The sequence below is a fragment of the Cyprinodon tularosa genome, unplaced genomic scaffold (assembly GCF_016077235.1).
Source record: "Cyprinodon tularosa strain WSP-4 unplaced genomic scaffold, ASM1607723v1 ctg417, whole genome shotgun sequence".
Classification (NCBI taxonomy): domain Eukaryota; kingdom Metazoa; phylum Chordata; class Actinopteri; order Cyprinodontiformes; family Cyprinodontidae; genus Cyprinodon; species Cyprinodon tularosa.
In genome coordinates, this window is record NW_024039138.1 from 386,294 (window position 1) to 608,070 (window position 221,777).

Here is a 221,777-nt window from a genome sequence, read left to right on the forward strand (position 1 = left end):
TATCTTTTAATTCCCAATTTTTCCCCTTTATTACTTTGTATTTTTTTTAAAAGACATATTTTCAAGAGTTTTTATGCTCATGCTAAACAACTAGAACAATAACGTCTCAACCTTCCTCTTAGGTGCTTAGGGGCTATACGGAGTCCCATGATCCTTTGCATGGCAGGAAAAACAGGCACAGCCCATGTTAAAGAATTTACCAAAAACATGTTATTTTCTTCATGTTACCTGTGTGACACACGCAAATGTAAACGGCTTTATATCGTTTTTGGTTTTATAAGGTAAAGCTTCACTCATTTGCTATAATTTCTTTATTTTTGTAGTCCTTTTTTGATAGACTGTAGTCCTAATGTTACTAGCATCATTCCTGTGCATTTCTATCACACTGTGACAACGGTTTACTCACGTTTGCCAAGGGGAAGCAGTTGGAGCTAAGACCTACAATTTGCACAACTCAGAATTAGCCCGTGTCAAAAATCAAGATCCTGCCATTATGCTTTTTATATATTTCTTTGTTTTCTAAAGTTACTACTGTATCATAAGGAATTGCTTTTTATCATTTCTGTCCTTTTTACGGTTTTCTTTTTTTGTTTCCAGTTGTAGTTTAGACCTAAAGTCGAAGTGATAGGGTCAGTCCCGTTAGGTTTGATCCAATTCAGCTCTATTTTTCATTTATTACAGTTCAGTTTAACAATTCATATTAACATTTTTGATTCAGTTGGTAACATTTTCTTCCCTTTCATAAGCAAAAACAACATGTTTTTAATTGCATGACGTTTATTATTACATTGTGTTCATAATAGTTTGCTAAAATAGAAAATCCAGATTGTTGGGCAAAATGTGTGATTGCTTGTAGAATTTACTTTCAATCACTAGTGGATAAAGTGGGATGGAACAAACTTGTAATACAGACATGGTCAATATGGAGTATTCAACATACAAAGTACAAATATATGAAAACATCAGATGTACTTTGTGGCGAAGGAGGAAATTATTCAACGACCAACAATAATAGTGTTTTTGTTGGTAACTAAAATACCAGCAGGATTTGGCAGCATGAACATTCCGGAGATAATCTTTATTTATTTTATTTTTTTCATTTTTTCATTGAATTTAATAGAGAAGCCATCACTGAAAGATGCAGGCGATGACAAGGGGAGTGGTGCTAATGGCTCCAGTCCACTCGTTGTCCTCTTAGCTTTGTAAGGATGCCACATAGCTGCTGTTGACACTGGCCAGCCATACTCGGCCCTTGGTGACTTAACGCCATGAAAACAAGCTTTATCACCCCCATACTGACCTCACCAACAGATATATCAAATAAACCAAGCCAAACAAATAGGAGTACGGATACTAAGTGGAGCGTTGTTGCTGTGTGGCCTCAAAACTTTAACATTTTTCAAACATCTGTCTGCACTTTCTCAACGTTCACCATGACTCAAGAAAGTAAATAACATCCTATATTTTAGACAGCAAGGAGGTGTTTTGCAATGAACGCTTGAGAAACAATGTTTGAGTAATTTTCATATCCCTTACTCATATTATGTAACATACTGAGGACGTAACCCAGAGAACAATAAAAGGGTGTTAAGGGTGAACTAGGCTATCTAAGATAGTATACTATGAGTAACGTTAACCTCAGTGCCTCAGACAGAAAAAAACGCATACCTTTCATGGGTGCAGTAATAAATGTTCCCTTAGGCCATATACAGAGGAGAACAGAGAAGTAGTGTTATAGGCAGAAAAAAGCGCTGGCTTTAATTTATCAGTGCTACTCCACCCTGATAACAGAAAGAAACTGGCAACTCTACTGAGACACAGTTTTCATTCCTGGTTTAATGTGTAAGCAGCAGCAGCATTGGGTAAGAACCCTGCAGTTTTCTTTTTTTGTTTTGTTTTGTTTGCTTTTTTAATTGCAGCACATCAAGTGCTGCTGTAATCAGGACAGTGCAAAAAAAACACAACCATAAAAAAAAGATAAAAACATCTTACTAAATCTAAATTATCCATCAGCACTTGTGCAACACAGACACTGAGATAAAAATGTGTCTTCAGGTGTTTCACCTGCATGGGCAAAGTAAGACTCTAAGAAGACTGTACAGAAAATCAGTTACAAATGCCTTTGATCCTGCAATGTGTAGCATGCTTTGACAGATGTGTCTGACACTTCATCTATACATCAGTCTGTCTGTCCATGCATATATGCAACTAATCCGTGCATTTATCTACTGAAACATCCAGCTATCGATTCATCTGGCTTTGTTTATTACGGGGGAGTGTTGCAACCGTCTCCAAGCTGGAAAGCTGCTCAAAATCCGGGAAACTGTGGCTGCAGTACTGGCTGTGCAAATCCTGGACGCAAAAAGATCCACAGCTGGAGATGATTTTTACTCATGCTATAAATGTGAATATAACTAATGGTTAGTAATATAACATGCTCCTCCATGTTGAGAGGAGCCATTTGAGGTGGCTCAAGCATCTGGTTAGGATGCCTCCTGGACGCCTCCCTGGTGAGGTGTTTTGCGCACATCCCACCGGGAGGAGACAAAAAGGGAGACCCAGGACACGCTGGAGGGACTATGTTTCCCAGCTGGCCTAGGACCTCCTTGAGATTCCCATGGACGAGCTGGCCCAAGTTGCAGGGGAGAGGGACGTCTGGGCCTCCCTACTAAAACTTCTACCCCCGTGACCTGACCCCAGATAAGCGGAAGAGGATGGATTGATTGGATGGGAGGATGGAGGGACAGACAGACGGATGGAGGGATGGATATATCTTTGAGCAGTTGGATGAACAAAAAGATATAGACCCAGATTCTTATGGGACAAAAGCATAATTATGGTAAAAAGACAAACAAAACATAAAAACATTTCTAAAAACTTGCAAAGAAAGAACAATGGCATGGCTGCTAAGCAAAGGTATTTGATGAGGAGTGGGGTAAACCAACCAGTTTTAAACTACTAGGAAGGTAATACTGACAAAACCAGGTGAGTCTCATCAACAGAACTCATGTTGTCTGAGTGGCGACATCCACACGTAGACAAGATTAGGCCCAAATCACAAACTACCTTCTCAAAACCATCTATAATCAACACAAGGCAATTAAAGTGTCCGTAAACTAACATTTTTGAAAGTAGGTCCCAGAGCAGACATATTTTAAGCCTCTGCTTAAGTGGCTACATGATTACTGCCTCTCCAAACTTGCAGCATCGACCTGCCTCTAGACAAACACACATGCGCTACACAGAAAATGAGAACAACAATGGTGTTGCACCATTCCCCTTTCAGCTCGTTTCCATCACCGCTTCAGAATGTTGGCAAAGGGATCTGGGACGGCTTAATCAACAAAACTGAGCAAAAAAGAAAATCCTAATGTAAAAGATCCAGTGTGAAAAATAAAGCTATTAGTACAAAAACATTGAAATATACAAAAGATCAAATACAAAGAGCATAGATTCCATTTGAATCCAATTCCAGTAATATAATTAAAACTAGACATTAAACACTCTCCAAAAAAATTGCATGTAATATATCATAAATTATTCAAATCATAAAAGGTAAGTTGGACATAAATGATTCATCAGAACAACCCACACCTAGTCCACCCACACCCTGCTGTATCTGCTTTTTCTAGCTGTGCAGCTGGGAGAACTTTTGGTAAAACAGTCCTATTAGGCTCTAGCTTAACAGATATATAGTACAAAGGAGAGTGCAAAACAAGACTTCCACTTGTAATGCATTTAAATTCACTGCTGTCAGCATAGCGGTGCTAAAAAAAAAACAACACAACATTCCAGTTTGAGCATGAACTCACATGCTTGCTAAAACTTGTTAGGAAGTTAGGTGTGTCAGATAAGTATACCCCTATAACTACGTGAAATGACCAATGTGTTTTCAGTAAATAAAATCTAAACCAACAAGACTTTCAGAGTTTTTCTACATGTATAAGTTTAAATCCAAATTACTAATTTGTAATGTTGATGGATTTAATGTTTATACCCAAAACAGAGTTTACTACAGAGGCATTCAGGGATTGTTTGTTAACAGAAAACTGGAGAACATAGACATAATACAGGAGCATCTTGATAAACGTGTTTATGAGGGAAAAGTGAATTAATAACAATCATGGTATTCAAAAAGGAACGTTTGCATATAGATGCATGAATCAAAAATGTATATTTCAGGCTGTAATTCACATTAATTGTAATTAGAGCTACAGAAACAAAACACTCCAGAGTTTTTTGGGAAATAAATTATACAAGACCAATTAAAGAAAAAGATTGTGTACTTTTTTTTCCCACTTTTTTTCCTTCCACTCAACTTCCCATGAACATGCTTACTGTAATACATCTTGTGTCTAACCTTGACAAGGGTGTCAATAGCTGCATTTCCATGAACCATCAAGTTACACAAACTGTAAATATGGAAACAAATTTGCTGGATGTAAATAAACACTTCACTTTCAAGAAAAAAATATTTTTGTATCAAAATTCTTATATTTCGCAAAAAAACTGCAATGAAATAAAAAAAAATATACATATTTTTTGCCACTTCAAATGGGTGATGTGATCTGTAGCTGGACCTTACCGCCTTGTAAAAAGATAAAAGAAGACGTAAGTAGATGTAGCATGATGGCAGGGCCACTGGACATACTTTTCGAACAGGGAGTGCTATGAAATTTTTTTGTTTTTTTCTGGACAAAAAGACCTATAGGCCTATTTAAAATACAGTAAAAATAAATAAATAGATTGAGATTCACTACTTTATTGTTATATACACTTCTGCACATACAAACAGGGTCTGTAACACGCAGACATCATCAGTTCTCAGGTGAATATATGCTCTGTTAATTAAACTTAACAATAACACTATAACATCCTAGATTTGATCAGCTGACATGAACCTGAGTCACATGTGTTTATGTCACATGTGAGTCTTTTAGCTTCAAAATCCTTTTACTCAAACCACAAGGAAATAATTATATTGTTATACTATTTAATTGTTATTCTAAATCCCTTTATTGTCCCACAATGGGGAAATTCACTCTCTGCATTTGACCCATCCCCTTGGGGAGCAGTGGGCTGCCATTGAGTGGCGCCCGGGGAGCTGTGTGGGGTTAAGGGTTTTGCTCAGTAACCCAGATTGGAGGCTGCAGGGATCGAACCGGGTACGTGCCACCTTCTCAGAGCACAAGCATACCATTCCATCATAGATAACACCATAACAGTCATGTTTATGGACTGGGAGGAAGCAAGATTACCCAAAGAGAACCCATGCATGCACAGGGAGAACATGCAAACTCCATGCAGAAAGAACCCTAGGTTGGGAATCGAACCCAGGACTTTCTGGCTGCAAGGCAACATTTCTACAAACTGTGGCATCATCTAACCCTGGGTTTAAGTAATATATATCAATATTAAAAAGCTGGAAATATCTCTCTGTGTATTCAATTATAATATCTTTTTTTTTGTTCTTCTTTTTTACAGCTGAATCACTAAAAAGTCAAAGTAGGTGATTGTAGATTTTCCTGAGAGGGTAATCCATCCAAAAAAAAATGTTGCACAATATTGGGTACCTTGGAGAAAATCCTATTTTCCTCTCCACACCTCCCTCTGGAAATCACTCTAGTCCAGAGCAACAGCCAATGATGAACACCTAAAGCTTTTCGTTGGTGCTTTATTAAAAGATGTGTCTTTGCAAGGGTTCCCTTTGACGTCTGCTCTGTGTATGTCAATCTCTGTCTGATTTAGAAAACCTGAATGAGGTCACAGCATGGCAGAGCCTGTTTTCACCAACGGCAGTAATTAAGCAGCTCTCTCCTGGGATTACTCGGGTAATTAATGTTCACGATCAACATTCTCGCAGCCAGGGAATCAGGCTGCACTCTTTGTTCAGCTTTAAATGTCCCAAAGCTGATGAGTTTGTTTTTTTGTCACATTGTTTTTGTTTATTTTTCTGCTAAGTGCTCCACAAACACATTGATTGTGCCAGAAAGCGTTCACGCTTAGGCTGTAAATCTTGTTAGTCTGTCATTGTGCGGGGTGCTCCCAGTTTTGCTCCAAACTGCTCTCTGGAACCTGGACTTGTGAAGAAGAGACATTTGTTTGCAGCAATAAAACATGTTTGAAGATCTTTTAAAGAGAAAAACAAATTTATATATTGAAAATAAATCCCCTGCATTGTACTTTTAAAAAGCCAAGTATTCATGCAAAAAAACATTCGATTGGAGCTGAATAAAAAACTCGCCCCAGTTATATGAATAAGTTTTAGCAGAGGTTTTCTCTGCTTTAAACAGAAACTAAAAGTGCAAAGCGTCTGCTGCAGGAGCATCTTCAGCGATGAGGAAGAAGAGATGCTGAGAGGCCCTGATCTGTGGCTGCGGTGGGGAAGGGAGGAGGATGTCGCTCAGTACTTCTGTCTGTTTGAGCCTTACAGCTTCCGTGATGTGCAAACACCAGATCATGTGATCAACGCTTTCACATAATGCAGCTTGGACAGCCCTAGAGTCAAACTGGCTCTTTTTTGTTGATCATCGCTCCTGAGAGTTTATATTTTTTTCTGCCAGTAAGACAGTGAGTCAGAATGACACATAAATGAGCTCTGCCATCTCTGGAACTGCATCAATTCCTGTGCAATACTTTGGCTAATGCATTTAGAAGCAATAGGGACTATTGTTCAGACAGCATCGATCGGGGTTCCACCTGAGGCCAGACTAATAGAGCATTTTCAGGATAATCAAGCCAAGCTACAGACATGCAGCTCAGTCCCAAACATGTGCTCCCACCTGTTTCTTACCTCGCTGATTTATTAACCATATATGCAAGTTCAGTTTACCAGTTTTGATAGTGGAATTAACAGCTGTACAACTGTCTCACAGACTTTCAACTACCCACAGGATGTGATGTAATTGCTATTTACGCAACTGCAGTCAGTGCTCCATTTAAAGCTGCAGAGGGGGATTTCTAGCAGTTTCTCTGATTCCTGTATACCTTCATAAAGCTAAAGAAAACAGCTTGTGTTGGTGTTTATCCCACTTTATTTCTTGTCAGAGCAATTAGCTTTTTTGCTAAGGCCTACTTTAGTAAAAGGTCATTTTTCTGCATCACAGGGACGCAGGATGACATTCGTCAGTAAACACCTTGCACAAAAAAATGACTCGCGAAACATTCTGCAGGCCTGTATTGTTGCAAAAGACATTGCAGCCATGATTTAGTGGTACACCCCTGTGGTATTTTTCAGATAAAAAAAGGGTCGCCAAATATAGCTTTGTTGATCATTTAAGTGTTTTGGACATAGAGTTATGTTGCAACAAAAATATTTTGTGCATTGTTTTTCTTTCATATGACCAACACAAACTAGCACCATAACCTCAGGGAGCAAAACATGTATTCAGTCCTTTTTACATTGATACAACTCAATAATTTCCAACGGCTTTTGTGTGGTAAAACACAGATTTGGGAACATCCTGCTCAAGTAAGGTTGATGGAGCTTGAAACAGGACATTGTATGGCAATATTTGCTATTTACTATTCACAATACCCTCCAACAGTGGTGTGCATGGGGAGATACAAGATGATACTTGTGGCCCAACTGTTGAAAAATGCATGCTAAAGTCCCCCTTTGGGAGACAACAAGTACCAAAAGCCATGCTAAAGTGCCCCCTTGGGAGCCAAAATGCATGCTAAAGTGCCCCCTTGGAAGCCAAAACGTGTACTAACGTGCCACCTTGGGAACCAAAAGCCATGCTAAAGTGCCCCCTTCAGAGCCAAAACGTGTACTAATGTGCCACCTTGGGAACCGAAAGCCATGCTAAAATGCCCCTTTGGGAGCCAAAAGCCATGCTAAAGTGCCCCCTTGGGAGCCAAAACGTGTGTTAAAGTGCCACCTTGGGAACCAAAAGCCATGCTAAAGTGCCCCCTTGGGAGCCAAAAGCCATGCTAAAGTGCCCCCTTGGGAGCCAAAACGTGTGCTAAAGAGCCACCTTGGGAACCAAAAGCCATGCTAAAGTGCCCCCTTGGGAGCCAAAAGCCATGCTAAACTGCTGAATTGGGAGCCAAAACGTGTACTAACGTGCCACCTTGGGAACCGAAAGCCATGCTAAAGTGCCACCTTGGGAGCCAAAAGCCATGCTAAAGTGCCCCCTTGGGAGCCAAAACGTGTTCTAAAGTGCCACCTTGGGAACCAAAAGCCATGCTAAAGTGCCCCCTTGGGAGCCAAAAGCCATGCTAAAGTGCCCCCTTGGGAGCCAAAACATGTGCTTAAGTGCCCCCTTGGGAACCAAAACCCATGCTAAACTGCTGAATTGGGAGCCAAAACGCATGTTAAAGTTTGTTTTGGGGAGACAAAAAAATGCTAAAGTGCCCCCTTTGGAGCCAAAATGCATGTTACAGTGCTACCTTGGGAGCCAAAATGCATGCTAAAGTCCCCCTTTTGGAGTCGAAACTCGGTCTAAAATGCTCTCTCGTTAGACAAAACACTGTTTAAAGTGTGCTGTACAATGGTAAGCACATATGAGCCCATTTTTCTGCCAGTTGGTCTTAAAATAATATGTGCACATCAGCTTGACATACAAAGCTGATGGAGACATATCCTGAATCACAGCAGCTGTATCCAAAGGTGATTGAACAGCTTTAAAATTTTTCCTAGATATTTTATATTATCCTCTACTTTAAGCCTGTCCTTTCTATAAAAATATCTTCCCATGAATGATTTCTGGTTGCAACATAAAAAAGAAAAGAACAGCACCCAATATATTTTGCATATCACTATTGGGGCTAAATTATATTTTTTTTTTTAGATAATCAAAACCATAAGCTTCCATTGTGTTATTTTCATTGTAACCCTCTAACTTAATTGGAGGATTACATCCAGCTCTGGTTTCAATCAAATTACATTGCGGGAGTCCCCATCTACTTTGAGATTCATATTGAATTTCAGTCTGAGATCTCAAGGCAAACTTGAATGCTCAGCATTGCCATATGTTGACTTAAAAAAAAAAAAGGCACCAGTGGGTAGCAGCTGGGTCTGATGACCTCTAATGTAACACCAGATAAAGAACGAACAAATGCTGCACAGTTGCTTCTTTCTTTATCTTTGTGTGTGGTTTATTTCATGCTACAGGTCCAAAGACAGCTGTAAGAAAAAAAAATAAAACTAAAGACACAGAATGAGGAGATATGCTTGAAACAGGAAGCCCGAAATAATGGCACAAACATCCATTTCCTGTTTAGTCTTTTTTTTATCTCTGTAAGCCATATTGGCTGACAAAGAGCGGGAGGAGATTATTAATGGTAATGGCCAGGTGTTAGCATGCAGTCAGACAGCAAATGCAGCTCCTGAACGGGTGGTTGCCATGGTAATGCAGAGCAGGAACAGCATTTGTCTTTGTCAGGGAAGGATAGATGATTAAATTGAATGCAAAGTCCTGGTGGAGACGAGAAGAATCAGAATGTGTGAAGCTATCCAAAATGGGCCAAAATGTCATCCCGCTGTTGACCCACTACATCAGCAAAGAGGCCACCAGTCGTGTAGAATCACCTTATCAGAAATTATGGAAATCCAATGAAATCTTAAGTCTGTCCCACCTGCCATTACCATATTTGATGGGATTTCCTTAATCACGTTAAGATCTTACCTCTGCTGTAATCTCAAGGTGTGCAAACTATTTTTAGATACTTTGGAAAGAAAATCTCATATCCAGACTTTTTGTTTGGTCCAAATAAGTGTCTCTGTGCTATAGCTGGTTTAAAGGTTCAGTGTTATTGAGACTTGATGTTTACCAACACTTATGGACTTTCATGGCATTTTTTTTTATCTTTTATCCGGCTTATTCTATTACCTCAACATATTCAGATATTTTCAGACTTAGGAACTGTGAGTCCTCTCTACACATGCATTTTAAAATTTTCTAAGAATGGCAATATTTTGTAGTTCAATTTTGTAGTTTCAATTAAGATTGAAATTATTTTAGTATAACCAGCATAAAACTGTTCTTTGAGACAATTTAAAAAAATCATTGGTCAAAACAATTGATATCTAATGACAGCCTTTGTCTTATAAGAGCTTAAAGATAAATATCCAAATCCATTAGCTGCCTGGAAATGCATTAGTGAGTCTTCCCCTCAGAAGCTGTTGATTAATTGTACCAGTAACAAAGAAATGCCTTCACCAGGAGAAACAAAGCGCTACGAGCCAGATGGACAAATACATCTAAATATAGACTAAACAGCAGAACGGACTGCCTATATAATCTCCTGTGTGTTCAAAAACACGCCAGCAGGACAATTTTGATGCACGCCAGGGAAACCAGCTCTCCAACAAGCATCCGATCTGCAGTGACTCAGCAGCAGCTGTTGCCATGGGTTACCAGGCAGGACACACCAGGGGATCGGCTCAATGCTGACACATCTGACCCCCCCACCACCATATCCCTGCAGGGACTCCACCCAATCAGCTGCTCTATGTTTAAATCCACTTTCAGAAGGCTGAGGACAGGGGAAATGCTAATCCCATCCCGGAGCGTGGACCTGGCCTAGTCCCTTCAGCACTTTCCAACTAAACCTGCACAGCTAAAAAAATAAATAAAAATGCACCCCCCCATTAAGATTAATGCCTCATTAGGAGCAGCTGATTGAACTAATCCACTTAGTGACATCCAACTTGTTTTAAGATCAGACTTGATTCAAAGGGAGAGAGGCCACTGTGTATATTGACAAGGTCCTCACCTGAATACCAATTTGGTTGATTGTGTCTATAGTCAAACACCAGATTTATTCTTATTCCAAATACTTTTAGATATGTGGTTCTTAACTAAATGCTGTGCTAATGACCTCATAGGTAGCGGCTAATTTAGGACAAAGGCCGAGCTAATCTCCTGCAGAGGCAACACCATGGATTCTGGGTCAGGCCAGGATATAAGTAGCAGTAAACTTGTTTATACAATGGAAACCAATCTCCAGTCCCTAAACTTTTAGACACTCCCTTCTCCAAAAGATCTTTATACAAGCAAGGTGTGTGAGGAAAGACATGGAGTTTGGCAGTAGATCGACTGACTCCATCCACTTCCTGCATTACAGGAAAGCAAATCAGATTCAAGTCCATCTGTTGGGCTTCAACAAAATTAGTAAAGCAGGAATAAAGTAGTCAAAGGATCATTTTAGTAACAAATTTTTATTACAACATTTCACGGTTTTCCATTTTCTGGCAATGGTTTGTGGCAGAGTAACATGACTGCTGGGAAATTTACAAAACTCCAAAAGAAGTTTGATTAACAGTTCAAAGCAAAAACACAGAACCAGTTACCCAAACTATTTCCTCAGTTGAGACAATTCAGAGATTGCAACACAAGAGCAACTCTAAACTGCTCAAAAAAAAATAAAAAAAAAGGGCCCAAGTATGTTACAGTTGGACCATGGGTTAGGTCCATAGAGCATCTCCCAGATCAAGATGGAATCCGTCATTTTAATCAGTGTACACGAAAAAAAAAAAAAGAGGAAAAAAAAGTGACAGTATCAATTTTTTGGGGCATTTACATTTTGGCCAGCGTACAAACAAAGTGGTGCATTTCCGAAAGTTAGAAGACGAAAAAAAAAAAAAAAAAGAAAAGCCAGACGCCTCAGCTTTGGCGCAAAAGCAGCCACACAGGATGCCGGGTGGTGAAAGGTGGTGGTGGTGAAGGTGCGACGAAGATGAACTTCCTGGAACGCAGGCCACGCCCTGGTCCCTCAACCTGCACGTTAGCGTTGGCAGTCTAGGTGGTGTAGGAGACCAAATCAGGGCCCTCCCCTCCTTCCTCGGTTACAGGCCGACAGAAAGGAGCGTGTAGGTGGGAGCTGGAGAGGAGGGGATGAGGCTGAAGAAGGCATCATCCGTCCACACAGCTGTGCAGCTTGGTTATAGTCGTCGATTCATAATTTCGGTTACAGAGTTATACAGCTAAAAAGAAGTGACTGAAAACAAGGCAATGCAGGAGGAGACGGGGGTGTACAGTGCATGATGGGAAGGGAGGGGCTTCATGATGATGCCTTCTCCTGTTCAATGGCTGTGGGAGACAAAAATAGGGAAATTTAGCCAACCTTTCCCAGTAGAAAAAAAATTTATCAAATTTTTTTAAAGAACTAAAACTTACTCTCTTTTGTAGGCAGGGGGTTCTTCTCCTGCGTCTCGGTCTTCTTCAGCTTTGACTTGTCGAAGCTGGTCACTTCAGAGATGTCTGGTTTGTCACTCATTGTTGCAGTTAGTCTAAAAAATAATAATGAGGGAGAGAAACCGTGCAGGTTAATGTGCAGCCGGTTCAAAAGTCTGCATTTAGACAACAGTCTCTGTAAATTCACCCAAGCATGCAGTCTGCCATGGCGTTTTATCAGAAGGAGAGGGGGTGGGGAGGGCGTTGCCTCAAAGAAAAAAAATCTCAGCCAACAAATATCTAACCCCTCAGTTCTCTCCTTGTAATGTGCAAGGAAATGAACCGCCTCCTTTTGTTCGCTTAAGTCTGATTTGATCAGCATGCATCCCCAGCTGCTCTGTGCACACAGCACCGGGATGTTGCACCCAAGGAGGGGAGGTGGGCTCCGCACAATGACACAGAATCCTTCCAAAACACCATATTTACATAACAATGGAGTTCCCATGCAGCGTAAGCTGAGAAAATAATAAAATGCTTGCATTTTTTTTGCTTTAAGAGGAACCTTTAAGAGCTCAGATGTTTAATTTGTGAAACTGGTTGCAGCTGTGCAACATCCGCAATTTACAAATCACGCATTTCTGCTGTCTGGTCGCAGTGTGAGGGAACCACCGCCCAGATTAACAGTCAACCATAGTCACTACAGCTTTAAAAACTATTTAAATTGGGTTTTTTTTAAATGAGTAAACTCAAAATGCCTCCCAGATAGGATAAGAAAATATAAATAAAGGGAGGAGATCCGTGGAAGGATAAAGGCAGCGGTTTGATAACGGGAGCTGAGCGCGTGCAGCTCACGCGCACAGAAAGCAACAAAGAAAAACGCTCAGCGCTCGCGCCCGAGACAAAGCGCGCTTTAAGCTTTTACGTTCCTTTACGCCATAATGATTACCAAGCAATAAAACAAAAAGAATACGTTTTATTTTATTTCATTGCACCCTGCCGTGCCCCCCGCCCCCCAAAAAGAAAAGAAAAATCCTTTCTGCACCTTAATTCAATCTTAACCTCAATGATTCCCAGAGAGCTGCCAAAAACACATAAAATATAAAAGAATAAAAATCCCTGAAAAGAGAAGAGGGGCTTACCGAAGCGCTGGCTTACTGATGAGAGTTGTCTGCTCAGTGGGATGCAGCAGTAATGCTTGAGCTTTTGCGCAAGCCTTTCATATAGTCAGAAATATGCTAATTACCCCTGACGTCACCAGTTTCCCCTCCTTTTTTATCCGCACACTGTCGCCATCTACTGGAGAAAAATGGAAAATTACCTCCCAACACAGTCGTGAAGCAAATAGTTAAAAGAATCAACAGTGGGGATTTTAATTTGTATTCGAAATTAGATCAACATTGCTTCGTACGAAACAGAGACTGTACGGTATCAGTTAAACTGAGATGCCTTGTGTGCGTTAAAAAATAAGTGCATAAAATACGCTCTTCATGCTTGGCTCTTCTTCTTGCAAATTCATGAAGCCCGGGCGCCACCTGGTGGCGATTTGACGTACAACACGAGTAATTTGGTGCTGAATGGCAATTCATCAAACTTGTTAATTTCCTTTTTAAAGACTAGTTTCAAACTATTTGAGAACGTGACCGGCCCCAATCATGTCAGGTTTATTAAATATATATATATATATATATATATATATATATATATATATATATATATATATATATATATATATATATATATATATATATATATATATATATATATATATATATATATATATATATACTCACCGGCCACTTTATTAGGTACACCTGTCCAGCTGCTCGTTAACACTTAATTTCTAAGCAGCCAATCACATGGCGGCAACTCAGTGCATTTAGGCATGTAGACATGGTCAAGACAATCTCCTGCAGTTCAAACCGAGCATCAGTATGGGGAAGAAAGGTGATTTGAGTGACTTTGAACGTGGCATATTTGTTGGTGCCAGAAGGGCTGGTCTGAGTATTTCAGAAACTGCTGATCTACTGGGATTTTCACGCACAACCATCTCTAGGGTTTACAGAGAATGGTCCGAAAAAGAAAAAACATCCAGTGAGCGGCAGTTCTGTGGGCGGAAATGCCTTGTTGATGCCAGAGGTCAGAGGAGAATGGCCAGACTGGTTCGAGCTGATAGAAGGGCAACAGTGACTCAAATAACCATCCGTTACAACCAAGGTGGGCAGAAGAGCATCTCTGAACGCACAGTACGTCGAACTTTGAGGCAGATGGGCTACAGCAGCAGAAGACCACACCAGGTGCCACTCCTTTCAGCTAAGAACAGGAAACTGAGGCTACAATTTGCACAAGCTCATCGAAATTGGACAATAGAAGATTGGAAAAACGTTGCCTGGTCTGATGAGTCTCGATTTCTGCTGCGACATTCGGATGGTAGAGTCAGAATTTGGCGTCTACAACATGAAAGCATGGATCCATCCTGCCTTGTGTCAACGGTTCAGGCTGGTGGTGGTGGTGTCATGGTGTGATGAATATTTTCTTGGTACTCTTTGGGCCCCTTGGTACCAATTGAGCATCGTTGCAACACCACAGCCTACCTGAGTATTGTTGCTGACCATGTCCATCCCTTTATGACCACAATGTACCCAACTTCTGATGGCTACTTTCAGCAGGATAATGCGCCATGTCATAAAGCTGGAATCATCTCAGACTGGTTTCTTGAACATGACAATGAGTTCACTGTACTCAAATGGCCTCCACAGTCACCAGATCTCAATTTAATAGAGCATCTTTGGGATGTGGTGGAACGGGAGATTCGCATCATGGATGTGCAGCCGACAAATCTGCGGCAACTGTGTGATGCCATCATGTCAATATGGACCAAACTCCCTGAGGAATGCTTCCAGCACCTTGTTGAATCTATGCCACCAAGAATTGAGGCAGTTCTGAAGGCAAAAGGGGGTCCAACCCGTTACTAGCATGGGGTACCTAATAAAGTGGCCGGTGAGTGTATATATATATATATATATATATATATATATATATATATATATATATATATATACACATACATATATAATAATAAAAATAATAATACATTTTATTTAAAAAGGCGCCTTTCTGGACACGTAAGGTCGCCGTACAAAAAGCATAAAAAACACAATGTCAGAAACAAAATAAAAAAACATTTAAAAAATACAGAGGCTGTGACAGCGGAATTGATATTTAAATGTATGTACAGTATATGTATATATACAAAGCTTATACATACATATATATATGATAACGTTTGTATTAAAACTTAAGCCTCCAACTGTGGCCAATCAGCCGTTAGTTGGGTTTGTCTGGTTCAGTTTGACCAATCTTGGAAGCTGTTTTGGGTTGAAACCCAGCTCAGGTCAGATGGAAATTATCTTTCATTTGTAGATGAATTGCTATAAATCAGCCTTTGACTGAAAAAAAAAGAAGAAACAGCTTTTATAAAACTATACCCAGAACATTTATGTTCCTGATAGCAAGACACTTATTGAGGAACTGCACTTTGAGAAGTACTAGTTTTAAAATATGAAAAGTTTGACCTCATCTGTGAGAAAGGAGAAGTATAAAGTAGTAGTTTATAAGAACTATAAATAAAGGAACCTGTTGGTGAGCATGGTTCAACAACACAGAACCAATAAAATGGAATATAAAAAAGTGCAATTTCAGTTCTGCTAAAATACAAATATATTGTTTTCTCACAGTGCTAGAAATGACCTCCAAGCTTCCCAGGCTCCCAAACTAAAGGCTTTCTAATTCATCATCTCCATCTTCCTCCCACTAAGGTGCACCAATCTGATTACCTGTTGTAATATTTAAAAAATGCCAACCCTGAAAGCGCTGCAAATGTGTGGAGGCAAATACTTTAAGTTGGATAAAGACATTAACAGAGCATTTCTGACTTATTGACTAGTAGGAAAGATGTAAGAAAGAAAAATCTTAAGCTCCAAATAAAGACGTAACAGTTCATGAAAACTCACCCACTATGCAAATAAACAGTATTCGCTTGCGTGTGTGGAGTATGTGCAGTTACAGAAAAATGTATGCAGTATGGGGTTCCGTTAGTGCCAAAAATGTTTATGTGTCTTCTGGTGTGTCCATCTATTGTGCTTATGTAATGGACGTCTATATGTCAGATTAATATGTTGTGTCTATATGCTGTGAGCATATGTATCGTGTCTACATGAGGGATAACGTGCATCGCATTATTCTTCACTTTATGTTGTTTGACCATGTTGTTGAACCTGTCAGCATGTGAATGCAGAAACCATATTTGCTTCTTATTCTTCTTTTAAATTGTGTTTTTAACTGCCTTTACTTGTAAGATCCTTTTATCCACTTACAATGTAGGCAAGCTCTGCACCGGTGGCAATGAACTGTTTTTCTCATGCCATGCTTTTCTCTCCCACACTGTTTACATTTTATCACTGCTGCACTTTAAGAAATGAAAATGTCATGTAAGCAACAGTGGCGTCGGATGTAGTTTGCCCTGAAATCGAAGGATTGACGGTTTAAACGCTGACTTTCAGTGTCGTTGTGTCCTTGAGCAAGACACTTCACCTGCATTATCCACTGATGGTGGCACCAGTGTACGACAGCCTCGCTTCTGTCAGTGAGCCCCAGGGCAGCTGTGGCTACAATGTAGCTTGCCACCATCAGTGTGTGAGTGTGAATGTAGTGTATAGCTCTTTGGTAAAGTCTCCTGATTTGAAAAAGAGCTATACAAGTACAGGCCATTTACCATTAAAGCTGTACAAAATGAAATTTCGTGTTGCATGCACTGTGTATACAAAATTACCATAAAAGTTGATTCCAGTTGTATCTAAAGACTTTTCCACACAGGTGCAAATTATTCTAATACACATAAAATCCTGTTGCATTTGACTTTTTTTTCTAGATGGATAATAAAAACAATAGGTCCTCCTAATCGTCAATTATTCCGGTTGATGTTTATGTAAGGCCTTCCTATGTGCTTGTCTCCATTTTCACTTACCTTTTGAGAGTCTGACATAGTGGAAAAATGGCAAAATCTTCTTTTGGAAAGTAAGCTTGTATGAGCGATGAAACAGCAACTTTTAGACAGAGCGTGCACGAGCCCATTTCTCCTCGTGCATGCTCTTGCATGTGTTTGATGGGCGTTCCCTCTCAGGAGCAGGTACAGGGTTGTGAATGTGCTTTTTTTGGGAGGGATGGCCTTTTCAAAAATGCACGAATCCTCCACTATATAGATATTTATAGATATATATCTATATATATCACTCCTTTTATTATATATATATATATATAAAAAGAGAAAAACAGACTCATTCAGGATCAGTTTTACATTTTCAGAGCTTTATTATTAAAAGAAAAGCTTTTACTGTGATACGTAAAAAAAAAAAAAAATCATCACATTTATTTTTTTAATCACCTTTTGAGCCACTTTCAGGCACACTGCGCCACACTGCCTTCACTGAACAGAAGTGACTCCATTACCGCTGGGAACAAATCAGGCCCGGATTCTTAACACTATTTAAAAAAAGAAAATAAAAACAAAAAAAGTAAAGCTTTGGGCTTCATTATATTTAATGACCTTTTTTTTAAGGGTAGGCAATACACCTACGACATCTTGCGTTAGTTTTAGAAATGATTTTAGTACAATTAGAAGGATTAGATCAGAGGGAAGTCATGACAGCAGCTTATACTTGTCGTGGCTCAGCGAGAAGAAAATATGGATTCCTGTGACGGAGTTAGACTGAGTTAGAGGGTACCATAATGTAAATACTTTGGGTGCAGGCTACACTTTTATTCAAACACTTTAAATCTTTGCATGCCAGAGAGGAATGCATCTAAAACTGAAAAAAAAAAGAAAAAAAAAAGAGGTAAAATGAAGTCATGACGTCCCGCTTGGTTATCAAGAAGAATCAGAGGCCGAAAGAGAAAACTGACAAGAAAAGGAATTGAGCTCATAAATAAAAACTTGGTTTTGTCTGCTGAGTGGAAAATGTCACTGACGGAGGGTGCGACCTTTGAGGAGCCACTGGAGCAAGGCCGATTGGAGGCTTCGCCGCAGGACGTGAGAGGCCAGGAAAGTGCCGGGCGTGTGGCCTCGTTGGGAGGACATACAGAGGATCGGGGTGGTTCTTCCTCACAGTGGGACGTGGCTGAAGAGGTATGAAACCGATTCACCGTTGTGGGTCCTCCTGATCGCTTCAGCCAGGATCATGGAGATGTCGATGACCTGGTTGGAAACAACAAACTGAGCTGAGCTTGATCCTTTACAGGCTACTCAAAAATCAATTACTGGCTGAATTTTAAGTAAACGATTCAGTTTCTTTCATTTTCCGTAAATAAAACAACGAAATCTAAAAATCTCCAGCTGCTGCTTTTGATTTTGAAACAAAAACATCTTTGGTCATAAATCTAAACCCGGATCTTTATCTAACCTGCATTAAAACTCATTCATTGTCAGCCGGATTCACATAAAAACAGACTACAAATGACTTTAGATCCCCTCTGCAAACATAGATGATGATGTCACAGCTTTGTGAGCTTCTAATAGGTTAATACAGGGTTCTACAACCAGCGGCTCTTTAGATCTTCAACAATAGCTTTTATTAGTGGCTAATGCATGTATATTAACAAATGCAATTCTTACAAACTTTAGTATTTTTTTCAAAGAACACTTTAATTTAAAGGTAAAGTGGAGGATTTTCTCAAATTCTTTCTCAAACTTAAAAAAAAAAAATTCACATGCACAACCCTGTATCCGCTCCGGAGAGAGGACACCTATTAAACACATGTGAGAGCATGCACAAGCCCATTTCTCCTTGTGCACGCTCTGTTTACAAGTTGTTGCTTGCATCACTCAAACAAGCTTACTTTCCAAAAGAAGATTTGCAATTTTTCCACTATGTCAGACTCGCCACCAGTAAGTTAAAATGGGGACGACCACGTAGGACTGCCTTATGCAAACATATCACCAGACTGATTGACAATTAGGAGGACCGCTTATTTAGATGATCCGCCTGGAAAAAGAACATCTTCCACTATACCTTTAATTATCACTACAGAATAGGCCTGGGCAAAGAAATCAATTCAATTAATTAATTCGATTTTTTTGTTGCAGGCAATTAAAAAAATTATAAATCAATGGGATTTTTTTTTTAATAACGGCCCTTTTTTTACCTTCCCGGAGTATCTGTAGCTGCGGTATTACTCTCAGGTTGCAATTTGGCAAGCAACAGCATCACACGAAACAGCAAACATCGTAATGGGGATTAGGGAATTGGGGACTGGCCGCCTAGAGGTAAAGGCATTGTACTTGGCCCCCAGAGGTTCTGAGTTCAAGCCCCACTCCCACAGACTGCCACTATGGGTTCCTGAGCAAGACCCTAAACCCCACACTGCTCCTCAAGGGGATGGGGTTAAATGCAGAGAGTTAATTTCTCCAGTTTGAGATCAATAAAGTTCATTTATTAATATCATAACTACAGATGAGTAAGAAATTTGTTCTCAAAAAAGGAAAGAAAGCAACTGCGGTTGTCATTGAGAGTTTCATAGCAACACCATCAATGTCGCTGACTGCTATGATGAAGTGTCCTTTGGCACTTACCAGAATGCATTTCTACCCAAATACAAGTTTAGTAGGAGGCTGCAGCTAAATTAACGAGCTGCAGCCAAGATGGCAGAAATGGCAGCGAAAATTAGCAACACGCATGGTTCCTGTCGAGTTTGTTTAGATGCAGTTGTATTAGAAGAAATGGGGCTGTAAGGTTCCCGGTCCAGATAGCTAACAAGATAGATGCTAACAGAAGCTTGGCTGCATATAGCGCAGCACAGTAGTGACGTTTCCCCCACATAGCCAAAGACATGGTGCCCCGTTTGAACTTATTGCTTTCCTTAATAATTAGGGACAGGGGCGCCGTTTTAGATTCTAAGGGCCCTTGACTTAGGGGGGCCCGAAAAGAAGAAGAAAAGATTTGTCCGGCTATATTTTTCAAAAATAAAAATAAAATCCAGCAGTAAAATAAATAATCTTCATGTTCTCTGTCATTTTTCAGCACTAAACAGTGAATCAAAGCATGAAGTTATTGACACCCCCCCCTTCCATGCTCAGGAAGCTTGCAGAATAACTCTCCAAGACATATACCTGAATTTTTGGGCACGCCTTCATCTTCTCCTCCTGTGGGATGGTGTTGGTCACCACCACGGCCTCGAATGGGGCGCTGTTGATGCGAGAGATGGCCGGGCCCGAGAATATACCATGTGTGAGGATGGCATAGACCTTGGTGGCGCCGGCGTCGATCAGCCTGACGGTACGGATACAAACACGGAGCGGTCAGCTTTTTAAGAGGCGTTTAAATCTGGGGCTAATGATTTTTTAAAAAAAGGGAGCCAACTTGTCGGCGGCGTGGCAGATGGTGCCGCAGGTGTCGGCCATGTCATCCACCATGATGGCCACTCGGTCCTTGACGTCCCCGACCAGAACCATGCGGTCTACTTCGTTGGCCTTCTTCCTCTCTTTGTGGATGAGGGCAAAGTCCACGTTCAGGCGGTCGGCGATGGATGTCACGCTGTGGCGACAAACAAACAAACACCAGACAGACGTGCAGAGAGGTTTTTAATTGCATCAGCTGCGATTGAGCTGCCAGTAGAACGCCGTCTCCAGTTTATCTAACATACAGCTGCCCTTTGACCCCGTGTATCTTATCGACTCCTCTTACCGCTTGGCTCCGCCAGCATCTGGAGACACGATGATGCAGTCCTTCCATTCAGGAATGTTTTCTTTAACCCACTGCAGGACGGCCGGCTCAGCGTACAGGTTATCCACCGCAATGTCAAAAAATCCCTGCAGAATGGATTCAAATTTCAAAAAAAGAAAAAGAGACAAGTTCAGCCTTATGGGAATCCCCCTAAAGCAAATGTTTCTCAATCTGGTCTAATAAAAAATCTACATTTAACATCTTGATCATCAACAGAGATGATTTAATTCAAAATAAAGCAACTTTTAAAGGTAATTTAGCAGCTCTTCAAAACAGGAAGCACATGAGAACATAATATAGCAGATAATGACTAGAAAATGCCATCTACAACCTGAATGGATGTTTAACCACGACAGCCAGACAAATATGAGCAATGAAACTTCAAGGTGGAAGATCTTCATCTTTACTACGACTTTCAACATTAAGGGACAGTTCTGCATAAACCAAAATGTCTGCATTACACATTAAAAGGATAATTAATTAGGGCTGAAACGGTTAATTAATCGATTACTGAAAAAAAAAGTAAACAATTTAGTAATTGGTTATTCACAACTGGGGTATAGACTTTAAACTTGCCTACAGCTGACAACAGTTTTAGTTTCACCTGCTTTAAATAGTGCCAATTATCTTCTTTAAGGAACCTTTTGCTATCTGATCAATCTAATTAAAAAAACAAAAAAACAACAGATTAATTGCTTGACAAAAAAAATCATTAAAGCCCTTTAAATGATTTTGTATCTATTTACTTCATAATTAGCCTCATGCAGCTGCACAGGATTTAATTTTATATGTCAACTTAAGCTATTAAGGTTGGTGGGCGGGGCTAGCATCAATATAGATAAGGTGATTGGTTGAAGTCTGACTGCTGTCAGTTAAAATCCTTTGATATAATCCTCTTACGTTAATGCATAAGAAATTAAACTAATGTATAATATTCAATTATTCATCCAATCATGCCCTGCTGTTGCCTTAGTAACATTAGTTAACTTAAAAGTTAAATTATTTTGAAAACAAAAGTTTATTCAAGCTAAATGTATGTCAGATTTTGTCACTAATGGGCTTCCGTATTTTTTAAATTAATTGTTTATAGATACACCCTCAAATAAGCGTCTGCCCATATTTTCTAACGAGCTATAGAGGAAGCAGTAGTGAAAATAGCCAAGAAACTAATTGGGTCAGTTAGTTGTTAATTCAAAAAAAAAAAAAAATTAACAATCAACTGACTCACTAATATCACTATTGTTGTTTTATTTGTGACACGCAGCTATAAGCATTAAATTTCGATAATCCTTAAAATAAAGTGCATTTAATCGTTTTTTTTCATTCGATAATGACACATCATATATTTATGGAAAACTTATGGTAGAGAATATATAATGCTGTTGGCTAGAGGAGAACTAAAATTTGATTATGATTGGGTTTTGATTATTTAAAATAGTCAAAAATAGTTAGAAATCATAAAAATGCTTCTCCGTTCCCAGACATCCTTCTAAAAATCTGGAGTTTAGAGCTGAATAAATCAAAACATTAAACATTTGATTATGATTGGGTTTTGATTATTTAAAATAGTCAAAAATAGTTAGAAATCATAAAAACGCTTCTCCGTTCCCAGACATCCTTCTAAAAATCTGGAGTTTAGAGCTGAATAAATCAAGACATTAAACACTGTGTTCTTCCTAAATATTAAAAGAGAAGTTGAAGTCTTTTTTATTTTTTTAACCCAGTGAATAAAGTTCACAGTTAAAGCTGCTAGCTATGGCTACCAGACCTGGATCTGCGAGGCGTGGAGGTCCATGGTGATGATGTGATCAGCGCCCGCCACGGACAGCATGTTAGCAACCAGTTTGGCAGAAATCGGTGCTCGACTCTGAGATGAATCAGAAAACATGAATATCAGGAGGCAAGCAGTTGAAAAAAATCAAAATAAAAAAAATAAGTGTTTGCATAAAATCCCTTTTTTCTTCTTCCCATTGGTAAAACGATAGACTGACGCCACAATGCAGCATGTCTCCATCTTTAGCTTCATGCATATGCAGCTTTTTTCCCCCTTTTTTTTAAAACAACCAGCAGAGCTGGAGGGAAATGACTCAGCCCTCTTGGATCGGGAGCTGTTGTGACATGCTATTCCTCTCCACACCTTGTCTTTCTTGTCCTGCCGGGCGTACGGGAAGCAAGGGATGACGGCTGTTACGCGGGACGAGGAGGCTATCTTGCAGGCGTTTATCATGATCAACAGCTCCATTAGATTGTCGTTGATTTCGCCGCAGCCGCTCTGTATGATGTACACGTCCTCGCCGCGCACGCTCTCCCCGATCTCCACACTGTTGAGGAATAGGAGACAAAATACTCCATAAGATGATGAAGTGAAGTAAAATACACAAAGCATAACCTCAAAACTTCTGCTCTTGGTTTTGATCAGGACTTTGAACATATTTCCCCCCCCAAATCAATACAAAACAGTCTAAACTGCAACTGTTTAACTGCAGTTTAATGTTTAAGGTTGTCCTGCTGCAAGATCCCATTATTTTCTTCAGAGGTTGTCGTGGATTAATTCCATTAATCTCCAATTTAAGAAGGAGGGGCTTCCCTTTCACCTGCAGTTTGGAGAAACCATCTAACCGAGGATCATTTTGCACCACGGAAGGAGACCAGAGTATCCAGAAAAAAATACATGCAGGTATAGAGAACATTTAAATCCACAGAGAAAAACCTCTAGTAAGGATAGAGTGTTAACAACGAGCCCACCAGGATATGGAAGACCAGGAGAGTCACAGAAAAACAAAACAAACAACAACCCCAAAATTAGTGTTGCACCAATGCCATTTTTCGGCTCCGGATAAATAATTGCCATCATGGTTTTGTCAAGCTGCTGCCTACCTTTGTGAAGCAGGAAAAATACAAATACAAAGTGAATCCAGTAGAACTTTTTATTGCCTACCTGGAATGGGGGGCAATAGTTGTAAAAACTTTTGACTCTCAAATTGTATCGGTGCCCTATTTGTTACTACTCGCCGATACTGATACCACAATTTTAGTGCCGTATCGGGGCCCCGTCCGATACTGGTGTCGGTGCAACACTACCCAAAATTGGCCATTTCAAATTTAACATTTACCATATTTTCCAGACTATAAGTCGCCACTTTTTTGCCACGATTTGAACCATGCGGCTTATAAGAAGGTGTGGCTTTTCTTTACATTTTTTGCTAACCGCAAGAGGGGGGAAGTCAAAGTTGGAAATGAAAAAATAAAGGGCTAATTTTCATCTAGCACAAGAACATGCTAGCAGCAGTCACAGCGGAGAACAAATGTCCCAAATTCACACATTTTGACATTCATTTGCCGCATTAAAGCTGCTAAACTAATGAAGAGACTGGGCTCAACTCCAGCAGAGCTGAAATAAAGAGCTGATGAAGCCACATCTTTGATTAGAAGCTCGTACTGCTGCAAACCAACAAGCTAATGGGAGCTAGCATTCTTCTCCATCCCTGCTCCAGGATGTAGAGCTCCCCCTACAGGTTTGGTTGAAGACAGTTAAGTAGATATCAGCGGCTTATAGCCAGGTGCGGCTTAATATGTCCGTTAACAGTTTTTTCAAAAAATTTAGGGGTCGCAACATATAGTATCGTGTGCTCTATAGTCTAGGAAATATGGTAAATCATACAATCAGGAATAAAATATGAAAAGTAATTCCTAACTGTACATTTTTTTATGAAATACTGCAATTTAAACAATAATTTTTAAACCCTAGTTCTACGTGGAGTAGAGACTGACACGGGAGTGGATTTTCACTCCTGTCCCGTCCCACTCCCACAGAAAAAAATGGTGTCCCGTCCCGATCCCGGGCCAGAGTAGAAATCTAAATCCTGTCCCGTCCCACTCCTGGTGAAATTACTCCCACTCCCATCCCGCTCCCATTCAGAATGACTCCCGCTCCTGCACCACTCCCATTCTTGTTGTTTTTGAGCGCGGGTGAAAAACTCAGAGCGGAAGTTACTATTGGTTTGCTCCCGCTCCCGTCTGCTCCTGTTAATGTTTAATCCTGTACCGTCCCAATCCCGTGATCGTTACTAATACTGACTCCCATCCCACGGGAATCCCGTGACCCATGGGGTTCCCGAAAAAATGTCAGTCTCTAACGTGGAGATAAAAAAAAAAATAATTCATAAATTTGATTATTAATACCTTCCTTAATCACATGTTTAAAAAGGGTAACTCCATGTTTTTTTACTGTTCTCTCCTACCCTTCTGGTTCCTGAGCTCGCTGAAAACCAGCTAAACCAATCACAGTTGCTTCACAGAGGTAACCAGCTCTCTCATTGGTCATCAGGTAAACACGAATAGGCAGTTTGACTAATGAGAGAGCTGGTTACATCTGAGGAGCAACTTCATTGATTTAGCTAGCCTTTAGTGTAAATGGAGAGGTTAAAATAAAAAGAAAGTTACCTTTCTAAATGTGTGATTTGGGTGGCCGTTTATTATAACATTTATAAACTGTGTTTTTTTATTTTATATAGAAATAGGGTTTGAAAATATAATAATATATTAAATTGCAGTATTTAATAAGGGATTAATAAATAACATTTATAATTCCTCTTTAAAAATTTAATTTAAAATGTGCAATTAGAAAACACTTTTCAAATTGGACTTCTAATTCTATGATTTAAATGTTACATATGCCTGATATGGATAGTTGTTCACAGATGCCCTCGAGTCAGATAAATTATCCCCGATTTTAGACTATGTGAGGTGGTGTTTAATGCAAGTCAGAGCGTGCAGGCAGTACAATAATCTGTGCATCATGTGCAGATTAGAACTACTTCGATTACGCAGTCACAATGACAGGTTGGTGGGTTCGATAAGCATCTCCCTGAATTAGTTTTTGGAACTTGGGATGTCTGCATTTGAAATGGCTGTTTTTCCTTTTTTCACTGACCCTCCTGGTCCTCCATATCATGAGACAAACTCGGCTAAATCCAGCTCTCACAAAGTTGGATAGACACCGTTAAAAGGTTAAATTCAGGGGGCATCGGAATAGAGGAGGCTCACAAATGTATGCCACACATTTCATGTACAATCAATTGTGTCTCCATCTACAGCGTGCTGGAAAGCATAGCCCCAACATTAAGAAAAAGAAAAACAATAAAGATTACTCTGTGTTTAAGATTCAGATTTGATCCAACTAATGTAGCACAATGCATCATCATCTAAAGAGGGGGGGAAATGATTGGCTACTATATTTAAAGTGTTGTGAACCTGCACGGTCATGACTGCTGATAGATTTTCTAACATCATGTAGCTCTAACTTTATCATCTACTGCTAAACACTCACTTTTCAAGCCAATAATGAAAGTAAAGTCCTTTTTAACGGCATGATGGGGTCGTTTGAAGAATGAAAATAAAAAGCAGCATCTATTTTTTTGCAGTTTTTACACAGTCGGGAAAGGTTAGTTTCAGTGCAGCATGCATGCGTGTGACAAATTCATGTGCATGGAGGGAGGGGGATAACCAGCTCCTCAGTCACATGATTGAGATGCACCGAAAAAAAAAGATGTCTGAATAATCCTCAAAAAAAGATCCTGTTTGCAAAAAGATTAAGATACGATGACAGACATTTATAAAAATAGTGATGATGGAACAGTAGGTGAGCAAACAGTAATCTCTGACATGTGAGCCCTTTGTTTCCTTATTTTTCCAGCTCTTTTGAATGTAAAACAACCAAAAAAGCTTTCGTTCAAATTCCAACTGTGAAAAGCAAACACTGAGTAATATTGGGAGGACTCCTTCCGAGGAACTCCCTCCCTCCGCTTTGGTCCTTGACCTACATGGTCATCTGGTAAAACCGGAGCTCCAGCTGCATTGCAGGGCTGCAGAATGCATAGCGGCGCCCCGCTTTACCTCCCCTCTCACTGTGAGAAGATCAGAGCATAATCTTTGTTTTTGCACTTTGTGTCAAACAAACAGATCAGTTCCCTAGAGAGAAAACGCGCCCTGGATAATCTACGTTTTTTTTTTTTCCTTCCCTGGATTTTTGGAGTTGTTTGTGGAAACATTAGGAGCTAAAACACACAAAAAAGAGGTGGATAAAGAGGTCCAGGCATCATTAAGACCTCTGACCTTTTTTGACGAGAGAGATTATAAAACAGTGAAGCGCATGATGTGATGCATGATAGACCAGAACAAATTCCAGCATGCTGCTGGAAACACTGATTTAGATAGATTCCTAATTGGATTCAAGTGTGGACTTTGACTAGGCCATTCTTGCATGATTAATACAGCATTTGTTTTCCTTCAAAGTTTATTATAAAACAAAACATGCAGTCCGGTACACGGCAAGCATTTTAACTCATCAATCAGTAATCTAAAAAAAAAAAAAAAAAAAAGAAGTGGAAAAACACCGCCATGATGAAGCTTCTACGGGCCCAAATAGGTCACTATGCCCAGCAGGCAGGTTCAAGCAACAAACATGAGCGGAAATAGGTTGGCTTGAAGTCAGGCAGTAAGTAGTGAAAGTCTGCAGAGGCCGGAAAGTTTAGAAATGAGAAATTGTGTGCATGTGATTCAGCCCAGGGCAGAGTTAAAGTAATTAACCTCACTGACAGACAGAATGTGAGATAACACTACTGGCTTTAATCACGTTACTACGGGGAGCTCTGCAAGTCAGCCTCCTTTTAAACCGTGCTCTGCTGCTTGTTTCTTCAAAGTCTGCTGCTTCTAACGGTACTGGACTACATTTGAATGCAGTCAAATCTATTTAAATAAATCGTTAAAAACATTTTTGAGATCACAGATAAATGCATCAGATCATGTAATGGATGCAAAAAAGACAATTATGCATGCAATTTTATTTTTGTGAAAAATATTACATTTATTTCAAATCCTTCATACTTTAAAGTTGAATACTTGTGCCCCTTCATACTAAAAGGGCTGATAGAATTTTCCTTATTAAATAAAGCATACTAATTGAATTGAAATATTTTTCATATTTAATATCATATGAAAGTGTAACTGAATCAAGTGCATAATTATATACATCTATTTGACATTCATTTTATTGCATTAAAAAACTTTTTTTGTTTTTCCAGTAAAGCATTTCTTTAATGTACAGCCACCAACATAACAGAACTATATAATAAATAAAATCAAAACCTAATTTTTATGCTTTTTTTAAAACCCAAATCCAAATTAGAGTGAACGATTAATGTAAATCTCCATACCTAACTTTACAATTATAAATTAATAATTGGATTTAATTGTTTTTTTGCGAGTTTATAATTATTTAATTAATTTTATTTTATATAAATATATATATAAATAAACAAAAAATACATCTATTTAAAAATGCATGAATCTATTTGGATGTTTCAAATACTAACTTAGTGATACATTAAAGTATTCATTGGTGGAGATTAATATTTTACTAATGCTAGCACACGTACACATCTTTTGCAAACGACTCGTGTATTTTTATGTCCTACTTTTAGTTCCTTAATAGCAAAACATTAAATATATGTTTTTTTTTCAGACAGGCAAAATAGAAGAACACCTAACAATGTTGTCATAAGTTATAAATGTTAGCTTCTTAGCCGACACTGATCAGTTTAGCAGGACTGTAAAATAAGACACTAATTCTTAAAACAGCATGTAGCGACGTAGCGAAATCTAAAGACATGATTTGAAGTCTGCCATTTTGGTTCATTTAAACCAGAAGCCATTATAAAAATATATAAAAACTGACCGTTGTCCGATAAAAGGAACATCACGGTTAGCCTGCTGTGTTTACATCAAGCTATATGTTAGCTTAAAGCTAAGCTACACACGTGATAACGATGATGGAGCACCATATGAGACCAATAGCTCGCTTTGTTTGTTTTGTTTTAAAACATGCAGAAAAGAATAAAAACAAAAGCGAAACGTTTAAATGAGCGATGTACTCGCCATGTCTCCTGGTTGCTAAACTTCTTGGTGATCACCTTCCCCAGCTCCAGCCCGAGCCGATCAGCCACTTTTTGGGACAGGTCATGATGGGAGCTCCCGCTGAAAAGCACGATGTTAGGCATGTTAAAAAAAAAAAAAGAAACAAAAGGACCACGGAGCAGATGGGTTAAAAACAAACTGAAGAAGAAGATCGCGGAAGATATAAGGGGTCTCCCCACAGGGTGAAGAAAAGGGGGAGGAAAAAAAAAGAGAGTGCTAATGTTGCAGCTTGAGCATGGCACAGTTGCAGCACTGGGGACAGTAGGCAGAGAGGAAATATGGGGTCAGTATTTGCATGCTGAACGGAAGAGCCCGCTTCTGATTGGACGGCTAGGAGAGTCATTGATACACGCAAAGTTATTGTTTACTATGCCCTGTATGGCAAGCCATCGTAGCACACAATCAAACTAAACCACTTTCTATATTTAATTGGATAAAATGTTGCCCATCCAGGTTCAGTTAAATTGTATATCCTATTATTATAGGTTAGTACCCTTTCTTATCAGATAATAAACCAACTTTGCAATTATATTGTCATTTTGTCAATTTCCTTTCTTTTAATACTTGAAATTCCACTTGAAATACTGAAAATTGTCTTGTGGTTTAGTTTATTGTTATTAAAGTATTGTCATAAATAGTATATCGTCATAATTATATAATCATAATGTTTCTGTTTGGCTGTGACACCATCCTGTACAGAAATTTTAGCTGTGCTGCTGCCATCAACACCCTTGTTTAAAGATGTTGGAGATCGGCCTGTTTTTTCAGTGTAGTCCTGTTTCTCTGACTATGACTGGCTGGCTGTGCTCTCTTCATCTCTTCATCCTCTGTGTGTTTCCTGGACTAGGCGGCCTTTTACAGCTACTTTTTCTATCTCTGCTTCTGTCTCCTTGAACCCCAGTCGGCCTCGGCAGATGGCTGCTCACACTGAACCTGGTTCTGCTGGAGGTTTATTCCTGTTAAAAGTGAGTTTTTCCTCTCAGCTGTCGCTAGAAGCATTCTTAGTGTAAGGGATTGCACTCGGGTCAATGAGTCGATGCAATCAACTGTTTTTTTTTTTCTTAGATAGAAAACTCTGAATCAATTTGACTGCATGATCTGGTGAAATGTAAAGTGCCTTGAGATGACATGTGTTGTGAATTGGCGCTATATAAATAAACTGAATTGAACTGAATAATTGAAATTTTAAATCCTTTATCTAAATGCTTTATTTTAAAAGTCTCCCATTTAAAGCCTAATAAAGCATCTATTCAACTATTAACAGGGAAAACCAGTGATTTAACATTTGGAAATGGATTATATACCACTGCTAGGCATGACCCTTCCCTTGACACACATCTATGATAGACTCTGCAAACAAAGCCTCTTGCTTATACACAGCAATTCATTGCAGCATATGGTCATAGTTACAACCCAAACTCATACAATCTCTTGAAGTTACACTATCAAGGCCTGTTGACAACACGCCTGAGTGCACATTTCTAAATAAAGCTAATCAATTTCCTCTGTAATGAAGCATAGGCTAACCTATTTAGAAGGAAAAAGAGATTCAACAATTGTAAATGCATTCCATATCTCTCTAGAGGCTGTCCATATCCTAAAGACAAAGCCCTGCTAGACCTTCAAAATAAGACATTACCTCTTCAAAACAAAAGCCTGTAAAATATACTAAGTAATATATTGCACTATAGAGATATTTATCATTACCCCAGCCGCAACCAGGTCTGTCAACGCCAGTCACCAGCAGTTGTGGAGACTCCAGTCGCCACTAGCTGTTGCTGCTTTAGTCTCCAACTGGGTGTGGCAACGCTAGTCGTCAACAGGATTTGTGAAGCCAGTCCCCAGTCGCTTTCATGATGCCAGTCGCCATGAACAAGCAATTTGCCACCTGGTATGGTGATATATACCAATGTAAGGTGAACCCAACTAACCACATGATGCCTTTGTTGCAAGTACAAATATTACGCCCAAGTGGCAGGCCCTGTCAAAATTTTTTCAGCATTTTTCTAGTTTTACATCATATTACCATAAACAGAATGGCGTAACGCCACAACAATAGGCCCGTAAGCAAAATTATCTGGGTGGGCCCCATATGAAGTACAACACACCAACATAGCACATTGTACGTAGCGGTTATGCTTTAATCTACGCTCTGGATTACCCATAATTCCAAGTATTTTAAAAAATAAAATACTGAAATACGTCGTTATTTTAAGATCTTTATTGCGGTTTGAAAAATATTATATGAGTGTATTTTTTACCGACCGTCTAATGAACTATACACATTTATTAACATAGTGATTAAAAGTACCACTGTCTGCTTTGCTGTTGGTGTCGTTTTTAAACGGCTCACCATCATATTGGAATCTGGCATGTGTTGCGGTATAAATACAGTCTGGTCAATCAATCTAGTATCAGTGGGATAAGAGGAATTTTTCGCCCCATTACATCTGCAAAGAGACATCCTAGTCCACAATTGCGTAGGGGGCCAACCAGGTGTCAGTGATGGGGCCCCTAAGCAACTGCAGTCTCTGCTAACTGATAGTTACGCCATTGCGTAAACAAGCACCTTTACAAAGTGGGCACATTTTAAAAAGGACTTCAATAGAACTGAAATGTATGTAGTTATAACTGCAAATAAAAAGAAAACAGGTTAGGTTATGGATGAAGTTTAGTTTTACATATAAGATAAAATTGTATATATAACAAAAATTCCAGGTACCTTCAACCCATACCTCCAAATCCAGCATGCCCTCAGTGTTTGATAACTCTGTTAACATTTGATTTAGACCTGTTTGGATCATTGAATTATTTTAGCTAAAGTTACCTTTCCCACATTACGCTAGTAATCTTATGTATTAAACATGCAGATAAAATCTCCAGTATGATTTATCTGCACCCACAAAGGTGCTTATCCTGGCCACGTGTAACTTAGTTAGTTTATTTAAAAAAAATGATAGGATTGTGCAGCTTCACACACCAAAGTTGACATGTTTTCATTGCAAAAGTAAGCTTGATAGCATACCTTATTATCTGAGATATGTGAAATGTCAATAAACAAGAGTTTATGTGAATAAATAGCTTACCATATATTCCTGAAATCTGTGTGATAAGCAATTGGAAATTGTTTTGAAACTGTTTAAACACTCAACTTTTGTGTCAGAATAATTTGGAACTACGGTCTTTAAAAGTGATAGTAAGTTTTCGTAAAACCAACTTTTTTTTTGTCATAAAGTAAGCAAAATGTTATAATTTTTTTTTTTCTGAGAGTTTAGATCATCTTTGAAGACCATATAATGTGTCCCTGTAAAATGTCAGAGGGAATGTCACCTGACCAATGGCTCTTTGCTTAAATCCTGCATGCAGACTCGTGATTCAGGGGTTTGTAATTAGATTTTCCACTCAGAAAAATTTCTCTGAGTCTCCAATGTCGCTTTTTTTTAAGCTGAGGCTCCATTACTGTCATGTGCAGGAAAGTTTGTTTTTTTCTTTTTCCCCATGTTATCAGATGCAAAAAAAAAAAAAGATCAGAAACTTAAGGATCTACTGGAGTCGTCCCAAGTAAAGTCAGAAGTGGACTTTGGGCTAAACAGGGGGAACAAGATAATGGTAGCGTATCTCTTTAAATTGATTCTGCTCAGACACCTCTTTACCAATGTTTTAGCATTCATGAAATAACTAAGTGTTGCCCAACCACACATTTTTTTGGTACCTGAACAACTGAACACTGAACAAAAAGAAGAAAAAACACAGGAGACGTTCATAATTTTCAGAAATATATTCTATAGATGATGTCAGAGATGAAATGTCTAAAGCGTAGGTCCCAAAGAAAGAGAAAATTTTTCATCAATAGAGACAAACAAAAAATAACATTTCTTTCCATCAATTTACATGTAAACCAAGATTTACTCTTGAGCCACAGTGGTTTATATATATATGTCTATATAAAGAACTGGCCGAGGTGGGTGTGACAATCAAATGACGATGCCCTTTGTTTTCTCAAACTGCTTTCCAAACAATATCTCTCATTTGTGGAGGGGGAAAAAAAGAAAAACTTGAAAACAGGAACATTCTTTGGGAGTCCTTTCTTGAAGGTGTGAAATTGAAGAAGTTTGGCAGAGCACGTCTCCAGAAAACGCAGTTCGTAAGTGCTGAATTGTGTTAAAAATATCAAATTTCTCAGCGTCAAAGTCTTTGTAAATCATTTGACCAGCGGAGGTTTAAGAAAGCCTCCCCGGCCTACTCCTGGGAGGTTTCATTTGAAAGTCCTCCAGTGTTCGTTCTTCTTCTGTTGTGCAAATACAATTTTCTTTTTTTTTTCTCCATTACATAGACAAGCAGGCATGCTGACTCACAAACCATGCAAAGAGTTAAAGTTGGTGCGAGCAAACAGCAAAAACAAAAGAAAAAGAATAAAGAAACCAACATGTTTCTACATTGAGAAGCCAAATAAAAAATAAGTGGAATGTTTGTTTTTTTCAGGTTCAAAAATATAACTCAATTTCAGATCTTACAGGTTTATAAAATGATATCAACTTAAATATGATGGGCGTCTTTAATGTACAGTTGAAACCAGTTTTGCATAAACTAGACAGAATAAGAAATGTATTTTATTTGCTAAATGCCAAAAAAAATATATATTTTTGTTTTACTTTCTTTAAGACTTTTGCATACCCCAACACAAAAAAAAAAAAAAAGATTACTTTAAAGCGGAGTCCATAGATATACAAACTTCTGATAGGTTAAATTATAACATAGAGCTAAATGGAGGTACAACTGTATGTATTTGACGACAAGCCTCAAAAAAACTGCTTGGATGGATGACCTTTGGGGACTATTATAAGGTAAAATAAGACATTTCCTGAAAGGCCGCTCTGCAAGGAAGAAGCCAATACTTCTGAAGCAACATGAAAAGGTTTTTAGAAGAGTTTTCAAATGGGCTGAGAGACAAAGGAGCCTAACTTTGGAGACATGTTTTTTCGTAGCGCTGGGTGATATATGTTCTTCAAATCTTAACCAACGATCTTGGTTGATAATAAAGTAACGGCAATAAAAGTGATGATTAGAAATTAAGAAAAACATTACCTCTTCGCAGTCTTTCTAAGGTAGCTATATGGCTGTGCCATCATTGCCCCACAATCAAGAGTAATACTCTTGAAGAATATAAACATTTAAATTTAGCTTCTTCAGGACAAATGTTACATAACGAATTATGATTTATATCACCAAACATCTCGCAGTAACTGCATTTAATCATATTTATATTTTTTAATGCCCAAATAGAAATAATAAAGAAAAAATAGAAAATACTGAAAATAAAAATTTAGATTCTTAAGACTAAATTCTTAAGACTAGAAACTTAAACTAGTCTTGTGATCTGATGAAAATGGGGAGACTGGATGCTTAACAAAGCTGAACCAACTGTAAAGCATGGGGGTGGGACTCTAGTGTTATGATAAAACAGGAGCCAAAGCTTAAAGAAAATAGGATTTCTAAATTGATAAGGACCCAAATTATGGTGGAAAATAAAGTTAGTGTAACAAAGAGGTGACCTCAAGGCCCCTTAACTCAGTTCCGGTCACAAACCTGACCCCTTTACACCCATTTTAATGGGAGGATTGAGGAAAAAAACCAAAGCCGGAGGAGGAAAATCAGAATGTTTCATCCAACTCAAACCCTTTACATATTGGTATTTTGAATTCTTAAAAATAAATCTACAATTCTGGCATTTAGCAAATAAAAAAAATGTTAGTCCGCCTAATTTGACTGAAAGAGGAAAAAAAAAATGTCTGAATGAATGTCAGAGTGAAAAAATTGATGCTTAGTCCTTTTATCCAGTGTATGTAAACATCTGGCTTAAACTGTAGTAAGTTGGTTTGTCCTTCACGGCCGCTTTTCGCTGCAGGTAGCTCAGCCAGCTACGTAAAAACGGCCTCGAAACCTCTTCACGGACAACATGATCACAGTCGAAAGTTAAAACGAAGGTCGTCCGTGCGCAGGAGGAGGATGAACCAATCAGGCAACAAAGTGATGAATTCCACTGCAGTTGTTATGCAGCGATACGGTGGAGGGCCGCTTGAAAAACAGTGCAGTCAATGACGAGTTAAATACGCTGTTTATACACCGTACTTGTTTTTTGCTCACAATATCATAGCTGTCATTAGGTAAGAGTACATTTATAAAGTTTCCATATACAAATCTCCTATAAACAGTACATGTTATAAATACATAGTTGATGAAAATGCTGAAAAGGCTTCGGGAGCCGTAGAAAGAAAGAAAGAAAGAAAGTGTTGCTCCTTGTTTTTCCATAAATACAAGAAAGAATAAACGACAACAGCACTAGAAAAGTACATGAATGCAGCCCTATATCTATCCAGAAAAAAATGGATAAAAAAAAACAAAACACAGAACCAAATCTATGAATGAAAAACGGAACGTTAGAAAAATAATCTTGTACGATACAAAATAAAAACTGGACACGCTCAACCAAACACGTTTGATACCGTAAATGAACGACCCGACGTGGGAACTCATACACGTAGATTCAAACTGACAATACTTGGATTACTGTCAAAATATATTCAATTAAATATACAAGACTGATGTGAAGCTCGCACTAAGGTAGTTGCCAACCGTTCGATTAGCATGTGTAAAGAAATGCTAACCTGATCTGAGGGGGATTAAATCAGTAAACAAACTGGGTATTTTTTTTTACCCTCTATGATACCATTTTGGCCGATCAGAACGCCAAAACTCTGTGGCGGCTTTTGAAATAGGCGGTTGCTCAGGGCGGCATAAGAAGGGGTGGAGCAGGAGCTTTATCTATGAGTTGTCCATAGCTTTGTCCGTTTCAAATCAATAAAGGAGACTAAGATACATGTTTTCGTGTAGTAATAAACAGCCTTTTAACCCTCTCCAGGCAGATGTTGCAGATTTGCAACAGCTAAATGCCACTTAGCTAATTACTCCACATCCATATTTTAAGAGCTTTTGTTACTCACAAGTACAACAGAAGGACTTAGTTGTGCATTTGCAACAAACAGTTTCTCTCCAGCTCACCAGATAGCACTGCTAACTCACTTTCAACATGGCTGAGTTCTTGGTGTCACTGAAACAGATTTTCTAAGCACTAATTTCATGTAAGTATCACTACCAATGTCCATTATTTTGAAATCAATACTACATAAGATGAATCATGAATGTGTATAGATATGACACATGCCAATTAGTAGATTTTATCTCCTCTGGGCTTTTCACCAGAGGCACCTCGATTTCAATGTTGTAAATTCGCAACGTGTGCCCAGACAGGTACCAATTGATGCTACATGCTTTATCTATTAGTTTGCCTATATTTTGAGCAACAGTTTAACAGAAACGGCCTTCTCAAGAGGTTTTGAGATGTCGGTGGAAAAAAAGTTTGAGAAAAAAGTTTTTTTTTCGAATTTTGTTTTGTTGATTTTTTGTTTGTGACATTCAAATAAAGTTAACGTTCATATCAGATTCAGTCTTCAGTGTTAATTTACCACTCCGGGCCAATGTTGCAAATCTGCAACATCCCAGAATTCATTGCATGTGAAGGTCTCTCTCAAAAAAAAAAAAAATCTGAATTGTATATTACTACCCCATATGATCATTTTCTCCAAATATCAGATTTTTCCTGCAACAACAACTTAATTTGAGCCTGAGAGGGTTAAAATGTTCTGACATTTATTTTATCCGGGGTCCCATTCTGCTTTGTAATGGTTGAAAGCTCTAATAAATAAAATTGTCTTAAATAAACTAAATTATGATTGGTTTTCACAAATTACCGTGATGGGCTGTCCCACTGTGAGGCAATGTGGTTAAGAAATCCTTAAAAAGAGATTTAAAAGAACTTGTCACATATCCTTAAATGGTTTATTGTCTATTTGGAGACAAAAAAGCTGCAGAGTTTTTTCCTTACTGGCCTTATAATGCATACCATAGAGGGTTAAAGGCCAAATATATCAAGTGTTTGTTGACTCACCCCCCTCCAGCCGAGAGGAGTGAAACTGTAAAAATGCAAACTCATGCTTTGGTTTTTTTTTTTTTGCTCTGCTTTCTCTTTTGGACAACATTCGTTAAATCTGCTTAGATGCATGCTCTGCGATTTATCTGCAAAAAGCGATGAGTCTTAAAGGGAGGCTACATCAAAGGCTAAACTGTTTTGAGAGTTGGCGATCTGATTCCTTTCTCAGTGTTTGCACCTTTTGTCTAAAGAAGCTGGCAACTACCTTTTACAAACCGATCTTTCTCTATCTTTTTTTTTAAAAACTTTTGTACAGAAAAATAGATCCATCAAAAAGTAAAGTAACTCTTCAAGAGAAGCCATGAGAGACATAAACGCTGTCTCCATTACTTTCTAAGTAAACATGCTGAAAGATTGTTAGATTTTTTTGTCATTCCCCTTCTTCCCCCGTCTGCTTCCTCCAATTCCTCTGTGAGAAAAATGGTTAAAGTTAAGGCAACCTTTTTCCTGAACAATCCTGAAAACAGGCGGACCCTCTCCAAGGCACTCCTCTTACTCATCAGCTTTCGACTGCAGGCCTCTCCAGCGTGGCGCCAGTCTTAGCCGTTGAAATCTTTGCGAAAGCCTCCTTGAACTACGGCATCACAGGAATCCACAGTGAGCGCGGCACGTTTAAAAATAAAAAAAAGAATCCACCCGGATGCCGCGGCGTTCCCCGTTTAGAGGGAACTGAAGTTAAGAGAAGAGAAAAGGTACCCAAGCTGCTTTAGGGCAGCAGGGAATGTCCACTGTCCCTGGTGTCTCCACTGAATGCGGTCAGAGGGGGCTTTAGCGTCAAGCACCGGTTATTTCAGCGCATCTTCCTTTCTGTGACCAGATTCCACCCTTTCCCGGCTGCATACAGACCTGCCGGCTGCTGTGTTCGCACACTCAGCTGCTGCGGGCTAACGCGAAGGTGCAAAGACTGACAGAAAAAAAAAAACAATGAATGTCTCCGAACGACTGCTGCTTAGCAACGTCGTTAAGTTTTGTTATTTTTTTTTCACCCCCAAGTTCAGTCCTCTGTCTTCTGATTGGCTCCCTACTCTGAGGCTAAGCCCGTCCCCTCTCCCTCGTTTTTAGACCGAGGGGCCGCCAATCAAGGTGACTGACGTGGTGAGTGGAGGTTGGGGGGACTAAATGAAGGGGTCAGTTGAGGCTCTTCTCCGGAGAGGTCAATGGCAACACTGCGACACCCTCACGCCTGCCTCAGTTACAGTGGAGCCTCCTCCTCCATGGGCTCCTCCTCTGTCCTGTTGGCAAAGGAAAAACAAATGTGGTTAAATCAGCAGCTACGCTTATATGCGGATGATCTCATCTTCCTCATTAACCTTATATACAGGCAAAGATCTAAAAATGTTTCCCATAACCTTCTGATACAGCTTCATCTGCCTGATTTGGACAAGAAAATGGCGGTTAAGTCATCAGTTACTCTTATATGCAGATGATCATGTTCTTTATATGCCATGTAAGATGTTTTACTGATGACAATAATCCGTCACATTTTAGCCTAGAATTAATGAAGAACAAACGATCATCTGCATATAGGCGTAACTGATGACATAACCACGGGCAGAGGAAGCTTTAGTTGTCCTAAAGTTTATATTTACACGCATATATACATATATATAATACATATATCACTGGTTAAGTCATCACTTACGCCTATATGCGGATGATCTCATACTCTTCTTTAATTCTATACACAGGCAAACATTTTTCCCCGTAACAAACGTATTTTTTTAGGAGAATTATATCTTCTACTGCTGTACTTGGACAAGAAAGCACTGGTTAAGTCATTAGCCACGCCTATATGCAGATGATGACATGTTCTTTATGTGCCACAACAAAACATTTTAGCACAACAATCATCAGTCATATATATTATTATTATTTTTTTTTAGGAGAATTACAGCCTCTTCTTCAATGCTTGGACAAGATAAGACCCAAAAAACCAATAAATGCTAATGTTAACCTTATCAGCTTACAATTAATTCTAGAATTTCTTTAGATAAAGACGCAATGTTTTACTTTTTTAAATCTTGTAGCCTAGTTAACAATGTCAGACAGGTTTTCCAGAAATTATTTCCTTGATTTTTACTATCTGGCACTAGTCACATATGGCTGATGTTTTAATCCATCATTAAAATGTCCTATTTTCTTTTTATAGGAAATATTAAGAGTGCAAACAACTGCAAGAAATTGTATCTTTTAAATCAAAAACTATTTTGCCTTTGGATAAATTTCATTAAATTTTATTTAAAGAGTGTATTTCAGCCCCCTTTTTTTGAGTATAAGATAACATTATATTAATAAAACATGATATTTTAAAGCTTTTGCACAATCATTGCAGAGGAGGATGTCTGCATTAAAGGTTTAGCTGAAAAAAAACCTTAAGTAGGTGTCAAATTAAATGCTACTGATTAAATACCACCAGGACGACTATAATCATGCAATCATGTAATTTCAAAGCAAAAATGAAACATAATTTCAGTTTTTTTTTTTCTGCAATGTTTTCTCTAGAGTTCTTAAGTGATCTGGGCTACTTTACCTTTGCTCCATCGCGTTGCTGTTTGCAACGGACAGAGATGCCATGGCGCTGACGGCCTCGGCCTCCTCCGAGTCACCTCGCTTGGCCTCCAGTAGAGAAAGGCCCAGCCTCGATGAGTAGCGATGCACTGAGCGCCAGTATTTACCTTCAAAAGGGAAGGAGAGACGGATGAAGAAAAACAAAAAAGATTATTGATTACATCTATGATTTAAATAGGCAGTCAGAAATATGGAAACATCACATTTGCAAAAGACAGAGTGGATGGATGGATAATTAAAGGGATAGGATTTGAAGACACAAGTATTTTTCCACAATCTCTGACCTGAACCTTGTAAATCCAAACAAGAAATTTCATATCTCTTGTTTGTAACTTTCTATAGAGTGTGGGAACTGTGTATCTCAGCAGCAGAGAACCGTCTGAGTCCTCCCTGTTATTCATTCAGGGAAGATCTGTGTGTTAATGCAGCTTAGGGCAAACTCACTATGAGTCTCTATAACTTTCTCCAGAGAGCACACAGCATTGGGGTTGGGCCTCTGCTCCAGGACGGCCTTTGGAAGGGGATCCAGCTGCATGCGACAAAAACACACAGAGAATGTAAACATGAGCTGGTAGCGTGCTTCATTCAACCCTACAGTTCCCAACAGGGTCACACTGGAAAGGAAAAGCAGACTCCCAGCAGTTATTTCTGAAATGTTTGTGATTTCCTTTCCATCCATCAAGACAGACAGGTTTTAAAAACTAAATCTGGGTCAGAGTGAATGTCTCACCTCTTGGCCGAGCAGGGCGGCTACGCAGGCCTCCGAGGCGTCGCAGATAGCGGTGAGGTCGTGTCCTCCCTCCAACGCCAGCACGACCCGGCCTCCAGCGAGGGTCATCAACTGCCTGGTCAGATGCCCAAAACCTGAGTGCACAACCAGCTAGTTAAATTCCTCACTCATAAATTATGTTTCCTTTAACATTTTGTTCTATTTTCACCCCATAAATTCTTTTTAGACGCCTGATTGGACTTAGTTTTATTTCTACTGCAGCTGTGAGTAATCGCTCAGTATGTCGTGTTGATAGTCCAGCTGGTGTGTGAGATAAAAAACAAAAAAAGATAATCTCAGATAATCTTTTTTGCTCACATTTGGAAGTCAGGGTGTAGCCGCCCAGCGGTGGGGGGTGTCCCTCCACGGCGTCGAAGCCAGAGGAGACGAGCACGATGTCCGGAGCGAACTCGTCAGCTATTGGCATCACCACTGACCTGCGAGCAGGGAGGGAAGGTTATCTGGTTTAACAGCTCCTTCGTTAGCATGAATCAGATCAACAATCGAAACAGAAAGCAGTTCAGGATTATCAATGGCAGTAAAGGAAGAAGTATTTTATTTTGGCAGGGAGGTACCTCTTTGATAGAGCTTATGTTAAACTAAATACATTTGTTTATGGTAAATACATGAATATGATTTAATGATAGAGCCCACCTAATTAGAATGCAATACAAATCCATTCATTAGACTTTATTTAAATGTTACCTGAAGGCAGCCAGGTACTCTGCGTCTCCCATGGGGGGGTCCAGGCCACCAGTAAAGGCCACGTTCACGTTAAACCCCACCCCAGGACCACTGCCGACCTAAACAGAGAAGCAAACAGAAACATTTATAACTACAGTTATTCTAATGTCAGCTGAAGGCTGATTTTGTGTCTGTGCAGAGCTTGCCATTGGAGTGGAAGATTGTCTTGCCACAAAGCCCATTAAGGACTATTTTTTTAGTTTTCAAGTAAAGGCCACCAATTCTTATTCAGTAGGATCTGGCTTTAAACAGAGGTTTATGATAGAATTTATTCTGAATCAGATATCAGGACCTTTGGAAAGGAAATCAGCCCTCAGCATTACAGATCCAACAGAATCATAAAGATCAGGGGAGACGCTTAAGTTAAATTCCAAGTAGAGTTTAGCAAACTTCATAACCACATTGAAAGGATGGAGAAGACTACACTGCAAAAAATGTAATCTAATGCAGTTTTTCTTAAAATGTGTGCATTTCTTCTTGAATTAAGCAGGTAAATGAGACACTGCAAATGGAATGAGACAATTTATATTTAGAATAAGAAAGAACAACTGCTTAAATCAAATTATATTACTTCAAGGGTAAAACTATTCATTCCATTGGCAACTCAAATTTAAAAAACTTATTTTAAGACATTTTGACACATTTTTAGATTGTTTTTGCAGTGTACAGATCTGGTCAATTTTAGATGAGTAGCTAATTCCTTGGCATGTAAAAATTTGCCAAAATCGGCCCGGATCAAATGCAGTGTTTTCCTGTCTTTCCCATTTAAGACAAAGGAAGAGAAAATTTGATCTAAGATTAAAAAATAATAATAATAATAATAAAAAAAGAAGGAAAACATCAAATACATTTTAAGTTTTTTTAAATTTTCAATGCAACACATTGAGCTTCAATAACTTATGGCCTTTATCCATGGTGTAAGTTTAGTTGATTATGTCAGGTTTATAATTTTAGCACTTTAGCAGAAAACTGAAAATTGGTCGACACACGGCCTTTTAGTGGAATAAGGATTTATAGAAGGGTCTTCAACCTATGGCTCTGTAGCTACAGGTGGCTCTTTAGGAACTCCATATTGGCTCCTCATCAATTCGGCTAAAATAATAAAGAGAATAGGACAATAGATATACCAAGAAATGCATGTTTTAGCCAGTGGCGGATGGCCAATAGAGGGCGCTAGGTTCCCCACCCACCCAATGACACTGATTAAGACATAAAAAATATATATGTATTTTGTTTTTATAAATTAATTTTAAATTAACATTTCAAATATTTCAAAATATATTAATATGTATTTTTCAGATGTGCAAGATACATATTTAATCTTTAATGACTAGTACAGATTGGTGACGTATTTCCGTCCTAGGGAGCAAAAATTTTGCTTATTGACTCTCGTTAAAAGTTGAACATATGCAGTACCTCCTCTGCAATACAGAAGGATAAGGAGAGCTTGGGTGCAGCTCTGGTGCTCCCCGAGCTGACGGGAAGAATATTTGCTCACCAACTCCCGCCACAGAGCAGACGTGTTGCAGGTGATTCACAGGTCAAGTGGCGGGAAGATTTATGTACAAAAGGTAAACCTGTACATGAAATTATGTTTTGTTTTATAATGTGTTTTTATAATTTTTTTTTGTTGGCATTCATATAAATATAATTTTGTGATAACTTAGTATACGTTTTAAAGGTTTTTGGTATACGTTCATTTTCAATTTATAGCCCCCCTGGAGAAAACTCCACCAGCTGCCACTAGTTTTAGCATTTACTTCACCGACTAATAGCACTGAATTTTCCCCCCAAAATTAACTCTAATTAGAGCAAAAATATTTTTATAAACCTTATTTTGCTAAGTGAGATAACATAACTTTCTAGCAGCCAGTTTTGAGTATTTGTTACATTTTTTCTTTGAAAACGGATTTTATAAACAGGTCATGACCCTGGAAACTTTTCCCAGGAAGTGCCACACCATGTGATGAAGATTTTTTTTCTTCAATTCACACAATAAATTAACTGTAAATGAAAAAAAACAAACATATTTTTATTCTTTTTTTAAGTAGGAAAAAAATGTTTTTTTTACATAACTGTGTAGTAGATATTTGTCAAATAAAGGTTTTCTTTAAAGATATGTAATGATTGACGCTCTAAATGTGTTTAATCAGCAGGTCTAGAGTCAAATCACAAAATCACTATATATATATATATATATATATATATATATATATATATATATATATATATATTTTTTTTTTTTACATTTTTAAGACAGAAAAATGTTGGTTTTTAAAACATTTTCCAAAAAATGTCCCAATAATTTCAGCAACCTATTGGAAATTCATTTATTTTCTTTTTGCAAAATGTTTCCTTCATTTTAAAACCTAAAGTTTGTAATGGCACTGTGTTTATTTAAAAAGGACGTTACTCCTCTGGCATCTATTTATTATAATTTTTTTCATTTCTATTTTATTATTTCTAAAAGGAAGAAATAATATGAAACAGAACAATTTACAGAGAACAGGTAAGTGATCAGTAATATAAATTGTCCATTTTTTCCAAAGATCTTCATATTATGCTTGTTGCAACCTTATTATAAAAGTGAATCTTTCCATGCCGTGAATTTCTTCTAAGATGTCCATCCGGTTTTTGACTGTAGGGGGTTTTGTTTGGACCATTTGTGTGTGATGGCTTTTTTTGCTGCTGCCAACAGAATTGTGAAGATCCTACTTCTGAATCTCTGCTCCCTTTACAAAACCAAAGTATAATATCAAGGTATTTATTATTAAATATACAATATTTTTACAAAATAAAAAAAAAGGTCAAGTAATGTTTGCAGCTCTAAACAGTTTTATTAGCTGGACAGAAGTCAAAAATGGCTCTTTATATTGTAATGGTTGCAAATCCCTGATTTAAAGCATTTGCTCTTATGACCTTATTCCATTTAGGATTAAAAAAGAGACACTTTCCAGAAAAAAAACAATAAAAACAAAAACAAATAAATTACCTCATCAGGTGCACCACTTCCTGGGAAAAAGTTGCCGTCGTCATAGCGATGGATGGAGATGTAGAGTACATTCGGGTCGTCGTAGAACGCCTGCTGGGTGCCGTTACCGTGGTGAACATCCTGAGGTTAGAGAGTTAAATTGTGTTTATTTAGAAGGTTCAAAACTAGAAAGACGCTAACCGAATCACTTTTGGTTAAAATGGGGCTAAAAAAAGGGACGGACCCAGTCCACGATGAGGATCTTGTTGACGCTAAGTCTCTGCTGCAGGAGTTTGGCTGCAATCGCCACCGAGTTGAAGTAACAGAAGCCCCTGAAACAGAAGCAAAGACAGGATCTGTCAAAAATTCCACACTCAAAAGATCCTTTTTCTTGTTTTTACAGTGATTCTTTCCAGACCATGATGTGTAAAATAAATCCAGCTGGCAGAATTAAGACATTTTAGACTTTATGTGCAAATAAACTCAATGGTTATTGTCATTGCTCTTCCTGCTCAGAGACTGCAGTTTGCATATGGAAGGATAAATAAGCGCATTTGAGTGCGTTGTAGTGACGGCTGTAGCCTTACATGGGAGTGCTTTCCTCTGCGTGGTGTCCAGGAGGGCGGACCACTGCAAAACCATTCTGGTAAAAAAAACACAAGAGGAGGAAGGGTCTGTTAACCACAGCAGCACTGATCTCCACTTATAGTGCAACAAATGAGCAATAAAGCTTTTAAGAAGAGTTTAAATCTCATATTAAAACAAAAAGATTAACTTCTTTCTAAGGCTTTTTAAAGCTATCAGCAGGAAAAAAAACGTTACCTTTAGCTCTCCGGTCGCCACTTTGAAAACAAGCTCCACAACGGAACCGACGGCGAGCCGAGCCGCGCTGGAGGAATGGACCTCGTTCCAAATGGTGTCGCTGTCCACCTAAAACCCCCAATGAAAGACATTAAAGCATAACTCAAGCGGACCGAGAAGGATGAAGATGTAAGCAAAGTGACTGACCCCGACTCCTCCGCACGGCAGTCGCACAAACATGGGAGTTATGGAGCCTGTAGATCAAGGAGGAGACGTTATGATGGAAGGAAACGGCAGCAGCGTTCATCCTTAATTTTAAAGTCTTAGCATATGAGGCTTACAGTCGAGTTTCTGCCGTAGCGGGTTGGTTCCGTACAGCAGGACGTGGGCTTCAGAGTGGACCGTCTGCAGCTCCTCCAAAGTGGCCTTCCTCCCACGGATACACTAAACAAAAACACGCCATAAGATGAATCCAGCCCTCATATGTTTCTGCTTTTAATTGATGCTTTCTCTGGAGGCGAGTTCTTAAGGCTCACCTCACACTGAGCTCTGAGTCCCGTTTCCTGCAGCCGCGACCAGATGCTCTGGATGCGCCCAGCGTGCTCTGGATGGCTGTTGGTGTTTCCACACATACACTGGTGCTTCTGCATCAGGGAGTCGTACACCAGGCCTGAGGAGATGCACATTTTTTAAGCTTTAAGTGTTAGCAAACTTTAAATAATCCAGGGTGAAATTCACACTTCTCTTTCTCTAAACCAGGGGTCTACAACCTTTGGCTCTTTAAAAACCTTGATAATGGCCTAAATCAATATAAAGAACCAACTAATGTAAAATTATATATATATAATAATGTTTGATTTACATTTCACAACAGATTGACATTAAAATGAACAGATCTGTGCTTTTTAGATTTATTTTTCCTGTCATTATCTTGGAAATTATGTGTTTAAGATTGTTTTTAACAACAAATAATATCCTATGGAGGAAAAGCTATGCTAAGGAATTGTGAAAAGTTTAGTTTTTCCTTTTTTAAAAAGCTGAAAATACAAGTTAACTGTTGATTTTTTTTAAGGCACACCGCAGACTTTGTGACCTAAAGAGTTGGAACATCCCCTGACACTATGAATGCTAAGAGCGGGGCTTCCCTCTTGAAATACCGGCTATGTAAGGTAGGAGAAGACGTACCGTCATTGGCCAGGTCATGTGATCTGGAAAAAGCTATCGCTTTATGGACGCAGGCTCTTATATAGGCTTTTGCTCTGCTATGTTTCCCCCTGTTCAACTACAGGTCATCGTTGAAGCAAGGAAAAACCTTCTTTGGCTGGAGTATAGACTGTAAAATATGCCTTTTGGAAACAGAGCAACCCAGTTAAAGCAGTAATTATATGAAAATTGCAATAAAAAAAAATATGTAAACATTTTGTATTTAAGATGAGATATTTAACATCTGTCATTATGCTCTATCCAGAACTCTTCAAGTGAAAAGTTTTAGTTTCAAATGGTTTAATTTCGCAAAAAGTCTTTTGCAATCTGATTATTAATCGATTAATTGGAAAAATAATCGACAGATTAATTGATTTGTAAAATAATCATTAGTTGCAGCCCTAAGTAAAAGATTATATAATATTTGCATCTCTAAATGAGTTTTAACTCCCTGGACTCAGGGAAAAGGAACTCTATGGATTTTAAATGTTTCAGACCCATTTCCTGTTCTAAGCCGTTGGAAACTCAGTGGAAGTGAAGCAAAACAAATATAAGTAGGTAAAATGCTAAAACTATTAGCTATAAAGATTGCATTTACTGCAAAACTTTCTCCAAAGTTGTTTAATGTCTGATCTGCTGACCTGTGGTGAAGCGAGGCTTGACGGGGGGATCCTGTGAAGGGACGCTGATAGGGAAGGATGAAGCGGAGGCCGGAGAAGATTGGGCTCTGGAAAGGGGCCTGTGTCCCGGGAAGGAGATAGACAAGCCAGCGGCCTCCATGGAGGCCTGATAGTTCCTCAGCTGGTGGATCCGCTGCTGCTCCAATAACAAAGCCTGCTGCTCAGGGGAGAAAGTGAAAAAACAAAAACAGGGATTAAATTATTCCAATGTAGCTTAAAAAAAAAATACAAGTAACTGTATTTACAATGAACGGCCAACAGATGGCAGTCAAAACAAACAAAATTCATGCACACATGTTGGATCTTCATCCTCTACCTGTCGGAAGAGCAGTTCCTGTTCCACCTGCCGCTCCCTGTCTCTCTCCCGCTCCCGGTGCTGCTGCAGCGCCTCCTCCTGCAGCTCCTGCGGGTCTGGGGGCTCCTGCTTTATGGTGACCCCTGGAGGCAGAACTCCCGCATCCTGGTGTTCCCTCAGCTCCTCCTCCGTCTCCTCCGGGTGGCTCTGGTGCTGCCGCCCCACGGGCGACTCGCCGGGCTTCCCTATCATCTGCAGGGACATAAAAGAGATGATGAATTTTTCTTCATAATCCAACAAATCCCATCCAGCGCAAAAAATCAAATTCCTTGATGAATCATTCCCCCCTCCTTTTTTTTTTCTAAAGCATTCTTCATTTAACAAGCTTAATTTGGATTACTCAGTGGGTTCGGTGCCTGGCTCCTCTCAAACCTGTCTGTTTCTAATTGAATCTGAGCTGCCTCTCCGCTGACTGGACGACAGGGCGGAATGTGTGTCTCGCTGATCAGAGACATTCCACACTCCCCGTTGCGGCGCTTGCCATCGACTCGTCCCAGGCCCCCCGCTGTTAACCCCGGTGGCACTCCACTCTGCCATTGATTCAGGCTCCACCGACACGGATCATTCGGAAAGCTTGAGAGCACTCGCCCTCGTGGGCCGTGGGTGTTTATTGCAAGAGAGACAAGTGTTTGTGTGAATTCTCAAGCGTGGGCTACAGGTGTGTGTGTGTTCCCAGAGCTACAAGCCTCTCGGGTCCACTGGCTCCACTCCAAGGGACACCAATGACGTCAGAGTATTCATTCAAACCCCCCCCCAGCTTCTCTTTGAGTCTCCTTTGCATCCAAACAGACACTCTGCTCTCCCCCGTCCCCCACTGACCCCTTTTGCTCCACTTTCTCAGAAACCTGCTCTTATTATCTGATTCAATCAAGCCCAGTCTCCCTCAGAAATGCTTCTGGATGCAGAAGACACTTGTTTTGTACTTTTCTAACAATCAGAACCGCTTTTTGCAGGGTCATTCACTTCCTGTCTAAAATATGCATTCATTCTTTTTGGTTTATTTTAAATTCTTTCAATTTTTCTTTTAGTTTGCAAAGCCTTAATGGTGTTTTCACTCCACTGGACTAAACATTGTTTAGCACTTTAACAACTAAAAAGGTGAAAAGTTAAATGATAGCGGGTGCGGCCATCAGTTTTGCACATCAAGAGGGTAAAATTAATAGTAGATGCACACTGATCAAAACATTGATTTTCATGTCTTTCTATATATCTTCATTTAGATTTAGATTTTTACTTTGACTAGACCGTTTGCATTTCTTTTATGCTCTGTTCTAGAACAGTAAAGTCTAATCTCACCATTTTTTTTTCACTAGCATTCTCCTGTATTGATCAGGACAAACATCCCCACAGCATGATGCTGCCACCAGCATGCTTCACCATGGGGGTGCAACTTCCTTAAAAGGAATAGTACACCCAAAACATGATTAGCCTTCATTTTCTACTCACCCCCATGCTGAACAACACTCTGGAGTACTTTTTTGATATCTCAAATGCATCTGGAGATCTGGGAGGCTTCTTGCTGTCTGCTGACATTCAAATAATGGAGGTGCCCAGCGCCCGAGGCAGAAAGGTCCATAAAAGTCCACAAAAAACATTTCAATATTCCTCCATACTGCTCGTCCAATGCATTCCAAGTGTCCTGAGTGGGTAGCATCCAGAATTTACTCTAAACGAAGTCATTTAGAATGTTTTTAGAGCATAAACAGTAGTGTATAGGATTTCCTGAAAGCGCGTTCACGACGCTACGGAAACCGCGGCAGACCAAACCAGATGAAAGTGCGCATTCAGCTCGGCAAAGAACTCATGCTCTTCCTCAACACTGAAGTCCTCAGACATTTTTCTTTCGTTGTTTCTTTCTTTGCACAGGTAAACAGCACATTTCTTCTTCTACGCTTGCATTATTGGAAGAGCAGACGCTGAATGCGCACTTTCATCTGGTTTGGTCTGCCGGCTTCCATAGCGTTGTGAACGCGCAAGCGCGCGCTTTCAGGAAATCCTATACACTACTGTTTATGCTCTAAAAACATTCTAAATGACTTTGTTTAGAGTAAATTCTGGATGCTACCCACTCAGGACACTTGGAATACATTGGACGAGCAGTATGGAGGAATATTGAAATGTTTTTTGTGGACTTTTATGGACCTTTCTGTCTCGGGCACCATAGACCTCCATTATTTGAATGTCAGCAGACAGCAAGAAGCCTCCCAGATCTCCAGATGCATTTGAGATATCAAAAAAGTACTCCAGGGTGTTGTTCAGCATGGGGGTGAGTAGAAAATGAAGGCTAATCATGTTTTGGGTGTACTATTCCTTTAATATTGAAGTTGAAATAGTGAGTAGGACAGTAAACATTCTACCAACAGGTTCTCCACCCAGCTGAGGATCTCTATAGCACATTTACAATTAGTATCTTGGCTGCCATGCTGATTAATGCTGCCCTTTTATGTTTTTTTTAATCACTAATCAAGGTTTGAGTTGAACAGAGTTGTGTTTCCTGTTCATCCTGATGATGTTTGTTCACTAAGAACAGCCGGATTTATACTTAGATCAAATACGTTTTTTAAAAATGGGTTTTGTTTTATGTTCCAATTCATAGTAAAGCAATATTTTGTGATGGTTTTTCACATAAAATCCCAATAAAACATCAAAGTTTGAGGTTGTAACGAGAAATATGTGTAGAGACATTCAAGCTGTATGAAAAACATCGCAAGGCACCAAATTTGATAAGGTGATCCTGTCTTTTTTTTTACTTTTAGAAAGCATTTCACTATTTTGGGGTTGCATCATCTGATGCAGTGAGTGGGACTTACTCAAGCTTTTAAACCAGCTTTGGTTAAATCTTTATAGATGCTCGACATGACAAATATGTTATTTAAAGTACTCCATCTCCAGAACTGATACAATTCCCCTTCTTCCACATAGAGAACTGAAGCTGTTCGTCAAAGACCCTGTTATGAACTGTGATCACAGATCAGAGGAAATATTGCTCCAGATGGAGACTCTCTTCTGATGTTCAACGAGGAATGGCTTCAGTCTGGGCGCTCGCCCAAAGTCCTGTTAGGATAGAATGATTTTTCTCCTTTAAGGTTCATCTACAGCTACGGAGAAACCAAGCCATGTTTGGGAACAAAATAAGATGGGATTTGTTGATATGGAACCAACATGACCCAGTTATAGCGGTTCTGTTAGCAGGAATGGGCCAAAAATCAAGCAAATGATAGAGAGAAGCTTCTGGAAGGAACCTCAAAACGTCTGATCCGAGGTTTAACATTATTTCCACCTGATGCGAAGCAAATGTTTGAAAATCCTTGAATTTGAAAGACAACTATGATTGAATTATTCTATCTTTTAGCAAATAGAGGTAATTGATCTAATCCTAACTGTCACATTTAATGTTTGACACCAAAAAGATTTGTTTTCAGCTGCATGGAGAAAAGCAGTTTTCTTATGGACTAATTTCCCTTTTTTTTATCTAAAGGTTTGACTCAGACATTTAATAATCATCTGATTTTGTTGCTTTTAGATTTAATATGCATCCATCAAAAAGAGCAAATTGATCTTATAGATTTAGGCGAAAATGAATGAACATGACCTCATATATCGAGGGGAAACACACATGTTCGGGCACCACGTTTTTTTTTTTTTTCCAGAGGTGTTTGTGTAAAAAGTCGCCGGCCGGGAGCTTGAGAAAAAAAAAAAAACATATGCGAGGGAGGGAACGTGGGAGCGGAGAGCGGGGGAGGCGGAGGTGGAGGAGAGGAAATCCCTTGTTTCATCCACCCACATCTCCTCCGGCGAATCCTCTGCTCTTATAGGTAAAAGCCATCAGGAGGCGACGAATCGCTCGCTTCCTCCCTGCCCATATAAGGCGAGGGTTTCCGCTCTGTTGCCGTGGCAGCAAACGGTTATCTCGCACCGACCACAGTCAGGGAAACGGGGATGTTAGTGTTCGTCACACACAGATTTGCACGAGCGTGCCGGTTCTGCTGTACATGTAAAGCCATACCTCGTTCCACCTACTCACTAACAGAAATACTACAAAGAGAGGGAGAAAAAAAAAGTGGACTACTTCGCACACATCTATGGATCACGCCTGATTGGCTGGGCTTTTGGCTGCTGCCTACGCAAACTACGACACTCTGGAGCTCACAGCCCTGATATTTATCTGTTTATTTCCCTGCAATGCCACATCCACCGGGTTTTACCAGGGAGCCAGCCTCTTTAACCCCATTCAGTGACACACAAAATCATTTCTTTAATTTTATTATTATTCTGAAGATCCCAAGAGCTCAGGAGAGAGTGAGGCAGGAGGTGTTGGGAATGAGAGCTTCCAGCTGTTACCTTGTTGAGGTGGAGCTGCTGCTGCTGGAACTGCTGCTTGTGCTTCTCCAGGAACTGCTGGTGCTGCTGCTGGACCACCAGCTGCTGCAGGGCCAGAGCCTGAGCGTGGGCTTGTGCGGCGGTCCCCTGGGGCAGTGGTGCGGACTGGGTCCTCCCGAGGGGCCGGTGCTGCCTCTGCAGCTTGGCCATGGATGCTGACGACATAGATATGCCGCTTACGCCTGGGAACACACACAAATGGAAGGAGGGGGGGGGAGGAGGCTTATTGCACCGAGTCCACAGAAGAGATGGATTAGATTAACTGCACAGCTGCAGAACAATTTGGATGATTTATGATCTGATCTGAACATTCTGCCGAAAGATGTTAAACTACTAATACTGACAGACTGCAGCTTTTTATCAGCCTTTTGTTGGAGAAAGATCTGATTTGTTCTGGAAAACAATAAGGATGCAGCAGGCTGTGATTGTATCAGGCTCCCTGAACATTTTTCAATGGACGGCTAAATACTGCCACAGACTCAAGTTTTGTTGAGTTTTCACTTTGAAGAAAGGAAGGAAGGAAAAAAAGGAAGGAAAAAAAAGGAAGGAAGGAAGGAGTGAGTGAGTGAGTGAGTGAGTGAGTGAGTGAGTGAGTGAGTGAGTGAGTGAGTGAGTGAGTGAGTGAGTAAGAAAGTAAGCGAGGAAGGAAGGAAGGAAGGAACAAAGTGAGTGAGCGAGGAAGGATGGAAGAAAGAAAGAAAGGGAGCAAGGGAGGGAGGAAGAAAGTGAGGTAGGGAGGAAGGAAGAAAGGGAGCATGTATTTATGAGAAAGATTACTAGTGTACCACTGGCTTTAAGGAAAGGAGGAAGGAGATTGAAACATGGCTTGAAACATTGAAGGAAGGAAGGAAGGAAGGAAGGAAGGAAGGAAGGAAGGAAGGAAGGAAGGAAGGAAGGAAGGAAGGAAGGAAGGAAGGAAGGAAGGAAGGAAGGAAGGAAGGAAGGAAGGAAGTGAGTGAGAAGGGAAGGAAGGAAGGAACAAAGTGAGTGAGAAGGGAAGAAAGAGAGGGAGCGAGGAAGGAAGGAGTGAGTGAGTGAGTGAGTGAGGGAGGAAGGAAGGAAGGAAGGAAGGAAGGAAGGAAGGAAGGAAGGAAGGAAGGAAGGAAGGAAGGAAGGAAGGAAGGAAGGAAGGAAGGAAGGAAGGAAAGGAAATGAGGGCACATAGGGTAAAGGGAGGATGAAACAGTGAAGAAAGGATGGCCCTGCGATTGCGATTAAAGACCCAAAACAAAAACTATTCCCCAAACGATGCTACCAGGATCTGCTAATACTACCTTAAACTCCAGACTGCATGTGAACCTTGCTTTATGCGCCTCGATGTAACACAGATAAACTCAGTTGTATTGCATTTATTATAGCAGATGTCAACACCTGGACACATAATACTGTGTTGAAACACAATGATGGCAGCATCATACTATGGGACACTTTTACTGTAGAAAGGAGGCCAATTAATGAAAACACTTACTGTAGTTGTAGCAGAACTACAGCTATAGCAGGGATGTGATCAAATGGGGGAGGAATATTTTGCAAAGCAATATGCTATATAATTTGATTTCTGCAAAAATCATCTGGATCTTAAAGGTAAACCTTTTTAAAAAAAATCCCACTTAAATATTCGATCATTTCCTACTTTCTGGATCGGTGTTGTTGAACCTGAGATTGGTTAGCAGATGCATCTGTGAACCCAACGAGCAGAACCATCTGTGCTGCCATACTGCTTCTACTCCATTGTGACCATCCGAGCCGAACGGCATCTCAAGGCCGTTTGCGGCTCGGCACTGCGGCGAGACAAGCGCGAGCGGCAAACCTTAATCGAGGCTGTTAAATGATGTGAGGAGTTTGACTACTGTGCAGAATGTCTGCTGCTGCATTACGGGGCTGTATAAAGCCTGCTGATGCACAGCTGCATCGCTGCAGAGATGGAGAAAAAAGAAAGAAAGAAGGAAACTACAAAGTTTTAACGACTTTCTATTGTCGGATGAGAATTTTCCCACATCTGGGGCTCTTGGAAGTCCTTCTCAGCTCTTATCCTGCGTGTGGGCGTCCACACGGCCCCACCGTGCGTGCGTTTTGTTGCCTTTTTTTTAATAAACGAGCAGAAAATGCTCCTGTGTGCGTCTGTATGTGCGTCACAGCTCTTTCAGCGCTAATGCCTGCCTGAAAATAGAAGCTATGTTTTTGTGTCTGTGACTGAGCTGATGGGAAAGGGCACACAATGCACCCATGTCAGACTCTCATAGCATACGCTGACATATGAAAGGAGCTCATTAGTTAGCGCTAATGAATGGACGTCTGTCAGCGAGACGGGGTTACAGAGCAGCGCACATCCCCTCTGAGTGCTAAAACGCTTTGCTTTTTTTTCTAAATGCTTCGCTGTTGCATTCACAGATTTCTCCTTATTTCCTTTAATTAACATCAGTTTTACATTTTCAATCCATGCATTTCTAGAATCCATTTCCACATTGCATACCTTTACCAGCTTGGTTTTATTTACCAGCTTGGTATTTATCCCAAATCATTCAAAAATAAAAACATATTCTAACTAACTTTCACTTCTGCCTTACATTATAGGGCGATTTCACTCATTTTCTTTAAAGCATAGATCCATGTTATTATGTTAGAAAAGGACACTAATGTTGTCCAGGTTGAAATCTTCTAGGTTTTGTCAGTGATTAGAACCTCAAAAAAGATAAGAAAGTTGTAAAGTAACAAAACATAAACAATGAATGCCATTTGGATATAAATACATTTAAAAAAAAATTTAATTGGAATTTTTTTAATTAGGACTCTTAAAATACATCCTGTTTGTGTGACAATATCCAATAAAGTTTGCTTTGAATTTATGACAAAGATTTGGTGGTGATTGAAGGATGCGAGGGGAAAAAAAGGAGGACATGGGGAAAAGGAAGGAAGATGAAAGGATTATAACCAGACAAGGAGTGGGAAAAGATGGTGGTATGGAAAGATGAAAAAGAAAAGAAAGAGAGGAAGGGTGGATTTAAGGGAGAAACTTAGGCAATGAAAAAGCAAGGCCACAGATAAGGATGGAGGGGTATGATAAAGGAAGAAAAGGAGGAGGAAAGGATGAAAATCCTCTTCAATCAATGAGAAAATTTTTTTTCCAAATTCCAGACCTTCATAACGGTGAAATTTAAATTCCTGCTTAATGTTCCAGACGGCAAAAAAAGGAACCGATCTAGACAGGGAAAATGATCAGTGTTTCTTTTTTTTCCATCTTTAAGGCCCTCACCTGTCACCAGAGGGCTCTGTGCAGGACTCTGCTCCATGAGAACCATGTGCTGCAACAGGGGGCTGTGAGCGCCGTGGCCCCCAGATCCTCCATCTCCAAGGTAGGGGCTCAAGTGGCCGCCGGAGAGAAACGGAGGGCTGAGGGAGAGGGCTGGTTGGAGGCCCCCGTCCTGCTGTGCTGAGGTGACCTGAGAGAAAAATAACAACATTAAAAAACAAGAAATTAAACTGCAAAAGAAATGGCTGCAGAGTCAGACGGCAGGCTTATTTCCTCCTTACGTTCGAAGCAGCGGTGGCGGTTGCGGTGGCGGGCAGCCCTAAAGTGATGTTGGGTAGGGACGGGGAAGTGTACAGGGACAGCTGGTTGATGGAGCCTTGCTCAGCACCGCTGCACAGCCTCTGGGCCAGAGACGCCTAGCAAACACATTTAAATCATTTGCATCATGAACGTGGAGAGAAAAAAACAACAGAACAAAACAAGACACAGAGAAGCGGATGTCCACGCATGGAGAGAGACATTTGCACCCTCTTGGTTTTATAACATTGTCACAGCCACAAGCCTCCTCCACCCTCCCTCAGTGTCCCTAAGGGCTTCCGCAAATAGCATCACGCCAGCTCCTCAAGCCTGTCTCCCCGTCTGGAGCCCCATCACCTCAAGATGCCTTGCTCAGAGCCTTTGTATATGCAACAGCCTGAAATGTTTGGGAGCTAGAAATCAGCACCATTAGGAGAGCGCTTTCACGAGAGACACAAATCTAATCTTACAGCTCAATGTCTTACAGCTAGTTTTATTCACTCCTCATTTTATACTCTGGAAAAAAACATAATTTAGCCGCAGAATGTATTCTGATGGGATTTCACAAGTTAGACGATTATAAGGCGGTGGGTAATTGTGGAAATTATTTCAGCACTTTTTATGGAAGCTTAGTTAAAAGAAGACTCGCTGTGATATACCTCCATGTTGTTGGCGACTGACACAGTGATGCCGTTCTCGTTGGGGATGTTGTTGGAGCTGTTGTTCGGGGAGCTGGGGCCGGAGCCGGGGGCGCTGCTACATGCAGAGTCTGGGATGGACAAGGAGAAGAAGACAAATCAGATCCACCACAGGAGACTGGAGCAAAACTCTATAACCTCCAGGTTCCTGGTCTCTTCCTCTTTACCCGCCATGTCCAGGGAACGTTTCTTGGCCGTAGTAATGGGGCTGTCTCTGCGGCGGAGCAGCGGGCTGCTTCTGCGCTCGCTGACTTTCTGCTTCAGCCGGGAGCGCAGCTTCAGGTTGGGCTCCGAGGCTGGAAAGAGAAGAAAGGGAGAACAGCTGTCATTTATCGTTGTTAAGGTTTGACATCAAATGATCTGGTATCTTCAGGAAGACCATAAAAAGTGTGGCTCCACTCCTTAGATGCATGATGGCAGTTAGAAGCAAGGAAGGAAGGAAGAAAGAAAGGGAGTGAGGGAGGGAGGAAGAAAGTAAGTGAGCGAGGTAGGAAGGAAGAAAAAAAGTGAGCGAGGAAGGAAGAAAGAAAGTAAGTGAGAGAGGAAGGAAGGAAAAAAGTAAGTGAGCGAGGAAGGAAGTAAGAAAGAAAGTGAGCGAGGTAGGAAGGAAGAAAGAAAGTGAGCGAGGAAGGAAGAAAGAAAGTAAGTGAGAGAGGAAGGAAGGAAAAAAGTAAGTGAGCAAGGAAGGAAGTAAGAAAGTAAGTGAGCGAGGAAGGAAGGAAGAAAGAAAGTGAGCGAGGAAGGAAGGAGGAAAGTAAGTGAGTGAGGAAGGAAGGAAGAAAGTAAGTGAGTGAGGAAGGAAGTAAGACAGAAAGTGAGCGAGGAAGGAAGACAGGAAGGGAGTGAGGAAGGAAGGAAGAAAGAAAGGGAGCGACAAAGGAAGGAAGAAAGGGAGGGAGGGAGGAAGTAAGTGAGCGAGGAAGGAAGACAGGAAGGGAGTGAGCAAGGACGGAAGACAGGAAGGGAGTGAGCCAGGAAGAAGGATAGGAAGGGAGTGAGCCAGGAAGGAAGACAGGAAGGGAGTGAGCCAGGAAGAAGGACAGGAAGGGAGTGAGCCAGGAAGAAGGACAGGAAGGGAGTGAGCCAGGAAGGAAGACAGGAAGGGAGTGAGCCAGGAAGGGAGTGAGGAAGGAAGGAAGAAAGAAAGGGAGCGACAAAGGAAGGAAGAAAGGGAGGGAGGGAGGAAGTAAGTGAGCGAGGAAGGAAGACAGGAAGGGAGTGAGCCAGGAAGAAGGACAGGAAGGGAGTGAGCCAGGAAGAAGGACAGGAAGGGAGTGAGCCAGGAAGAAGGACAGGAAGGGAGTGAGCCAGGAAGAAGGACAGGAAGGGAGTGAGCCAGGAAGAAGGACAGGAAGGGAGTGAGCCAGGAAGGAAGACAGGAAGGGAGTGAGCCAGGAAGAAGGACAGGAAGGGAGTGAGCCAGGAAGGAAGGAAGTGAGTGAGGAAGAAAGTGAGCGAGGAAGGAAGGAAGAGTGTGAGCAAGGAAGGAAAGAAGGAAGGTTCATATTCAAATATCAGACTCTTCCAGACATCGCAAATCCCTCTCACATAATCAGACCAACTCTATAGTAAAGGAGGTTTGAGCAGAATTCTTTTTTTTTTTTTTTTTTTTGGGAGGAGGTTGTAACATGCAGGTCTGTGTTCACACAATGCCGGTTGTTATCTTCCCACGCAATGTTAAGACTAATTACAAAATCAACAAAACTCCCTGAGGAAAATGTCTAGTAATAATGCACAGTGCCACGTTTGATGAAACTAAAGAAAGCATGACAGTCAGGCACGGTGGTGGAGGAGTTGTGATTCCGGCTGGTTTTGTTGCCCGCGGTGCCTAAACACCTTGCTATCATTGAGTCAATTATCGACTCCTCATTGTAGCTGAGTATTATAGATTAAAATGTGAGGCCATCTGTCCAACACCAGAAGCCTGGCTGTAACTGGGTCATGCAAGCAGTGATGCAAAATTTGGATGGAGAAGATTGGACCAAACATAAAGCCCTACTGAATCCTGGGGTTTTGTTTCTTTCTTGACATACATAGATCTGCACTTTTGGCCCAACAGTTGTTTACTAGTTATGACACTATTGGATGTGTTGTTGTTTTTTTTTTACATTTAATATTACAATACCAGGAAAGACTGAATAATCGTAATTTTTTTTTTTTTCCTCAAAGCAACAACCTGACAAGCTTCCAGCTTAGGTTCTGCACACGTATCTGTTATGGAGCACCTTCCACAAAGCTGCCCTGTTATTAAAACCTCTTTGCAAGACAAACTGCTACACGCTGCTGTTCATTTAGCCTACAATTCATCCCTCCCACTGAGATGCTTCTGAACAAGCCAAATTCATATTTTCCCAAAGATGAGCTAAAATGCAATTAGCTCCAATTTGGGAGCCGTGTCTGACTTGCCTACATGGCATTTTAGTCTTTTGTCTGGGCTGTCATGGACTTGTGAATGGAGACAGGGAGAAGGGAACGGCATGTCACCTTGGCTAGCCCCGCGGGGCACTAATGCTCAGTTTATTTTGTCCAGACATTCATCGGCCTGGAATCTTTTCATTATTCATTATCTAATTTTTGGACATCAAACTCGAAAACCCACATTACAACACAACAGGATTCATCCGCCACAGAAATTTTCTCCGCTAGAAAATTGAGAATGTCAGAAAGCTGCGGGGAAATCTCCTTTTATCGCAAACAGTTGTGGATTTGGTCTCATTTCCAGGGGCAGGTAAAAATAAATGTGATGAAAAGAGAGAAGTGTGAAATATGAAGTGTGAAGGTACAGTAGCACCGAGAGGGACAGAACGCTCCTTCCAGTTGGAGTCAAACCAATTAATGTAGACAGGAGTCTGCTTGGGAAGCCAATTTACTGCAACTCTAGTAAAGGGTTGCAGATTTTTTATAAATCGATTAAGGCAGCGACAGATACTTTTCTTTTCAGCAAAATCAAAGGTTAAAAATTCTGTAAAGTTGAATTTATTTGACAAATAATAAGAACAGAAGTATGATAAAGTATTTGCCCTTTTACAGACTTTTTTTGCATCTTAGTGAAATATCATTAATCTGGCCCCAAGATAGAATTTAAAAGGATTATTAGAACTAAACAGAAAAATACAAGACACTAAATTGTTTAGTGTCATGGCACTAAATGTTTTAAAGTTTTTCCCTACAAATTAACCCTTTGCAGCATTTGTTTCCATCCAAAAATAGTAAACATTAAAAATGAATGAGACACAAGCAAACATATCAAAAGTGTCCAGATCATTTAAAGAAAGCAAATGAGGCCCCGCCCCCAAACTTAAAAAATGGCAATAAGTTTGAAGCAATACATTTTTTTTTTCTATAATAGATTTTTTAGCAAACATTTTGAGGTATAAGTTTTCTTTTCAACAAAGTTCTTATTTTAGCTTTGTATGTTATTCATATCTTATTTTTTCAACCCAAAAATTAAGGTTTAAATTAGTTGTTGTTTTTTTTTATAGATTTTATGGCCCAAATTTAGCTCCATATACCTCAATCTAACGTCCATAACATTACAGCCAGATTGATTTCAAAGGAAGTATTAAACAAAACAGATTTATCAATCCTTCTTACTTAAATTTAGTTGGTATCTGCACAGAAAATGGAAGAAGTGAATATGCAACAAAAAAAGCGAAAAAAAAAAATGTTTTTCTTACAAAACTAGGGCTAAAATTCTTCCAGGACTCTGGAACTGGAAGCAAAAGAAGCTTATCAGAGGCTATTTAGTGCCTTTTACATAACGCTTGAAAATTTGTTGACGCCTTGCTGTGAAGTGATGCTTTAATATGCTAAATAGGAAGGTATTCTAGAAAATCCCTCATGTTGAATTTCTGCTGGTTTGAACAGACACACATCAAAAAAAAGTTAAAGATAAAAGTTATCTCTAAAGTGCAATCAGGTCTGATTTCATCCAAACTCCCTAGAAGCTTGTAGCATCCTTAAGCAGACCTAATTTTCCCTGAATTTGATCACAAGACAGCTTCTATTAGCATGCAGAAGAGATGAAACAAAGCCACGTGACTGACAGGGACGATAATTAGCACCCGGTAAAACACAAGCGTTTGGTTTCTGTTTCAGCAGTGGGAGAAACACATTTGAAAGAAGAAAATGATCCAGCGTGACAGGAGCCCTGATGGTCACAGCAGAGATGTACTCAAAGCCAAGTGGAATCGATCCAGAAAATGTCAATACTTGCGAAAAGAGGTTTTCTCTGTTATCTGAGACGACTGAAGGGAAGATGACACAGTGGGATATTTACAGAAATTCAACCGATGCTAAACAATGCTTAATGGAGAAAACAACAATAAAGATTTAATCAAAACAGTTAATTCGTGGGAATGCACTTTTCCTGACTTATCTGCATAATTATGCTGCTGGAGAACTAATAGACCTTTTTCCTCCCACACAATCTCCTCATTTCACCCCAATACTCTCCTTTAGGCATTACTTGTTATCCTAACAGATTACTTTTTTTTTTTTATTTATGTGTTTTTTTATCTCTAAGAAAGAAGTATCCTCCACCCTACACTACGGCCACTAACTCTGTCTCTCTTTTATGTTTTTCCTTCATAGAAAGTAAACCTGTCTCAGCGCTTCTGTGTTATTTTGTGGGACGGATCTATATTTGGAGCTCCTACACCATTAACTATGGCTTGTTTGTTTATTTTTCCCCATAAAAGGTAAGCCTAATTCAGTGCTTCTACTTTTTATCTAGGTCTATCTTGTTGACAAATTTATCTACTCTTCCATTTAACCGTGCTCTAATATTGCATTTCTTTTAAACAAAGAAAGTAAACCTGTCTCAGTGCTTCTTTGCTATTTTGCAGGACGGATCCATGTGTGGAGCTTAGGGGTGTGCAAAATAATCGTCATGATGATGCATCGTGATTCTAATTTTCGTGATCTACTGCATCGATTCTTGACGCAAAGTATCGATTATTAATAAAAAAAAATAAATAAATAAAATTGCATGAATGGTTGGCGATCATCAGCCAAAAACAAGTGTAATACAACTTCCAGTCCAGTAGATGTCGCTGTGGATGTGTTGACGCACGCTGCCTTGTGTCACAAGCATTTCTGGCCGCGGGATACTGCGCCGAGTCATTCAAAAACAAAACATGGAGGAGAAAATATTGCAATGCATCACAATAATTCAAGTATTGTGATGCATCGTGATAGAATCGCATCGTGGCCTGTGAATCGTGATTCGAATCTAATCGTGACTTCTTTGGCAATACCCACCCCTAGTGGAGCTACTACACCATGCTTCTTCTTTTAGTTTGGGTCTATCTTGTTAGTAAATTGATCTACTCCTCCATATAACTTGGCTCTAATATTTTATTTCTTTTTACCTTAGAAAGTGCAGTTCTCTTATATTTAGCCAAATCTCTTTCCTTGACGCAACCTATGAAATACAGCTGATAATAGAAACTGTCACTCTTAGTTTTTATCTCATAAAGAAAGTAATCCTAAGCCATTGAGTCTTGGGCTAAGGCTAGCTTTAAAAAATGTTTTCCTTTTTCACACGGTTCGGTTTTCAGAGGGTAGTGTTACAACAGAATCTTCTTCTTCTGGAATATCTCCAGGAAGAACAGAGCAATATCGACGACATAGTTCAGCACCTGAATTTGACTGAACCACGAAAATGGACCCGCAGGGGTTTTCCGGTTTGGTTGTTGTATAAATATTACTGCGCATGTCCAACATTTCGTTGCCTGTTTTCGCCTATTTTTGCTTTGGCACCACAGCGCCACTTACAGGCCTGGCATACATTTTGCAGCGTTTTCATGCATTCATGTGGTCGATCACATTTATTTTACGTCTCCATCTTTAAGACAAACGTTCTGGAAAATATTAGCGTTTCGTGTTCGTTTTGACTTCGTGTGGACGGGGCCTTAGTTTTACCATTTTTCCTGGACTGAGCTATTAATGTTAATGGAGCTGAATTTACTAATGATGTGGATTTTTGTTGGATTTATTAGTGACTGTCTGATTTAGCCGTGTTTTATTTATTTTTTTAATTAATTGGATTATTTGGATTGGATCTGCATTTATTTCCAACATAATATCTACAAACTATGTTTTTTTATGTTTAACATTCAGGACCAGTGATCGCAAGTTGCTTCCTTACCATGACCTTTATTAGAAGGGCCTTTCTATATTATATAACTCCATTGACAAGCTGGCCATTGTTGCGATCCGGTCCCAATGGGCTCCGGAAAGCTGTACATTCAGAAGGAAGGTGTCCTTCAATTATAGTGGAGCTTGATGCTTTTCATTTTTTGGGGCAACAGTGCATGGCCGGCGCGTACATATAGGATTGGAGAAACTTTGTGCAATATTAGCAGAGTAGAAGAAGTCCTACAACTCATGCTTGCTGTGCCGGGTGCAGCCTGCTTAGCTCTGCTTCTATCAAAGAGCACTGTGAGTCTGAGGGCCTCACGCTTTTCCAGCCCTGCTACGTCTCTCTGAGGCATCTCTGTGTGTGTAAGCACACAGGGCATTATTCATGGGATGCTCTCTCACCCCTCGCTGTGTGATATGTAGGAAAGGTTAATGGCTCTAGGCCTCTATCTGGATGATACTGTCGATTTTCTTTAGAAGCCCCCTTCTTGTCACGCAAAAATAAGTTTGTTCCGACTCAGTCGCTGGTATTCTCTGGTGGCATTTTCAGTGGAGACAACTTTAAAAGCCACATGACTGATCATAAAACATTTACAGCCAGTCTTGTTTTTAGTGCAGACATTGTCCGAAAACACAGAATGGAGGATGTTCCTTTTTCGTTTTTTGTTTTTTCAACCGTCACTGGAAGTCCTGGCTTTCAGTATCTGACTTTACAACCTGGCACTGATATAAAAGGAGGGGCCTCTAAACTATCCCGAGCTGGGATTACCATAAGTAAACTCCACAAAGCACGTCATCGCTGTTGGCAAATATCAGGGTGGCACAGGTTCTCTTCACTCCCGGCAACAGAGCACAATCCATGGCATTATAAAAATCCAGTGGCACTATATGACGATCTTTTTCGCCTAGTTTTTTTTCCCTCATAGAGCAGATTTATTTTATGAGATCATTGTGCCGCATGATTTATTCCAAATCAACCTCAAAAGCTTTTGTTTTCTGTGCTATAATCTTCCCTTTCACTGCTGCTGAAAAGAGACCTCCAACCTACCTGCCCCAGAAAATAGTCAGTGTCAGTGCCTACTTTCCCTTCCTTCTTTTTTACTCTCACATTTTTTTCCCCTTCTCCTCTGCTCTCCCTGGTTGGAATGTGGATGTGTGGGCCAGTGTCAACTGTGGTCTACCCGCCGTCGTAGCCAGCGGCTCAAAGCCTTGGAGTCTTCAGGGCCTGGCTGCATACGCCTGCCGCTGCGCTAAGTGAATAATTGCACTGTAAGATGACCGCCGCTTCACAGCTACACCGCCGCAGCACGCCGTCCACGATTTACACAAAGCTGCACTTATAAACACAGGGAACAAAGAAACACGGAAAACAGCTGGTTTTGCTCTGTGTCTGAAAGATGTAAGACCGTGAGCCACGGGCAAATCTTTTTTCCAGCGGGGCATTATGGGGTGTTTTAGCTGCTTTATACGGATCTAACGGGATTTGGCTAAAAAACACGCACCTCAATGCAACACTACTGCTACAGCCTGCTGTTAAAACTTCAGCTCTGCGTTTTAAATGCAAGAAAAGATAATTAACTATACAAATAATCTAAAGAATTACAGAATGTTTTTCCTGCAGAGTACTACAAGAAAAAAAATCAAACAGCATCAGAAAAATGTAGTCTGATTTCCACCCTTTTCTTATTTCAAGTGCATATTATCTAATTATCTTATTTTAAGAGTAATAAAAAATCAATCCATATGCAAACCATCTTATTTACCTATTTAAATTAAGGGTAAATACACTTAATTTAAGTATATACATATTTCTAGATCGTTTTTTGCAGTGTAATGGTGAAGAAATGCAATTTTTGTGTATTTTTTAAAGAATTTCTTGTCAGTTTTCTTTTTTTTGTTTAAGAACTACAATTTTTTTTGTATTTGTTTCAACTAAATGTAAGAGATGGTTTTTAATTTAACAAAAGAGGTTTGAGGTTTCTCAAAAGAAGAGGCATATTTTCATCCAATAGAAAATATTACAATGAAGAAAATGTGTTTAACTATGTGATTTATGCTAATCTTGAAACAAACAGCATCAAAAGTGAAGGCACATTAAATGAGCCTGAAAGAAATCAGACTTTTTAACTTCTGACCAGTTGGTTGCTGGTTAGCCTCAAGCAAAAACTTGTTACCGACTGATTTTTTGCATCATTGTTGATCTTAAAAGAAAAGCATGGCTAATCAGTGAGCAATGGGTCAGTTATCAAAAGAAGATGATTTTTTAAAAACTTTTTTTTATATTTACTTTTCTTTTTTAATTGGGTTTTTTTTGGGGGAGGCGGGGCAATTATCAATTGGAAAATGTAAGCTTTAGTAGTCAGCATGCATTAAGGTTAAGATAAACGATGACAAGAAAATTAAATACAGCAAATTAGGAAACAGTAGGAAAAGCTTTATAAGTGTACTTTTACTAAAGAGTGCTCAAAGAGAAATAAAAAAATATAGACTCTAATACAGGGAAAATATAGGGAAAAAGGCAGAGATATTTTATAACCCTCAGGTCCAAGAACTAAGCCCTTCAGAACCTCACATCATAGCCATTACACCACAGCAGATCCTCCCAACATACCCCAGAAATTCTAATTCTGTTCTGAAAAGTTTATGTAAAAACATAAAGATCAGAGATCCACTAAAGTATCAAGCTCCAGATTGATAAATCTTTTCCAAAAAACATTTAGTCTGAAAGAATCCTTGCAGGCAAAGAAAAACAAAAAGATTTTAATAGAAAAAAAAATCATGATTCTCCTCTTCACTTAACTCTAACTCTGTTGTGCTCCATTACCACCTACACTAACTCTTTAACACGCTCATGTGGGGGATGCTGGGAGACCCTGACAGTCTAATGTGGATGTGATTAAAATATGCCAGACAAAAGTCTGCACTGCAGCTTCTGGCCATAACAGTTAAAATAAAAAAGAATCTGTTTAAGCATACAGATTCATCAGCCTCCAGCAGTAAAACTATCAGTTTGAAAAAAAAACGCACCAGTCTTCCGCAGGGGGAAGTCATCCCGGGGGTTGTAGACGCCCAGCACGGGGTGATTGTAGGTGGACACTCCGGTTTGTGGAGGCGAGCTCTGGTCCAAGGAGCTATGCTGAGTTTTTCTGCAGGATAAAAAAGAGAAACGGCAACACAAAAAAAATCAGATGAAAAAAAACGCTAAACAAACATTGACGCCTTAAAAAAAAGAAAAAAAAGAAACGATCTTCATGGATCTCATGGGCCTAAATGATTAAGGCATCATGCAAATCGCTTGGCAAGAAGGCAGACATGTGTCGCCATCTGCTCGCTTCCTACAGTACAAAGTGCTGTTTGCAGGAAAACTTAAGCCACATTTGGCTTTGGCCCAAATGCATGTTCCTGACAAGAGGATACACAGTCGTCTCTTCCAGAACTTAGTGGGAGGGTGAGTCCAAAGAGTGGAGAAATTTATATTTAAGTTTGAAGAAGAGGCAGAAATACACAGACACGGTATTAGTCTGAGCTGTAGAAAGTCGACGCTTGTGGGCGTTTTACTAGATCCTACAACAAAGTTAACATTATTTATTCTTTGTTGGTTGGAATCTGTTTGTTATTCATTAACTTTATTATAATATTTTTAAAACAAGATCATAAAGAGATCATCATTTCAAATCTAAAACTCAAAGCTTTAATCAGAGAAGAGGAAATAAAATTTCAAAAACCACAGATCCCAAAACAGAGCCCTGTGGGTCTTCAAATCTTATTAGAGTATTACCAACTTGATAACCACTCTAAAAATATAAAATAATATCAAAGACCTTTAAAGTATAGTTAATCTTTACTTACTTATTGCTTACAAGCATAGAAAAACATAATTCAATAATCTAAACATCATTTTTTCAATGAAAAATGTATTCCCTTTCAAATGAAAAAAACATGTGAAGATTCCCCCAAAGGCAGATCTGAAAGCTCTTATTTTAATTTCAAATGTAATACTTCTTCACTTCAGTTCAGCCAACTGTGCATGTGTTAGAATCTAACACAAACACAATAAGGTTCAAGACTACAGACAAAAATAAAAAACAAACAAACAAAAAAAGGAAACAGCAATAACAGGGAGATGAAAAAAAATCACCTTTCACCTGTGCTTTTATTTTGTAAAACGAGCACAAACTAAATATGCAGTGAAATTACTCACTGGCATTTCATTCAGCTGGTTTCTACTGACGTACTGTGTGTGCCTACATAACAAATGTGTCAGTCAACATCACCTTGCTGTATTAATGCCCACTCCATCGTGTGAGAAACAAAACGTATAACAAACAAATCTGAATTAGCAAGTGTGCACACCTGTAAAAGAGCTCCACTGGTATTATAATTAACCTCAAGGACTTTCAAACAAGAGCTGCTATCATCAGCATCCAATATCCTCCTCTCACCTTTATGCCTGCGTGTTTGTTTGCTCTCCTCTGTCATTCAGTTAAACTCAAACAGAGTGGGCAGGAGGACAGGAAGCATGGCGACAGGTTAAAAACGCAATCTACTGCGTCATTATTTAGTGTCGTGTTTAGCTTTTTTTCCCCCTGTGGTTTAAAAGCTGAGTTGATCTAAGTTCAACTTACCGGTACCAGTAGGGAGCATCGTTGGGGAGACCTCCTTGATTGAGGCTCCGCTGGGCCAGCGCCTTCTTTTTGTTCAAGACGAACTCCTGCAGGCGCATTTTCACCTCGGTGCTGGCAACAGCACCTGATGTACATCGGAAAACAGAAAATTTAACCTCAAAATAAACAACAAACCTAACATATGATTTACATTCATCCCTCAGCTCAAGTAAAAAAAAACAAAAAAAAAAAAATATATATATTCTCAATATTTATTAGTTTGAAAGACACAAAATCACAAAGTTTTATGTATTTTGGGGGGTTTTAACACTGGATATATAACACAAAATATTTTATACTTGATATATCAAATGTTTAGTGATGTTCTGACTGATCTTGCACTATTTGGCAAAGAAATTTGGATCAGTATCGATTTGGAAGGGAAGAATATAATTGCATGGCTAATTTTTCAGATTTTAACTGAAAAAAACATTTAAATATCAAGTATAATTTTACATCATAATTATGCATTACTTTATGTTTGCAACTGTATTAAATAAAATTTGTAGTATTTGAATTCATGATTCTGAACCACTTAAAAGCCACCATATGTTGGAACATAATATAAGCTAAAATTTATATATTTAAAAAAAAATTCCTTTTTTGTCCCCTTAAGTTTAAAAGAGAAATCTTAAATGCAAGCTCTGATCTAATTGTTTAAAAACTTGCTATAAAAGTCATTTAGATATGACATGCAAGGATGTACTGACAAACAAATGATCATCTGCATAGAGTGTGATAATTTACCGCCCTTCAAATGAATAGTTGGTGCAGGAAAAAAGGACGTAAAAAAAAAAAAAAGGATGCCAAACTGATCTGAAAATTCTGCCAGCACCAACACCAAATATCACACTAGTACAGATACAAGGGAGTAAACACTGCAACCCTCTGACTCCTTGTTTGCCCTAACATTTTCCATACAGTGTGTGAAACCACTCTCAAGGACTCCAGTCCACTTTCTTTCAATGAACTTGTTGAGAGAGAGTGGTACAGTGGTAATAGCTCAGCCTGGCCTGAGCCAAGGCCACCGGGCTATTACGGCTCGTTCACCGCTGCAAATAGGCCGGCTCTCCAAGTGAAATGGAAACACATATGAAGCAAACACAACAGTTATTTCAACCTTGGAGCTGTTTGAATGGGGAGCTCTTACTGAGCCTGGCAGATGTGAACGAGCTGCCTGATGCCTGTTTGACATGGAAAACTATTTATGGAGCTATTTAGCTGTTGAAGTGTCTAGTTTTGTTTGTTTTGCTTATTTTCCTGTTAAAAGACAGAATCTATAATGAGAGGTGTCAAATCTTTTGCCGTAGTTTCTCCTACAGATGCTAACATTTTTTTCACGTGCTGTGCCGTGAAAAAGTGTTCATATTTCCTAAAGCTTTGCTAGTTTCGTCACCTTACAACCATAACCTGGAAGGTATTTTGAATAAATTCTGGTGATGTCTTGAATTCTCCCACATTTTGGTCATTTGGGTGTAGATCACAGGCTTTGAATAGGGCCTCTGTAGCACCGAAAGATGCTTTAATCTGAATATTTACACATTTTGCCATCCAGGCAAAAATCGAAATTGCGATGGTTTGGTTTTCTTTAACCCATTGTAGAATAAACCCAAAATTTTAAAACTTAATTTGTACTTTTGTTCACCTCAGTCAGTACCTTGTAGAAAACACTTACAGCTGTAAGTGTTTTGTTTATTTTAATGCAGATTTTGACTTTGACTAGGCCGTTCTAACAAATTAAAATTAACAGAGCACTATCCAAGCTTTTTGCCACATAGGCACAAAGCAGTAAATATGACCCAAGAGTAAAAATACTTTTGGGTCATAAAAATGTGATAAAAATAAAACAAATTTTACAGAGAAATATTGTATTTATATTTTATAGGTAGTCTGATTTTTGAGTAAAAGTCATTGGATATTTGTGGTCCAAACTACTATAGAATAACAATAAATGCTAAAAGAGTGGTTAATAAAAGACAAAAGCATCAGTTTAAAAAAGATTTACATTTTTTTTTTTTTAGCAAATGTAAATTTTTATTTATTTATTTGTTCAAAAAATGCAAAGAATCTTAATTTTTAAACAGATTTTATTTACTGATTAGGTTGCTTATGTTGGTTATTGGTTACGTGGAATTTTACTTAATAGCATTGGAGTCAAAGGGGAAGGGGGTCACTGCATATTTTTACCAAGGGACTGTAAAAAATTATCTTATTCTCTTTCAACTTGACAATTTTGCAATGCTTTGTACAGGGAATAAAGTCACAGTGAAGCCCATTCAAGTTTGAGGTTATAGTGACATATAACTAACTGGCCTGCATAAAATAACGAAAAAAACAACACAGATTTTAAGACAGGGTTGCTTTTTTTTTAAATAGAAATTTTCTAACTTTTGGGACAGTATGGTCTGATAAAGAGTACATTTATATACGTTTGTTTAAGCCAGAATGATTTGAATGATCCATAGGAGTCATGGGAGAAAGTCATATGGTCAGAAGAGACCAAAATAACCAAATATTTACATTTATATACATGTTTAAGCCAGAATGATTCAACATTTAAATATGACTTCCCTACGACTCTAAGCCACTTACTCTCCTGGCCCCGCTCCTTGTTCTTCAGCAGCTGCAGCTTCTGCTCCCTTTGTTGCTTCTCCAGCTCCTGCTCCAGACGGTGGTTCTCCATCTTCCTCTGGTGCTCCAGGAGCTCCTGCTGGTGCTTCAAGGCCAGGAGCTCTTGCTGCTGCTGTACAATGAAAAAACATTGGGGAGTCTTGTCATTAGAAATAATGAAAAAAAAAAATAACTTTATTTCACAGCTTCATAACACCTCTCAGCTGCCTAATATGACGCCCTCATTTGAGTTCCCCCTCAAAACAGATTCAATTTGCTGCCTTTCCTGCTCTAAAGAAAGTATATTCATTCAATTTCTGCTCTTTCTTAGTTGCCATCTGAAGTAAATAACTCTGACAGCTGCTCAAAGCCATAAAATTAAACCTCTGCCATTCCTTAAAAAAAAAAACCTCAGGCCAAAAGCTTTACTCTTTAAACAAATATAAGCAATTTAAATGGGAACAAGGCTTTAGCAAAACACATAATCCAATCTGCTTACTTCCCCTTCGCCCTGTAAATTCTTTTTAAAAAGACGGAGGAGCATCTGCTCAATGCTCTAGATGTAAATCTAGTCATTTTTTCCCGCTAAAAACCCATCTGCGGCCTGGCAGCCTGTCCTGCAACCAAAGGTCAGGAATAAAATCGGCTACAGAAGCTAAAATGTTCCCACAAATGCCTCCTCCTCATCACGCACAAAGGTCCTTAAAAACCAGGCAGAGACCCTCGCTGTGAGTCATTGCGAATATAATCACGACTGGCACTGAAATTGGCTTTTGCAATAAACAGCAGGTTGCTATAATGTTTTCGCTCCCATAGAGATTCCCTTATTTCAGTTCAATTCAACTCAAGTTAATTTCTATATACTTTTCATCATTCACCTCCATTCTAGTGATAGAATGAAGGATGAAAAGTGGTCAATATGTCCTCCAGCAGTCTAAGCCTATAGCAGCATAGCTATAAAGATAGCTTAGAAGAACTTGAACTGATTTGGTTTAGCAATGGTAAAAAAGTAGTTAAAACCAGCATTACCTTGTGTAAAAAAAAAGGCAATTGTTCCATAAAAATATTAAATGGCAGCAACAACAACCATAAAATGTTTGGGATAACTAAAAATAGGCTTTCTGGTGAAGATGGTGCAGTGTTTTATGCAGAATGTATTAAGCAAGATTGAAAGGTTGGACACACAGGTTCAAACTTTGACTAGGCCACTCAAAAGCCTTCATTTGTTGGTTTCTTTTCTTTTGTGGGATGAGATCACCTTACCTATCACACCTAATGACCAATATTTGATCAGTTAAAAGCAACGCCACACATTCAGCTTCTTTTTATGGGCATTCCGCAGCAGGTACATGAGCTCGTGTTTATGGTAAGGGACCCCCAAAAATGAGGTTGTGAATAAATTTGTGGCTTAGGTCAAACAAGGAAAGGGAGCTCTCCGGACCACTTGCTTCGGATCTCTTCTTGCCTTTAAACCGACGTTGGGAGAGGGGGTTTTAGCGAGTGGGGAGGCTTAAAGTGACCTCCTCGCCCACATGCACACAGATACTTACACACCTAAAACCCCTTGTGGCTCAGCTGGCGAGAGGTGTGTACATTTTTTTTCCTCTCCCTTCTAAAATACAATTTGAACAACTCTTTTAATGAGATTTCCCTGCCCTCTGCATGCAGGAAGCTGCAGACATGCAAACGAGTGAGTGCATGCAAATGTTTACCCTCAGCCGTGTGTACTCAGCTCAACTCTATGCAAACTGGGCCTGGCTTTGACAGCGTGTGTGTTGAAATTTAAGAGGATGTGTATATTTTCATGTTTTCTAAGGCAATTCTGTGCACACCGGTGTGTGTTTATATGTGTATACAAGAGGCTGTGAATAGAGGTGATTGAGGCTGGGAGCTCCACGCCGAAGCTGTGCGTCACTAACATCTGAGTGGTCCTGCCGCTCAACCACAAGCCAAGAGGACCCTTTAGCTGGCATCACTCATTTACCAAAGCATCACAACACAAAATGAAAGAAGCAGCATTTGGCAAATAAACTTAAAAGTGTGGAAGGTTAGGAAATTAACAGAAGAAAACAGCCAATGCGTCTTATACTTTTTGGTTTTTCCTCACATTTATAGTGACAAAAATGTTTATATATTATTAAAGAAGCACAATTTGGTAAATGTTTGATTAATAAGGCAATAGTCATTAAAGAAAAGCACTCTTCACAAGGTGAAAGATCAAAGAACATCTTATTTGGACGCTTTACAGTTTTTAAGTTTATCAACGCGTCTTGCTGTGTTTAAAGGTGCATCTGCAACTTTTTTTTGTCTTTATTTCAAACTAAAATCAAAAACAAACTCTCAGTTTGCATAAATATTGTTAAAAAAAACTATAGTTCAAAAAATTGTTTCTGAAGAAGTTTTGGAAAACTCATCAGGTCAAAAACCCTTCAGTCAAATACAACTTATATTTAATATTCACTGTGATTTGACAAATTTTGGTGACACAAAACATCATAAAAAATATTGTTAAATCAAAGGGAATTGGTGTTTATCAATTATTTTTTGTCTTTTTTTTTCAAACAAAACTTATTCAAATCTATATTAAGAAACAGAAGATGCGTAAATTTAGCAGTATAAGAGAAGTCAGCAAAGAAAAAAAAGAGAAACTACAAAGAGAAAAGGAAATTTGGAAGAACTGAAAGAATACAGGATGAGTAAGTGAAAGAAGGATGTTAAAGATAAAAACAGGAAGTAAGGAAGAAAAAGCAAGAGATCGGTGAGTCACAGACAGGAAGAAAGACAGACAGAATCTCTCTTTTCTACACAAGTAAATCCTTAGATAGGAAAAAAAACTCAATGATTTATAGATTTTTCACAACATATACATAAATAAATGACATAAAAATCCAACTAAACAATCAAACCACATTAGGAAACAAGTTATCCCACCATGAGATGTTTGATAAGGTTAAAAGGAATAACACTGACTTGATTCTAAGAGCTGTTCTGTTCTAATTGATTCCACCTTTAGGTTTTTAATCATCTAGCTATTCAAAGTAAACTTTAAAACATCCATTTTTCACACCTTCTCTGAAAACAGACGCATATCTATATTACTCTCATATATCCACGGCATTAAAGACTATGAAGCTAAAGTGGCTTTCTGTCTGTGCTCTCGCTCTCTGCTCAAACTGAAGCCATTTAAAGCTGATGAGGCGACTCTTTGCTGCTGAGTTCAGTCTGTTATCGAAGACTCTCGAGGCTGAATAAATTAAGAGCTGTCTTCATTCGGTTTGGAAGAGACTTAAATAGGGACGGTTGTACAAGCCTGCTGGTTTAGGTGGAATAATTGGACTAATTCAAAAATCTATACGCTCTTGCTTTGCATATTTTCAATGAATTCCATTAAATTTGGCGTTATTTTTGCAGCCGCAGATGAACAAACTGTGTTGAAAGCAACAGAGGGGGGAAACCCTCCTTAATGATCCTCTATAAATAATCCTAATGGTAAATGATGTACCTTAATGTGCTCCTGGAGCTGGGCCTCATGCTGGCGGGACAGCTGCTCGTGCTGCCGCTGGAACTCGGCGATGAGGATCTGCCTCTGGATCTGCTGCTTCTGCTTCAAGGACAGCAGCTCCTGCTGCAGCTGCTGCTCGCGCACTGAGGCCGCCACCACGCCGCCGCCGCCCCCGCCCGACCCTCCCAGAGGACTGGGCGAATGCTGGCCCGGAGGGGACAGCGAGGACACCTGCTGCTGCTGGTGGTGGTGGTGGTCCACGCGCAGGTCCATGGGGATGGCAGCGGGAGGGAGACGCAGGGGCAGCGCAGAGTTGATGTCCACTGCAGAGGAGGGGAGAAGGGCAAAAGATGAGGGCAGCGGACCTTGTAGTTTTCAAACAAGCCAAAACATCCAACATGGTGTTAGAGATGTAGGACAGTCAGCTCAACGAAGCATTGTTTAATTACATCCATCTGAGTTCAACTAAATCACTGTTTAAGATGGATAAAACTAACATAATAACACACTGACTAAATCAACTAAAAGGCATTTTGGCCTACTTTGTGTTGTCAAACGGGTTCTATTTAATCATATTTATTGACCTAGTAGTAGTATTAAAAGTTGTATTCAAAGCTAACATATTTTCCGGACAATAAGCCCCACGCTTTGAACCATGCGGCTTATAAGAAGGTCCAGCTTTTTTGTGGATTTTTTCCTAACTGCCAGAAGGGGAAGTCAAAGTTGGAAATGAAAGAATAAGGGGCTAATTTTCAGTTAGCACAAGAACATGCTAGCAGCAGTTTTGACAGAAAACAAATGTCCAGAAATCACACATTTTGACATTTATTTGCCACATTAAATGTGTCGAACCAATGAAGAGACTGGGCTCAACTCGTCTCATCTTTCATTAGAAGCCATTACTGCTGCGAAAACAAGCTAACAGGAGCTAGCATTCTTCTTATTCTCTTCTATAGGGGCTGTAAGTAGAGCTCCCCCTACAGGTTGCAGCTTAAAGCCCGGTGTGGCTTATATATGTACGTTTCCAGTTTTTTCAAAAAACTTTGTGGAGGTGGCTTATAGTGCGGTGTCACAACCCGATCCGTCCTGGAAGCATTATCCGTTCTGCGCATGCGCGAACAGATACACACCCGGGTGTCCATAAATAATGTAATTATGGTACTAAAACTACTTATTTATATCCTTAGCTCATTAAAGAAGAGTAATAAACATCTGTAAAAAAATGTTTTTTGAGTTTTGTGAGACAATTTTTATTTGTTAAAGTGCTTCTCTGACGTCATCATGGGACATGCTCAGAGCAGTCCGGCGAAATATGATTAAAGCATGTTTATCTGCATTTTAGTTGGTTCTTTCTTTAGATTACGCACTATATAGCATAAGGTTAAAATGAAATGAAAACGTAAAACTCGAAAACACTACATTTATGTTTAAATCCAAAGCCAAAAAAGTTAGCTCCCGGAAGTAGCGTAGGATCCCATTTCCGGTGCAGATTGGGCACAGACGACTGATAAAAGAAAGGATTTTAAGGCATTAATTTTCTCAAGAAATACATTATTAACCTTTAAGACATTATATTTTTGTACTCTTTGGGGAGGAAAAACATAATTGAGGTATTTTTAACAAAATAAAATCGAGGACGACCCGGAAATTATGCACATGCGCCATCAGCTAATTTGCGCATCATTTCATTTGCGCTCAATTCTACCTGAAACTACCTGATCTTCGATCAGGTAGTTTCAGCGCTCTTTAGTCCGGAAAATATGGTAATCAAATTACTCAGGTAGTAATCAAACCTTGGGTATGTGGTTGAAAAATGTGGTTAATCACACTTAATGTTTTGGTTTTCCCTTAAATAATATGTTCTAAATTTTTTAAATATCTTACTTTACTTATGTCAGGAAAAATGAACTGCACCACAAGATTAATTCTGTGAAAATTTTTGAATTTTACAAAAGCTTTGCTGTTTTAGTAGAGTTTTGCATGATCTAGGCAGACTGTTGCTCCAGTTCATTCTCAGTCTATGTGGTGAAGCATATTCCCCAAACGTTGGATCCTCAGATGTGCATTTTTGACGCCGAAGCAAGACAAACGCGACAGGATAATTAAACAAAGCACAGCACAAGGTTAAAAAGAAATGGTTGCAACATGTTCCTCTCGTTCTGTAGACCGTAGAAGTGTTTTCATTTTTAGCACAACTGCAAGGTTATGAAGCTGAGAGGGGAATTAAATCGAAAGCTTTTCAAGAGCGGTATTTAATTAGTCTACCTCCTCGAGAAAGTGCCCAGAAGAGATGTTTTTTTTAAAGCTTTGAGATTTTGATTAATTAGCAAAATCTCTCTCTTTTTTTCCCCCCTCCTGTAATTTTAGGCATTATATACATTAGAAGTAAATTACAAGACTATTTTAAGCAGCGCTTCCGATAAACAGCTTGTAAAACAAAACAAAAAAAAATCTAATCTGAGGTAATAAATGGATAACAGAGTCATAAATGAAGCACTAAGATTAAACCTATTGATATATTTCCTTTCATTCAGTTAACATTTCTAAGTAAAAAGCCTATCTTTAATCAGTGTCGCAAATGAACTCAAAGTGTGCACCACGTGTTAAAATAAAACCAGTTCAAAGATCCTTTAAACACCTTAAAGCCAAACCCTGATAAGCAAAAAGAAAAACTGCTCCACTGGTCTCCTGGCGTCTGTGACTGATGCTTCACTTCCACACGGAGCTCCAGCGAACAACCTGACAAAGCCTGCATTGACCCCAAATCACTTCTCAGGAAGCCCACCAATCCGGCCGCCTTCCTACCAATAAATCTGAACAAACAGGAGCCGATTGGTCCGATTATTTGCCTACATGTTTGCGGAGAGTTGAGCGAGAGCTGGGGATACTTTCCGTTAATAAATCGGCAAACAAAACATCACAGCTGCCCTAATTGGTGGCGGAACATGACAACAACAACATGCGTGCACACTCTTAGACTTTCTCTATTTCTGCCACGGGATATCTCATGCATTTATTCACAGCTTGATGCTTTCCCCCCTCAGACTTGCAGTAGCTATGAAAGATTGCCAAACTGTAAACGCACATCCAAGCAGCTTTGTTACTGTTGAGCCCATATGGCGCCTGTTCACTTAAATGCTCGACTTTCACTGTGTGCAGCAGGTGAAACACCCCCCCATGCGGTTATTGCTGCAGGAGAACAGTGCAACAACATGCAACAAGGTCCTAAAGGACAGCAGCCGTGTGTGTACATGGTGGGGTTACAACAACACATCTCGTAGGCTGCTTGAACAAATTGAAAAGGAGACTCTCTGTTGCAGCCTGCAAGACACGGCTCTCGGATCTTGCCCGTGAGGAAAAGATGAGAAAGAGGAAGCTTTATAAGAAAGGAAGAGTTGTATGAAAACTTTTTTTTAACCTCTGAGTCATTCAGGCTGTTCTAGCTTCACCTGAATCTGCATGAGTCACTCTGCAGCTAAAGGCTGTGAATCAATGCCTCATCTGATGACTTTTAGGGTCAAAGGATAAAAGCGTTCTGTAAAGTACAAAGCTGACACTACCAATTATACCCTTCCTCTTTAAAAAAAAAGAAAAAAAAAACTTAGCATGTGGGGATAAAAATGTTTGTTTTTAAGGAGATGCATCAACAGAATGTAGATGTGTGGCGGATTTTTGAAAAACTCCGAAGCGGCAACCCTTCGGATTTCTCTAAATCCCCCATGTGTGCAAGAAATAGTTGGATTTCCCTTTGATTCTTCGGTTAGCTTTACCAAAAGCAGTGTTTATTTATATTCCCAGCTGAAAATAGCTAAATATACCTTAACTCTGAGATATTCAAAGGGTTGCAAACATTTCCAAATCCAGCGTGTTCCCTAACGGACAGAGGTTGAAGAGGTTAAAAGTTGGACAAAGCGGAAACTCTTAGCTGGTGAAGTCCTGCTCTCTCTCGCTTTCTCGCAGCCCGAATAACCTGCAAACATGTCCTGACAGTTTCCTTTTAAATAGTATCTTAAACTTCTGTGTTTTCCTATATAACAACTTCCACACTACAAAGGAGTGTAATCAGCGCAGTCCACTAGAGCCTAGGTGTCAAAAGCCCCATTTACACTACCCTTGAAAAACCGATCCAGGCCGAGACCGGTCCGAGCTTGGATCGGTAACCAGGCCAAGCTCAGTTTTGACGACCGTTCACACGTCACACTTATCTCGGTTATCTCGACTCCTCGCCTCCTAGTGACGATGTGCGGTATTACTGCTAGGATTGAAGGAGGGACTCAAGCAGCTGGTGGCGGTAATGCACCAAACGCTGTTTGTCAACCGCCGTAAAACCCAAGAAGAAGAAGACGAAGGAGGAGGGAATCAAGCAAATCAAAATGGCGGCGCCCGTCACATTCAGAAAGTTATGCTTGATTATTATTGCTGTACTTCCGTGTTTGCGGTGGGTCAGGCGAAGACGGCAACCTTGCGCGGATGTACTTGAGAAAGTCGGCTTTTGGGAGGCCGACTTTCTGGAATGGAGTGTGAATCGGCATGTTCAGCCAGTCGGCGATGACGCGTTCTGCTCATGCGCTCTTGTTATCAGAGAACCGAGTCAGGAAAAAACCGAGCCGAACCCACCTCGGGAACTGGTCTGCAGTTAGCGCGGTCCGGTTATGTCTATCTCGGTTCAGTTCAGGTTGTTTCCGTTCACACACGACAAGTTATCTCAGTTACTGAGCTCGGACCGGTCTCGGCTCAGTTTTTTAAGGGTAGTGTAAACGGGGTAAAATTCTCAAGATAAAAAGTAGCACATTTTGAGCCTAAAAGTCAAAATATGCAAATTTACCTTACTATTTTTTACTGCCTTCTTTAATAACATATTTCTATTATAAAACTACAACTTCAGATATAAAAGGACATTTAAATGATTAAGTTCCTGTCTTGCTCGTCTGCTTAAGTCTTGCTCCGTCTGTCACCCCTTGAAATATCTTATGACAAGTCTTGACATGCAGTTTCTTTTTATAATTCTTTTGATAATGAAATTACCTCATATTGATTCTACCTGGTAGATTTTATTTATGATAAATCCCGTTATCAGGGAAAGATTTGTTTCTTCCATCCCCCAATGATTACTGTTCAGAGCTTAAGGTGGACAGGTTCCAGAAAGCAGCACGTTTGTTGGTGCATCTCTAAAAAAGTCCCAACAAAGCTTCACCTGATTCTGCATGAGTCACTCTGCAGCTTAACCAATTTATCATCTCAAGTTCTGTTGGGTCAGATAAGTTTAAAAGCAAAGCAATTAGAAATGATAGACTTAGTGAAGCTAGGAACGTAGGATAAAAACAAAAAAAAGGAGGACAGGTTAAGGAAAATAAATATCTGCATTTGTCAAATAGCGCTGCAGCATTTTGGTTTCATCCATAACTCACTTAGTCTGCTTTGCCCCCCCCGAACCTGGACAAAATGTTCGGGGTCTCTGAGAATGATGCACTCATCTACAGTGATGCATGCAAACCCACAAACACACCTCGCTCGGCATCTCTGCCAACCTGGCAGCGCTAATTGCTCACCAGATGAAAGCGGGAGCTACAGAAAGAAGTCAGTGCTGTCGTTACCCATCAGTGCTCCTCTTTTCGTCCTCTCCTCCTCACCAATGCTCCGCTTCCTTCCCACCCCTCCCTTCTTCTTCTTCTTCCTCCTCCTGCGCTCTTCTTTCTTCAATCTGTTACAGGGACTGACAGCATGCTCCCCTTCCTGCTCGTCCGACTTCTCCTCATGCTCTCTGCCTCTGCCGTCCTCCACTCTTGTCTTAACCTGATGGGTGTCTCCCTTCGCTCCTCTCTTTCTCCTCCCCTCGTCCTCAGCTTGCCCAGTGGTGACATCACGGGGCAGTCTCAGGCATGCAGCCTGTTTATTCTGCAGCTTTTCCTGGAACCAGCGTGTCTCTCTCTATCTCTCACATACACAGCACTCCCTCTTGCTCTGTCTCCTCACCCTTTCTACTCTTTTTTTTTTTCCTCGCTCAACCCGCTCTCCCTGCTCCGAAAGGCCGAGGAAATCCCTTTTTAATGCACTGACAAGCTTCTCTTTTCCCACTCACTTTAAACAGGTCCCATCCCAAACCTCTAATCACAATAACCGCCTCCTCTTTTCCTCGCTTCAAATTCCCGGTAAAGAATTTGCCATCATTCTCCAAACAGATAAACCCGCAGAGTGGGTTCAGGTGACACAGAGCCGGGCAGTTTTCCCACAGATGTTTTCATACTGAAGCATCAATCTTATTTTTTCCCCCCCTCTTCTATTATGTTAACAGCAATATTCTTTTGTCAATCAGATGTTTAAAGGCAATTTGAATGGAAAGTTTCGTGAACTTGTTGACATCTAAATGCAACTGTCAGAAAAAGCAAGCGAGGTAAAGCTTTTCTATCAAAAAACGGCACGCTGCTGCACATTTCTCCTGTAATCTCTCCCTATTTTTGGCTTCATCTCAGTCTCCGCCGGCATACTGTTAAAGAAAACGCTAAAAACGGTGTTAAAAGTAGCAGGTTGTTTAGCCAACTGTGCTGCAGTTTCCAAATCATGGCCGGAAAATCAAGTTCAATCTTCTTCTCTTGCCTTTGCGGTTGAGCTGCAAACATAAACGGACTTTCTCCATGTCGTTTTTACAAGTAAGCATATCCAGAATCATTTCAGAGTCATTGCCAAGTCTAAACTAACTCTCTGAAGGGCTGATTGAGGATTTATTTGAACATGCAACTTCTAGCGCTGCTCTTTCAAACTATCTAGCATGCTTACAAGCTGAGGATATCTTTACAAAAAAAAAAAAATTTTTTGTTTCTACATTTATCTTGTCCTAATATTTGACAACTAAAGCTTTTATTTACATTTTATTTTTTGCAACAGAGGTAGTAAAGATTGGGTTTTATCTATCAGGCTGTAATTTACATACTTTTTTTTTTTTTACTTTGTCCTAAATGTTTTATGAATCTATACTCACAATCTACAAAAAGAAGAGATCTACAAAGGAGAGGAGGACAATGTTGGTCTAATCTGTTGGAAAATTGAAGTTCAAAAAGTTTTTTTTCATTTAGTAATTCTTGCTTTTATCTTTTGCAAGGCTTGTTCAGGTTTTCTAGGTTTACTGTTGTACCCTTTAATTTATACCATGTTAACAGAGGTTCTTTTAGCCATTATGTTTTTTTTTTTTTTTGCTTTTCTCTTTGGATTTGTTATAATGGTTCGTTTGACTAGTAACCTTCCCTAAATAGACAAAATGCAGCAATTTCATCTTTAATGTCTAGAGATGTACCGATCCGATACCTAGATCAGATATCGGTGAGTTAATATCTGAGATTCAATCCAGTGCACATGGAACGGCTTTTTCATTTTGTTGCTTATTTCTAAATAAATAATATAAAGTACATTTATATCTGTTTTTTAAAACAATGTTTATCTCAAAGCTAAAGCCTTCACTTACATGGCAAGATGTATGGTTCATTCATAAAAAGTTGAATCGGATCAGTATCAGATATCAATCTGAAACAATGGATCGCTGCATCTCTTTTAATGTCAATGCTGCTTTCTTTCCGCCTTTTTAACAAAATAAGATTTAAGCACCAACTAGTTACCTTTGGGTAACTTTTTGATAAAAAATAAACTTTTAGGAGTAGTTTTACTGCACCATACTTTTTACTAAGTCTCACTACTCTTACTTAAAGGTATAGTGGAGGATGTTCTTTTTCCGGGTGGATCATCAAAATAAATGGTCCTCCTAACTGTCGATTGTACGTACTCTTGCCCATTTTCAATTCCAGGTGGTGAGTCTGACATGGTTGAAAAATTGCAAATCTTCTTTTGGAAAGTAAGCTTGTATGAGTGATGCAAACAGCAACTTTTAAAGAGAACGTGCATGAGGAGAAATGGGCTCTTGCCCGCATTTAATAGGTGTTCCCTCTCAGGAGCGGGTACAGGGTTGTGCATGTGAATTGTTTTTTTAAGTGGAGAGGGTGGGTCTTTTGAAAAAATCCTCTACTATACCTTTAAGTAAAATCTTTGGCTACTCTACCTGCTGTGATTAACTTTACTGCTAACAGAATAGACGCATTTTGAACTAATTTACATCAGACATAGACAGACAGTTTAAGTTTCACTAAACAAACTAACAATCTTGTTTCTGATTTTAAGGTTACTTTTATCTGCTGAGACTTTTACAACAAGGAGTTTCGGGTAATAAACAGTAAAAAAAAACAAAAAGAAGAATATATTGTCAGTGAAGATCATTTGCCCTTTTCCATCATGCATCCTGAATAACTTTGACTTCGAGCTGCACAGTGGAACAGTTTGCCGCACTGTTGCCTTGCAGTAAGAAGGGTTCCGGGTTTGATTCCCGGCCCGCTGTCTTTCTGCATGGAGTTTGCATGTTCTCCATGTGCATGCATGGGTTCTTTCCAGGTACTCTGGCTTCCTCCCACAGTCCAAAAACATGATCTTATAACCTTATATTATGGTCTGTGTGATTTAGGTGATTTTAAATAATAAAACAGTTACTCAGTGCTTGATGAGCCTTTTTACCAACTACTTCTTTATTTTTACTTGAGTGATTAATTGGACGGCTACTTTTTACTGTTAGTTAGGTAGATAGAAATGTGTTGAAGTAGTGCTTCTTTAACTTTATTACATTTTTAGGTAGTCTACCCACCTGTGGACATAATATATTTGTTTTTTGTTGATACGGACCAGCAGACTGCTATGTTCTCTTCTATTATACAGCAGAACCTGGCTGCTGCTTTTTTGTCTGAATCCTTAGGTGTGTATTTACCTTTCAAACCGTAATGTCCCCAGGCAGGAATCGCTTTTATTTATTTTCAACCCCTGAGGTTCAATTCAAATAGTTTTACAAAGCATACATAACTGCCTGATTGTTTTTGTTGTAATTTCCTCTAACCAAAACTGTGCGAAAATCTTAAAGCAGCCAGCCAAAAGAAGGGAAAACTGAATTAAAAATGCTAGTTAGGATGCAAGTTAAGCTGAAAATCTTATTTTGCATGATCGACTATCAACGAGTCCACTGCTTTAAACACCAAAACAAACTTAGCCATGCGTGGCGCAGCTCCAGGCTGGGAATGAAAAAAGAAAAAAAAGCTTGATTAGCCAATGAGAACCCCTCCTTCGCCCCTTGGGAGCAACCTGGCTGCTAGTTACAAAAGATCTACTTTGATATTGGCCCCATCTTCAAGCAGCTGACGTCAAACGCGTACCTCAGTTTACTGATGTGTTTCAGGATAAAGGATAATATGAGGACCTTCGCTGCAGAACCAAAACAAAGAAAACGTCTCGGGGGAGAGAGCTGGGGAGCTTCCAGGAGTCTTGCGCAACACATTAATGTACCTATTTGACAAGAGGCGGGTTCAGTTTCGGTTTTGTCAAACCGAGAAATCTAAATAAAGGATCCTCTTTGATCCGCAGCCCGATTTAGATCAGACGTGTCGGAGGAAAGACGAAGGGAAACCACACGTTTTGGTTTCTGTTCTCTTCTTAGGAGCTTCCTCCAGGTCGATGAGGAGCTTCTGCTTTATAGGTGATTCAGACATAAAAAAAAAAAGCAGCTCCCTCCTCCATCTTCTCAGCAAATCACCAATCTGTTTACAACCCTTCAGGCGCGCTCCTCAAACCCTGAACATATTTATAGCAGATAATGCAGGGATGTCTGATTGGATCCTGAGATCATCTCTCATTAGGATTCAATAGAAGATATGAAAAACCTGCAGAACTGTTTTCTTCTTAAAATAAAAAAAAGGTGAGAAAGGAAAACTGGTATCAGGCAGTAAAAACCTGATTAACGCTGAAAAACGAAACAAAAAAATCTGTTTCTGATCAAACTTCAGCGCACAAGTGGAGCCAGTGATCATGCAGGTCTCTGCCATGAGCTAAAATCACCCAAAAAATACAAAAAACAAGCTCTGACTGTATTGCTGCCTTAACGGCATCTGCAGCGTCGCAGTCCAACAGCAGGGAGACGGGAATGAGAGCGACCTGGAGGCGAAAGGGGTCCATCTCCGCCTCTGCAGCAGGGGCTTTAATCGAGCATGTCACACCTCGCTGCCCGCCCGGCTGGCGCAGGAGGAAGGGACAGAGAGCACATGGGCTGGAATCTGTTTTTTTTTTCTTTCGCTGAACTTCCTGCTTTGAATGAATCTGGTTCACCTGGAATAAAGCGATCATGAGCTCATTTTCCACGATAAATAAATCCCGCTGAACGTTTGATGCGGCAAAGGCACTTAAAAACAATGGCTGCTGCTTTGAATGAAACAAAACTCATGTTTGCTTTGACTCATGTAACTCCCTGCAGGTGCAGCGACCTCAGCTTTGCATTCCAAAAAGAGACCACTGTCTATTCATCCAGCAGTATCCAGTTACTAAAAGTGTACAACCCCACATCCATCTGGACAATGTTTCCCTCACTTACATCTCTCAGCTCCATTCACATTTTCTGTATTTGATTGTCACCAAATTATAAATGCAAGAAGTTTTGCTTTAATTTAAGCCTTTTATAACAAAACAAAATTCATAAATGAGAATACAAATAAGACGTAATTCCATTCACTATTTTTTTTTTTTATTCTTCTCTATGCTCTTGCCAGATTTTCCAGCCTGTGTTTGGGAAAAACACGATCCCGGAAAAAAGAAGAAAAAAAAAGCAACTCCCGTATCCAAGACAACAGATTTCCAGAATATTTGATGAGGACGCTCCGGTGGATTTCAATATTTTATCAGCCTAGCCAGAGGCGTGTAGAAAACAACCCCAGCAGCATGTGAAGAAGTGAGTCTGCTGCTGTACAGAGAGAGCCCACATTTTTATGAATCAGACTCTCCTCTAGTGGGAGGAAAACACAAACCTGCTCTCCGAGGGGGAAGAGAGCGGATTCATTTTCCTCTGGTGCATTCTGATTGGAGTTTTCATCATTCATTCCTAGGAAAACCAGAGAATTCACCATCGAAACCCTAAAAAAAAGGGAACTCAGCTGCATGAGAAGTTGCTTCTATTCATTCTGAGACCCAAACTAACTCAGGAACTTGCAGCAAACACACTACGTCTTATTTTGCATGGCTCCAGATATTCATTCAGCATTACTGCACTTTTTTTTTTTCTTGTTTGGTTTATTTAGCAAAAGATGAGTAAACACAATCTCCTCTAACTACCCCCCATGAATGGTTGAACGGAGCATCCTCAAGAGTTTCAGCCGCTGTTTTCCTTTAAGTCAAAAACAGAGGGATATTTTTTGCATGCAGGATGTGCTTCATAGTGAAATCACGTCCCAACACACACACACACACACACATGCGCGCGCGCACACAAACAGAGGGATCAGGGATCGTCCAACCTGTTGGGATGTGGTTGAGCGCCGATGTCTTGAGGACCTCCAGCGGCTGCTCTTTCCCCAGGATTCCCTCTGTGGGAGAAAGAGAACATTCTGCTTCAAATATGGTCCGTAGCATCGAGACGGAGGCTTTTTTTCTCCTCCTTCCAGACGACTGGTAGAAGGGCGCAAAAAAATAAAAAATAAAAATGATGAAAGTGGGAAAAAAGGGGAGGCTTCAGGTCATCCAAACAGCTGGGAGCACGTGCCGCGGCGCTACCGCTGCTGCAGCTTGATCCATGAGCTGCGAGGGGCGGGGATGGTGTGGGGGGGGGGGAGCGAAGCTGCCGCGCGCTTTGCAGGGAGAGATGCTTTGGACTGGAGAGGAGCTCTGAGATAAGCTTGGATTCTGAGGGATGCTGAGCGCTCATCAGCGCTTGTGTGTCAGTTCGGGGTGTGTATGTATGTATGTGAGGAAGGGGGGGGGGGTGGTGGTGTTGGCGCTCGACTGATAGCGCCTGTGCTCGGCATAGCAAATGTGGCTAACAGCGACGGCGGAGTGAGGGATGAGGAGGCGATGGAGAGGAGAGGGGAGGGGAGGTAAAAATAGCTCACCCTTTTGTGTATAACGGCACATGCAGAGCACGCACGCTGCACACACATGCAGACACAAAGAGGCTCCTATTCCGTGTGTGTGTGTGGGGGGGGGGGTCTGTGTGAGTGTATGCATGCATGCATGTCCGTGTGTGTAGGCTGTAATTATAGTGGCAACATGAAAAGGCTTTTGTAGCTGCTGAGTCCTGGGAAGACATGGCTATAAAAAGCAGAGAGCGACACGGAGGATGAGGGGGAGCAGGATGAAGAGGAGGAGGATGCATCAGGGACGGGGGGGGGAATAAAGGAGGGGGAAAGATGGAGCAAAATCACAATGGAAATGTGTGTCTGCTTGTGTGCATGGAGAGTATTTTTAGTAACCACAAGCACCTGTTTCATATATATATTCTGATCACAGACATATGAGGAGCACAAACATGCAATTATTCTTTTGGATGTGAGATAAATACAAAAAAAAATAGATAAATAAATAGAAAACATGTAAAATCCCTCTGGAGGATTAAAAGAGCGTAAAACAGGCGGCCGCCCGCTCTATCCGTGATCTATTTCTGGAAGTCTCTCTGGAATAGCCTCGCATATACACTCTTAATTAGCTATGAAGCCGGAGGATGCATTTTGCTGCAGATTGTGTGTTCGCCTCGCACAGCCCTGCGTGACACGCCTGCACTCCCTGTGAGGACTTCTTTGGGCCTCGATGGTAGAGGGAGAGCGAAATCCCGCAAAGGGACAAGCGTTCAGAAAACGCACCTCAAACAGGTGCCCCTCAGAGGGCGGTCGCACGCGTGCGGTTATGCTCGTTTGCAGACTTCATGTAAAAAAGCCAAGGAGAAGGTGTAAGAACAGACGCCTCGTGCATCGGTGATAGGTTATATCACCAGGGCCTGCCTATTCAAATGACAAACTGCTGCGTTTTGCTATGAAAATAAGGAGCATCTGTGTCTGATGACACCTGTGGCTTCGGGGTAATTGGACCCTGGTTTTTGCACCAACTTTTACATCTCTTGCACGCTCAGATTAGTGACGGATGTGTGTCTTTGCATGCGGCTGGTCAGAGAAAGCCCATTAGCTTGCTGTGCAAACCGCACCATCCGAAAGAAGAGGTGTGGAAATGGATGGGAGGATCTTTTATGTTTCATTTGAATCTTATATGACAGAGCTCTGCATAAATGTGAAATGCAAAAAGAAATGTGTTATTCTATATTAGAAAAAAGGTAACTTGAAAGTGTGACATGCATTTGTTTTCTGTGTAAACCATAGAAATGACTGAGCGCTATTAAAGTTTCAGTTTTTGTGGGGTGTGTCTTGACCATCTTTACTCATCATCAAGGTGACATCTTTTTGACTTAGCTAATTATCTATATATGAATCAGATTAAATAAATTGTGTCTCTGATCACTAATGAGTAAACTTTGGGTCAAAAATGAATATACACTCCAATCTATTGGAGTCTCTATGGTTCCTAAGTTTGCTCCAGTGGGAAACCTCTAAACAGGGTTTTTCTTCTAAGGTTTATTGATTTCCATCCATTTTTTTTTGGAACAGAAGTTTAAGTTTTAAATATAAAGAGGCATTTTGCATGTTTTTAAAAAAGATATTATCTAATAGCCATTTTATTTGACCATTTGGGACTAAAACATTGAATGATGAGTAGACGGACACCTCAGTAGTTCAGTATTGATGCATCTATAAGCCTGTACCCCATTTTCCTTAATTTACTTTGGGTCGTAAATTCCTGCTATGTTCGGCGGATGTAACATTAAGCACTTCCATGTTTAATGAGTCCAACCTAGCAAACCATCGAAGCGGTATGTTCAAGATGGATTTTGTGGATACTGGGAAGCGACTGGCATCCAGCTCAACTCAGACACCAACAGCAAGTCCAGGTAAGGTGAAAAAAGAAAAAAAAACGAGAACAAGCAGAAGAGGGTTGCAGTTCTGTGTTTTGGCAACAGGTGGCAGTATCATTAGAAAACTCCCTCATGCCTCTTTAAGTTTGTTTTGCAAATAAGAATACATCAAAAGCAAAGTGAAGAAGAGTGCCAAAAGTGGCAAGAAGACTCCAAATAAAATGCGTGAATTCAAAGTAATAATGTTAAATTACATATGAACAGTTTGAGATTTTTTCCTTCCGTACCCAAGATCTCATAAATGAAAAAAAAAAAACTACGTAATTGAAAAACATTTATTTGATTAATTTTTTTAAATAAATAAACTTTGAGTGAAGGTGCAAATGGTAGATGTGGTCCTGACTGAGGGGCTATTCTAACAAAGCGTTTCTGGATAACTCTCCTGAGCTATCTCTATATTTTATGCTGCTATAGGCTTAGACTGCTCGAGGACATAGTGACTACTTTTTCCTCATTGTGCTTCAATTCTATCTTTATTCTCCCACTTTATTAGTTCAATCTCTAACACTATGCTCTGTCTGTGCTTTTACTCATAGTAGCATTATCTGGTCTGTTCCTGTTTGGCTGTGACACCATCCTGGAGAGACATGTCTAATATATAGATGTTTGAGCTGTGCCTTTTTTTCAATTTAGTCCTGTTTCTCTGACTGTGACTGGCCCTACTAGGCCTCGACGGATGGCCGCTCACACTAAGCCTGGTTCTTCTGGAGGTTTCCTCCTATTAAAAGGGAGTTTTTCCTCTCCACTGTCCATACAAGCATGCTAGTGTGAGGGATTGCCTTCGAGTCAATGAGTCGATGAAATCAACTGGTTTTCCTTAGATAGAAAACTTCAATTTGATCTGGATGATCTGGCTGAACTGTAAAGTGACTTGAGATGGCATTTGTTGTGAATTGGCGCTATATAAATAAACTGAATTGAATTTAAAAGTAAACACTTGTATAAAGTGGTGGGTTAAACACTGCCATAGCATGACTCCACCACCACTGTGTTTCACATTTGCCTTTTTTGTGTTTTTGTGTAGGGATGCACGATATTGGGATTTTGGTCCATATCCGATATGCCGATATTTTAAAACTCATGTAGCCGATAACCGATATCGATACTGATGTTAAAGCTGGACAAAAATAAGTAGACATTGAAAATAGCAGTTTTTTTATCCATTTTTGACACTTTGAAAAATAATATATTGAAATATATTTTCATATGCTGATATCAAATAGATTTTTTAAAGCGTGTTATCGATCTATTTTACTTTCAAAATCTCGTGAAATTTCATCGTTCTGTTACAAACTCTCGTGATATTTTGCAAATTCTTGTGAGATTTTGTTAGTAAAATAGATCGATACCGCGTCAATATATCCACATATAAAAATATGTCAAAATTTCGTGAATTTTCGGGGGATTTCGTAGCATAACGATGACATAAAGCAATATTTCATTAGTAAAAGAGATTGATATGGTGTTTTTAAATGGCAATATATCAGCATATGAAGATATTGTGATATTTTAATGTATCAATATTTTTTCCCTCGTCTTTAGAAGTTTTTAAGTCTGTAAAAAAGAAGTTTTTGAGGAAGAAGAAGAAGTAGTATTTATTTTATTTTATTTTTTTTAGACTTTAGAAACTCAGAAGCTGATCAAATATCGGGTTAAATATCGGTGGGTTGGCCGATGTCCGATATTCAGTTTTAAGGCTGATACAGGCCGATTACGATAGGGGGCCGATTATATCGTGCATCCCTATTTTTGTGTTATCTAATGGAAAATGTAATCAAGTTTTATTAATAGGTTTCAGAGAGGGGCGGTGATTTGTGTTCAGATAAAGACTGATAAAACTGTCATTTTCGCTTCATAGTTATGTGCGACTTTGTCGGTTGTATAAAATCTCCTTGGTGTGTGCAGCAGACTGGGACACACCACGAAAAAAAAGCACAAACAAGGGGAGAGGTAACCTACACACTGGCAACAAGCCCCATCAATCTTGGATGCAGCCTAGTTACCCAGCAGCTCCCCTCCTCCTCTCTTATCTTTCTCCCACTCTTTCTCTCATTCCTCCTCTCTTCTGGGTCCCAGTGGGTAAGCATCGGGAAGACGGCAAGCTAAAAATAGCCTCAGCAACCCTCGGGCGGAGAGTCAGTCATCTCAGCCTAATGCAGTCTTTTATTTTTTTGGGGTGGGGGGGGGGAAATACAAGTCTTATGATCAGCAGGGAAAACGGGAAAGGGGCTGAAGAAGTAGAGAGCTGCGTCCAATCGCAAACCTGACCCAGTCTTGGCTTGGATAGGGAACAGCATGTTGAAAGGGGCCCTTTGTTACACGGCAGAAATGAGAATGAGACGTCTGTCCGTAGCGTTTACAAAGAGGGACAGGGACAGAGAAAGAGAGGAAGGATGCTCCAGCCTCATTACATTCAGCGCGCTTCCGTTCTGGCTGCTCCGTCCAGGGTGACTCCAGTGAACAAGGTGAAGCAGACAGGAACAATACGATTAATCAAACACATCTCTCCTTGAGGAGCGTTTTCCTCTGGGTCACCAGATTCGCTTCCCGAGGGCACCGCCTGACGTCACTGCGACCGATAAAAGAGAATGGGTGACCCCGGCGTGAGCCTCCGCTGGCTTTTCGCTCCCTGAACATTCGGAAACAAACCATCTGACCCTCATTTCATGCCGGCCGAGTCGAAAAAAAGAAAGCAGTAATGCAATTTGCTGCAGTGTCTGAGCGTTTCACTGGGCCTCTCCCTATCCTTGCTTGCGTTTGATATAAAATCCAAACTTTACAAAAGGCTGCAGACAAGTTCAACCAACACTAGTAAAGATGGAGACGCACACTCTAAGCCGAATCTGCAGCTCAGATTTACAACTCTAATATGGCTGTGACATTTCAATAGGGGTTTGTATGAAATTTATAAGCACATTTATAATTTAAGCTGCGAAAGTGTGAAGCTTTCATTTAAAAAGCGGGAAATTTATGAGCTCAAGCTTGATTAAGTGAACAAAAACTCTAGTTCTCCCTTATTCAGTATATATAACATCTTTTTTTTTGTTCATAAAACCAAACAATTAAACTGAAGGCAATGAAATGCAGTCAAAAAAAGTCCTCTTGAAGGTTTTATGTAAAATTTGGAAACTTTAGAGGTAAAGCACAAGGCCAAAAACGAAAGGTCATTAAGATCAGCAGCAGATTATTCAAAGAACTTCTTTTAAACCTGTAAGTCCTGTCCGATATTAATGAGATTATGGAAACGATCCCCTTCCGATTAAGGTGGCCTAGTGGTTCAGGCATAGAGCTAGGAATCCTGAGGTTCTGAGTTCGAACTCCCACAGACTGCCACTCTGGGTCCCTGAGCAAGACCCTTAACCCCTGATTGCTCCCTGGGCGCCGCACAATGGCAGCCCAATGTCCACCGAGGGGATGGGTTAAATGCAGAGGTAAATTTCTCCGATGTGAGATTTAAAAAGTTCAATTAAAATTAGGGATGCATGATATTGGGATTTTGGCCAATATCCGATACGCCGATATTTTAAAACTCATGTAGCCAATAACTGATAACGATACCAATGTTAAAGCTGGACAAAAATAAGTAGTCATTGAAAATAGCAGTTTTGTTATCCATTTCTGACACTTTGAAAAATAATATACTCAAATATATTTTCATATGCTGATATCAAATAGATTTTTAAAAACGCGGTATCGATCTATTTTACTTTCAAAATCTCGTGAAATTTCATTGTTCTGTTACAAACTCTCGTGATATTTTGCAAATTCTTGTGAGATTTTGTTAGTAAACTAGATCGATACTAAGTCAATATATCAACATATAAAAATATGGCAAAATTTCGTGAATTTTCGGGGGATTTCGTAGAATAACGATGACATATAGCAATATTTCATTAGTAAAAGAGATTGATATGGTGTTTTTAAATGGCAATATATCAGCATATGAAGATATTGTGATATTTTAATGTATCAATATTTTTTCCCTCGTCTTTAGAAGTTTTTAAGTCTGTAAAAAAGAAGATTTTGAGGATTTTTTTTAGACTTTAGAAACTCAGAAGCTGATCAAATATCAGGTTAAATATCGGTGGGGTGGCCGATGTCCGATATTCAGTTTTAAGGCCGATACAGGCCGATACCGATAGGGGGCCGATTATATCGTGCATCCCTAATTAAAATTATATTATTACTATAATATAACCCAATGATTAATAATTAACGGGTAAGTTATTCTCTTACCTGTATTTCTAGACATTTATTTTATGTTTGAGTACTACCACTTAATTAAACCTTCTTTATTTTTTATATGACAACTATTAATAAATGGCAACATGATTTCTACTGATTGTATCGGGTCTAAATGAGTATCGGTAAAAAGCTGCAATATCGCTATTTTACTGAAAATGAAAAAGTTATTTTCAATAAAATTCCAATTTTCATCATCAGGACACCCCTGAATATTTACCCGAGTATAAATATCGAGTTTGAATCTGTATTAGCGTGAAAACACAGATCAAATCACAGCCGACTTCAGGTGAATCTTATCGAGATACAGACAGCTTTAAGTGTGGTGTTAAAATATGTTCCAAGTAATCAGGTCTCCTTTATCTGTCTGAAGCGCAATCAAACTCACCGCGTGATCAGTTAGGTATAAAACAATCAGTCAGCAAGTCTACAAATGTTTCACTAGAATAACTAAATATAGTTTTTATTGGCACGGGTTGTAATCCAATGACTGCTGCTCGTTTGGCAACAGCTTACATGGCTTTGGCAGACTTTGCATATTCTTCTCACACATGGTATCAATTATTGAGTACAAACCTTCCTCTTAAAGGAGTGCCCAATTCTGCAAAGGGTATTTTGTACCTGCAATTCCTTGTTAAATTCCCTTAAATATCAATATAAAAAGCAAAGGATTGGTAGGAAATTGGATTAGGTTTATTTATTTGTGGTATTTTTGTTAAACATGAAATAATGCATGTTTTAAAAACTCTTAATCTATTTAAGTAAGATATTTAGCTGCAAAAAGTATGTTGTTATAACATTTATAAGCCACTAAACTAATTTTATTTTGCCTTCTATACAAAGAGTGTAAGTAAACTCAAAGATTGGTTCGGTTGCCTCGCTGTGTTGAGTTTTTAGGCCTGTTTAGTTGTGGGACGGATCAGCAGGGCTGGTCAACGTGTTATAATTTCCTTTTTGCAAAGCTAAAGCCGACAATAAAGGAGTTTAATTCTATTTTTCACATTCTTTTCTTTAAACCAAATGACTGGAAATTCTTTAAAAAAAAAAAGAAGAAGCAAAATTTACCATTTCTAAGCTTATCTTGTCATCTAATTTTCCTTTGGGATGAATAAAGTATAATTTAATTGAAATTAATTGCATTTCTTTAAATCTGCTTTTTGTCAAATAGTGAGGTAGGCGCTCCTCATGTTTACATCTGTTGGATTCTGTCTGAGGTTTTTTTTTTTTTGCAACTAAAAAGTAAAGAGAATCCCCATATTTATTTTAAATATATATATATATATACATATATATTTTTTTTTTTTTAAGCAGTGTTTTCATCACAGCTTCTTTTTATGTATCATCTCTATTTTCACAGCCTGGTTTCAATAAATAGCTGATATTTGCTCATGGTTGATTTTCTAATGAGCATCCAGGATAAAACCACAAACGGTTGCTAGGCGACCTGTGATGCAACTGTAAAAACTCGCTAGCTGGGCTTGTTGCCTTACAACAACAAACACCCACGCTATTCCAGTTCCAGTTGCTCATAGTGGCCCTGCGCCTACCACGAACAGAGAGTAACAGGTGCAGCATTTAATAGTCTCAACTTTCTCCTTTTTATTTTTTCTTATCTGTTTTCTACTTGCAAGATAATCTTTAATCTGGTTGCGTAACATCATCGGTTCTCTCCCGGCTTGGCAAGTCCAGACATCCATACTTTGTGTACTCCTCTGTGTCCGGCACCATGTCAAAAGGCACAGGGGTAGGGTTCCGGGGAAGCAGTGTAAACCATAATTGCCGACGACAGCTCGTTGGCAGAACACAGTGTATCCCGTTTCTCTGCTCGGTCCAGCCGAAAGACAAGGGGACAAAGGACGTGTCCCGTTGCTTTCATTAGCTCATGCTCACTCTCTGCTGTCTTTGTCCCAACACCAATTAAAAACACGGGTTTTCTAATAATTTGGGTTGAAACGCCATGATTTGGTGTTTGTTTTAGGAAGGTGGGGAGGGGGGTTGGGTTCCCTCAACGCAATGAAGCGGGTGCAGGGCATCATTTGCACAGGACTGAGTGGCGCTTGTGTATGCTCAGGGCCGCGCCGTTGGACGAGGGACCCCCTGGGTTTGTTCTCTGATGGACGGTTGATCGTGATCAGCCAAGTCGCTGGCACAATGGAGGACAGAGCTGACGAACTGTCTGGCTGGCTGGAAACTCCTCTCGGCGAGAGGAGAGAGCGGCATTGTGGGAACATGTCGCAGAGGAGTATTTTGCAACGATTTATTGTAATTTGGCTTTTAGGGACAGAAACAACATGTCTGCACAAGTGAGAGAGCTGAGAATAAGGCATGAAATTACCCACAACGAGGCGTGTGCACCTACCACGCCGGCTGCCACAAACACACCCTCAAAAAAAAAAAGAAAAGGGGGGCAGAGTTTGTGTAATGCGTGCCCCCCTTGTCCTGCGCTCCAGTTTTAGCAACAACGGTTCAAAGTAACAAACCTGCTCGATCATGAAGGGGAGAATCAACGTGGGGGTTTCAGGAGGGGGCGAGGAGAAAGAAGCACAAATAATGATTGTTTGTGCACCACATGCACACGTGTTCATATCTGGTGTGCGCGCTGCTAAAAATAGACTCAGGGATAAGCCGGGCCCTTTTTATTGCAGGCAAAGCTTTTAACCCGTTCAGCCCTGGGTTTTTTTCAGCAGGGTGTGATGTGTGATCGCATGTAGCTGCAGACGGGGATGAAAAGGGATCAGTGAAAAGGTGCTGGAGTGGAAAATAGGATGAGAGAAATGTCATTGTTTTAAGCATCAACATACATAAATCTACTCGCACTTTTCACTTCTTTAAAATTTGATGATTTTTTTAAGGGGAGCCTTATGAGGTAGACCAACATAAAGGAGTGCACTAATGTAGTTTTTAATACTTCTATTGCAAATAAAACACTAAAATGAGTATGGCTCTACCTCCTTCAAATCTACAGAATGCAATTTTTCTATGCAAATTTAGAAAGAATAAAGTCTAATTTAGAAAGAATAAAGTCATCTACAAACATCCATTTTCAAGTCTTAGTATAGAATCTCTTTTTGGTGTATGTAGGCCATTTCTACAGATGGAAATCCTTCTATTCAATTCAAAAGTACTTTATTGACCACAGATATTTTTCACTTTTGTTGCTTTTTTTGTTGTAGATGTTACAAGTTGTAGCTAGAAAGGAATTTCTGTTGTGATCTGTCTTGCAACGGATATATAAAAGCTTTTTTTTTAAGACGCCTATATAAATTGTCAGTCATACAGGTCATGCAGCCATAAAAATGGCTTAAATTAGAAGGTAGTCAGACTTTTGTTCAGTTTTTTTCCTAATATTCCTTCGAATTCTCCTGGATAGTTCAAATATTTCCAAAAAAAAAAAAAAAAAAAAACTGAACAAATTCTTGTTGCAAATTTAAGCCTGTTTTGATCTTTAATTGCAGAAAGTGTTATTGTATACTTTGGATTGTTGTCTTTTTGGGTTATTGTCTGTCTATAAAAAGGGTCTGCAACCTTTACAATCCAAAGAGCCACATTTGCATTAAGACCAGGTTAACCCTTTATAGGGCACTCAGTGAAATACTTTGAAAATCTAAATTTCAAGCCAAAAGTGTTATTGGAATCCAGGACAAGACCTTATTACCTTTGTAAATAAAAAAATATGGATATTTTGATAGTGAAAATTAATGTCAATGTAATAACAAGAAACGCCAACTTGCTTGAATATATTAAGAAAAATAACAAAAGTGCTTCTAGAAGAAATTCATGAAAAACACTGAGAGCGGTAGAAGCATATTTTTTGGTCCAACATAACCTTGGAGACATTAATGCTGATACTGGTACTTATTTATTTTTTTTTTGCTTACAAACCTAAATATATTAGTTAACTAGGCTTATATTTTTTTTTTTTACTATTTTTTTACATTTTACCTTTTTTCCAACTTAATTTCCAGTAGGTAATATATCATTCAAGGGCTCATCTTATTGGTCGAATGCCAAAATAAGTTGTACAGCCATGTAGCAGTATCTTTGCTGAATGGGTAGATATAGATCTAGTGCTTCTAGACCTCACTGAGGGACGGGGGGACTCCATTTGTAAGGGTTATGCAGGTACTCAAAAACGGTAACTTGCACTATAAAGGGTTAAGAGCCTTAGCTCTTAAATAACCTTTTTAAACATGAAAAATCAGAGTTATTGTTAAATATCTACTACAGAGAGCCACCATTTCATTTATCTTTTAAGGTTTTTAAAAAAAAATAAATAAATAAATTTTTGCAAAAAGTGGATAAATATATTTTCTTGTATAAGAAGCTGATTATTTTGGAACTATAAATTCAGTGCAGTCATTCCATGAATTCCCTAATTTCTAAAACTATTAGGTGGGTCTTTATAATCTTTAGCCAAAGTTATCAAGACTAACTGTGGAAGGACCAAAGAGACTGTAGGAGCCTGAATTTACACTTTGTGATTTTCTTGGTATGCATTATGGTTAATGTTTTGTGTTTTTCTTGCTAAATGAACCTTTCTTGAAATTATTGAATATTATTGGTAATTCATACTAATTTGGGGATTTTGTATATTTAGCTATTGTGGTAATTTTGTTATTATTTTCATTACTTCTTTAGTTTAAGGATGCATACGTGTCACTTTTTAAGGATGATGCATCATGGGAGTTTGGTTGTTGTGTATCTCACAGAGTGGAGCCAAATGTTTTTTACCTCTGTCGTCCTTATTTTTGTATGTATGTTTGGCAACCATTTATCCTATCTACTCTTTAAAACATGTTTAAATGCAATAACGTCTCCGTGGATTTTTTGGACGAATCATCTGGACAACTTGTCTTTGGAAATGTTAAGGACGCAGCGAGTCAGGCTGGCTTCACTGAGGCTGCAGACCTCTCGTCTATAACAACCACCTCTTCCAGGGTCTCAAGCATTTCAGAGACTCAGGTCAATGTCCCACAAGATGAAGCTACAATTTCTACTTTTACACTGTTAGAAAAATGCCTAACTAACGTTCCGATAAAAGCTCACCTTCTTTCAAGTTAACTTGTGCTTCTTTTAATGCTCCCTTGGCTAGAATGGTGCATGTCCTTGCATTTGCAGTTTGATAACATTTTTACAAAATGCATTTTTCAAAATCAAAAAGGTGATTTTTGGTCACATTACATTTAAGCAGAGTAAGGAGCTAAATTCTCCCTTTAATTGGCGGTAGTACTAGAGAAGCACAGATCCAGTTTTTTTCTGATCCAAACTGATCAAGGGTATAGGTTTGATTTCAACATTGGTAGGGACACTATTGGTCTGATGTCATTGGTCCTATGCAAAAATATGCATGCTCGTTTTTTTATGATTGACAAGAACATCAGGGTGTATTTTGTTTAAAGAGAAAAGCAGCATTTCTTGCAAAATTTGTAAAAAATGTATAAGCGCTACACACACTAGATGCTGTTTATCAATGTTTGAAGCATCATCGGCTCTGATGAATGAGGAATTATGACTTTTTTTCCACTTTAAAAATTTTTGCGTTTGAAATTAAGACAGAAAGTAAACCTATGCCTATTTAACTAAATATAGTCTAAATATGTCTGTTATATGTGGATTTATCCTGTTTTTTCTTTTGAAGATATACAATTGTGCCGAAGTAAATCCACCCTTATCTTTTAAATATTCTATCTGTATCATGAAAGAAAGCAAAATAATAGATTCAAGGGACGCCAAATAAATGTATTGTATTTACATGAGGACTGGAACTAACACTGAGCATTTAGAATATTAATTTCACTCTACAAGTCATCTAGGCTGTAGTTACTCTATTTAACCCATAACACGTATTTTATCTTGCTATGAAACAATTCATCGGAATAATCGATTATTAAAATGTCAACAAATTTAGTAATCAATTAATCGTTAAGGAAGTATAGAGACTCTAAAACATGTCTTTAGCTCACATAGCGACCCACTTACAGCAGGAATTATACCAAAATTGTAAAAAACTATATATACACAAATTCATTAATCACATCTAATTGTTGGTAGGGAGAAGTAGGTCGGTCCAAAATTTTGGTAGAGACATGTCCCTATTAACCTGATTTGCTCCGCATATCCATCTGGAAACCTTCCGTTGAAGTAATTTTGGGAAGAGGCGAAAATACTGGTTAGCTGATTGGCCTATGTGGGTGATAGACGGGCCAAATAAACCAATCAGATCAACGAAGCATATGACGTACTAACAGAGCGAAGACGAAAACACAACCACAAGCCAATTGATAGATCGAATTCTTGCCGAAACCAGTCGGGAGAAGAGCAAAAACATCTTTTCCTCTGAGAAAAGCCTCCAGAGCAGTGTTTTGCTCTTCTTTCAGTGAAGAAACACTCTATAATTCCGATAAAACTTGCTCGATAGCCACGCTAAAGCTAGTTTCATCGGCTGAAGCCGCCATGTTCTTTAGACTGAACTGTCGCGCTTCTCGTTGCGTCACACCTCAACCCGCCTCAAAGCCAGCGCTGATTGAACGTTCGTTTGGTGAACTGCTCCAAATTTTCTTTAACGGAAAGTAGCCAGACTGATCTGCGAGTGAAACCTTGAAAGCTCGAGAGATCAGGATGGTCTCACGAGGCTACGTCCCTATGGTCCCCATGCAAACCTACGCCCATGAAACCGATACCTAGGCTAAGTGTATCGATATCCGGTACCGATCCGATTCAACTGTGGAATGAATGAACCATACAAAAAAAGGTAAAAAATTTACACAGATTAAATTCTATTTTATACTATTTATTAACAAATACGCAGCAAAAAGAAAGATATGCAATTGTATCTCTGATATCCCACGAGAAATTACAAATTACCGGTAGTCAATATCCGATCCAAGTATCTGATCGCTGCATCTGTAGGTAATACAGTTGTAGGTGTTTTCACTCAACAGGAAACATCCAGTCCTGTGATAATTGCAAACAATAAAACCCTGGAGTGAAACATCTACATGCTTAAAGTTAAAAAAGAAAATCTAAATTTGTGATTTTTGGCAAAATTGTTTAAACTTCCTTTTAGGGTATCAACACAAATGGGGTGAACACAAATTAACACCATTGTTTTTATTTGTAAAATTTCTGTCTATCACATGAAATTCAGGGTAAAATAAATGGAACTTTGGTTTTGCAGTGTAAAACAACAACCAAAACTTAAAAAAAACCTCCAAAAAGTGGGTGTGAATACTTTTGCAGGGTGCTGTAGGTGTTGAGCAGCTTTCACCAACCCGTAGCACTAACCCTCCAGTCCCAGGCCGCTCTCTAAATCTCCACGCCACTACCTAATAGTATCTGGCAGGTGTAATAAAAAGCAAATCCATAAAATAGACTTATAGCCATCTGGAGATCTGTGTGCATACTGTATTGCCATGTTTGTCAAAGACGTGGGTAAGATCCCAAAAAAGATAAAAAAAAAAAAAAAAAGGCTGCAGAAGAGGCATAAAGAAAATAAGAAAAACGTGCCATCGAATTATCCTGGAGAGATTAGCAGGCGAAGCAGCTGCCTGCCAAAAGCGACAATCTAATACTTTTCAAATAAAAATGAAAGCTTATAAATCTTTCTATCCCGCCGTCGACGCCGCCATCCAAGACTGCCAGCTGCACCGTGATAGTTGGAGGGAGGGGGGGGGTTATTAACAGGGCGCCCTGATAAACCTACATTAGTATTTGTTCACGACAGCAATCACCTGGAAATTACAAGAGAAGGAGCGAAAACCCCTGCCTTTAATGTTGCTTCTTTAAAACTCCTTCTTCTAAGGTGAACTGCATGCATGTCCCTCGGGGTCGACGCTTCCGAACCGGGGAAGGGAAAATCCCTACACGAGGGTGCATGCATGTGATTGTCACAGGTTTGCCTGGAGTACGGTTTACGTCAGCGGTGGTCCCTCTGCATTTCCCTGAAAACTCCCCGCTGACCGCGTAGTAAGAGTTGGCTAAGAGTTGCACACGCATCAGGAAGCTGCTTAATTATCTTATCTCACTTGGCAAACAGGACTAACTTTACATCCACTGAAATGTAGCTATTCTGTTTTACTCCTTTCAGGCGATTTCCTTTAGTTTTCCTCCATACCAATTACCACTCTGGCTCTTCCTTCTGTGATTTCTCTATCCTCTGTATAAATAGTAGAAATACTCCCTGGATCGCCTTTGTTCTCTTCCAGACGCGTGTCGCAGGCTGTCCTTGGTCTTGCCACAGCATGTTAGGTTTCTGTGCCGTCGTCAGGCCTGGATATCTGTTATTTTTAACAGCCTGCCTCCAGGCGTGTTTGCTTTGGTTGAAATTAAATGAAAGTTTATTCATTACGCCACCTCCCTGCCTCCTGCCTGTCAGCCAGCGTTTGGCTCCCCGTCCGACTCTGCCAGCGAAATGTGTTTGCCAGCGTAATTTGAGCACACGGGAGAAAAACAACAACAAAAAAACGTGGAAAATGTTTTCTTAGTTGAAAAAAGCAATCATATACGGTATATAAAAAAAAGAAGTGTGATATAAAATCTCATATTCTAAAGGCTAATTTTGATTGACTATAGATCTTATCGACTTTATGGAGGAAAATTGACCATCAATCAAACTTCCTGTAGCTTCCTTACGTTAAGCACCTAATTAGGCTTGTTTCCTGATCTGCAGAAGGCTTTTTATTATACCAATCAGCACCATAAGGTAAAAAGTGTTGACGACAATTATTTAAAAGCAGTGTTGAATGAAAATGACGGAGTTATTTTATTTCCCCATTGCCGACTGACAGCTATGTGACCACTGACCAGGGAAACCTCTCCTCCTCAGGGAAACTGCAATGTTTATTTTTACACACAAACATATAGAAACTGTTCAATAAACTAAAATACCATTATTCTACATTACTCTATATAAGCAACCAAGTGATTACTTTTTTTAACATCCTTATAAAAGAGGCAGCAGCAGAAATCACATGATCTGATATGGTTGTTATCTAATTTGACTGTTTTACATTATAGAGGTCATCCTTCCTTGAGTTTAAAAGTTCAAAACCATCAACATAAAGAAGCTTTTGGATAATGTTTTTTTTTTTTTTTTATCACGTTAAGCCTTAAAAATGATGGAGAACTGATTAACGGAGGACCAGTAGCTAGTGGGATTGCATACAAGACTAGATAAATTTTTTATTTTATTTTATTTATTTTTTTCCTACTTGCTTTGATTCTGCTTTATTTTCCTATATTTTAATCATGTAAAGCACTTTGCATTGTCTTTGTACTGTAATACAAATTGCCTGGCCTTGCCTTGCCTAGATTCATCCAGGCTACAAACAAAACCTTTCATTTTAAATATTAATGTAGAAAATGTAAAAAAAAAATAAAATCCATACTATAAATAAACAAAAAGGGGATTTTTGCTGTGAAAATAAATGAGGACGTCTACATTGTAATTCGCACTTTAAGTGCCACAAATCACACACAGGTGTGTCACATTATTAGAAGATCATGACTCAGCATTTTGACGTTTTGCACTCTGTTCATCTCAGACATTTGCTGCTACCGAGAGTCAACAGCATGATGAGACACAGAGTATAGCGACTCACTAGACCAGTAGGTAATATTTAAATATAATTTGAAATTAGCTATTTCACAGCATGGGAAAAGAGTCTACGATTGGTGGACATTCAGTCAAAAAAAGACTTCAAATGTCTTCACTGGACCAACGTAAGTTTAACTTTCAAGACCTGCAAGGATGAAAAACCTTTGCTCTTAAAGACAACCATAAAGACCAGACTGAAGTTCCAGCACGTGTGAAATAATGTTGAAAAGGACGAGTCTAGAGTTAAATTTTCCGTACAAAATAGATGACATGTCTAGCAGTACCCAAATACAGAGGGCCCCATGTTATGAAGGTGGAAGTTTCATGGTTTGGGGTCTTCTATTATAGAAACCATTGTGGATTTCCCTTTAAATAACAAGATTTCAATAAAACCACCAAGAATATACTGAGAACAGGGCTGCAACTAAGGATTATTTTACAAATAAATTCATTTGTTTATTATTTTTTGACTAATTGGGTAGCCAAAGGGACCTTTAAGAAGACTGTCTCTTTAATTAAACCAGGTGAAACTAAGGCCCAGGTCCATTTCTCTTTCTTGGCTCTGATATCACTCCAGTGAGTTCCCTCCAGTTCACTCAGTGAGGGCACTGCAAGTGAAGATTTTCTCCCGCACCACTAGTTGCAAAACAGCCCAATAGATGGCAGTAATACACTGCCTGTACACTTCAGTGACGTGTTTACCTACGTCATGTGTATTTTATTTTATTTTAAATGAGTGATCAATTGTAAAAAAAAATATACTTAGATTTGTGCGTACGCCATTTTTCTTTTCGCTGAATGAGTTCTGGGGAGCCACTTCGCTCCAAGTCGGCTCTTGACCACCCTCCGTCTGAAGAGATCATTTTAAGGGTTGAAGGGCACTTCCCCCTAGCTCTTAAGATTATTGGGACACACTACCATTACATATAAACGAGCAAATCCGAGTGCTAAGGCCCAAAACGGGGGCATTGATGGAAATGGGACAAGGCCCATACCTTTTCCACTTGATGGAGCATATTGACAGAAGAAACATATTTGAATACATATTTTTTTACAATTTTGGCATAATTACTGGTCTAAGTGGGCATCTATCAGCTAAAGGCTGCAGTTAACGATTAATCGATTACTAAATTAGTTGAAGATTATTTCAACAATCGATAAATAATAATTAATCCAATTAATTGTTTCATCCCTAACTGAGAATTAAGAAAATTAGATTTCTGGGTCTAGTCAAAGCCCAGATATTAATCATATAAAAGCTGAGTAATAGTGTAAGCTTTATCTAGAGTGTTATCTGACACTCTTAGATGGCTCCTGGAAGTTATTGACGTTGTACTAACTTTTCCACAGCTAAAAAAACAACTTTATTTTAAAACTTTTGTTCAATGGGCAAAAATATTAATTTTTTTCTTGTTTTTTTGTGTGTTTTGACCATCATCTGTTAGTCACCAAAAGAAAAAATCTATAGTTGATTTAAAGCAAGTAAATTGGATCCAATTAGATATTAATCCCTAATTCATATATGAGCCTTAAGGTGTTGTTGTGCATCTGTGCAGCTTCTCCAACACATAAATATGTAGCTGCCTTACATAAAGTGTCTAAACCCAGGAGGAAACTATTTAATCTTGGTTATCGCTCCAGTAAATCATTTGAACTCCTTGAAATATTTATTTTAGCAGATTGTATATTCCTGGCTGATTTGCGTTGTTGCTATATAAACCTAGAAACTGGTACTTGTAACCTAGATACGGCTGAGCCTTCGAGGAAAGGAGCACTGTGTCAAGTTCCCCAGTTTGGAGCCATAAACGCCACTCACGCCCACACAGGCCGAGCAAAATAAAGCAGTAAAACATCTAATCTGAACGCGGTTTATGTCCTGTTGCAGGTTGATAACGTTCTAGGAATGTGTTAATCTTTAATTTGTAAATTTTTTTTTAGTCTTTCTCCTCCCCCATCATGCAAAGATTTAAAGCTCTACCTTCCCATTCACAAATACGGTCCAAGGGAGCTACTTAGCGGCTACACGCGGGTGTCACACTGAGTGTCTGAGTCATATGCAGGCCCCGTTTGTACTCCAGCGGTACACCATGCAGCCTTTCCTGGAAAGCCAGCCTGCTTCTGAATAAAAACAAATCACTGGCAGCTAATAGCATCACCTTCCCTCTTTAGTGAGCTGCTCTGACACCTGAGGGCTGCTCTCTTTGAATCCTGATTTTCATTTTCATTCGCTTTTGCATGCATCATGTTCACAATCAAAACATGTGGCGGCGGAGCTTTTTCCTCCATGTTGTTCTGCCTTTACACCACCATGGCAGCATTTCCATCACATCTGTACTGTACCAATTCCCGACTTAGCAGTATCTGTGCTTCCGTCCTTTAATCTGCACACGTAGCAAAGGTTCCACAGATACTCCTTCCTTATGGAGATAAGTAAAAAAACAACTTATGCCAACAGGAACTAATAAAGCTTGAACTCCGGAGCGGTGAAGCTGGAAGGGAAGAAAGGTAACACCTACAGATATATCGAGCCGATTCGGAGTAAGAGACAATTAGAAGCCAAATAATCTGTTGAGTATAAATGAGACATAAACAAATCAATCATTACAAACAAAATACACTATAACTGTCTTCTACTATGATTTATTTTGCTCCTGTCTAAAAACGTGTGACCTCAGAGGCATAGCTGCATTTAGAAATATAAGTTCAGCCTGTATTACTCCAAACTACAGCTGCAACTAATGATTATTTTGCAAAGGTATTAATCTGTGGATTATTTTTTTTTGATTAAGTGATTAATAATCAGACTTTTTATTAAATTAAACCAGGTGAAACTAAAACGTTTCTAAATAGGGAGTTCTGGATAGAGCACATTGATAGACGAAATGTTTACCTTAAATGCTAAATATTCATATATTTTTACAATTTTGATATAATTACTGCTCTAAGTGGTTCGCTCTGTCACCTAAAGTTTTACATCCTTTATACTCCAGTTAACACTTAATCGATTCCTATATTGTTTGACAATTATTTCAATAATTGATTAATCACGATTAATCGGATTAATTGTTTCAGCCATACTTCAAACCAAACTTATCTAATAACTTGCCCGTCTTAATTCATAGTAACATTGGGTCGGCTGAATCCTAGGGCTGCATTCACAGATTTAGGATCTTCACATCATCCTTATACAGGCACTAGTCTGCTGGTTTGTAGCTTTCTTAACAGAGTAGAAAGAAAGACCGCAACGCTAGTCATGAGATGGGGATGAACACAAGTTAACGTTTGAGTTGGTTGCAACAGCAAAGGATGTAACTTAAGACAGTGCCTCCAACTAGCTTCTTTTGTCAGGAAGGGGACTGTGTGTGGACCTTTGATGCCACATTTATCTCCTCAAAGAATCATAAATAGGTCAAAACACCATTGGGAAATCCAGGAATCATTTAGTTCAAGAAGGGGATGGGTTCTCTGAAAGAGGTCTCCAACTGTGATAGGTTGAAAGGACTCTCATTGAAGAAAAAAAGCATAATTAACACATAATATAACTGTCTAAAAGCACATTCAGGTGCAAGGAAAACACGTCCTCCGGTTTATTGAATATGATCATATTAAGGGGAATAAGGAGGAAAATTGTAAGCCTAAAAATGCAATCCTAACTGTGAGGTACAGAAATGGCAGAATCATGCTGTGGGGATGTTTTGCATGTTGTGCAGGAGGAAATGGTGCGTTTCAAAATATGGAAGTTTCATGAAGAGAGAACTTCTAGAGACGCCAGGCGTGATTGCTGAAGCTGTGGATACATTCATGATAAATGCCTTTTTTCTGACAGGTTCATGCTCCAAAATTAGCTGTTAGTTTGCTGCAATTCATCTTCAGCATGAAGTTCAGCAAACATTGATATATTCTTAGCTTGTAAAGCAAATGTTGTAGGCTAATATGAACAACAACTCTATGGACACAGAGAAATCACTGCTGCACAAATACTACTTTCTTTTTTTTTTTTTTTTTGCAGAGAGGCCGGCAAAAAAGGTCTTATCGGCCTGACCCCGTTCGTTCCGAGAAATGGTAACGCAACAAAGCGTTTTGCATTTCCCTTTTCTGAGAAACAGATTTATGGTAAATGATATTTAATCTACAAATCCCAATGCCTTTGTAATAAAGAAAATGAGTAAGTCCAGGATAAAAAAAAAAAGTGCACTGTAGTAAGCTCATTTACAGATTACAGAAATGGCACATAAGCGGGCAAGCACGCTAAAAACATCCAGCAGCAATGCAGCTAAACGGGGGGAGGGATCAACAGACAAAAACACATACTGGAAAGGATTTAGGAGGGCTTGCCAGCGTTCCTACAGATTCTTTTATGCAGAAATTCCAGAGTTTTCCATAGTCAACTCTCTATAGTTCATGTACATTTGAAATAATACTGAATAAAATCAGTTCACCGTGTATTTATGAGAAAGATTACTAGTGCACCACAGGAAGGAAGGAAGGAGATGAAACATTAAACTATTGCGGGTTGGCTTGAAACATTGAACTAAGGAAGGAAGGAAGGAAGGAAGGAAGGAAGGAAGGAAGGAAGGAAGGAAGGAAGGAAGGAAGGAAGGAAGGAAGGAAGGAAGGAAGGAAGGAAGGAAGGAAGGAAGGAAGGAAGGAAGGAAGGAAGGAAGGAGATGAAACATTAAACTATTGCGGGTTGGCTTGAAACATTGAACTAAGGAAGGAAGGAAGGAAGGAAGGAAGGAAGGAAGGAAGGAAGGAAGGAAGGAAGGAAGGAAGGAAGGAAGGAAGGAAGGAAGGAAGGAAGGAAGGAAGGAAGGAAGGAAGGCAGAAAAGTAAGAAAGGAGGATAGAAAACATAGGAAGGAAGGAGGACTGAAAAGAAAGGAAGGGAGGAGGACAGAAAAGAAAGGAAGGAAGGAGGACTGAAAAGAAAGGAAGGGAGGAGGACAGAAAAGAAAGGAAGGAAGGAGGACAGAAAAGAAAGGAAGGGAGGAGGACAGAAAAGGAAGGAAGGAAGGAGGACAGAAAAGGAAGGAAGGAAGGAGGACAGAAAAGAAAGGAAGGGAGGAGGACAGAAAAGGAAGGAAGGAAGGAGGACAGAAAAAGGAAGGAAGGAAGGAGGACAGAAAAGGAAGGAGAGGACAGAAAAGGAAGGAAGGAAGGAGGACAGAAAGGAAGGAAGGAAGGAGGACAGAAAGGAAGGAAGGAAGGAAGGAAGGAAGGAAGGAAGGAAGGAAGGAAGGAAGGAAGGAAGGAAGGAAGGAAGGGACATAGAAAGAAGGAGGACTGAAAAGAAAGGAAGGCAGGAAGACAGAAAAGGAAGGAAGGACAGAAGGAAGGAACGAAGGAAGGAAGAAGGACAGAAAAGAAAGGAAGGAAGGAAGTAGGACAGAAAAGAAAGGAAGGAAGGAAGGAAGGAGAACAGAAAAGAAAGGAAGGAGGACCGAAAAGAAAGGAAGGAGGACAGAAAAAGAAAGGAAGGAAGGAGGACTGAAAAGGAAGGAAGGAAGGAAGGAAGGAAGGAAGGAAGGAAGGAAGGAAGGAAGGAAGGAAGGAAGGAAGGAAGGAAGGAAGGAAGGAAGGAAGGAAGGAAGGAAGGAAGGAAGGAAGGAAGGAAAAGGAAGAACACAATGATGACAGGAAAGAGTAAGAAAGGAAGCAAGTCAGATACAAGGAAGGACAAAGATCAAAGGAGATAGGACACAGAAGGGACAGAATGAAGGAAGCAAAAACAATGTGGTGGAAAAGGACAACAGGAAGAAATAAGGGGGGTTTACTATCAAGAAAAATAAGGAAGGAACACCAGAAAGTAAAGGAAGAAACATAGGGATGGAAGAAATAACAAAACATTCAGATAATAGTGAACAAAGGTTGGTAATAAAAATATTTTATATTTCAATATATTTTCCATATCTTATTTCAATACTTATCCTGACATGAAAACTACTGAAATCAAACTTCACCTCCTGGAACCCTGGATTGTGAAAGAACGTGACAATAAATCTGAAGCGTTTCTACAAACACGTCAAACGGCTCACCCTGCCATCTCTCCTGTCTCAAAACATCCCCAACCACCAAAAAGTAAGATATTGGACAAGTCTGACAAGCGCCTGGAGGTCACAGTGTTGCACATTTTTCTTTCTAAGGACGTCTCCTCGCTGCTTCTCTCTGTCTCCCTGTGTGTGCAACAACATCCAACAAGTGCGTCTCCAAGCTGTCACTCAAATGAGACAAGCAACACCTCAAAATCGACGCCCACACTCTGGCAGCTCTCTGAGGACCTGGATCGTCTCTTTTCCAAACGAGGCAGAGAGAAATATGAATCCCCCTCTTTCGGCCTCCGACAAAGGGATCATTTTTTTTTTAGTCGGAGGGGAGATAACTAAGGAGGCAGGTGGATCCTGGATGTTTGGGCTTTCAGCAGGAAGCAAACGGAGATAGGACGGAGTGGAGGGCAGCGTGGGAAATTAGAAAAGAGCTAAGTGTTCTGTTTTGACAGGGAGCTGGTTGGTTTATCTGTTCCATCAGCTGCTGCGGCTCCTGCCCAATGAGGAGCGAAGCTTCCTGACCCGTCTTCACAGCAGGACGCTGATTCAATTTCACTGTTTGTGTTCTTTTTACAGAATCATATAAAAGGAAGTGTTATTTCAGAACATTCTGGACAAAGAGCCAGCCCTGGAAGGCACCACAACCGAGTCAGTTTATTTCAAAAAGATGGTTTTTATCTCTCTCTTTTTCTTTTCTTACTTGGCAAAGCCCAAGGGTGTAACGTTATCTGTATTGCTAGAGATGTAGAAACCTGAGGCTTGCAAACTGTTAACATTGACATCAGTTTGACATGAGACTTTAATCAGGACTGCAAACAAGGTTCATCAGAGGGAGTTCAATTTCATTATTGAAAAAACATATAGTCTTAAGCTTCAATCAGGGAATAAACTAGGAGGCCTTACTCTCCTAAAGTGTTATATGTACTTTTTCAGCAAGGTCTATGGCAAATGTTAAATACATTTCACCAACAATGTCCAGACTTAAGTATTACTTCATTGATAGGACCTGTCAGACAACATGAAGTAGGCCAAAGGATCTAAAAACAGCTATATTTTGTGCCTCAATTTAAAAAATAAAGCAAAATATGAAAAAAAATAATTTTTAAATGAATGACTTACCTCCTTTGAATCAAAGAGAAAAGGCTACCTGGTATTATTTGATATTAGACCAATTGAGATTTTAGCTTTACTGTCTAAGACTAGATCAGATTCAAGATATAGTATTAGGGTTTACTGATGATACTGCCACCTGTGGTCAAACGCAGATCTGCAGCACTCTTCTACTCATTGTCGTAGCTCGGAAAATACGATAATTACCAAAGATTGGTTAAAGGTAAAGTGGAGGATTTTCAAAATAAAATAATTTTTTTTTAAAAAAGACAAGAAAAAGAAAAAGAAAAAAAAAAACACACGTGCAAAATCCTGTACTTCCTCCCGAGGGGAAACGTCTATTAAACGCGTGAGAGAGCGTTCACGAGCCCATTTCTCGGATTAAAAGTTGCTGTTTGCATCGCTCATACAAGCTTAATTCCAAAAAGAAGATTTTTACTGCAAGTAGAAATGGGGACGAGCACGTAGGACGGCCTTACGCAAACATATCACCAGAATGATAAGACAACTAGATGGATTTTGGTGATCCACCCGGAAAATTTATTTTTTTTAAATGCGTTTTCCACCATCCCCACAAGAACTACCAACACTTTATCTATTTGCTGCTGAATAATAAATGAATAACTTGAAGACAGACTGTATTCCATAATTAATAATAAATTTATATAATTTTTAGGGCTTAAAAAAGATAAATCAGATGAATCATAATTAATCAATTATTGAAATAATCATTAACTAATTTAGTAATTGATTAATCGTTAACTGTGTAGAGTCTCTAAAACATTAGAAACCCACCTAGAGCAGTAATTAAACAAAAATAGTATGAAAAACATATTAAAATATTTTGCATTTAAAAAAAATTTAAAAAACTTTCTCGTCTGTCAATATGCTCCATCCGGAACTCCTTAAGTGGAAAAAAGTATTTTCATCTGGTTCCTTTAAGGAATCATTTCCTAACCGAATTATTAATTGATTATTTGAAAAAATAATCAACAGATAAATCAATGCAAAATAATTGTTAGTTGCAGCCCTAATCATTTTAGCATTAGTATATTTCATAACTACATATTCATGTTATTCAGGCAATAGCTGAACCATTTTTTTTTTTTTATACTGGCAATCCAGTTTGTGATGGAACCAGATCAAAAAGTACCGACTCTAAATCCTGAGAATTAGAATGAAATTGCTTATTGAAACCTAAACGTAATTTATTGAGACTTTGTAGAAATGCTTTACAGTGTGGTCAAATTATCATTCTGTTGTTGTTGTTTTTTTTATCTTCAAAGCTGCTACCTTAAAAGGTTGTCGTTTAACCCATAATCTGAAACAGATAAATATGTCAAAACATAAAGGATGATCCAAGATGATGTGCTGGACATATTATAACAGACTAAATTGATTTCAACAGGGAAAACATACTACTTTTCAAGCTGACTAAATAATCCCCGCTTAGTTTTGTTTCCACTTCCACAGTGCTCCTACAAGAGGAATGATGCAACACTATTGTATTCTTGGTCCAGCAAAGCTTTTCTAAATTTACGTCACAGGAATTTCTAACATCAGCATCCTCGTACTCTGTCTTTGGTGTTGAATCTCCAGTAAACTGATTCATATTTATTTCAAAGTATTTTTAAAATAGAATTCAACTTTATTGTCATTACTTTGTCACAAGCACAAAGCAACGAAATTCTCTCTCTGGATTTACCGGTAACCCATCCCTTTGGGGAGCAGTGGGCTTTCAATGTGCAGCGCCCGGGGAGCAGTGCGGGTTTTAAAGGTACACTATGCAACCGGTGTTGATTTTCCAGCGAGGCTACCCCCAGAGGGCGAAAGTAAAAGTGCACTGTCGTAAATATGCTCAGCTGTTCTCCTGGTTTCTCCATCAAGCCAGGCGCGGTTGTTTTGAGCTTAGCAGCGAATGACTAACGCTGCGTTCACACTGGACGTAGCTGGCGCGACAGAAGCAGCGAGTTTACATGCAAAGTCAATGGTTGACGCGCGTCAAGGCGCAGCAAAAGGTCCAGCGGCGCGTTTTGAGCAGCAGGCGCAGCACGTCTGAGCAGCTGAAGCAGCGCATCGGGTGCGTTTAAAGCAGGGAGAGAGACACAGCGCTGATGATCACTCCTCTTAAACAGTTTATTGATGCCTAAATTAACTTAAAATGCAGAAATCTGCTAGCAGAATATGCAGTTTGGATTATTTAGATGAAAAACACCTACCAGCGGCCGCGGTGAACCGCTGCTGATGAAGGGATCCATACTCTCGGCGCATCCCTGGTATGTGGGGGTCTGAGCGGCTCCGACATAAAAAATATTGAAGGCAGGATAATAATCTGAATGAACTGACGGCACTGATTACGTTTTCAGGTGTATTTTCTCACTTAAACACATATTAAAACTACTTTATTCCCACTGATCACAGCAAATATAGCTGCAAGGCAGAGAAAGGATAGTGAAGCTCCGCCCAATACGCCTCAGACACACTTTTGCACCGCGCAGCCAGAGCAGCAACTGGTACAAGCAGCAAAAATTAAGCAGCAGACGTGCTTTTGCTGCGTGAACGTAGCATTACTGCACAAAGACTGCCACTGTGCTAGCAACGAGCATGCTTTTAACTGGGGGGGTGTAGCAGTTCTCGGCCGTAAAGCAAGACTGACTCTCACGAGACTTCTGAGCCTGTGGGTGCGGGTCGGTGCTCCTGCAATTGCAAGTGCAGTATTGCCCCCACAGACCACCAGGGCGGCCGAGAATACCTTTGTTCAACCTGAAATGACTCATTTAATCATCCATAACGTTATGGAACACAATAATTAACTGAAAAATGTTGCATAGTGTGCCTTTAAGGGTCTTGCTCAGCGACCCAGAGTGGCAGTCCCAGAACCAGAACCACTGGGATCCAAGCGCAATACCCTAACCACTAGTCCACAACTTCCCTGAAATCTAGCTTTAACATAAATTGTTCAGAAATGTCCAAAAACATTGAATTATTTGAAAATGTCATCACACTTGCAGTGTAGCATCAAGTATTTCATCATCCCAGGTTGTTGCAGGTTTTAGTTGAAGGCACCTTAAAAAATATACTCCTATACTGAGCTACTGGAGTAAGGAAGTGTCTGAGTAGAAGGAGAAGTGAGAAAACCAAACATCAAGCAATCTGGTTGGGATTTATACAGGTCAGCGGAGGCATCCGTTGAACCTCGGTGGTGTACTCACACGTGGTTGGAGGTAGTAGAACACAGAGGGCGCCTACTGAGCATCACATCCCTAAAGGGAGGCCCGATCGTTGCCTCAGCTGTGGTATTCACGCTGCACACACTCCCAGGTGTACAAAGTCAACACGCTCGACGCTGTCAGGTACCACAGCGACCGCGCGGCAGGCGAAGGCCTCTTCATCTGCCAGCTGGTCACCGAATAATTCATCAGCTTACTAAACACGAGCCAAAGCTCCTTAAAGTGAGGTGCCAGCGAGTAAAGAGGAGTCCCTCTTAATGAGGCGGATGCTGCGGACCTTCTATCACACTCTGCAGCTCATTCATATTGAATTGAGTCTATTAACGGCCATAAGACCAGATTAAAATGTTTTATTGCGTTTTAGTGAGCTGCGATCCGTCTCTGCTCGTAATCAAAATGTGGCATTCATCAACATGGCAGATGTGGCAGAAGATAGATTTCTCTTTATGCGGCTGCTCTGGGGGGCTAAACTCTCATTACTCTGAATATGACAGTAAAACGTTTCATCAGAAGCCCACAGAAAGTGTTAGAGGACCCCCTTCTTATCATGTTTTTGAGTGTGGAGAGGCATCTTTTTTTTTTCAAGATGTTTTTTGTCACTGTGTGGTTCGTTTTTTTCGACAGAACAGAACAAGTCTGGACAGTGAACAATTTGGCCTGCAGATAGATCTTCATTCCATTCAGGACTTGCAGAGGTCCAGGGTAAGGAACAGGACAGCTGAAATCTCTGCAGACCCAATGCATCCTGCATGCAAACTGATCAGACATTTGCTACAACAAGCTTTTTACAAAACAGCCACCATAGAGACTGTTTACACTGTCAAGCTGATAGAAACTTAAAAGTCACAGCCTTCAATTATTATGGCTAATGCCCATTTCTGTCCCGATGGGTAGGGTAGTCATCTTGGAATCAAACAGCTGGTTATACTCCTGCAGCAGTGTGTTGCAGTGAGCTTGACGCAGACATTTTTTATTTCTGCCCAGTATTGAAGTGTGGTCTGCGCTATACGCTGTGGGTCTAGATACGGCCGAGGCGGGGAGGAAGTGGGGGCGAGTTTGTCCGACAACGGAGGGACATGATGGCAAAAAAGAGCGGGGATCCAGGTGGAAAAAGGGTCCCAGCGTTCTCGCGCACCTATCTCTTCTAGCTGGTCCAACTTCACGAGTTGTTCTCCACAACTGCGGTCATAAAAACAAAACAAGCCGGCCTCCTGCCTGCGGTCACCTACATTTTGATAGAGGTGCAGCAGAGTGAGCGGAGGAGGCTGGGACGTCTTTTTGTTCACTGCGACACCTACGCAGACGACCTAGTTTTGAAGTATAAATCAGCCTTAAGGGTTTGATTTCAGCTTCATCCTACCACATGTCAACATGCCCATGGGAAATGAAGTTAACCCCAAGTTCCTGTTTCTAAATGCAAAAGGTTGAGAGCTCCTTGTGAATCGAAAGGTTCAATACATTTTTAGTATGTTTAGCAGTCTTTCATACAGCCACAGCTATAATAAAATTGTTTAAATAAAATTTTATTAATGTCTGCTAAAATGTAGCCTGACGTAGTCCTACTCAATTCTAGTCAGAATATGAGTCTGATACTGCTCCATAGAGCTGTGATTATGGGGCGTGTTTTGAACGAACCAGGAAAAAAAATGCCTCTGCACTCAATTGGATAGACCTACAACCAATAAGAGCAACGGAGTGCGTGATGTATGTTAAGCGACGCATAGTTGTTGTCAACAAAAATCAAAGCGTGCAGTTGCACGCCTAGAATAAGAAGATGAGCCTTGATCGCGTTTCTCTGTTCCACTTTTAGAATTAATTTGCTGTCGATATCTTCTAGAACAGACCTAATAGCAGAATCTACTCACCCCAACTCTCCAGCGGCAGCCATTGTTGTTGTCACCCAAGCGCGCTTTGGTCACGTGTTTGATTACGTTACTGTTGATCATCTGTCCATCATCGTTTAAAGCCTGCCCTGACAATTTGATTGGCCCGCCAGATATTGTGCGAGCATACTCGCGCTACTGTTGAGCAATGCCAGACCAACTTCCCGATCTCAAACGTTGTGGGCGGGACTAAGTTCGGAATGGCACCCAGGCTAGCTAAAATGGTCTAGTCAAAGGAAAGACTTGGATATGTCTTGATTTTTACATCAAATTGGGCTTCGGTGAAGCTATTATAGGAGTAATATTGGGAAAAAAGCTTTCTTTGCAGCAGGTCAGGTGGTTGAATGGTGATGGCAGGAAACATATAGCCTAAATAAAAGCTCAATATAACCCTCCCAAAAAATTATAAAAAAATTATAAATTAAGTTTAAGTGAAAATTCAATCTGAACCACCTGCAACATCCTTGTTCCGCGTCAGCCAATGAACTTAGAGGCTGTACCTTCTGCGCAGCCGATTATCTTGCAAGGTCCCCTTCATTTAGTTATAGCTTAGCTTCTCTCGCTTGCATGCAAGCAAACTTTCACCCACCTCATCACTTTCCTCATTCTCAGACAATTCTCATTCCCATTCACCCTTTGACTTATTCCACCACCAGTGTTCGGGCCCCGAGGGAAGACTACTCTGATACTTTTTTAGGTTACTCATTCAAGCAAATGTTAATTCGAAGCATCAAAGTCTTCTTCCAGCAGGGTTTATGTAGGAATGAACAACTCAAATTTAATGCTCTGTTAATGCTCTATTTTAATGCCACCAACAGGTACCTGTCGACAGGCTGCAGCTGTGTCCCGAATTCCTCGTTTTCCGACCATAGTTGGAATTTTGTTGAAATTTGCTTTCTTCCCCCCATTCTCTAGCTTTTTCTCCGACTCAAGCTTCTTTCCTGAACATACAGCTTTGCGATCAAGCGGAAGCAGTTCCACGCAAATATATCATGATATAATACGTCTGACGAAATTGTTTTTATAAAAAAAAATTTTTAATAAAGCATTTTAAATGCCACAATAAACACATTTAATGTTTAATTTTAATGCCAATTAAGGCCTTAATAAAAAAAAAAATAATAATTTAATGAATTTTAATGATTTTTAATGACCCATGGAAACCCTGTCCAGAGCCCGACTGCCAAATTGCTTATTTTATTTATGTCTTTAACAGCTTCCATCTCCTTGAGCCCCAGTCGGCCTCGGCAGATGGTGGCTCACACTGAGCCTGGTTCTGCTGGAGGTTTCTTCCTGTTAAAATTGAGTTTTTCCTGTCCACTGTCGCTACATGCATGCTCGCTGTGAGGAATTGCAGAGGGTCAATGAGTCGATGCAATCTGCTGGTTTTCCTTAGATAGACTCAGAGTTGTTTACAATTTTGCTAAATCCTGCATAAGTATGTACATGTTTAGTTGTTATGATATAAACATCAAAAAAAGGGAAACAATTATTCTGCATGTTTACTCTAGTGTTTTCACAAGAATTTAGACATAATATATCAAAACAATGTGCCTGATATAAAAAAACAAACAACAAATTCTTAAAAGCTCCCCAAACAAGAACAAATTCTTACCTTGGTGGCTGTTTGATGTCATCTCTGTCAGGTTAGTTTGGCCGCTCCCCGCACAGTCCAGCAAACTGAGCAGCTGGTTTGTTGTGTTTATGTGTGTACTGCAGAACAGATGTCAGTGTGTGAGTCTAATGAAAGTATTATTCACAGAGAGGCTGTTATCCTGCTAAAGTGAAGGACGTCTGGGAGTGTCCGTTTCAATGCGAGCTCGGGCACATCCAAACCCTCCGGACGGTCGAACAGGAAACTGGAAGCAGGCATCCAGCAGCAGCAGCAGCCAATCTCCATTAGCCTAATGATGTGGCTACTCCGCTTAAAGAGGCAGCTCACTGTTTCGACTCAGTTACAACCTAAGGGATGAGACAGAAAGCACAAAGTTGTTCCTGCTTCTTTAAAGGATTCAATGCAAAGAAAGTTTGCTTCCTAATTTAAAAAGAAGTCTGTCACAGAAAATTTTTTATTGTTTTCTCTATTTTTTTTTATTAATTTTGATGGGGAAAAAAAGGAATGCAAATTTCATTAAAGAAAGAGGAAGATAAAAGGCTTTCATGAGAATAAAATAGGGTTTTTGGGTGTCTAAAGGAGGATGAATAAAAACTTATGTAACTATTAACAAATAATTGTTTAATAAATAAATAATAATCATTAATAAATAATGTGTTTATCTCTTATGGGGATTGATTTTGTCTTGCTTGAAAAATGTTTGAAATATAAAAAAAAAATACATTAAAATAGAGATAATTCACCATGGAAAACAAAATGGCAAGAAAATAAAAAAATAAAAAGAATATCAATAAAAATAATACAAATAAATAAAGGTATAAAGTGGCAATTTTTCAACGAGGGATTGACAGCTTCAACTGTACGTCATACCTACACAAAAACATTTCGAGATAAATGATGGGGAGAAGCCAGAAATGTACCGTGTGAAACCAAGGATGCGTGTAAAGTTATAGAGAATCAGCTTTGCACCGACGTCCATGGAGTCGATTAAGCCTGATTGTGGGAGCTTTAGGTTCCTACTATTGCAGCCTATTTATTAGAAGGGAAAGAAATAACTAACTTATCACTAAGTGATGATTATTTGGTTTATTAGATTAAAATTGGTTCTAAATTATTTCTTTAGAATCAACCAGAACTACCTACTGTGAAGAACAGCTAACAGCACAAAATTCTTTACTCTTATTGTCCATCATTAGCTTAAGGCGGCATGTAAATTCTGACAGTCTGTCAGAGTGACGTACCCTTTCTTTTTAGGGATGCACGATATTATCTGCCTTTTATTGGTACCAGCGGATATCAGCTTTAAAACTAAACATTGGAAACCAGCATCCAGTATGTCTAAGAAAAAATATCAAGATCGCTTATCAACCAGTTGAGTAGTAAAATATTAACATATCTGATATCGGCCAATTTTCTATTGGCTTGCATTTCTAGTCTAAATGATGATTTAATAACAATACAAATATTTAAATTCTATTCTAAGTGTTCCACAAATGTTATCTTTTATTTTTTTTATTTACTCAGTTCCTGTTTAGGGACATTTTACAAATCTGTTTATTAATTCATAATGTGCGACAAAACCACCTTATTTGATCTGTTCAGTCAGTACAGCTGGTATATTAAAGCTGCAGTCTGTAACATTGAAGAGAGAGCAGACATCGACTGAAAATTTGAAGAACAACAGGTTTCACGCCACTCCCCCACCCTCTCTGCTTCACTCATGCCCCACCTCCAAGCTCCACCCCTCTCACAGCATCTGCGCGGCTACCGCATGCGACCAGTGTGTGTGAGCTGTGATTGACACTCCATCAGACGCTCCTCTGGCTGTGATTGGTTGTTTTGACTCGTCCCGAATTATTCTTTCCAGATTGAAATACAGGCATTATGCGGGACCAATTGAAGCAGTTTTTTTCACAGGTTACATATCACATGTACTGCTGTCTGGGCATAGGGACAGTTTTAGCCAATATGACAAAAAAGTGATTTTTAAAAACTCACAGACTTCAGCTTTAAAGCTACAGTGTGTAATTTTCAGCGACATCTAATGTCCAGACTGCAGACCGCAGCAAAATGAACATCTCCCCCCCACCGCTTCCCCCCCCCCAACAGTACGGCGAGCGTTACGGGATAAAATGTCTTCCACGACGTCCGCATCACCTACCTTCTCAAGTGATGAGGTTTGTTTACATAGATAATTTTACAGACAGTATTTCATTAGTCTGTGTAGGGTATATTGTTCAGTACCGTCTCAGTTCATCTCTCTCAACTTGCCGTAGTTACTTTCGAGCGTAATGGGCGATCTCGCAATCACTAGTTTGTTGGCTCTGCGCTGCCGTAGCGCAAAGATGTCTGCCTCCATGGCTGCGAGACCCGCTCCTATGTAATTATTATTATTATTTTTTTTTTTTTTTTTATTTTTTTTTTTTAACAGTGTTTTGTCTGGCAAGGTGGCAATAAGAATAATTGTCTTGATGCCAAAAGGAGCCCAACAGATTTTACTTTCACAAGTGTAGCGGTATGGCAATTGCCATACTGCTCCACTTGTTTCATGTATATAAATTGCTTTATTATAATTATGCAGGGAGTTTTACAGTTCATATGGACACTGCAATGTAAGTAGAGCAGAAAAACAGAAGAAGAAGAAGGAAAAAGAAAAAGAAAAAAACAGGACAAAAGATGAAAGAAAGAGGAGATAGGAAGGAGACAATGACAAAACATTTTCAGTCTGCTTCAACACCTGTAATGAGATGGAAAAAAAAAAAAAAAAAAAGAACTATTAAGAATTATAAATAACGAATTCTAAGGCAACGCAAATATTAAGGTTAAGAGGCAGAGCTCGTAGATGATAAATAACATAGTTGTGTATAATATATTACATTTCTGACTGTATATCCCTGTAATTATTACACACTGTAGCTTTAAATTACCAGAAATATAATAACTTTCTTCTCTGCTCCTAATATAGCATAATATGAAAGGTTTATGTTATGATAAGGCCCTCTTTATACAAGGGAATACTCAAGTTTTTAAGGAAATTGCAGCTTCTCAATGAATAGTTTGCCGATTGGCCGGATCAATCAACTCTAGATTAACTCTTTATATAACTTATATATAACTTGCATCCCTACTTTGTATTTAAAGTCGACAGACGCAACAAAAAAAAGTGAAAAACTCTCAAACCATGGTTGCAGAAATAAGGTAGCACCATTATTCTTAATTCAAGCTAGTTGGGTTTTGTTTTTAAATGTGTAAAACAGTTTTGTGCATGCTAAATGTCATGTACAGAGCTCCTACCAAAATTGTGTGATACGATCCAAACTGCATGATAAAAGAACATTTTAGGAATTGTTTCATAATAAACAATTGTACATTATACTTTGAGTATACCACTGCAAATAGGAGAGGCAGGCGTGCCCTAGAGGGAGCTGGGAGTGGATGTTTATTGCCTGGCAGAGGGTCTCCGAGGCTGTTCAAAACAGGATGGACGCACATGTGTGTGTGGCTTTGGGTGCATTAAAGGCTGGGGGTTGGTCTCAAGACGAGGCGGGGGCAGACAGTACAGCCGCAGGACAAATTGCCCCCACCCCCTGAAAAAAAAAAGTCGGTCACTGCACACAACATGCACACTTTCGCTTTGTGATGAAGGGGCTAAGCTTGGAAGGAGGGGGTGGATCCTCAATGTGTGTGTCACTGGGTTTTAGGGTGAAGCCTTGGTGCAACACCATTCGCGTGTGTACCTCATTTGTTTTGGGAGGGGGGTACTAACGTAAATGTCTGCGACCATTGTCCCCCAAGATGAGTTGGCTTGATGCAGGATGACAGAACTGGGGGGACGTGCCCTGCAGCCCAAAGTTAAAAAAAATACTGAAAAGAGCTGTTGTGGAAAAGACCACAGATAGAAATTTGTCTAAATGGTAAAAAAAATATTCTAATAGGGGATGTTTTGTTGATAAAAGATCAAAAAGCATCTGATATGTGCTTATCTTAGTCATCATTTTACAGCCATACACCCTATCGGTAAATAATGAGCTCAAATACTAATTATCTGATTGATGGAGATATGCAACTCTTTCTTTTTTAAATCGTAATCTTTGGACTAAATAATCACATTTTTTATTCTCCAAGTGTCTGTTGATGCTCTGCTTTTTTAAATTCAAAAGATATCAGTTTTATGATCTTCAAAAAATATTATAGATTAAAAGAAAAATACTGAAACCTAGAAAGCAACTGAGATTTTTATGATATTTTACTGCTAGAAACAACTGATTCTTTTCTAAAATCATCTACTGTGAAGCGACATGGTCAAAAAAAGTAGCTTGTTTTTCTTGGTTCTAAATCGCTTTAATAAGTTAAGTAGATAAATCATCAGAAGATGCTAAAATTGCTCTTATAGCTTAATTGAATCACTTAAAATGTATCTGCTTAAGTAGACTGCCTCAGAACTTTTAACATATTTATACAAAAAGTTCAATTCAGTTATATTTTTGTCTTTTGTTAATTAGCTTTTTGTCACTTTTTAATAATAAACCTTTCAACAGACAAAATCTCATCATAAAAATTCCTTCTAAAACATATAAACCTGAGAATTAGAAGTCAACCGATACAGTTTTTTTTATATCAAAATAACCAATTCCTGATATCTTCCGTCAATTATTGAAGCCCATATTTTTTTCCCCTTTCCACATTTAAATTATAACAAATCTAAATCCAATCTCAATAAATCTAAATCTTAACAGATAGATATTTATTAAGTGCACATTAGGTCATTTTCTTGCTATTATAAGGACGTTCATTAATCATGGAGATAAATGACTATAGAAATGTTTTAATCTTACATGTAATTAGACCTTTTTTACTAAATGTATCAAATATGAGTAATTTTAATTAAACCGTAATAGTGCGTTTGCTGACAGTAGACTGTACAAAGAATTTAGAAAATTGATGCAAATTATTTGACATTGAAGACTTTCTCTCGCCAGTTGCAAACAGTCTGACCACAAAATTTTGCACGCAGGCCCCAAAACAGTATTAAAAATCAATTCTGTTTTCATGTAGCGTTATCATATTTACTTATTCAGCTTCAAAGTATGCTCTTACTATTTAGCATTCAAGCTAACGCACTATCGCAACAATAAAAAAGCATCTCGTAAGATATTTAACAACATTTCTGGTGTTAATGTAGACTATTTGTATTACCCCGTTTACACTAGCCTTTTGAAACCGTGCATAGAACGGTCAGAGCACAGTAACTGAGATAACTGTTGAGTGTTAATGGAACGAAACTGAACTGGACTGCACCAGACCGTGCTAAATCTAGTACAAGTTCAACAGTAGGGCTCGGCAAGGTTCATCTGTGGCTTTGTTCTCTGATAACAAAGAGCAGACTGCATCATCTCTTATTTACAGTCAGCTGACTCATTTCGCAGGTTTCGCAAAGCAGCGTGATGAATCTCAACGTCTGTCGTAGCTTCCTGCGTCCGTAAATACAGATTAGACTGTTATTTTTCTCATCCACTTCCCAAAAGCCGACTCTGTCGGGTAAAAGATACCTTCGCCTGTCATTTCGCAAGGGACGAAATATCACTAATATAAACAAAAATTAAGTTTGTCAAAATTATGGCCGCTGCCATTTTTGTTTGCGCAATTCCCGCTTTGAGAGCTGTAGTGTCGTGGACCACCAATAGGAGGCGAGGAAGCGTGCTAGCGTGATCATGTTTGTAGGATCCAAGCTCAGTCCGAACTCGGCACGGATTAGTTTCAGAGTGCTAGTGTAAATGGGGCAAATGTATGGTTCTCACACCCCTCAAAGGTGGTATAGTCCTCATGCACCCCTTTTATTCTGAATATTTTCATTTTTTAATTGAGTGTTAGTTTTTAATGAAGACGGTATACTATTATTATTAGAACAATATAATGTTTCACCACATTTTGCTGTTTTTTTTAAGCACAACATTTTTTCATTTTTAAAACTAATGCATAATGGGTTAAATTGTTGCAAAGTGGTCATTTTGAAAACTTAATTTACAGTAAAAAGCATGATTTTCTTGTTCAAAATCTGGGTATTAACTAACAACCTTTATCAAAGCTAAAGTGTTGAACCCTGAAAAAGCTTTAGTTTTCTCTGTTTCTCAAAAACCCCTTCAACTTCAACCATTTAAGGATCCAAAACAAAGAACTCAGCTTTATAAATCAGTCATTTAGGATGGAGTATAAGGGCCAGGCTAGAGATTTGTTTTTATGTGAGAGTAAAGTCATAACATTATGAGAATAAAGTCGCAATATTATGAAAATAAATTGGTAAGATTATGAGTATAAAGTCGTACATTCACAGGAATAAAGTCATAAAATTACGAGACTTAAGTTGTAAACTTACCTGAATTAATACTCATACCACAATCCGTTTCAGAAAGAAAGCTTCGAGCTCTAACCAGCATGTGGCGGCCGACCAGCACTAAGAAACAGCAACCTGAGTCTATTTTGACATACTGGCCAGTTTGACGCTGCTGTGCTAAAAGATTTCCTTATTTGTCAAACCAAAGTGAAAGTATAACTTCACATGATGCCTGAAATTCCTCATTTTAGGGAAGAAAGTGCTTCTTGTAAGTTGTCATAAAATACAACTTTATTCTCGTAATATTAGGACTTTATTCTCATAATATTATGACTTTATTCTCGTAATGTTGTGACTTTATTATTGTAATTTTATGACTTTATTCTAAAAAACCTACAATTTTATTCCCAAAATTTTATGACTTAATTCCCCGTTGCGACTTTATTCTCGCAACGTTGCGACTTTATTCTCATAATATTACGACTTAATTCTCTTAATGTTGCAACTCTATTCTTGTAACTATGCCTTTATTCTCTTTATTTTTGACTTCAGTCTCATTGCAACTTTAGTCTCGTAATCTTGTGACTTTATTCTCGTGATATTATGACTATTCTCATAATGTTGCGACTTTATTGTCTTAATGTTGCGACTTTATTGTCTTAATGTTGCGACTTTATTCTCTTAATTTCACAACTTTTTTCTCCTAATGTTGCAACTTTTTTCTCTTAATGCTGCGACTTTATTCTTTTAATGTTATGACTTTATTCTCGTAATTTTATGACTTCAGTCTCATTGCAACATTATTCTCATAATTTTATGACTTTATGTTGCTGTGACTTTATTCTCGTAATATTACGACTTAATTCTCTTAATGTTGCAACTCTATTCTTGTAATTATGACTTTATTCTCGTAATTTTATTACTTCAGTCTCATTGCGACTTTATTCTCGTAATCTTGCAACTTTATTCTCAGAAAAATACAACTTTATTCTCTTAATATTGCAACTTTATTCTTGTAATTTTATGACTTCAGTCTCATTGCGACTTTATTCTCGTAATTTTATGGCTTTATTCTCGTTGTGACTCTATTCTCGTAATTATGACTTTATTCTCGTAATTTTATAAATTCAGTCTCATTGCAACTTTATTCTCATACTCTTGCGACCTTATTCTCATAATATTACGACTTTATTCCCTTAATGTTGCAACTTTATTCTTGTAATTGTATGACTTAATTCTCGTAATTTTATGACTTCAGTCTCATTGTGACTTTGTTCTCGTAATCTTGCAACTTTATTCTCAGAAAAATACAACTTTATTCTCTTAATATTGCAACTTTATTCTTGTAATTTTATGACTTCAGTCTCATTGCGACTTTATTCTCGTAATTTTATGGCTTTATTCTCGTTGTGACTCTATTCTCGTAATTATGACTTTATTCTCGTAATTTTATAAATTCAGTCTCATTGCAACTTTATTCTCATACTCTTGCGACCTTATTCTCATAATATTACGACTTTATTCCCTTAATGTTGCAACTTTATTCTTGTAATTTTATGACTTAATTCTCGTAATTTTATGACTTCAGTCTCATTGCGACTTTGTTCTCGTAATACTACGACTTTATTCTCTTAATACTGCAACTTTATTCTTGTAATTTTATGACTTCAGTCTCATTGCAACTTTATTCTCATACTCTTGCGACCTTATTCTCATAATATTACGACTTTATTCCCTTAATGTTGCAACTTTATTCTTGTAATTTTATGACTTAATTCTCGTAATTTTATGACTTCAGTCTCATTGCGACTTTGTTCTCGTAATCTTGCAACTTTATTCTCAGAAAAATACAACTTTATTCTCTTAATATTGCAACTTTATTCTTGTAATTTTATGACTTCAGTCTCATTGCGACTTTATTCTCGTAATTTTATGGCTTTATTCTCGTTGTGACTCTATTCTCGTAATTATGACTTTATTCTCGTAATTTTATAAATTCAGTCTCATTGCAACTTTATTCTCATACTCTTGCGACCTTATTCTCATAATATTACGACTTTATTCCCTTAATGTTGCAACTTTATTCTTGTAATTGTATGACTTAATTCTCGTAATTTTATGACTTCAGTCTCATTGTGACTTTGTTCTCGTAATCTTGCAACTTTATTCTCAGAAAAATACAACTTTATTCTCTTAATATTGCAACTTTATTCTTGTAATTTTATGACTTCAGTCTCATTGCGACTTTATTCTCGTAATTTTATGGCTTTATTCTCGTTGTGACTCTATTCTCGTAATTATGACTTTATTCTCGTAATTTTATAAATTCAGTCTCATTGCAACTTTATTCTCATACTCTTGCGACCTTATTCTCATAATATTACGACTTTATTCCCTTAATGTTGCAACTTTATTCTTGTAATTTTATGACTTAATTCTCGTAATTTTATGACTTCAGTCTCATTGCGACTTTGTTCTCGTAATACTACGACTTTATTCTCTTAATACTGCAACTTTATTCTTGTAATTTTATGACTTCAGTCTCATTGCAACTTTATTCTCATACTCTTACGACCTTATTCTCATAATATTACGACTTTATTCCCTTAATGTTGCAACTTTATTCTTGTAATTTTATGACTTAATTCTCGTAATTTTATGACTTCAGTCTCATTGCGACTTTGTTCTCGTAATCTTGCAACTTTATTCTCAGAAAAATACAACTTTATTCTCTTAATATTGCAACTTTATTCTTGTAATTTTATGACTTCAGTCTCATTGCGACTTTATTCTCGTAATTTTATGGCTTTATTCTCGTTGTGACTCTATTCTCGTAATTATGACTTTATTCTCGTAATTTTATAAATTCAGTCTCATTTCAACTTTATTCTCATACTCTTGCGACCTTATTCTCATAATATTACGACTTTATTCCCTTAATGTTGCAACTTTATTCTTGTAATTTTATGACTTAATTCTCGTAATTTTATGACTTCAGTCTCATTGCGACTTTGTTCTCGTAATACTACGACTTTATTCTCTTAATACTGCAACTTTGTTCTTGTAATTTTATGACTTCAGTCTCATTGCGACTTTATTCTTGTAATCTTGCGACTTTATTCTCGTAATATTACGACTTTATTCCCTTAATGTTGCAACTCTATTCTTGTAATTTAATGACTTCAGTTTCATTGAAACTTCATTCTCGTAATATATTACATCTTTATTCTTGAATGTAAAAGAATAAAATAAAAATTGGTGTCAGAATTGGCCATAGAAACATCCACATCGGTCGACCTACTGTAAATGACAGAGAGGGGGCTCTCAATACAACTCTGATACAAACAGACAAAAAGTGCACTTCTTTTTTTCAGTATTTGCTGAGACCTGAGCAAAACAACACTTTAAACCTACCCTACCATCTCCAACTCAGATGTTGCTTTAACTGCTTTAACAGCCCGTTCCCCCCATTCACAAAAAAAAAAAAAGAAAAAAAAAAAGATTGACGCATGCAGAGAATTACCACCGCCCATCCCGAACCATTCACACACTAATACCCGGGCCTGGGTCTTGGATTACCAAAATAATGCCAGCAGCCCGTTAGAAAAAAGTGGAGAAGTGTTTTCACTCCGCATTTTACGTTAAAGCCCAAGGCTCTGCCGTGATCTATAAATAGCGCAACAACAATCGGCATAATAAGCATCGCCCCTCACTTCCCGCCCGCAACAGCACAAACAAACCGTCCCCAAGAAAAAAAACCCGCACAGTTTTCACGATTTAAAAAGCTGAAATGACTCCTACCGCCTTCAAACACCCTCAGACCCACCGACGGCCGCTGATAAGGAGCGGTGGAAACCGAAACCGAAGCGGAGCGCTGTGGAAACTTGAGCCGGACATTGTTTTGATGAATCCCAGTGTGTGTGGATCGCATCCCTGGCGGAGAACCAATATATAAGCGGCGCACATTCATCCACAGAGCGCATAAACAGCTCACCTACACCGGCATGGAGGCGGCCAGGCGTCCCGACGTGCGTCCCGCTTGCTTTGCCTTTTATTTCTCTCCCATGTTAGAGACTCTGAGGGGGGGCGACGTAAGGGAAAAGAAAATTCATCTCCTGACAGATTCCGCCATACTGGATTTTTGTTACAGCCCCAGCGTCACATGGAGGAGCGCCCCTGCCTTTACCAGAGGCGGGGTCAGCCGGATGACAACGGGCCCATCTACCGCTGTCCAGACTGGGGACCTTTGACAAGATTTTATTATTTATTTCTTTATTTGACTGGAGTCAAATATCTACGGAAGAGGATTAGGGCCACTGAAAAAACAAAAAAACTTAATATTAATTTTAAATATTATTTCAGTTTAATATGAGAAAAAAAGCCAGAATTCTGACTTTAATCTCAGAATTCTGACTTTTTTTCTCAGAATTTTGAATGTAATCTCAGAATTCTGACTTTTTTCTCAATATTCTGACTTTGATCTCCAAGTTCTGACTTTATTCTCAGAATTCTGACTTTTTTCTCAGAATTCTGAATTTAATCTCAGACTTCTTACTTTTTTTTCTCAGAATTCTGAATGTAATCACAGAATTCTGACTTTTTTCTCAATATTCTGACTTTAATCTCTGAATTCTGACTTTATTCTCAGAATTCTGACTTTATTCTCAGAATTCTAACTTTAATCTCAGAAATCTGATTGAATTCTGACAGCTAACAAACCTGTTAGCATCAAGCCATAGTCATGTCTCTTTTAGAGACTAGCTCTCTTGTTTTAATCACCTTCTGCTCCTCCATTAATGAAATATCCAGAGACCCCTCGGTCACTAATTTCGTCATTTTTCACAAGTGTTACTGGCCTTCCCAAACAACTCACATCTTTGTCAGTAAAGCTGAGTGCTCCCACATCTCTTCCTTCATGGTGCCCATCTACATTAAGAAATTCTGAGATTAAAGTTAGAATTCTGAGATTAAAGTCAGAATTCTAAGATTACAGTCAGAGTTCTGAGAAAAAAGTAAAAATTTGAGATTAAAGTCAGAATTATGAGATTAAAGTCAGAATTCTGCGAAAAAAGAAAGAATTTTGAGATTAAAGTCAGAATTTTGAGATTAAAGTCAGAATTCTGAGAAAAAAGTAAGAATTCTGAGATTAAATTCAGAATTCTGAGAAAAATGTAAGATTAATGATATTATCTCTTGTTTTCATTGGACTAGCACAGGGTAATGGTTTTAAAGCTGTTCACACATCAAATCACTTCATTCCTACACTTTAAAGTAATGTTAGATTAAATACTAAAGCAACGTTTTTTAGTAAAGCACTGCTGACCCTCCCCAGCATGTTGCTGCATACTGCAGCTCAGCTACCTAAAAGCAGGGTACTGAATATTTTTGTTTTTCAATACTATAGAACATGGAAAATTGTGGTTTGGAATCCATCAGTCTCACTGAGATAACTACAAGGTTTTTAGGTCTCTAACATGAACAATGGCATCATTTTGATGATTTTTGTTTCAAATCTTTAACATTCAAGGCTATCGCCCTCATAGAGACCAATAGAAACTCTTTGTTTATAAAAAAAAAATCTTTAACCTTATTTGTGATACAAAATATCATTCAGGGAATTTGAGAAATGTCTGCTCACTGAAACGACTGGTTCTGTAAGAGAAAAATCTTTGTTCTTGTTTTATCTACAGATACATGTTTAAACACAGCCATAAAAAAATTTAGGTTTAGAAATATTACCACTTTTCTTTAACCTTAGAACCCAATTAAATGGTCTTCCTACTCTCAAAACAACCTGATATTCCTCTCCATGTGTTCAATTGTTCCTCCTTGCTTTCCATAACCAGTAGCAAAATCAGACAAACATTTTTATCCAATTCCAGCTCATTGCAACAGAAATCGCCTTCCCTACCACCAGCTCTAATCCAATCAGCCTTTATTTCCATTACTTTATATTTGATTTTGCATCTCAGCAGCCACCCACAGGCGAATGTGAAACAGCACGGCCTGTTTCCGCTGACTCGATTACTGTAATATGCTAAGCAGTTTCTGTATAGGCTACATATGAGGTGGAGAGTGTTATTATTCAGAAAGTGCAGGTAGGCCGCACCGCTTTCTACTGGGAGATAGGTCTGCTGTCTTGCCCTCAGGGCTCCTTTGATGGCTCACTAAAGTTCACAAGAAAATGTTGGAAAGCTTCTGGAGCTGAAGAAGGACGGCCAACCAAACAAAGGGAACCTACAGTGCCTTGCAAAAATGAATAAAACGCAATATGTTGATCTGTTAAATAAAATCCCAATACAATACACTCGGAACAGAACTGGATGCATCAAGAGGACGGTTTTAAATCTTAACAGTCGCAGCAGGATATTTGACTCTCATTCCAGTAAGTACAGGATCCTTTCCCTATTTAAAATCCACTTGCCTTCTTTTTTTCATACAAAATCCTAAGATCCTGCTGGCTTTGCTGTAGGAAAAACTCACCAAGCTATAAAAACAACCCCACCTCCGCTGGCATGCACCATGTCCTCCAACATCATCTGGTACCACAGCTCCTTCCTTTTAAGTGCCCAAACCTCTCCTCCCTAGAAGAGCTGTCTTGCGGCTTCAAAATAATGTCTGGTCTTAATAACGGCAGCTTATAGTGTAGTTTTTAGCTCAAATACAATGTTTTTCTGATTAAGAGGCACTCAGTAACTTTCTTTTAGTAGAGCTGCTCATCAGGTGACTTTTCCCACCTGAAACAGAACTGTAGGAGGGCATTATGAACTACTCTAAAGAAAGAACCAACACATTTATGTTGTTTAACTGCCTTAAACTAACTAATTCCAATGCCTAAACATGTGAAAACAATTATATATAAACCATCAACATTAAGAGTCTGAAACCAAGGTCGAAACATAGGAAGAAATGAATAAAAACCCTGGTCTTAAACAGGCTTCCACTCCAAAATTTCCAAATTTTCAACCACATTCACAACTTCCCCATATTAACTTTGTTTTGCATATTAAAGCTGTTGTCCGCATCAAGGCACTGATACCAAAACACAAGTGAATCTAGACATTAATGGCTTATTACTGCCACTACTTTTTTCCTTGCACCACATCTGATATACTCTCAAGAGAGGAAAACAAGTTTTTTCTACATAGTGTTTATTTTTATGCAGAATATGTGAAAATGGGTTTAAAATGTTTGGCTTTTAACCTTCGAATAGCTGTCAGAAGCAAAAATAACCTTTACTTGTGGTTAAACAGATGTATGCAGACAATGCAGCATAACAAAAGACTAAGTTCAGATTTGGATTATTTCTTGTTCTTCAAGACAACAATTTGTGTGCTGAGAACATGATGCTAAAAATGCGTTAGTATATATTAAACTTGAAGTAAGAATTTCCTGACACATTTTATTAACTCAGCCTTCAGAGAGTGTATGGGAGTTTTTGTAAGGCTCAGAACAAAAGGACCTAGTATTCGAGGCGGAAAGACAGGTAGGTTTAAAAAAAACTTTTATTAAAGACAGAAGTGCAGAGAACAGCGTTTGCATCTAATGCATGAACCTTTGCAGGGGGAGAACACAGGTTAGTGACCATGTTAATCTGGCAGAGGATGATAATTAATGTGTGAGTCACTAACCTGGTCTTAAAGTTCAGTCTGTGCCTAGAGGACGACGTTGGTTCAAGCTGGTGGACTGCCAACATGACACGGAGGAGGTTGGAGAACATGCAGCAGATCAGAACCGACAAAGAAAGGCATTATAATCCTTAGGGCGGAACCAAAGCCGGTGTCAAGGACGTGCTCTGGTGTCTGAGCCAGGAGATCAGAGGTCTGAACTCTGAAGAGGTACTGAAGGGAAATCCAGGACAGTGTCAGGAAACATTTCTAGGTTCGGTATACTGGCTGAAATCCGGCAGGAGTCCGAAGACAGGTAGGGCAAACAGATCAGAGCAGGGACTGGCAGGCTCAGAGGTCCAGAGGCAGAACGGGTCAGGATCAGGTAATCAGAAAAACTCAGGAATGCTAGAGAAACTCTCCTCAAAGGCTTGAATAATCTGCACTGATGGCTCTTCTGAAGGCTGGTTAAATAGAGGCTGAAACAGGTCGATGAGATGAAAATTAATAAGAACTGGGAAGAAATAGGCAGGTGAATGAATTGAGGAATGAGACCAGCCATCAGTGCCAAAGTCATGACAGTTTTATTCTAAAAAGCTAAAATACCGGTAGCATTTTACCTACAAATTTAACTGATGTATTGAGTTATTGGCATTTTCAGTGCTCCGTTTTAAAATAGTCTTTATAATTTCTTAAATGATTCACTTAGAACATGTTCTGGTTTTAGCTAGTTATTGCCAGTAAGTGGTAAGAGGTCTGTACCTCTTTAGCCTACTGTAGCCACTAACTGTTCACTGACCTAACTGTAGAGTTTTATCTAACTACTTTTCTGTTTTCATTTGGATTTCAGATTCTGCATCAACCTGATAACACCAAACCCAAACACTGCATAATTGCACCATATTTTGATGCTCTGAACTTCCATATCAATGCTTTTTTTTTGCACCATTTTTAACTTTTTCTCTTTTTCTCCCACATTGTTTACATTTGATCAGTGCTGCACTTTAAGACATGGAAATGTGAGAGCTGTACAAAATGAAATTTCACTTTGTATACACTGTGTTTACAAAATTACATAAAAGTTGCTTAATATTTGACGTTGTTGACCTATTGAGTATCACTTAAATATTTAGTGATTTTTTAGAACGCTAATCACTCATTTCTACTTAAAATACTTGATTTCTATTAAGCTGACCTTCTGATTATTATTGATCTAAATGCAGATAAGTAATCTACTAGTTTTCACAAAAAGCTGTTTATTACAAAGCTAAAAAAGTTTTATTTCACTGTTTTACCTTCACTGGCTAACCAACTTCTTATTTATGAAATATAATATCACAAGTAGAGATTGTATTTAATTAAAGACTGATTTTTTTAAGAAGATTACTGATTTATCCTTAGTTTACAGCATATTTTTCAGATAAATACAGATATTTCCATCGCTAAATTATAAAATAGTGTTTTTTTTATCAAATAGCAACTGATTTTTACTGACCTAATGACAGTTATTTTCTTAACCCCACTACTCACTATTTGCTCAGTTATTCATTCATACTACAATTTTTAAGTTTTTTTTATTTAGGATTTTCATTTCGCTCAACACAATTGTTTTAATAAAGCAATCTTTCTTTAGCTAAAAGCTTAAACTGTTGACTTTTTACCTAAACCGTTTGACCCTAAATGCTTGATCAACCCGTCTGTGGTTAGAAAAGCTTTCATCAGTTATTTAACCTTTTTAATGGACTTTCTTTAGTTTTCTTTTTATGCTTGAGTCAATGTAAAGAGTTTTTATGTGAATTGCTTAGTGTTTAATCGGCCATTATATGACCGTAGCAACTTAAACACAAAAAACTACTATTAAACTAGAATGCAACTTAAAAACATAGATCCTAATTGTTTTAATTCCTTTATAAATGTTTTAGTCCAGCACTAATCTTCTGTCCTCTGGGCTGGAGCTTATTGGTAGAATCAGTCCTCTTTATTAGCAGACATGCTTAATTTTATGGCTACAGCCAATCATTGCCAAAGGTTCCTTAAAGAACAATCTTTACAAAATTAAACCAGGTGAAACTAAAACTTTTCCAATTGAGGAGTTCTGGATAGATCATATTGACAGAGGAAAAGTTTTTTGTATAATAAATGCAACGTGTAAATATATTTTTTCACAATTTTGATATAATTGCTAGTTTAAATTGGCTGCTTTTTCAGCTCAATGCATATTTTATACTCCAGTTAACATTAATCAATTATTAAATTACTTGACAATTATTTCAATAATCGATTAATCACGATTCATCCGATTAATATTTTCAGCCCTACTTAATTTCTTATCTTTGTGATGCTCTATAGCAGCAGCCATTTTTTAATCGAGTTCGTTCCTCCTTCAAAGGCGAAGGGAAGCCGTTTGGGATGGTCATATCCATGGAAACAGAAGATTATAGTGTAATTTGTGGATGAGCTTCAGTTACATAAGACGACAGGTCTTGGAGGCAGTTCTGGTGCTGTCAGTAAGCTTTTTGGGGCCATCATCTAATACAAGTGGGACTATAGACTGACTTTTCTCAGTGTGTTTACAAGGAAATCATTTAAAGTTGAATTTAATTAATCTCTGTAAGGGTGAGCAAATGTTACCATTCCCCAGAATAAGAATAATAAAAGAAGTACAGCAATTAAAGATTTTTTCCTTAATTCTCCATGAAAAGAAAATGTAAATGGAGCATTAGAGTTACCACCAGTGTTTTTCATCATATCCATTCAGATTTTCACACAGAGTTTGAAAATTGCTGCATCCGTAATGTTTCTGTATTGACTTTTGCTGACGCAGATGTGCATCAAACACTGCGTGTGTATGACTCTGAGTTAGTTGGTTGAGAGCAATGATGTCAAAGCAGGGGATTAGATTGGTTTATGTTGCCCAGAGATGCACATTTGCAATTCAGTGAACAAAGTGGGACTGCCAAACCACAGATTATCTTAGCTGAACTATTTTGTATACAGAAGGGTATTTCTTACCTACTTTCTTTCTGGGATTTGATTCAGTATGATTCCTTTAAAAGACATCTGTACCACAAAAACCTGGCCTATAAAAGACATCCTGAGTAATGACGTTCCAAAAATACACCATGTTTCAGGCCAGCGGCTGGGAGAAGAGCAGCAATCCGGGTGGAAAGTTAGACCAGCGTTTAGAGCCTGCAAAAAAAAATAAAAAATCTCTGCTCTGATACCACAGGAGACACATCACACACAGGCTGTGGACCAGACCACTTGCAATACACACAAAACGGGCTGTTAGTGGTTTTAGAAGGGAAGTCGTCGTCTCACCCAACAGAGAGCCACATGAGTCAGATGCAGTGTGCAGACAACACTTGCAAACCTGAGTCATAAAGATCCTTTGCTTTGCCCGCGAGGAAGCAAACACTTGCAACTTTAAACAGTTATAGATGGTTTTCAGCAATTTTAGACAGCTCATGTGTAATAATGAGACAAAATGCTTCTAGGATGCTTTGAAAGTACATTTTGGAGTGGGGATGAAGCAGCCATAAAGGGGTCTTATTAAATAAAATAAGCAGCAGCTTCTAGCCAGTCGGTCCAGAACTTTCCATCAAAGCATTGCTGAACTGCGTGGAGTAATTACCAGAAAGATCTCCCAGGACTCATTATTCATACTGCTTGTGAGTGCATTAAGGTGGAGGTAGAGCAGTCGCAGCAGATTAATATGGCTCCACTAGCTGTTCGGGAACACAGACATATGTTTCCATGCCTGTGAAGAAACAGCGCTGCAGAGACGACGGCTATTTCAGACATAAACCAGCTCGTCGGGGTGATAAACTGAGAAATGTTATGACGGGTCGCTCCTGGTCTCTGCAGTCCTGATGACGATAGAGAGAAGCCCACCCAATGAGCTGTTCCAGATGCCATTTAATAGGGGAAAAAAATCAGATTTCAATGACAAAACCAAGCTCTCAACATTAAATTTAAGGTAGTATTGTTGCATTCTTTACACTGATTAAGATTGTTGCAGCTTTGCAGAGTATTATGTTGGCCTCATTAATCAAAAATCTCCTTGCTGGAGATTTTTTTTTCCTTATCTCCTATAGGTTCTGGTTCAGCCTTATAAATGCAATCATTTTAAGCCTTTATTTGATTCTCACTATAAAAAAGTTTCAGCCAGCAGCTTTTTTTTACTGGCTGTGACTTCTTGGCTTATAAAGATCATCTGATAAACTTAAATGACTTAATCTCATATCTTCCCTGTTTGGTAGAGCAGCAAAAAAGAAATAAGCCTCAGTTTCACATAATACTTATTCCCCTAGGGTGACGGGAAGCCATCAATTTGTAATGAAGGTTTCTAGATTCTCTTTTTTTTAGGTCACAGTGGGTTTTATTTTTATTATTTTCAAAAGTAGTCAATCAATTATTAAATATATATTTTTAAGTGCATGTCCTCTTGTCTTTTCCATCTTCACATCATAGTTAGACCTTAAGGAAACTTAGAATCATGGATTACAAATCATATGGTTTAACAAGCTCTTAAGAATTTTAAAAATTATATAAATATATTATTCTCATCTGATTCCTACTTTTAGGAGTGAATGACTAAATATTTACTGAAATATGAATTTTTTAAAGTACTTAAGGTTTGAAAAACAATATTTGAAAATAAACCTGAATACATGATTTTGCTACGTTTACATCCAAAATAAGTTCTGAAGCTGTTCTAGGTTGTTTTTCTTAATCATTTTTTTGGGTATTTTTCCCATGGAAATAATTAACTTACATCAATAGACAATCTTTTAAACAATATGTTATTAGTGAATTACAGTTTTAGTATTATTCACATTTTTATTAATTTTTATACACTGTGTATTTAAAATGAAGTTAAAATTTGGAGATACAGATTGACTTTTATGAGAATGTAGCTGTAGGTAAATCTTTATCAAGTCTCCTAATTTCCAGAAATACAATTAAACATTTTGCATTAAATTAAAGGAGGATTTTTCAAGAAGATTTCCTTCTAACTTTTTTATCAAAAGTATAACCAGCAATTTTTGTGAGTCATTTTATTACTTTATAGATGTTGGCTGATGGTTGCCGGGACAATAACAAAGAGAAGAAGAGTCAATTAAAATTTTTTGAATATCTCAAATGTTGTTTGAATTGTTTCTGCGCAAAAAAAACTATCAGAGGCTGCAAGCTGAGTCTCTACTGTCACCTTCTGGCCAAAACAAAATAGCAGCACGTTTGTATAAAGTGTAAAAGAAGGATTTCACCATAATCTTTAAACATATTCAAGTAATTTCTATTGCTTACTAATTGATGGAAAGTTGAAGAAAAAAAAGATTAAAATTAGTTAAAATAGGAAATAAGAGATATAAGACTGTTTGAAGCAACACATGTAGCATAGATGATATTGAAAGAAAAGGAAAAAGTGATTTTGAGTCATGGAGTCTGAAGACAAAAGCAAACAATGACTCAAAATGAAAATAAAGACAGAAAAACAGAAAATATGAAACTGACTCTAAAAACACCCTGAAACTACACAAAGGAATAAATATTTAACTAGATCTATGGAGAAAATAAAACCAGCTGTAAGACTAAAAATCATATAAGAAAAAATACTAACTCAAACAGTAACATGGCTGCAGATGCAATCCTGAGCAAAGATCTTTATTAGACAAATACTTATATGCATTTAGTCCATATTTGTATTAATTTCTCTATATCTGCAACATAATGCCTAAGCTATTATCCCCTGCATCTCTTAATTCCAATCAGCTCCTGTTTAGTCATGTGACACTGATGCATATGAATAGAAAAGGAAAGACCAGTAGTGTTAATTTCTTACATACGGTAATTTAAATATCTATTACAACGTGTTTATTTAGGCTTCTTTGGTTTTCTAGGAGAGCGTGTTCTACGTTTGTTTTCAGCTGAACTTTCCTTTCCTTCCTTTTTGGTATAATCTGATTTTAAGTATTCATTTTTATTCTTTTTAATTATTTGCGTTGCCTGAAAGCATCATCTTATCAATTTGCATCATCCCTCAAAATCAAATTTACATCGTCTCAGCTGCTCCACGCCTGGACTCATATTTGAAATTAGTTTCTAATTGTTAAACACGCAACCAAGGAGGATGATCATTTTATGTATTAAGGATGGAAAAGTATTCTGTGTAACAAATACTTTAAGTTTAATTATCAAATCCTCTGGTTTATGCTCTTTTACATAGAACTAGTGTATACAAAAAGAAATTTCGTTTAAAACAGCTCTTGACAATTTCATTTTCTAAAGCGCAGCCTTGAACAACAGTAAGAGATACATTAAAAAAAATAGTAATATAAACATATGACTGTTTATTTACAGTTCTAACATTTTTTTAAGTCAAACAAGAAGCTGGCATAAAAATAGTAATAAAAAAGCAGGACATCATGCTGTCATTTTATTTTATTTATTTATTATTGGACAGCCTGTTGAGATGTTATTCTTCTTTCCCTGAGTACGTAGCAACAGGAACAGGTGGAACCACATAGGAGCTATATGGGCTCCCACAATCCTGTACACGACAGGATGTACAGGCAAAGTCTTGATTTCATGCAAAAGTTTTAGTCATTCGCTTAATTTGTGTAGCTTTTATTTTTGCAGTTCTTTTCTGGCAGGCTGTAGTCCTAATTTAAATAGTAATTTGTTTGTTGCATACTAAGATCAAAGGGTGTCTGGATTAAGATAGACTTAGACAAACTTTCAATTTGTACAGCTTTCATGACATTTCCTTTTCTTAAAGTGCAGCAGTGATCAAATGTAAACAGTGTGGGAGAAAAAAACACGGTGCAAAAAAAAACAAAAAAAAAACACATTGATATGGTCAGTTTGATGCAGAGTCTTTGACATGATTTAGATCATTTTCAACATTCAGCTGTCTGATGGTGGTGGGGAAGAAGCTGTTTTGGAATGTGCCGGACCTGCAAAGTCTTACAATTTTAGATCTAGCCAAAAAGTCACAAAGTTGATCTCACTGCATTGGCAGATTATTGCACTTATTTTGAGAAGAATTAATAGCATATTAATAATTCAATAGAATCTGCTTTTGCTTATAGTATCTATCTCAAAAAGATTTTTTTTGGACTGCAAAAAATTATCTAAAAAATGGGTAAAAATTTCTTAAAATAAGTGTTTTTACCCTTTTTTGTGTAGGTAAATGAGAGGAATTAATGTTTTGCACTTGAGATGAGAGACTGCAGTTGTTTTTCCTATTTTAAATGTAAATTGTCTCATTCCATTTGCAAAGTTTGTTACTTACCTGCTCTATTCAAGAAAAAATGCACTTCTTATGCACTCATTAAAAATGGACACTGTGATTTTATTTATTTATTTTTATAATTTTTTTTTGCAGTGTGGCTAAAGCATGGTTAGATGGAAATGTTTTGCAGTGTGTAACTGATTCATCACTTGGGGATATTTAATGATTCAACTTTAAAATTTAATTTAACAATTACCATATTTTCCATAGTCACTAGTGTTTTTTTTGGAAAAAAAAAAAGAAAAATAGAAACAAACATAAAGGCCAGCTGACAGCTTTGCTAGGACAGTCCCCACCCCCCAAATATGCCCCCCCCACCCCCCCCCCCCCATCCAAACACACACACATGGCACATGGGGACATTTCATTGACTTGCATCATTTTATATGCCCTAACCCAGACCCTTACCCTTACCTTAACCCTAACTATTACCAAGATGTACCTAATCCTGACCTAAACTGAATTCACGCCTTAGTCCTAAACCTAACCCCAACTCAAAGAACAGAACTTTACCATATAGGGACCAGTTGAATGTCCCATTACTGTATGTACCTGTGAGTCCTTGCATGTAGGATATTATACAAAATAATTCCCTCACATTGTAGGTAAAACAAGACCACACACACACACTCACATTCACACAAACACAAAAGTCCACTTTACTGCATAATTCATTCTCCTTTGCCTATAATTTTATTCAATAATCTGCTATTTACAGAAATAGTTCTTGTCCTCCAAACAATCTTAGCTGACTTCACTTCAAATATGTGCTTAGACTTGGTCTCCATATGCTAAACTATGAACTTTTATAGTGGTAAAGCCATTTATGATGTCCTCAAAGTCTAATTTCTTGGCAAGCTGATGCTCTTTAGACGGCATTGCCAAATCATTTAACCTTTCCTGGGACATCCTAGAGCCCAGGTAGTTTTTTATTATCTTCATTTATAGGCCCGTTCACCTCCAGCCAGTCACAGGTACAGATAGGAAAATATGTAGCTGGTTCTTCCATTTCCAATAACAATGTTTGTGTGCACAGTTTCTTTTATGCCCTGGAAATCTTTCATAAAGCTTTCTGTATTTTATGTTGGATATTTTCATCCCATCTTTTGAATTTAGTGCAGTTAATCTTTTCTCTACTTCACAGGAGGACAGCAAGCACAGCAGGCACAATATAAGGCCTTTTTTGACCTGTTGTAAATCTCCAGTCCCTAACAATTTTTTCCCTTCCATTGTGGGAGGTATAATAGGTCAGATACTTTGGACCGCTGGATCTATTGGCAGTTCATTTGCCATCTCTGAGAAAGGCTTCCTTTTTGCCATTAAAAACATTCACTCAATCAGAAACAGTTCATTGAAATTAACGGCATTAATCCGTCTCTGAGCCCCTCAGCAAGCCCCTCCACCTGCACTGTCTCACTCACTCACTCTAGTCTTTTAGCTCAGATATTTCTGTAAAAGAAAGTATGTTTTCCTCCTTACACTAGCTAGCGGATGCTATGCTTTAAAATCACCTTGATAAACGCATTGCTTCTTTCTTAGCTCTGCAATTCCGTTCCTGAACCTGCTCCTAATATAGTTACTCTAGTATTAAATATTTTTATCACAAATATTTTCTCACAAATTACTTCTGCCTGTATTTTTAATGTTTAGAGTATCAATTTTGGGTCCCCCTCTGTCGGGACAATTAACCCCTTTGTCCCCTCTTTCGGCAGGCCTGCGTACACGTATAAGCCACACTGGGCTTGTATATTAGAGGCTATATATAGCCTCTAACCCCTATATCCCCCTCTGGCAGTTAGCAAAAATCTACACATTTTTATAAGCCACATGTTTCAAAGTGAGGGAAAAAAGTAGTGGCATATAGTCCGGAAAATACGGTATTAAAAAATTTCCGTCACCTTTATGCTTCATCCGTATTAAGATGCAACAACAGCTTTTATCAGTTAGATGATTAGTCTTCAACTATGGCTTTGTGGCTCACTTTATATACTTTTATACTTTTTTTTTTTTTTTTTTACAATTGTATTTGTTATGAAAAATAGAGACCCCACCCTGGCCCCCCTGGTAAATTTAGTCTAGGACCACCACTGCTTGACAGTCTCGTTTATTATTTTATTTATTTATTTTTATTTTTTTATTTAAGATCTGAGTTCATGATACAACAACAAAATAACAAAATAAAACATGGAACTAATCTAGCAAAAAAGAAACAGCATTTTAGAAAAAGAAAATCAGGATATATTGTGATGGTCTAATGCTGATTTACCTCTTTAGAATCAGGATCACTTGATGTTATGAAAAGAAACAGAAATTCTTCTCTCTTGGAAAAAAAATAAAAAACAAAAATAAAAAACAGTTCAATCAGGGTTTAGGAAATTACTTTTTCACATGCCAGGTTAGTTTAAAAAGCTTTCATTTAATTGAATTGAAACTGATTCAAAACTTTCTCTCTTTAGCCAATCAGATTATGTTTGCCTAATCCTGAAATTAATTTAATCTTGAAATTTAAGAAGAAAATCTTGGAGGCAGAAAATTACTTTATGCTTGACAAACAGTGAAAGAGACTGATGAAAAAAGTAGAGAAAGTAACAAATTGTTTAAATACCAAATGTTAATTTTGAATTGCATATTCCAGCAATAGTCTAGAGTTTAAAAATGTGTTTCTTGCCATGGATTAAAAACACCTAAATAACCTACACCCTGATATTTCCACATCTCTCTCACACTGGGATGCTTGTATTTTTCCAGGGAAGGCTAGAAACGTAGGGGCCCGGGCAGCCTGTAAAACTTATTGGGGCATTCAGCATGTGAGTTCTGCCAGCAGCGTATAGCCAGGGGTGTATAAATCTGACCAAGAAAGACCTGAAGTAGACAAACTGTGTTAAGTGTTCATAAAATATTCCTGGCAGGGGAATGTTTTGAAGGAGGGATTAAGGTAGGGAGAACCAGCTTCTTTTTAAATGGAGAGCAGCCCTGCCGCTAATGATGTTTTCCCTGTGGTTTTACTGCTAATGTCTACAAGTTAGGAGTGTACAGTCAGACATCTGGGGAAGAAAAGTTTTCAGACTGTTCCCAAGACACACAGAAATCAGACTCTGCTTTAATAAAGCTTGGCAGAGATGCGTCTTAAGATTTGCAAAAAGGATAAGAAAGCGCCTGGATCCACGCTGCGTGATTAAACCATTTTTGTTGAGGTAGTCTTAATGACCACTAACATATGATGAAATTCTTTAATGAACGGCGCCTCAAAGTTGGAAATTCCTTTGTGACTCTTTTAATACCTTGCAGATAAATTACAGTTTTTAATGACACCACATTATCCCTCCTCCAAGTCTCAAGAGAAGGAAAATGAATGTTGATCAGAAGAAGGAAAATCATTTCAAGCTGCTGTGTGAATAAGAGTGAGCAGAGAGCTTTTAGAGACATAGAAAACAAAACACACAAAATAGGGTAGCCCTAATTTATTCAATGGATAAATAAAAAATATTAAAAATAATAAATTAACATCTCTGTTAGATAATGTCTACCACACCATGCATGAAGCTGTTGCAGAACTGGAGAACTCCTTCAGCATCACACTGCTGCAACCTAAATGCACCAGGGAGCGTTATCACAGATCCTTCCTCCCAGCAGCTGTAAAACTCTTTAACCACCACTGCAGCCAACAACCTCAATTGTTACATACATACTTTGCACAGTTTCTACCTTAGTCAGTGATATAACATGCTGCTGTCATTTTGCACATCTCTGACATTGCTGCTATTTTTCAAATATCCATTACTGTAAAAATGTCCATAGCTGTAAATTGGTTAATTATTCTCCAGGTGCAAAATTTTTATATTGTTAAAACACTTTACAGTACAGTTTTTTGTTGTTGTTTTTCTTTTAACTCTTTATTATTATGTTATTCTTATACATTTTTCTAAGGTCCACATTTGTGTGACCATATTTTCTAAAATATTTTTGTTGCTTAAACTCCAGAATTTCCCCATTATGGGACAATAAAGGAATTTCCTATTCTATTCTATTCTATTCTATTCTATTCTATTCTATTCTATTCTATTCTATTCTATTCACAGTTTTGCTGATCAACAGTCATGAAATCATAGTTAGTGTCCTTATTTATTTGAACAAATATAAATAAATCCACTATTCATGGCCTAATACCTACGACTGTATAAATAATAAAAAAAAACTTGATATAATCATAATGATATAATCACTAGAATGAAGGCAAAGCAGATGTTCATTAAATTAGATTTGAAATCAATTACAGCAAAAAAAAAAACTATTTCAGAAACCTAAATTACAATTAAATATGTGTTATTATTAGTGATATTGTAATTCATATATCTAATAATAGATTATATGTCTAATTATAATAATTGGTATATTTATAGGTAATACTTTTTTCTTGTAGACGTTTTTATTATTATTATGCCAACACCACCCCCTAGTGGGTCTTTCGGGAACTTCAGTTCTATATTGTCTTTAAATGAAAGAATAAAGCCCGCCCTCTCTTTCCAGACAACCAATCAGAGCCTTCACCTTAACCCTTTTAGCCAATGAAAGCGCCGTTTGCACGTACGTCATTAGAAAACACGGAACCCAAGTGGTCAATCGACTGCGTGAACGTTGACCGAGTGCTCCCATTAAAAGCTATTTATACTGGGTTAATCAGGTCCGTCCTTGACTATGGATGTATAGTGTATAACTCAGCAGCAGATACAAACCTCCATAAGTTAAATAGCCTTCAACATCAGGCTTTAAGAATATGTACAGGCGCTTTTAGAACTTCTTCAACAGCAGCATTACAGGTTGAAATGGGAGAAATGCCACTTAAAATTAGAAGAGATCAATTATCTTTAAACTACTGGTCAAATTTACAGGGACAAAGGAAGGATCATCCAACATTAGAGGTGCTTAAACCTGGATGGGAAAAGGAAAAGAAACAATTAAAGAGCTTTGGATGGGTAATAAACACTAAAGTTAATGAAATTAATTTAAATCAGTTAGCTATATGTCAGACAGTTCCAATAACAGCAATTCCACCTTGGATACTTCCTGATGCTAAAGTTGATCTCTCATTATTAGAAAAGAAGGAAAAAGATAAATATCATATTATGAATAAATTTATAGTACAAGAACACTTAAATAACTATTATAATTATATACAAATATATACAGATGCATCAAAAAATACAGCTAATAGGGTAGGGATAGCATTCATTATACCACAGTTTCATATTAATGTTGGAAAAAGGATTAGTGATGGAGTTTCAGTATATACCGGTGAAATGCTAGCTTTGCTTTTAGCAGTTCAATGGGTGGAAGAGGTAAGACCATTAAAATCTATCATTTGCTCAGATTCCAGTTCGTCATTAATCAGTTTGCAAAATAATCAGTCAGTCAGTAGACCAGATATATTACTTGAAATACAACAAACACTTTACAGAATAAATATGATGGGGCTAGTGGTACATTTTGTGTGGGTTCCGGCACATAACGAGATAAAAGGAAATGAAAGGGCAGACAGGATGGCTAAGGAGAGTACCAATAAGTTAAGGGTAGACATTAATGTTAGTTTTGGTATAACAGAAATAAAGGGTATAATTAAACACAAAGCAAAAGAGAGGTGGCAAAAGTTATGGAATGAAGAAAAGAAAGGAAGGTGGCTTTATAAAATACAAAAGAGAATTGGACCAATGAGAAGATCAGAAAGGAACAGGAGAGAAGAGATTATTATTTCTCGACTTAGAATAGGACACACTGGATTGAACAGATCGTTATTTTTGATAGGGAAACATCAGACAGGGAAATGTGACTGTGGGGAAGATGAGACTGTGGAACATGTCATTTTAAATTGTAGTAAATATTCGATACAGAGAAACAGGTTAATAAGGAAACTTAGTGACATGAAAATGAAACTTGACATTGTAGATTTATTGCAGAAAGAATCAGGAAGCAGAGGATATCGGGTTATATTTGAATTTTTGAAACAGATTAGGTTGTATAATAGGATATAGTTTTTTTTTTTTTTTTTTTTTTTTTTCTCTGCCATGTAGTCCACACTCCATACCAGTTGGTGGCGGTAATGCTCACCTAACGTTTTTTGCCAACCGCCAATAAAACTCAATAAGAAGAAGAAGAAGACCGAGTGTACAGTTCAACACACGGCAAATTCCAAACCTCTAGAGAATCAAAAAATTGATGAAGACTCACTTATTGTTAAAAAGACAAATTTTGTTCTTTTCATGGTAGAAGTAATTAATTGTACTGCACAGACAACAAAAAAAACGGAAAAAATCAAAATAATAGTGAAGGCTGCAGAAAAATATCTGGACATTAAAGATTTGAACTGGGAGATGGTTGGAAGTATGATGGGAGGACCGATGGGACCATCAGAAACTGGCAGAGTTAAGATGACCTAGAGTAAATTAAAAATTATATGGGCAAATGTGATTTAGTATTATGTTGGTTTAAGTTACACAGGTTTTTTTTTTTTTTTTTTTTTTTTTTTTTTTTTTTTGGGGGGGGGGGGGGGGGGTGAATCGTTTTCTGTTTTCTTGCTTTACTCCATATCAGTTGGTGGCGGTAATGCACAATTCACAAGTCTGCCAACCGCCATAAAACCCCATAAGAAGAAGAAGAAGAAGACCGAGTGCTCCGTCATTATTATGCGGCAGTTTTCTCGGTCGCAGGCAGCAACATGTGAAGAAATCATGGCTTGGGAGTTATTTTTCCCCTGACCATCTTCGTTCTTATATCATAGGGTAACATTTATGAGTAAAAGTGCGGCCTATATTTTTCGTTTAACGTGTGTAAGTAGTTTAAAACTAGCTTAGCTGATTTACTAGATTTGGTGTATTTTGTTGATTGGTTTTAGCCAGTTAGCATCATGGAGAACGCAGAGGAAAGTGCTATTGAGCTTCATGGAGATGAGGAAATAATTGAAGTAATCGACCTGAACAACGCAGAACCCGGACCAGGTAGTGAGAAAGTCCCATTGTCTGGTTAATTAGCCTTTAGCATGGCTTCAGATGTCATAACTCAACAGCATGTAAACATTTGGCCTATGTGTTTTTTTTTTTCATTTATTTATTTTTAATCTGAGGGTGTCAATATGTAAAAGCAAACTTTTATTTCCTAGATGATCTGGCTGATGACTTAGGAGACGTGGACTTTGAGGACCCTGGAAACCCAGAGGAAGATGATGCAGGCTGGGAGACAGAGGATGAGATGGAGGCAGATGAGGCAGAGCAAGATGACAGTGAGCTCACCTTCTCCAAGCACACAGGTAGGACCCTTCTCCTCTTCGTCCGCCAGGTTTATGTTGAGCCAACCTAAAGGCTGAAGCTCTCCCCCACCATTCTTTCATGTCCAGGCTCTGTGTTTTGTGTGAGTTTGGATCCAGCCACAAACAGCCTAGCAGTGACAGGTGGAGAGGATGATAAGGCATATGTGTGGAGGGTGAGCAATGGAGAGGTTCTGCTGGAGTGCACAGGTGAGCTTATTTATCTGCCTAACAGGGATTGTTTGATATCGGTACTATGGAAGAAAAAATAGTCTCATTAGAATCGGAATTTGTTTTGACATCGAATTTATAAAACTGATGTTTTTTTTTTTACTTAAAATTCAGTAAAAGTTTTTCCCTGTAAAATTTCTACTGCAGAAATTTACATAAAAAAATTGGCTGCAAAAATTCAAATGCAAACCTTTTGATGACTCAAGTCAAAGCAATCTGCACTAGATTGTTTATCCAACCAAATCACATTCATGTCTATTTTTGCAGGTGCATTTATTATTTCTTTTTTTTTTCTGTTTAATTTCCCTAAGTGATTTTGTTCAGGTGATTTTATAATTTTTTTAATGTAAAATTCTGCAGTAGATTTTCTCCTGGTGAGTTTAATTAATTGCACAGATAAAAAAAAACTGCACTATAAATTCAATGTCTAAACAAAGTCTGATTCTAATAAGACTATTCTTCGTCTAGAACATATTGATTGCTATAAACGAAATTACTCTGCAAAGCCTGATTCAATGAAAACAAAATGAAAACCAGTTCTACTTATAACCAATGTAATAATGAGCTAACCTTTGGAGTCTGGAGAGACTTTCTCGGGATGCTATTTCTTATTGTTCGCCGAAAGTTCTCAGCCTCTCTCTGTGCAATTGTCTGTCTTAGGCAGATTGATGAATGGATTCTACAAGCTTGCCATTGTTTCAGTCCGTTTACCCAACAATTCCCAATTAATCAGTTCATCCATCCTCCTGCCTTCTAATCATCATTGCGCTCTGTCCACCTGCCTATCCTTTATCCATCAGTTCATCCATCAATTCAACTATTCTGTGAACTTTTGTTAACTCAGCTCTCTGTTCTTCTTTCCATTTGGTTCTTTGATTTCCTAGCCTCCAAAATCAGAAACATCTGTCATGAATTTTAGTTAAGTTTTGTTTTTAATTTGAAATATTAAATATAATGGACTGAGATTTCTGGTAGATTCCATCTGAAAAACCAACAGATTTTTTAAATGAAATAATTGCTGGAGGCTTGTTAGTACAGTTCCAGCAACGTACCTCAACAAAAATAAATAAAATAGATAAATAAAACATTTTAAAATATCCTGTCCCCAAAATGTTTCTTCTTTTTTTTTTCATACTTTGTAGGCCACAAAGATTCAGTGACATGTGCCATGTTCAGCCACGACTCATCTCTGGTGGCTTCGGGGGATATGAGCGGTCAGATTAAAGTCTGGAAAGTGGAAACTAAAGAGGAGATCTGGTCGTTTGAAGTGGGAGATCTGGAGGTAAGGTTTTGAGTGCAGAGAGTCATTGGATCCCTTGAACGCGCTCAGTTTTTACATGTTTGAATCATTGTTTAAAATGAACATTTCAAAAAGTATCAAAAGTATAAGATGAGGACAGGAAGCTGGATAGTGTCTGTATTCAGGTGTAAATTCATCTCTTCCTCAGTGGTTGGAGTGGCATCCCTGCGCTCCTGTGCTGCTGGCGGGGACCAATGATGGAAACGTTTGGATGTGGAAGGTCCCAGCAGGAGACTGTAAAACCTTTCAGAGCCCTGGGTGTCAGGCCACCAGTGGACAATTCCTTCCTGATGGTGAGAAAGCGAAACTGAATGCTTCGATGCTTAGAGAAGTGAAGAAAGATAACAGGTGTTGATTTTAAACCACAAATTAAACTGGACAATTACAAAGTCCATAATTGTCTGTATGATCTTCAAACCCACCTTCAATTTAAGAGATTCTGTTTGGAGGAATGGGCCAAAATGCCAGCAAAACCTTAAACACGCCCAAGTAATAGTCTGAAGGAAATTCAACTTAAAATCTCTGGATTTAAAAAAAAAAAAATCCCTTGAATAAGGGAGTATTTTGGGAATCCTAAACTTTTTAAATAAAAAGTTTGTCATTTTCTATACTGTGTGTAAAAAGAAATTACTTTAACTGTACTTTTACATAATTGTGATGCAGAGCTCATGTTTGGATTAAAAGAAGATCTTCCTGTCTGATATTGAAACGCCGTTGTGTTCTCTGTTCTCTGATGTCTTCCTCCAGGTAAACGAGCCGCTGTGGGTTATGAGGATGGAACAATAAGACTGTGGGACCTGAAGCATGGAAATTCAATTCATGTCATTAAAGGTACTGTACGCCATACGGCAAGCCAAATGATGATTTAACGGTGAATCATGGCAAGCTCTTTGTATACATGTTTGAAGTAATTGATACTGATAATTTACTGCTTGCCATACACTCTTTGCAAACCAAGCTGCATGTCGCTGCTGTAATAAAAGCATAAATATGCATAACAGAGGTGCTGCATGCTGGTTGCACATATGCTAGTTTTCCAGATAAAACAAGTGAACTTTTCTGGTGTGACTACAGTTATTTTTCTTATGCTCTTCTTCTTAAGTCCACCCTTACTCTACAGTCTCTTATTCGTTCTTGTTTATATATTTTTTTTAATCAGGGCTGGGTGATGGGCTGCTGGAAGTACCTTTGAACAGGGCGTGCTGCGAAAATGTTTTTGTTTTCTTTGGACAAAAGACCTATGAGCCTATATGCCTATTTAAAATACAATAAAAATAAGTAAGTAAATAGATTGAGATTCACTAGTTTACTGTCATTTACACTTCAGTGCACACAACCAGGGTCTAAATTACACAGACATCATCAGTTCTCAGGTGAATATGTGCACTGTTAATTAAACTTCACTTCAGATTTGGTCAGCTGGCAAATTTCTCCAAAAATCTCCAAAATTTACGCAAAACACAAGGAAATAATTATATTATACTGTTAAAACGTTATTGAACAGTCCTCCACATCCATTACACAAATAACACAGGATGAAAATAACAATCTAAAATACTATGGTTGGGTTAAACTGCACGAATAGATATAAAAGTGTGCAGCGGCACCATGCTCTTACTTTGAGCTACAGAAGGCATCCTCTGTTACAAGTGTCCAAATGTTGAGGGTGCGCTCTGAGGTCGTGGTGATAAAGTCGCTCATGAGTGGATGAATCTGAAATGTGTTTCTGTGCCATATTTTCTCCTAAATTCTGTCAGTAGACTATTTGAATTTACTAGTCCGCAGCCGTGAGCAGGATAGCCCTTTTCTCTGCGACCAGTGGCTTGTTTGACGTTGCCATGACAACGTAACTTCTGTGAACTTGTGTTGATTAGGCCCCAAAATATTTAAATAAAAGTACAAATACACTTAAAGGTGCAGTAGGAGACCTTGGAAAAACGGTTCAGGCAAGCTATATTTTGAACATGCACAACCATGCCTATCCCTTCAGACCACCCCTCGAAACCACGCCTTCAAAAGGCATAAATATGCATGCAATTCGCTTATCTGGGAGCTGGCAGGAAGACACGCATGAACTGATGTTTTTCAGGTGGACTTTCTTACTTCAAAATGGATTCAAACTACTTTTTAACCCACTGATCATAGCAAATACAGCTGTCATTGTTACAGGCAAAGAAAGGATAAGTTAGCTCCACCCAACGCGCATCAGACCCACTTTTTCCTTTGTGCAGCCAGAGCAGCAAAGATGCTTTAGCCGTACATCAGAACTAAACATCAGAACTAAACAGTGGCTAGCTTTCCAGCCATGGCGTCCTGCACAACAATTAGGGGGTCGAATCGTTCATCTGTCAGGGTACGCGCACAGGGGGAGGAACAAGCAGATGACCATGATTGACGTGTCAGGAACCAATCGTGTACAACGATTGGTTCCTGGTTTATTGATTGATGGATGTTACTCATTGATTTCTCACTGTAGCGGGGAGCATTTATTTTATTTTCACTTCCAGACCTTCTATTTCACTGCTTGCTAAGCGGCTGTGGGGAGATCTTTAAGCCACATGGTAAAAAATGTGTCAAAAGATCTCCTACTGCACCTTTAATGGTAAAATAAAAATTGTCAAAATGATTTCCCTACATATTCATAAGAAATTTTTAAATTAAATAAAATGTTTCTTTTCCTACCAAATCCGATTAATCAACTTTTTTCTTTTCCTTTTTTTTTTTTTTTTTTAAATCTCTTATGTTTCAGAATTAAAATGACAAAATTAAATGCATTTCTTACAAAAACTAGCTTTTATTTCAGTCACCCTTTTTGGGAGAGGACATAAATTTAAAGGGCAGAATTCCAAGCTGTGAAAAATGTCTGCAGCTTAGTGGTGTAATTTTAAGTACACATCTGAAAACTGATGGGACTGATTGTACCCTGAGATGAGAAAAAAAACAACCCAGAAAAAACAAAAATTAAATCTTAATAAACTTTTATAATTTTGTTAACTTTGTTCAAATAAACCCGAATTTCCCCACTAAATACCAGGTTTATTTTGTTTTCTCTCTTCCTTTATAAAGAGTTGTCAACCAAACTGATTTACACGTATTACGCTTCTACTTACAACAAATTTCACTTATGAAGAATTATAATTATGCTAAATAAATGCAAATTAACAGGAGATTAATTTTAAGAGTGAAAAAAGATGTGATTTTAAATGAAATGAAAGTGTTTTCTCAAAGGTCACGATGGACACAAGGGGGCGCTGACCTGCCTTGCATTCAACAAGGATGGCTCCCTCATGCTGACGGGTTCAGTGGACGGATGTGCCAAGCTCATTAACACCACCACAGGCAAGGTGGGTCACAACAGAAAACATTTAAAGGGGGAAAAAGGTAGTTTTAACTGCTTCGCTTAGTAAAGTTGTGCTTCTAGGTTGTTGGCGTGTTTTCTGTGGAGGCAAAAGGATCGAAAGACGAGGAAGAATCTAATTCTGTCGAGTCTGTGGGATTCTGCAACATGTAAGATTAAAACCAGATTTTCAAATCAGACGCAATCCCTTCAGCATCTTACAATGGTGTGTTGTTGTATTTGCAGCCTGCCTCTGGTAGCTGTGGCTTATTTGGATGGGACTCTGGCTATATATGACCTTTCTTCACATGTGCTGAGGCACCGATTCCAGCATGAGGTAAGAACGAGCTCCTTTGGTTTGATTCACATTTAAAACTCCAAACCTGTTTTTCGTTGCTTTTTTTTCACCGTTTTCTTGGTCTTCTAGGCTGGGATTGTTCATCTGCAGTGGGAGGAGTCTTCTTCGGTGGTGTCCACCTGCTGTCTAGACGGAGCGTTGCGTTTATGGGACGCTCGTTCTGGAAACTTATTGTCAGAGTACCGCGGCCACACCGCAGAGATCCTCGACTTTACTATCAACAGGTACGGCTGCCTCCAAGTACCTTCTAATTGGGTCCAGAGCGCCATCTTTTGAACTTGGTGCATAACGACACAAAACAAAAAAAAAGCAATTTTTTAAATGTAAGTATAAATGAGATTTAAAAGGTATTGTAGGGGATTTTCGTAAATTTGTTAAGTGAACTCAGTTAACTGACCATTTGGACAGATGATAACTACTTTTTACTCCCCGTTGGTCACATAACTCCTCCTCATGGGATTTGCTGCCGCTGTGACAGCAAATCCCATAATGCTTTGCGAGAAGAGCTCTCCTTGCAAAGCATTCTGGGGTATATCTGCCTCTTCTGAGGCCTTTCTTCTCATACACTTCATGGACACTTTTTCTCTTACGACCCTCGGCCATTTTCAAAGAACAGTGGTGAGAAAGGTGAGCTTCAATGACTGTCTGAAAGCGTAGCTCACCCCAGATATACGCCTGAAAATGCGCATGCATAGAAAAAGATAGCTAAATGGGGACTAGCACGTAGGGCGGCCTTACGTAAACATTTAACCGGAATGATTGACAATTAGGAGGACCACTTATTTAGATGATCCACCCGGAGAAAGAAAATCCTTCACTATACCTTTAAGCAAAGAAGCAGCAAACAATGTTGAGGTGGATGTCACATTTTGACCCTCCACACCGTTTAAACATAAGATGGAAAAAGTAAAGTCAATATCTAATGAGGGGAATAATCAACATATTGTTTTTGACCTTCTGTTGCTATTAAATGAGAATAAATTTGATTACATCCTGGTTGTCCTCGTGTCTCCTCAGGGAAGCGACTCTTGCTGTAACTGCTTCAGGAGACAACCAGGCCAAAGTGTTCTGCCTCCAAAGACCTGATCGATAAATGAAAGGCTGAAGAAGAGAGAAGAGCATCACAGCAAATAGACAATTTCTGTTTTCACTACCAGGAGAAGAGATTTTCTTTTCCTACAGGAATTTTAGAAGCAGAGGCCCCTTTATTTCATTTTTATATAAATGCATCCTGAAAGACAGATAAAAATGTATTTATCTTTCTAATGATTAAATGATTCTACTGATGAAAAGAATATTTTTTTCCTGTAGTGCATCACTTCCAGCTCTGTAACAAACTCAATTGTAAATACAGACAAAATAAAACAAAACTATCTGTTCTGGGCCATTCAAAGCTTTTATATTCATCCAGGGACTGCTTTGTGTCTTATGTTTGTTCTCCCATCTATTTTTGTAGCTTTATGGGATAGAGATGTATCCCAAAGACGCACAAACTAAGGCTGGAGGGCACAGTTGTTAGGTTATGGGTCATGTTAACATGGTAAATTGGTTAGAAAATACTGCGCTCAGTTCAGTCTGTGACTCTTAAGTGCTTCTATAGCCTTCAGTTTCAGCTGAAACGTTTGCTTTTTATTAGATAAAGCTAAAAGGAGGAGTTGAGTTGATGTAGAGATGACAACCCCCTCAGCAGAGGGAGTTTTTTTAAAGCTACATCTACATTAGATGTGATTAAAGGAAGACTGAATCAGACAATGAGTTTGAAAAGCTCATATAATTTATTTAGCTCTTTATAATTCAATAGAAAGGCAGCACCATGTGCTTTCAGTAGTCAGAACATCAAGTTAGAAGGATTTTAATTTTGTTTTATAAACTCCACTTCTGTCTCTGTCAGTCAGCGAACCTAACTTTTAGATTGAAATGATCTGAAGAACTCAGGACTGCTCCAAGTAATTAGGCACAAATGGAGATCAGAGGTTGGGGGGGTTAATTTGTTCAACTAAGAAGCAGCTGAGGGAATTACAGATGTATAGGTGCATCTCAAAAATATAATGTTTAATAATTTTTTTTTTTTACATCTTTTTTTGTTTTTTTAACTTTATTTCTGAAAAGAAAAAAGATTTTCTCCAGAAGTTGGCATATATATACTTGCAGTGGTGGACGAAGTATTAAACAGTACTACTTGAGTAAAAGTATTGATACTCCTAGTCAAATCTTGCTCAACTACAAGTAAACGTTACGGTCAAACATCTACTCAATTTAAAGTACTGAAGTACTAACTTTTGAAAACATGTTTTCAAAAGTACATATATATATATTTAAATTTTGAATATGAGCACATTTATGCTTAATTTTCAGAGTAACTTTGTAACCTTGTAACTTTCAGAAACCACCTAATTTATCTGTGCTTAGAACCAAGAACTTCCGCATAAAAATGCCACAAATGTAGTGGAGTAGAAAGTACAATATTTTACTTTGAAATGTTATAAGTACCCCCCAAAAATGACTCCAAGTAAAGATACTCAAAAAAAAGGTAATCAATTAAATGTACTCTGTTACTTTCCACTCATGTATACATGGGAGTATTGCTGCTAAAGTGAGGGAGAAAAAAATTGGGAGTGTATTCCCCCCCCCCCCCCCCTCTTCCTCACCAAGTCAGTAATGTTGAGAATAATGACGAAATATAGTTTGGTGAATAAACTTGATTAAAAAAGGTTTCAAGAATTAAGTTGATAATGTCAGTGGACGTGAATAACGATCAACATCAGCTTGATCGCACAACATTTTAGGCCTACATTCTCTAATATTAACAAAGCTTTTTATTGACATTTCGACTTTGTTGATATTTTGACTTTATTGTCATTTCAGCTTTGTTTTTGACATTTTGGCTTTGTTAACATTTTGGCTCTGTTGATAACATTTTGGCTTTGATTACGACATTTCGGCTTTTTTCACAACATTGCAGGCCTTATTTTCGACATTTCTGTATCGTTCATGACATTTCGGTGTACGTGTCTACATTGGCTTTGTTGGCGATATTTTGGCTGTGTTAGCATTTCGGATCTGTTGATGACATTTTGGCTTGATGAAGACATTGGGTTTTTTTCACAACATTGTGACCTTGTTCACAACATTATGGCTTTATTTTTGACATTTCTGTATCATTCATGACATTTCGGTATGGCTTTGTTGGCGATATTTTGGCTGTGTTAACATTTCGGCTCTGTTGACGACATTTTGGCTTTGATGACGACATATCAGGTTTTTTGATGACATTTCGGCTTTTTTTCACGACATTGCAGCTTTCAACACCACATTTTTGCTTTATTTTTGACATTTCTGTATCGTTCATAACATTTCGGCTTAGGTACCTACATTGGCTTTGTAGGCGATATTTTGGCTGTGTTAGCGTTTCGGCACTGTTGACGAGATTTTTGGCTTTGATGACGACATATCCAGTTGTTTTTGATGACAGTTCACGTCATTTTGGCTTTATTTTTGACATTTCTTTTATCATTCATGACTTTTTGGTGTAGGTATCTACTTTGGCTTTGTTGGCGATATTTCGGCTGTGTTAACATTTTGGCTCTGTTGACGACATTTCAGTTGTTTTGTTTGTTTTTTTAACAACATTTTGGCCTTTTCCACGACATTGCGGCTTTCTTCACGACATTTTGGCTTTATTTTCGATATTTCTGTATTGTTCATGACATTTCGATGTAGGTACCTACATTGGCTTTGTTAACAATATTTTGGCTGTGTTCTCGACATTTAAGCTTTACTGACTTGGTGAGGAAGAGGGGGGGAAACAAATCACTGTGGCAATTGTACACCATTGTACATAAATTAGCAGTAAAAGGGAGAGAAACCTCAATCTTGGTGAATACAGTGTTCCAGATGGTGTTAATGGCAACATCAAGCCACAAGTGGGTGTTTCTGGGTGTTGTTTACAAACATATTTTTGGAAGGTTTAGTGGAAAGGAAAAGTGCGGTAGGACAAGAAAACATTCGGACAATCAAGATCCAAAGAATATTTAAGAATTTGGAAGATTTACAATAGGTGGACCTGACCTGGATTCCTTGCATCACAACCACTACTAGGAGATGTAACTAGGGCTTAGCTGTCTTGTTCCTTAAACAAAAGGGGAGATTTAAAGAGTTTGGCTTGTGCTAAAGAGGAAAAAAAAAAAGACGTGACTTCAAGTTATCCTTATTCTTTCTTTTTATCTTATTAAATGTTAGTATATTAAAATGAAGGTCCAAGAATCTGGTGGAGTTGAGAGGTATGATGTGTTTCCTGGTCGTCTGGTCTGACCCATTCCTCTTTTATCAAAGCTGAGAACATCCATTCAACTACCATGAGAGTAGTGATAAGAGAACTCCATTAAAACTGACATTAATCATCTTGACTCCTTGCTTTAAGATGTATGTCTGTGTGTGTGTGTGTGTGTGTGTGTGTGTTGGGGGGGTCTATCCTTATATAATTGAGATCCATTGGGGGATCTTCGTTTGTGTAAACATATTACCGGAAGAAGGCCTCTTTGAGCGAGTCATGCTGTGAGAAAAAGGGGCTGTTGTTCTTGATGACGCATTTGTGTCACTTAACAGCCTTGTTCTGTGTGCCTTAACGTCAGAAAATAAAGCTTTGAGTCAGTTTCATTTCCCACTTAAAGGGACGATAAACACACTCATCTGCATCTTTATTGGATCCTACTGTTAAACTGTCAGCTATAAGAAGCAGACAATTGATTAGTTCAGTATGGTAGAAAGGCAACAGTATCTCAAATAACCACTTGTTAATGTCTGGGGTATGTGGGATACTGTCTCTAAATGCACAATACACCAAATCTTAAAGCAGAAGGGCTACAGCAGAGAAACACCTTGACGGCTCCCTCTGCTGTCAGATGAGAACAAGAAACTGAGGTGACAATCTGCACCTGCTTGGCAATATAGCACCAGAACACATGGTCAAAATTAAAAAGTCTTGATTTCAGCTAAAACTGTTCAAATTTACTGCAAGAATAAAGAGTGAAAGGTGAGTAAGGAAATACTTTTTCAGCATTTCAGGCACTGATACATAGCTGCAGCCTCCTTTAGTTTATTAGAATTGGGATATGTTGTACTTTTTACACCGGATATCTACCCAAATATTGTTTCCCCAGCATAGTGTGCCTACTGTCAGCCTTATTTGTGTTTGAACCCCCCCCCACTTCCTCTAGACTGTTCAGAAAAAAAGGAAACCGTCAGTGGGCATCCTGTGCACAAGTGCTTTTTCCTTGTGCCATTGCACACAGAAGTGTAAAGGTAACTGTCCCAGAAAGACTGTACAGCTCCTTCATTTTTTTACAGCATTCATCTGTAACCCTGCTATAAACAAAATGTGTGTTTCACATAAATAAAGGTGAAAGAATGGTCAGCTGTATATGATCAAATGTGCTCGCACAACACTCGGCAGAGTCGCAACAGGACACAGGGAAAAATGATACCTGTCAGATGTAGTTTACACAGAGAGCAGGGTATTTCCCTCCACTGTCTCAACACAGCGTCTTCTCTTGTCTCTGTTTACATCATCGGTGTGTTCCATTTTTGCACGAGGAGTTCTTCACAAGTTTAGAGTAGTCAGAGAGAAAAGAGTTGTTTTTTTTTATCTCTTTTTGTCTCATGCTGTAAGATTTTCTATAGGTTGTGGACCTGATTTCTGTTATATTCTTAAAGTAATAGGTTTTCTTTTTTAAAAACCTTTTCCGTGTTGATTTTTACCTGTTGTTGGCAAGGTAAACTTGATTTATATAGCACCTTTCACAAGATAAAATCCAAAATAAAACACGAAAAATTGAATATGATAAAAACATCAAACATACAACATCATACAGTTTAAATAAACATGTTAACTGTACAAGAATAAACACCAGGTTTTTCTGTTTTTTTTTTTTTAATTAAAAATAACCAAATTTCCATTTAAAATGATTTTTAAGGCTTCAAAGCACCCTCCCCTACTACATCCTTCCCAGGGCTTTAAAAGAAAAACAGGCTCACAGTATGACAGCGCCTCAAACATTCTCCAGCCCATTCCTTTTTTGTTTAATTTCAAAGTCTTTTGTTGCAACAAAATCAGTCTAATTTTACCAATGCTTTCAAATTCAGTCAATGAGTATGACATTTTTTCAAAATAATAAAAAATTGCTACATTTTATTATGCTAGAAATCAAGTATTTTTGTTTTTCCTATTAATTTGTTCATTATAAACTGTTTCACAAGTCTAATTAAATTTGACTAAATATGTACTATTTTTCCATATTTTGTGAGAACAGTAAGAATAAAAATGCTCTAGGAAGCTAATGTGCTTTTTAGAATCATATATTTTACTCAATGTGTTAGAAGGAGCCTTTCAAAATATAAAGTAATTAATCAACATCACTATTCAGGATGAATTAAGAAACTAATTTATTATTATAAGAATGATGTAGGACAGGAAAACCAATAGTTAGATGCTTTGGTTGTTTTTTAATTTCATTGTATCTTAAACTTTTTCTGTCTAGGATTTCTGTAGTTATGGTTAGAGGTTTTGTCTAATAACACACAAAAAAAAAGAAACTGCAGTTTCTTAGTAAGCCAGGGTTAATTAATCTTATCCTTTTACATTTTTCTGCAATAGACAAAAATAAACCAGATTAGAGCTCTGTTTAATCGTCGTACAGGGACTGGATTTCGGGGAAATCAATAATGCTCAGCCTCTTCATGTTGTGCTTTTATGTCCAGCCTGTCCTCCTTGCATTGTTTCTTCTCAAATTCTCTAAGTCTCAGGAACATTTCTGTTTAAAAGCTTTATCTGACCGCAGCTTATTCATCTTTTCCAGGACCCCGGTCTGTTCCAAACTATCATAGAAGGGGAGGCCTCTGTGTTTGGCTTACAAAACAAGCTCTCTGCTGCTCTTCTATCCAACTTTCTGTTTAAATATCAGATGTCTGTGACAGCTGTTATGAATTCAGGTGTATACATGTATGGATTTATAAGCGCTGTTCACCCTTGGGGCAAACAAAAAAGAATCAAGTAGTTGTCAGCTTCATACAAATCTATTCCTCCCAACAGACTGAAGGATTTTTTTTCAATGTAGGTTTGTTCAAATTATCAATAAAGCTTTTGGTTTTTTAACCATACATTGCTTGATAATCATGTTTTCATGATTTTTTTCATGAAACAAATCAAGCTTTGTTTTTTATGTAATAATTGATAAATGATGTTATATAACTTATATATTAGCATTATATATACATATTTATAATTATATAATGTTCAACAAATAAGAAAAAGCTTATCCATTAAATAAGATGTAGACAAAAAAATAAAAAAAAACCTGTCAATATAGGAAGAATGTAATCCATTTACTTGAAATTATTTATCTGTATAATCTACATTTTTTGTGCCCAACAACAAAAAAAAAAAAAACAATTTCTAGCTAGGAAAGGCCCACAGTGATTCTTTTGTGCCCTTTTCTGACAGAACAAACGTGTCACTGGTATAGACTTAATAGACGTTGTGGAATTAGTTACAGTATACAAACATTCTATCTACACTAAAGAAGATTCCCCCACCTCAGCATTCTAAATGGCTTGAGCAACTCCAACAGCAGGCATGTCTGACCTACTTTCTGGTTAATTAATTAAAAAATTACTTTTTTTTTTCGTGGAGGTACTTATGGTTAGTTAATTGCCAGAAGGTTTATTTGCCAAACTTAATGCTATTAGACCGCTTCTATTTCACTGATTTCCGGTTGATAATGAATTTGAAGCTAAAATTGTTTTCAATCACAACTCATTAATTAAGAAAGAGGGAAAATATATTTTCATATTAGAAAAGGTCGGCTTCAATAATTTCTATCTTTTCATTAATTAGTTTTCTCTTTACTCTGGTTATTAATTCCTAATGTAAACATTTGCTATTGATTCTGAATTCTGTACATTTTTCATATAAAAAGAAAAAAACTGCTAATCTGAAGGCATCATACTAAAAATCATCCTTTTCCCCCCCTCTGCATCACAGCTTAATGACAACACAGAATAATTTCTAGTGATGTCAAAAATGAGAAAAAAGTACAAAATTCTGAGATAGTCTGATGGTTGAAGAACACTGCCAGCAAAGCCCCTTTAGGAAAAGACACTCAGGATGACCACTATCTCCTCCTCCTTTTGAACGCACTTCCTTTTTAAAGTATCTGTGAGGAAGAGAGTTAGCTGCTTGCTCTGTCTGACTGCTCGGTGAGGACTGCAGAGGAAAAAGCAGAAGCTCCTATAGTTAACTCACTGAACCTCATCAGTGCTTCTGGCTGGAGATATGATATGCAGGAGAATCAGCTGGAAAAAAAGGTGAAATTTCTTCTCACAGATGATACCTGACCAGACAGCTCATCACTAAAGGTAACTAGATATAAAACTCCCTCTAGTCTTTTTATTAGAAAAGCTCCTTGAGGCATGTATTTCATTTTTTTTTAAATTATTAAATCAAAATGCTGTTTTGACATGATGAAAAAAATCATTTTATTTTGAAATTTCCTTTGAAGCACTGTGTGTTCTTTATCAAACTAACAATCCCTCATATCAGAGGAAAATTCCATCTTAAAATAGAGTCAATGTTATGCTGCATCCCTGACAATAAAGACCTTCCAGAAAGCATAAAACGGCTCTTAACCAGTAAACGCTAAAAACCAATTTGCGCTGTGTGTCATCTTTTAAAGACCCTTTAAAAACACCATTTGCTCAAACTATAGCAGGACTTTGATACCATAAAACACCTCCCTTTCTGCTTGAAAATGAACTTCTTACACGCAAACCCCGGAAATACACCGGTTTGTTTATTTCTAATGTCAAAATCATAGATGCTGTGTTTTTTTTTTATTATCAGCATGTTTTGCTTTTTAGATCTAGAACAATAACACCATATAACATGAACAAGGATATTGATGGGCTAAATAAAGTTATTTAAAAGGGGCAGAAGTTTTCATTCCCAGTAAAAAAAAAGATATAACAAATTAGGACCAGTAGAAAAATAACAAATAGATTACATTTGAGATTTATGCTTCAACTTCAAAATCTAACCAATTTACCAGGGGAAGATTATAAAACTACAATGAAATAACCTTCTTACCTAACTTAAACTTTCCTGAACATTTTTGAATATATAAAATTACTTGTCTACTTGGAGTAGGCAAAAAATATTTGCCTACTCCATCAAGCAAACATTTCCAGATCTCTAACTTTCTGAGGACATATCTTGCTCCCAGTCTTCTTGAGGGGACTCCACCGTTTCTCTCTTATTAAGTCTGGTTGCAAAACATATATTATGCACATCCTAAGCCATTACATGCTTAAAATACTGTATGCTTGGACTGATTTTTATGCTAAAATCCTCCTTCGTCTTGCTAAAAGTGATTTGTATTAGAAACTTTCAATTGTTTGTTTTACTTTTAGTAAATAAGCTTTGTCAATAAAATAAACCCCAGATCATTATATTGCTACCACCATGTTACAGTGAGTATTCATTGATTCTGTTGGGTTTTTCTTCCCTTTTTTTGTTCAAACTTACTCCTTTATCAAGGTTAAAAAAAGACAAATCATTGGACTTTGTTTTGTCATTTCGCTTCCCATCGAGGAAGCTTTCTGTATTCAAAATGTCTGGTGTAGAGTTAAGTTTCCGAACTTATAGAGTGGCCGAAACAAAATTCTTGTTTTGGCTTACAAAACATGCAAATGTAACCCAAAAAACAGGTCCACCCTTTAGTAATGGGGAGTCATTGAGGTCCTTTCTTGGCCTCCAAAACCCGATACTGACCCATGCCTCCTAAGGGGGAGTGGTTAGGGTCATTGTTGGCCTGCAAAACCAGGCAAGACCTTTTGGTTTCCTACATGGCGATGAGAAATCAACTCTATCGCTGCGTTGTAGGTTTTTGAGAGCTAAAACCTAAGTCCTCCCCCTCTGTTTAAGGTCCATTATCAAGAAATTTCCAAACAAAGAAATATATCACCTATAGAAATCAACAACTTAAACCTCCAGCTTTTGCAGATGTTAATGTAAAAATGTTGGCAGCCTCATGGGTCAATTTCCACTTAAGAGATATTAGCTTTGAGAAATTATTGTCTCTTTTTTTTAATTAATGAGGACACTTTTTTTTTTTTTTACTTTCTTTCTGTACAAGTATGACTGATAGCTTTTTAAACAGTTCAGGTTCACAACCAAAATTCACCATTTTGTTTCTCTTTAAGTTAAAAATGACTCAAAAAGTCTGTCAGGCATGCTTTTGGCTTACTACAGATCCTTTCCTGCTGAATCAGCAGCTAACTGAAATTAGGTTAGAATCAGGCTAGATGAAAGTATTTTCGACCTTATTGTCCCGCTGCACCTGATCCAGGATGCTGAACCCTAGCTGGAATTAAGTTCAAACCACACCCCTACTATAAATAGCTGGAATATTTATTTACAGGCTTATTAAATTATTATAACAGCTAACTCCATCTTATCCTTATTTAATATTTCATTATTTTCTTACATCCTTTCTTAATGTATTAAAAGGCAATGTCCTAATATAACATATATGCAATGAATCTGAAATGAATAAATATCTTAATTTATATGTGTATATATATATATATATATATATATATATATATATATATATATATATATATATATATATATATATATATATATATATATATATATATTTACTGAGAACAAAAACTAGAAACAGAACTGTGAACATTTATATCTATATTTATATTTATATATATGGAAACAAGCATGCCTGGAACATAGTGCTTGAACAGGACAAAGCAATAAAGCCAAAACTTTAAGATTTTGATAAAAAAAAACTTTTAAAAAGTTTATATATGGTTAGAGCTTTAAGGAAACTTGGTTCAAACTAATAATTGCAATACATTATATTGTTTTGAGCAATTAGTTTTCAAATTAGAACTAAATTATCGCAGAAAATCGTTAGTTTATTACATATTTAGATATATTGGATATATTATTTGATTTTGGACAGTGGCTATTGATTTCATTTATTATCTAGGGTACATTTTGTACAAATGCTTATTTTTCAGGATATATATGATAACCTATGACCAATCAGAGAAAAATAAGCTGTAAATTTAGATTTCCTAAATAACATTAGCCTCTAGCTCTAAAAATATCCCCTTATCTGCTGTCGGCTGTTTCCCAAACAGATAGGGTCAATCAGATTTAGAGTCATGACGACCTATAACCCCTTTTGTGAGACTTTTTAAATCACACTCCCCTGCAGTTTCAGCAGCTCTTTAATAGAATGGCACCACAGAGAAAGTTTGCTGGTTATAAACAAGAAAATTCATAAATACTCCTCTGAAGTAGACTCTTAAGCCACCCGGTGATCTGTTCAAAGAACAATGTTAAGTGGCCCTATTTTAAGAATATTAACGACCAGCAAAACAGCAGTAAAAGCATTATCTCTATGCTCACTGCCGGTTATACTGTGGATACAGTTTACTATAAAAAAAGAGCCAATTATAAATTATTTCTATTTTTTTCCGATGAAGCAGTGTGATGTCTAACCTGTAAAGAAATGCATCCTAAAGCAGAAGAAGTGCAAACTGGCTGCATAAGTTTACATTAAATTCAGCACCAATTTAGAAAATTTAAAGTGTTACCTGCCTGCTTAGCAAAGCACTAGACAAGATAACACTAATACAAGCATCAGTATCCTTAATGGAGGAGTTTACCTTTAGTTGAGTTGATTAATTACCTTTTTTCATTACAATTATGGTTCTTTAGTTAGCCATTGTGTGCCTCCAGCAGCCTTTAAATTAGCTGCTGATGCAAATTAATCTAATTAACATAAAATAAAGGACAATTTTATAGCATTTAAGAAAAAATAGATTTGATGCATAAAACATTATTTTTAGTGTGTATACAAGGTTCTAATCAATACGGATGTATTCAGCAGAAGCACTGGACAATTTCTTTTTCTCTTAATTTTGCATTATATTGAATTTTCTTGAGTGATCACGTACAGCAGCAGGGTAGGTTTCTATGAGTCCCTACCCTTTTTTTTTTTCTACTCTAATTGACAGTTTCAGTCTGGCTTCACCATAACCTGTTATTATTTAGCCAAGATGTCCTCCTTTAAAACAAAATAGAAAAGAAATAGAGGAAGAAACAACATTTGGTTTGGTTCTTTGCTTTATTTTTTAGTAGCTGACAGAACGATTAATGATTTCCTGCATTAATTAATTTAGCAGTTGAACTGAGCTTTGTATGGTTCCGACATATCACCTTCATTAGGCTGTCCTCGTTCAGGAAGCGAATATTCAAACAGATAGCATAGAGCAGCATCTATTGGTGTTTGTGTTTTTCCTAAAAAAAAAAAATGCTAGAAACTTCAAAAAGAGGCACATATGTTGATTTTTTTGGTTTCGCTGGCCATGTTAGGAGAGTTCAAACATCCAGCATGATTGTTTCAGTCGGGGGAGACCACAGGGAGGCTGAGTGTCTGTTTAAACAGAGATGCTGCCAAAAGATATGAGACAATATGGGCTTAATTGAATGGGTCGCTTTATATCAATGACCAATTGAGTATCTAAAGGAGTATTTCATTTTTCATAGTACTGATTATTTCTAAATATGGATCATTTTAAGAACCCGAGAGGGAGTAGCATTCTCCTGCGATTAGTAAGAATAACAAACTTTCTTGTATCCAAAAGAAGGACTTTAAGGGATATAAAGGTTTTTGGAAAGGCATAAACCAGAAATAAAATCTGTTTGTTTGCCTGATGAGGGCTGTGGCAAAAGATGTCATCACAGTTCTGGGAAACATTTACAAGGATAAGTGAGCAAATATTGTCAAGTCAAGATGTTTGCCTCAGATAGAGTCCGACTACTTCAAGACTGTTTTAGTTCACTGGTGAGGACTATTAAAAAGCTGGGTTCCTGCAGAATATGTATCATATATTAGTATTAAAAAGCTGGGTTGCTGCAGAATATATATCATATATTAGTTTGCTGTAATATATATAATTGTCACATTAAGATAGCTTTTAAGATATTAAAGGTTTGCATGGTTTAGGGGAAGAGACCAAAATGCCTCCTTTTGGCCTGAAAAGCCTATTTTTGCCACAGACCCTCAACTGCTGATATGAAGCTTGGATCCAAACATTTAAGCTCAAATCTACTTTTTTTTAGGCTTTTGAAAGCCCTTGTAATCATAAATCTAAATCTTCCTGAAGTGCTTTTTATATCAGCTTGCTTTTTATGTTTGTGCATAATAAGAGCGGATAACTGATTCATTCTCCTCTGACTAATTTTAGCAATAAGTTCCCCAGACCTCTACTGCTCTGCTGCTGCACCCTCAATTATATCTAATTTTCCATCTTTGTTCGCTCACTCCTCCTGTCCCTAAACTGTGATTATACTTCTCAGAGAATTAGCAAACAGGGTCATACCATGCATTTGCATGTTTATGCAAACAACTGACCCCACACAAGTATAGCCATAAACCTTCTGTCTCCCAGTTCTGGGTTTTTACAGTTTGTTTTTGCTTCTAGGGTAGCTGTTTACTGGAGTGAGAGCAAATAGGAGGAAGCCTGCTGATTTCACCAGTGACAGACTTCAACCCCCACGTTTTCTCAATGGAAAACCTCATCTATATCATCACTGTGCCGCTGTCGACCTCCATCATCCTAGCCAACTTGGTCATCATCCTGGGTATCTCCTGCAACCGTCAGCTCCACAACACACCTAACTACTTCTTTCTTAGCCTGCTGGTGGCTGATATGTGCACTGGGGTGGCTCTGCCCTTCATCCCTCTCATGGGTCTAAACCGGGAGTTGAGTTTTAGCTCCTGCCTAGTGGCTCACATCTTTCCCAATTTCCTCTTTTTGGCGTTTTTGTCCAACTTGGTGATGGTCCACTACGAGCGCTACATATGCATCGTCGACCCTCTCCACTATAGCTCCTTGTGGATGCATCGCAATTTTTCTTTGGCGCTACTCATAGTATGGACACCCCCACTTTTATTTGCCTCTTTGCCCGCCTTTGGATGGAATAACTGGTCAGCACCAGACTGGAACAACTGTTGTGAGAGTACCCAAAAGTTGCTACCGCTTTTGAACTGCTCGTCCAACCTGACATCCTGCTGCTCCTACCGGCGGGTGTTTCCCAACGCTTTTATTTACTCAGAGGTGTACGGGCTTGTTTTACCTGCAATTCTTCTCATCGCTGGCATGACTGGACGTGTTTTGTGGATCACCAGAGGCCAGATGAAGGACATATGCCGCCTCCACAGAGCGGTGGAGCGAGGAAACCAGGCGTCAGACCAGGAACAGAGGATGAACCTGCGGTATACCCGCTGCGTGGTGGCGGTGTCCTTGACCTTTTTGGCCTGCTGGGTTCCCTACCTAATTTACATGCATGTCTGTATAGCATTTTTAATATCTGACACCAAGAGGAGCGCCATCACTCACATCGTGTTGTCCTGCACTGGCATCGGAAGCATGGCTGTCGTGCCAATGGTACTTGGCCTGGCTAATAAGCAGTACACGGAACCGGCTTTCAAACTTGTCCAAAAACTTAGAGACAGGTGGAGGGCACGAGGTTCGGAAGAGACTTCAATCTGAAAAAAAAAAAAAAATACTCCTCAATATATTCATATTGATCCTGGTTTCCAGCAAGAACTGGTTTTGGAAAGAGTTTGCGGCAGCTTCTTGTACAGAGAGTGGAATTACGGTACCAATAAGATGAATTTTTCTTCATATTTCCCTCAGTCCAAAACTGCTTATACCAAAGGCATCATGGGAAACTCTTTCAAATGTCAAAAAGTTATATAATTACCACTAATAATTCCCTTACCTGCAGTAGAAAACTATCACATCACTATGAGTTTGCAGAGAAATATTTATCCTCAGAGCAGAGGAAGGTTGACAGCTGGTCAGTATCCTATTCTTACTCCCACTCAGTCCATTATATTTGACTGCAACCGCAAAACAAATATAGGAGTTCTAAAAAAAGCTTTAGAACTAAAGGACATTTACATTTCCTCAAACAGAGCAGTGCATGTTTATGGAAAATAAAGGGGAAGCAGATTTTTATTGGTAAGATAAAGGACTAAAAAAAAATTAACTAAACCCCTTATACCATTTATTGTCATTCTGTTTTGCAAATATCATGCAGACGTCTGAAAACATTTTAAATAGCCGTTAAAACGGCAGTTGGGTTTATACTAATTTGCATTGTTCAGTTTTCTGTTATTTTTGAAGAGAAACTCTGAGGAGTCACGAGTCAAGGGCCTTTCAACTCTTTGTAATCATCTTCTAAGGTTGATGGTTTGTGTGGCTGGCTGTTAGCTTTCTTCAACTCTGAGGTTATCAGAGGTGGTTCTTGAACGAATGCTGCCACAGGTAAGTGCCTCTTTATGCTACCGAAAGCACCACTAATCACACAGCAAAAAAAACTTGCTCAGCAGAAATTACATATTCAATATATACAAAAATATATATATTGAAAAATCTCACATTGGGTAATTATTAATTAATTTAGATTGATAGACAGATGAATTATTTATCTATATTCCAGATAAATCTTTGATATTTCAAAAATCTAATTTAGGAATGCACATTATTCCATGCATTTTACCTTAAAAACTCAATATTGGACATGAGCCATCCCAACCATATAACTCACTGATATAAAAAGCATTCTTTTGCAACAAAGAGCAGGATTATGCCTGCACCTGTGGACCCAGCTAATGCAGGAGATGCTCAAGTTAAAATGTGAGTGATGTGTTTTCAGAAGCAGATAACCAAACTGGTATTTGCTGTGATGCAAAGGTCGGGAGGGAGAAAACCAAATAGTCAGTGTAAATAGGTCTAGATAGATAAAATATCAGTGTAATTTATCAAATAGTTGATTTGTAAACTATCAGCATTAGGGCTGAAACAATTAATCGGATTAATCATGATTAATTGATTATTGAAATAATCATCAACTTGTCGATTAATTGTTAAATGGGGTAAAGAGACCCTAAAACATGTAAACATTATGCAAATATTTAAACATTTTGCATTTAATGTTCTTCTGTCAATACTCTTTATCCTGAATGCCTCAAGTTCAAAGTCTCCTTTCTCCTAATCTAAAAAATAATCGACAGATTAATCGATTTGCAAAATAATCCTTAGTTGCAGCCCAATATCATGTATCTCTAATCAACTAATAATTAAATTTATTATTTTATTTATTCAAAGGCTATTAGAAATCCGATCTTGAAATATAGCAGATTTTGGTTTGAAAATTTCTCTTGTGTTTCATTGTTTTTTTCGATGACAGAAAAGCAATGGCTTCTTAAAAAAAAAACATACAAGTAGTGCAAATTAACACAAACTGTTACATCATCAGCCAGTTTTATGGAGCAGTTTTTACGGTATTGCCTCCTCAGAAGTCTCTCTAGAAGTACCTCTGACATGATCATACAACCTTGACATAAACAACACTGGATGTATTTGTTCTCCAAATAACCCTCATTTATATGTTACCTTTCTACCAAAGGTAAGGGAATTAAATTGCTACTTTTTCAGAAATCAAGGAAGCTCTTAAACTGTGCCTCACAGTGTAACTGCAATGACCTAAATGATGTTATTGAGAGTAGCTCCAGGTAATTCTGATTTACTTCATAATTTTTTGTCTGAATTATGAATTCCGTACTAATAAATAAACTTTTATTAGCATCAAACTTGGATAATCGTTTTGTTTCCACTTGCGAGTAAAAGTAAAGGTCTATGTTTTCCGCGGGTCCCCTGGCCCCAACGTTTAGACACACACAGGACACCCAGGGTGAAGATTAAGAGTTGTTATATTGTTAACTCACACATAAAACAGAGAAAAATAAAAAGTAAATGTAAATTTTCTATAACTGTTGTATTTGACTTGGGCAATTTTTAAACTTTCCACACAGGTGAATCACATAATTGGGTCATTAACCGAACTTGAACATGTTATCATTTTGATGAAGGATTCAGTTGCGTTGTGGGGTGTTCGAATCGGCTAAAGAAGAAGATGGTAAAGCAAAGATATCTCGAAAGAAGAAAACATAAAGCAGCTGATCATCCAAGGCAGAAAAATGGGAATTTTATTTGTATGGGTGACTTCAGATTATATCCATGTTTGTTTAGTTTATGATTATTTTTCCTCTGTACTCAAGTGAGTATTCAAGTCCTGAAATCAAAATGTAAGGGGGAGGGGATTATATTATTTTCTATGGTTAAAAAATAAATACATTTAGTTATTTTTTTTAATAATTTATAGTGCAAAAAAACAAAAATCACCGGCTATGTTTTCAATACTCTGACACATTGAATGTAACACTTCACACTATCATAATATGGTAAAGTTGAGATATGTGATGTTGCCCGGTATGGCGGAGTTTGGACCCACACTGGAGCCAGGCAGGGAAGTGTTCACTCCCCCCTTATGGGAGAGCCTCTCCCAGATTCTGGGGGAGGTTTGAGACATGCTTCCATTGCCAGTGCGGCTGCCTATAGCTGTGGCCGTAAGCTCTATGGTTCCCGAACCTGGTGTCGAACATCGGCAGTAAGGGATGCTGTCAAGCTGAAGAAGGATTCCTATCAGGCCTAGTTGGCTTGTGGGACTCCTGAGGCAGCAAGCATGTACAATGAGGCCATGCATGCTGCAGCACGGGCATTCGTAAATACAAAAGCTCAGGCCTGGGAGGAGTTTTGAGAGGCCTTTCCTGCAAACTGTCGGGCGCCTCTGGAGGGTAAAGCAGTGCTTTGCAAACACTGTTTTCATAGGCAGTGTGGAGCTGCTGACCCTGAAAGAGGACATAATTGGATGTTTGAAGAAATAGTTTGAAGAACTCCTCAAACTAGGGTGCTCGTTAATCACCCAGGCTGAAGTCACCGAGGTGGTTATAAAACTCCACAACGGCAAGGCTTCGGTGATGTACGAAATTTGCCCTGAGCACCCAAAAGCTTTGGATTTTGTTGGGTTGTCATGATCGACGCCACCTTTCAACATCACATGGAGGTCTAAGACTTTTCCCTTGGACTGGCAGACTGAGAGGGTGGTTCCCCTACACAAGAAGAGGCACTGAAGGGTTTATTCCAACTATAGGGGAATCAGACTTCTCAGCTTCCCTGGGAAGGCCTATTCGCGGGTGTTGGAGAGGAGAGTCCGGGTATTGGTTGAACCTTGGCTTCAGGGGCCCTTTACTTGGGGCAATCCAGTCTCTGTACAAGCGAAGCAGGGGTTTGATCCACACAATGCACCAGTCTGACATGGTGAATAGAGATCTGTGTGAAAAGGAAAAGCTGTCGATTTACCCGTTGGTTTATGTTCCTACTCTCATCTGGGAGTCTCTGCTGAGACTGCTGCCCCCACGATCCCACGATGAATCGGGAGACAATGAGTACAAGTAGATTATTTTGTACAAAAAATATTTTTATATATATATATATATATATATATATATATATATATATATATATATATATATATATATATATATATATATATATATATATATATATATATATATATATATATATTAGTATTCTTGTTGTATCATTTTTAAATGATAGTAAAAATAAAATAAATGTCAGTTAAACAGTAGTAGAAAAGAAACAGCGCCCCCTACAGTCGCTGTATATGATGGATAAGGGTTATGAAAAAATATTTTTTGAATGTTTTTGAGTTGTTTTTATAAAAAGGAAAATCAAACCTATTGTTCATTTCTGCAGACCTGTATTTGAAATTATTTCTTCCTTGTCTAATATAGCATATTAGACCTATTCCTAGATCCAATTACCTTAAAGTGACACTATGATCCTCTGTTTTTGATTTCATTATAAATTACGCATTTTTAATTTTAGTAATTCTTATTTTCTTTTATTAGTAATTCATTCTAGAGATCTGAAAACAATTATATGAAACCTGTTATACACCAAAAACTCGTCAACACTCTGTATATATATATATATATATATATATATATATATATATATATATATATATATATATATATATATATATATATATATATATATATATATATATATATATATATATATATATGTACTCATACACCTATATGCACACAATCAGAATACATACCCAATCAAAAACTTAAACAAATTGGAACTAAAACTATACTTAGTGATAATTAATCACTGCTGTCCTGTGTATAAATACAGCTCAAAGATGTACATGATATCAAAGTTTTTCTAGAACAACCTCAGTTGAAACAATCATTGATTTCCCCCATCTGTCACGCCCCCCCCAGACGATGTTTACTCCTACTTCCATCAGCAGTGTTTATCTATATTCTGGTATGTGGGCTGGGGAGGAAAGATGGAAGCAAGGCGAGCTAAAAATATATCTAGAGAACAAGAGGGGATTAGGCCCAGTAACAAGAGCACACATGAGAGGAAGTATGCATTTATCTTAGCGCTCTCCAGTCTTTACAGGGCTGATTAGGTGATCATTTGGAGGCCTTATAGTTCTCACTCTTTGGAATTACAGCAACCTGAACATAAATTGGCACCTCTAGAGATGAAATGAGGAAAAATAAAGTTCCAGTAGCATATCAAACAAGTTGTCAAGGAGATATCCAATCTTTAAGCTGTTTTTATGCCTTTCTAGGGCAGTTTTAAAGCAGATAAATACATGTTTAACTCCTCTCAACCAGCAGGTGGACCACTTCAGCTCACCAGGTTTGGCAATGCAAAAAGTTTAACTAACCTCTGAAGAAGGAATTCACAATCCCTTTTCTTCAGTAGCAAACCACTTTCAACAAGCGGATTGAGAAGATATAGAGTTAATTTAAACTCAAGGCCAAATTCACCCCTCTAGAATAAATCCTACAACAGAGAACCATCAAGCTGCCCTCTTGGTCACATGACTCATTAAATGATAGATCAGACCAAATCCAGTTAGAAAGGCAAATTTTAGAAAATAACTCACTAAATACGTATATCTGAAATAAAGTTTATACTTGAGTCAAAGGTTATGCGTTGTTGCTTTAAGTCAGTGCCTAAACTCTAAATTTTGACCAATGTTCGCCCTTATTTATTTATATATTTATATATATATGAATCGTATTTATTTATAGGTTTATAGGTAGGTTTAAAATACAACATGTTTCTCGTAATATTGTGACTTTATTCTCGTAATGTTATGACTTTATTGTCATAGTTTGACGACTTTATTCTTGTAATGTTACGACTTTATTCTCATTATTTTACGACTTTATTCTCGTAATGTTATAACTTTACTCTCATAATGTTACGACTTTATTCTCGTAATGTTACGACTTTATTCTCATAATTTTACGACTTTATTCTCGCAATGTTACGACTTCATTCTCGTAATGTTACGACTTTATTCTCATAGTTTGACGACTTTATTCTCGTAATGTTACGACTTTATTCTCACAATGTTACGACTTTGTTCTCATAATTTTATGACTTAATTCTCGCAATGTTACGACTTTATTCTCGTAATGTTACGACTTTATTCTCATAGTTTGATGACTTTATTCTTGTAATGTTACAACATTATTCACATAATTTAACGACTTTATTCTTGTAATGTTATAACTTTACTCACATAATGTTACGACTTTATTCTCATAATTTTACGACTTTATTCTCGTAATGTTATAACTTTACTCTCATAATGTTATGACTTTATTCTCATAATTTTTAAGACTTTATTCTCGTAATCTTACAAACTTTATTCTTGTAATTTTATGAATTTATTCTCATAATGTTACGACTTTATTCTCATAATGTTACGACTTTATTCTCATAATTTTATGACTTTATTCTCGCAATGTTACGACTTCATTCTCATAATGTTACGACTTTATGCTCATAGTTTGACGACTTTATTCTCGTAATGTTACGACTTTATTCTCACAATGTTACGACTTTGTTCTCATAATTTTATGACTTAATTCTCGCAATGTTACGACTTTATTCTCGTAATGTTACGACTTTATTCTCATAGTTTGATGACTTTATTCTTGTAATGTTACAACATCATTCACATAATTTTACGACTTTATTCTTGTAATGTTATAACTTTACTCACATAATGTTACGACTTTATTCTCATAATTTTACGACTTTATTCTCGTAATGTTATAACTTTACTCTCATAATGTTATGACTTTATTCTCATAATTTTTAAGACTTTATTCTCTTAATCTTACAAACTTTATTCTTGTAATTTTATGAATTTATTCTCATAATGTTACGACTTTATTCTCATAATGTTACGACTTTATTCTCATAATTTTATGACTTTATTCTCGCAATGTTACGATTTTATTCTCGTAATGTTACGACTTTATTCTCATAATTTTACGACTTTATTCTCGCAATGTTACGACTTTATTCTCATAATTTTATGACTTTATTCTCGCAATGTTATGACTTAATTCTCGTAATGTTACGACTTTATTCTCATAGTTTGACGACTTTATTCTCGTAATGTTACGAATTTATTCTCATAATTTTACGACTTCATTTTTGTAATGTTACAACTTTATTCTCGTAATGTAAAAAGTCTCTAGCCTGGCCCTAATACTCCTTCGTACTTCAACAATAGAAGGATGGAGAGTATATGCCAGTTGTGGTCGACTGGGGTTGCTATTAGTTGGCCATCTTGGATACAGAACAAATTTACTTGCAGTTACAATGACTGACCACTTAATTGGCCTCAATGGAGTGGGGCTGCAGAGAGCATTCTACGTAGACACTAATATGCAGTTTAACCATAGAAACCATAGAATTAAAGAGATACTGACTTTTTAGCAGCTTTCCACTACAGTGACCGCTATGCACCAGAGGGTTCAATCTTTTAACTTTTCTTTCTACGAACCCTCACTTTGGTCACAACTGACATTTTAGCAACAACCACCTGGACTATAGTTATTTTTTAAAGATAAAACACAACAAGCAAAAATAAATTTAGCTTATCTAAATAAATAGAAGTGCATTCAAAATTTGATTCAATACTATTTATAGTAAAAAATAGATTAGGTCACCACCATCTTTCTTCCACTTAAAATATTTAAAATTACACAAACACAGATAATGAGAACATTGATACTGTGCTTTTTAAAGGGCTAATTTTGTATTTTCTGCATGAGGGTAAAAAATGCATTTGGCTTAGGCCTTTAAAAAAGGAACTGTCCCTTATTATAAAAAAAAAAAAGATTTATGTTTGATTTAAATGCTTACTAATCAATTCATACACATGATAAAAAATCCATTCATACTGTCGGTAGGATGGAAGTTAGAGTTGGCAACCCTAGGGGAAGCTTTTTTCAGCCATGCCAGGCTTAAGTTGCTTTCGTAGGACTACCTTATATGTTAACACTGCTATTTGGCGGTGTTTCCTTTTCTAAGTAATGACTGTATACTGTGCGTGTGTGTGTCTATGTGTAAAGATAATGAAATAAAACAGATTTGGCATCAATGAAGCTTTATTTATCAGCACAAATCTCAGAAATCTGAAAACTTGGGATATCTTTAGAAGTTTTTAAGTCAAACAAAAATATGAAAACAGACACTTGCGAATGAGCCAACAGAAGATTTTAACCTTGCAGCATTGCAAAAACTATCCGTTTCTGCAGGAAATTACATAGAAGATTTTAACAAAACGCCGCCGCCACACCAAAGGCATTACACATCCCAGTAAAGTTGAGAAAACTTTTCCAAAAAACACAACTTGATATAAAACAATTGGAAAACAGATTCAGGGAGAACATGCAACCTGCCATCAAGCTGCACCAAGACGTTCACTCTACCAGGAAGCACACAACAGAGATAATTACTTCTTAATTTTATCAGGTTGAGGATAAAGTAATCAAATTAATCATAATAAAAAAAAATAATTCACATTTTGCAGATGTGTTGTAATGCTGGAGGAGTTGACAAACAATCAATCGGTGTACTGGGTGGTTTCGGAGACAACCTTTCCAGATTCCACCTCCAGCCGGATCAGCAAGCGCTTCTTGGATTGAGCGGCTGGTGGGTATGATGCGGGGGCTTCCCACGTGCCTATGGGGACAAATATTCTGTCGGGCATTGGAGCAAAGGTGGATTCCCCACCTGGGGTCTTTTCTTGAAGGTTTGGCTTCTTCTGGAGGTGTTTCCTCTCTGGCTTTTGAACGTCTGCGTGCAAGCAAGGACTTGGATTGGTTGTTTGATCTTTAATCTGAGCAGGAAGAGAGGTTTGATTTTAGTGAAACACAAAACATTAGTAAAGCTTAAGAATTGCTGGAAATGTGTTAAATGTCTGGATTATAAAAAACTCTTAGTGTCTTGTGTCTGACAGAAAACGATTGTTTTTGATTATTTATTACAATAAATGTTAATATAATATTTTAGAGATCCAAAATTATGTGTAAATAGCCTGCTTTATATGGAGTGTTTAGTTTCAGGTTCCTATATGTTTTTAAATGATTATCTCTTTTCTTTTGTGTGTTTTAAATATCTTAAATTGAAACTAAAAGTACAATTTTTAACTCTAACCACCAACCTATAAAGTCAGAGTATAAAATCGTGACATTTTTGATCAACTTGAAATTCTACCACCGTATTTTCTGTCTTTTTTTCTCTTCCTCGATTACAAAAGTGCAACAGACTGGAAACCCCTAAAAATACATAGAACTTCTTCACTTTGTATGTATTTATGCATGTAAAGTAAGTTAAATTTTTAATTTCTTAATAGATACATTTACTTAAACAATTTAATTCCTCTTTTTAGTTATTTTTTTATGTATTTGATGTGATGTTTGATTATTCATTTGTGCATTTCACAATTTATTGGTAGATATCAATCAGGTTTAAGATGAATAAACAAATCATTGCTAATTTTGCTTCATTCTTGTTTCAAAATGCATTCACATTTATGCATTTCTTGATATATTGCAGCACTTTGTTTTCTAAATCATTGCTGCAACCTATTGAAAAGCTTACCTACAAAATAAACGGGCTAACTGACCTTAACCTGCATTTATTAGTTTAACTGAGACAGTTTTTTCCTCTCATTTGCATCCTAAACAAATAAAAGTGTTGGCCGTACATATTTAAAACAGCTGGAATTTTGAGCAAAGATGTGTTAGAGTGTTAAGTTTTGTTAGGATTAAAAGAAAGGGTTTGCAAATCAAGATTTCAAGTAATTCGGAATCAGGAAATGATGAGTAAAATCAGAAAAACTTCTCTGAAGATTGTTTTTTGTTTTATTGATGACAAGATTGCTTTACTTGTAAACCAATCTTATCGGACAGTTTATGATCAAAACATACAATATGACATCTCCGAAACCTTGATTTAGAATTTGTTCAGATTCTGGATGGTTGCTAACCTATTAACCTGCCACAACAAGATAACAAAAATACCTCAGAAATTCAATAAGCTGTTCTTTATTTCTTTGGAAGGATCAAGCCTCCCTTTATAAGACATCTATAATGGCGACCGGTAGCCTTATTGTGGAAAAATAAGACTGCAAATATAAAAGCACCACATACATGTGACAGTTAGCAAGATCAAATGGTTCTCACCTGAAAGTTTTTGCATTCTTGATAGAAAAGAAAAGAGAGAAGCAAGATGTTAGACATGGTTGAAACAGTTTCATCTTGTGCATATTGGCATGATCTCACTGTGTAACCTCCACCATCACATACCTCTCTTCTTCGCCGTTCAGCAAATTGCCATAGGCGGCGATTTCGATGTCGAGGGCCAGTTTGAGGTTCAGCAGCTCCTGGTATTGGCAGATCAGCTTAGCCAGCTGCTGTTTATGTTCCCTCAAGGCTTCTTCTTGCTGCTTGATGGTTTTTTGGGCTTCGTCTATGTTGTCATCACCCTCTTTTAAAACATCCATCATTTCCTTTCTCACTGACTCTTCCTAGTGAAGGGGAAAAAAAGGATATCAGCTGGATGGCCAGAGAGTAAACAGATGTAGACATGCCATGTTATTAAAATATGGTTCCTACCTTTCTTTTCAAAGCTTCCAAGTCGGCCTTAGCCCTCTGGATTTTACGTAAGATGTCAGCGATCTCTCTCTTTATGTCACGCACTTCCTGCTCCTTCTCTCCTGCCCTTTGTGCCAAGTCATCCATCTAAAGTTTGGAAAATGTATAAGAACAATAAGTTTTACTTGCAGAATGATGAAAATGCTTGATTTGTTTTTTTATTGTCCTCACTTTTTTGGGGTCCCATTTCTCCACTTCTTCCTTAGCATATTTGGCCAAATTGGTATACTGGGCTTCAATTCCCTTGATGTCATTGTCCATCTTCAGGGGCGGTATGTCGGATCCGCTAAGGATCACCGTCTCATTCCTGACCATCGACTTCAGCTGCTTGATCTCCTGCAAGGGGTTGAAAAGATAAAAGGTGTCTATTGGATGATATTTCTGTTTTCCAATCTGTTCCCTGAAAGGACTGATAAGCAGAGTTCCTAAACATTTAATATGTAAAGGGTTTTTCCTTTTTTAGGGTCAGTGTTCAGTTTAGTAAAAAAAAAAGAAAGGAAAGAAGGAATTTACTGTTGTGTTATAAAACGTAAAATAGGAAGGACTTAAGGAAAAAGGAAGGAATCACCAAAAGAAGAAGAAATAAGGTTGAAAGGAACAAAAAGGAGATTATACTGAATAAGTTCACCGTGTATTTATGACAAATATTACTAGTGCACACCGGCTTTAAGGAAAGGAGGAAGGAAATAAGCAAGGAATAAAGTCTGAATCTGGCTGCTTGAAACATTATAGAAGGAAGGAAGGAAGGAAGGAAGGAAGGAAGGAAGGAAGGAAGGAAGGAAGGAAGGAAGGAAGGAAGGAAGGAAGGAAGGAACGAAGGAAGGAACGAAGGAACGAAGGAAGGAACGAAGGAACGAAGGAAGGAAGGAAGGAAGGAAGGAAGGAACGAAGGAACGAAGGAAGGAACGAAGGAAGGAACGAAGGAACGAAGGAACGAAGGAAGGAACGAAGGAACGAAGGAAGGAACGAAGGAACGAAGGAAGGAATGAAGGAACGAAGGATCGAAGGAAGGTTTGATAGAAAATAAGTAAATAAATCAATATAAAGGCTTTAAGCAACACATAAAAAGAAAAAAAATGAAGTAAGAATGATGCAAGCAAGAAAGCAAGGATAGTAGATTTATAAAGATTATTCAAAAAAACTACTACAGTCTTTTACAGATTTTATATTATAACTTTCCTAAGCTGTCTATACCCCACTACCTCATCAAATCCAGCCGTGAGGAACTGCAGCTTTCTTGTCAGGTCCTCCAGCTCCAGAACATGTTCTACCAGTTTCAGTGTGCTTTCATCTACCTCCTGTTGCAAACACACACGAAAACAAAGATTTGAGTGAAAAGGACAAAAGTCACTCTAAAAGATGTCCAATGTTTTTGCTTTTTTTTTTAGGCTGAAAACAGAATATTGTTTAATTACCATTTTAATCTCAGCAATTTCTTTCTTTAATTCTTCACCCTTATCAAGTTCCTCTTCAAAACTGCAAACAATAGAGAATAAAAAGTAAAGCCAAAAATTACACTACTGCACTACAAGTGTCATCAATTATAACAAGATTGATGCTGCTGACCTGTTTTTGGCTTTGTCCACTATATTACTGAGGTCCTTATACTCAAGCTTCAGTTGTTCCTCATCCTCTTTCAATTTTTCAAGCTGCTTCCGCAGCTGGTCATCTTTCTCCTTCACCAAGGCGTCCACGCCCCCGGCATAGTCCTCCTTCTTTTTCAGGATCTTCAGCTTTTCCTTCAGTGCTTTATTTTGATCTTCTAGGTTCTTCACCTGAAACACAACCAAAAAAGGGACTTAATGTTATGGAAGAGGATTAGGGCCACTGAAAAAAAAAAGAAGAGAAAGTTACCTGATTTTTAAATGTTATTTTAGTTTGATATGGGAAAAAAGTCAGAATTCTGAGATTAAAGTCAAGATTCTCAACAACAAAAAAAGTCAGACTTCTGAGATTAATGTCGGAATTCTGAGAAAAAAGTGAAGATTCTGAGAAAAAAAGTCAGAATTCTGACAAAAAAGTTGGAATTCTAAAAAAAAAGGCATTCTGACTTTTTTCCCATATTAAACCGAAATAATATTTTAAAATCTTTTAACTTTTTTGGCCCTTATCCTCTTCCATATCCGAATAATGGTATATCTACACAGAAACTCAAAGATAAAGCTAATGGGAAATGCTAAATACTCGATATGTCTAATATACTCTTTTTTTATACAATCTTAACAACTAGTACGTCCTGCTACTAATCCTAACGCATTCTTACAATTTTTAAGCGTACATGTTTGCTTTTCATTCGGTGCCAATTTAAACATTTCTCAATGAAGGAATAAGCAATAACTCTCGTTTACCACTAGATGGCGGTATAAAATTCCATACGTACATTGAAGCCAAGCAAAGTGAGATACTTTCCTTTAATATGGCCTAAGGTATCAGTTTTACTCTGTTATTATGGTTGAATTGAATCTTACACAAAGTCATGTTTTATTTTTTTGCACCTTGTATAACTATAATTTTTTTTTTTCATTTGGATTTATTCCCATTTTACCATTTTTTTTAAATATTCATTAAATTGGTTAATTTATCTAACGTATAGGCAACTTATAATATAATATAATATAATATAATATAATATAATATAATATAATATAACTTTATATATATATTATTATTAAAAATGTTGCATTTTCATTAAGCATAAAATCATCAGAAATAAACCTTTGAATGTTATGTTTTGCTCGTTGATCTGACAAAACAAAATTATAATCTAATCTGTTAAATAAGACAGTAACTGTATAAATTTAATAAAGGGAAAAATACAGACCTTATCAATCAACTCGACGAACTTGTCATTGACCTTAATAAGGCTATCCATGTTCTTCTTCTTTGTATCATCGGGTTTGCTCTTAATGGGCCCCCCGCTGTTGGGGCTGTAGGACTGGCTGCTGTAGTTTCTAGACATGGTTGCTGGAGCCTGAAGGAGCAGGTGAGTGGAGATCCCACCTCAGAGATCCCTTATAAAGACCAACGGACCTGTGGACCTACCCGGATGCTTTGCAGGTGTCCAATCATAACAGAACAAGCACAGAATTTCTGAAGAACTCAACTTGAAATACTTGAATTTCAGCCTAGAACCTGTTTGTCAAGAGAGAGGATTGGATCCAGGAGCCCAAGTCCTTGATGTGGGCGGATATGGTTGCAGACAGCTGCTATAAAACTCACCTCCATCATTTCCATCCAGCCTCTGAGTCTCTCAGTTCACTGTCATCCAGCAGAAAGCATGTCTCGTAACAGCAGCGCCAGTGTGTTTGGAGGAGCCGGGGGAAGGGGCACCAAGGCGTCCGTGTCCACCCTGCAGGGACTCCGCAGCTTCCTGCGCAACGACACCGAGAAAGACTCAGCTCCGATTACTCCAGTCACTGCTGCTCCGCTCAATAGTTCAGAGCCTCCTGCAGAAACTCCCATCAACACAGAGAACAAACAGGAGCTGCAGGGTCTGAACAATCGTCTGAGAGGCTATCTGGATCGAGTTAAAGATCTGCAAGAAAAGAACAACGACCTGCAGAAGGAGATTGATGACATTCTGGCCAAGAGGGAAGCTCCTGAGGGAAGAGACTGGGACAAAATCCAGGAGCCACTGGACGATCTGGAAAAGGAGGTGAATTCCCAGACTTTATTATTATTATTATTATTATTATTATTATTATTATTATTATTATTATTATTATTATTATTATTATTATTATTATTATTATTATTATTATTATTATTATTATTATTATTATTATCTGTTTAGATCAAAGAGCTCACCAATAAGAATGCAAAGCTGTTGGTCCAGATTGACTGCACAAAGTTGGCCCTTGAGGACTTTGAAAAAAGGTAAGTGTCAATGCAATCAGTGGGCAGAATCCTTTCTTGTTTTCGCTCTGTCAGAATTTACATACATGCCCCATATTAGCACAACTAATCTATATAAATTTGACCTTATTTATGTTAAGTGGAGTGTATTTGACCAACCTGTTGGGATCCCATACAGCCCTGGTCTTATCTAGTGCCTTTTCTGATGTGTTGCATTTGTGAGGATGTGTCTGTAATCACAAACAGGCAGAATAAGGAGACAGAAAAGAACAAGGAGTCAGAGAAATACCTGGAAAATTTGAAAAAGGAAAGAGAGCAAATTAAGCAGAGCCAAGAGGAGCACCAGGACGAAATTAAAATAATAAAGGAGGTGTTGGAGAGCCTTGAGAAGGAGCACAATGAGGTGAAGCTGCACTCAGCGAACATCTGCTCACATCTGCTCTATTGTTTTGGACTTCTGTTTAACTCTATCACATGGCTGTTGTAGGAAGTGAACGATCTGCGCGAGAAGATAATAAATTCTGAGGTAAAGGTGGAGATTGAGCCCCAGAAGTCCAACCTGTCAGAGACTGTCAAAGACATGCGGGAGCATTACGAGAAGGTTGCTGAGAAGAACCTGAAGGAAACCGAAGAGTGGTACAAGAACAAGGTGAGAAACTGAGCTGCTAATTTCCTCCTGTGCTGATTTGATTATCTAATCTTATTTATTCTTCCATCCTAGTTTGAGAACATCAAGGAGAAGGAGGCCAAGAACACCGAGGCCTTGGAGGCTGGAAATAAGGAGCTCAAGAATCTGCAGAAAGAGTTGAAAAGTCTGGAAATGGAGATTATCTCTACCTACACCAGGGTCAGTAAAACCTAAGACACACACGTCTAGATTTATTTAAAAACACATCAGGTATACAATATATGCAAACCTGTTGTTCTGGATTTGCGCAGAAGATGATCAGTCTTTTTGTCATGTTCCCACCTTGAAGTTTGGCCTTCACAGGCATTCCTGTAATTAAGCTAAAGGTGCTGGTTAAAGCCAGAGGGAGAAAAAAAAACAGGATTTGTGGCCTAGAGGCAGAAGAGTCAAAGACGAAACAGGAATTAAAAGTGGATTTTTAATTAACTTCCTTTAATTAAGGTGGAATAAAAATCCTGAAACCACACCATAATATCACAAACACCTCATCAAGACTGTGAAACACGGAGGCAGCATCATGCTGGCTCTTGAGTTGAGACTTTCCAGTTTTCCAGAGGCAAAAAGAGGACTAAAAACAGAGCAATGCTGGAGGATTGAGACTGTATTAGTCTTTAGAAGAAGACATTTACAGCAGTGAAAGCATCAAATCTAACTTCTTAAATCTGTCTTTTTTCCTTCACAGATCGACACTATTGAGGAAAATGTAAGGAGAGCCAAGCAAGAGAACAACATACGACTGGCCCCTTTAAACGACATTATAATTAGGCTGGAGGAACAGCTGAAGGAGGTGAAAGCAGATGTGCAGCAAAAGGGGGAAAACTACAAAAAGCTTCTAGGTGACAAGAGGGAGCTGGAGAAAGAAACGCAGGCCTACAATAAACTGATGAACGACATACCCGCTGATGCTAAGAGGTGAGGAGTAATAGCAATTAGCAAGATGCAAATCAGGCATGAAAGAACTGCTTATTGGAGACACAATGTGATGTTAGACCTCATTTATTAAAAAAAAAAGCAACAAAGCATCAAAACCTTCAATGGAAACGTGACCTTACTGACCTACATAAAGATGGTTCTCTTTCATAATCCGACTGGCCAAACAAAAAATGACCCTTTTCCCGAGGGTGTAGAGGCTGATGAACAGCAGGCATCTTTTTTTGTTGAAATCTAAAATGACAGCCTTAAAGTAACCAAAGCTGATTCAACGTTTCTACTGTAATTTCAAGGGTATAAATGAAAGCATTTGCACCTTAATTATCTATTGCGCCTTTGGGCAAGTTTTCTCATACTCTCTCCATAGTTAAAGCTCTACTTCCGTTTCAGGGAAATGCTCAAGTATTATATCTTGTCCGCCACTTAATGTTTGGCAAATAGTTGAAGAAATGCATTTATAGGTTTTCTTCCTAAGCATCAAAAGAGATCTAAGTCCTCAAAGCTGTGTGAGAAAGTCTAAGTTGGTCATTAACAGTTAATAATACTAACTGAACTAGTTGGCTGTAATGTTGTTATTGCATAACCACAACCTCATTCTACTAAAAACAAAATAATTTTTTTAATTAACATGTTGATATTCATTTTTTTTCTGCTTACAGCACAGAAAAGGCCTAACCAGTTGGACTCCTACAAAAACCACTCCAGAGGGGGGTGGTAGGTTCTGGTAACGTCTACAAAAAAGCTCCGAAAACGACAAAAAAGCTGCTGCTGAAGATGGGGAGAAAAAAAAAAGAGCAGATTTTTGTAGTCGATTGAGATTTAAAAACTTTCATCTAATCTGTTCTTTTCTGTCACTCATTGAATTAAATCTATTGGTGTGGTCAAATTGGATTAGTATGGGGTGTTCTTCAAACCTGATTTCTATGATGTGAGCAAAATAAAGTTTTTTTTTGAATGAAAGGGGGACTCTTGATTTATGATCTTGTCAATAATTCACACAAGAAACTTATTGAAACCATAAGGAACAAAAAAAAACTAAATTATTCTAATAATGTACCCTTTATGACTCTGTTATAATCTAAAAAGGCCTTTATGTGCAAACCAAGCTGTCAGACTTTCCTAATAAGACCAATAAAAGCATTCCCAAAATGTTAAAATAGTACAAAACACAGGCAATTTACAATTGACAAGTATTTATCTACTTTAAGATGTTTTCTTTTCTTCCTTCTTTATCACACTTAAATTATTTGAAGTGAATTATTTTTGCCTGATCATCTTCTAGATTTAATGGAAATATTCTGTGGCCTGATTAGACAAAAGTTAGGCTTTTTGAAATATATGAGTTCAGTAGCATGCAATATAAAGTTAATCAAAACCCTAAAACTGTATTAAAAGGAAATCTAGGATTATTCTTATTCTCCTCTATTAATGAGGAGAAAAATGCTGCTCTTGGTTTATGACTGGTTATTTTGTATAGCAGTATTATAGCAGTTTTCCTGAATAAGTAGGATTCCCATATGTAGAGCCCCCTTTTCTCTTCAGTTTCTTAGCATTTTGCTTCGAAGTGCGCGGCTATGTTGTCTAAGGCAGTCCGCAGGGAACCAGTAATCCCATTCATCAAATCCTCAATTTGTGAAGGGGGATAAATTAAATAGTTGTCTTCTGCACTATTGTTCAGTGATACGGAATATTACAGAAATATTACAGAGAAAAAAACAGATTTCTCTCAAATTTATAATTGTATTATCTGATAATGATCTGCTAAAGTGAAAACTGTTAACACAGTTAAATAATTGGCATTGAAGGGGTAGATTCTTTGTTACTTTAAAAAACAGAAGAAAAAAAGTTCCTCTACACTGGAAAAAAAAATCAAAATCTCAATAAGTCATTTTTTCTTAAAAGAAGTGCTTTTTGTCTTGAATTGAGGTGGTAAGTCAGACATTTGCCAATGGAACAAAACAATTTACATTTAAAATAAGAAAAAAACAATTACATTGTCTTATTTCAAGTGCATATTATCTATTTATCCTATTTTAAGAGTAAAAATTCTCATTCTATTGGCAAACTATCTAATTTAACTACTCAAATTAAGGGTAAACTTACTTATTAATTTCTAGATCATTTTTCCAGTGATTTATTGTAGAGAAGGATATTTAACTTGAGATCTTTTCCAAACTTCCCATGTTGTCTTTGGTTTTCATTTGACAGCCTGATCAAGGGTTTAACCTGCTTCTGACAAAAGTAGGTCGGTCACACACTGATGGGTACATTTGTAATAATTTGACATGAGTCTTCATCTTTAGACACATGGTGTTGTAGAGGTTAAGCATGCGCCTCATCTATGGAGGCCTTTGTCCTTTATGTTGGTGTTTTCCAACTGCAGGTACACGAACCCCTAGTGGTCCATAAGTGCATTACAAGGGGTACATGAACATATTTTATTTCTTTGGTAGTACAATAAAATAAGGCTTGGATCTGTTTTGCTTTGTAAGGACCCAATTGAAAAAATTAAACAATTTTTTATCAACCAAAAAGCATGTTTTTCTTATATGTTTGAGTTCAACTTCAGCTTTAACAAGAAGTGGAACAGACTGGATGTAGAGAACAGCCTGTTATCCACTCTTTTCCCACACTGAGCTCTCAGAGCTCAGGTGTCTTGATGAAAACAAAGTAAAACTAAACAATTCAGTCTGACCATAACTTGTTTTCTGCATTTTGTTCCCAATTCATCACGTTTAAATGTGATTATAAGGGAATTACTCAGAGGGGCTCCAGTTTTATAAATAAAGGTTTATAATATATTGTATTTTGTATTTATTTCAATTCCTTACTAACTTCCAGGTACCATATTTATGTATTTTTTTTCCATTTAGGATGGAAAGCATAAAATGATCAAAATTAAATTCTTAAATTAAAAGATTGAGTCAAATTGTCTTTATATTCAGTTATTTTATGTTCCACTTTTGGACAATCATCAATACTTTTGACTGAAAGCGGTTCTCATGGTATGAAACAAATTCCAAAGGGGGGAACTGCAATATGCAACTATCCTGGTCATTTGACCTTTGCTGCTTTTCTTAGTTTGCTCTAAAATCATATCCCATAAAGCAACACTGAATAAAACTGGTTTGCTATATGTTTAGTCAGCAAGCATTTGGTGTAGCCAGCATTAAAGGATTCTGCAGTAGTATGTTTAAATGTTTGCTTTGCATCACTGAGCAAAAAAATGTGAAACTCCTGTGATTACTCAGTTCCAGTGACTGAGTAATCTCCATGGAAATCTGATAAGTATGTTGTCATAATTCACTTTTTACAGCATCTGTAAACAAGTTGTAAGGAAAACAGTTTCGCTTTTGTGACTTTTTTCAACCTAAACAAAATGCCAATTCCAGTAAAGTCCAGGAGGGCTCCACAAATAAAATAAATAACAGTTTTAAGCAAACACAGGTAGTAGAAACAACTAACAAAACCTAAAAAAAATAATAAGTTCAATTTCCCACTGAGGGAAAAAAAATTATACTCAATTGTTAAAGAAAGATCACTTTTACTATAGAGGTGGATTTCTTTGGAAAAACATGTTTTGTAGAAACTTTAAGTGACAGCTGGAGACATGAACTAACTGCTGCTAGATGATAAGTGCTTCTATCCTCAAGAAATATGTGGAGATTTTAGTTAAACACAAACCAGCCCAGTAGCGCAGTTTTAACACAAAGAGAAAGCAAAACTAATACCTGTTAAACTTTAAAATAATTTTCACATTATAAATGCAAACTAATGAGCTTAGTGGACTGTAGATAACATAGAAGCAATGCTTGCATTATACTAAGATAAAATTATAATTTTTAGTATTTTTGGGTTAAATAGACTTCAAATTTTATTTAGCTACTAATAATGTAAACAACACTCAGTCTTTGATAGTAACTGTTAGAATAATTGTATATAAATGTATCTGTGTAGTGTTATCATGCATAAAGCTGTGTGCTATGTGCATGTTTTCACAGCCACCTTTTCTGATGTATACGATGATTTGTGAACTTGCTTTTGGGGGGTTGTGGTTGATTTACGCGCAGCACTCAACCTGCTGAACTTTGGTGAACACCTTCAACAGCTTAAACTTTGACTGAACCCTGAAATTTATAGCATGTTTACTGAGACGTCTGAATTTTTCTGAGAAGTTTTTTACTGAGAAGTCTGAATTTTTCATGTTGTTTCTGATCTCTAGAGCAGTCTCAGCTGTTGTAACAAGGGACCCCTGATTTCTAATAAATAGCGAGCAGAACGCTGGGACTGCAGAGTGAGTTGGGGATTTGTAAACTCCGCAGTCTCCTTCTTGCTCTCATCGCGAGTAAAACTAAATTAAATGTCTCTGTGCCTTCTTTATTTCCCTGCATGTATGTATGATGTTTTAGGTGCTTAGACCTGACAGTAACTTAAATATTGTAAATAGAGTTCACCTGTTTGTGATCCAGCCTTAACAAAGAAAAATTAAATAACTATGCAGCACCATGAAAAAAAAAAGCACAGCTGATAGATCAGGGAGAGCTTTGATTATGATTTGTAGCAATGTTCAAACTTTTCATTAGAAGGAAAAAAGAATGGCACAATACGAGAAGCTGCAGAAATCTACAGCTAAGCTACTAGAATAATTTGATGTGCATGCAAGAATTTGGTGTTAAGGAAGAGTGGGATGAAAAAAGCAATAACTTTTTGATTTCATTTTATAATAACACTCCACTTATTTTGTTTGTGGAGTAAAATAACAGGAAGGCTCTGTATGACTCATTATTATCAGGTCCTGCCACTTTATTTTGATTGACTCATCTCGCCTCCTTCTTCAAGTCATATCCTCTGGCACACAGTTAAAGGAAGATTTTTTCTTCACCAATGAAAACAAACTGATAATGAGAGAATATTTGTTTGCCTGCATTCCATTTGCTTTGTTTGTTTCTATGATTGACAGCTTCATTTTCATTTGCTGACTATTTCCGTCATCTCTGTGCCAAGAGTTTATGCGAAGTTTGTCTCAACACAGAAATTAATCAGAATGACTTTTTAGTTACTCATTGAACACACACAAAAAATGTGCTCCAAACACATTAGTAAAGGTATGAGCTGAAATACATACCTGAAATACATTACCAACCTTTAGAAGAACCAGTTCAGTTAAGATAGAAGAAAATGCTAAAATAATGGATCTCTGGACTAATTTTCACCTGCAGAATTAATGAGGGAATATTTCATAGAGACCTTTTCTTCTGCAAAATGTAAAAGTCAATTGAGTCATAAGTTAAATAAAAAACATAATTTGTGAAATATGAATTTGTTTTGGTTTAGATTTGTTATAAATTTAATTTGTGAAGGTTTTCTGTCCTAAGAGAGATTAGAGTATCTGCAAAAAGATATAAAACCGAATGCACAATATAAAATGTTTCAGGAGGAAAATCATCTGCTTCTATAACTTCTGGTCGTCTCAAAGCTGAAACATATTTCACAGGTTCAATGGTAAAGTAAAAACGGTTTAATGGAAAAAAAAAAACAATGAGAAGATCGGGGACACGTATAAAGAAAACAAACCCTTTGGCCAAACTGATTGTTTTAAAATTTTCAAAGCGTCAATACCGAATTCTATGTGCAGGTGTGTCAAGAAACCAATTGCAGGCATGTAAAAAAAAAGGGTAATGTAACTCGCTCAACAGAAACCCTTTTTATCGTAGGAGGGAGTAAATCTACTGTACGTGTTTTACAGGTGTATTAAATTACTAAGATGTCAATAAAAGTAAAAGAGAAACCATCTGAATGAACAGACGCCAACAGTTCAACTGTGTAATATTGAGCTTCCTGTAATTAGTAGTTCAGTTAATGAAAAATTCCAAGTAGCTGAAGATTGTAGGTGTTATTGGTTCACATGGAGATTGTGTCCATTCACTCCGGTTGCTCCTTGACTCACAGAAGCCCAGTACTCCAAGTAACTGGGGAGTTTATGTCCTTCCTATAAGGTTTAACCTGCTACTTAGGTTCATTTATGTACCACAGATACTCCAGTTTCCTTCTACAGTCGAAATTCAGATTAAATACAAGCAGAAAATAAGGGGAGATAAGAATTTAGATGCAGAACTTTGTTTTTCTTTAACCTACATAAGCAAAGGGAGAGAGTATCAACCTACAGTAGGTAGTTTGAGAACTCAAAGTAGGAAGGAAACTTTAATGGGTCCTCTTATCCAAGGAAAATGATTTTTGACTGCAAGGTTTTTAGACTTAGACGGATTTATTTTGTCATTTTGTTTACACAAGCGTATGCAAGAAGAAATTTCGTTTAAAACAGCTGTACACAATTTTTTTTAATGAAAAAATGAAATGAAAAAATTAAGCTGTTCTATCAGACAGCTGTGGGTGTGTTACATTTAAAAGGACATTAACGATATGGAAAGAAAGTAAATGAACTAAATGTTAAACAATTCCAACTCAGATTTTAATTCATCACACAATACGCATGTCAATTCGAGTACACTGTGTGTGGCTTAAAGTGGCTTAAAGCATTGGATTAGCCTCTATGCTGATGACAAGTGTATCATGTTTTTGATTATTCTTGACATATTCAACATTCAAATTAGCCATAATACTTTCTCTAAACTTTCAAGTTGTATAAAATTGTTGTTATTTTCATTGTTAATGCTGGCAACGTGTCTTTGCATTGCTGGTATGACTGATTCAGGGACATAAAAACAGGAGACCAAGCCAAAGACTACGGTGCACAAAAGGATAGTTTATTAGGGACAGAATATATGTAAATAGAAATTATAACAGAATGTAATTTTCAGAGGGGTTGCGCAAAAGCTTGCGGGTATGTGTAGATGATAAAGTTAAACCTAAGGTGCATAATCGCGTGGAGACAAGGCCCAGCAGTCCCAGCAGCCTGCTATAGTTAAAAGGCAAAGAAATTAAGATTTTTGCTTGTTTTCTAATATTTTAACACCCTTCACAAGGCCAATTAAACAAAGAATGATTCACTAAATTACATGGCTATGCTTTTTCTCACCTTCTAAAATGTATCTATTTGTTTATCTTACAAGTAGTTTTTCATTTTTTTTTATTATTTTGTAGTAAAATTTGTTGCAACTGCCCAAAATCGCCATGTTCAGTTCAACCCTCTAAGGGTGTCGCTGTCCGTGGTGCTGGACAGTATGTTCTCCCTGATGCCTCTGAATTAAGCTTTAGGCTTTATTTGTGAACATATTCTTTTAAATAGATTCTTTTAAAGTTAACAAGTGACTAAAATCTTTGATGCACTTGTGAGTTGAGGCAGAACTGGATTCTACAGTTCACACAGAATGAAAAACATGTCAACTTCCCTCGGCTGTCGTCCTACTAAAGGACCACAATCAGGTCTTTCATGAGATACTTGAGATTCTCTAGTGGGTTAAAACGGCAGATTTAATTTTTCCACCTTTTACGCTAAGGTTTTTGTTGTTCTTCTTATTTTTCATTTTAATTTTTCAATAAATAAATAAATGCTAATTAGCAAATCAATAAACTAGAAGTTTGGGGTGTGCTCCTTGCTGCTACTGACTGGTGGCCGAACTTTGACTCGGCAGACACATTATTCTTTCAACCACCATGTTCTATCTGTGACTTGGAGGTTGATTTTGATTGGCTGTTGAACAAAAAGAGTCGATGATAAAGTTTTTTTTTTTTTGTGTGTGTGTTTGGGTGAAATTTTGGTCATCTGAGCTTTGTCTTTTCCCTATAGAAAGAATGCTTTTTCAGCAACAACAAAATAGAATTGGCATTAAGTGATGAAATTAAAATGAGGAAAAACACATGTTCATATTATATTGCACATTAGGCGCAATATAGTCATATGGAAATGTTTTTAAATCCCTCATTTCTTTTTTTGTTTCATATTTTTACAAAAAAATAATTTATAGTATTTTCAAAAGTAACCTTTGATTTGTTTTGCACTGGAAACAAACAGACATGAACCATTTGAAAAAGAAATATAGTTGCAACTACAAAAAGGCTCCATGTGTGATGGCCTTTCAGAAAACTGAAAAAATTATTAAGGTTTTAAAGCTGAGCCAAGAACATGATCAATTCAACACTAGATATGCTCAATAATTCGCTCCCCAGACCTAGATAATATAGAAAAAGGCCTCTGATTAAAATATAAGATTATTGGCTGCAGCTTCTTTATAATATTTATTTAAATATCAATGTTTTCCTTTTTTTTAAATATCAATGTTTTCCTTTAAGTGATGACTCTGTACTGTTTGTGTGTGTGTGAGGGAAATAAAAAAAAACAGACTCAGCATTTATGGAAGCTTCATTTATAAGTATGAATCACGGGTTAACAGTGAAATCCCTGGATAACAGTGAACTGTTTGGAAGGTTTGAGATAAAAAAAAAAAAGAAAGAAAAAGAAGAAGAATGCAACAAGCACAGAAGCCAACCGAGGATTTCAGGCTTGCAGCATTGCAATACTGCAACACACAAAGCATCCAATTCAGATAACATTTCCTTTTTGTTTTATCGGCATGATCTGATTTATATCGAAAAGATGGGAATCAATAAACAACAAACCATGCCTACATGCTCAAAACTTTAACTTCTGTCATCATGAAACTTAACAGAAATAAACAAAAAAAAACCTTAACACTAGAACTTTTTCACACAATATGAAAAACTTAGTGTATAGCTTCTCAATTTTTAGAAGATGATAGGAAACTCTGGAGCACCATAGGCATTGCACATCCCAACAAAGATAAGAAAACTTTTCCAAAAACACAATTTAATGTGAAACAACAGATTGAAGGAGAACATTCAACCTGCCATCAAGCTGCACCAAGACGTTCACTCTACCAGGAAGCACGCAAGAGAGATTATTGCTTCTTAATTTTATCAAGAGGTTTAAATAATTGAATTGATTGTAATTTAAAATTAAAAAATTCACATTTTGCGGATATGTTGTAATGCTGGAGGAGGTGTCAGACAATCAGTCGGTGTACTGGGTGGTTTCGGAGACAACCCTCCCAGATTCCACCTGCAGTCGGATCAGCAGGCGCTTCTTGGAGGGAGAGGGAGGTGGGTTGGCTGGAGTCTGGATAGCGAACCCCCCAGATGGAGGAGCTGCTTGAAGCTCTTTTTCCTTCTTCTCTTGCTGTTTCTCTGACAGTTGTTTCCTCTCCTGCAGGTGATTCTCTCGCGGGTGTTTTTTTTCCTCTTGCAGGTGTTTCCTCTCTGGCTGGTGAACGTCTGCGTGCAATTAAGGACTTGGATTGGTTGTTTGTTTTTAGTTATCTGAGCGAAAGAGAGGTTTGATTTTAGTGAAGCACAAAACATCAGTAAAGCCTGAGAATCGCTGAAATGTGTAAAATGTTTGTTGACGTTTTTTGTGTGTTTTAAAAATATAATATCAAATTTAAAAAACTGCAATTTTGAGCTCTGAACACAAACTTATGAAATCATTTTGTCTAATTGTAACATTTCTGTTCAACTTTAAGGGCTCCCACTCTGTTTTGGGAATCATTTTATCTTAATAGGCTAGTTTGGGTTCAGATTGAATGATTCAATATGAATAGCAATAACTGAGGTAATAAAATAAAAAAATCAGAAACTTGCTCTTTAGGGTTTTTGACATAATTTGGTACAAAATATTAATTAATTACGCTGGATTGGTTTGGAATTAGATGATCAGCACTTCACTGAGGGAGTAGTTATTTAAGGAACAGGAAACAATTTTTGAAGTAAGGTGAATAAATATCATTATGCTTGGAGTGCCCCTTATGGGTAATGTCAAAGTATAATCTAGTTTTAAAAAGGTTAATAAAGTTTATGAAGAATATGAAGAAGAAGAATTCTGCTTCTTTCAGAATTGTTTTGTTTTGGGGCGGGTGGGGTGGGGGCTTTCTTCAAAGAGGAGTTTTACCTTGTTTAATTTTGTAAAAGTCTTCTTTAAGGAACATTAGGCTATCCGATTATTATAAATATTAATCGATCAATTGAAAAAAATTATCGCTTTGCAATGAATCACTTTGCAAAATATTTGTAAGTTGCAGCCCTCGTACACATAACCTATGAATCTTTCTCATTGGTTAGTTTATGATCAAAACATACAATAAGAACATTCAGAAAAACCTTGATTTGAACATTTTTTTTCATATCACGGTGGTAAATAAAATGCTTCTCACCTGAGTGAAGTTTATTCATTCTTTAAAGAGACAAAGGAGAGAAGAAGAAGTTAAGTTACACAAAGGTTTTACATGGCTTCTTCTTCTGCATATTGACACAATCTCGCTTTGTAACCTCCACCATCATGTACCTGTCTTCTTCGCCCCTCAGAAGCTCGCGATAGGTGGCGATCTCAATGTCGAGGGCCAGTTTGATGTTCAGCAGCTCCTGGTATTCATGGATCTTCCTGGCCAGATCCTGCTTAGTATTCTTCAAGGCATCTTCTAGTTCCTTGATGTTCCTCTTGGAAGTCTCAATGTTTTCATCACCACTTTTTCTGCTGTCATCTATTTCCTTGCTCAAGGAATCTTCCTAATGGAGAAGGAAAAGGGCATCAGCAGGATGGCTAGAGAGTAAACAGATGTAGAAATGCTGTGTTATTACAATCTGGTCCCTACCTTTCTTTTCAAAGCTTCAAGGTCAGACTTAGCCTTCTGGATTTTACGCAAAATGTCAGCGATATCTCTCTTTATGTCACGCACTTCCTGCTCCTTCTCTCCTGCCCTTTGTGCCAAGTCATCCATCTAAAGTTTGGAAAATGCATAACCTTTACTTGTAGAACGGTGAAAATGCTTGATTTGTTTTACCCTGTCCTTACTTTTTTTTGGTGCCAGTACTCTGCCTCCTGCCTGGCAGTAGCGGCATGACGGGCATACTGAGCCTCAACAGACTTAATGTACTGGTCCATGTCCAAGGACCGTTTTTCGGAGCTTGGAAGGGTTACCACCTCATTCTTTATCATGGACTCCAGCTCCTTGATCTCCTACAAGGGATGGAAAAGGGAAAAGATGTCTATATTTGTTTTTCAACTGGATCTCTGGGAGGGCTGATAAAAAGTTTGTAAACATTAAATACAGAGATTGTCCATAGCTTTTTTTTCCTTTTGCATAACTGATAGGAAGGAAGGAAGGAAGGAAGGAAGGAAGGAAGGAAGGAAGGAAGGAAGGAAGGAAGGAATTGATATAAGACCTCATGGAACAATAAACGAATAAGTAATAATAATAATAATAATAACTTTATTATTATAAAAAAGCATTCTTTCCAAGCTTTCTATGCCAGATTACCTCATCAAATCCATTCCTGAGGAACTCTAGCTTTCTTGTCTGATCCTCCAGCTCCAGAACATCTTCTACCAGGTCCAGATGGCTTTGGTCCACCTCCTATACAATGTTATATTTTCAAATTTAAGTTTGTATAAAGCATGAGACATGAAAATAATTTGGAAAGTTTCTACAGATGTTTTGAAATTAAATGCTGAAAGCAGACTATTGGTTTATTACCTTCTTATATATAATAAAGTCATTCTCTGCCTCAGCTCTCTTTGCCAATTCATTCTCATAACTGCAACCAAAGGAGAATAAAATGTAACGGTAGAAATAACACAGCTGGAACATTTGAACTGTATCTAGAGTTTTAAGTAAAATAATAAGACTGGTGCTGCTGACCTTTCCTTGGCGTCGTCCACCTTTTGCGAAATGTCCTGAAGCTCTTCTTTTAAATTTTCCTGGTCGTTTTTCAAATTTTCGATCTTCTGCTGCAGGTCATTCTCTTCCTTCCTTACAAGAGCATCCAAGTTACCATCGTAGTCATCCTGCCCTTTGAGGATCTCCAGCTTTTTATTAAGTTTTCTGTTCTCATCCTCCAGGTTCTTCACCTAAAGCACAACCAAAAAAGGGACATTCATTAAATACCAACAAGGCACTGATTTTTTTTTTTTTTTTTTTTTTTTTTTTGTAGTAGAGTATCTGTGCCTCTTTCCAATCCTTCTGAATAGGCAATTATTTTGGTATACTAAAATAAATCACCACTAGATGGCGATCTGGTTCCCCAAACATGATAAATCCTGGCAGAGGGAGCGACTTTTTATGGCCTCGGGTTACAGTTTTCGTTTATATAGACGGAAAAAAACTAATGCAACCATATTCGGCATCTACTTAATCATATTTAGTGAAAAATATTTTTATGTCCTACTCTTCTAATATGAAAATAAGTGTTAAAGTAACTAAATATGAATATATATATATATATATATATATATATATATATATATATATATATATATATATATATATATATATATATATATATATATATATATATATATATATATATATATATAAAACTAAAGAAAAACTGGGTTTTATAATATTTTCCTCCGACTGTATAACGAAATACAGTTAAATTCAGCAAGCTTTCGATGAGGATCGTTGTCAAAATACAAGCAGAAAAGCCTTTTAATTATTATAACATGGAACGGGAATTAAATAAATAATTCTTAAATATCATGGTTTGTCTTCTATAAGCTGTAAGTGGAAAACACCATAAATAACACATATAAAAATGTTTTATTTACTTTGTGAAATTATATCAATGAACTCTTCAGTAATATTCTAATTTGTTAAATAGAAAAGGAAATCAAATAATTCAAGAAAATAAATACAGACCCTTTCAATCAACTTGACGAACTTGTCATTCAGTCCAACCATCTCGTTTTTCTCATTATTTTTGCCCGAGGAGTCGATCTTCTCGCTGGGTTTGCTCTTGATGGGCCCCCCGCTGTTGGGGCTGTAGGACTGGCTGCTGTAGTTTCTAGACATGGTTGCTGGAGCCTGAAGGAGCAGGTGAGTGGAGATCCCACCTCAGAGATCCCTTATAAAGACCAACGGACCTGTGGACCTACCCGGATGCTTTGCAGGTGTCCAATCATAACAGAACAAGTACAGAATTTCTGAAGAACTCAACTTGAAATACTTGAATTTCAGCCCAGAACCTGTTTGTCAAGAGAGAGGATTGGATCCAGGAGCCCAAGTCCTTGATGTGGGCGGATATGGTGGCAGACAGCTGCTATAAAACTCACCTCCATCATTTCCATCCAGCCTCTGAGTCTCTCAGTTCACTGTCATCCAGCAGAAAGCATGTCTCGTAACAGCAGCGCCAGTGTGTTTGGAGGAGCCGGGGGAAGGGGCACCAAGGCGTCCGTGTCCACCCTGCAGGGACTCCGCAACTTCCTGCGCAACGACACCGAGAAAGACTCAGCTCCGATTACTCCAGTCACTGCTGCTCCGCTCAATAGTTCAGAGCCTCCTGCAGAAACTCCCATCAACACAGAGAACAAACAGGAGCTGCAGGGTCTGAACAATCGTCTGAGAGGCTATCTGGATCGAGTTAAAGATCTGCAAGAAAAGAACAACGACCTGCAGAAGGAGATTGATGACATTCTGGCCAAGAGGGAAGCTCCTGAGGGAAGAGACTGGGACAAAATCCAGGAGCCACTGGACGATCTGGACAAGGAGGTGAATCCATAGACTTTATTATTATTATTATTATTAATATTATTATTATTATTATTATTATTATTATTATTATTATTATTATTATTATCTGTTTAGATCAAAGAGCTCACCAATGAGAATGCCAGGCTGTTGCTCCAGATTGACAACTCAAAGTTGGCCCTTGAGGACTTTGAAAGCAAGTGAGTCCCAATGCACACAAATGCAGACCTGGTTGTTTCTGAGCATAAAGCAGTCTGAGTTTACTTGTAGAGGCCATATTGGATGGAAGGAATGTCTGTGGTCCTCTTAACAGCCCTGTGGCATTCCCACTGACCTCCATTTAAGTTTTAATTTTTTCCCAGCTTTTTATTGTAATTACATTGTCACAAGTACAGAGCAGCGAAATTCAATCTCTGGATTTAACCCATCCTGTTGGGGACTGGGCTGAGTGGGCAATGCCCTAATCACTAGGGCACCACTCCCCTAGTATCTTTAACTCCCCACAAAGCAACTGGCGAATTGGCATTACACTGTCCCCACAAGGTAAAAAAGATACTTGGCTAATTCAAAGGGATGATTTAGTAAAACCACAATACTTAAATATTGATTTAAATATTCAGAGAAAAAAAAAGTTGCACCATTATTGGATCAGTATCTCCATCTTATCTTTAAAACATTTTCTTCGCACATGGTTGAGATTCAACTAAGATCAACATAAAGTAATACAACCTTGACCCACATGGCACTGATCCAGCTTTAGCAAAGTTCACAAAGAGACCATATTAGTCCCTTAGCTGTCATTGGAATACCTCTTCTTCCTATTGCTTTGGGGCAAATTCCAGTCCCCAATGTGGAGAAGAGCAATATATAAACTAGTTATAGTAAGACTAACAACTTTCTACTGCCTTTTCTGATGTGTTGCATTTGTGCCGATGTGTCTCTAATCACAAACAGACTGACTGATGAGACAAAATCGAGGAATGATTTAGAGAACGACACGGAAAAGTTAAAAAAAGATATTGATGAGATCAAGCAGCAACGGGAGCAGCTGCAGGGGGAGACCGAACTGATACGGGATGAGGTGAAACGCCTTGAGAAGGAGCACAAGGAGGTGAAGCTGCACTCAGCTAACATCTGCTCACATCTGCTGCATTGTTTTGGTCTTCTGTTTAACTCTATCACATGGCTGTTGTAGGAAGTGAATAATCTGCGTGAGAAGATCAAAAATTCTGAGGTGAAGGTGGAGATTGAGCATCAGCAGTCCAACCTGGCCCAGATTGTCAAAGACATGCGGGAGCATTACGAGAAGGTTGCTGAGAAGAACCTAAAGGAAACCGAAGAGTGGTACAAGAACAAGGTGGGAAACTGAGCTGCTAATTTCCTCCTGTGCTGGTTTGATTATCTAATCTTATTTATTCTTCCATCCTAGTTTGAGAACATCAAGGAGAAGGAGGCCAAGAACACCGAGGCCTTGGAGGCTGGAAATAAGGAGCTCAAGAACCTGCTGAAGGAGTTGAAAAGTCTGGAAATGCAGGTTATAGCAAACCACGGAAAGGTCAGTAAAACCTTCACACAAGTCTAGATTTATAAAAAAAAAAAACGCCAGGTACCCAACATATAAACCAGTGGTTCTGAATTTGCACCAAAGATGATTTGTCTTTGTCATGTTCCCAGCTGGAAGGTTGAGCTTAACAGGCATTCCTGACAGGCCTGTCATTAGGCTAAAGGTGCTGGTTAAAGCCAACACCTTTAGAAAAAAAAAGCACATTCGGGTGGAATAACAAACTTGAAACCATACCATAATATCCCAAACACCTCATTAAGACTGTGAAACACGGTGGTGGCAGCATCATGCTACCACTGTCTCTTTAGTTGAGACATTGATGGGGTGAAAGAAGGACTAAAAACAGAGCAATGCTGGATAAATCAGGCAGGGTTAGTCTGTAGAAGAAGACTAGGCTTTTGTAATGCCAACTGAAAAGTTTTTTCATCCATAGCAGAGCAAACATCAACTCAAATCTCGCTTCTTTTGCCTCACAGATCCAAAGTCTTGAGGAAAATCTGGCAAAAGCCAAGGATGAGAACAACCAGCGACTGATCCCTTACAACAATATTATAATACAACTGGAGGAAGACCTGAAGAATGCGAGGAAACAGGTGGAGCAGAAGGTGGAGAATTACAAAGAGCTGGAAGGCGTCAAGATGAAGCTGGAGAAAGAAATCAATGCCTACAATGAGCTGATTCAAGGCATAACTGCTGATACTGAGGGGTGAGGACACATAAAGTATTTCCCTCTTTTAATTGCTGTAAGGTGGTTTGAATGAATAACAGCTCCAGAACAGCCCGGGAGGAAAAAAAGGTACGGCAGTTAAATACAGGACTTGTGCATTATTTATCCTCTTCTTCCCCGACAGCGTGGAGTTTGATTTAGAGGACGCAATACCAGTTGGTAAGTTCCAGATCCGCTTCGTGAGAAACTATCCAAAACCCAAACACCATCAAGCCCCATCACCTGATCAACCCTTTAACCCTTTCACCAACCAGACAGGGTTCGGTTACTGATCACAGAAATGCTTTCGGTTGGCTCTGACAATCTGATTGGCCATCTTCCCAACAGGAAACAAACAAACACAAAATAACGCAGCCCTTGTCTTCCCACACAACGTGTAAGCAGTTCGGTTGACAGCGTGGAGAGATTTAAATGCATAATGACACGTAATAATTTCCGCCTTGAATGGCAGCAAAGCAATTCTCGAATTGCTACATTGATGAGCATAAAAGAAAATATGTGCATCTTTCATTTCTGTTGTGCCTTAGGTCATGCTGCCTCATTGTCTCTCCATGTTTGATGCCTCGGTTTACACATGTTATTAGGGAAGCGCTTAGCTGAGCATGAAAGCCTGCCCTCACGCCGTTTATTGTTTGACAAATGCTTTAAGAAAACAAAATTATAGGCTTTCTTTCAGAGCGTCAAAACAACATGTCCTTTATGTTCTGTTAGAAAGTCTTTAATAATGTTTCCACTGCTTTCAAGCTGGTTATTAACAGTTAATAATACTAACTACACTGGATTGCTGTTGTATTCTAATTGCATAACACCACAAACAAATTTTACTACAAGAAAAAAACAAAACAAGGGAATGTTTGAAATTCATCGTAACGAAAATCCAAATCAAACCAATTTCTGGTTGGAGCTTTTTGTAGGTTCCTGATGAAGGACTGAAGGAACACCAGGTACAATTAAATGGGAAACTCTCTTATATTTGTGCCGTTTCTGTTTACAGAACAACAAAGGAGTGACCCGGTGGAAAGCGAGGTGGTGTCTTCGGTGAGCCCCGCCGTTAACCAATCCTCATCCGAGGCTCCTATGAATACCGTTCCAGAGGTGGTGGTGGGTTCTGATGATCTCGACAAGAAAGCTAAGAAAGCCAGCAGCGACAGAAAAGCCAAGAAGAAGAAGAAGCAAAAGAAGGAAAAGAAGTCTAAGGACAAGGAATCGTCCTCTTCCTCCTCGTCCTCCTCTTCCTCTTCTTCTTCCTCTTCCTCCTCTTCCTCTTCCTCTTCCTCCTCTGATGAAGATGAGAAAAACAAAGAGGAGGTAATCATAGGAGATTAAGATTTAAAAACTCTCATCTGATCTATTCTTTTCCGTCTGTCATTAGAAAATCTATTGGTGCTGTCAAATATTCAAAATGGGTTGTTTAAACTTGACTTCTATGATGTGAGCAAAATAAAGATGGTTTCAAAATGGAAAAGGGACTGTTGATTCTTGATTGTTTCAATCGTTTCTAAAAAAAGATCACCTTTAATAAACCATAAAGAAGAAAAATGTTTAATATTTTCACCATATAATGAATCCTTAATGATGGTGTTAGAAACTTAACAAGCCTACGTGTGAAACCAAGTTGCCAAAAATAGTTCTTCAAAAGAAGTTTGCAAAAAAAGATGTTCAACATAAGGAAATTACAAATACATTTCTATATTGTGAACATTGTACAATTTCCCCCCCCCCCTTTTTCTTGTCACAATTAAATGTTATTGAAATCAGCTCTATTAGCCACACACAGTTCTGAGTACTGCAAGACTAATAGATTTTTTTTAAATCCCTGCCATTGGACCTGACTGACAACATGAAGCAGGGTTGAAGATCTAAAAAAAGTCACATATCATGCCCCTGTCTCAAAATGAAAAAAAAAAAAATGTCTATGGTAGGACATGGAAAGGACATTTTGATAAGGCGCTTTCAAATAAAATGTATTATTATTATTATTATTATTATTATTATTATTATTATTATTATTATTATTATTATTATTATTATTATTATTATTATTATTATTATTATTATTATTATTATTATTATTTCTTAGGCTTTGGGACTCAAGTGAATGACAGTGAGAGAACAGTGGAAACCTTTCCAGAAATTATGCAAAGAGTGGATTAATTATTCATCCAGGGGGTCACGAAACAATCCAAGAGGATATCATAGGTTTGGTACACGTCACCTTCCTCAGTTCATTGGAGAGTTTATAATTACAAAATGTGAAAAGAGAGATCGGACAAAAATGGCCTCGGTGGAAAGTTCTCAAGACCAAAACAGCTGCTGATGATCTCACATTTTCAAAAACAAAAAAAAAGTCTAAAAAGGCTTCAATCAAAACTAAATTTAGGGTCAAATCTGGGATTAAATGCAGTCTAGTTTTACTTTGAAATAGCCTTAAATTCTCAAAACTCCTCCAATGTGGCTGATTCCTTTTCTGACAATAATGGTTTGATATAATTCCTCCACAGTGCTGTTAAACGGCTCATTTCAATCTGAAAAACTCACACGGATAGAAGAAATTACAAGAATTTTATTGGTACAATTATTTTAAGGTTTTGACGTTCATACCTCAGCAGAAAACATTACCGCTGGATTTTACTTTAATATGCATAAGCAGGTTTTGAGGACAGGGATGTTTCCCCCCCAGGCCTGAAACTGGTGGTGGAGTGGAGATAGATGAAGTTGGTTCAGTCCATAGACTGCTGGTTGGCAAGACGATCTGATTAAGCTGTATTGGTGTGATCCAGTAGACCACATGAGCCGATACTAGTGCTTCACTCAGGGTACCCGGAAAGATAGATGTCCAGCTTGGATAAACACAGTTTTGTATAAACCTGTCCATGATGAGCAAGCATGAAGCAAAAGTGAAACCTTTGGCAGAACCAGGTTCAAAAGGGTGGGTTTCTGCTGGACCAATTGAGATGTGGCGGCGAATGCAGTAAGAGTCCGGGAGCAATTATAATCTGATGGGAACGAGGTTGAAGAACCAACATGAAAAAGCCAGATGGAGCTTAGCTACCATGGTGGAAAAGGGTTGAATCCGGGTCATCCAGGTCAAAATCAGACATGGGGTAACCACTGCTTGGGCTTTGGCTGGGTAGCAGGCTGCGTTGTGGATTTGAAGACCTTTAAAGATGGATACTGATTGGGGTTCATGAAGGTTTAGTTTGCCGTTGGAGGCAGGTGAGCCTCTGATGATGGGGGCAAGTAATTTAATTTCTTCAGTTGAATTTATGCCTAGGCATTTTTTATCTTCCAATTGTATAGAATATATATATATTTTAGGAAATGAGCGAGATTGTAAGTAGAGTGCTTTTATTATTATAATTATTATTTTTTTATTAGTTTAATGATTTGAAACTGTTTAAGTGTGAGAAAAAACAGGAAATATACAAGAGAGAAACATTTTAGACTATGCCATTCATCTAAAATATTTCAAACAAAAACAAAAAGGCATTTTCTTGTTTGGAGGATGTCAAAATAGAAGAGTCTTCCTTCAATTACTGGACCTCCCTCTTCTTCTTGGGTTATAATGTCTGTATTTAGTCTTCTTGGTAACCAAATGTTGTTTTGGCCAATGGGTGGTGGTCGTCTGCAATACTTTCATTGCGATACATACACAGACCTTTAATAAAAATGACAAAAAATAATTCCTGACTTTAAAACACTATATGTAGTTAACAAAAACAATTTTTCAAAGGCTGACACTTTTTAAGTAGTTGGGCATGCTTCTATTGTTTAAAAGGTTTAAGTGGAATGAAGTTCTTTCGCATTCTGACTTTTCTAGATTTACTGATATGATATAGTCTAGCAGATGGTAGATTAAACTCCACATGGGAGATATCTCTTTTATAACTAAGGGCTTTCCTCATGCATCTCTCCTTAAATAGCCTCCAAAGAACCGAAAGAGATTACATTAAATGTAACTGCTATTGTAACCCCAAACACTCCACTACCTTTATTTTCTCCTGGGTGAATTTAAACAACAATCTCATGGGTGACAAGAGGTATAAAAAAATGGCCTTTGTGATGTAGGGTTGGGAGGTGGGGGGCGAGGTTGCAAAACTTAGATTTCTCTTATTTCATATATTGATTTATGCTATTTACTCACTATAAAACGTTTCACTCAGTCTGTTTCACCTGCAAGGCCACATAATTCCCCTGCATGAGGGTATCTGTAGACTTACCTCATTTTCATAACAAGCCAGATTCTTTCTCAAGGTTTTTTCATAACATGTTATTGCATAACCAAAGAGTCTCTACTTTGTTTTGACTCTGACTACTTTCCATTATTGTAAGTAAGGGGAAAACACTCTGTCCAGATCAGAACAGGGCTGACTACTATGCAATAAAGGCTGTATGATGAACTGTTCTCTCTTTGCAAGGATAAAATAAAGTGCAAATCCGTCGGCCCCCGTTTATTTAACTGGGTGAATAGTTGAATACTTTTTTCCCACGGCAGGGGTTATGGTGCAGGGTTGGTTTTCAGTAGCGCGCTTGGCCCTTAAGTTCCATTGAAAGGAACTCTGAATGCTTCAGAATACCAAGACACTACATACAATTCTCTGCTCCCAGCTTTTTGGGAACTTTTGGAATTGACTCCTTTCTCTTCCAACATGAGTTTGCACCAGAGCACAAAGCAAGACCCACAAAGACATGGAATGCACAGTCTGGTGAGGATGAACTTGACTGGACTTCACAGTCCTGATCTCAACCTGATAGAGGACCTTGTAAATATACTTCCAGATGTGTATGTGAGGTCAAAGATTCCCATAAACACACTCCTAAACATTGTGGACAGCCCTCCCAGAAGAGTTGAAGCTGCTCCAGCTGCAAAGGTTGGACCGATGTCATATTGAACCCCTATGGATTAGGAATGGGATGTCACTTAAGCTCATATGCCAGTCACGGCAGGTAAGTAAATACTTTTGGAAATAGAGGTTGTGTCCGAATTTCCAACCACTATATAGGGCACTATAAAGTGGTTACACCAGTGCCTCAATGTCTAGCGGATAAAAAAAAGTAGTGAGCTTGAAATTTGCCACAATGCAACTTGAAAACTAGTGATCATCAGTGGTCAATAAATGAGCAGATATATCCCGAGGAAAGCTGGCGCAGGCACCGTGCGAGGAGGCGGAGTTATGTGACCAACGATGGGGGAAAGCAATGATCATCTGTCCGAACGGTCAGTTAATTGAGTTCACTATAAAGTCTATTACCGGTATATAGTTCCTGCTCTATATAGTGATTGAGGGATTTACGGATTCGGGCAGATGTTCTTAAAGCGGAAGATGTCATAAAAGAAACACATACAAAGGAGACGCTAAAATATCTCTATTCTTGATGGCACATGCAGAAAACAAAAACTATCCCAAAGCATTTCCTGATAACATGCATATATTTGCACCCTTCAAAAAAGGGTTTACAGTTTACAGTTTGATGGACAATTACTTGATTTAGCAAACTCAAAGCATGAGTTTCTTTTAAAAAAAATAAAAAAAATCAAATTTATTTGTATAGCCCTTTACATTAGCCAAATGGTACCCAAAGTTCTTTACAACAAAGCCATAAAAATAATACATAACACATATAAAAACATACAAGATACAATTAAAAGTGCTGTAGTGGTGCAGTGCTGCAGGACATTAAAAGCTTTCCAGAGGTGCATAGAAAGGAGCACACAGAAAGAGGACATCTAAGAGACAGTATTATAGTCAGAATTAAAAGCTAATTTAAAAAAGTGGGTTTTAAGCTTTTTTTAAAAAAAGTCTGAGGTCAGTAGTGGTGCGGATGTGAGGGGGTAGTTTGTTCCACAGTCTGGGAGCAGCGACAGCAAAAGAACGATCGCCCCACTGTTTGAGTCTTGACCTAGGGACCTCTAGCAGAAGCTGACCCGAGGAGCGTAAAGCTCTGCCACAATTGCGGAAAGTTAAAATCTCAGACAAGTAAGAGGGGGTAAAGCCATGAATGGCGTTAAAAACAAACAGCAGAAGTTTAAAATCGATTCTAAAACGGACTGGAAGCCAGTGGAGTGACGACAGCACAGGAATAATGTGTTTACGTCTGGATGTGTTTGTTAAAAATCGGGCAGCAGGGTTCTGCACAAGTTGGAGACGATAAATTGTTGACTGACTGAGGCCAACATAAAGGGCATTGCATTAGTCCAGTCTTGAACTAATAAAAGCATGGATTGCCTTCTCAAGATCCTGCCGACGGAGAAAAGACTTGACTTTGGCCAAAAGACGGAGCTGAAAAAAGCTTGAGCTAATCTGTTTGTCAAATTTGAGCCCATTATCAAATGTTAACCTAAGATTTTTGACATGACATTTAAAAAGGGGGGCTAGATTGCTGGAGTTTGAGGAGAGAACATTTGAAATTGATGGAGAACTAAACAAAATGCATTCGGTTTTGCTGTCGTTTAAGTGCAAAAAGTTCTGTGACAGCCACTGCTTTATATCTGTGATGCAGTCCAGTAGCTTAGTTAATGCAGTGTTTTCGTTTGGTTTCAAGGGCAAATATATCTGCAAGTCGTCGGCATATAAGTGAAAAGACAGGTGGTGTTTTTTTATAATTGATCCCAGAGGTAGCATATATAAAGAAAATAAAAAATAGGGCCGAGAATAGATCCCTGTGGCACCCCACAGGGCAGCGATGCCTTTGAGGAGCAGTGGTCACCAATCACGACAGAGAAACTCCTGTTTGCTAGGTATGACCTAAACCACTGGAGAACGGTGCCACAGATGCCGATGTGCTCTAGGCGAGATACAAGGACTGCATGGTCGACTGTATCAAAGGCTGCTGAGAGGTCCAGCAGTACCAGCACAGCAGGATTTCCAGCGTCCACAGACAGGGCAATATCATTGTTCACCTTTAACAGTGCTGACTCGGTTTTAAGTTGGATGAATTAAACCAGCCAGAGTTATAACTAAAAAACATTTTAGCAAATACAAATTTGAACTAAAAGGCCCTGTGATATCCGGTCCGTCAACTTGATGTTGGTTGACACCTCACCTCTCCTGTTTGGTCTTTTCATTTGAATCTACTGGCACCCGGATAAAGCAAACTGATAATGAAAAGATACCTTTGGTAATCCATTAGCTTTGTTTGTTGCTGTGAATGACAGTTAAAGTCTAACCAGCTGACACCTTCCGCATCTCTGTGGCCAGAGTTACTGGAGTTTCACCCCATTGAAGAAAAGAATCGATACAGGCAACACCTCTCAATTTCACATTGTGCATAAAAGAGTTCGCTAGAAGTTGGAAAAAAATACCTCCAAGAAGCACCACACCTTCAAAATATTCAAAGAATCTTTCAGTAACATAGGATAGTGGACAGTGAACTCTAGACAGTTGGGAGATTAGTTATTCTTTTATTCTTAACAGCAATAAAATACATAAGATATTGTTCTTTTTATTTTTCAAATGATGTTGGTACATAAAAACACAGAGGAAGGGAGATTGAGGGACCTCTGACTTCTTCATAGGTTACAATGTCTGCATTTGTCTCCTTGGAAACCAAATGTTTTGGCCAGTGGGTGGTGCTCATCTGCAATACTTTCATTGCGATACTTGCTCTGAACTTTAATTAAAATAGACATCAAATAAAGCCTAAGTTTAAAACACTGTATCTAAATAAATAAAAACAATTAAAGGCAGATATTTTCTTTGTAGTTGGGCATGCATCTACTGTTTGATAGGCTTAAGTGGAATGAAGTTTTTTCGCATTCTGGCTTTTCTAGATTCACTGGTATGATTATAGTCTAGCAGATGGTAGATTATACCCCACATGGGAGATATTTTTTTTTTTTTATAACTAAGGGCTTTCCTTGTGCATCACTCCTTAAATAGCTTTCAAAGAACAGACAGATTACATTGAATGTAACAGCCATAAAACCAAACACTCCACTGCCTTTATTTTCTTCTGGGTGAAATTAAACAACAAAGTCATAGATGACAAGGGGCAAAAAGATGGCCTTTGTGATGTAGACGACAGTGCATTTAAAAATTCCTTACTTCACATAAAATTTGAGAAGTTAAAGAGAGCCTTAGCACGTGTGTTTTAAATTCCCCCTAATAACCAGTAGTACAACAATGTGATCAGTAATTATGATGACATTTTGTGGCTTCATCAACTTTCTGAAATGAAAGAACAAAATGACAGCTCCCACTCAAGCCTGCCAAGAGTTTAAACCTCCGCCCTATAAAATTTTACATCCTTATTGCTGAAAGCTTTTATTAGATATTTCCCTCGCATGACAAGTCGGTGATTTGCTAATAATGGAGTTCATTACAGACGTGTTTAAAGAAATCAAACAGTGCATTGAGGAGAACTTTAAAAAAGACCCACATGACATTTTGAGAGTGTTGTTGATTTAGCAGGTCTGACACCTTAAATAGCTTATTTGCATGACCCAGCTCTCCAAGGTCTAAAGATCTACTTCATCCAAAGGTGCAGCATCAGTCTCTCATCACACACCACCAGGTGACCTCCAAATTAGGGAATAACGTCAACAAAGCTGCAGGTAAAGACATGGAATCGTCGGACCCTGAAATAATGTGTTGGTTTTTCTAAACAGCTTCAACGCCTCCTTGCAGCTTTTTATGACCTGATATCCTCGATCCTTCTGCTTATACCCAATAAAATAACCAGCCTGTGCTTCACCGATTACTGTCTTGTTGCCGATAGTTTTCATAAATGTAATCCTCCTAAAATACATCTAGGAAACCACCTCGGCTGGGCTCGGCAGCCTGCAGTCCGCTTACATGTAGAATTGTTCCACAAAGGATGCTGTCAATTTAGTACGTCAGACACTTTATTGCCTAAGGTATTGCTTACACATCCAAATGATTGGAATCAGGTATTCCTCTCACTTTCATGGCCATAGGTGTAAAAAGAAAAAAAAAAAAAAAATCAAGCACCTAGGGACGCAAATCGGTTTTACAGACATTTGTGAGAGATATGTCACTCTCAGCTCAGTGAATTACAGTAGGGAGAGTGAAAGGAGGACACCTGTCCAACTAAAATCAAGTCGTAAAATTTCCTTATTCCTAAATATTCCAGTCAACTGTCAAGAGAAAATGGAAGTAAACGCAAACCGATTGAGCGGGGTCAGCGACTGCTGAGCCACATAGTACCAAGAGGTCAGCAACTTTCTGCAAAGTATTCACTTCAAACTTCATGCGGCTTTTGGATTGGCTCAAGAACGGTGCTGAGAGAGCTTCATAGAATGGGTTTCCATGGTTGAACAGCTACATCCAAAGCACGCGTCGCCACCAGTGGTGTAACGAATCGCACATCTATTCTTCCTCTGGAGATCTGATGGACCGACCTCGGTTTGGCAGTGGCCAGTAGAGCGTTACTTGTCTTACTGCATTCTGCAAAGTATAAAGTTTGTTGAAGAGTAGGGGGCGTCATTGTGCAGGGTTGGTTTTCAGGAGCTGCGCTTGGCCCCAACATTTCCGTGAACGGAACTCTGAATGCTTCAGCATACCGAGACACTGTGTACAATTCCATTCTCCCAACTTTATGGAAACCGCTTGGAGCCGACTCCTTTCTCTTCTAACATGAGTTTGCAGCAGAGGACCAAGCAAGACCCATAAAGACATGGATGACAGAGTCTGGTGAGGATGAACCTGACTGGACTGCATAGTCCTTGATTTCAAACAGAAATATACTTCCAGAAGTGCATGTGAGGTCAGAAATTCCCATGAACACATTCTTAAACCTAGTGGACAGCCTTCTGAGTTGAAGCTGCAAAGGGTGGACCAACACCATATTGAGCCACTATGGATTAGGAATGGGATGTCGCTTAAACTCATACAGTATGCTATTCAAGGCAGGTGAGCGAATACTTTTGGAAATATAAAATGTTAGCATGCTGCTCAGCCCTCAGCAGCCCATTAAGTTCCTGCACGTTTACAATTACCCTGACCTCTCTTTGACTGTAACCCCTCATTTTGTTTTTAAACACTACGCGTTTCTATGCACAGATTTCTGTCTATACCTCTTCTCTGTTACAACAGTTTCATAATAGATCATCATAGTGGCACTTTAATTATAAAATTCTTGTAAGGATGGGAACAGACAAATCACTTCATCTGGGTTTCCTTGTTCTAAACAGAGGCGTGAATTAAATTCACTTTCTCAAAGCAGAAGATTTCATAAAAGAAATGTGTCGCATACAAAGGAGACGGTGAGTTATCTCTATTATTGGTGGCACTAGCAGAAAAAAAATAACTCATCCCAAAGCATTTTCTGATAGCGTTCAGATCTTTGTTAGTTTCTTTGAAGTTCTGACCTAAATCAGACAGAGTGTAAACTAAAAATAACATTTAGCAAATGTACATTTGAACTAAAAGGCCCTGTGATATCCGGTCCGTCAACTTGATGTTGGTTGACACCTCACCTCTCCTGTTTGTTGTTTTCATTTGGATCTACTGGCACCTGGATAAAGCAAACCGATAATGAAAAGATACCTTTGGTGCTCCATTAGCTTTGTTTGTTTCTGTGATTGACAGTTAAAGTCTAAATAACCGACACCTTCTGCCCTCTCTGTAGCCAGAGTTAATGTGAGTTGCATTCCCTTGAAGAAAAACAATTGATACAGGCAACACCTATCAGTTTCACATTGTGCATAAAAGAGTTCGCTAAAAGTTGGGAAAAAATACTTCCAAGAAGCACCACGCCTTCTAAATATTCAAAGAATCTTTCAGTAAAGTAGGATAGTGGAACTCTAGACAGAGTAAGATGGTGCAAAGAGCGAGTTTAAAGTTATTAATTTATTCGTACCAGCAATAAAATACAGAAGATAATGTTCTGTTTTTAAGAGTGTTTTATTTTTCAAATGATGATGGTACAGACCACATGAAAGCACAAAGGAAGGGAGATTAAATCATCCAGCATGTGGATAAATTATGGTGACGGCAGGGGGGATGGGGGCAAGCAAGAGTACCAAATGAAGTAAAATATCGTATCAAAAGTTTCATTCATTTTGTTCATATATATATTTATATAGGACTAATAATTCTCTTTAACAATGCAAAGCAAGGAATGCCCTTTTTTTCCACGTATCTTTAGCTTTGGCTTTCCTAATCTGGAGCCAACTTTTTTACTCATCCAAAGCAGGAAGAAAAAAAAAAAACGAAATGAAAGAAAGAAAAGCTGGACACAATATCTGGGAGGCGAAGGGGGGGGCGTCCTGACGTCCTGTCCAATGTGGCGTTGAATCCGATGTTGCGCGACTGATCGCGTCCAATTGGGGGTTTGAATTACTCCAGCAGATGCCGGATTCAGCGGGAGAAGGTCTTTCCACTAAAAGACAAACACGGAAAAAAAAACAATGTTGTGTTAAGTGAGTGGCTAAGTGAAAATAAAAGTAACGATGAGCCGCCCCATCGGGCGAGTAAAACCAGTATCCTGTTAGTATCTACACTGTAAACAGGAGAAACATTACCTACTAAACGGCTAGATAGAAGTTTTTCCACTGATATTTTCTCTTCATTGTTTCATTCATGACAGGTTAAAACTGACTTCTTTTAGTTTTTTTGTTTCATAGAAAACATATCTAACCAAATGCTTAACCTGATCCTATTTCTCAATGGGGGGTGATTGAAGAAGCTATTGTTACTTTAACCTCTGAATAATAAAGTCCACCTGAGGCTCCTTTTAAAGAAAGTATCCCTCGCTCCATAATCTTCTCCACTTGTAATAGCTCTGCGTTTAACTCTTTCACCAGTCAAAGCCAGAAAATCGAACATGCTTTGGTTTCATCTTTCTCAGACAAGTTGCACTAAAATGAGGTCTAAATTCGACTATATAATCTGATGAATGGATTTTATTCCCGCTAACAAAGTCCTTACAACCTGATCTGAAGCCAGATTTACCAGGGAATCTAGTCTCACCGAATGATGTGGACAAACTTGAAAATTGGATCTTCTGCAGGACTACTTTATCCAATAATTAAGGGTGTAGTTGATTGCGGAAAAAAAAAACAAAAAAAAGAAAAGCAAATTGACAGTGACAGGACCGTTTCGGTATGTTTAGTCCGTTAGTAACTTCTAACTAAATCTGTGAATGGCAGTTTCATTTTCATTCATTAAACCTGAGAATCCAGAATCCTTTAAAAAGCTCATAGTTGGGTCACATGTAAGGCTGCAACTAACGTCTATTTTGCAAATCAATTAATATGTTGATTCTTTTTTCCAATTTATTAATTAATAATCGGATAGCAAAAGGTTACTTAAAGAGGACTTCTTACGAAATTAAACCAGATGAAACTACATTTTTTCCACTTGAGTTAGATTATATTGACGAAAAAGCTTTTTTTAAAATCTTAAATGCAAAATGTTTACATTTTTTTTTTTTTTACACAATTTTGGTATAATTGCTGCTCTAAGGTTTGCTCTGTCAGCTCAAGGCAAGTTATACAGTCTATGTACTCCAGTTAAGGATTATTCAATGACTAATTTAGTTGATGATTATTTCAATAATCGATTAATAAGATTGTTTCAGCCCTAGTTACATGTTACAGCACAAGCTCAAACATCGGAGGCAAACATGGCAACACCTCTCAGAAAACATACAAATCGAGAGCTCACTAAAGATAGAAGGAAAATAGCTCCGTCTTAAAAATACGGCGGTGGCGTATCTTGAATTAATCTGTCCTTCTGTAGTAACGTCTGCTCACGAAAACATGTTTCTGATTCATACCCATGACTGGCAGTGTTTAGACTCTAAATAAAACAAGCCTGATTTTATCCAAAAGGCAAAAAGAAAAAAAAAATCAACTGAAAAGAATTCCTAAAGTCTGAATCATGCCACTGAAACGACATATTTCAAATCAAAAGACTTTTTTTTATCTTGTTTTTCTCCAGACAGACGTGCATCGATGAACGTGAATAAAAAAAAAACAACTCACGAAATGGTCTTCATCTCCTTCTTCTCTGCGTCAGGTCGGGCACGGTTCAGCACCTTGAGGAAATCTGACGTCTTGGCTCTCATCCTTGTGTGAATGTAGGCCTGAAAGAGAAAGAAGAAGAAACTATGAAAATGCCGCACAAGATTCCTATCAGCAAGATTTGAAGACAACCGGACACTTTTAGCTTCTAATGACGAAGGACTTCAGTGCAATTCAGAAACACAATGCTGTGCTATGTAAATGTCCAATTAATGCTTCTGGATAAAGATGGAATGAGAGATTATAGGTTTCGAGGGCATAGCAACCCCTGGCGGTCCATAAATATGCCTTTGTTGACTCACTGACTGTAAAAGCAAGCACATCCTTTATCTGCTTTGTGATCAGGAGGTTTCCACAGAATCTAAACTCCAACCTTGGAATGAGATTTCCCATAAAACAAACACGGATCTAAAACATATCAAAGTATTTAACCCCCAAAGACATGTTTAGACAGGACTCATCCTTTCATATGGGGACCCTTATTTAAAATATGCACCTTAGGTTTTTGTTAGAGACAGGAAAGCATAGAGAGAAACATGTTATTAAGCGGTGAGGCTTAACAACCTGTTTGAGGTCTGCTACCTGCTGATGTCTCAGCTGCAGCCAAAGTAAATCTTATAAATCTGAGGAAAGTATTCTAATACTGGCATAAAAACAACATGTCTTTTTAGTTTGAATATTAGGACTTTAGTGAAGAGGGTTCACCTTGGAGCACTTTATGTGGTAGTGCAGGTAGTCCCTGAAGGTGTGGATGAGGTTGATGGTGTTGTCTCTGGCATTGGCATTGGTGTGACGAGGAAACAGGACTGTAAACAAACACAGGAACACTTAATGAAACCAAACGGATGAGACAGCAGCGTGTAGGGCAGCCGCGGCGGTACCGACCGAAGGTGATGTATCCGATGTTGTCGCCGACGGCGGCGTCTGTGTCCTTCAGCTCCAGAGGAGGCTCCCTGTGGCTGAAGAGCACCTGGGGAGCCGTGTGGCTGGCTCTCCGACCCTCCTTAAACTCCTACACACACAGAAACAGATGTTTGCTCCATAATTATATCCAGTGTCTTCTAAATATGTTCAAAACAGATATCGCATAAAAAATATTGATTGGAAACAAGAGCATCTGTGAAAGTTAATTTTCAATTTCTACATGCAGAGTTTGAAAAATGTAATGGAAATACATTTTGGATCAACTTGACCAGCTGTCATAATTAATATAAAACTTTAATAGGAGGATTAACTTTATAAGCTGTGGAAAGAACTCAATTGTTTTCTTTTTACTATAGCTGCTAATCTAATAATTATACGGCATTTTAAACAGCTGAAAAATAAAGTAACAGAACTCAAAACAAAACGTTACTCCTCTGCCACCAAGGGAATATATATAAAAGTTCTGATAACAGCTACGGTTTGTGTTTGAGGGAATGAAATGCAGAGTTTATTTGAGATTGAGGCATCTGGTTGGGTGTGAAAGTGATCCAACATTTTTTTGACAATTTGGGCACTTTAGCCTGTTATGTCGAAGGATATAGTTTCACCAGGCGCCAAAATAGTTGCAATAGCTGGTATTTTACTGTTAAAAACGTCTGCATTTTGTATTTACTTAGGGAAATCTTTTTTTTTAATAAAATTAGATTGATGATGTTAGACTTTTTTAAAGCACTTCATGTTTGAGTGCTACAGCTTCCGATGCGGCGTCGCTCACCTGCATGAAGACTTTGCCGATGATGACATCGTCGTCGTCTTTGAACACTGTGCTGAAAACAACCGTCACTCTGTCTTTCTTGGCCTCCACGTACCTGAGGGTTCAGACAGATTTAGTTTTAGTAAAGGGAGGCCATTTTCCCCCTAAACCTTATAACTAAATATCCATTTCATCAGGAACAAACTTGTTTCTACAAAAACAGAACAATTGAAAAAAAGGAACTTAAGATATTTGGATCTAACCTCTTCCTATCTGATCTCATAATACACATAAAAGCAAATACTTCACTCTCTTCTCAACATACATTGACTCATCGTCTCTGTAGTGGACCACAGCCCTCTTCTCGCCCTCTTTGCCCTCTTCCTGGAACTTGAAGTACTTTTCAAACACTGAGGCGAAGCAGTTCCTCTTTAGCATCCCTGCCTGGTGAACAACCTCATCTTTATTGGCTGGTAGGGCCTCCAGGTCGTAAAGCAGGGACACATTGTAGCCTTAAAGAAGAAAACGAATAATAAGTGACAAAAAAAAAGAAGGGAAAACATCAAAATTTCACGGTTTTGTGATAAAAGCAAAATAAAGCAAACACATTTATTGATACACAGCTTTAAAAAACTAATCTTCAATAATTGCTAAATTAGGAATAGGTTTGAAATAAGTGTGAAAAAAGCACCAACATTACAGAAATATATTTTTTTTGCAAAAGAGTCTGAGTTTTCAGTAACTAGAGGACATACCAGCCTCTGGTGAAACCAGGAAATTCCCATAAGCCTTCTTGAGTACCTGTAATAAAAAAAAAAGAAATACATGTCTGACTTCTCTCAAAAACAAAGATAGAGCAGACTAAAAAGAAAAAAACACAAAGGTGGTTTGAGAAACAACCAAGCTTTGCAAATTAATTTAAACAAGGAAGTGTGTTTCAATTCTTTTGGACGACTGCAGTTACACTCAAAACGCAAAAAATTCAGCAACAACGAATGCTTAAATAGTCCCTAAGAATGCTGCATTTAAGCATATTAATGAGGAAAGATAAATAATGGAGGTAAGGAGCTGAATTACATAATGAGAGTTTATAATTTACAGCACAAAGACCTAATTTTCAGTAGATTTCAGGTTATTAACATTCCGTCATAATCTAATTTTCTAGATTTCAATAGCTATCTTAATTATCATGAAAAATGCATCACTAATTTTATTGAGAGGCACCAGTACCTCTAAATGTGCTCATTCTGCTGTAATCGAGCCTCTATTTATAATCCTACTTGGCTCGTTGTACAACTTTGGGTCAATTCTGGTCACATTTTGCAAACCTCAAAGAGTTTGGAGCCCAGAAACAGCTGCTCTGATTTCCACAACGCTCCACTGCTCTAAATATCCGCAGCTTGTGTGTGAAAATAAGAAGGTGGACAGAGTTGAGCTTAATACCAGCTCTAGAGACAGTACAAAGGAACCTAAAGTAACAATCTGTGCAATAAAAGACTCAAACTGGGGCTGCAGAGGATCTAATGAATGCCTGTCTGCTTGGTATGAACAGGACATAAATGCAAATAAGATGGAAGTATGGCAGAAATCCAACTTTAAAACTAATAACTGTTTGTATACCCCCCTCAATTAGGGGGTAATTTAAGAAAGAAATCTTTCAAATCAAAAACAGACAAGAATGTGTCAGAGTTAACACATTCTTAACAGATTCAAAAACAAGAACTTCCTCAATAAGTCTTTTTATGTTAACTGTTAACTTATAAATAACTCACATCCAACCCTGTTGAGTCCTTTAGTTAAGTGTGTAGTGGTGTGTGTAGGGAGGGGGGCTCATGTCTAACAAGCAGTCAAGCCATGAGCGTACACTGTCTGCTGCTCGCAGTCAGCACTTCCTCGCCTGGGGCGAGTCATTCGACTCACTTCCTGTTTCAGCCTGAAACCACGGCAGCTGCTTTCTTCCTTACATGGCAACATGTCAGTTCACTAGGTATGTGCAAAGAGCAAATATGACTTCAGTGCTTCTTAAATCATCCCAGATCAGGGCCGTACGTCAACACGTCAACCTAGATGGAGTTTCGGCCTGTGCCATCAGCTGATAAAGCCTATATTGTCGTAGTTTACATGCTTGCTGATACACCATCAGTGCAATGTCAATAATTGTTGCAGTTTATATGATGCATGAGTTGTTTATTTTGAGAATAGAGGAACAATGGGTCAGTTCTTTGCCCTTTAACTCAAACTTAAAACAAGAAACATCCTTTTTTTTGACACATTCAAGCCCGTTCATGCGTTCATTTACTGAGAAACGACACCTTGGCAGCAGCAAAGGAATTTACTGACGGCTGCTTATGAACATCTGGTCAGCCTATGATTATTGCTGATCATCGGGTGTTTACCTCGTCAGCGCCGTGCTCCTGCAGCTCCTTGTAGAACTTCAGGGAGATGCTGACCATCACTTTGGTCTTGTCCCCATTGGGGTTGGAGATGTGGTACAAGACGCCATCAAAATCTGGGGGGAAAAAAAAAAGGAACAACATGAATGTTTTGAGGTGATGAATTAAAATGTTTGGTGCTTTTCTAGGAAAACATAAAAATCAACAATAGTTTTCACCTCCTCTAAGAGCAAGTCATGAAAGCTAATACCTATATTCTTTTCACCTAAGATTCAAAAGGTTTTACAAAAGTTTGCTAAATAAAACCAAATATTCCGCAAAAAAAAAAACATAAAATTTGGGGGAAATGTGGTTAAATGTTTCTTACCAGCAAACGTCACATCGACAGCCTCAGGTTTGGTTCTGTAGGAGCAAAATACAAGCATTTAACGACAGATTTACAAGCAAATACTATTTTAAAAATCTAATCTAACAAAGCTACGCACAGAATTAATTGAGAAATGACTTCTCACAACAAAATAACATACAGGAGCTAATATACAGAGCTGTTAGCTTTATCCCTGAAGGCAACAAACAGTTTAGAAAGTTGGATTTAAATGATGTTCTACATTAGCAACCAGCCAAAAGAGACTTCCCTCATATTTACCTAACTTAACTTGCAACAATGACAGGACTTAACTAATGTTTAAAATCACATTTCTTTAAAAAATAAAAACTTTCTGTAGACAGAGCAGCCATGGTTGGATAACCTGCTTAAGTTACCATCAGATAGATGAAACCGGAATAATTTGAGATAAATTGTAAGATTTTTATTTAAGACTACAAAATCCTTAACGTTATACTATTGTGTCTGGCCATGTATATGTTACTTTTCGGGGATTTAACTGGAGGGAAAGTTCTCCTCATAGGTTGGGGGTTATTTTAAAGACTAAGATGTGAAAAGAGTTCATGTTGGTAATGGTGAGGAATGCAAAATGAACATAAGTAAATGGAAAGTCACAATATGGATAGCCGCGACACATATGTGCACATATGCAGAGTGATGTTTTAATTAACTCTCAAGGCTCAAGGTAAATGACTATAATTAGATTGAAAAAAAAAGACACATTTCCCCTTTATTGGTGCAACATCTTCTTAGAATTCAAATATATCATTTTCACTACCTCAGTTTAGGTCTGTTTCTACCTAGGGCTTGCATTTTACTCTACTTTTATAAATAAAAGCCAATATGATATTATGGGCTTATGCTGTGATATATATACACATGCAAATTAATCTTTTATACTGGAATAAGAACTAAAATCTCTTACAAAGAACCTGAAAAATATTTTATTTGGGTATGTTACAGCTTTTAGATAAATTTTAAAGTAAACCACCAATTTGCATCACAAGGGAAAAGCCTGAAAAGCACATTGCTAAATATAACATGATAATAATACTGAAAGTGATGCATAAAAGCAAAAAAACGAATAAAACGAATATAATTAAAGAGAAGCACTGGTGATAAATGAATTTGGATGCCCATAGAAATTGAGATTAAAATAATGAAGGATCTGCATGTTCAAATGTAAACTAACAACAGATGAGGGGTATCCTCATGCTTATTTTATTAACATTTCATATATTATTTTGTATCGCTTTAATCCAAGTAGTTGTTTAGAAATGCATAGCAGTAGCATTGCTTTTCCATGGATGCTGCAGGGACCTGTTGGAGCAGCTGATGCAGCAGCAGTAGCTGGATCTGCAGCAGGCAGACTTGACTCGGCTTGACTACAAGAATGCGGAAGCAGGAAAGAAGAGCTATGATTTAAGAGCCACATAATGGGTCTACGAGACCCTGCAAAGCACCCAAAAAGCTATTTATTTACTGCACATCACAATAATTATTTCGGTATAATAATTACTACTCAAAGTTGAATAAATCAGTGTTAAATAGATATGAGTGGGGGAAGATTTAGCCTCTCAATGGGTTTTGGAGAGTGGATAGAAATTGTTTTCTAGATTCGTGTCTTAATTTTCTTTAGCTGTTCTTAAAATTACCAAACTTAGAGTTTTGCATTGAGCTGCACATAGTGTCTCGTCGGGGAGTTAATCTGACCAGGATTGCCATTTTTGACACAACACGGTCAGTGAAGACACACCCCAGCTTCTAGCAATACAGCCGAGGCAGAGCAGTCAGCTAACAAGTTTATGCTTTTCCGACTAACTCAAAGCCGTTTACAGCTAAAAAAAAACGCCGTTGTGTGGGCTTTTCTCGGTGGTATCGTTTTATTATGCAGCCGTCATCTTCAGGGAAACGCTGAAGGGGGAAGCTAGCTGCCGTTAGCAGTTTTTTCCTCACCCGTTGGATGCGCCGTCGAACTTCAACGTCAGCGTCTCTTCTATGATGCGGTTATTAATTTCTAACAGAATCATCGCAGCGGATGCCGGTGTTATTTGGTGGGATTAAGCTTCGGTTATTTTTTTTGTCTAATATTGTGTGGAAAATGTTTTCCTCCGTTGACAGACAAGACCGCTTCCGTCGAAGCTCCCTCCGCCTGTAGCTTCCGCGTACTTCACACACAGGACCCTGCCCGGCTGATTTGGGTGGCCTGAAATATTGCCTGTCCTTAATTCGTCATAACAGTGAAATCAGCGCCATAAGCGCCACAAAAATGTGATTCATAAGCCCAGAAATACCACTTTGAAAATTAACGCTATTTATTGAAAAATAAAAAATAAAAATATTAGACTGCGACCTATTTCTTACGCTGTTACGACAGTATTGGCAATAAATACAATTGTTTTTCAGTAAAATGGCAAATACTTTTTTGTCCTTAAATGTTATTTCAGTCATTTGATTGAAAATAAAAATAAAATCTTTACTTGCATGTGTATTAAAAGGTTAATATTAAGCGTTTAATTTTTCAAATTTAATGAACCAAACTTTGTCACCTCAGATTAAAAAAATACATAAAATCAACTATAGATGCATTGGCAAGAACAAAAAAAAGATAGGCCACATAAGGTCATTTCTAAAGCATTTTGGTGCTCACTAAGAATTGTTTTCAAATTTGTTAATGGAAAATTAGGTAGAACTGGAAATTACAGCAGTGCAGAAATAATTATGAAACAATATCCGGTGAAGCATTTGTATGAGGTTCCCAGGATCTGTACTCTAGCTGCAGCCAGTGCTTAAAGTGTCACCTCAGGCATAGCCAGGATGTTGGTAACAACTGTTGCGTTTTCAATGTTACCCCAGTCCTGAAAGAGAAACATCGCCATCATGTCTTAACTGGATTAAGGGAATAAAAGTGACAAGATTGTTATTCAGTTTTCCAAGGTCTGCAAAGGTCAGATGGGTGGAAAACTATGAACTTTAACTTTGTTACTGGCTCATTAGAGCAACAGCCTGACTGTCTGCATGCCACACCTTTTTTGATGGAGTAACTCTGTCAAACAGAGTTAGTTTCCAGTAGAAGTCATTCTTTCAAGTCAGGTGTAATTTCTCAACATCAAACATATAAAATGAAAAAAAAAAAAAGATAATGAAATTTTCTTTGATCTTTAGGCTTCTGTAATACTAAATGATTGAAATGCAAAATAGGTCATTGAACACTGAATTATTAAAATTTTAGAGGTATGGTTTAGCCAGTTTTTAAATTCCACATTCAAACTGGTGGAAGCTTTTATGATAAACAATAAAGAGGGTAAAAAGCACCACTTTCAGAACAAATAATACATTTACCTGACTTTGCTTCGCCTTACTTGTACTATAAAATATGATTAAAATCATACACTATTATGCAACCATAGCACACTCAGATTTGGAGAAAGAAAATAAAAACAAAGGCCATTCTGGTTGATCCATGAAGGCAATCTGGACAAGTGCATTCAGTTTAAAGGGCCCTATGGCACATTAATAATTATCCAATTAGATTTGATTATTTTAACAGCAGCATTTGTGGACTAGATTTCAGGATAGTTACTTTGAAAGTAAGATTGTTTCGACTTGTGATGAAATACAACACATTGTCTTTGTTGGCTAATTTACAAAAATGGGTGGGAATAAAGACCAGGTTAAGTCCTGGCACCTCCTTAAAATCAGTTTCTCTTTCAGCCATGCAGCACTAAAAACTGACTCGATTTTTGTTTAATCTCAACAACTGTCCCTTTCATAAACAGATAAGTCTGAAGACCGCCCATTCGCAGCCAAACGAAGGCGGTGCGAATACTTTAAAGAGAAAAAACTTCTATAAGGATTTGTTTCTTTAGAAAAGTTAAGAGACAAAGTAATGGTTTCATTGGAGAAGAGTGAAGTTTTCAGCTTTAGAGATCCCGAAGACATTTCTTGCTTCCATTAGTAAGTCAGATGGAGAGAGATCATTATTAATTACAGGAATAATTTAGCCATTTTCAGATATTTGTTTTTATTTTAACACCTCCAATTTGCTGTGATGTTATCATTCTGTTAATCATATTATGAACGGTAGTTTTTTATGTAGTGGGTCTATCTGTAATCTTGCTGGATTACACTAGAGAGAGTTAGGACTGAAATAGATTCTATATAACTGTAAATGAAAATGCAGCCATTACTGAGAAAAGAATAATTATCTATCATGCTGTATACCTTATGATGGAGTCTGATCAAATATAATAATAGGCACTCTGTTGCCATTTGCAGTTCTATCTATTTCACCATGTACTATAAAAACAGGCTGCTAATGTTATAAAAATTATTTAAAAGAATAGTTAAGAGCCATGAAAAAAAGATTGAAGAATCTATTAGTAATATTCTAACCTCTATATGGACAGATTCCATCAGGTGAGGGTAGCGAACAGCTGTAAATAGAGCATTTATTGCCCTACATCAGTTAAGTTTGCCAAACTTCAAAATATTTCCTGGTATCAGCCTCTATTTTCATTTTTCCTTATCTGCTTTGGGGTCTTGTCCAATGATTCATTTTCTTTATCCTTCCGCTTTTGTTTTGCAAAGTCATATATTTTTCCTTTTAAAAACCCATCTCAGATTATTTTCATCTCATTGTCAGGTAAGCTGGCCACAGGGGAGACGACTTCGCAGTGCTGTTTTCTTTTGAAGTTTAAGGTAAGTTGTACGGTAAGTAAAAACAAAAATGTTTTTCCACAAAATTAATCCAAAGCAGGTTTGGAAGTATATCTGTTTATAGATAAAGGACCTAGAGAAGGGTTAAAGGAAGCATTTTTAGGCAGTAAATGGCAAAAGTATTTCCACAGTTTATATTTTATTTTCCTTGTTTGATATTTTAAACAAAAATAGTCACTTTAAGCTTTTTTATTTATTAAAACCTAAGGTTTTTTTCAGCATGTTCCTATCAGCAAAAATTAGGAACCAATTTTCTTCTTTGCAATTTAAATTAAATTTATTAGAACTGACACATTAGAGGGTGTTTTAAGTGACAATTTCTTAAAACGTATTATCAGTGCCTTAGAAGTATACAAGAAAGCTTAAAATATAAGGTAATTATATTGGAAAATGTGCCTTATTTATAACTTTATGTATCATGGAAATGTATATTAATAACAGTTTTTTTTAACTACACACTAAAATAATTTAGTCGAAAAGAAGCAAAAATCAAATTATACCAGTATTGTGTATGACAATATCACCCACAGTGTAGAATAAATACGGTTTCTTATTCTCTTTTCGTTATAATCGTAAATAAAATTATATTAAAGTTAAATTATACAATTAATAAAATGTGATAAAAATACACACATATATATTTTTACTACATTTAATAGACAATTGAAATTAATCAATTCATATTAGGAATAAAATAAGCATTGATTTTGATTTTCAATTGGAAACTGTGTTTTTTGCAATATTTTTTTTTTATAAAAATTTGTCTGATATAGAAATATTTTATTCATTATTTACCTCTCTAGTATTAAACCCTATTTATTTATTTTATGTTTAATGAATTTACAAATTAAGCTTGAGTGTAAAGGCTATATCAGGATATGAATTTGGATTTCTAAAGAATTTTCTGGTTGCCCGAGCTTTGATGGGAAGAAGGGATCAATCAATCAATCAAAGTCATTTAAAGCGTAAATTAAAGAGGAAATAAAGTTTCTCTGAAACGTCTTTAATGAAGCTCCAGCTATGTGAAAGATATGTATTACTAACATACCTGTGTGATATTATCTGCTTTTATTTTCTTTGTGTTGTTCTTTGTTAATCTCATGCTTTTAGTTTCTCTTTAAGGGATGCGCTTCCTCTTAAAAACCATATTATCTTAGAGCTTAAAGGTGCCATATAGAAAAACAAACATACATATTGTACGACTGCTAGTATCTCATCAGGAATGCAGCAAATTCTTTCCACCTTTTAACCTCTTTATCTGCCTTCTGCGATTAGTTTGAGTAGATAACATGCTGTTCAGTATCTATGCCTGCTTGTAAAAAGAAAAAAGCTTTTAGCAGAATAAACAAAATACCAGAAAATTAAAGACTCCTGACTTCGAACCGAAACTGTATCTGCAGGTGCGTCAACAGACTATTTAAAATGAATAAGAAAGGAATAAGCTTGACTCACTCAACAGAAACCCTTTTTTTATCATGAGACAGAAGGACTCTATGTGTTTTGCAGGTGTAGTTAATTACTAAGATGCCAACAAAGACTCCAATCAGTTGGCAAAGTAAAAGAGAAACAACTAGAATGATTGTGAGCCAACAATTTAAATTAGCATCAGTTACTGTAGTAATCTAATAACTAAACGTTTCTGAAAATTGCATTTAATCTAACATGTTTTTTTGGGCCTGCAGAAGAAAACTCAGAGTAACCACAGCTGAAGGTGAAACCCTGCATATGAACAGTTTAAATGGGGGAACTTGGGATTCTGTGAGTTCAAGGAGTGATTGGACAGAACCCTCATGTGTACAGAATGAACCGAAGATCTTCAGCTGTTTTGGATCCACTGGAGGATGGAGATATATATATTTTTTTATTACCCAAAGAAGCAACTGGAGAAAACCCAAGAATGGACAGTAGGAACTTTACTTGGAGGACTGGGAATACCCAAACTGGCCCAATAAAAGGTGCTGATGCACATGAAGAACCTCACAACTCAACTTGGATGACTTACAACGCGGAGCGTTGGCGGAGAAACTGCAGCAGGCAAAGAAAAAGATATCTCTGCAGGAGTAAAAATAAAAACAGACTTAACATCGATTTGGAATAGGTAGACTTCTGGACCTGAATGCAAAACTTTGTTTCCCCTGATTATTGGATTACGTGGAGAGACCCAACACAAGCACATGGAGAACACCTTCAGCTACTTGAAGAGGTCCCAAAGTGCTTTTTTTATTCCTTTAGTAACTAAAGTAACTCTTTGCTGATGCTTATCAGGAGAAAGTATTGTAAAATAGTAAAGAGTTAAACTAATAAAAAAAAAAGTATATATATATAAGCCCTTTTTTATGTGGAAATTGCACATTTCAGAGGTTGAGGAGGAAAACATTTTTCTCTAGAATGAAACCTCACTGGAATGTCTTCTACTTTCAGTTCCATTGGCAGACAAATGCCATCAACCAAGCAGTCAAATCGAGTCAATGGGAAAAAATGCTTGTTCTTAGAAGTTAATCAAAACAAGAATCCAGATATCGGTTGAGTTTTTTTTTTTCCAAAGAAGTCACCTAAGCTTTAAAATCATATGTCAAGAATGAATGTACCAGAAAGTGCGTGACAGCTGTCAAGCTTTAGGGACAACAAACAACTTAACGGTTCAGGTTTTTCCAGATGAATGGGATGCAGAAGCATATCTGCTGATCTGGAAATCAATCTAATTTCTTTTTGGATTATTCTCACGTTTAAAATCATCTATGTGATGATGGAGCAAAGAATTATCCTGAAAGGACTTCTGTTTCTTTCAGCATAAAAAACAACAACATAATAGACACAGTTATGCTCTGGAGTAGTTCTGCTTTTTTTTTTATTTGTAACCAACACGTTTAGTTAGTAAGAACAACCAGAGACTGTGTTGTACCAAAAAAAGTTGGTCAAAACAACTAGAAACTTAAAAACAGGCCTTTCCCGTTGGAGGACTGCTTCCTGGTGCATGCTGGCAGTGTGACAAGGAGTCCATTTACATTTGTTAAAGCCTGCATGTTGCTATTAAGCTGGGTAAATAAGGAAGATGATTCACAGATGGAGTGATGCAATGCCTTTGTGCGTGAGCTTGTTTATTTGCTATAGAGGTAGTGCAGTAGTAGCAGGAGGGGAAGTAAGGGCTCTGTCAGTGCTGCTGTCTGCCACCTGTCATTAAGGAATGTTCTTCACAGTCTTCTCTTCATGCTAAATGATTTTTGCCTCTACATGAAGCTGTCTACCTTCCTCCTAGAACAACTCAAATACCAGAGAATTCAAAGGAACATCAAACCTGCAGACTGTTGACTGTTTAGTTTCCCCCCCCCAAAAAAGAAGTCTGTTTGCTTAATCGAGGAGAAGAACAATTTACAAACTGATTTCCTGGATGTTTCATATCTTACATGGCGGAAAGCCGATTTGTGAAACACCTTCAAATACACGGGTGCCGATTACCTTACAAAATCCTGCAACATATACTTGCTTCATATTCGCGGTTCAAAGTTTTAGTCCGGAACTTGAATCTAAAAACCAAATGAATGATTAATTACAGGTGCTGGTCATAAAATTAGAATATCATGAAAAAGTAGATTGATTTCAGTAATTCCATTTAAAAAGTGAAACTTGTATATTATATTCATACATTACATACAAACTCATATATTTCAGATGTTTATTTTGTTTAATTTTGATGATTACAAATGACAACAAATGAAAATCTCAAATTCATCATATCAGAAAATTAGAATATTGTGAAAAGGTTCAAAATTGATGGCCCCTGGTGCCACACTCTAATCAGCTAATTAACTCAAACCACCTGCAAAAGCCTTTAAATGGTCTTTCAGTCTAGTTCTATAGGCTACACAATCATGGGGAAGACTGCTGACTTGACAGTTGTCCAAAAGACGACCATCGACACCTTGCACAAGGAGGGCAAGACACAAAAGGTCATCGCTAAAGAGGCTGGCTGTTCACAGAGCTCAGTGTCCAAGCACATTAATAGAGAGGCGAAGGGAAGGAAAAGATGTGGTCGAAAAAAGTGTACAAGCAAGAGAGATAACCGCACCCTGGAGAGGATTGTGAAACAAAACCCATTCAAAAATGTGGGGGAGATTCACAAAGAGTGGACTGCAGCTGGAGTGAGTGCTTCAAGAACCACCACACACAGACGTATGAAAGACATGGGTTTCTGCTGTCGCATTCCTTGTGTCAAGCCACTCTTGAACCACAGACAGCGTCAGAAGCGTCTTGCCTGGGCTAAAGAGAAACAGGACTGGACTGCTGGTGAGTGGTCCAAAGTCATGTTCTCTGATGAAAGTAAATCTTGCATTTCCTTTGGAAATCAAGGTCCCAGAGTCTGGAGGAAAAGAAGAGAGGCACTTCATCCACGTTGCTTGAAGTCCAGTGTAAAGTTTCCACAGTCAGTGATGGTTTGGGGTGCCATGTCATCTGCTGGTGTTGGTCCATTGTGTTTTCTGAGGTCCAGGGTCAACGCAGCCACATACCAGGAAGTTTTAGAGCACTTCATGCTTCCTGCAGCTGACCAACTTTTTGGAGATGCAGATTTCATTTTCCAACAGGACTTGGCACCTGCACACAGTGCCAAAGCTACCAGTACCTGGTTGAAGGACCATGGTATCCCTGTTCTTAATTGGCCAGCAAACTCTCCTGACCTTAACCCCATAGAAAATCTATGGGGTATTGTGAAGAAGAAGATGCAATACACCAGACCCAACAATTCAGAAGAGCTAAAAGCCACTATTAGAGCAACCTGGGCTATCATAACACCTGAGCAGTGCCACAGACTGATCGACTCCATGCCACGCCGCATTGCTGCAGTAATACAGGCCAAAGGAGGCCCAACTAAATACTGAGTGCTGTACATGCTCATACTTTTCATGTTCATACTTTTCAGTTGGCCAACATTTCTATAAATCCTTTGTTTTTATTGGTCTTCAGTAATATTCTAATTTTCTGATATGATGAATTTGAGATTTTCATTTGTTGTCATTTGTAATCATCAAAATTAAACAAAATAAACATGTGAAATATATGAGTTTGTATGTAATATATGAATATAATATACAAGTTTCACTTTTTAAATGGAATTACTGAAATCAATCTACTTTTTCATGATATTCTAATTTTATGACCAGCACCTGTATCAATAAATCTGTGGAGGTTTTCTTTCCAAATGTCTGCTCTGTAAGCTGAAATATTGGGAGAATATTGAGATGCACGATTCAAATAGAAACTCATCCTAGATTCATACAAAAACATGTTAAAAACAAGAGGGAAACAGGTCAGAGAGGCTGAAAGATATTTTGAAGAACCAGCAGGATTTGTCACCATGGACAGACAGTGGTGAAAAAATCCTGGTAAACTCCATAG

The 221,777-nt window shown here is 38.0% G+C and overlaps 10 protein-coding genes across 18 annotated transcripts; 4 read left to right on the top strand and 6 right to left on the bottom strand.

Moving 5' to 3' along the window:
• Positions 1-11,148: 11,148 nt before the first annotated feature.
• Positions 11,149-13,417, bottom strand: LOC119792314 (thymosin beta-12). Its single transcript, XM_038298910.1, has 3 exons — positions 13,262-13,417; positions 12,126-12,238; positions 11,149-12,038 (listed from the first exon to the last, which is right to left on the bottom strand). The coding sequence occupies exons 2-3, from the start codon at positions 12,223-12,225 to the stop codon at positions 12,010-12,012; spliced, it is 129 nt and encodes a 42-aa protein (XP_038154838.1). The 5' UTR covers positions 12,226-12,238; positions 13,262-13,417; the 3' UTR covers positions 11,149-12,009.
• A 4,140-nt stretch (positions 13,418-17,557) lies between these two features.
• On the bottom strand, positions 17,558-29,142 carry LOC119792317 (ribose-phosphate pyrophosphokinase 2-like). Its single transcript, XM_038298915.1, has 7 exons — positions 28,832-29,142; positions 23,034-23,217; positions 22,665-22,763; positions 20,858-20,982; positions 20,534-20,707; positions 20,284-20,443; positions 17,558-18,372 (listed from the first exon to the last, which is right to left on the bottom strand). Exons 1-7 carry the CDS (start codon positions 28,951-28,953, stop codon positions 18,280-18,282), a joined length of 957 nt encoding a protein of 318 aa, XP_038154843.1. The 5' UTR covers positions 28,954-29,142; the 3' UTR covers positions 17,558-18,279.
• Positions 29,143-32,633: 3,491 nt separating this feature from the next.
• LOC119792287 (histone deacetylase 4-like) lies at positions 32,634-124,627 on the bottom strand. 6 transcript variants are annotated; one of them, XM_038298867.1, is made up of 27 exons: positions 124,459-124,627; positions 114,130-114,476; positions 83,914-83,982; positions 72,554-72,876; positions 69,034-69,184; positions 66,403-66,526; positions 64,805-64,923; positions 55,801-55,929; positions 55,595-55,704; positions 54,920-55,054; positions 54,642-54,828; positions 51,350-51,570; positions 46,970-47,200; positions 46,615-46,810; positions 45,307-45,440; positions 45,112-45,214; positions 44,978-45,024; positions 44,792-44,899; positions 44,557-44,612; positions 44,214-44,301; positions 43,991-44,110; positions 40,960-41,057; positions 40,573-40,691; positions 40,216-40,349; positions 39,930-40,014; positions 39,448-39,592; positions 32,634-38,149 (listed from the first exon to the last, which is right to left on the bottom strand). In XM_038298867.1, exons 2-27 carry the CDS (start codon positions 114,149-114,151, stop codon positions 38,110-38,112), a joined length of 3,294 nt encoding a protein of 1,097 aa, XP_038154795.1. In that variant the 5' UTR covers positions 114,152-114,476; positions 124,459-124,627; the 3' UTR covers positions 32,634-38,109. The 6 variants fall into 6 exon arrangements, with proteins under 6 accessions (XP_038154795.1, XP_038154794.1, XP_038154796.1 ...); XM_038298866.1 differs by having other exon boundaries at positions 124,455-124,627; XM_038298868.1 differs by lacking the exon at positions 124,459-124,627 and adding an exon at positions 124,262-124,409.
• Positions 124,628-142,025: 17,398 nt separating this feature from the next.
• LOC119792347 (angio-associated, migratory cell protein) lies at positions 142,026-149,179 on the top strand. The gene is made up of 11 exons (XM_038298949.1): positions 142,026-142,353; positions 142,515-142,661; positions 142,749-142,868; positions 144,032-144,171; positions 144,338-144,482; positions 144,937-145,020; positions 147,418-147,533; positions 147,611-147,696; positions 147,773-147,863; positions 147,954-148,108; positions 148,902-149,179. The coding sequence occupies exons 1-11, from the start codon at positions 142,263-142,265 to the stop codon at positions 148,975-148,977; spliced, it is 1,251 nt and encodes a 416-aa protein (XP_038154877.1). The 5' UTR covers positions 142,026-142,262; the 3' UTR covers positions 148,978-149,179.
• A 6,916-nt stretch (positions 149,180-156,095) lies between these two features.
• Positions 156,096-164,108, top strand: LOC119792306 (G-protein coupled bile acid receptor 1-like). Of its 2 annotated transcripts, none has more exons than XM_038298891.1 (2): positions 156,096-156,296; positions 161,454-164,108. In XM_038298891.1, exon 2 carries the CDS (start codon positions 161,538-161,540, stop codon positions 162,522-162,524), a length of 987 nt encoding a protein of 328 aa, XP_038154819.1. In that variant the 5' UTR covers positions 156,096-156,296; positions 161,454-161,537; the 3' UTR covers positions 162,525-164,108. The 2 variants fall into 2 exon arrangements, with proteins under 2 accessions (XP_038154819.1, XP_038154820.1); XM_038298892.1 differs by having other exon boundaries at positions 156,096-156,245.
• A 6,293-nt stretch (positions 164,109-170,401) lies between these two features.
• Positions 170,402-176,460, bottom strand: LOC119792299 (intermediate filament protein ON3-like). Its single transcript, XM_038298883.1, has 10 exons — positions 176,183-176,460; positions 175,785-175,934; positions 174,530-174,738; positions 174,379-174,439; positions 174,166-174,261; positions 173,135-173,299; positions 172,925-173,050; positions 172,616-172,836; positions 172,493-172,509; positions 170,402-171,144 (listed from the first exon to the last, which is right to left on the bottom strand). Exons 1-10 carry the CDS (start codon positions 176,195-176,197, stop codon positions 171,140-171,142), a joined length of 1,065 nt encoding a protein of 354 aa, XP_038154811.1. The 5' UTR covers positions 176,198-176,460; the 3' UTR covers positions 170,402-171,139.
• On the top strand, positions 176,165-179,216 carry LOC119792298 (keratin, type I cytoskeletal 18-like). The gene is made up of 7 exons (XM_038298881.1): positions 176,165-176,618; positions 176,757-176,839; positions 177,065-177,221; positions 177,306-177,467; positions 177,540-177,665; positions 178,189-178,418; positions 179,096-179,216. Exons 1-7 carry the CDS (start codon positions 176,241-176,243, stop codon positions 179,109-179,111), a joined length of 1,152 nt encoding a protein of 383 aa, XP_038154809.1. The 5' UTR covers positions 176,165-176,240; the 3' UTR covers positions 179,112-179,216.
• Positions 179,217-187,650: 8,434 nt separating this feature from the next.
• LOC119792335 (intermediate filament protein ON3-like) lies at positions 187,651-191,731 on the bottom strand. Of its 2 annotated transcripts, XM_038298934.1 has the most exons (10): positions 191,518-191,731; positions 191,105-191,430; positions 190,106-190,314; positions 189,941-190,001; positions 189,725-189,820; positions 189,259-189,423; positions 189,059-189,184; positions 188,752-188,972; positions 188,621-188,640; positions 187,651-187,730 (listed from the first exon to the last, which is right to left on the bottom strand). In XM_038298934.1, exons 2-10 carry the CDS (start codon positions 191,255-191,257, stop codon positions 187,723-187,725), a joined length of 1,059 nt encoding a protein of 352 aa, XP_038154862.1. In that variant the 5' UTR covers positions 191,258-191,430; positions 191,518-191,731; the 3' UTR covers positions 187,651-187,722. The 2 variants fall into 2 exon arrangements, with proteins under 2 accessions (XP_038154862.1, XP_038154861.1); XM_038298933.1 differs by having other exon boundaries at positions 191,105-191,731.
• LOC119792334 (keratin, type I cytoskeletal 18-like) lies at positions 191,319-195,688 on the top strand. 2 transcript variants are annotated; one of them, XM_038298931.1, is made up of 8 exons: positions 191,319-191,953; positions 192,050-192,132; positions 192,887-193,043; positions 193,128-193,289; positions 193,362-193,487; positions 193,973-194,202; positions 194,348-194,382; positions 195,218-195,688. In XM_038298931.1, exons 1-8 carry the CDS (start codon positions 191,576-191,578, stop codon positions 195,547-195,549), a joined length of 1,503 nt encoding a protein of 500 aa, XP_038154859.1. In that variant the 5' UTR covers positions 191,319-191,575; the 3' UTR covers positions 195,550-195,688. The 2 variants fall into 2 exon arrangements, with proteins under 2 accessions (XP_038154859.1, XP_038154860.1); XM_038298932.1 differs by lacking the exon at positions 194,348-194,382 and having other exon boundaries at positions 191,353-191,953; positions 195,218-195,383.
• Positions 195,689-205,069: 9,381 nt separating this feature from the next.
• arpc2 (actin related protein 2/3 complex, subunit 2) lies at positions 205,070-213,841 on the bottom strand. The gene is made up of 10 exons (XM_038298929.1): positions 213,624-213,841; positions 211,650-211,684; positions 211,286-211,398; positions 209,645-209,690; positions 209,215-209,401; positions 208,911-209,004; positions 208,097-208,223; positions 207,917-208,017; positions 207,173-207,273; positions 205,070-205,566 (listed from the first exon to the last, which is right to left on the bottom strand). The coding sequence occupies exons 1-10, from the start codon at positions 213,695-213,697 to the stop codon at positions 205,545-205,547; spliced, it is 900 nt and encodes a 299-aa protein (XP_038154857.1). The 5' UTR covers positions 213,698-213,841; the 3' UTR covers positions 205,070-205,544.
• Between the last annotated feature and the right edge of the window lie 7,936 nt (positions 213,842-221,777).

Coding starts and splice junctions, on each gene's coding strand:
- LOC119792347 (XM_038298949.1), top strand. CDS start 142,263: ATGGAGAACGCAGAGGAAAGTGCTATTGAGCTTCATGGAGATGAGGAA. Junction 144,483..144,936: donor TGGACAATTCCTTCCTGATG/GTGAGAAAGCGA, acceptor GTCTTCCTCCAG/GTAAACGAGCCGCTGTGGGT. Junction 148,109..148,901: donor CTCGACTTTACTATCAACAG/GTACGGCTGCCT, acceptor GTGTCTCCTCAG/GGAAGCGACTCTTGCTGTAA.
- LOC119792335 (XM_038298934.1), bottom strand. CDS start 191,257: ATGTCTAGAAACTACAGCAGCCAGTCCTACAGCCCCAACAGCGGGGGG. Junction 189,821..189,940: donor ACTTTATTATATATAAGAAG/GTAATAAACCAA, acceptor AACATTGTATAG/GAGGTGGACCAAAGCCATCT. Junction 189,185..189,258: donor AGTACTGGCACCAAAAAAAA/GTAAGGACAGGG, acceptor TCCAAACTTTAG/ATGGATGACTTGGCACAAAG.
- LOC119792299 (XM_038298883.1), bottom strand. Junction 174,440..174,529: donor GTGGACAAAGCCAAAAACAG/GTCAGCAGCATC, acceptor TATTGTTTGCAG/TTTTGAAGAGGAACTTGATA. Junction 173,051..173,134: donor AGAAATGGGACCCCAAAAAA/GTGAGGACAATA, acceptor TCCAAACTTTAG/ATGGATGACTTGGCACAAAG.
- LOC119792306 (XM_038298891.1), top strand. CDS start 161,538: ATGGAAAACCTCATCTATATCATCACTGTGCCGCTGTCGACCTCCATC.
- arpc2 (XM_038298929.1), bottom strand. CDS start 213,697: ATGATTCTGTTAGAAATTAATAACCGCATCATAGAAGAGACGCTGACG. Junction 211,685..213,623: donor TTCGACGGCGCATCCAACGG/GTGAGGAAAAAA, acceptor TTGCTCCTACAG/AACCAAACCTGAGGCTGTCG. Junction 211,399..211,649: donor TGTCGATGTGACGTTTGCTG/GTAAGAAACATT, acceptor TTTTCCCCCCAG/ATTTTGATGGCGTCTTGTAC.
- LOC119792334 (XM_038298931.1), top strand. CDS start 191,576: ATGTCTCGTAACAGCAGCGCCAGTGTGTTTGGAGGAGCCGGGGGAAGG. Junction 191,954..192,049: donor TGGACGATCTGGACAAGGAG/GTGAATCCATAG, acceptor TTATCTGTTTAG/ATCAAAGAGCTCACCAATGA. Junction 192,133..192,886: donor CTTGAGGACTTTGAAAGCAA/GTGAGTCCCAAT, acceptor AATCACAAACAG/ACTGACTGATGAGACAAAAT.
- LOC119792287 (XM_038298865.1), bottom strand. CDS start 84,028: ATGCTACGGACCATATTTGAAGCAGAATGTTCTCTTTCTCCCACAGAG. Junction 69,185..72,553: donor AGCTCCAGGAGCACATTAAG/GTACATCATTTA, acceptor TTCATTGTACAG/CAGCAGCAAGAGCTCCTGGC. Junction 38,150..39,447: donor AGCAACGCGATGGAGCAAAG/GTAAAGTAGCCC, acceptor CTTTGCCAACAG/GACAGAGGAGGAGCCCATGG.
- LOC119792317 (XM_038298915.1), bottom strand. CDS start 28,953: ATGCCTAACATCGTGCTTTTCAGCGGGAGCTCCCATCATGACCTGTCC. Junction 20,708..20,857: donor GATGCTGGCGGAGCCAAGCG/GTAAGAGGAGTC, acceptor TTGTCGCCACAG/CGTGACATCCATCGCCGACC. Junction 20,444..20,533: donor ATCTGCCACGCCGCCGACAA/GTTGGCTCCCTT, acceptor CCGTACCGTCAG/GCTGATCGACGCCGGCGCCA.
- LOC119792314 (XM_038298910.1), bottom strand. CDS start 12,225: ATGAGTGACAAACCAGACATCTCTGAAGTGACCAGCTTCGACAAGTCA. Junction 12,039..12,125: donor CCCCCTGCCTACAAAAGAGA/GTAAGTTTTAGT, acceptor TGTCTCCCACAG/CCATTGAACAGGAGAAGGCA.
- LOC119792298 (XM_038298881.1), top strand. CDS start 176,241: ATGTCTCGTAACAGCAGCGCCAGTGTGTTTGGAGGAGCCGGGGGAAGG. Junction 176,840..177,064: donor CTTGAGGACTTTGAAAAAAG/GTAAGTGTCAAT, acceptor AATCACAAACAG/GCAGAATAAGGAGACAGAAA. Junction 177,468..177,539: donor AAGAGTGGTACAAGAACAAG/GTGAGAAACTGA, acceptor CTTCCATCCTAG/TTTGAGAACATCAAGGAGAA.